Source organism: Ruditapes philippinarum, unplaced genomic scaffold, assembly GCF_026571515.1.
Source record: "Ruditapes philippinarum isolate M1 unplaced genomic scaffold, ASM2657151v2 ctg295_1_1_1_1, whole genome shotgun sequence".
Classification (NCBI taxonomy): domain Eukaryota; kingdom Metazoa; phylum Mollusca; class Bivalvia; order Venerida; family Veneridae; genus Ruditapes; species Ruditapes philippinarum.
Genome location: NW_026867200.1, coordinates 1 through 217,880, shown reverse-complemented (window position 1 = coordinate 217,880; position 217,880 = coordinate 1). Strand labels below are relative to the sequence as shown.

The 217,880-nt window shown below is 33.3% G+C and overlaps 9 protein-coding genes across 12 annotated transcripts; 3 read left to right on the top strand and 6 right to left on the bottom strand.

Annotated features, from left to right (window-relative positions):
* Nucleotides 1-4,257: 4,257 nt before the first annotated feature.
* LOC132735267 (uncharacterized) lies at nucleotides 4,258-7,419 on the bottom strand. Its single transcript, XM_060722205.1, has 3 exons — nucleotides 7,047-7,419; nucleotides 5,624-5,777; nucleotides 4,258-4,408 (listed from the first exon to the last, which is right to left on the bottom strand). The coding sequence occupies exons 1-3, from the start codon at nucleotides 7,276-7,278 to the stop codon at nucleotides 4,258-4,260; spliced, it is 537 nt and encodes a 178-aa protein (XP_060578188.1). The 5' UTR covers nucleotides 7,279-7,419.
* Nucleotides 7,420-11,798: 4,379 nt separating this feature from the next.
* On the bottom strand, nucleotides 11,799-62,497 carry LOC132735264 (transmembrane protein 132E-like). The gene is made up of 10 exons (XM_060722202.1): nucleotides 62,277-62,497; nucleotides 59,992-60,787; nucleotides 54,460-54,612; nucleotides 40,998-41,196; nucleotides 23,601-23,744; nucleotides 22,767-22,972; nucleotides 21,791-22,070; nucleotides 20,980-21,171; nucleotides 20,259-20,424; nucleotides 11,799-19,365 (listed from the first exon to the last, which is right to left on the bottom strand). Exons 1-10 carry the CDS (start codon nucleotides 62,359-62,361, stop codon nucleotides 18,401-18,403), a joined length of 3,186 nt encoding a protein of 1,061 aa, XP_060578185.1. The 5' UTR covers nucleotides 62,362-62,497; the 3' UTR covers nucleotides 11,799-18,400.
* Nucleotides 62,498-62,747: 250 nt separating this feature from the next.
* On the top strand, nucleotides 62,748-76,745 carry LOC132735265 (solute carrier family 15 member 4-like). Its single transcript, XM_060722203.1, has 8 exons — nucleotides 62,748-63,445; nucleotides 63,835-64,024; nucleotides 64,489-64,621; nucleotides 65,446-65,614; nucleotides 66,202-66,333; nucleotides 67,483-67,737; nucleotides 72,813-72,909; nucleotides 74,818-76,745. Exons 1-8 carry the CDS (start codon nucleotides 62,891-62,893, stop codon nucleotides 75,402-75,404), a joined length of 2,118 nt encoding a protein of 705 aa, XP_060578186.1. The 5' UTR covers nucleotides 62,748-62,890; the 3' UTR covers nucleotides 75,405-76,745.
* Nucleotides 76,746-81,168: 4,423 nt separating this feature from the next.
* On the bottom strand, nucleotides 81,169-86,843 carry LOC132735262 (tubulin delta chain-like). Its single transcript, XM_060722200.1, is given in 8 exon segments — nucleotides 81,169-82,167; nucleotides 82,169-82,190; nucleotides 82,857-83,021; nucleotides 83,730-84,172; nucleotides 84,500-84,612; nucleotides 85,075-85,200; nucleotides 85,710-85,815; nucleotides 86,755-86,843. Coding segments are annotated over 7 exon segments (1,326 nt in total). The 5' UTR covers nucleotides 85,809-85,815; nucleotides 86,755-86,843; the 3' UTR covers nucleotides 81,169-81,809.
* On the top strand, nucleotides 86,816-156,760 carry LOC132735266 (nuclear receptor corepressor 1-like). The gene is given in 44 exon segments (XM_060722204.1): nucleotides 86,816-86,941; nucleotides 95,102-95,285; nucleotides 106,943-107,124; nucleotides 107,766-107,973; nucleotides 110,140-110,229; nucleotides 110,232-110,306; nucleotides 110,917-111,036; nucleotides 113,567-113,623; nucleotides 114,618-114,670; nucleotides 115,671-115,737; nucleotides 118,873-118,958; nucleotides 119,437-119,523; nucleotides 120,936-121,020; nucleotides 123,338-123,571; nucleotides 123,818-123,928; nucleotides 124,650-124,753; nucleotides 126,264-126,406; nucleotides 126,983-127,154; nucleotides 127,637-127,752; nucleotides 128,583-128,738; nucleotides 129,301-129,360; nucleotides 132,123-132,259; nucleotides 133,874-133,903; nucleotides 136,752-136,917; nucleotides 137,137-137,400; nucleotides 137,796-138,224; nucleotides 138,753-138,905; nucleotides 139,421-139,915; nucleotides 140,335-140,544; nucleotides 142,214-142,327; nucleotides 142,594-142,799; nucleotides 142,801-142,997; nucleotides 143,394-143,609; nucleotides 144,127-144,341; nucleotides 145,022-145,507; nucleotides 145,965-146,156; nucleotides 149,422-149,460; nucleotides 149,504-149,637; nucleotides 151,173-151,341; nucleotides 152,022-152,203; nucleotides 152,965-153,139; nucleotides 153,694-153,905; nucleotides 154,419-154,643; nucleotides 155,054-156,760. Coding segments are annotated over 44 exon segments (8,145 nt in total). The 5' UTR covers nucleotides 86,816-86,915; the 3' UTR covers nucleotides 156,137-156,760.
* Nucleotides 156,761-164,850: 8,090 nt separating this feature from the next.
* Nucleotides 164,851-183,850, bottom strand: LOC132735268 (uncharacterized). 2 transcript variants are annotated; one of them, XM_060722207.1, is made up of 4 exons: nucleotides 183,708-183,850; nucleotides 169,257-169,529; nucleotides 166,653-166,790; nucleotides 164,851-166,150 (listed from the first exon to the last, which is right to left on the bottom strand). In XM_060722207.1, exons 1-4 carry the CDS (start codon nucleotides 183,751-183,753, stop codon nucleotides 164,991-164,993), a joined length of 1,617 nt encoding a protein of 538 aa, XP_060578190.1. In that variant the 5' UTR covers nucleotides 183,754-183,850; the 3' UTR covers nucleotides 164,851-164,990. The 2 variants fall into 2 exon arrangements, with proteins under 2 accessions (XP_060578190.1, XP_060578191.1); XM_060722208.1 differs by lacking the exon at nucleotides 183,708-183,850 and adding an exon at nucleotides 171,040-171,190.
* A 109-nt stretch (nucleotides 183,851-183,959) lies between these two features.
* On the top strand, nucleotides 183,960-211,883 carry LOC132735270 (peroxisomal membrane protein 2-like). Of its 2 annotated transcripts, XR_009626429.1 has the most exons (6): nucleotides 183,960-184,094; nucleotides 187,173-187,274; nucleotides 193,205-193,376; nucleotides 193,947-194,066; nucleotides 194,994-199,467; nucleotides 211,737-211,883. XR_009626429.1 is itself a non-coding variant. In XM_060722211.1 (5 exons), exons 1-5 carry the CDS (start codon nucleotides 183,991-183,993, stop codon nucleotides 195,072-195,074), a joined length of 579 nt encoding a protein of 192 aa, XP_060578194.1. In that variant the 5' UTR covers nucleotides 183,960-183,990; the 3' UTR covers nucleotides 195,075-199,618. The 2 variants fall into 2 exon arrangements, 1 of the variants encoding a protein (XP_060578194.1); XM_060722211.1 differs by lacking the exon at nucleotides 211,737-211,883 and having other exon boundaries at nucleotides 194,994-199,618.
* On the bottom strand, nucleotides 201,922-205,011 carry LOC132735263 (uncharacterized). Its single transcript, XM_060722201.1, has 3 exons — nucleotides 204,893-205,011; nucleotides 202,525-204,355; nucleotides 201,922-201,973 (listed from the first exon to the last, which is right to left on the bottom strand). The coding sequence occupies exons 1-3, from the start codon at nucleotides 204,921-204,923 to the stop codon at nucleotides 201,922-201,924; spliced, it is 1,914 nt and encodes a 637-aa protein (XP_060578184.1). The 5' UTR covers nucleotides 204,924-205,011.
* Nucleotides 208,253-216,127, bottom strand: LOC132735269 (uncharacterized). 2 transcript variants are annotated; one of them, XM_060722210.1, is made up of 2 exons: nucleotides 215,529-216,127; nucleotides 208,253-208,359 (listed from the first exon to the last, which is right to left on the bottom strand). In XM_060722210.1, exons 1-2 carry the CDS (start codon nucleotides 216,083-216,085, stop codon nucleotides 208,308-208,310), a joined length of 609 nt encoding a protein of 202 aa, XP_060578193.1. In that variant the 5' UTR covers nucleotides 216,086-216,127; the 3' UTR covers nucleotides 208,253-208,307. The 2 variants fall into 2 exon arrangements, with proteins under 2 accessions (XP_060578193.1, XP_060578192.1); XM_060722209.1 differs by lacking the exon at nucleotides 208,253-208,359 and adding an exon at nucleotides 214,746-214,973.
* Nucleotides 216,128-217,880: the final 1,753 nt, after the last annotated feature.

Here is a 217,880-nt window from a genome sequence, read left to right as displayed (position 1 = left end):
AATGAACAATATGTATCTATAATAATAGTTTTATTACTAATCAATAAATCAGACATATATCACATTTTATTGGGTCAGAAGGTGCAATCGATTTTTAAATATTGTATCAAATTGTTCACCCAAATTGTACAATCGGTGGCGGGTAATCATGCCTCACTTCAGGGTTCTCAATAAGAGCCGGCCGCCGGCCGAAATGGCCGTCTAAAAGCAATTTTTGGCCGGCTGAAATTTGTAAAATTTTCAATAGAATTTGACTGTCAAATACTGATGCTCCGTGATTATTGTTAATTTTTCAGTAGAAACACAATAAATGATTGGAATAAATCTGAAAACAGACTTTAATTAGCAAATAAATCTTAATTAAACTTGCATAAAGTGAAACCGGAAGTCCAACTCAATTGCCGATTTTTCCAGCCTACTGCAATATTGCAATGAAAAAACTTGCTAAAACTGGACACTATTCAAGGGTTTAAACTTTAAAAAAATATGATTTGTTTGCTATTAAATCGTAAAATCAATTGTTGATAGTTGTCATTTACACTGATAATGCGTACTAAAATACATTCATGTGTTGTCAAAAAAAAATCTGATTTCGGATGTAACTTATTCGGACATGCACTTACGGATTGGGGAAAAAATTCATAAAAGAAATAAAGAAATGTTTTAAATTAAAATATCTTTCTTTGACTGAACTTCATACACTGATATACAATGCTTATTTATGAATAAGCAATTTTAATGCAAGTAATATAATATGAATAACAAACTTGTAATAAAAGTTTTGATACCCTAGGTATAAAAATTAAGAGCAATATACTTGGATCAAAATGACTTAAAATCTATAATTTGTTGTTCAAATCAGGGACAAAAGATATAAATCCAATGTTCCTACTCAAATCTTATACCAAACAACTAATACATTTTTAGTGAATTGCATGTACTGAGATTTGCTGGCATAAATAGTAAAAGTTTGTTTTGTGGCATTTGCTCTGTTCCATGCCTGACAAATAAGTTTATAGAATTTATGACTAACACATTTAGGTCCTGTTCAAGCTTTTACCTTAAAAATGAGAATCAATTTTAGGATCAGGATCATTAATTTCAATATTTGGATCAAGTATATATATAAACTTGCCATCGCAAACCCAACTTCATCAAATTAATATTAGATATATAATCTATGAGGATAAACAATGAAGAATATTAGTTTTTAATTTGATCCTGATCCTTAAATTTTTGTGAACACTGGACCGGTTTTGATTTTGAAAACATAAACTGTACATTGATGTATATATGTAGATGTGAAACTGTAAGCTTTTTGAAATCTTGTTAGTGCCATGTCTGCAGCTTGACAGGCAACACATAATTTGCTTATTTTTCATTTAATCATTTAATGCCAGGTGAGTATTCACATAAATGGCAAGTCATTTTAAATTGCCAGGCTGTTCGATGAAAGCATTAATCCCTAAAAAATGAAACACAATGATTGGCATCTGGCACATGATATTTTATTATTGAATAAGAGTGATTTTCATGCAGTAATTTTCTAATGTTTTTCTCCTGTCTGCAATTAATGCCCAACATCACTGTATTGGTCCAGTATTTTAAAATGAATTGCAGGATATGGTGTTTCATTAAGTTTAAAATGAATTAAAAAACAGTATTAAAGGAAAAACTGTACTTTTTTCCAATTAATCACACAAAATATATTTGACAACTCTCTTAATACTAGATTACTCATTATAGTCATAATGTATCACATTTTTTTCAGAATTTAATAGTGTGAGAAATTTTATATAGCTTTTTTTCAAATTATGCCTTTACATTTGGTCTTCTGTAATTGTTTTAAACTGCCAAAATATGGCCTAGAATGCAGGAATTCAAGCGCTTTATTTCAAAAAATTTCGGGGGAGCATGCCCCCGGACCCCCCAAGGAGGCCTGCTACAATACAAATTTGGCCTGCTGAGCTGAAAGTTATTGAGAACCCTGCACTTAGAATAGAAAATGCATGTATATATAAAAGAATATTTACCCGGTAAAACTTCCATGTGGCAGTCTAAACACACAAAATATTCGGCGCCAATACTGTTTATCCCTGCCTGACGCGCCATCATCAAACCAACAGATTTCCGCAGCCTGATGACTCGAACCTTTTCCATGTTTTCCAGGTATATGTCAAGAGTAGATTTTAGCTCACCTATGAAAGAATTAAAAATACATGTATATCAGAACTCAAATAATGAAATTACTAACGCTGGTGGTTAGATAAAAAAATATAAAAGGAAGGGAATAAAAAGAAAAGAATTTTTTTATAATGCATCGATGCCAGGATATCATATTTGGCGACAGTCTTTAATCGCATTGGGCAATCGAAATTACTTCAGATTAGCAGTAAGCTTTCTTTACAATCGAACTTAAAACAAACTCTTTTCAGAGCCATCGTCTACCGGAACAAAACAATTATTTTTTACAATAACTGTTATACTTACTGTTTTCCGACCCATCGTCCACCAGGACAATTTCTTTGACTATATGTGCCGGTGTGTTGTATAGAATACTGTATACGGTTCGTAGTAGAACGCTCAAATGTTCGTCCTTAAAGGGTATCACAACGCCTATTTCCGGTAAAACTTCCGGATATCTTAGGTCCTTGCATCTACAATGTAATATTTCGGTGATTAAGTGTGGCGACGTTATATGTCGCAACGACGCTAAATGTCCCACGTGCCGCTGAATGTCGCACTATTTCCGTTAAATGTCGTAAAATGACCGCTAAATGTCTCAAACTATTTTGATGTTGAATGTCGCAACATTTTCCCTTACCGTCAAATGTCTCGACATAGCCATTAAATGTCACAATATCTAAATTCTTGTAAAACAACTGGTAATTTGTCGATTTCAACGTTATGTAGGCGATCTAGGGATTAGCTATATATCAGACATGATGTACAAAATAATTGAAATTGAAGTCATCTCAGTTGGAATTATATATTGAGGACCACAATTTATGCCAAAGAGCCCCTTGGTGATAACACAGATTTGTATGCGTTTTTCATTTAGCCATCTATAGATGTCGTGATTGTCTTATCACATTGATAACTTTTCCATCATGATAAAATATAACGAATGAGAGTTTAGAGTTGCATAAAGATAAAGGCAGATTGAAAAACTGTACAATATAATTGTTTAAACTTTGAATGACAATTGTTAACAACACTGCACTGGAACCGAAGTGATTTTTCCGGTATAGAAAATACAAAAATACATGTAAGCGAAGATGCACATCCGTGCAGACAGAACCGGCTCTGCATATATAACTGCATATGTCTGACTGACTTTAAAAATTTATATCTTTATATTCCCAGATTGATAGACAGTTCTAAACAATGGGAGGTTGAAACGTGCATTTTACAAAAATTCAGGATGTTAAAGATAAGGCTTGCAAATATGTACAGTCTGACCAGTGTGTGCTCAAGTTTAATATAGCCTTTCTTGCAGTCCATCACATTACCTTTTCTATTTAAAATTACAAAATGTGGAATATTAATATTAAAAGCGTGCGTTGGCAAAAATGCCCCAGGGTAATATTTGCAAACAAAGTGTGAAATAATCTCCCATATTTAATGCATATAAAACGTTTATGAAACGTTCGTGTTTTGCAAAATTAAAATAATTCGGGGATATATATAAAATGAAAAGTAGAAAACACTGCAAACTCAAAATTTTCCAAGAAATTGTATATGATCTTTTGAAATTTTCAAAGCGAACTTATAAGGACGTAAACTAATACTCCACTTGATTTGCGTTACTATTGTTGTATATAAACCAATTCAAGGCCCATCAGGAAATGTCTGCCCTTCTATAAAGGGCGGACAACTTTTTTGTCCCTTTCTCGTATGAGAAGGGGAATCATGTGATGCGTGTATGTGGTCGCACGGTCACTTTCCTCCAACATGTCCTCGATGCGTGTATGTGGTCGCACGGTCGAAAAAGAGCTAAAATATAACATAAAAATCTTATTTGATCTTTTGTACCTTCTACATGTTCTAAATAGGTGTTTGCTCCTAATAAGTCTTTAAAGCTTCTAATTATGGCATACAAAGTCCTAATTACTTTTTAGTCGTCACTCCAGCACAATAAGGTCATATAGCGATTTTCCAGCTTTACTCCGTGCACGAATGGGAACTTTAGTAGAATTACCCACGTTCCGTAATGCTATGTTCTCACCGCCGATCAGATCAACTCGATCGTCCCGATCACATTAATTCCCCGAAGAAGCCCGACCAAGCTGGATTAAATGCACATTCACGACTCCTACACGACCTCAAGTCGACCCTACACGATGATTTACGACTACTTCTCGACGACAACCTGACCAACATCCCGACTTCTTCTCGACCACCAGACCTATACGCGAGTCATACACAATCTCAACTAGACTAACTGGACCTCTGCTCGATCGTTGCCAGATTTCCACCCGACCAGATCGAGTAGAAGTCGAGATGATCGTGTACGGATCAGGTAAGAGATGTATATACGACCAAACTAGATCGTTACACGATTTATTCACGATCAACTAGATTTTCTACTCGATCACTATACGGTCGCTTCTCTACCGCTTCTCGACCGCTTATCTACTCGAATGTCAAAAAAATTCGGGTAGGAAGCCCGAGCCATGCCGACCAAGGTAGACCGCTCCGATCACACATGCAGACCGAGCTAGAATGGTACCCGATCGCTTGATCGAGTTGAACTGATCGGCGGTGAGAACACAGCATAAGTTAGCTGGATAGCGTCATCAGATGTTATGAATAAGCAAAAAATACCAACGCCTGAATCCCAGGCTAGGCGGTAGCGACACTTAGCGGCGGTAGCGACACTTAGCGGCGGTAGCGACACTTAGCGGCGGTAGCGACACTTGGCGGCAGTGGTGCGACATTTGTTGGCAAGTGTGATGTTTAGCGGTGTTGCGACATATAACGGCGCCTCACAGTTTTATAAACATGCAGTAGTTGACAGGGAAAAGGTAAGTGTCATATACACGTAACCAATACTCTAACATTTTTTGAAGTTTTTGAATAATCTTTTTTTGCGTATATAAGATATTATTGATGCATATAAGTTAAATGAAAGTATGTGAACTTGAATGATTTATACAAAATAAGTACTGTTTTTAAATATTCTAACCTAAGCTCGATTTTGAAAAGTAAATATTACAACTAACTAACTAACTAACTAACTAACTAACTAACTAACTAACTAACTAACTAACTAACTAACTAACTAACTAACTAACTAACTAACTAACTAACTAACTAACTAACTAACTAACTAACTAACTAACTAACTAACTAACCAACTTGCTAGCTAGCTAGCTAGCTAGCCAACCAACCAACCAACTAACTTACTAACTAACTAACTAAATTAACTAGCTAACGAATGAACGAACAAATAAATAAACGAACGAATACGGATCTCTCAACTAAGTTCTTAACACAATAACGTGCTTGATTGCGTGCGTGCGTGCACTCGCATGCGTGATTGTTTCCTTTGTTATTTACGCATTCCTGTTAAATTCCTACCTACCAACAGTCCCGTGAAACAAACAAACAAATTATTTACATATCCGGTCTATAATCATCCACTATTCTGTGCATCGAGATTATGTCGCTAAGGTAACCATTAAAATCGTCACGTGCAAAATCGTCTCTGTATTGAGGAAGATCTTCCGGGGAAATTTCGGATACGTCCATGACAACTTCCGACCCGTTTATTCCTGCAAATAAAGTGACCAAAACGTACTGACCACGTATGCATCGTGAATAACATAAAAGTCCGAAAATTGTTTGAACTCTCTATTTGAACTAATTCTTGTAATTATATATAAAATGTTAACTACCGAGATATAAACATTCAAATGCTGTATAAATTGTAAACCTGTTTAGAATTCGTATAAGACAAAGTGTTGACAACAAAATTATCCCGTAAGAATAAACATTAACAAAATCAACAAGAGTGTTGCTCGGGCGCGAATTAACTGATCTGAGGTCCGCCGACCTGAGGCTATGCTTGCTGGACAGTGTTGATGTATACAGCAAAACAATAATAGTTCTGGAATCGTTTGTCCAAAAAAGATTATCGATCACTTCCAAAATATTTCCATAGTTCATTTTATTTTGTTTATTCATTTAATTATTTTATTTTATTTCTTTCTTTCTTTCTGTCTTCTTTCTTTCTTTCTGTCTTTCTTTCTTTCTTTCTTTCTGTCCTTCTTTCTTTCTTTTTTGTTCTTTCTTTCTTTCTTTCTTTATTTATATAACCTCATACGTAAATTTTGAACCTTTAAAATTGGACATGGAATGACATGATGAAATGTTTGAAAAGTATATTAATAACCAGAGACTTTTATTAATAAAATGTAGTAATAAATGTATTTAGAAATATTAAGCTCGATGTGAAAACTTATTAAAAAAAATATGAGCCGTGTCACGACAAAACCAACATTGTTGGTTTGCAACCAGCATGGATCCAGACCAGCCTGCGCATCCGCGCAGTCTGATCAGGATCCATGCTGTTCGCTTACCAAACTCTATTACAAGTGGAGAAACTGACAGCGAACAGCATGGATCCTGATCAGACTGCGCGGATGCGCAGGCTGGTCAGGATCCATGCTGGTCGCAAACGCACTATGTTGGTTTTGTCGTGACGCGGCTCATATGATTTTAAAACTGATCCAGAATATTGATCCTCACCTTAAACTATTGCACTTATTTTCGTCCAGTTATTATTGTTATTTGTTTTCCAAATCATAAATTCTATAAAAATGATTTTGTTTTCAATAAAATTCGTCAGTTGGAAACATTTTGAATATGTACCAAAGTGTATTAGCATAATAAAGTTCGTACAAATTTAAGTTTTATTACCACAATGAAAAAAAACAACAAAAAAACAAAAACAAACAAAACAAAAAAACGCAAGAGTCCTATAATGTCCTTAATTCTGACTTATTATTTCATTGTGTTGACATAAACATGTATTTGATTACCTGGTCCAAATTGTTTCCTAGGTAACACCGTAATATGAACATCTTCTTCATCTGCTAGTGTCGTCTTTATCACCTCTTCAACCTTCTGCTTTTCTGTTAGAGATTCAGCACAATCTTGTAGCGGAAAAGAGTCCGTGGATGACTTGTCGTTATGCTGTATTCTTGACACCAAATATATCAGAGTCGTGGCATAAAGGGCGGTGACAGAGAGCATGCGGTGAATCCACTTCATTGTTTTATTGTTCAATATTGTTCAATAATACACCGCCATAACAATAGATATACTATTGTAAAAAGTATCAAATATGATTCAATGTACATTTTTCTTTACTTCCAGGAATGATTATCATCACATAATATAAAAATCTTATATATTTTTTATTTGAACATAACCACGCGAACAAACGCAAAAACGCACACACACAATAATCTGACTTAAAATTAAACTGTTTTATTCGGAAACAGGAAATAAAAAAAAATCGTTGTTTTTTTCCCTAATAAATAATTAACATGAGTATCCGAGATATCCCGAGAAAATGCGTGTGGAGTGCCCGAGAACCGTTACAAATGTTTCCATTAAATAAATCCAATTGATTTAAGATTATCTCTGCAACATATTGTTTAGACGTATGACCATATGGAGAAATAATAAAAAAAATGCTCCTTTGCAGTAACTTGTCAGTCGGCTGGGTAACCTTGAAACTCGCCACTTTTATTGTATATGAAAAGTAATTAAATATACCCCTTGTGTAGGGCATATTTTGCACGTGAGCTCGGTAAAATCTCAACGCTTATATAATATAACCATTGACCTCGTATGAAATAAAAAGCAAAACAACCGAATCTTCCTTTAGTTTTTACAAAATTAACTTTAGTTCGATTGTGGCAGAAGCTATAAGCTTATTGAAACACTCTAGAATCCGTTCTTGGAACCAAACCAGTACTAAGCAATAAATGTAAAGTTTCTTGCTCAAGGAAACAACGGCTTGTCCTTGACAGTGTTTAAACAGACGCGGTCAGCAATCTTAGGTCAGTCTATGTGTGAGAAACTTATTCATCCCGTTGACAGCTTGTCGGAAGAATATTAGAAATTTGGTAAATGTAAGATCCCTTAAAATCTTAAAATCAGTGACAACATATAAGGTATTGATATATTCGGTTTCATTAAGTGTGTTCGCCAGAAAAAAATCAAAAGTACATCATATGTCGTGACTCTAGTACCGCCGTACGTAGTATTAAATAGTTAACGTCAAATGTACAACAATGAATGAGTTTGAAGATTAGTAACACCTTAATGAAGTACTGCCTCACTTTAGCGTGACAATTCCAATCTTTATATCAAGTGACGGAGAGAACGTTGCGTCACTTTGTTTTTTTTTTAGATATATCTTTGCTGACATAACCTAATGTTCATATCAAACATTTAAAAAGTATATACCTTAGGACAAAATGCATTCACTCTATACAGTTTGGTCTTCCATCGTTATTGAGCAAAGTTCACTCGTACAAATTCCCGTCGTCACCAAGCAATTCAAAGCTTAGATCTGCACGATCTCCCTCATGGAATCTTTTAGTGCTAACGTTTGCATGATTTAAAACAACAAGAGCTGTCGGTAGGACAGCATGCTCGACTATTCTTAGTGCTTGATAGTAAAAAAAATGCCTGATACAGTTACCTCCTCCTGTTTACAGGTTGGGGTCATGATGGTGAACAAGTGTGCAAAGTTTCAAAGCCATATGTCAATGGACTTTGAAAATATTTGAACTATTACAAAAACTTTAACGTAAATTCTAAGTCGAAAAAGGGGCATAATTCTGTCAAAATGCTTGATAGAGTTACCTCCTACTGTCTACAGATTGGGGTCATGATGTTGAACAAGTGTGCAAAGTTTCAAAGCCATATGTCAATGGACTTTGAAAATATTTGAACTATTACAAAAACTTTAACGTAAATTCTAAGTCAAAAAAGGGGCATAATTCTGTCAAAATGCTTGATAGAGTTACCTCCTCCTGTCTACAGGTTGGGTTCATGATGGTGAACAAGTGTGCAAAGTTTCAAAGCCATATGTCAATGGACTTTGAAAATATTTGAACTATTACAAAAACTTTAACGTAAATTCTAAGTCGAAAAAGGGGCATAATTCTGTCAAAATGCTTGATAGAGTTACCTCCTCCTGTCTACAGGTTGGGGTCATGATGGTGAACAAGTGTGCAAAGTTTCAAAGCCATATGTCAATGGACTTTGAAATATTTGAACTATTACAAAAACTTTAACGTAAATTCTAAGTCAAAAAAGGGGCATAATTCTGTCAAAATGCTTGATAGAGTTACCTCCTCCTGTCTACAGGTTGGGTCATGATGGTGAACAAGTGTGCAAAGTTTCAAAGCCATATGTCAATGGACTTTGAAAAATATTTGAACTATTACAAAAACTTTAACGTAAATTCTAAGTCGAAAAAGGGGCATAATTCTGTCAAAATGCTTGATAGAGTTACCTCCTCCTGTCTACAAGTTGGGTTCATGATGGTAAACAAGTGTGCAAAGTTTCAAAGCCATATGTCAATGGACTTTGAAAATATTTGAACTATTACAAAAACTTTAACGTAAATTCTAAGTCAAAAAAGGGGCATAATTCTGTCAAAATGCTTGATAGAGTTACCTCCTCCTCCTGTCTACAGGTTGGGGTCATGATGGTGAACAAGTGTGCAAAGTTTCAAAGCCATATGTCAATGGACTTTGAAAATATTTGAACTATTACAAAAACTTTAACGTAAATTCTAAGTCGAAAAAGGGGCATAATTCTGTCAAAATGCTTGATAGAGTTACCTCCTACTGTCTACAGATTGGGGTCATGATGTTGAACAAGTGTGCAAAGTTTCAAAGCCATATGTCAATGGACTTTGAAAATATTTGAACTATTACAAAAACTTTAACGTAAATTCTAAGTCAAAAAAGGGGCATAATTCTGTCAAAATGCTTGATAGAGTTACCTCCTCCTGTCTACAGGTTGGGGTCATGATGGTGAACAAGTGTGCAAAGTTTCAAAGCCATATGTCAATGGACTTTGAAAATATTTGAACTATTACAAAAACTTTAACGTAAATTCTAAGTCGAAAAAGGGGCATAATTCTGTCAAAATGCTTGATAGAGTTACCTCCTCCTGTCTACAGGTTGGGGTCATGATGGTGAACAAGTGTGCAAAGTTTCAAAGCCATATGTCAATGGACTTTGAAATATTTGAACTATTACAAAAACTTTAACGTAAATTCTAAGTCAAAAAAGGGGCATAATTCTGTCAAAATGCTTGATAGAGTTACCTCCTCCTGTCTACAGGTTGGGGTCATGATGGTGAACAAGTGTGCAAAGTTTCAAAGCCATATGTCAATGGACTTTGAAAATATTTGAACTATTACAAAATCTTTAACGTAAATTCTAAGTCGAAAAAGGGGCATAATTCTGTCAAAATGCTTGATAGAGTTACCTCCTCCTGTCTACAAGTTGGGTTCATGATGGTAAACAAGTGTGCAAAGTTTCAAAGCCATATGTCAATGGACTTTGAAAATATTTGAACTATTACAAAAACTTTAACGTAAATTCTAAGTCAAAAAAGGGGCATAATTCTGTCAAAATGCTTGATAGAGTTACCTCCTCCTGTCTACAGGTTGGGGTCATGATGGTGAACAAGTGTGCAAAGTTTCAAAGCCATATGTCAATGGACTTTGAAAATATTTGAACTATTACAAAAACTTTTACGTAAATTCTAAGTCGAAAAAGGGGCATAATTCTGTCAAAATGCTTGATAGAGTTACCTCCTCCTGTCTACAGGTTGGGCTCATGATGGTGAACAAGTGTGCAAAGTTTCAAAGCCATATGTCAATGGACTTTGAAAATATTTGAACTATTACAAAAACTTTAACATAAGTGGTTACGCCGACGCCGACGCTCGGGTGACTGCAATAGCTCTACTTATTCTTATCGAATAGTCGAGCTAAAAATGTTCTGATCAGTGAAGTTAATTACTCACTTTTAAACTTAAATGTTGTTATATACATTTTGTTGTACTGTCAGAGTTATTATAACATCAATGTGTGATAAAACCTAAAATCTTATTAACATTAGTGCTTACTCGCATAATTCCATTCTGGGACTAATCAACAGTACTGTAACAGCTGACATGGGGTACAAATAGTGCATGGTCGCGACGCTAGTGTGACAATAACCATGCTTCACGCTATGAAATGCTTCACACTATGAAATGCTTTACACTATGAACAGAAAATAACACATCTCTCTTGTAAACCACGCCTTAACAAAGAGGAGCATGTTTTTGCAGGCCATTTAGTCTCTTCAATGACTTATTACAATGAGTCAATTGTCGGTTGTCCAGCTCCACTGGTAAAGGAAGAAATTAAGTGCCTTCCTACATTATGCATCCGAACCACATACATGTATCTTCCCTCAAGTAGCAGTCAATAATTCTCATATTTTAAAATTTAAATGTCCCCAAGCGAGATTCAAACTCATAACATCGAGTGGCAAGTGTTTTGAAGTCAGCAATAACTTTAACCACCCAGCCACGGAAGACTGTTAATGGAGATGCAGCCACCGTAATATTTAAGTTACAGGGCTTAATTACCAAACAAAATAATCACAATTTATTCCGCACAGGAAACAGATGCTTCCGACGAACGAAAACTGTCTTTCCTGCCGACCTACCTACTCCATACAGAAATAATAACAAGAAAACACCTGTTAAATTATGAAATAACAATTTATTTATGCCTTAAAATATGACAAGAGTACTCAGTGTACATTGTATTTATAGAATAAAAAGCTTATAGCCTACATGTATACATATATACTAGAACAATGATCAGATCTGGGACAATCATAAAATACAGAAAATGCCATCAGACAGTTATAAAATATCAAAGTGAAAATGACATTATTTCAATATAATAATACTATTTCATTTCTTAAAATATTTAGTGTTTAAAATCCAAAATGCAAGTTATTAAGCAAATGTTTGACTGTATGAAAATGAATTTACTGGATTTAGCTAAAAGCAGGTCATTAAGTACGTGTATCAACTTCGCAGAGAGGCTTAATATAGTAATAGGAAATGAATCTGATGTCACTTCTAAACGTGTTACGTAAACAGGAAGTGAACCTGTCCTAAAAATGTTTGCAAAACGATATCAATGAATATTCCATGATAGCGCAGTAAATATAAAATTTTTCCATGTTTACTCTAACATTGTTGTTACTTTTTTGGTATTTTAAAATATATTAATTAATGTTACATATACATATCTATTCAATTTAAATACTAAACCATATGACATTAAATTGTTGCCTCAATCAAATTAATTTGATCTTCAAGTTCATAATGCTATGACTGTGATACTTTAAATGACATTTGATTCTTAAAATGATATAAAAAATGTGACAAAACTTGCATTGAGTACACATGAACACATAATGTATTTACTACACATGAACACATGTGTTTACTACAACGTGAATTATATAAACATTCCTCATACTACAGTTTCAAAATGGTTCAATTACTTGTCAGGAAAAAATTAAAAATTTTATAATATAAAAGCAGAAACATTTGCTGAAAATATTGCAATTAATCGACATAAATTAGAACAGACAATAGAAAAGTCAACAAAACAATCATTTAACTTGTCAAATTGTATGTATTCTCTTATTTGAAAGATAACATGCCAAGTTATATGTATTTGCTTTTTCAAGTTATATGTATAACATGTCAAGTTATATGTATTTGCTTTTTTAAGATAACCTGTCAAGTTATATGTTTTCTCTTCTGAAAGATAACATGTTAAGTTATATGTATTTGCTTTTTTAAAGACATGTCAAGTTATATGTATTTGCTGTTTAAAGATAACATGTCAAGTTATATGTATTCACTTTTTAAAGATAACATGTCAAGTTATATGCATTCACTTATTTTAAAGATAACATGTCAAGTTATATGTATTCAATTATTTTTAAGATAACAAGCAAAGTTATATGTATTCACTTATGAAAGATAACTTGTCAGGTTATATGTAACTTGAATCATCTTATATAAATAGTTGTAATCCATATATGATTGGCAACAAATAGAAGAGAAAGTTGATGAAAATGAAAACAAGAGATGTCAACAATAAGAACAGTGCAACAATATCACTTAAAATAAGGCAAGTACGCATTAAAGAGGTATTAAATAGTTTATACATTAATATAATTAAATTTTTACAAACTTATAAAATCATTCTGTTGCCTATGAAGAAAATTTGTAAGTTTCAATAAAATTTCATTTGTTTAAGACTTCAATAATTCTAATTATGATAAATAATTTTGCAGATAATGATTTTTCCTAGTAAATGCCATAATTCAATAAATTATAACAAAAACAAAGCATACAAAAGTCGAACTCAGAAATTAATCATGTATTTTAATTCATGGCAATCAACGGTTGACAAGGTAATATACAGTTGCATTTCATCAAACTATTTTTTGCTATTGCAGTATTGAAATTCACTGTTCAGATCAGGGTGTAAAACCCGTAACTAATATACCAGAAAGTAAAACATTTCTTTATATGGAAAATTCTACAAACTTGATGAAAAAAGAAATTACACAAAAGAAAAAACACAAAAGTGTAAAAATTAAAGAAAAGCTAGAGAAAAGCATAGGAAATGACATATAGGAGAAAAGTAAGAAATGAATTAAGCTTGAATCAGAGGGCCTGAAGATTTCTTGGACTTAACCCAAAGTTAAAGGTTTTGTATCTAATTATATACATAAAAATGGCATTTTGCTTAGCAAATAACAGAACAAAAAATGAAAAAAATTGGCAAGATTTAAAACATAAAATAAAAACATAAACAAAGAAAGTTCACAACCAGGCTTATAATCAATAACACATAGCCACTAATATGCACAAAGTCACAAGCTCTGTGTTCTTCTTTAAAAGCACGTTTTGCATGATTTTGTGACAAAGAAAACAACAACAACAACATGATGTAGAAAGGGACATGTATACATTATATAAGCATTCAATACCTATGTGCGCTGTCAATTTGTAACAATAATATAAGACCGATATAGCTGTATATAGATGTTATAGGGAACTCGACAAATGTTGGTTTTTTCCAAGCTAATCCATGGGTACAAAAAAACTTTTACCGTTATAACGCCATGGTGCATAACAAAAAACAATAGATAAGTCAACCTGTTGCACATATTTTCACAGTTGTAATTCTAAAAGTTTATTTGCACCCCCTGATTACCTTGAAAAACCTAAATAAAATAATCTTAATTCAATTCCATAGAATGTCTTTTCTAGATAAAAAGATAAATGCGGCAAACACAAGTAATAAAAATATCTGCAACAACAAAAGATAGGGTGGGTGGGCTAGTTAACATATAACAATTCAATCCCTTTTTTTCCAAAACAGATCTCGAAAAAAATTATTACTAACCTTGCATTTTCATGTAATACCTTTTTCACATGCTATTATAAATCCATTTTGGAACATTGTCTATAATTTACCAGCATAACATTCAAATTCAAAACTGTATTTGTACCAGTATAGCTACATCTCAGATCTCTTAGTTTAAACATATTTTATTTCAAACATTTTCACACAAACAATTATTACATATCTCTTGATATCTAATCAAATAATCAAGATTATTAACCTTTAACCTCCCTCAATTTGTAAAATGTATTTGCCCTTTTCTGAATTTGGAACAGTCCATTATAATTAAAGGGATAGCAACATCAAAATGCAAAAAAATATTGCTACCAAAAGTAAGAGCCTCATGCCAGACAGCATGTTTGTGCAGGCCGACTTGACTCTATACTGGTGGCATAGGCTACTCCCTTTTCCGTTCCTAGAGGTCAAAGGTTAAGAAGGTTGTCATGGTAACACTCAGATCCTTGAATATACATGTATGGTATGAGATTCACAGAGAAGCTAACTACCCCTTTTTAATAAGCAGTCTAGGTATACATAATATGACATAAGGGATACTTTTTAAAAAGAAGTGTTGCCAAAAAAATTGTTTTGAGAATAATCTTTTGCCAAGGTTGGCATGTATATTTTTCCAGTTCAGAACTCAAATCAGATGTTATTAAAGTCAGACCATGTTTTAAATAACCTGTTCTTGACAAAAATTTACAGCTGCTGCTAATTTGAAGTGTTAAGAAAATTTGTTCACATTTTTCTTTTATCTGTATAGTTATTATTAAATATTTTTTTATTTTATTTTAGACCATCTTCCAACTGACAATAATTCATATAAATATAGTTTTTTCCCTGTTATCTACAGAGATATTTCAGTCCTATTCAGTCCATTACTTATAACTAAGACCATTCATTTACATGGTAATTGACCTAGTACTAGTGTATTAACATAAACTTTCCTACCAAAAATTTGCTAAACATCACAGCTGCAACTCTAACCTCCCTAAATATATTAAACAAAATCCCCTTGAAAACCCCAGATAACCCCTCCCCCTACCCCCATCCCTTCAAATGCAACCAACTTCCCTGAAACCCATAAAAAGAGAATGATCTATATTATTTGATAAAACAGGTATTCCATGAGTTTCAAAAAATGAAGAAACAAAAAGAAACAACGCACAAACAAAACAGCAAAGACATTAACAAATTAACTGACAAACATTTTTATACATGTATAGGTAGGTAGCACAATTAGCTGACAACAAGATTATGGGGTTCCGACAACAAAACTAAAGCCATTGTCAGAAAAAAACAGATATATATAAAACCATAGTTTTGCGGTAAAAACCCCCAAGTGAGAAGGGGTGCGAATATTTACAATAAAATATAAACTATTTACAAAATATAAATCACTTACAGTCTCTAACAAAATATTATAAATAACAAATATACATAAATTTACAAAAAAGAAAAAAAAAACAAGAGAAAAAAATCTCCTTTAAAAATCTTCATATCTATATTTAAATTTTTCAATTTTTAATTTGCAATAAAAAAAAAGGAATTTTGTATAATTATAATAATAATACATAAATATTTTGATCATATTAATTATACTTTTGAGTAAAGTGCTGTTTGACTAAAAAATTGCGCAATTCAAAATAATTACATTGCATCTGCACCAGTTACTATATTAAACATTACGATTTTGTTAATCTAAAAATAGCTGTTTGGTTCCATGGGAAGTAACTCTTATTTTCTTTATGCAGAGTTATCTTTCCACTAAAAAAAACTGTGACAACACAGCAATGAGATTCTAAACATGAAAATGTTTTTTGTGTACATTTAGAAAAATTTTATAATGTAGAAGAACAACATGGACACTATTGTGCTTTATTGAAAATATAACTATTGTAAGAATATCCGTGGTATTAAAATCACCAAATTCAGTCACATATTAAAAAAAAAATATTTTTTTTTTAAATTTCAATTTTCGCTTTGCAATATTTCCTATAAAATAAATATTATGCATATGTTTTTTGTGTGTTTTCAGCCACCCTGACACAGTTTATGTATGTTATATGGTGACTTTCGGGCTAGACTCCAAGAAAAATTATCGAACAAACCGAGGATATCATCATGTATTATCTCACACAGGTTCGAGCCCCTGTGTAGAACCTGAATACATTGCCAAGGTAGCAGGATATCTTCCTGACATGGAAGAATTGAATGTCCCTGGAACGGATTCCAACCTAGAACCCTGAGGGGGAAGTAATGTATAGTCTGAGACTTAAACAAAATGACCACTGAGGTTAAACATCATTCTGGAGTAGACAATCGCAAAATGTTAAAACAAGATTTGTTCTCTTTTTTATTCAATATGCAGCTTTGTATCTATGCATCACATGATCAAATATATGCATCACATGATCAAATCTATGCATCACATGATCAAATCTTTGCATCACATGATCAAATCTATGCATCACATGATCAAATCTATGCATCACATGATCAAATCTTTGCATCACATGATCAAATCTATGCATCACATGATCAAATTTATGCATCACATGATCAAATCTTTGCATCACATGATCAAATCTATGCATCACATGATCAAATTTATGCATCACATGATCAATCTTTGCATCACATGATCAAATCTTTGCATCACATGATCAAATCTATGCATCAAATGGTTATCATACAGTCTAGAACCAATTTAGGGATTTTAATCCATAACTTGAATTTGGAAAATACATGGACTTAAAATCTTCAACTCCCATTTATGTATGTTATACAGATGGGTAAGTACTAAGTTATCAATGACTATAATTTACATGTACACACATGTATGTGATGATATTTTCTCCTTTAGCATACAAAGCTCCATATTAACTTTTCAGTGGAAATAGCACCTATACAGTAAAACTAAAATGCCCAAAAAACTGAAGTGACTGAACATATGACATTAAGGATTCCAATGAACATAAAAGAATCCAATGAACATTGGATATCCAATGAATATTGAGGAATCCAATGAAAATTTACGAATCCAATGAATATAGGATATCCAATGAACATTGTGGAATCCAATGAAAATTGAGGAATCCAATGAATATTGAGGAATCCAATGAACATTGAGGAATCCAATGAACATTGAGGAATCCAATGAACATTAAGGAATCCAATGAACATTTAGGAATCCAATGAAAATTGAGGAATCCAGTGAAAACTAAGGAATCCAATGAACACTGAGGAAGCCAATGAACATTTAGGAATCTAATAAACATTATATGACAACTGAACATAACATACTGGCAACAAAATCCTGACTTACAAAACATAGACTAAAATAAGCTGTTTCAATTTTGAGATCCTTATAAAAAGGAACAATCTAATGTAGGAAGAACTATGTCTCTGATCTTGCATAATTGCAAAATTATTCTCAGATGAAAATGCAGACTGATTAGCCGAAAGCAATTAAATGAAGTACAATAATGTGAACCAGTCACTTAAATTACCAACAAGGACTTTTAAATACCCAAAACATTCTGGAAAATATATACAATAGGTTCATTAACAACAGAATAATGTCAATAATCCTAACTGGTGATGCACATTTATGCAGTTGTTTTACGAAGCACATAGTCCGCACTAAAATTGCCTGTCTTTCCTGGTTATAAATACCAACTGCACAGTCAATACACAAGTTCTTTATCTTCTGAATACAAAATCTTACTCTGAAAAAAAAAAAATCACAATTTTTTTTTTTTAAACACCATCTCTTTCAAAGAGTGTATAAACTTGCCATTCTCTGTTGCACATTTTCACAAAATAGAAAAAGAGAGTCAAATTTCTCTCCGAATGTTATGCCGTCGACTCCTTTAGATTGTCAAAGTACGCAAGGAGTTGATCGTAATTCATACCCATTGCCTCATAGTCCCATTGTGGGACACCGCCACATTCCGACACCGTTTCTTCCGGCACGCCACCCATCGCACCCTCTTCTGTTAACGGGTTTGTCGTAATTCTTATACTACATTCTGACCCTTTGTACGTGGAAACCACACTATTTCTGTTGCTATTTGAAGGATTTGAGGAAATGCCACTAGTTGAAGCTTGACTACTACCACTACTACTGTTACTTCCGACACTTAACGGTCTCGTGGAATTCACGTTACCATTAAAGTCTTCTTCCGGCATCAGTGTTCGAGAAGAGCGAGTATAAACAGAATTTCTCTCTAAAGTTGCACGTCCGATCCAAACCCAGTCATTTGCATTCTTTATTGCTTCGGTACTTCCGGCTTTCATCGGTTTCTGTTTTCGCTTGTATCGGACAAAGAACACCACACAATTTACCATAAACACGGTCATTGCAACACAGAACACTGCGAGGAGTACGTACATTCCGATCTCTAGTGGAGTAAGACCATCTTGTAGGGTTTTAGTACGTAACGGTTCTTGCTTAGCTTCGGAATCCCCTTTGGCATAGTCGGCAATATCGTCATTGATCGCTAACACGTGTAAGCCCTCTTCGTCCCGGTTTTTCAACTTGTTTGATGCAAATTTGGAATCTCTTGTTGGTTTTTCATCAGCGTCAGAGTTTATTGTATAGACCGGAGCTTTTGGATACGAGCCCTCCCATCTATCGCTGGCGCGGTTCGTATCGTAATGTGCATCCATCTGGTATCTGTTATCATCATAAACCTTACGCTCTTGCGAAAAATCTACGTTGATAAACATGGAAGTGGTGATTAACGGTCGAGTTTTCTTCCGTTCACAGGGTTCTGATAGTCTTAATATTACAGTAAGCAATTCCCCTCCACCCTCACCTGAAAATATATCAATAATGCCATATTCCATTACCATGATTCAGTATATTGATTTTTGCTGATAGACTTTCAAAGACATAAATTCAGTTACCTTAAAGGAGGTCAAAATGTCTAAAAACATAAAATTTGAAATTCTTACAAAGATCAAGTAAAGAACATCTTATGGTGAAATCTGCAAAGGATGATAATGAAATATACTAAAGAAAGAAATTGAATGCCAATTTTTTGTGCAATTCTGAGCAAAGTGTGCAACACTTTTCAGTTTTAAGTCATTTTGGACAATAAAAATTATCATTCTGGAAAAATGTGGCGAGAGAATGACCTGATAATTTGCACACAAGATATTAGTCCAGACCTACATCAAATGGATCACAAAATATTTTGAGTCCCTTCATGCCAAAAAACCTCAGCGGAGTCCCTTTAAAGGTCAAAGAACAGGAAACTTAAACCATCAAAAACATATGCTAATATCAGCTGACAGCCTGACATATAACTCAATTAGTAAAATTACATTATACATATAATAAAATTTTAAATTTAAAAATTATACAGTTTAATAATTATATACAATGGACTATTGGAACTGACAATAGTTGTAAATTAAAGGGGGTTTAAAATAAAATAAAATATCTAAAATTAAGAAGCCAACAGTAAGGATCAGTCAAACTGCACAGAGCTGACATTTTACAGGTGGCCATTAGCATCCAACTAGAAATGTGTTCATAGGACATGTATATCACAACATTCTGCTGCTTTGTCCGACTACAAAGAGACAGTGTAACAACAAAGAACAGCTGGACAGACAATCAAGGTTAAATCTATATGCCCTCCTGCCCCCCTTTAAAGAGTGGGCATTAAATGATTATCAAAATTTAAATCTCATAATTATATACCATTTGCTACAACATGAGGTTGGTAAGGCGGAGTTACTCCAACAGCCACGCCCACAATATTATGATCAGCAGCTATAACTTGTAGAAAGTAGTCCTCCGGTGCAATTTTTCGTAGAGGTACTGTTGTCATATCAGAAAAGACTACTTCAACATCTACAATACCTTCCTGTAAAAATAAATATTAAATTTGCTATCAAGCTTTAAGTTATTTGTTCTTTTTCATTTTTATTTGAAAGCTTTTTTTACTGAGAAAATATTTCAAATCAGTATTAATAAATTGAGGCAAATTAACATAACTCTCTAAGTGTGCTGAGAGACCTAGCTCTATAGTATAGGTCATACAGTGACTTTTTAGCTTTTGGAAGACTGGGAGACCTCTGGTGCCACTCCATAAATTATTTCAGGCATAAATGGGACCTGAGTAGAACCATGAATGTTCCTTCAGCTAGCTGGATGGCTTCCTCACATGAAAATATCCAAAGTCCCTGTCAGGATTCGAACCAACAACAGTACTGGGCAAGTCGTTTAAAGTCAACAACCTTAACCACTTGGCCATAGACGCCCTTAATGATCGGACTTTACCAGGTGCCGAGTAACCTGGCTATGTACTGCATAGAGTATTGTCAGAATGTAAAAGTATAAGTGTGCAGAAAGACCTGGCAATAAACTTATGGCAAAGACCCGTTATCACATTAACATTCATAGATAAAACTTTACTTACATGATTTTTACCAAGGAATTGACCATCAATGACGGCTTTAGCCACCAGAGCGCCCTCTGTGTCACGACTTGGCTCAACAAACATGGTCATACCCGTGACAAGTTTTAAATTCAGCTGTTTGATGGACACCTTGTCATGTGATACACAGATCTCTCTCATTGCCAGAACATGACCGTTCCTTGGTGATAAAAGCTGAAATAATATTTATTATTTAATCAAGTAATAATAACAATTTTTCTGATATCATTTCGGGAGTACAAAATGATTTATAATTATGATATCTAAATTGTGTCATTAGGCTTTTAGGCTTCAAAAATGTACTTCAAGATTAAAATGTAAACATTAATATTATAACTTGCAGTAACAAAATTTACTCTTACTTAATGCTTATCAATGATAGATATTCATTGTAAAATTTATAATTTGTAAAGATATGTAATTAAAACTATTATCTCTCACTGCATATTACAAAGTAAATATTTTTCACCAAAAAGCAAATATATTTTTCTGCTGTCCTTGATAACAACTTATTTGTTTGTTTTATGTCAATATTAAAACATTTTCGGTAATATCATGACTATCTACCTATTCGGCTTTTCTGGATTACTAACAAATAATTACCAATTTTTCTTTTCCAATACAATCTCTATTAAGCTTGGTGGCTTTCATTACAATAAAAATTAATTAAAACTTTTGCAATGACCATGTAAACAGACAATAATTATAATCATCCTAACTGCCCAATGAATATCAATGTTACAGTACTATAATTCATAAATATAAAATCTGTTTAATAATTTCTACATCTCACCTGTATCTCCGTACATCCCTCATCCACACCTTTGATAACATTGTCTGCAAGCTTGGCTATACGGGTATCAGACATACGTAGTCGACCCTTCACAAGATCGGTGATCTTAAGGTATGTGCCCGGACCCATAAAGAAGTCGGTGGATTTCGGTGTTTGGATGTAAAACCTAGCATATACCTCCATGAGAGATTGTTGCCGTAGTAACTCGCACTTCCTTCCCTTTGAAGAATCTCCCTTGTCCAGGTAGGATTTGACAAAGGGGTCACTTGCCCTTTTTGTCCTGAAGAGAAATTATTGCATTTTATAAATTATTATTCGAATTTCCTTGAATTCAAAAAGAAAGTATAGAAAAATATTATGACATTCAAAAATTTAAGATAATACTGTTACATCAAAATGGATTAGGATGAAATAAGGCAATGGTTTAAATACTGTTCCAGAAAATATGAAAGTTTAGACTTTTAAATTTTGCACATGTTTTAAATTTTGAATTATCATGTCTGTTTGTTTTTCACAATGATTCAAATATATTTAGCTATATCTCTGTGGTAGGTCTATAAATCAGCTTTTCTGAGAAACTAATCAATTTCTCTGCAAGTGACTGACAACGAATCCCACTTTATTAAGTATTGTCTCCTTTTTTTTGGATTGGATTCAAAGTTACACTGACGCAATGATAGCCTTATGGCGACTTCCCAGCTTTACTGGTGAAGAAAGACCTTGAGAGCCCATCTGCACATTATTTCAGGCATGAACGGGGCACCTGAGTAGAACCACAGACATGCTATTAACTAGCTGGAAAGTTTCCTAACATCAAAGAGTTCAAAGTCACTGTGGTGAGGGACTTAAAGTCAACTACCTTAACCACTTGGCCCCTGGCTTGTCTTATGTTCACTATAAAATTACCATGCAAACAAAGCTGCTCATAAATGAAATTCCGTAAATGAAACAATCATGCTAAATGCCAATAAAATACCTTTTCAGATCATGTCCTGGCACCCTCCAATTTTTTACTCGACTAAGTTTCGTGTCAGACAGCTGTATATCAAGTCGTTCTTCTGGCACCCAGACAGTGACATCAATAAATGCCGTTGTCTGTCCGTTCTTGGCAATAATAGTGACATTGTGAGAACCCCGGCTCTCAGCACCATCAACAAACACTGATGTACAGTCACTGGCCACCTGTGTATCAAATATCAATTCATCTTTCAAGAAACAGCAATATGTGCATTTAGGTAAGTTCGTTTAAACATGCAGAAAATACATTCTGAATATGAATATAAATTATTATACAATACACCTCGTATTCCTTTGTCAAGTTTGTACATTCTGAAAAGCTTACATATTTCTACTTTATAAAGCAAGGGACATAACTCATGTTACTTGGATAAGTAGTCCAATAGAATTACAACTCCAACAAGGAGTTTTAACCACATTTTAATAAAAAAAAATATCGTGTTGTTTATTCTCCTCCAAATATTAACATACATGTGAACTCTCCCACTTTTAGCGGGAGACTCCCACTTTCTGCAGCCATATTTTCGAAGATTTTTCTTAATATAAGGAGTATTTTCACAAATTAAAGATATCTCTCTCTTTAGATGTCAAAACTTTCTTTATTTATTGCACCTTTTTTTTGGAAGAAAAATCTCCCACTTGATCATCGAAAAAAGTTCACATGTATGTATTAACATTTTGAATGACCACCATGCTTATAACAGGACCACATTCCTGTTATAGAAAATATTTTCTACTTTTCTCTAAAGTGAAAATATTTATATGATATCAAGTTATCATAGTGATAAAATACCTTGAGAACATCAACTTCTACCGAGTGACATTTCGTATCCTTGGTAACGTCTGTCAGTTTGTCTGTGTCATCTATGGCATAAATCTGTAATGGATAAACTTGTTCCCAGCCTGTCAGTATGGCAGCATTCACGATCTCTGTAACCTGCAAGTATATATGAGTTTCATGTTAAAATTATGATATAACTTTTCTATAGCACGTTCTCTTGAGAGACGACTTTCGTGGCCAAGTGCATAAGGTTCACAACAGGGCTGTAAAATTTCATTTTGACTTGTCCATTTTTATCTGGAACATTTCTTAACTTGTCCGAATGATATTCATATTGTAAATTCTTAAATTTTCACATGTCCATATAGGCTGTGGGACAACCTGGGCAATGCTGTCGATTGATTTTGCCGCCCCTGTGGTTGCTTACTTCGTACCACTTGCTTCTCACTGACCAATGGATTCAAATCCCATCAGAGAAATTATTATAATAATTTTTTCTTTTTTTCATGTGAGGAACCTATCAAACCAGCCCACAGTCTGTTTCTGGTTCCAGTAAGATACTGCTCATGTCTGAAATAATGCGTGGAGGGACATCTGAGGTCTTCCCAGGATAGTTGAAATATGAACATGTCCGAGAGCAACTTAAAACCCAGCAGATGTATTTGTTTAACTTAATTGAAGTTGTATAAAATTGGCATTATAATAATTATGCAATGTATAGAAACAAAGACTTGAGGACAAAAAATACTAAATTAACGTATCTTTTACAAGACTTCAATATTGAATATTAAGCTATTTTAAACTTTCTCCTCAGGAATAGATGACATAATCAACAAATATAGCTCATGAAGTCAGCAACCAATTAAGTAAGCAATTTAAAGGGAGAGAACCTTTACTACTTATAAAACACGCAATACAACAATTTGTCTCCCTTTCCCTATGGGAGAATATTTATTATTATGATGATGATAATGATGATGATAATGATGATAAAGATGAAGATGATAATAAAGATGATGATGATGGAGACTGATGACTGATAAAGGATAGAATAGTTTTACTAAGGAAAATGAACCCAAAAAAGGTCTAAGACTTTAAGGATTTCTATTATTAACTAATCTTTCCATGTTTACAAACAAAATCATGTAAATCAAATACAAAATGTATCAAATTTAGGAACCAACATAAAACTGTTATAACTTGGTGAAACTCAGAGTTACAGCACTGTTGCATTGAGTCTACAAATATATAAACTAATATCATATTATAACAAATGTTGTGTACAAAAAACAATTATAAAGAAATAGCTTTGATAATGACAGTTGTATTAAGCCACCCACATCAATTGCGCAAAAAGTGATAAAATTTCTCATTTCTTTTTTAAAGTATCATTATGTGTACTGCATTGAGCAAAAGGTATGACAAATATCTGAAAATATTAAGATATCAAAAATAATAACATAAAATCTATGTAATAAATTCTTTTCCGCAACATTGAGTGACACATCATTATGAGCAGACTCTAAGGCCAGAGTGTTCAAATAGTTGATAAGTGTCAGGTATGGCAAAATTATTTTGAAGTTTTCTTAGCCATCACTTAATGTACAAAGTTAAACCTTAAACTTACTTGCGGTAGCTGATTCATCTACCCATGCAAACAGTGCAAGGCCAAGATCAATCGGCAGATTCATGCCACCTGATCATGGTCTGCACCGTTTGCTATTCAGTCATGAATTATTTTGAAATTCTTCCAGGTTTAAAGATAGGAGCATTGCTTGCAAAACCTAGTTCAACACCAGTACTATGACATTGAACCCCGTACCAGTACCTATTGCAATGCCTCCTCAAAATCTAAGTCAATGAAAGATTCAACATCAATTGTGGGTTTCGAACCCAAAATACTGAGGGGCAAGTATTTTTAAAGTTAAACACCCTGTAACAAATTTTCAAAATCCAAGAAATAATGGTGTATAAGAAAACTCATTCATAAGAAGTTTTAGGGTTTTAAGCAACAAAATATTTACGAGCTCAGTATTGTACTACTAGAGCATCGTAACTTCGCCATTTTGTACAGTTAGCCTAAAACGTGACAATATTACAATGAAGCAAAAAGGAACGTTAAACGAATCAAAAGAGAATTTCATGGTATTTACATGAATGTTAAATGCAGCGGAACTCACGGTGGCCATATCATGTCAAAGGAGATCGAGCTATTAAACGGACAATAAAATCTATAAACTGACAGTCATTAAATCTAAACTGAACAATACAACTTTTCTAAAATGTATAGGCTTGGCGAAAAACAATATGATTCAGAAGAATGTAAAATCTATGTTCCTTTAGAGTTTGATCGTCATCCCAAAACATTGCGGCACGTCCATAATGTATTTTATTACAGAAACCCAAGTAATGATTTGTTTGTTCTTTATAACACACACAGTATTTGTCACTATCATCTTCTTCTATATAAAGAAAATTAAATCTATAACAACATGACGATATCTTTGTTTACGATACTAAAATGAAAGGAAAAAATTTTGTTGCGATAGTCCAGACAAATAAAAATAAAGGTTGCTATATTTATGATCTTACTTAAAATATAACTAATTTAAGCATACAAATTGTGATATAAATGAAAAACAGTAGGTGCGGTCAAGTTCAAGGGATCACAAGTATATTTCTTCATATAACAGCAGTACTCAAGTTACCTCCAGGAAATTGTCTCAAGAGTAATTGAAATACAATATTGAGTCAGCCATCAAGTTTCTCCCACACAATTGCAAGAGACAAATGAAATTGCTTTAACCTTTGGCCTTCTGGCAGCTACAAAATCTCCCCTGACGATGCTGCCAGTGCAGACCAAAATCAGCCGACACTTTTGCGCCATCTTATCATGGTCTGCACTGTTCACTATTTTAGTCAGTTCATTTTTTAAAAATTTTCAGAATAAATTATGATGATTCCGAATGTTCAATTTCAGATATATAGGATGGTAAGGGTTTATTTAAATTGCAGTTTATGATCAGCAATTTTCACACATGTACAGACATTACATTGATCAACAGGAGGTATATTCTGATAATGATTAAATGAAATCTTTCTTGTCTGTCTTTTATAATCCCTGAGGAAGGTAAAGGAACCTACATGACTTATGAACAGAACACTCATTTCAAAAGCCTTGCAGAGTATTAGTTTCCTCTAGGAACCTTTCAAAATAATGTGAAAAAGAACTTGTATAGTAAAATTTGACATCTTTTTTCACACCTATTGCAGGACTCCTTTAGGTAACTAGCTATATATTCAGCTTAAGTTTACAGAAGGCTACTGGCTCTACTCCATCGCCATTTTGTGCCTTGGATAAGAAATACTAAATAATTCACAGAAGGAGCACTTGAGCTCCAACACCATCACCAAAGTTGAAAAGTTGCCAATGTGAAACATAAGGTCATTTAACAAAACCTTAGACGAGTTGGTGGGAATTTACTAATTTTTGGGTAAAATTGTTGTAAACCCAAAGCCATGCATGCTTTCTGTAAACTTATTCTTTTGTATACTTGTGTCACATGAGAGAGTGATGTCATTATGTAAGAAAATACAATGTACCAATATGCTAGCATTGCTTGCATTGAAATGTTCATCAGGATCAGAAATCTTTGAAAACCATGATATAAATCCATATTTATCACCATCTTTAATAATTGTAATATTATCAATCATGTTCGCCATCAACGGAGCCAAAAACAAAACAATTTAACTTTAAACATGAAGCTTCTTTTGCTTTATCGTGGAGTAAATTTCATCAGAAATCTTTCTTTTATGGACATTATCATTCCCCATACACTATTAACCGAATTACGTCTGTTTGGAATAGCTGTTTCTTAAAATTTCGGTAAATATGCAAATGTGATCCGACATATTCAATAGGAAGCTCAGCTCAGACATGCCATCTACAAAATCACTCTTTACATATACAATCATCTCCGAGTCTGGGGTATTTTTATCTTGTTATGTTCTTGGGGAAATTAATAATTGGTGGCAGCTATTCACGTGGTCTTTTAGACATACACACACTATTCTTTTATAGCTTCGGCATTTATTTGGGATACCAGTTTGATTCAGCATTTGGAAGTCGATTCCAGTTTGTTCTTGTTTTTTATAAACCAACAGACTAAATGCCACTTTTTTTTATTGCAATATAGAATCAATTGAATCAGTAACAAAACAAAATTGTGTATGATTAAAGACAGGATGCCTTCAATTTTGTTTTTTCACTGAAAAAAATCAGCTGATACCAAGTTTAATGAAACTTGCCAATGGAAAGTTCATAACCTTATCTCCTACAAATTAAAAATTAATAGATTTCCCAAGATCTTCCCAAACTCAATCAAGGACACTCGGAATTTCAAGCTTCACAATTTTAGGGAGGGTTATTAAGTCATATTAAAATGTCATTTTCAAATGGGAAAACATATCTTCATATTAAAATGTCATTTTCATATGGAAAACTCATCTTTGTTAGTGACAAATCCATTAAAACATATTCAATCTGCTGAACATTTTATGTAGATTGTGTGCAGACAGGGGACATTGAATTCTTTCATGTGCGGAAACTAACCAGTTATAACTAAGGGAAGGTGGGCGGATCTTACTTACTCAGGTACCCACTTGTGCCTGAAAAATAGAGCACAGAGGGGCACCAAAACCCGTCCTCCAACAGTTATTAAAACTAGAAAGTTGCCATATGACCTTTACAGTATCAGTGCTCTTATATTATATTTCACTTAATATTTTACACTATTTGAAATGCAAAATGATCAGCCTTTAGCCCCTTGTAAATTAAAGGCAGGTAAACCTGCACATCTATGCAGTGTGACCATGCAGGCTCCAGTAATACTGACGGCTGACCAACTTCAAAGTTTCATCTTGATATCCTTATATTAATAATAATTATGGACCGATCCAAAAATGGAAGCTTCATTCAGCAGGTTAAGGTCATGTAAAGGGGAGAGGTGGCCTAGTGGTTAAAGTGTCTGCCTCTCAACCCAGAGATCATGGGTTCAAGCCCTAACCTGGTCACGACCATGTATCTTCATATGACACCAGTACTGGTTGGTTCCAGGAAGCGGACTCAAAAGTAATATTAAATATAAGTTCCAAGAACTCGTTTCGCAATCAAGCTTACATAAATATGTTTAAACATTGTTTTGCAATCGAGCTTAAATAAATATGTTTAAACCATGTAAAAATGAACTAACTTGTAAGGGGTTGTGGCCGTGTCAAGTGAATTTTTTGTATATTTTTATAATGCACTTAATGATATTTCCATAAATCATCCCAGCACCTCATGACAATTGATTTAATGTAAGTTTTAAGTTTGAAAGATATTAAATTAAGCTTGTTTTAAACATGATCTTCAATTAAGAAAAAATATCACTATTTTTCCCTTAACAATTGACCTTTAAACATTTTTCTTGACATTTTGCACAAAAAAAAAAAATAATAAAAAAAAATGAGTTTTTAATTTATTGTTTACAAAGTTAACAGTCTCCATCTAATTGTCAATATTGATTAAAATTTTAGATGTAGATTTTTTTAGTGTTTTTTCATAAAGTAACAATGTCCGAAAAAAAAATCATGATTTACTTTAATTCTAATCTAAATTATATCACATATGTAGATATATTTACACTTCAAACCCATAATATAGAGAATTTATACAGAAATTCATGCTGGGACTTAACAAAAATGCCATTTTAGCGTGATTTCAGTACATTAAAGATCACTTTAATATTTTTTTGTCATTAATTTGCCTGAGTATCCATTTAAGCCTAATGACAGTTACAGAATTTACTCATGTAAGTAGTGCAGACAAAAATCAACAATTATTGGCATGGCCGAGTGGTTAACACGTCGCCTAATAATCTAATGATTGCTGACCGTGTGGGTTCAAACTCTGGCAGGCCCCGGCACGCCGTTGTTTCCTTGAGCAAAAAACTTTACATCCATTACTTAGTACTGGTTGGTTCCAGGAACAGATTCAAGAGAGTTTCAATAAAGCTTATAGCTTCCAACACAATCAAACTAAATTAATAATTAAGCCAACTGAGCCTTCAAATATATTTTAGATAACATTAAATTGACATTTACCCCAGGTTTAACAACTTACTATAAATACAATCTGGTCTTACAAAACTGGAGACAACAAAATTTAAGCTCACTGAATTATTTCATATTAAAACTAATACAAAGTCAATTTTCTATCTATTTTCATGCATGATTACTAAATTTTTCACATCTGCAGAACACATCCCTGACAAATATCATCTTTAAACAGATCAAGACATTATTCCATGCCTAAGAAAAACTCATTTACGCACATTAAGTTCATAGAATGCTTGTGGAATCCATTTACAGGAACTATTAATGATTTACTTATTCAGTCATAAAACACCATTCAAGCTCTATAGGGATTCTTTGATGTCTTCAAGCATACAAAATGTTTCCAAAAGATCAAAATAGCTACACACATTTAATCATTTTAAGACATGACGAAATACTTTAATTTTTTTAATAATATTTCTGGTTTTAAATTCTTAAAAATTGAATTGCTTTCTTAATAGAGAATGTATAATTCTTATATAAATATGATATTAATAATATTTAGGTTTTTAAGGCAATTTTTCAATTAACCCTTTGTGAAACTTGTGATATAATAAAAGACCTGTCAAAGATATCAGTCTGTAAACAGTGGCAAAAAACGGCATGCTTTAAGTAATAGTCCAAAATATCAGTCAACAAGGCCTGTCCTTAAAACATCTGTGCAGGCTGGCCTGACATAAATAAATGATAAAAGATGTCAGATCACTGTTAAAATTTATTCTTTTTTTTTTGTAATCACAAAATCCTTAATAATTCAGTAACAATTGTAAGTTGATGGACAAAAGTCCATTATGCAATACCTGAACATGGTATATATGATTGAAATAAATATAAATAATTCAAACGACATAAATCAACGACAGTTCAAATTTTACAAGCCGAGGTTATCATTAAAGTTATGTATTTTAGACTTGAAACGTTACTGATGTGTTCATAGGCGTAATTGAAACTTAGATCAAACGATACGGACAACCAAAGTACACCTCAAGCATGGTAATTACGAAACTTGTATTTAACAGCGTACTTCAAATCAACAGTACGAAATACCTTCATCTAAATCTGTTGGCAAGCATGCCCTTTTTTTGAAACTCGCCTAGACAAATAGGGAAGAAAGCAAGACACTGATAATTTACTGTATTTGCTTTTTTAAGCCTGTACAAAGTATTTTTATTGGGCAATACGTCTGTTACTGTAACCAGCGGGACAATTTATTGTAGCTTGCGTCTTCACACTGAGTTATATAATTTACTACGGCACTTCATGACAACTGACGTTTTTTTAATTATATGGTAAACCAATGAAATATGGACACTTGTATCAATGACAATATATATGTTATATATATATCAAGCTTCCAGTTTCTACTTTTGATGGAAAAAAACATTTTCATCCCCTACTGTGATATATATAATTATATACCTTTAAAGAGTCCAGCTCTGAATACTTTTTTATACATATCCTAAATTTGTAACTTGGGACTACTTTTTCAAATTTTCAGCCATAAAAGAATCCACCTCGCACTACTTTCTTAGATATAATTTTTTATTCATACCCTGAACATATAACTTGGACTACTTTTTTCAAATTTTCAGCTATAAAAAAGATCCAGTCTGGACTTAACTTTCTTACATATATTTTTATTCATACCCTCAACATATACTTGGACTTAGTACTTTTTTTTCAAATTTTCAGACTACAGTTTTTTAAGTTCATTATTCATTTTACTTCCACATTTTTTTTCGTTTCCCACTTTAACTAACATAACTTTGCTATTTCTATCCCAATTTTTTTTTAACATTTACAATTCCGTATTCTGCTTTGCTTGGAGAAAATCCTGAGTTTTCTAGTTATCAATATATCAACGGGCTGAAACATTTTATACATTTTAACGCATTTTTCTTTTTAGTCTCGCAAATATATACTTCTACAGATAGCCATTTTTCAGATGTTAAACACGGTGCACTTACAACGAACTTCCTCGCAGGATCTCTCGTATTTGCATAAACCGTCAAACCTGCCAGACAGTTTCCATTGATCATATATCTCAGTAACCGCACACAACGCCTTATATGGTAAAATTTCTGAGCCAGATTTTTGTTTTTTTCAACAAGTGAATTTGCCTGTCTTTGAAAATAGCTGACTGGCTGTATAATTATATAATAAAATATGACCATGACAACATCTATATACTTTATGCGCTTTATCTATATACTTTATGGAAGAAAATTGAAAAGACCCTGACAATTACTCAAAAGCTCTTATATTTGATGTCCAGTTAACTTGAGTTTCCAAAAAGTTACTAAATGGCCTATTACATGAATCTTAATAATATGTTGCGTGTGTGCAAGTCAATTTTCTTAAAGATGTTATTTAATTTCTTTTTATTATGAATAATTTATAATGGAGGTTTAAATTTTCGAGTGTACAAGATAAGATAGTGAGTAGTAAAAGTAAAAGTATGATCTCATGACTTTTCTTACTAAGAATCAAGTCATCATCTTTCAGTAAGTCACTTTTCTTAAATATGACTATTTTCTTATTATTATGAATTAATGCAAGTTGAAAATATATGAGAGTAATTGAGATAAAGGGTATGACTAGTATATATAAAAGTATGATCTCATGACTTTTCTTACTAAGAATTAAGTCATTGCCTTTCATCTGTGACTAAACATTGGCGTGGGGAAAAAAATCTGAATATTATCCGACTATAAAGTCAAATTATTTTTTCTCTCTAAGACCAATACGCGGTTGTATGAGTCATGTTCACAAGTAATCAGTGAATTAACAACAGATACTCCCTGTCACCACAGTCCATTAAATGTCCAGTAGTCGGCAATAAAACGGTCATTTTCCACGACTTTGGCCGTACATCTTCTCCGAATCTATGGTCAATAATTGTAATCTTGGCAATTCCTAATTTGGTATCAGGAGCTTTATATTCCCTCGTGGGCAATAAAAACACTGCATGATAAATTGCCTTTAACAAATGAACCAGACCGCGAAACCAATAACCAAACTATAGTATCAGCAAGAGTTATCGGCATAAATGATTCAGAAATTTTTCCGTAAGACTGATTCTCCTATTTTACATTTGTTTTTGTTTACCGAGAATATTAATCATTTATTTTAGGGCTGTAATTATGATAATTGAAATTGCTTTAAAGACTGTCAGAATAAATATAAAATCAATTACTTTACACTGCTTCACTTAATTACTGGCTAACAAAGTCTAAAAATAAACTTTAAAATGGAAATATAAGATAATTTACAGTTACAAGATTACCTTTAATTGCCTTAAAAGACCATGACTTGTGAACAGTTTCAAAATCAATTACTTTTCACTGATTCGCTTAATTACCAGCTATTTTGGGCTGATTGAATCTTTAAAATAAATTTTAAAATGAAAACTGAAGAATTTAATTATAGTAAAGTTTTTTTTTGTTTTTTGTTTTTTCCTAACAGGTTTTGACATTTTAATCATCTCTTTGATAAATATCAAAGTTGCTGAATTAAGGTTAATGCAAAGTCTGATTTATCTGCATTATGCAAACCAACTGAAGTGACTTTTTCTCTGAAAAGAGTATGAGGTAAAAATCATGAGTCTATTGACTGTACTGCAACAATTTCATGTCACTCGGCTAACTCTTTCAGAAAAAACAAAACAATACTTCATCATAACTAATAAATTCATTCATTCACATGTCATGTTCAGCAATCCGGTTCAATACTTTTTTTCAATAACCTTTTGAACTGTTGGTTTATTTTTTTTTCCTGTATAGAATTCCTTTATTCCAGAAAAAATTGTTCTACAAGAAAAAGTCAATAAAACTGGCACTTATGATTTTAAACATAAATGGAGATGGAAATGGAATAGGGATGAATGTAAACACAACTAGTATCATGTGACCAGTCTTCCGAGTTTATACAGAATGATCAGTGGTGCAAACATTTAAAATTGACCTTAACATCACATGAACAAAAGGTTAATTATTATATGGTAAAATGATTCTTGGAAAGTAAAAAAAAACAACACCATTGATTAGTTCTATACAAAAAAATCAAACATTAGTAATTTATATGGAGTCAAATTAGATAGCTTTATGGAGTCAAATTTGATACTTTAAGCTAATTGTGTAAATAACACATTGTTCTCCTTAGACATAAAGTCCGGAAATCAAACACAAATGCTTGCACTTCTGTCATCATTACAAGTAATTTCAGTCTTTTCCACAGAAATTAAAAGAAATTTCAGTCTTTTCCAAACAACTCTAAAACTAATGTATGCATTTTTTTTGTAATAGTCAGCCTTAAAAATCGCTCTTATAGTAAGGTTCAAGCAATACAATATTCAGGATAGCTGAGCTAAACTACTGGTCATCACCTTCAAATACATAAACAACTTGGCCTGAAGTCGGTAGCTTGCGATATTTTTCAGCGTTTTTTTTTTTATAGATTTCAGTTTTTCACTGCTTGACTACAGTTCAGTTTAATAAAGAGGAAAATAGACATAATACATTAGACTTTGCAGACCTGTCAAGTATTTATGTACATAATAAACAAAATTTAAGTTAAACTCTAAATTCTGAAAATTTTGTTGATAAACGTTATAATTTCAAATATTTCTTTTAATACCTAAAACATTACACCAATAAGAATGTGAACATTATCAATTTATTGAAACCGCATTCTTAATTAAACTATCAATAATTCTTTAGACTTTTGAAATTAAACACATAATTTCCTTTCATAAACCACAAAATCACATATCACAGATCCCAAAGAAAAAACTTCTTTCATGTGGTGAACAGTCAAGGAGGAAACAAAGACCAATGTTAGACTGGAAATAAAATATTTCTTTCCTGGAAGGCAGGGAACAGTCAAGAACTAAACAAAGACCATGGGAGAGTCAGAAACAAAATATTTCTTTCCTCCATGGAACATTTGAAATACTAAGCATAAAGTATATTGCTTAATAAAAACGAAAAACAAAAAAAAATCCCTTAAACTTTGCTGCAATGCTTTAAGTGAAAAGTTTGAAGATGTCTCAAGGCAATAGGGCCCTGTTGTGGAACACTGTATCATAAAATATTCAGTATATCTGAAGGTATAATATAGTTATCTAGCTATAACTTTGGATAAATCACTTTTAAGAGCCATGTTTATCATCAATAAAATGCAGCAACAGTTAAGCAACAATTGCATCAAAATTATGTTGGATGTTTCAGCATCTCTAGGAGAGGAATTGTGGAGTCCATTTTGTAACTAGAGGATGCTTTTGTAAAAAAGCGCATGTCTCCCCCACTGCTGAGAATAACTGTGAATGGAAACAGGAATGGAACTGGAGAAATCCGGAAATGAGAAAATGACCAATGGTCACTGTGACCTTAACCTTTGACCTACTGACCCCATAAACAAGAGGGATCATCTGCTCAATAAGACCAATCATCCTATGAAGTTTGAGGGTTGTAGGTCTAAAGGAACTCTAGTTATCATCCGGAAAGGAGAAATTAACCAACGGTCGCTGTGACCTTGACCTTTGACCTACTGACCATTAAAACAATAGGGATCATTTGATTAATAAGACCAATCATCCTATGAAGTTTGAGGGTTGTAGGTCAAAAGGAACTCTAGTTATCATCCGGAAATGAGAAATTGACCAACGGTCACTGTGACCTTGACCTTTGACCTACTGACCCCAAAAACAATAGGGATCATCTGCTCTATAAGACCAATCATCCTATGAAGTTTGAGGGCTGTAGGTCAAAAGGAACTCTAGTTATCATCCGGAAACGAGAAATTGACCAACGGTCACTGTGACCTTGACCTTTGAACTACTGACCCCAAAAACAATAGGGATCATCTGCTCAATAAGACCAATCATCCTATAAAGTTTGAGGTCTGTAGGTCTAAAGGAACTCTAGTTATCATCCGGAAACGAGAAATTGACCAACGGTCAGTGTGACCTTGACCTTTGACCTACTGACCCCAAAAACAATAGGGATCATCAGCTCTATAAGACCAATCATCCTATGAAGTTTGAGGGCTGTAGGTCAAAAGGAACTCTAGTTATCGTCCGGAAACGAAGAATGGACGGACGGACTGACGGACGGACGGACGGACGGACAGGGCAAAAACAATATGTCTCCCCCCGAGGTGGGGGAGACATAATTAGACCATTTATGCAGTTACTGTTTTTTTTTTATCCTGGTTGGGTTTAACATCGCACCAAGACAGTTTGGGTCATATGGCAACTTTCCAGGTTTACTGTTGTAGGCAGACCTCAGGTGCCCCTCTGTACATTATCTTAGACACACAAGGGCACCCGAGTAGAAACACCAGTGTTGACCCTAAGCTAGATGGTTAGCTTTCTAACATGAAGAATCCAAAGAGGCTGGGCAGCTTGACTTACAACCCTGAGAGGCAAGTGGTTTGACGTCAACAACCTTAATAACTAGACCACTTAATGCAGTTAATTAAAAATAACAGGTTGAAAAAAAATATGTTTTTCATCCGTTTTTTACACCAATTCTAATACATACACATTTTGATCATATAATCACTATAATCAGTCACCCAACTGGCTTACAGGATAACTAACCAGTAATTACCAATTTAGACTGCAAGTGACCAACTTCTTATCCAATATGATTTCTGAATAAGCGGTGCAAGACAAAAGAACTATTTTCTTATAGATGCAGTAGTTTATAATTTATAACTACAGTGGCAGAATGACATAGTGATGGTCAGAAATAAAAATACTTCAAGCACTATCTTACAAACTGCTTTAACAAAATCATTTTAATCAATGCATGACCAGGTATGGGAATTTTCTTATGGATTATGACAACTCTGGCAGGTTTGAATATAATTCCATCTTCATTAACCATTGTAAAAGCTGCTGAGAGAAAAAAATGGATAATAGCCAGGGTAGTAGCAGAACAATTATCATGGATCAAGATTTTGGCATTCCAACAATAAGATGTGAATGTTAAGTATATATCCTCAGACCTGGAGCTTATATGTGTAACTGACCTGACTGTATTCAGTCAAACTTGTATTGATCTGAATTAAATGACTACCCATTTTTGACACTCCTTCAATAATCAAAAATAACAAAGTTACACCTCCAAATAAAGCGCCACTTAATTTACTGTAAAAGCCTCGTTCAGTCTCTCCCTCTGCAAAACAACCCATTGTGAAAATTTCACCTCGTACAGGAAAGGTTCAGTTCCATCTAAACAGAGTGAAAGCCCTTAATATACAATAATACACTGAAGCATCAAAGACAAATTGCTTTATATAGATGGCTTGGAACAGTGGTGAGACAAAGGAAAATTTGCTATTTATTATTCTACAAACAATCAAGTTTCACTTTAATTTCCCTTCATTTCCCTATGTCAATTATAGACCAGTCTACCAAGATTGGAAATCAATGAGTTTTTCTATATATTTTTCCCTGGCAAAACTCCCTGCAGACGTCAATATATCTTAAGTAAAGGATAACAATCGACTGACCGCAGCTTAAAATAACTTCAGTCCAAGTTGACTTTAAGAAGTCATTTACAGCTCCAGACATAATAAAAATGTTTACAAAACATTAAAATGGTCTACAGATTCTCAAGGAGATAAGAATCTTGGTAATAGGATCTGTCCCCCCCCCCCCAAAAAAAAGAGTACCCAAATTACTGGAATTACATAATACCAAATTAGAATGAACCTAAATAAAGGGATATTAACAAATACCAAATTCAAGACGTCTTGTACAACAGAGTAACAAATATGAAATTAGACAGGACACAACTAATAGAATAACACAATCTAAACTAGACATTGCCTTAATCAAATCTAACAATATCTAACAATTCAGAGGATCTGAATAATGGATCATGAAACAAAGTTTACAAAATTGAGACAGTCACATTAGTGCACTATATCTATCAGACCACATATCTTATTTTTTGAGAAACTTTTAAATGGCACTCTTATTTCCAGTTAGGATTTTAATAGCAAGGTCTACATTTGGTTATCAAACGCTACTTTTTTTCAAAATGTTGCCAAGAAATTGATGGTAGCTTTCCCTCAATCCATCCACGCGGATGGATGCAAATTGACACAGTCAGGTGGCATTATGGGTTGAATGTCTGTGTTTGTTCCATGTACTGTACTTTAGGGGAAAAAAGTAAATTATGGGATCAAAAGAGATTGCTTTTAGGGTTTAGAAAGAGTTAAGAAAAATAAACCCATAACATCAACTCAGGAAGAACATCCGTCTGTCCGTCTATCCAGAGAAAACTTATGTCAGGTATACCAAGACCTTTCGTCCTTTATTAGTACCAAATTCTATTATCAAATTCTCAATGTAAAAAAAATACTCATATCACTGCATCTCCTGAAAATTTACTTCCTGAATATTTTCTTAATATGGATAAAAAAAATGTATATATTTCAGACATTTTATTTACGTAGCACACTATGTGCTTTACAAGTTTTCTCGGAAACCTCGCAAACTTCTTGTTAGTGGCTGAAACAGATGCGGGGAATCAGTCACGGATCGGGCTATAAACAGTCTGGATGCAAATGATTGCTTGTTTTGTATGATAAGGAATCGTATGGTAAAACATACTTGGAGAAAATTTACTACCAATTAAATGAAGATAAACAAAACACGGACACCTATAAAAGGAGTTAATTATCGCCAGTATACATGGCTTCCTGAAATCTCTGGAGATTTTTGGTTCCGATACCAACTTTTTGTACATTTTAATCAAAGAAGAAATTTTAAATCATTTGTATATCTCCTCTAATTGCATTTTACTTTCATTTAACCCTTATTAAGTCCCTGAATTTCCTAAAAAGACTTTTCCTGTTTCTATTTTTGGAACTGACCATTATCAATTTAGGGGATTTAAAGATGAAAATTTATATTTTGTCAGCCGCAGCATTTTCATTTTTATCTGAGGTAACAGATGCCCTAGAGAAAACAACCGATTTGGCCAAGGGTCATCATGGACAATATTTAAATTTCTGGCTGGAAATTCACCCGATTCTGGCTTGATTTAATTCAACCGATTTTAATAGAATTTAACAGATGATTTTTATGGATCACAAATTTGATTATTACCTGCACCCTGGTCAGTCAACAGTATACAGCCTATAGTAAGACTCAGAAAGGGATGTGCGGGCTGGCCTGGATTAAAGGTCAATTAAAGTTGGTATTTTGCAAAAAAATAAAAATAAAAAATTGCCAGTGTGTAGAGTTTAAAACATAACTGTCTACTTTGTGTGAAGTCAAAACATGTTGATTATATATTTACAGTGTAGCAATTTTTACTATTTTTAATTATCAAATTTGAGCAAAATACATCATTATAAGTCTAAGTCAAGGAAGGAGAGTAAAAAAAGTTGCTACTCTCATCATCGCAAAACTGTAAATTGGGAAAAAAACTTCCGAGACCTTGAAATTGAAATTTTTCCTCCAATTTTCTTCTCCTTTAACAACAATTTTTTTCCCCTTCCTTTACAATTTAAAACAGAATGTCATCCCATTTAAAATGTTTAGAAACATTTTTTCAAGTAATCAACAACTTGTTTTCTCTTTTTCATGACGATTTCATTCTTTTATCCAATCATCAGGGGACGAGAAGCAATGCCATTACTTGGAAAACTGTAATCTTAGAAACAATGTGAGAATTTTTTCTCCAATGGAATGTTATCACTTTGAACCATATATGTCTGTAGGAAGGCACCCCTGAGGACTTTATTACTCTCGTTCTAAAACCCTGTGTGTTATACCTCATTGATAAAATTCACAAAATGCTGGCTGTAGACTACTAAAACCAATTTTAGGACTGTTTTTGTTTTTTTTTAAACCAGATATTCTATACTTATTAAGGTACAGATTTGAAAACAGTTAAAAAAACAAAATTCTGAAATGAATGAAATATAAACAACAGTTACTGCTTCATTGAAACTTTATTGAAAGACACTCAAGATTCCCTTTTTCTGATTATTTAAAGGCACTCAAGACCTGCCGAATTTCTTAAATTGTTTAATCAAGCTCCTATTTTTTGGAACAATCTATTATCAATTTTGGGAATATCAAGAAAAAAATTTAAAGTTAGTTAGCCAACAGTAAAGAGCATGCAGTCAAAATGCACAGATTTACAAGCAAACCTCAGCCCCAGGGCTCTATATTGGTGGCAAAGGCTAAAACCTTTTCATTCCAGCAGGGAAAGGGCTAATTCATCAACTTTAAAAATAATCATTAAGAACAGGTCAATAAAATTCCACATACAGTATAAAACTGTTGCAAATACTGGTAAAGACATGATCAATAGGTATGTCAATATGGAAAATGAAGCATGTTTTTCTCAAGGAATTACACTAAATATGGAGTCATTAACAGTGTATAAACCATAAGCTGGAATGATGGATGAGGGTTTATAAAGAACTGAAGGAAGCCAGGAAATTACAGGGCTTTTTTTTTCTTATAAAAAACCCATTAACCAATATGTTTAATCAGTGTAAAGTAAGACTGAAGAAACAAATAGATTCTAGAAAATGTTGAGGAAAACACAAAGGTACAAACACAGCCATTTTAAAGAAAATGGATGGATGGGTGGATGGATGGGATAAGATGGGTTGGGTCTAATGGGTGAGATAGATGGTTTGATTGATGTAGGAAATAATGAGATATATAAATGAATGGATGAAACAGATGAATGGATAAATGAGATAAATGGATGATGAATGAGATAAATGGATGATGAATGAGATAAATGGATTATGAATGAGAAAATGGATGATGAATGAGATAAATGGATGATGGATGAGATAAATGGATTATGAATGAGATAAATGGATGATGTATGAGATAAATGGATGATGAATGAGATAAATGGATGATGAATGAGATAAATGGATTATGAATGAGAAAATGGATGATGAATGAGATAAATGGATTATGAATGAGAAAATGGATGATGTATGAGATAAATGGATTATGAATGAGATAAATGGATGATGTATGAGATAAATGGATAATGAATGAGATAAATGGATGATGAATGAGATAAATGGATTATGAATGAGAAAATGGATGATGTATGAGATAAATGGATCATGAATGATATAAATGGATGATGTATGAGATAAATGGATGATGAATGAGATAAATGGATGATGTATGAGATAAATGGATTATGAATGAGATAAATGGATCATGAATCACTTAAACAAATAAATTACCTTTAATACAGGAACCAGCCTCTGATGATCTTTACTCCGGATGTTGATCTGAGAGATGATCTTTGAATCTTCGGACAAGTATCGCTCGCTGGTCATACCATTTTGCTGGTACTCGATACTCCAGACAACACGGCCGCGATCACGAGAGTCATACGTATCCTCGGCTACCTCCATCTGCCATCGGAATAATTCTTGTACTCTGAAATTATAAATGATTAAATCCTGAGTAAATTTTTTAACAACCAATTAATAACAAAAGTATCAATAATTAAACTGCTGTATTGTAACCTAAAACAAATAACGGAAGAGTGGGTGGGTGGGGGTGGTTGGGCTAATTGGGGTCTTGGGTTGGGGCAATAGTAAACAAATCCCAAAAGGACTTCCAAAACCTGTAACCTGACATTAACTTTGTTGCAATCAAATAGATGATTAAATTAAAAAGAAATCCGGAAAAAATGACTATTTTCCAGAAATTTTCCTAAAAGGTACCACCTGTTCTAATTCTAAATATAAAGCAGTAAAACAACCAGTCTTAAAATTTACTGCAAAATCAGTGAGAAATAACCGACAACTACAAATCAATTGCTTCAAATATTTTTTTAGACAAACTAAAACTTTAAATCAGCAGAATTCCGTCTGCGCAGAATTTTCATTTTCATTCAATAGTAAAACATTATAGATGCTGGAACACTGCGACGCGCTGCACCTGATAAAATGTCTTTATTTCACTTGAATGTATTACATCTAAAGCTTTCACAAATGACGATTATAAAACCTGAGCGTCAAGGGAATATAATTAAATCTTAACAGAGAATCTGCGTGCATCATTAGTTTCTTCAGTCCCCGCATGTTATCGAATCATCAAATAATGAAAAGTGTAGTATTACATCAATTTCAATAATTGAACAGCAAATAGTGACGATAATAATAATGTATTCGTTACATTCAATGTTTCGCTAATGCAAGCATAACTGCTTGTTTATCTAGTGTGAAATATGCACTATGTGAAATTCGTCTTTAAATTCAAACATCAAAAACATTTTATTACAAATTTACATTATTTTTTTCTTTTGCATTATATCAAAAGCAACATAAAAGGTATAACATATGGAATGTGTGAAAACGCAATGGCGCCTTTAAATTTGTAACGGTTCACTTTTTATTACTTGAAAATGTTATCAAAGGGTTGTATTGACCATACTAAGGTTAAGGGGTATGCCTCTCAATACAGTGGTCATGGGTTCAAGCCAAAATTATGTTTCCCCAAATGATACCAGTACTCTGGTTAGTTTTAGTTCCACGCAGCCAAGTCTCAGACTTAGTTTAACATATCATCACTTCGGAAGATCTTGTTTCACATTTTATCCGGTACATTTTTTTTTCTCCAAATATCAACAAGAAAAAGCTGACCTGCTGATGCATACATAACTTATTTCTTTTCTTTTCTTTTTTTTGTACATAAAAAATAAATCAAATTATTTCTAACAACAAAGGAGGGAAAATGTTAAACTAAACATTCACACTTTCTTGACTTTAATGGCGCGTAACAAAAACATGTGACAAAATAAAGAGGATGACAAAAACGAAAAGCACATTAATGTCAACCATGTATCAGTCAAACTGATTAACAAGGTGAAAAATAAAATGTGACATTTTGACTCTTTTTAAAGTACAAAAACTAAGTACAATTAGTGCAGGGAATTTATTTTCAGTCGTCATATAATGGACTTTAATTTTCTTTTACAATAATTAGAACTCTGTAAACTATGTATATGAAACACAATTTCTATTTAACACAATAGTATTTATATTAATATCTCATAGTTATTTTGTTATTGTTGTTCTTTAAATACTTATAACTAAGTGAGTACTTTCATTTAAAATATTTGGCAAGATTTTTATTTTTTTGTGTCAAAAATACTTGGTATATATTATTAGTTATAAAGATTCTTGACAGGTTATAATTATGGTCCTATATAAACAGCTATTTGTAAATATAACCCAAACCCTAGCTGCTAGACGCGGGTTAGTTATATTGCAAACAACTGTTTATATATGGCCATATTATCAAGAATCTTTATAAGAATTTATAATACGACAAACTTGCTTTTTAGAAGGAAACATGAAATAACTTTATAATTTCTCAGCAGCCATGTATGAATTTAGTTTATACAAACGTCAAGGTGATCCAATGAAAAGCGATGTTAGAAACAGCGAGTTACATAACGTGCAGTATCATAAAAATCATCACATCAACTGTAACATTGCTACATTCTTCAAATATAAAAAATACATAAGGCATTCTTTAACACACAACAATATTTCCCCAACAAGTATTAAATTTAGCCCCGTCTAGTATGAACATTTCAACAATGTCAAGTGATGTCAAGTAATGTCAATTATAGCTGTAGCAAGAAAACACAGAACATAGATGTTGTCGGAAATTGCAACTGGCAGGAAAATACTTCAGTCAACCCTAGTGTAACGATTACATCTTCGCTGTTACATGTTAACACAAACAAAAAAAGGCCGTCTCGCTCCCTCTGTACCGTACTTTTTTGTATTTTATTGTAACTTTTATCATGTACGCAAGAACACTCGTTTAAAGTTTTCTTGTAGCCGATGTACTTGTTTTTGATGTGTCATTGTACACCATAATAAACCATGCAAATTTTTTTTTTTTAAGTGTGAAAAAAAAATCAACTTCAATTCAGTCTTTAAAGTGGTTTTAACAAAACAATTAGGTTCACCTGATTTAAGATTAATTGATGAAAGTTACAAGAAAAAGCTGCAATAAATCTGAATTAACTAATAATTAACTTGAAACATACAACATTATTACATACATCCTTCATGCAAAAAATATCTTTAAAGCCTCCAGATTCGTGCTAATTTTCATGAAAAATTTGAAAATGTGTTTATAAGTATTATTCAGTGAAATAACCAAAAGGAAGCAATTTACACGATATCAATGGCACTTACAACCTACGTAAATTACTAAAAGAGGACAAAATATGCAAAAATAACCCTTACTGCGTTAGTAACGCAGTAGAAATATAATTATAAATACTGAAAAATCGGTCATTAATCGCACATAAAATGTAAATTATTACTAGAACTTTAAATCTTTACACTTTTCCTAAAATCTTAGTACATTTTTCTCAGGTTTGATTTTATTGAAATATTTTCGCTTATCTGGAGGCGTGCAGCTTTAAACTTTGATTTTCAACGATTTAATTTTTTTTTTTTTATGCTTTGGCTTAGTAAGAAAGAAATTATAGTTCTTGGGCTTGGGCTTCTTTCTGGTACAAAAAATACAGCATACAATATATATTGGTCTAAAACAATAAAATAATTTGGAATATCAGGAATATCATACATGTATTATCTATATAATGCATCTAATGTTATTAATTCAAACTAAAGTATAAGCCAGAGTTTTGTTTTCTTTTTCACATCCTTAAAAAACATTATAAATTCTGGTGTTATTTTCTTCACCTAATACGTTCATTCAACCCAACTGTCATTAACAGTGGCCAGCTAAAAAACCGATTATCAAGCCAAAGTTGTAAATCATGATAAAAGATGATCTCCTTTACACTTGATCTTTAACACAGCCTGGCAAACCAAAGTGGTGAAAATCATAAATCACGACACGGTTATATAGGAGGTATAAGCGAAATATCTTTACATTATCAACACTTAGATTTCAATTGTTTGGGTTTTTTTTACACTGATTTTTAACAAATATTTTGGTCATATCTCCACAACCAGTCTACCTAGTCTCAATATTTCAACGGCAAGACAGACCGATTTTATAATCTGATATTTCATGGATGTCTGTCTTTACGCGTAAATACGTAAAGAAGGTCGACCATCGTCTGCCTAAAGCGCACAATTTGTTGGGCTACCAGTCTATACCTATCTGGCTTTCCTTGGTAGCTAACCAGTTACTACCAAGTTTTTCGGCAAGGAACCATTTATAATTCTACATGGTTGACTATTAACATTATTGTCAGTTTTTTTTGTGGTACCCATATTCTTATCAAAACGACACATAATGAAAAAGAATTCTTTAAGTTGGTCATAAAAACTCTTGTTTATTTTCTAGCCTTATAAATTTATTAGTTACATATATCAAAACTACAAATTAGATCATATCTGATCAATGCCATACATTCTGTAAAAGTTGCCATCCAACATTTAATTTAAGAAAAAATCTGTAGTTTAATCTGTCTTTCTTTAAAAAAACACAACCCTAACTCTTTAGTAAAACATGAAAATAAATGTCCGCCATAAATACATTAAAAACACATTAATGCAAATAGGTTTTTGGCTCCAAATTTGTATTCAATGGATAATGTTGTTTGAAAATTTACAGCCTGTATTCTCTATGGTGTAATTTAATCATCTACAATATTTGAGGAAAATAGAAAGAAAACATGCAACTTTCAATGTATATAATCTATCAGAATTCATTCTGACTTTATCCAGAAAAGTTCAATGTATAATTGCTGGTACTAAATACCCTTATCACTCTGAATGTCTTAAATGGACATGTCCATCAAAACCAATCAACTGTAAGGGAAAATTATAACAAATGAGCCGCGTCATGACAAAAGCAACATAGTGCGTTTGCTACCTGAGCATGGATCCAGATCTGCCTGCGCATCTGAGCAGTCTGATCAGGATCCATGCTGTTTGCTTACAAACCCTATAAACATAGAGAAACTGATAGCGAACAACATGGATCCTGATCAGTCTAAGCGGATGCGCAGGCTGGTCTGGATCCATGCTGGTCGCAAAGCCATTATGTTGGTTTTGTCATGACGCGGCTCAAATGTACTAACTGAATAGATTACAGTGTACAATAGTTTTAGACATTTTAGGGTTATGCCAGCTGATCTTGGTCTGCCTAGGTTGCAAGGATAGATTCAGTTGCTGCCATCAAGGTAAGACTTATTTATTTGGTGCTTTTTAAATACTGTACATTTTATATGTCAAAACTACTTATAATACAAAATCATTTGTTAACTTATCATTTGTACATTACATTCTGTGCAGCCATGTCTATCAAATTATTAACCCTTCCACTGCAGGCAGTAAAAGTGACTAGCTTTTGCCACAAGTACAGAACCAGGCCTGAGCTTGCACATTCTTGTTGGTTGTGTATGTTGATATCCCATAATAATGATCAAAATTATGGGACCTGGACATATCCATTTAAGAAATTCAGCAGGCACTCAACAGTGAGTATAATTATTCATATTAAATTCCAGTGCATAAAACTAACATTTTCAATTTAATACTGCAACAGTCTTAAACTTTTCTTGTAGAGGAAGAATTGCTCAGGTACAATTCAATATAATTATGAAAGCCCCTGCCCTGCTTTTATGCTGGAAGTTTGTATCCTTAAATAGTTTCACACTCACACACATTAACAGTAAAGTCAACTAAGTTTTGTTTTTTTATTACAATGGGAAGTAAAATAGCAAAAATAGCATAAGTGCTGTGTCAAACAATATTTACTTTTTTTACGATAACTGCCCTTCTGAGAAATCTTTTCGCGCCGGGGTAAAATGCTGAATAAATGCTGAATAATATTAATCTAAGAAATTGTAGGAACGAAAAGGGATCTATAACATAATGGAAAACACTTATACATTGCAGACAGTTAATATCGATTTGTAATATTACAAAATATATCTAAATGTCAGAATAGGCGAGAATAAATGGTCATGTTTATCATGTTCATCCACTTTATAAATGTTTCACCATTTGCGGTCTATCTCTCAACGCAGGCATCCAAGAATAAAGTTCCCGGAAATTACTCAATATTACAACTGATCCATTCATTATATTTGAAATAATAACCCGTTAGTTCTGTGGATATAAAACACACACACTGAGCAACTTTAATTCGTTGCGATTTATATCACATAACATTAGATATCTGAATTTAACGTTTCATTCCAGTAAGTCAATATCTTCAAGACATTTGAAAGACCTCATTTTTATGGGCAGCTGTGAATTTTACGTTAATCTCCTTTTTCCTACAACAATAACAAAATTCATTTACCCAACGTTGTAAAACCATCAAATTAAGACCCTAGCCTTATAAAAAGACCATAGTCTTATAAGTGGTACATCTATTATAGGTGAGTAAATATGAAAAGATGCATATTGCCTTCATTATAAATTTCAATAGCAGCAGTGGTCCTACAATTCTGTCTATTTAGCATTATTTGCAAAGCCATTATTCAGCAAAAAAACAGATTTTTTTTTATTTTATTGAAGCCAAATTTTCCCCACGAAATTGGCTACTTGCGGGATCAATTACATATGATTATCATTATTGATATACTGCAGAAGTTTAGAAAGTCTGAAGGCAACGTTAAATGCACATGTACAGGGAAATCATAATGTACAGATTTAATTTCAGAAATTACTACATGTTGAGTGGAATTCGTCCTTAAGTTCATACAGAATTTACACAATTCTAAAACTCTCTTTTTTGCATTTGTTTGCATTAAATTTTACTAAATGGTTGGTAGATTTTGTGTTTATTTTGTGTGCATCTACCAGACACAGGTTCGTTTTGTGCTTGTTGTATTTGTAGATACCTGAAAGGTTCATTTTGAGATTATTTGGTTTGTATCTACCTCATATTGTATGTTTTTGTGTTTGTTGTTGTCTAAAAAGTTTGCTGATTTTTTGTTTATTTTGTTTGCATCTTATAATCTACCTGATTGGTTGATTTTATATAATTTTTCTTTATTTTTCATCTACCTGATTGGCTGATTTCATCCTTGGTTGAGTTTGTTTTTGTTGCTTTTGTATCTACCTGATTGCATCTTTCTCTGTTTATTGCCTTAGCATCTACCTGATTGATTCATTCTGTGTTTATTTCGTTTGCAATAAGCTGATTTGTTCATTCTGTGTTTATTTTGTTTGCACATAAACCTGATTGGTTGATTCTGTGTTTATAATGTTTTCATCTACTTGATTTGTTGATTCTGTGTTTATTTTGTTTGCAATGACCTGATTAGTTGATTCTGTGTTTATTTTGTTTGCATTGACCTGATTTGTTGATTCTGTGTTTATTTTGTTTGCAATGACCTGATTAGTTGATTCTGTGTTTATTTTGTTTGCAATGACCTGATTTGTTGATTCTGTGTTTATTTTGTTTGCATTGACCTGATTTGTTGATTCTGTGTTTATTTTGTTTGCAATGACCTGATTAGTTGATTCTGTGTTTATTTTGTTTGCAATGACCTGATCTGTTGATTCTGTGTTTATTTTGTTTGCATTGACCTGATTGGCAGATTTTATGTTGATTTTGTTTGCATTGACTGGATTTGTTGATTCTGTGTTTTTTTTGTTTGCAATGACTTGATTTGTTCATTCTGTGTTTATTTTGTTTGCATCAACCTGATCTGTTCATTTGGTGTTTATTTTGTTTGCATTTACCTGATTTGTTCATTCTGTATTTATATGTTTGCATTGACCTGATTGGTTGATCCTGTGTTTATTTTGTTTGCATCTACCTGATTTGTTCATTCTGTATTTATTTTGTTTGCATTGACCTGATTGGTTGATTCTGTGTTTATTTTGTTTGCATCTACCTGATTTGTTCATTCTATGTTTATTTTGTTTGCATTAACCTGATTGGTTGGTTCTGTGTTTTTTTTTTGTTAGTGTTGGTTCTGTGTTAATTCTGTCTAGCAGTCTAGTGCCAGTTAAAAATGCAAGATTTCTTTAATTATTTTGTTTAAAAAAAACAAAAAAACATTTCCTATAAGAGAGGTTACAAGGAGTAATTATGAGTCTGAGAATGACATTTGAAGATTATTGCCATAGTAGTAATGTTACACTCAGTGTTACATGCAACGAAAGACAAGCTTTAATAATTCATCATGAACAATGTCGGGGAAAGTAATTTTCCTTCATCTTTTAGTGGCATTATTCCAGCATAGGAGAAAAACATCCCCCTTGCTGGGAACTATATTGCACACACGAAAACCCAATCTAATGAATGGAGAAACCAATTCTCACAAGAATCTTTTTTTTTTTTTGCCTTTTCCTCAATAAGAAAAAAAAAATCAGTATCTTCGTGAGTAGAGAATATATATTGAATAGGCTAAGTTATAAGGCACTTAAAGCTTGCAATGCAAATTCTTTTTAATTTTTATGCACAAAAAATATTTTGTTACTTTCAATAAAGCTTGCGGTTTGTCAGATTTGAATAAAGTCCTTGTTGGGAGTCAAAGCCACAGCATTGAGGGGCAAGTGGTTTGAAGTTAGCAACCTTAACCACTCCATAAGACCCTTGGAACAAATGTGTCGGCTGATCTTGGGCTTTACTGGTAGCAGTTGTAGAACCTGTTGCTGACAACAGGCTATAAAGATTAATGTTATTTGATCTTTATAGGATGAGATTCTCTGCCTTTTGCCCCTTTTACAAGATAAATTTGTGAACTGGATTTGCCCAGCATAGAACTTGGAGCAATCAATTTTAGGTTAAACTTTAAACGATTTCAATATTAAAATACAAAAAAAAAAAATGTTACTAAAAATTCTTGCAATACCCGAAATCAAATTTATCAAGTACTTCAGAATTTACTATCACTGCGGCTGCCAGAAAATAACATCAGTAATCGCTAATCTTAAAATTGCTATTTCAAATAATAAAAACATCACATTATCTTACTTCCAATATATTTCAATACATATTATAGCAGTTGCTCAAATTTATTACAGTTATATATATCATTATCGATTTGTATTTTTTAAATTTATTGAGCATTTAAAATTTATAATACTTTATTTAAATTACGCGATGCTTTTCGATGTGGTACAAATTTCAAACGATCATACAGGCTTGGAATTTAAATTGGAATTTCGTGAATTTTGGCAAATTTCGTAAATTTCGCCTAAAAAAAGATATCATTGAAAATGATCAACTATATCAAAACATTTACTAGCTTTCTATTAACAACAAATAAAGACTGTGAAAAATCTATGGATAACAATCAAGCCTTCGGCTATTAAAGATAGACATAAAGTAAATGTGCAAGACAGACTGAGTTTGTTAGAGCAATTAATAAAACATCTGAGGCTGATTCCACTACCTCCCATCTCTCTCACATACACACAGTACACTACAATAATGTTATACAGTGTTTGAAGTCAGAATCTTAGCCAGATTTCCTCAGAAAAAAATCAGACTTACATCTTCAGGAAAAAAATACTTTCTTTTTTTCTCTTGAAGAAACGTTTTAAACATCAAGACATAATATTGGCCAAAAAAGTTTCTAGAAACATTTTAAATGTTGTTTTAATCATAATAGCATATCAGAGATACTCTGAAACTCAGCAAAGTCCACCTTAACTCTCATGGTAGGAACAAAAACGTACAGTGACAACTTGGTGAATATGTTAATATAATAAGCCCATTTGGCAAGAATAGATATTTTAACGTTTATCGGGAATCAAACTAAAACGCTATGCGGCTAAGTTGCGACATTTACATTAATCCAATTCCATTAATAACTTGATGTCTCATATATACCTCTTCCTATTAAAATTTTTGTAAATGTATTTTTCAGCTGAATTATCATACAGAAATTTTGTTGGTTTAATATATTTCCACCTATATATTATAAATATATTTAATATTATTAAGATTTTGATAAACCCAATGGCTTGTAAATCAAGTTTGCTAAAGGTGTTTTATCTTCTATATTAACCTACAGTAAGATAGGTCATATAAAGGTTAAAGATGATTTACAGTCTTTTCAACACATTATCATTTTATATCTATGTCTTATCAATATAAAATATTCTTCTTTTATATTTGATGAACAAGGTTTCCTAACTTTATTTCAATATGATTTCATAGTCATTTTACTGCAAATATAAAATTATGAATTTTTTTATCAATATCATCAAACACATTAAATAATATCATCTGCTAGTACTTAAAATATTAAAAAGGGGGCTTAATAAGGCCTGCTGTAGAAGCACTAAATGTACTACATGATCATTATCAGCAGCAGCAACAACAATAACACTACAATCATCATAATCATCTTCATAACCACTACCATCATCATTGTTATCATCATCATCATCACCACCACCATCATCATCATCATCACCACCATCATTATTATCATCATCACCATCATCATCATCACCACCATCATCATCATCATCACCACCATCATTATTATCATCATCACCACCATTATTATTATCATCATCACCACCATCATTATTATCATCATCACCACCATCATTATTATCATCATCACCACCATTATTATTATCATCATCACCACCATCATTATTATCATCATCACCACCATCATTATTATCATCATCACCACCATCATCATCACCACCATCATTATTATCATCATCACCACCATCATTATTATCATCATCACCACCATCATTATTATCATCATCACCACCATCATTATTATCATCATCACCACCATTATTATTATCATCATCACCACCATCATTATTATCATCATCTTCATTATGATTATTATCATTACTATTTTGTTTCATCATCATCTTTTTTATTACCACCATCATTATTATCATCATCACCACCATCATCATTATTATCATCATCATCATCACCACCATCATTATTACCATCATCATCATCATCATCACCACCAACAGCAGCAGCAACAACATCACCATCATAATTATTATCATCATCATCACCAGCACTATCATCAACCATATTAATCACAATCATCAAATACCACCATCACCCACACCACCAAAATCTTCATAATCAATAACAACATTAAAATACAATTAAAATCATACATGAATCAGTTTTTGTTTTGTTATTATTCCATCAACACCTGCTGGTAAAGAGAAAGTACAGCCCAAGATTGGGTACCTGACAGCTGCAGTTGCTATATCAGTCAAGCTTTTTGGCAAAATGAATAAAACGAAAACCAAAATTCTTACAACATCTCCAAGCCAGAGTAAGTGGGAAAGCAATACTTTCAAAAGCATTCCACAATAAATTAGGCATATCAAAAAGATATGATCTCATTTTTTCTGATGTTTTACACAGCACAGTGAGATCTCTGTGATAGATTTTTAGCAGTATTTCAAACAATGCTACACTTTTATCAGGGAAAGGTTTCACAGAAAAATACATTTATATTTATGATAGTTACAGATAAATTTGTATCTTTTTACTATGACATATATCTTATTCAAGCATTAATCAGTCTTATTCAATCTGTTTGGGCTCTTGAACATCAAATAGTTCTTATAAATTTCATTATACTGTTCATGGTTTCTTTTTCAAAGGTTTTCGTATATATCAAATGTGAGGTAAAATTTGAATAATAATATATTTGTTTGGAAGGGGGGGGGGGGGGGGCAGGGTCATGGTCACCTCACACCCACAATCTGAATCTGCTTGTGTATGCCAAACTCCTATAAAATTTTGATATCATTTTAGCATATTTTAGTGAAAATCATGCAAAAACAATTGGAATTTACACAAAAATTTGTCTCATAACTACTCTGAAAAATTTGACTTGTGACACTTCTGGATAACTATTTCATGGGCCCTCAGGAAGACTAGAAAAACACCAAACCCCCTCTGGAATATGCATTTCTACTTGTACAAATTTTACAAAAATTAAAAAACCTTGATCAGGGCCTGGTAAGTGTTGTAGCATCTAAGGCATAGAGTTATTAGACTGTTTAACACCTGGACTTAAGGCTTTTAAACTGTGTTCTCAATCAAGCCTCAAATAGTTCACTTTCATCACCAAATTCTGCCAACATCTCTATTCACAAACCATTGAACTCTGATGGCCAATTTCAACATCAAATGAACAAGGCAGATGAAATGAATGTTTACACTTTTTAACATTCATTTGAAATTGCTATAAACATTTTTTTTTAAATAACAAGCACTGGGTTAAATTCAGAGCCAATAAGTCTATCAGGAAAAGACTCTGTTAAAGCACTTTTTTCTCTCCAAATGCATCTAAACATCATTTTACATGGCCGTAAATTGCTCCTAATTTAGTTTCTCTGCTCAACAAATATTTACCATGTTGAGTCAAGTCTAATTAGCCGTTCTTTATTGGAGCTATGCCACCTATTATCCTTCTAAAGTATTCAAAAGAAAAGTTCATTTATTATTCATGCTGAAAATGTGTCCCATAAACTGCTGTTCCAGAGTATCTGGATTAATTTTGTAACTTTATGATTCTAAGCAATCATATAATTTTGTACACGGCATGTATGATAAAATTTTATGCTGGTACTGAAGTTAAAATGGAATTTTATTTTTTGTATTTTAGAGCTTTTTTTCTATTTTTTTTAAATATAAACCAGAGATTTAAGTCATGACTTAATGTTAAAGGTTTTTTTTACATGTAGGGACTGCAATTTTTTTTTTCAGACTCATGTACCATTTGATACAGGTCTAGACTAAACAGGTGTGTGCAAAATTTTGGACCGTTCATCATCGAATATCCCAAATTTAAAAAGCTTTCTTCAACTTGAATTGGGCTGAAAATCATCCAGAAATCTATTTTCAAATGAATAGTTGTTTTATTTTTTTTTACCATTCCTTCGCACGCTTTTTTGTTTTATTGCAATAGACCAACATTTAGTGTGACTATTATATTAACACTATTAGTGACGACCATTTGCCGCCACTCAAAAAACCCTTCCAGCAAACATGTCATGCTGTACAGTAGGACCTATTTTCTGGGAGAAAATACAATTGAAAGTTGATTGTACAAAAATGGCGCCCACATTCAATCAATGGTTAATCAGCGTCTCTCTGTGTTAGAGGCAACAAGGTAAAACAAATTACATGTAAATGGGAAAAGACAGGCGAGAATGCCTTTATTTGTCTTATAGTATATCTAAAAACAGCCAGCTAACTCCAGTAAATAGTCAGAGCTACAAAAATGTAATTTCAAACAACGTTCATGCAATCAATCACAACTTTTTTTTCTCTCTTCCAAAACACAAGCACTTCAAAATTGGTTTACTCATCCAAAATTAAATTAAAGCTTACAAGTTGTATTGTAAACTTTATTCTTTTTAAATTGTGATAAATTTTTATGCAAGAATTGCTTTGACACTTTGAAGTATCAACTGCTGAACTTTTTATTGAACCTGATGACAAACCACTATACTTTATTTCCATACATTATAACTTAGCACCTATAATCTTTTTATTTTTTAACCTATGTTTTTTCAAAAAGTCCCAAATATGGCCTAGATAATCTAGAATTAGCAACCCACACAATTAACTGTCTAAAGTTCAAGCCACTTTCAGGCATTATCTTTTTTTAACACCATCCTTTTAACTAGAGATCAATAATTACTCCTTTTTCCAAGAACCACAATTTTATATTCATTACTAAACTCTAGTTGACACACTTACTTCATAGATTTCCTGTATATTTTAGCATCTCTAACGAAGGCTGTCACAGTTCCAGTTTTCTGGTGCTCTTTAATATCAACTTGTATACTCCACTGACTAGAAGGGTCCAACATTCTGGCGCCAGTAATACGTAAACCTTGCCTTACGCGAGCCCTGTAAAACATATAAAAATATTTCATAAATTTGATGGTTTAATAAAGAGAAAATGCCAAAATTCTATGGTATTTTATAAATTGGATGGATTAATAATGAGTAAATGCAAAAATTCTATGGGTCAAGCTCTACTGTCGCAGAGCTTCTTGCTAATTGCAAGGCTGTTACGGTTCAAGAGAAAAACTTAGGGAAGAAAAAAAGGAATCCTGTAAGAAATTGCCTTATATGGCAAAATTAACAACAACGGAATTTCTTAAAAATACTTAAAAAGAAAACATTGCAGGCTTCATTTAATTGAACATCTTTTTTTAACGGAAGTCGTGAGTGCATTTTTTAGCTAACGCCCATATGTCCCTAGACCAGTGGTTCAAGCTGAATTCAACAGATGAAATTTTGAATTAAGAAATATCCGTAGATGACACGACTGTCATCAAAACTGCACTCATTGCACTCAAGGACACCCAACGTTAATTGAATCTACAAGGAAGCTAATAATTAATGTCCCTTTGATCGATACATGTATTTATGATATTAATATCACTGAGCCGACAGGAAAGAAATAAATTATTGTAATTACAAAATAACATAGTGGTAAGATAGCTTCACAGAATTTTATTGCAATCTTATGAGATATATTGTCATGTAGATAGGATCAAAAAAAGGCTTTGTAATAAATATGGCCAAAACTAAAAATCCTGCCCACATTTCTTTTAAGGTTAATATGAATTTTATTTCGTGCTAAAAGTAAAATTATTGCTAATCATGCAAAGCGAAAAAAATATCAACATTTTTCGCATCTCAAAAAAAATAATTATACACATTAGCTTAATCAGTACTGCATTTTAGATAAGTTTTTTTCAAGCTTATTTTAAATTACGTTTCACGGTCCTGATTTTACGACAGGACTGCTTTTGTCGAAAACAAGAATTTTCTCAAATAAAAACTGAAATCAAATATTCAGCTGACAAGTCAGGTAGAAAAAAAATTGTTAGGTAGTAAAAAAAAGCATTAATCTTATTCAATCTGTTTGGGCTCTTGAACATTATCAAATCAATACATACTTTTGATGTGCATAGTACCATACAAAGTACATTAGGACTGATGTACATGTACATAAGGACGAGGCCAAGTCAGGACCATGAACTTCCCTATCATTATAATATTAAGACTACAATGTGATTGAATTTCTTATTTTTTGTGTCAAAGATTATATGATTGAAATTCTTATTTTTTGTGACACAACCAAATAACATTAGCAACTGTTAATTTCATGTTTTCGTTTAAGAAAAAAGCATCAATTTCTAAAGAAGTCAAATTCAGCAGTTAGTTCCAATGGTCACGCAAATCAAATTGATTGCCCTACTCCTACATGTAAATCAAATCCAGTTGATCACATGGGGCAGAGTGCACCCTGCTTTAAAGAGAATTCTTTTAACAGCATACAGGTGTTTGAATAAATTTATGAAAAGCTAGACTATTTCTTATAGGAGGATAGGGTACCCAAGTAGCCAGGAGGCCCATAACTAACATATTGCTGGCAATTTAACCTGGCAACCTGTTATTTTATTAAGTAATAAAATCCCAGAATATATTAAATACTATCAGCCAGTCTTGAAACAGTACTCACTTAATGTTTACTTAACAATAAATTGACAACTTCTCCACATGTATCACATGACCAAGTCTTGAAGTTTTGTACATGTACAATGTATATATAAATTATCTAGCTTTATTTCTTGAATTACAAGCTGTTTCAACTTTTATTATGTTCTTCATACAGATTCTGTTTGCATTATTACACAGTGTCTCCTTTGTAGTTTGTAACAGCACTAAAAATGCTTCGAGCCAAATTACCTCCCCTTCTTTATATTCACAAACAAACAAAGCTGGTTTTAGGTGCAACCCATCTCGATGATCTAAAACTCCTCACATACAGAAACTTTGTTACATTTATATCATAGACTGGCATTCTTTAATATCCTGGCTAGCAGCCACAAGATAGGTTTTCATGGTGGTTTTACTGTTTATTTATATATATGTGTCTTGTTTATTACATTTTCTCTAGTATACATATAATACGGCGCAATGATGAAAATTTACCAGCGTTTAATTGTCGCAAATTAAGAAAAGATTAGGAATTAAACAGTAATTTAAGCGATGACTCATGAATAATGTAGCAAATGTGACAAATGAAGCCAGGTTTAACAATTTGGGCACAGTCCCATTTGGGCATGTTTGCCATTCTCCTGGATTCATGCACTTTTACCAGCCATTTAACAATCAATGTTTTAATGACCAATAAAAAATGGCAATATTCACATTTATCATTAATGCACAACAATTTTTTATGAATTTTATAACTACCAGCTAGGATTGGCAGCAATCATGAAAATGGGAATAGGGCTTATTGATCACATTGTTGGGATATTTAGAATAATAGAACATGTAGGACATAATACTGATAAAAGGCCATATGGTACCATATATATGGCATTTAGAAATTATTTATTTCCTGTCACAAGTTTTCTCTTTACAAGAAATAAAAAAAAAATTGGAGAAATATAGATGCTCTGATTTTAAAGTGGACTGACATGTAACACTAAATATATCCTTCAGAAAAAATTATGGGCAATAAAACCCGAGAGAACTACAATAAATACATATTTCAAGATATAATTAGGCGTGTTCAACTGCACATGCACTATCAATTAAACCTGCACTATAAAATGTTTACATGGCGCACTTCAAAGGAGAAAATGCACTCATTTAATCATTAACAACATTGATTTTTTCCCCAGTGATTCATAAAAAAGCCTTTTTTTTCCACAAGCCAATTCATAATTAATCACAATGCGAAATACAACTACAAGGAATTATTACAATGATTCTTCTTTCTGTCCCTCGCCCCCTTTGAATAATTTCCGCACAAGGGGACACTGATAATTGATTGACGTTTTTTTAACACTTTAAAAGCTGAATTACATAGAGTGTTAAACTTAGTCAAGCTCGACTAAACATGTTGAATCACTATGTCACAATTCTGACTATTACCTGTTATATGAGGTGGTTTCAAAATGATTTTTATCAGAAGGTCGAGATTTCTATCTTGATCAGCCTTTTTTTTACTGTTTAGGATATGATCTTTTCATTTAAGAGTGGAATTTCCTAAGGGCACTTCAGATCAGAATGTTGCAGCATTTTCAAGGATTTTTCTCCCTTTAAAACAACACCCTCTGGCGTAATTTTATGCAAGCATGAATGGAAATATTATGCATCGGTTGTAAAGAATCATTAAATTCAAATTTAACACAACATATTGCCACTCCATACTGAAGCATGTGCAGATTTCTTCTGAGAAAATGTTGTTCATTTTCAATCTTCAATATTTAGCATTTGATAACATGAAGTCGAAATAGCAATTTTTTTCTTTTGAGTTAATTTCACTGTGTTGAAACATTGCAAGTCAAAGAGAAATATATTGTCCAAGATAAAAAAATTCAAATATTTTACAGTTGTTTATTAAAAGTACATGTACTTAAATAATTTAACTATAATTAGGACCGCTATAATTATAAGCTATAATTTCCTCACATCTGCCAGCCCATCCTGTTTAAATTGGGAAAATTTTAGTACTTATTTTATGTCAGACAGACATTGTAAAGGTCATATGAGGGCAATGTGCTACTTGAAAAATTGGGAAAATTTTATAAACATTTATTACTTTTTATTCAGTTGATAATGCATAGTTATGAACTTATCATTAAAGCCAGCTAGATCTAACTGTTTTTTGGGAATTTTCAAGATTAAATTAGGAATTTTCAACAAAGTATTTGTTGTCAATTGGGGAAAAAAGCCTGTATATATGGTGACAGTCCTATATTTGATTCTTATTTTACATTACTGTTTATTCAATTATCTGCAAACAGTGCTAAAAGTGGTACATGTATGTTCAGTATAATAAAAGCATGCAGCATTTAATCATAGGACAACAAGTCACTTTAATTAACCAATTGATGTTATTCCTATCAGTTATTCAGTACATGTTAAAATCTTAAGGCTTTAGTGTGAGACAAGGAAAATGGTGGGGATTAAACAGTTTCTTAAACATTTCAAAGTAAAATATTGAGAAAATACCATAAGGTACATATAATAAAATATTTAGAGATTAGTCTGGAATTCTGGATTAATCTTGCATCCGACTCAATCTGATGTACACTGTATCTTAATATCATGCTTTTTACTAAACCAAGGAATTCATCATAAATCTCAACCTCTAAATATATATACACAATTTTTTATAAGACACACACATGAAAAAAAAAAGAAGAAACTTCAACAAAATTCTTACACTGCCTGCTAATATCACAGTTTGAACCAATTAATCTAGTCATAAATTGTCTATGCTATCTGAACAACTTACGCCATGCCATACTACACAGTGGTTGTTAGGTTGGATCTAATGACCTATACACTCTATTTTATAGCACTATCTCAGTATGAACATGAGTCTGTATAATCAACCTGGTAAAAACTTTCAATTTTCTTTTATTGACATAAACACTTGAACATTTCTGTAACAAATTCCGCAAATAAAAATTGTTATCTCTTTTATGAATTGCAGAGGGTTGAAAAAAATTAGGGCTGACATGAATTCAAGCTATTTCTCTTTACTTTCTATTTTACATTAAACTGTAAGTACCGGAGCAGTACTGAAAACTTACATTTTTCAGTATTTGTAGCTTTACAAGGAGGTAAATTCAGAATATTTAGATCTCAAAGTGCTGTTATCTCAAATTGCTGTTACTAATATAATAATGATACATGTATGTCTTCTAATTTAATAAAAGAATGATTTACGGTAAATCTGGTCTAATCCCAAATATCATTAGTATGTATCTTATTCCCAATTCTTGAACAACGACTGTGCTAAATGCAGGGTTGTCATTAACATTTTTTGCAGAAGGTTTGTTTTGAACTTGAGGCGGTCATTTCTGTCTTTATCATGCATAACAAAGAGTGTTTTCTTAATTTTGAGGCAGCCCATAATGCATTTGAGACAGGCATTTTGGCCTCCTGCCGCCTCTTAATGACAACCCTGTAAATGCAGCTACATATAAATATTATCACTACCCGGTATGTACTAAATGCAGTTATAAAGTATTGCTATAAATGTTGTAAAGACGTGAAACTGTCTTCATCAGATGAGGGACAAGTGAGGTTTCCTTTCTTGATAAGTCAGATTTTGGACATAATATATATAATATATAAGCAAAAACTGAACATATTAGTTCCAATTTTTAAGAAAACAATTTGTTAATATTCTCAATCAGTCAATTATTTTCAAAATACTGGGAAAAAAATCCTTGATATTACACTCACCTCATAACAAATATTTGTAGATCGGAGTTTTTCTCAAGGCGTATCGGAATTTCAAACGTATCGGACTGATGGAACATCTCCCGAGGAACGTCTATAAGAATGTCCTGATCTTTCCATTCATCAAAAGATTCTTTATTTTTTGTTAAATGTAACGTAGTTATCTCCTGTTTAAAAATTCCACTCTCGGTATGGTTTAATAAAGAACGCCCTGGAATAATAACATTAGATGCACTGGCACATTGATCGTTCTGATCAATTCTGTTAAAAGAATAACTAACTTTCACACTTGTCGAATTTTCAGTCCACCATTCTTTATGTAAATCCAAACTTGCTACACAAACATGGTCTCGTTCATTAATTATACAAACTGACGATAATTCCACATCCTTTGCTTCGACGAAAACCTGCGCACACCATCGCTGGTTTTCCGTGTCTGTCGCCTTTAGAAAAGGCGTAGCATGCACTAACACTTGCAATTTTGGAATTTTTGGAGAAATATCTTTTGACACTATGTGTGCACTTACATCTAAATTAAAGGCTACACTTCTATGAAGTAATGAATTGTTTTTCCTACTCCTTGAATATGCAGCGTCTAAAAGCCCTCTGGAGAGAGTTTGATGAGATTCATACGGCCCATACTCGGCCTTAATTTTATATAAATCTGATGGCTGGTTCACTATGAATGTTTTAGATGCTAAATTCGGATCCTGAACAGCATTTTTATTATAAACCTCCCTCAATATAAACCCATCATTTGGATGCTCTAGTGAAATGTCAACTCCTTGTACCACATTCCCTGCAAATAAATAACACTCAGATTATTAGGTATCAATTGATGCAAAACTCATTAGTAGTTAAATTACTCACTGAATTTGTGAAAAAATAGAAGTTTTTGTAAGAAACATCAATCATAACCCAATTTCAACCATAAAAATGATTCAAAAATAATGAAAGGCGGTCATTTACCTTGGACATGTCATTGTCATGCTCTAATTTCTGAAGAGTAAATCTTGAAGCACTAAGTGCTGATATTACACCTCCTACAATTTCTACAGAGCATTAGCCAAAAAGTAGGTCACAGCAACGAATGAGACAGGTCTAGGATGTACAGGTAGCTGTTTTGACAGCTTAGGGCAGCCACGATTTAAGCTTTCTACACAGTCATGCTGGGGGCTCATGCACCTCAAAACTAGCCCTTCCTTTGTGATTCCCCCAACCCTGTTTTCTAAAACTACTGTCTTAAAGGTTCTGTCAGGACATCAGCAGCTGGTCCACAAGTTCTAAAGTTTGGCTACAATGTACTGTTTTTGATGCCCTTAGTAATAGTTCTGTAAAGCTTATGCCTATGCCAATGCCCCAGGTGCTCTGAATAAATATCAGGGTCAGCTCTACCCTAAAACTAACTTGCCTCTTGCGACATCAAGGTCAGATACAAGCCGTGCACAAATGAACTTTGTTCAATTACTGTTAATAACTGTCATTTGTTGCCTTTTGATCTATTTTCATCAATCATTTACAAACAATGTTTATTACAAATATATATGATTGGATATTTAAAAGTTTATTGGTATGCATATTTGTAAATAAAGACTTTTAAGGATCTGTAGATACCCAAGTTCTTTTTTTTTGATACCTTATTATTTACAATATTTGTAAAAGGCATTGCAAAACTAATATTTTCTTTATGATTGAAATATTAATAAATATAAAATGCATTAACTGTCACAGAATTAAAAGACAATAGATAAAGAATCTGCACATGTATGTCAATAAGGTGTTCAATAATTTGTGGAGTTTGGATTCAGGCCCAATTGACCCTTAACCTGCAAGTAACATATTGAAAGATACAAAAAACACACTCAACTCTTTAAAAGATTCAAAGTTAACTTTTCAAGTTTTTGCTGCAAATTCAAAATAACAAATTACAAAAAATATTGTAATAATGCTCTGAAAAAAATAATGCATCTTTCAAAAAAAATATCTTCCATGATAATTTGTGGTTGTAAACATTAAATATTTTTGTGTTAAGAGATATATTTTATAATATACAAAAGAAACAACTTCTACACCAACTAAGAGTATGAAACACCTGTGGTGGAGAATCCGTGTTTCACTTATTGACATCGCAATTATTCAATCAAAGTTTCAAAAGGCGTTTGTAAAAACATAGTCATGAATTACACACTGTCGTTTGAAAATGAAGCACAGCAACAAAATAAACTATTAATATTACAGATGAAAACATTAAACTGCAGGAACTACTTTCATTTAGGTCAACATCTTACCGAAAAGTAAGTAAATCCATAGAAGAAACGGATCCAATCGTCGTTTTTTCGGCATGTTGGATATTGTCAGTCCATTCTTTATCATCAAAAGTTATCCATTTATTTAAAATCACAAACAAACCCCATTTACTTCCGCCGTAAATTTGTAATTTTAATCCTCACTTGCTTCTCTCAGAATCCACCATCATTCTATTATGGTAAGATAAATCCGCCTTACATATATTACCTTCATTCAGTAAGGCTGCACGCAGGTGCCCGCTTAATTGAATTTTAGAATATACCAAATCTATTAAAGATTATTTACATTTTAAAAAGTAACATCGTTTGATTAAAATTCGTTATAAATAAAGTTTAATGATAATTTGCTTGAAATTATATTGATGCCGTTATCATGCACTATTTGTTTTCCAAGATTGCGCAGTAATGCGGATTGTTCGGATATTTTCCTTTGAAAATTGTCTGCCCACGTGATATTATTAAAAGTCACATGATAAGAAAACATGGTGGACGAGACAAACAAGTACTAAAGTGAAAGTAGAAAAAAAGTTATGAGGTGTTTTAGTAACATACGCCTTTAAATGCTTTGATATATTGAGGGAAGAGAATAAGACAAAATGGTGGACGAAAGGAAGCGTTTGATACCTCCTCGTCATGACGACACCGAAGAAGAAGCTCCTTGTAGTTGCTGTAATATTCCAAGATTCAGCAATAAAATTCTGGCGAAGGCGACCATTCTGGCTGCTGTCGCATTTGAAAGACTTGCATTCTACAGCATATCTGGGAATCTTATTTTGTTTCTGAATGGAACTAAGTACAACTGGTCGTCCCTGTATGCACTGGATGCATCATTCTTTTTTCTTGGATTTGCATGCATTTCTTACTTCCTGGGTGGGATAATTGCTGACATAAAGTTTGGCAGATTTCGTGTGATAGTGGCAGCCTTTATAATTTACTTAATAGGATACATTCTATTCCCTATGCTGTCAAATGAAAATATTGAAAAACAGTTGATGAACTTGTCGTCATTAAATTGTATCCATCGAAATTCCACATATGCAACAGATGCATTGACAAATCAGTGTTCAGTTCTTATATTTGTTGCATTAGCTATAGTTGGAATAGGGACAGGAATGCTGCGGGCGAATATCGCCCCATTCGGAGCTGATCAGGTTTGTAGCGTAAAATACCTTTTCATATAATTTCAAACAGTGACTTAATGAATAATATACCAGTGGTGGCTACCTCTCAACCTGGGAATCATGGACAAAAGCCTTAGTGGTGACACCAGTGCATCACATATTTCTTGTGTGACACCATTACTGGTTTATATAGTTTTCGAGAAAGCTTGTATTACAAAAGGTTAAAATACATGCTTGTGACTTGTTCACAGTTGAACTAAAATAGCTATTTTTTAAACAGTGAGGCTGAGTTAGAATAATGTAATTATATTTTCTGACTCTTACAAGTCATGCATTCAATTACAAAGAAACATTTAATTATGTTAATTATGTTATGATATTCAGCTAGTTAAGGGTTAAAAAATTTTTTTTTATTTCAGCTTAGAGGTGAAAGTGGAAATAGTACAGTGGTATTTTTCAACTGGTACTATTGGTCTATCAATGTTGGCACACTAGCAGCTCTTGGAGGCATTGCATACATACAGCAAGGAGTTAAAGACGATGGTTTCTTTTATGGATATCTAATTGGAATGTGCTTTCTCTTCGCAGGAATGATCGTCTTCTTGTCAGGTAACTTTCAGAAACAAAATATGCTGAACAATACTAGTATAACAAAAAACAAAGTAGGCGATTTGGCTTGGGTTTGTTTAAGGCCATATTTGTTTTAAACAGCTAACTCACAGTAATAAGGTCATGTCACTGTGGTTAAGGATATACCATAACTTACAAAATGTAAACAGGCTAGTTACTTGCAAAAAAGGAATCTTCAAAACCCAGAAAATATTTCTGTTTAATCATAGAAAAAATATTAACTTTAAAATCATAGTGAAGATTATTATAAGCTTGGCCGTGATTTATTAGGGTGTATTCTATTTTTGCCAACCCCCCCCCCCATTCCCCACTCCAAACTTTTATACTTTAACACTTGGATTTTTATTTTTTTGTTTCCGCTTCAAAAAATATCTACTATATATGTTTTGAACTTGTGATACATTTTAGTAAAATACATACATTATTATGATTTTTTTAACAAGGTAAATGTACATATGTGTATCGTAAACCTGTGGGAAGCATATTTGCCAACATTTTCAAGATAATACGAGATGCATGGAGAATGAAGAAAAGAAAGAAAGAACAGCATTTTGACCACAGATTAGAATTTCAAAGGTGAGAATAAGATTTATAGAGGATATTGAATGAGTGTACCCTTAATACTGAATTTATTGAATGAGTTGAATAAAATCATATCATGTGTCAGCCTCTGGCGAGCATAATATTGTTTTATTCAATGTGTTCAATAAATTTAGTGTTGAATCTACAGGAATATAATATTCTATTTATCACATATCTAAAATAAGAACGGTAAACTGTTAAAAAGAGTCATTTTTCATTGACACGCCTATAGTTTAATCCTAACATTAGTGCGCTTTTACGCTATGTTTGAATATAACACAAGTGATGTCACATGAAAGTGCTTTTATTAAATGGCTTTATTACACTCTTGCACCACGGTTTATGTGATAAAAATATATATTTTATAATAATGAATTTATTGTAAGAAAATTGTAGCCAGAGGTTGAAATCTGAGTAGAAGTAAACAGTGAAAATTAACCAGATGAAAGAAACTATATACATGTACATGTATTTATTTTACTGGTATATTAACATTTTTTTATGCTTGATTGCAAAACAAGTTCTTGCAATTTATATCAGTCACTTTTGAGTCCACTTCCTGGAACCAACCAGTACTGGTGTTATATGAAGAAACATGGTCGTGACCCGATTAGGGCTCGAACCCATGATTCATGAGTTGAGAGGCAGACACCGTAACCACTAGGCCACCATCCCCATTTATGTCTTAACCACATTGGAAAGTCAATGTGTAATCATTTAATCAATGACAACAGTTTTTACACATTTTCAAGTAATTAATGTCAGTGCTGAGGCACTGTTGATAATAATATAGTAACATTTCTTTAATTTAAACCCAGGGGTCAAGCAGATCTAGTACCAAATGCTCAATCCATCAGTTTTTTAGACCATGCCAAGTTCCGGTTTGGTGGCACGTTCCATGATAACGATGTAGATGATGTAAAGCAGCTGGGTAAGATCCTGGTTGTGTTTGCGGCATTGTTACCATACTGGATGGTTTACTATCAGGTAAGAGCACTGTGTTACCTCCCATCCTTGATGTTTTCTACTGTTGACATCTTAATTTTAATTTTCTTGTACGAATATACCCCGGAAAATCTTTAGTCCAGTCTATCTGTGAACAGCTATATCCTTTGACATAACCTTTAGGATACTAAAGCGAGAGCCTAAATTTCTTGGATACATACTTCTGGATTGGAGGTTAATTTTTACCCATCCCATGCTAAAATCTTAAATTTACTTTTTTAAACTCTTGAAACTACTTCATGTCAATGTCCAATTCCAATTTCAAAGCAGTAAATTAAAATTAATAACTTAAATTCTGTATAGACAGTGATATGTTGGGGATGGTGCCTGCCAAGGTACCTTTTGGAGGGAAAAGTTGTGTTTTATTTATATTTTCAATCTGTTTTTCATTGTTTTTTTTTGTTAGGTTGCAGTGAAAATTTGCCAATTATAATACAAGTATTTAGAGTCAGAAGCTATTCCCAGCTTTGACCCCCCCCCCCCCCCCCCCCAAAAAAAAAAAAAAAAATGATCAGGAAGAAAACTGTAACAAAACAAATTCACAGATTGAATTATTTATTATATTGCAGATGGAGACAACATTTTTGGTTCAAGGTTTACATATGAAGCTGTACACAGATGAATATAATGTAACTCGTTCTTGTAACGACCCGACTAAAATTTGGGCACCATATTCCAAAGATACAGCCAATTTATCAAAGGTAAATTGATTAATATGATAATTACATATATCTTTAAAAAGTATTATAAGTTTTGATCTAATTTTAGGCTATATCGACTGCCAGTACTTGTTAAAATATTTGATAATATAATTAATATAGATTAAAATCATTTAAAGCTGCACGCCTCCAGATGAGCGAAAATATTTCAATAAAACCAAACCTGAGAAAAATGTACAAAGATTTTAGGAAAAGTGTAAAGATTCAAAGTTCTAGTAATAATTTACATGTTATGTGCGATTAATGACCGATTTTTCAGTATTTATAACTATATTTCTACTGCGTTACTTAGCAGTAAGGGCTATTTTTGCATATTTTGTCCTCTTTTTAGTAATTTACGTGGGTTGTAAGTGCCATAGATATTGTGTAAATTACTTCCTTTTGGTTATTTCACTGAATAAAACTTTGAAACATATTTTCAAAATTTTCATGAAAATTAGCATGAATCTTTAAATCTTGTAATTAAATTAAAAAAATTATGGTTGCAAATTTTTCGAGCATATCATACATCATATCAAATTACATTTTAGTTCAAATTACATTTTAGTTCAAATTACATTTAATTCAAAATTAAAATGGGTCCGCCATGGCCAAGTGGCAAAAGTTGCCAATTTTAAATCACTTGCCCCTCACTGTTGTGGGTTCAAATCTTGTCGGGGATTTTGGATTCTCTCATGTGAGGAAGTTGTGCATATAGCACACAAGGGGTCGGTGGTTTAACTTGGGTGCCTGCCTATTCCTGAAATAATACATGAAGGGATACCTACCACCAGGAAAGCTGTGAAGATATCATTATGACCTTTATGGTGTCATTGTGACTTGGAAAAATAGACCAATCAAAAAAGAAGACTGCAGTAATGATATTGAGTACTGTTAATTTACTTAATGTTAAGGGCATAAAAGTTTGGAGTTTTGTCAAAAATCTCATTTTTATGTGTCTTCAAATTCATGAATTTCCTGTTTTTGCGAAAAAAATTACAATTTTATAAAAATGGTACAGCAGTTGACAGCAAACGAAATAACATATCGTTGTCGGATCTTAAATGTTTGGATTGACCTATCTCCAAAAACCACGAAAAGTAGTGCTCCACAAATAATAATGATTTTGCATTTTTTTATTGTTATTTTCAGTTTAGTATAGCAGTAGCGTGGCTGACGTTATTTGATGTCATTTTGTTGATAGTTCTCATTCCGATCATGGACCGTATAATTTACCCATGGATACGTCAGAAGGGTTGGAACCTGAGTATGTTAATGAGAATTATGATCGGGCTCGGATTTGCTGTTGTCGCCATTTTTGTGGCCGGTATAGTCGAACATTTCCGGTTAAAGAAGTATTGGGATTACCAACCTTCAACAAATAAAACAATAAAACAATTGATAGATGTTGCTATGCCATGGTTCCTCAACAAATTGGTATGTTTTTAGCTCACCTGTCACAAAGTGACAGGGTGAGCTTTTGTGATCGTTTTTCGTCCGTCGTCCGTCCGCCGTCCGTCCGTCCGTCGTCCGTCCGTAAACTTTTACTTTAAATGACATCTCCTCATAAACCACTAAGCCAATTTCATCCAAACTTCACAGGAATGTTCCTTTGGTGGTCACCTTTAAAAATTGTTCAAAGAATTTAATTCCATGCAGAACTCTGGTTGCCATGGCAACTGAAAGAAAAAACTTTAAATATCTTCTTTGAAAAAACCATAAAAGCTAGAGCTTATATATTTGGCATGAAACAGCTTCTAGTGAGTGTCTACCAAGTTTGTTCAAATAAAAGCCCTGGGGTCAAAATTGGCCCCGCCCCAGGGGGTCATTGATTTTCCCTTTATTCATAAAGTAAAAACTTAAAAAATCTTCTATTAAAGAACCCAAAGAGCTAGAGCTAAGATATTTAGCATGAAACATGTTCTAATGGGTGTCTACCAAGTTTGTTCAAATAAAAGCCCTGGGGTCAAAATTAGCTCCGCCCCGGGGGGTCATTGATTTTCCCTATATGCATATAGTAAAAACTTAAAAAATCTTCTTTTAAAGAACTCAAAGAGCTATGGCTAAGATATTGAGCATCAAACATGTTCTAATAGGTGTCTACCAAGTTTGTTCATGTTTGTTCAAATAAAAGCCCTGGGGTCAAAATTGGCCCCGCCCCGGGGGGTCATTGATTTTTCCTATATGCATATAGTAAAAACTTAAAAAATCTTCTCTTAAAGAACCAAAAGAGTTAGAGCTAAGATATTTAGCATGAAACATGTTCTAATAGGTGTCTACCAAGTTTGTTCAAATAAAAGCCCTGGGGTCAAAATTGTCCCCGCCCCAGGGGGTCATTGATTTTTTTTTCTATATGCATATAGTAAAAACTTAAAAAATCTTCTTTTAAAGAACCAAGAGTTAGAGCTAAGATATTTAGCATGAAACATGTTCTAATAAGTGTCTACCAAGTTTGTTCAAATTAAAGCCCTGGGGTCAAAATTGGCCCCGCCCAGGGGGGTCAATGATTTTCCCTATATGCATATAGTAAAAACTTAAAAAATCTTCTTTTAAGGAACTCAAAGAGCTATGGCTAAGATATTTAGCATCAAACATGTTCTAATAGGTGTCTACCAAGTTTGTTTAAATAAAAGCCCTGGGGTCAAAATTGGCCCCGCCCGGGGGTCATTGATTTTCTTTATATGTGTATAGCAAAAACTTAAAATCTTCTTTGAAAAAACCCAAATAGCTAGAGTTTAGATATTTAGCATGAAACATCTTCTAGTAAATGTCTACAAAGTTTGTTCAAATAAAAGCCCTGGGGTCAAAACTGGCCCGGCCCAAGGGGTGTCATTGTTTTTAACTATATGTGTATAGTAAAAACTTTAAAAAAATCTTCTTTTAAAAAGCCCAATGAGCTAGCACTTAGATGTTTAGCATGAAACATCTTCTTATGGGTGTCTACCAAGTTTGTGCAAATAAAAGCCCTTGGGTTAAATTGGCCCTGCAACATGGGTGGGGGGGGGGGGGTTGGGGGGCCTATATACAGGTAAGCGACCTCAGGGCCATGATGGCCCTTTTGTTATGCATTATTATGGTTTACTAAAGTGACATTATTATGCCCATCCAAGGGTATATAGTGAGTGAACAGGTGAAAGTCAAAATAAGTTTACATTTTGCCATAATTCCTTTTAATCTTGTAATTTACTTGGTATGAATGATAAAATTTACCTGCAACATTCAATTTATAAAAGGTAGGGCAGTCTTTTTATATTTTAGGTAGATTTACATATTTTATTCTAAGCATTTTCCAATATAAACTGCTGATGAATTACCATACAGTCAATCTTTAGAAATTTATAGACAATTCAGTTCAAATTGACAATGAAAAAATAAGCATAATGTCTTTTTAATCTTTAATTTTCTTAATTTCGTAAATGGACATGACCAGCTTCCATTTTCAATTCTGGGAATAACTAGATAAAAATTTGAAGTAAGTTAGCCAATATTATAGAGCTTGATCAGATTGCAGGGATGATCACTGGCCTGGCTTTATATTGTGGTGATTGCTAATCACTTTTTGGTTATTAAAAAAGTTATTTTGGTTGGAAAAACAGTTAGCTTCTTACACAAAGCATACATAATTCATCAGCTTTACATTAACACATTATTTTTTTTTTTGTTCTGTATGTAAAGAAGAAGTTTGAAGAATTGTGTTTAGTAACTTTGCTTTTAGATGCTTTGTGAATCTTCGTTTTGTGTTTGTTTGTTTGATTTGGGTTTTAAGTCACTGACACAGTTTAGGTCATTTGGCGAGGTTCGAGCTTTACTGGTGGACAAAGACCTCAGGTGCCCCTCTGTGCATTTTTTCAGGCACAAACGGGCACCTGAGTAGAGCCACCAATGTTCCGTCAGCTAACTGGATAGCTTCCTCACATGAAAGAATCCAAAGTCCCTGTCGGGATTGGAACCCACAGCGGTGAGGGGGCAGTGGTTTGAAGTCAACGACCTTAACCACTCTGCCACAGACGCCCCTTTCGTTTTTAGCTCACCTGAGTCCGTTCACACTTTTCAAACGACATCTCCTCTGAAACCATAAGGCAGATCATAATGAAACTTCACAGGGATGTTCCTTGTGTGAAGCCTTAACAAAGTTGTTTACAGAATTCCATTCCATGCAGAACTCTGGTTGCCATGGCAACCTAAAGAAAAGACTTTAAATATCTTCTTCTAAAAAGTCCAAAGAGCTAGAGCTTAGATATTTGGCATGAAACTTTTTCTAGTGAGTGTCTACCAATATTGTTCAAATAAAAGCCCTGGGTCAAAATTGGCCCCGCCTATGGGGTCATTGATTTTCCCTATATGCATATAGTAAAAACTTAAAAAAATCTTCTTTTAAAGAACCCAAAGAGCTAGAGCTAAGATATTAAGCATGAAAATCTTCTAATGAGTGTCTACCAAGATTGTTCAAATAAAAGCCCTGGGGTCAAAATTGGCCCCGCCCCAGGGGGTCATCGATTTTCCCTATATGCATATAGTAAAAACTTAAAAAAATCTTCTTTTAAAGAACCCAAAGAGCTAGAGCTAAGATATTAAGCATGAAAATCTTCTAATGAGTGTCTACCAAGATTGTTCAAATAAAAGCCCTGGGGTCAAAATTGGCTTCGCCACAGGGGGTCATTGATTTTCCCTAAATACATATAGTAAAAACTCTAAAAAACCCAAAGAGCAAGAGCTTAGATATTTGGCATGAAACATGTTCTAATGGATGTCTACCAAGTTTGTTCAAATAAAAGTCCTGGGGTCAAAATTGGCCCCGCCCCAGGGGGTCATTGATTTTCCCAATATGCATATAGTAAAAACTTAAAAAAAATTCTCTTAAAGAACCCAAAGAGCTAGAGCTAAGATATTTAGCATGAAACATCTTCTAATCAGTGTCTACCAAGTTTGTTCAAATAAAAGCCCTGGGGTCAAAATTGGATCCGCCACAGGGGGTCTTTGATTTTCCCTATATGCATATAGTAAAAACTTAAAAAAATCTTCTTTTAAAGAACCCAAAGAGCTAGAGCTAAGATATTAAGCATGAAACATCTTCTAATGAGTGTCTACCAAGATTGTTCAAATAAAAGCCCTGGGGTCAAAATTGGCCCCGCCACAGGGGGTCATTGATTTTCCCTAAATACATATAGTAAAAACTTAAAAAATCTTCTCTTAAAGAACCCAAAGAGCTAGAGCTAAGATATTAAGCATGAAACATCTAATCAGTGTCTACCAAGTTTGTTCAAATAAAAGCCCTGGGGTCAAAATTGCCCCGCCCCAGGGGGTCATTGATTTTCCCTATATGCATATAGTAAAAACTTAAAAATCTTCTGTTAAAGAACCCAAAGAGCTAGAGCTAAGATATTTAGCATGACACATCTTCTAATGGGTGTCTACCAAATTTGTTCAAATAAAAGCCCTGGGGTCAAAATTGGCACCGCCCCAGGGGTCATTGATTTTCAGTAAAACCTTAAAAATCTTCTTTTAAAGAACCCAAAGAGCTAGAGCTAAGATATTTAGCATGAAACATGTTCTAATGGATGTTTACCAAGTTTGTTCAAATAAAAGCCCTTGGGTCAAAATTGGCCCCGCCCTAGGGGGTCATTGATTTTCCCTATATTGCATATAGTAATTAAAAACTTAAAAATCTTCTTTTAAAGAACCCAAAGAGCTAGAGCTAAGATATTTAGCATGAAACATGTTCTAATGGGTGTCTACCAAGTTTGTTCAAATAAAAGCCCTGGGGTTAAATTGGCCCTGCCAGGGGGAGGGGGGCAAAAGTCATTGTTTTTCATTATTTGTGTATAGTAAAAACTTAACATCATGAAACATCTTCTAATGGGTGTCTGCCAAGTTTGTTCAAATAAAAGCCCTTGGGTTTAAACTAGCCTCGCCCTGGGGGCCTATGTACAGGTGAGCGACCCCAGGGCCATCATGGCCCTCTTGTTTGACTAATGTTAACATTACATGTGGATTTTTTGTGCCTTAACTCTTACCCTACAAGTTGCGACTGAATCTACCCCACGTGACCAAGAGGAGATGGTACCGTGGTGCATATGGTCCATCTGCTAGCCCATGTTATACTTTTTGCCATAGATATGTACTTTTAGGATCTTACTATGGCTGCCGGTTCAGACCAGAATATCTAGCTTTAGGGTAACAGTAAATTATTTACAAGGCTCTGCAGAGTTTCCTCTATACAGTTACCTGCAAGCTAGATATTCTGTTATGTGATGACAGCCAATGTTTGATTCTTTTTCTAGCATCTTTCAGACAAATCATATTTCGGAAAAAAATTAGGAAATTTTAGCTAATATTTCCATTTGGCACTTTTTTCTTCATAACAGCAAAAAGATTAGGGTTATCACTATTAACAGATTGGAGATCCATATAACCTTTCTGATATTGAAGAAATGTAGTTATCAAATGCATACTTATTTGAATTATTTCATTTATTTACAGAGGAAGGTGTTGTATACTATGCGGCAAACATGAGTATATTCTGGCAGATACCGCAGTATAGTCTGATTGGTTTCAGTGAAATCTTCACAAGTATAGCAGGTAAAAACATTTTGATAAAAACTGACTGTAAAAGTTGTTCCCTGTTAAACAAAACTAAAAATTGACTGTAAAAGTTATACCTCTTTAACAAAACTAAAAAAAATGACTGTAAAAGTTGTACCCCGTTAACAAAACTAAAAAAAATGACTGTAAAAGTTGTACCCCGTTAACAGAACTAAAAAAAATGACTGTAAAAGTTGTACCCCGTTAACAGAAATAAAAAATTGACTGTAAAAGTTATACCTCTTTAACAAAACTAAAAATTGACTGTAAAAATTGTACCTCTTTAACAAAACTAAAAATTGACTGTAAAAGTTATACCTCTTTAACAAAACTAAAAATTGACTGTAAAAGTTATACCACTTTAACAGAACTAAAAATTGACTGTAAAACTTATACCACTTTAACAAAACTAAAAATTGACTGTAAAAGTTATACCACTTTAACAAAACTAAAAAATGACTGTAAAAATTGTACGCCTTTAACAAAACTGTTTTAAGGGATATCAAATCATATGCATGCAAATTTGAGCCGCGCCATGACAAAACCAACATGGGTTTTCGACCAGCATGGATCCAGACCAGCCTGCGCACTCGCGCAGTCTGATCAGGATCCATGCTGTTTGCTATCAGTTTATCTACTTGTTATACGGTTTGTAAGCAAACAGCATGGATCCTGATCAGACTGTGCAGATGCGCAGGCTGGTCTGGATCCATGCTTGTGGCACACCCATTATGTTGGTTTTGTCGTGATGCGGCTCATTTGTTCATCTGGTAAATCTGTAACTTTATTTACTGTAACTTAGGTCTGATTGAAGTTTATTCAAGTTGTGTACGGCAACCACTGGTTAAAAACTTAAAAATATAGTTTTAATTTTCATGAGACTTAATAGTTCTGATTTTCTGCTATATTATTAAAATATGCGCATTAAATGTGTATATCCAAGATTACACAAAGTTACTGCCCCTTACTTTTATAACAACTAAATTCCATATACTATGAGGTTATTAGTTATTACACATTGTTGAGTATAATACTGAATTTAAATGGACAAGTACAGAGCTGTCAAACTTATATTGGACAAGGCACTTGCAGAGTCTAATACATTGCTGAGTCCAATATAGGTTTTGCAGTTTCAAGGCCAATAATCAGTGAATCAGTATTGTATGCAACAATGACTTCTTTTTTTTCACACTACCAATTTTTAACATTTATTTAATTCTTTTTTTTTTTAATTTTGAATGTGCACTGCTATCAGCAAATAGCAATTACAGTAACAAGTCATGTGCGAAAGAAAAGCAATGAGCAATTTTCTAGTTAAATTCAATACTATAGTGTTATGAAACTGACAATAGAGTTTTAAGCTCTCTAGATTTCACATATTGATTGGTTAAAACTAGTAGGTCATTATTTTTCTTTTTTCCATAACTGAACAGTTTCATGTATCCATTTATGTCAAGTTTCTATAACAAAATTACCAATAATGTGAGTCAAGGGCTAGAAAGGGGGGTGGGGGAATATGTAATAAAGGCTCTTAGATCTCAGTGGAGTTCCTTTAAAGTAAACACGCATGTTATTACTCACTGCCAATAATGGGATTTAAACCTGCTGCAGTGAGGTGCAGATGATTCCAAGTAAGTTACATGTACCTTAACCACACAGCAAGTTAGACTTCAACCCTATTTCACATGAACTTGCTATCTTGCTATTTATTTTATTATCAATTTTTGGCATGTCAAGATGAAAATTTGAATTTGTCAGTCAAAAGTATAAAGTCTGGTCAGAATGCAAGGGTGTGCAGGTTGACCTGGCTCTGTACTGATGGCAAAGTCTAATCACTTTCAGTACCAGGTAAATGGTTAAACCAATGGTAATACATTGTAATATACAAGATTTTCTATCTTTTAGGATTAGAGTTTGCCAGCATGGTCTCGCCAAGATCTATGAAAAGCAGTGTGATGGGGCTTTTCTATTTTTTCTCTGGACTTGGTAGTTTTCTTGGGTTTGCAGTGTTGCATGCTTTTGAAGGGACATGGTTTTTCCAAGAAGATCATGGCAACATAAATTGCAGAAAAGGTTGTTTCGGATCAAGAGGGGACTGTCATTTAGACTATTACTTCTACTTCCTGTGCGGAATTGCCGTATTGGGAATTCCGTTATTTTATTTCATTGTGAAAAAACTAAAAATAGAACCGTTACCAGAGACGCCCGAGAGAAGTGCCGACAACAGTTCTAATAAACGAAGAACGGGGCATGTGATTGGGAGACGCAGTGGCGGAAATTTTGAAAACACTTCAATATCTGATCGGCCAACGACGCCAAAGGCAGTTTCTGATGCAGAATCAGGAGCATCGGAGTCCGGTTCTGTCGGTTACGGCGCTACGGACGATAATCAAAGAACCAAATCAATGAATAACGTCGTCCAAAATCCACCTGTAAAGAGAACCATACCTAAATCCAGAAGTGGACGGATCGGAGGCCCGATTACTGACTAGATGTCATTATTATAATAAAAGCTATAAATGTGATACTGAAGTGAAGTAGTTAATATAACTTACATTAGAAATACAAGTGTCAGTATAGACTTGTTTATAGTATTGGCAATGTAAATATTAAATATCCGAGATCTGGGAAGTGCAGTCATGACTATATGCACATAAATCAGTGTTCCGGCTTGAATTGGAATCTTGGTACAAAAACACTTTCTTCCTTGATTTTTTACCTGTATACAACAAATTTACCTAGAGGTACTGAAGTCTAAAATTGTGCTAAGTTACCCCTATAATATTATTATAGTGGTATATGGGTTAATTACCCCAATAGGGGGTCATACAGGAACACTGATGGATTTGGTCATAATAAAACTATACATGTATATCACTAATCATGATAGCATATCAAATAATCACTGTTTGTAATACACTCATGACTAAACTTCCTCACATGTACGGAATACTCATGTGGGTCAGTGAAGAAGACTGAAATAACGATAAAAAGTTGTATATTTATCACTATTAATGCGTCGTCGGAACCAGTATGGTACACATTCTGTATATATAACATTTATGCTGATAGCGGTAAGTAACTTGGGTAATCGTGGATGCATTAATGAAGATCATTTATTCAGACACATTATCACAAAGTTAGTACCAATTACATACATGTATGTCTCACCATAACCATTTGTTCAACATTTTAAAGTGTTCATACATTACAGGAATAACTAACAGTCTAACTTAATATATATATTTTTTTTTAATTTTGCAGGAATCAATTTTTATATCAATGAAATATTCTCGAGCATTTGATAACATAAAAATTTCCAACACCAATTGAATTTTAAAATTATGTATTATAAAACAGCATTTTTGTAACTTGATTGCAACTTTGGACCTCATTAGCAAATGCAACAGATACCTCCAAGGTTATCTGAAGGCCTTGAGGTTATAAAACTTTTTTTCTGAATTCTATCTCAAACCTCAGGATTTTCATTGGTCAGGGTACATTCTATGACAGTTTCTGACCAATCAACTACCTGAGATCTGAGTTTGAAGAATTTCTTTATAACCTTGGGGCCAGCTGATGGCTGATTCTTAACAAGTATTATATAAATGCATTGGCTCAAATTCTGCTCATACTTATTTTTAGCTTGTTTGTTTCAAAGAAAATGTCCAGCTATTATGATCGCTGTGGCGGTGTAGTCAATGTGTAAAACCTTTACTGCAGCCCATTATTCAAACATTTAAAAAGGAATCAACATGAAACTTAGAATACTTGCTTATCATGACAAGATGCAGTTGTTAGAAAAGGGGGATAATTTTGAAATCAGTATTTGTGAAGTTATGTCCCTTTTAAGCTATGAATTTTAGGCACCATCGTGGTGCTCTTGTTATATTTCAAGCCTTGTGCCGTCTGTAAACATAGAAAGGGTGTGGGAGTATTTACTTGCTTGTGTGCACAGACTTTATGATTGATAGCAAAGTTGAATTCAGCAAATAATTTTGTGTTTGTATTACTTTTACACTGTTATAATTTTTTTGTGCACTTTTGATAAAAGTTCTTTATGGTATGATTTATCTTTACATATTATATAATGTGTTAATCTGTGACTTATATTTTTGATATTCAACCATTACCATACTAAACATGTTAATTGGACAAGTCCATCTTTCAATGTGGACTAAACCATTCATCCTTTTTTTTGGCAAATTGCCAAAACATTTACTAACTGAATAGTGCACAGTGCAGACCATGATCAGATAGCACCAATGTGCTGGTTGATCTTGGTCGGCACTGATTGAATGTGTACATTCTGCTGCTAATAGCAGGCTGATGGCTGAAAAAAAGACACATGACATTTAATAAGGGATTATCCTGTTGAATACATTTTATTTGTTTGTTTGAAATACTCATATAGTAAGGTTGTGTAACTTATTAGAGCATTAATAATTTTGTCTCTGACTCTCTGTTGATATTATTCACAGTTTAATGGTAGTGGTACATCTTGCTATTACCAGTAAACAATTTCTTCTCCGTAATCATAGTGACATTAGCTGGGAATTGGGAATGGATTATGATTGAAAAGAATCTGCACAATTATGGGGTTCATTTCCTGTACTGGTTTTTTTTTATGAGGAAACATGGTTGTGACTATAAAAGGGCTGGGACCCACAATCCATTGGTTGACAGGTAATCACCATTTTGTTAAATTTATGAATGTATCAATTAATTCCTTTTTGAGTCATTTACATTATTGAGCCACGACATGATGAAACCAACATAGTGCTTTTGCGACCAGCATGGATCCAGACCAGCCTGCGCATCCGTGCAGTCTGATCAGGATCCATGCTGTTTGCTTACCAACCCTTTTACAAGTTAAGTAGAGAAACTTATAGCGAACAGCATGGATCCTGATCAGACTGTGCAGATGCGCAGGCTGGTCTGGATCCATGCTGGTCGCAAACGTACTATGTTAGTTTTGTCATGACTTGACTCAATTATGTTTTTAAACCAGGTTTTCAACGAAAACCGGGTTATTGTAATGCCGAAGTCGGCAGGTGGGCAGGCGGGCGGGTGGGCGGGCGTCAACTTTTGGTTTCCCGCTCAATAACTTTAGTTTGCTTTGGCCTATTGACACCAATTGTGAAGGTAGCTTATATCAAGAGGCAGCTTGGGATTGCTACCCAGGTGTCTGTGATCAAGGTCAAGGTCACTGTTACTTAAAATAGAAATTCAGTTTCCGCTCAATAACTTGAGTTTGCTTTGGCCTATTGACACCTAACTTGGTGTATGGATAGCTTATATCAAGAGGCAGCTTGGGATTGCTATCCAGGTGTCTGTGATCAAGGTCAAGGTCACTGTTACTAAAAATAGAAATTCAGTTTCTGCTCAATAACTTGAGTTTGCTTTGGCCTATTGACACCAAACTTGATGAATGGGTAGCTTATATCAAGAGGCAGCTTGGGATTGCTACCCAGGTGTCTGTGATCAAGGTTAATGTATTTAGTTTTCATGTTATAACTTGAGTTTGCTTTGACCTTTTGACACCATACTTGCTGAGTGGCAGCTTTGGATTGCCACTTAGATATCTGGGAGCAAGGTCAAAGTAATTTGCTTACAATAGAATTTTCAGCTTCTACTCAATAACTTCAGTGCACTTTGACCTATTGATGACAGTCACATCAAAACTTGGTTGTTGAAAACCTGGTTTTCGTCGCATTGCGGCGCTTCTTGTTTTTATGCCCCCGCCATGTAATGGCTGGGGCATATAGTGTTACCCTGTTCCGTCCTTCCGTCATTCCGTCCTTCCGTCATTCTGTCATTCCGTCATCATCAGTTTCCGTTTATTATCTTAGTAACGGTTGCACACATTCAACTCAAATTTGACATATGGATATGTCGTGAGAAAATACAGGTCAAGTTCGAATTTGGTCATGGTTCGATGATTTTTGGCAGAGTTATGCCCCTTTTACTTTAAAATAATATGAAATTTTCAGTTTCCGTTCATTATCTCGCCAATGGTACAACACATTCAACTCAAACTTGACATATGGATATGTCATGAGAAAATACAGGTCAAGTTCGAATTTGGTCATGGTTCGATGATTATTGGCAGAGTTATGCCCCTTTTACTTTGAAAATAATATGAAATTTTCAGTTTCTGTTCATTATCTCCCCAACAGTACAACACATTCAACTCAAATTTGACATATGGATATATCGTGAGAAAATACAGGTCAAGTTCGAATTTGGTCATGGTTCAATGATTTTTGTCAGAGTTATGCCCTTTTACTTTGAAAATAATATGAAATTTCAGTTTCCGGTCATTATCTCCCCAATGGTACAAACACTTTTAACTCAAACTTGACATATGGATACGTCACAGGAATGCGCAGGTCAAGTTCAAATTTGGTCATGGTTCAATGATTTTTGGCAGAGTTATGCCCCTTTCACTTTGAAAATAATATGAAATTTTCAGTTTCTGTTTATTATCTCCCCAACGGTACAACACATTCAACTCAAATTTGACATATGGATATATTTTTGAAATGCCCAGGCCAAGTTGGAATTTGGTCATGGTTCAATGATTTTTTGGCAGAGTAATGCCCCTTTTACTTTGAAAATAATATGAAATTTACAGTTTCTGTTCATTATCTACCCAACTACTCAAATTTGACATATGGATATGTCAAAGGAATGGGCAGGTCAAGTTTGAATTTGGTCATGGTTCGATGACTTTTTGGCAGAGTTATGTCCCTTTCACTTTGAAAATAATATAGATACATCTTAGGAATAAGCAGTTTAAGTTTGAATTTGGTCGTGGTTCAATGATTTTGGACAAACTTATCTTTCTTGAATGTTGGAAAAATTTTGAACTTTCAGTTTCAGCACTGAAATGAATGTAGCCATTATTTTGGCTACAAATATGAAATATGCTATTTTCAAAAGGTTTAGACAGAATAATTTCAGTGCCTTGAACATTGTATGAAAATGGTTTGTGTTAACATTGAAAAGTTTTAAGGGCTTTGAACTTAAAATGAAAAAAATAATTTGTGCAAACAAATTTGGAACTAAATATTATAACATCTGAAATTTTGGTTGCATGCGGGGGCATCCGTGGCATGATGACACATTTCTAGTTTTCATAATGTTTTTATAACTGTTAAGATGAAAGGATTTTGTTTTGGTTTAATGTTCTTATTTATATTTAATTAATATATATCGGGATAAAAACGGGAACGCCTGTCTATTTCGGATAATGCCTAGTATTCGACAAATCTTTTTCGAATAATGGGTTGTCGAATAACCAGGGTCAGACTGTATTGATAAATGTAAGAAAATTTGACAGTTATATTTCTACAAAAACACTATCAGAAAGATGCCCCTTTCTTTTAATGAACACAATGAGGAGAAGTGGGGGTGTATTGCTTTGCATATGACAGCGGTCTGTTGGTCCTAAATTATACTACAATCTATAATAAACAGAAATAAATATTTATTACTAACTCACACCTTATATTGATTCACATTCACTGTATAATTTTGTTAACCATGTGCAATGCAACATTACATAAATGTATTTGATACATTATTACCATTGTCATACACATAAAAGGAACTCCACTGAGGTAAAAAAACTAAAAATTTGAATTTCTTACATAGATCAGCTTGGGCACTTAAAGCAGAAAGATATGCAAAAATTAATTAAAAAATATAATCAGAAATAAATTGAAAATTGTACTTTTGTGCTATTCTCTGCACGATTTGAGTGAAACGCTTTTAAATTTTGGGTCATTTTTCACAATCAATTAATTGGTCTGGAAAAACAGATTAATAAAATGATTTGTAATTTTGCACACAACTTATTGGTCTAGGTCATCAAATGGATTATAATTTTTTGAAAAATTATTTCTAGTCTTGTCATTTTAAAAAACCTCAGTGGGGTCACTTTAATGTGGCATTGTTTATATAAAAATTCATGATTATCATATTAAACTTTTTATACTCTGTTTTTTTGTGTGTGTTCTTTTTTTAACCAGCATTCCAATATTTTAGGTTTATGAAATATGTTTTTGCTATTTTCTTTTGTTACATTTTGAGTTGCATTATAGGTACACATTTTCTTTACTAATAGACACTCCTTAATTCAAAATAATTTTCCTATTTACAAAGCCAAATACATCGGAGGAAGAACATTTATTTCATTAAAATACTTCTATATAACAATATGCAAATTAAATAACAAACAACCTCTTTCAGGATGTATTACAATTAATTGTAATTTGCAATACAGAACCTGTTCAAATACAAAAATGTATCATGATTTCTGAAAGTATCGCAGTTATTATAACTTGCCATAGCCTGTTTTAACATTACATTTTCTGGATGCACAAGTGTTAATAGTGTGCAACATAGACCCTGTCAAAATGTCATGCTTTCTGGCTATATCATATGTTAGTATAGCTAGATACAACCTTAAGTTTACCAATCACAACCATTTTCTGGATGTATCATCAGTCACTAGTTATTGTTGCTTGTAATTACCTGTTTCTAGATGTAACAAAGTTACTGTATCTTTCCATCTGAATATATCACAAATTATTATAGCCTGCCATCTGGATGCATTACAAGTTATCATAGCTTCTAACATTACACATTCCAGATAAGTTATTATAGCTTGCAATAACCTGTTATAGATGTCACACAAGTTATTATAGCTTGCAGAAACCTGTTTCTGGATGTCACACAAGTTATTATAGCTAGCAGAAACCTGTTTCTGGATGTCACACAAGTTATTATAGCTTGCCATCTGAATGTATAAAAGTTATTATAGCTTGCCATCTGGATGCATTACAACTTCTAATAGCTAGCCACAACTTATTATAACAATACACATTCAATCACAAGTTATTATAGCTTGCCACAACCTGTTCTAACATCACAAAACTATCAATAAAATCCTCCTCAGTCATGCCATGTTTAACATACTGGTGTGTGTATGCTCTCGACGAAAACATGTTCCAAGCTTTATCTATAACCGAATTTAACGAAGCTATCGGGGATTTGTTATTTGTCACTAACGTAGCACATTTTTCATATTTATTGAAAGTTCTCTGTTGTTTGTACACAGACAATGTGTCATCTGCTGGTATCCAGGATGGGTAAAGTCTGTGATCCATGAATGAGGACAGGTCAACATTGTCTAAATCTTTCCCTCGCAGAATGAGCGTGTTGGCCAAAGATCTACGGCTTTCTTCTAGCTTGACCCTGCCAATCGATCCCTGTAAAACATATGATATATTACTGACTCCAGTGGTATGAACTCTTTAATGATATAATTTTTGTAATGAAAATATCTTGCTTTGGATATACAAACTGTCTGTAAGTAATAAGGAAATAACCAAATTCAAGCAACAAAAGTATCCAGTATAAAAGTATCCAGTATAAAAGATCAAATGAACATTTACAAGCTATATTCCTTCCTGCCATTTCACAGGATTCATCAGGATCATTGTTTTAACCTTTAGCCTACAAGCAGGTTGTACAAACCTATAAGGATATTACATTTGTTGCTGATACAGACCCAAATATCTAGCTTGAGGGTAACTGTTTACGACAGTAACTAGGCTCTGCTGAGTTTCCACTAAACAGTCACTTAAGAGCTATATATTCTTGTCTGCAAGGACAGACAGTGTTTGATTTTTTTTCTTGCATATTACAAAAAATTATATTTCCAAACTAATATAATGTATATTCATATATACAGTGCTGGATAGTAATTTTGTTCTTGACGATCAAGGAGTGATTATTTTAAGATGATCTGACTATAATTGGCAAGACAAATGTCCCGGAAGCCTGTGCTCAAAAGCATAAATTTTGTAAAAAAAACCCATTCTTTTAGTATTTTTCCTACAGAGTGATCTCCCTTGTGTAGAAAGAACCCATACCTTCCTCCATGCTAGCATTGGCTATAAGCATCTGTCTGAGGTGTTTCAGTAAACCAGGCCACTGATAACTGCTAAAATCTTTTGATGTTTCCGACATCTGAGGTATATTCTTTACAGTAAGCAACTTGTAATCTGGACATGGTACAAGGTGTTCCAACATTTCACCTTAAACATAAAAAGATATATTCATCTAGATTCATGTAGTCAAACATTTTATTCTGAGTGACTAAAATAGTTTTTTTGAGTAATTTCAATCATTTAGAATCAAGTGTCACAGAGTTTATTACATATGTTTTTTGTTTTGTTTTTTTGTTATTGGGTTTTAGGTTGCACCAGCACATTAAGAGGTCATATGGCAATTTTTAAGCTTCTTTACTTGTGGAGGAAGATCCGAAGTGCAGCTGAGTAGGACCGCTGACGTCGGTAAGCTAACTGGATAGTTTTTTCACATGAAAAAAATCCCATGCCCTTCAGGATTTCAAACCCACAGCAGTGAGAGATAAGTGGTTTGAAGTCTATGACTTTCACCACTCATGGATATTTAATCTTCATTGTGATTCAAGTAGCTTGAAAGGTACCTTCCTACAATTAAAATGATACATGTAGATCTTCATGCAAAGCTGGGTGATGCAAAGTAAGCACAAATTGTGAGGCAAAATTATAAAAAAATGTATTTTTAGCATCAATGACCTTGAACTTGACCCCATACACCTCAGCAAAGGGAAGGGAGGCCAAACTGGCCAACATAATTATGTTACTTCCAACTTTATGTATTATTTTTTTATGTCAAAAGAAATGTTTTCACCCAATAATGTGCTTGAAATCTTTTAGAACTATATCCTAAAAAGAAAGATAAACCATGTACATCATTACCGAAATTATTAGATGATGCATATTCTGTGTATTTCTGCGTCACTGCCGGTAATAAAATACCCATAAGTTTATGACATATAACTTTGTTTATGTCTCGGAACCCAATCTTCTTAATGTTCAACAGTTGAGTGCAGATCTTGTGTAACTGGTCATTCTCCATTACTAATACTGCATCAGAACACTTGTACAGATGTGACAACGTCAACACAGCGTTGTAGTTTTGAACTATCACCTCTCCCGTAGAGTACGGCCATACGACCTGGTTTAATAGGAATGCGCGTGGAAATTCATCCTTTAAACATTGTGTGATGTAGGCGCCTACCCCGGAGCCTGTTCCACCCGCAAGACTCATGAATGTCATAAATCCATTTAGGTTATCACATTTTTCAGCCTCTTTCTGAACCATACCCATAATCCGCTCTTCTGCTGCAGCTCCGTGAATTCTGCAAAGATTAAAGAATAATTATATCCGATTTTTCATGGGATTTTTCTATGTATAATTATACTAGTAACTTACTTTCTTTCACACACATACATATATATAATTTTTCAATTTTAAAAAGAATATCTAGAACATGTATTCTCCTCAGATATGACACAAAATGATTCATTACCGATAGAAAAACAGAAAAATAAACGTAAAATTTGTTCTTTTAACACTAATTCATGAATAAGAGAGTAAAGAAAAAAAAGTTAAAGTTTGATAACACATATTTCAAGCTTCATACAGTATTTACAACACTTTAACTTAGCTATAAATTACAGTTTACCTGTATCCATGAGCCCAATTATTACCCGAGCCTCTCTTTTGATGAAACTGTAGTTTATCTGGGTATTTCCACTTCCCTGATCTCTTTGCTTCATGGCAAGTCTGGGCAATTGCCTGAAATTAAAATAAAACAGTGTTGCTCTTTCTTTTAAAACTGGCCAGATATTTTGACATAAAGTTTGGTGCAATGTGGTTGGTTTCCAGTTAAGCTGTCTTAAAAACTACGGTCTTAATGCACTTTAAAATCGCTAATTCATTGCCTCACAAAAATTAATATGATTATGAATGAAAAATACTGGAATTGCTGAAAAAATGATATTTTTCTATAATTTTCTTAAGTGAGAATGATTTTTGTCACAATATCCCTTTTTTAGGCGATTCTTCTATTTTTCTATAATATGATCATGATTTTTGTGTACTTCTCCAACACTGTAGTGAGATAAATCCTACAGCCATATGACGACTGAGTGCCATTTCTGAAACTGTTAACAGAACATCAAAACTGAAAAGCTTCAGAGAAATTAAAATAAGCATTTTTAGGTTTTTAAATTGTTGACTCTAAAGATGGAAACTAACCTTAGGTTCCATATCTACCATCACAGCTCTAGCCTCTGGTAAACTACCTGGTTTATCTGAGCAATTAAAAAACTTCTGTTTAACATCTTCTATGTAATCGTTGTTGACCTGTGATGTCACATTCACCTGAAATTAAAAAAGAAAACATGTACAAGAAATTCACGGAGGCAGAAAAATTGAATTAAATAATTAGGGAGATACTTCTATATTAAAGGGTGTACTAAGTCCTTATGGTTGTATATAATCAAAAACACTTTCAGTACTATTTAAATGGCTGAACACTTATATCTCTTAAGATTTGGCAAGTTGAAAAAAAAATCCCTATGTTTTACATTCATGTAACTTTCAATGACATTCTACATAAATTTGAATAAACGCAAAACTTGTAGTTATGTTGGTTATGTAGTTCTGAACTGTGACATAAAGTTAAAAGAGTTTAGTAACAAGCTCATAAACAAATAAATTATTGTTAAGATAAAAGTTAAATTCAAACTTAAAATTGGCTCAAACAAGTATCTTAGTAAAATGCTCCTTTCATAAGACATAACATAATGTAACTGAGATTTTGTAAACTGATTACTAAATACATTATAGTCAATAGTCAATATAATTATCGGCCTTTAACTTGAGAATACCTGAGAAGGGCTGGCATACATGTCATCAATAATTCCAGCAAACAGCTGCCCTCCTACCTGGTTCCCACACTGACCAACTTGTAGAGTCACAACAGACATCTTGGTGCTATTAAAATGAAAAAGTATTCATGTTTCAAAATATGACTTAAAATTGACTTAAAATTAATAATGCCAATTGACTACTTTTATCAAAGACTTAAAAACAAAGTGATGCAATGTCCATACAATTTGCATTCTTTAGGTGTCATAAAAATTTTGATGTTGTGACGAAATTCAAGAATAAAAGCTTGTACAGGAATTATCAGGGTCTTTCAACAGCCCAAACAAATTGTGCGCCAGGGCTTTTGGTATATATGTGACGGTTGCCCTTGATCTATGTAATATCAGTTTGTAAAATCCTTCGGTCTTGCAATTTCAAGACTTTTCACCTCCTGGATGTTTCGGCCTCAATAACTCAAAAGACAATGTCGTTCCAGCATCTTTTGTAAATTTGATAGAGATGTAAAATAAAGACAATTATGAATCGTAATTTATATATAATATAATTCATACTTGCAAGCTTATTACATTTGTAATATAAAGATCTTTTGTCATAAATATAATGAAATTTCCCTTGGAAAATGGTTATTTATCAGTTTATAGGAAAGTGTTAAAGCATTGAGACAAGGTCTTTCAAATAGAAAATCCAATCTCTCTAAAACATCAAGAACTGAAATAACTAACAAAAATAATAAATTAGAAGTTTTTGAAGGTAAAATGAACAAATGTTATTGTACGGGGTAAATTAGTCAAAATATTTTAACCTACGGGATTTTTAGATAATTTTTGACATGGTCAAAATCCCAAAGGCGTAGCTCTGATCGCGTTGATATTTCGACTAGGGGTAAATGCAAATATGAATAAAGTCTAAATACACCCATATCCGAAATATGCAACACTTGGTACTAAAACACAATCATACGAATTATTTATTGTTCTGTTCTGTATATTCAAGACAATATCTCTAATGATAAACATTATATTGAGCAAACTTTAGTCTACTTACAAAGATTCTGTTCTATTACAAAATGAAAATTAAAAATCAAAATTTACAGAAATGCAAATATTTTGTGTCCCTGTGTAGATGGATGGTTTAGATGACGACGATAAATTTTGTACGATAACAGATTACTCAAGACCACAAATGGCGTCCTTTTATGAAAAAATATGACAAGTAGACAACCAAATGAACGGTAATACCTTCCCTGGTGCTTAAATCGTTACAAAAATCAATTATTTAAAATGGTCAATTTCATTTCAATATGTTTACATAGTTTGAATTCCAGAAGTGTTACTTAATATATTAAAATTCACCCAAAAACACGGGTCCTACTTTGCAAAATCATTGAAAATGGTCTATGTCAAACATTTTTTTTTTAAATCTATACTAATAATGTGTCACAGGATGAAAAACTGTGCAGCCTGACCGGAACTCGAAACCTGGACTCTCAAAATACCATTCCACGGCTCTAGCGACTGTTGGACTGAACAATTTGGCTGGTTCAAACCTCTAAATAGTTAAACAGTTCCGAACCGTGACATAATGATGATACTCCCCCGCTTTCATGATATCCATCCTTGAATTTTTCAATGTTACAGAGCAATGTGGATTAAACTGTGAGCTATATGCAGTGTCAGTCCCCACGTTGGGCACCAGATGTCACGGTATGAGAAAACTATACAGCCTGACCAGGAACCTCATAATTAACCATTCCGCTGCTCTACCGACTGAGCTATCCTGCCTCTTTAACACCTCACCAAAAAATTTTAACAGTTCTGAACTGTGACATACTCCCCTGCTAAAAGGATTTTTTCATCCTCGATTATTTCTCAGGATAACAGAGCAATGTGAATTAAACTCTGAGCTGTAGTAATACAGTATGTTGTCACAGTATCTATTTGTGTTACATGTTTTGCAGATTTATAAAGTGAAATAGAAATGTTAGGCAGATGGCCAAGCTACACAACCCTCCTTCAGTTTAGCAATAGCTAAGCATTAAAGACCTGTTAAGTACAGACATATTGGTCATTTCTTTTGGTAAAAATAGCTAAAAACATTAGCCAAATTACTTCATTTCATAATCAGCAGTAATGCTCATAATGTTCTAGCACTACACTAAATAGAATCAATGAATGCCTGAAGATTGATGGTATTTATCCTGGCTAGTTGTTAATTACAGTTTTGACACCTTAGTCCAGCAAGCTACAGGGGATATATAAACAATCAATTAATTGATCCAAAAGGTCGCTGACTTGAGATCACGGGTCCCTCACAGCTGTAGGTTCTATCCTCATTCGGGTCGAAACCTTTCATGTGAGGAAGCCATCCAGCTGGCTTACGGAAGGTCGGTGGTTCTACCCAGGTGCCCGCTCGTGCCTGAAATAATGACCGGAGGGGCTTCTGGGGTCTCCCTCCACCAATAAAGCTTGAAAAAATCAACGAAAAATCTCGGCGGACGCTCTAGGATGGCCCGACTTGAGTGTACGGTCACCCATATGGACTTTCCGGCGGCAACCTTAAATAAGCGCATTTAAAAAAAAAAATCCAAAATCATTGCTAGATGCTCAGGATATTATTGCATGTATAACAAAACCAACCTCAATATCTCTTACCACTTAATAAGTTAAATTTAGTTAAGAAGTTTATTTCTCATTTCTTTACTATACATTTGACAGTCCTGGATGGATTTTGAAATTACATGGCAAAAATGTTTATCATGTCAGTAGATGTGTCCCACTGTCCCTTTCAAGTGTAGGTCCATATCCAAGGTCACACTGAGGTTATAAACTTCAAAAAATTAGGTTACTTCTTAGCCAGTTAAGATTCCAATTATGGTTTGAGAGAGTCCAGTTAAGATACGAGAGTAGCCAGTTAAGATTTAAGGGTAACCAGTTAAAATTTGAGGGTAGCCAGTTAAGATTCTAGTTATGGTTTGAGCATGTGTTGAGAGAATCCAATTAAGATTTAAGGTTAGCCAGTTAAGATTCCAGTTATGGTTTGAGAGAGTCCAGTTAAGATTTGAGGGTAGCCAGTTAAGATTCCAGTTATGGTTTGAGAGAATCCAGTTAAGATTTGAGGGTAGCCAGTTAAGATTCCAGTTATGGTTTGAGAGAATCAAGTTAAGATTTGAGGGTAGCCAGTAAAGATTCCAGTTATGGTTTGAGAGAGTCCAGTTAAGATTTGCCAATTGCCAAAAAAAGATGCCAGGGTGATTTCCATATAAGTTCTTTGACTGTAGAATAGATAATTTGCACCTCACAACTATAGGTTTTAGTCTTCCCAGACTCTTCAGTTCTTTCATGTAGGAAGCTATCCAGCAAACTCAAGAGAGATTATAATTATATCATGTTGCCAAGATTTCTGGCACTTGCTGTTGCCATGTAATCAGGGTAAAGAGTCTGTTGTTCTGGAAATAATGCCTTCTTATATGAGAATGATTACTTTATATAGACTTACAGAGTAAAACATGTACTAGTATATAATTATGTCTACTTGTAATTACAATGTACAATGCCAAGAGAGTAGATATTTATCTTGTAGTCATATACAGGTACAAATATTTTTAGAAAATATGCAGCTTGGGTAAAAAACCCAATATTTCCACATTACTTAGACTTTCATATTGATAAAAAAAAAAAAATTCTAAATTTTCTTAACCTTTTCTAGCAATGTCTCTCAGGTGAGCAATCAATGGCTTGATCATGGCCCTCTTGTTTTACCATTCAAATTAGAGCAATCTGTAGTATATGTGACAAATAATTGAACTTTATTAGATAAAGATTTGGATATATTGAAGTTAATTATTGAATATTTTCTGATTAATGTATGTATTCAACAGACAAATATTGAGATAATTATGTATTACCTTTGTTATTGTTGTATGTAATTAAGTACATGCTAGGTACAAATGTAACTATTGATTTTCTTATTGTCTGAATGTGAATAAATAAGAGTGTTAACTTGTTGCTCATGGAAGCCATTGATAAAAGTATATCAGATGTGCAACCCTAGCGGCATCTGTTGCTGAGTGGTTAAGACTTTTGACTTCAAACAACTTGAAGGTCACTGCTGTGGGTTGAAATCCCACCAGGGACTATAGACTCTTTTATGTGAGAAAGCTATCCAGCTAAGCTTTTAGAATGTCAGTGGTTCTACTCAGGTGCTCGTTCATGCCTGAAATAATGCATGGAAGGGCACCTGACATCTTCTTTCACCAGTTAAACTGGAAAGTCGTCAATATGACCTATACAGTGTTTGGTGTGACGTAAAACCTAACAAAAATAAAAAGAAAAAAGAAATACATGTCAAGTCTCCCACAACTGCCTGGTCAGATGGCATGGATGTGTAGGCCCAGGCCTGTCTCTTAACTGGTGGTGTTTGAAAGTCATATTCACAAGCATTCATACGTGTATTTGCATAATAATGTCATAAAGTCGTAAGCCATCAGTATAATATAGAGATAGATTTTTTAAAAATATGGGCTGGCAATCCTGGTTGTTTTTTTTTTCATTTTGGTAATAAGACTCGAGAATGGGATGTTTCATGAATTTTAATGCAAAATTGGATGAGTTAATTTATACAAATATTAAATGCAATATATATAATGCAATGCTAAGAAATGAAATATTTGGTTCATTCATATCCTTGTATTTATTCATTTACATTTTGTATTTTCTTGAATGGAGAATTTTTCGCTTTGAAATTTGAAAAATACAACAACAAAAACTAAAAAAAAAAACAATAACATACTTTTGACCAAAAACCCCCTAGCCATCTGAATACGTGGTATAAATTGTATATTTCGATATAGGAATATATTTTTTTACATTTACATATAGCTTAAAGACATTTTCTACAGTTTTATGAAAAATTAATCCTTTCATAGAATTTTCTTGATTTTTTGTATGATGAGTAAAATCTAATGACGAATTTAAAAATAAAAAGAAAAATATATGTTGCCGTGTTGGATTTCTTGTAAAATGGCAGTTTCCATGGTAACCGTATATCTAAAAACTGTCAAAATAGCCTAACTGTGTTATAACCAATAGAAAATGTATAAGATAGCTTAACCCTTTCCCCCATGAGCATATTGTGAAAAATGGCCATTTTCACTGAAAAGCCTCCTCTCACAAGTTCAAACTGCTATGAAACTATGAAAAATGCTTCAATACTAATCAAACTTGGCACAAATGTTGACTGGACCATTGCCTTTGTAACGACATGCTCAGTCTTAAATTTCCTGTTACCATGGCAACGAGGGGACATCTCAAAATTGCCAAAAATCACTTTTTTGCCTCGATTTTTTCCATCAAAATTTATTTCAAAGTGCTGCAACTTCTCAAGGGATTGAGATAGAGTCAAAGGCTTTTCAGCGTTGGTTACACGTTATCTTATGATCGACCTGGGGTCATTTAAAGCCTCTCACAAGTCCAAAATTTTCTTGGCGATGAGGGGGACTCCGCCCCCCTTCAAACCCCCCAAACAGAAGGGGGCACATCCCCCTTCTGGCAACCCCCTGATGTAATATTTGGATGGGGGAAGGCGCTGAAAAAATGGTCAATTTTTTTAACAACATTTCTCAAACGAAAAACAGTGTTGGGGGCCTAAATAGGGCATTTTTTCACTGTTTGAGGCCTCAAAGGGGGGGGGGGGGCAAAAAGCCGTCGAAACACGCTTATATAAGGGAAAAGGTTAACAAAAAATGATGAAAAACCTTGGAACCACCCAAAATCTAGTTTTTCCATGTTAACATTTGGTCTTTTACCTAATTTTGGTGAAAAATCATTGTTTTGTAACATTTATTATTTTTTTAGTTAACCCTTTCCCCCATGAGCATATTGTGAAAAATGGCCATTTTCACTGAAAAGCCTCCTCTCACAAGTTCAAACTGCTATGAAACTATGAAAAATGCTTCAATACTAATCAAACTTGGCACAAATGTTGACTGGACCATTGCCTTTGTAACGACATGCTCAGTCTTAAATTTCCTGTTACCATGGCAACGAGGGGACATCTCAAAATTGCCAAAAATCACTTTTTTGCCTCGATTTTTTCCATCAAAATTTATTTCAAAGTGCTGCAACTTCTCAAGGGATTGAGATAGAGTCAAAGGCTTTTCAGCGTTGGTTACACGTTATCTTATGATCGACCTGGGGTCATTTAAAGCCTCTCACAAGTCCAAAATTTTCTTGGCGATGAGGGGGACTCCGCCCCCCTTCAAACCCCCAAACAGAAGGGGCACATCCCCTTCTGGCAACCCCCTGATGTAATATTTGGATGGGGGAAGGCGCTGAAAAAATGGTCAATTTTTTTAACAACATTTCTCAAAACGAAAAACAGTGTTGGGGGCCTAAATAGGGCATTTTTTCACTGTTTGAGGCCTCAAAGGGGGGGGGGGGGGCAAAAAGCCGTCGAAACACGCTTATATAAGGGAAAAGGTTAAAACACACAACGAGCATTGTTTTATGCAAAGACAATCTTATCTAATGATTCTGTATGAAACAAACGATAATCTGAACATATTTCTTTAAAAAATGAGTTCTCCATGTTCCTCAACCGAACAAAAAATGAGAAAAATAAACATGAATTCTGAGAATAATTAGAGATATTGAAAAAAGTATTTCATAGGATTTTCTAATTTTTTTGTATGTTGTGTAAAATTTAATGACAAATTCAAATAGAAAAAGAAAAATATATGTTGGCGTGTTGGTTTTTTTGAAAAATGGCAGTTTCCATGGTAACCGTATATCTCAAAATTGTCAAAATAGCCAAACTGTGTTTAATTATGTATAAAATAGCTTATTACACTCACAATAAACATAGTTTTATAAAAAGCTTGCTTTATCTTAGGGTTCTGTATAAAACAAACGATAATTGGAACATATTTCTTTAAAAAAGAAGTTTTCATGCTTTATAACTAAACAAAAAATGAGAAAAATAAACATGAATTCTGTAAAAATTAAAGCTATCAAGAAATTTCTTTCATAGAATTTTCTACATTATTGATATATCAAGTAACATTTGATGGTGAATTCAAAAATAGAAATAAAATATAGATGTTGACGTGCTAGTTTTTTGTAAACGGGCAGTTTCCATGGTTACCGCATATGTCGACTGTCAAAATTACCACGCTTTCTTAAGAAATATCAGTGTTATACTAAATGTATTGTCAAATATACAACAAAAAAATGTTGTAATAAAAATTTCTTTTTCTTTTGATGTTATATTAAGTAAATGAATTTTGATACTGAATATCTTTTTAAAATATTATTTTTTTCATTCGACTAACATACCCCAACAGTAAGCAAGTATTCAGAAATTTACAAAGAAAATAATGAAATTCGGAACATTTCTTAGATATTAATTTTGTTTTTTTATTCAACACTTTTAAAATATATCATTTTAAACTTCTTTGCCCAGTTGTCTGCCAGTAATCAAGTCGCGACGCACTTTCGTCACTATACCACAAGTGGGTGGGGTAACGCGCGCAGAATTATCATCAATGCTGTCGTACTTATGCTTGGAGAAATCCTTTATGTGATGTTGTCTAAACGACCTCTTATTCTTTTGGACCGATCTCTCTTTGAACATTTAGAAATTTCTGTTCTGTATTATTTACTCATTATTTGCTTCTAGCCGAAATTTAAACACTTATCCGAATACTATTCAATTTCACCTTCATTTGAAGAGTAATTATCCGAGATTATCTTTCTTGGAAGCGCATAAGGATGCGCACAGAAAACTACCGAAAACGTCTTTAAAGGCACATAATGCCTCAGAAACAAATAATTCTTTCAATCATGTGAGTGTATAACATTTGAACAATGGTTTTAGAGCATGTACGTAATATGCTCATTACCTGTAAAAAGTGCTTAAAAAATGTTAACAAAGTACAGTAGTATTTTGGCTTTCATCAGTCTAATTGACAAAAAGCAACAGAAGCAAAAGAAGGTTCAGGTATATTGGTCAATGAGTCATGTTTTGTGTTTACTATATAAATATAATAAATAACCTAACATGACTATCTTTTGAGAAATAAAACCATGATTTCTGAGGCATTATGGGCCTTTAAAACATTAGTCCATGACATTAATCTTCAACAGGGAAGGGCTGATGCGTTATCTAAGCTGGTTTAAATTAATATTTCTATGTTAGGAACAAAAGATTTGTAAATCATAATTAATAATTACATTACTATGAGCATAATATCAGAGGAGGCTAATTTGGTGTCTAATGTAACCGTGGAGAAACATCAATAATCCCCGTATAACAGATTAGTTTACTAAAATATTCAACTAAATCCTCATTTCGAAAAATCTATAGGTGCGATGACAGAAAAAACAACAGCACATTCATATTGCATTGTCAAAAGTGAGTGCACATGTTTGTACATGTATAATATAGATCTATAGAGAAAATTATGAGTTATTATAGAAATTATTACGACTCTTTAAATTTCAAACAGTCACGCAATTGGTATTTTCGGAAAAATATAATACACAGGTATTTATAGAGTAATTTTTGTTTTGTGCCGTTGTTTTAATATTGTATTATTTTCTTTGTATGTAATATTTAAGTTTACAGATCTGGATTTCGTCTTTTGTTGCATTAATTTATAAAAATAGGCATCCAGAAATATAGAAAGTGCGGAAGGAAAAAAAAAATTTTTTTGAAAGGCCACTTTGAAGCAAGTGCGTATCTTGCCATTAACATTACAGTTTACAATTTGTCATCTTAGTGCAATAACTGGTTAACTCCTATAAATTAAGAAGGTCTTCAACCCATAAATGCACTAACAAATTTAAAATTCATCATGCAAGATTATAAAAGAGTGATAAGATATTGTAAAATGTGGGAGTTATGGAATTATCTACATTGTATATGAAAATGATTGAAATAAATGAATTAATATAAAAAAAATAATAAAATAAAATTGTCAACTTAGTACAGTAATGTAATAAGTGCTTCTAAATTTAATAGCAGTTATTCAGTTATTGCACTAAGGTGACAAAATGTGAAAAGAAAACCAAAAATGTTATGTTCAGAGAACTTCAAAGATTTAAGATGTACAGTACTTAATAACTAGGTGATATGGTGATTTGTATGGCCTTGTCACTCAGCATTGACTCGGCTGCTATGACAGTATAGGGAATGATAAAGATTCCCTCTCTAAAGATTTATGTTTGGTCTTTTTGTTCATTTGTCAAAATCATTAACATTGTGTTATTCAATTGATCTGTAACTTTCTTCACATATTTCTTAGTGAAGAATTAGTCTAAATTGCTTTCAGTTTTTGGACTTTGCAAACTTTAAGACTGCTTATATTAATGTTTTGTTTCTTTTTGTATTTCAGTGGCCCAGGTGGATCCCAACATGAAGGATCCTCCCCATACAAGAGGTCGCGACCTCAGAGTCCATCTGGGGCTCAAATGCGACCTGGGCCAGCATTTTATCAAGACCCGAGATATGGATTAGCAGCAGCAGCAGTGGCCGCCGGAGGTTATGGCAGTATTTACAGGGATCCCTTTCAAGCTACAGTAAGTGCCCTTTGTCCACTTTATATAACATTGTTTATGCAGCATTTTTGTGTTGCCTCTTAGGAGTAGTGGCGGCATATAGGAATCACTGCTCCTTCGTCGACACAATTCACATCACTGATGGCCCTAATTGGGGAATTGGCTTGACTTATTTGAAGAAAAACTTCAAGCTATTGCATTAGAAATAGTCACAGTGTCATTCCCATTGCTGTTGCTGTAATTGGTTGTAAGTTGTTACAGATTATTAATGAATGGATTGTCTTCATACTTAGATTTATACTTAGACAACACAACACTTGAGACCAAGAATTTGAAAAAAAAAAGAATCGGAAGCCAAATCATTGAATTTGTTAAAATTGTCTTTACTTTGATATTCATTTATAGACTTGATTCATATTACGACAAAACAACACTTTTGAATAATTCAGAAATGTAACTATGACATTGCCCTTCAAATTTTCAATATATGTAATTATATTTTGTTTAAAAAAGTGATGATTTCTTAAAGAAGTCAGAATCTTTTACTATAATGTTCTTCCTTAGATGCACTTGCCTTTATAAATAAGAAAAACTCTAGCTTGGCTCCCCCTTTATGGTAGCTCTTGTTTTCGATCTCTTTACTAGTTACTGTACTGTGTACAGACTATTTCGACCTTTTCGCAAGTCATACTTTGAAATTAAGTTTTCCTTCTCTTGGTACCATAAATTATTCAAAAGTCATTATGTTCTATAAATATGATATTAAATTCTGTTGCTTTGACTAATTTTTCTAAAAATAACATCATTTCATGACATGAAAATTTTCTCTGTTTGATGATCAAAATTTCGCATGAACAGTTTTGAAGACAATGATATAGAAGACAAAAATTCAATCATTTCTTATTCTAAATTTTGACATACCAACTTGACTAAGGGGCTTAGTTACACCAACTTGGTTGATGCACCACATCAACTAAGGGGGTAAGTTACACATACTTGACACATGGGGTCACTGCATCAACTTACCTCATAGCCCTTTATAAACATATAGCACTCAAAGCTCAGTAATAGTTTAACTGTGTAATAAAATCCCTTTGATCAGCTTAACCCCTAAGCAGTTCTTTTAAGTCAATTCCAGGTTTAATTATTACATGTATGTCATCTTCTGATAATAACCTGTTTCATGTTTATTAGTAAATTATGTCATTGGCCCTTACGTTCACCATAGGTGACTTTGATTATGCAAAGATGGACAGAACACATAGAGTCAAACCTTTACAGGAAAATTGCCATAGCAACAAAAAGCATTATTCTATTAACTGTGTGTGTGGTGTATGTATATTTCCCTTACCACACTAAATATCTAAAATAGACTTCTTGACAAGACCATTCCTCATTTTAGGGAAATTTCAAAATATGTCCTGACTGAATAGCGAATTGTGCAGACACATTATCTGACCACACATATGATGAATAGTAGCCAGTCACTTGCGGAGCATTATTCATTGGTGCATGTCATTATTGATAAATTATCCAGGATAACAGATTTAAGGTGCATTGACCTCCAAGGTATAACCAAAAAATGTGATAAAATCAGTCTGAAAACCAGACACACAGACACATACATAATCACTCTAAAAATGAGGAATGGTTTTGTCCAGATTGGAAAAATGGACAAGTCTATTTAAGATATTTAGTGTTGGTAGGGTTAATGACTTGATAAATTGATTATGTATTTAATGTAGTTTTAAATTAACTATGTTAACAGTCATGATTGATACCCTATGTGTATGATTACTTTCATTACCACTTCCTTCAATCAATAACTATACATTGTCTTATCATTTTCTATACTATCTGCTATTTGGCAGTTGTTTGATACAGTATTGCTTTGGCGAGAAATAGCATAGTTAATAATGAAAGTATTAAAGTAAGTATTCAACAATAATCTTATATACATGTAAAATTGTTTGGTACTCATTGAAAGTTATGGGCGTATAAGTCAAACGCAATAAATTGTTTACATTATTTAGTCATACCATTATGAGTTATTTAATTATTACATTTTGCATTTTAATTGTTACATTACAGAATGTAAGTGGGTATCATATTAATCGGTGAACCCGAGTATTAAGTGGGTTAAGGAATTGGTGTTAAAATTTGTGGATTTTATTTTAACTAGTATGTCAAAGTTTGTTTGTAATATGGTTCAGGAGGGAAAGAGGTGTGGGGGGAGGATAATTGAGTCGGGAGTGTGGCTTTGGAGTTTGCGAGATTTTCATGATTGGTGTTAGAATTTACAGATATATTTTAACAAGTATGTCAAGTTTGTTTGTATTATGGTTGAGGGGGAAAATGGGGGGAGCTTTGCAGTTTGCAGCACATAAGTATGTCAAGTTTGTTTGTATTATGGTTGAGGGGGGAAATGAGGAGAGGATAATGGAGGGAGGGGGCTTTGCAGTTTGCAGCACTTATGCAAGTTCATATTATGTTTGAGGGGTAAATTGGAGGGAGAATAACGAAGGGGGGCTTTTGCAGTTTGCAACACATTTTCATGATTGTCACAAGGTTAGAAATAAAAATGTTGACTGCAAATATATAAGGTCACAAAGGTGAATGACCTGTGTGGTATGGAGTGTTATATTATTGGGTTAGTGACCAGTATGATTGGATAACTTATCTCTGTAGATAGACTAGCTATGGTAATTGGATGATGTATTTTCTGCAGTTGTAGCAATATTGTTCATATTCCAGAGATGTTTCAATAAAGTTTATGTTCGAATAAGATATTTATAACTATATTGGTATTTCTAATTGAATTGAAGAAGTATGCTGCTGTGAGATGAAAATTAAATGGTTAATATTAGCCTCACAGTGAGTCTCGAAATAAAGTTCAAAAGGTCAGCGAACATCAATAACAAAATTGATGACAAAGAACCAGAGCAAAAATACTGTTGCGTGTACATGCCAAACAATACATAGTGATATATTTGTTAACAGAAGCTATTTATTTCCAATGGATATTTCCTCCTTTTAGAAAGGAAGTTGTCTTGCAAAACAATAAAAAAAAACAATAAAAAAATTAATAAAAACAGGACACATTTATTATTTGAATTAACTTAAAAGGATTTATTTCCTTTAGAAATAAAATTAGCATAATTATTACATATACATTATGTAATTTTTTGAAATTTCAACTAAATCTCTTTCTAATCAGAAAGTCATTCATCATTTTTAAGAAAACATTCAAAATCTATTGACTGGATATATTGGACAGTGCAGATAAGCTATATAAGGCCATGTTGGACTGGGAGTCATATATAAGCTCATGTTGGTCTGGGAGCTATATAAGCTCATGTTGGTCTGGGAGCTATTTAAGCTCATGTTGGCCTGGGAGCTTTATAAGCTCATGTTAAACTATGAGCTTTATAAGCTCATGTTGGTCTGGTAGCTATTTAAGCTCATGTTGGCATTTGAGCCATATAAGCTCATGTTGGTCTGGGAGCTATATAAGCTCATGTTGGACTGGGAGCTATTTAAGCTCACTATATAAGCTCATGTTGGACTGTGGTCTTTTTAAGTTCATGATGGACTGGGAGCTATATAAGCTCATGATTGACTGGGGTCTATTTAAGTTCATTTTGGACTGGGAGCTATTTAAGCTCATGTTGGCTTGGGAGCTATTTAAGCTCATGTTGGCTTGGGAGCTATTTAAGCTCATGTTGGCCTTTGAGCTATTTAAGCTCATGTTGGACTGGAAGAATACTACTAGCTCATGTTTGCCTGGGGGCTACATAAGCTCATGTTTGACTGGGAGCTATATAAGCTCATGTTTGACTGTAAGCTATATAAGCTCATGTTGGACTAAGGAGTTATTTAAGCTCATGTTGGCCTGGGAGCTGTTAAGTTAATGTTAAACTGGAAGCTATATAAACTCATGTTTGACTGGAAGCGATATAAGCTCATGTTGGACTAGGAGCTCTGTTGGACTTGGTGCTATTTCAGCTCAATGTTGGACAGTTATTAGATCATTTGGTGATATATTGAACTTACATTAGATTGTGAACTTCTTTTGTATATAACCTCACATTAAACTTGAAGTTTTTTTAACTCATATTAGTCTTAGTTATTACAATTTAGTCATGTTATAGTGGGGGAACTATATTACCTTATGATGAACTTTGAATGTGTGACCTACAATTTTGTTTAAACATTCCTGGTACATTTGACTTTTGAGTGAATATTTGTCAACTAATTTCCTCTTACCTTTTTTTTCTGATGTGTGTATTTAAGTACAAGATATCTCTAAATATACAACAAGTGTGCTGTAAACAAGAGATAAGGGATTGAACCGCTTATGACTTGAATGAATGAAAGGTAAAAGGGTGAACATAGGCCAGGAAAACACTTGTTCAAATAAAAAGCGGAGAGAGAGGGAAAAAAGAAAGGAGAGAGTACTGTTATATTAGAGTGAGTGAATAGGTAAACATAGTTCACTGCCTGATGTTAGAGTTAACTGAATCAATTCATAAAATGTGTTAAGTTAATAGGTCAGTGCTCCACTGTGTAATGTTATGAAACTTATATTTCTTGTCTCTGGATCAGCATTACACTTAAGGGATTTAATATGTACGTAAAGCTCTTTTCACTGTATTATGAATGATATATAATTTTTAGATGCTCAAAAAAAAAGTGACAGGGCTTTATTATATACACTGCACTATTTAAATATATGATTTTTGGATGCTCAAAAAAAATTTAGTGACAAGGATTTAATATACATTGCACTATTTTTGGATGCTCGAAAAAAAAGTGACAGGGATTTAATATACACTGCACTATTTAAAGTAAGAGACAAAAATAAAAGCTCTTTTCACTGCATTATAAATATATAATTTTTGGATGCTCGAAAAAAAAAGTGGTAGTCCAGTAAAAGGTTGAAGAAGAAAAAAATCTTGTGTGCAATTTTCAAGGAAGTTTTAATTATGCATTTTTTTGTTGTCAACTGTGTTTGAATGTTATTTATTTAATATATAATTAAAGTTTGAATGTAAAATTATAAGTTAAGTGAAGAAATTCATAAAAAGAAATTAAATTATAAGTAAACTGAAGGTGAGAAGATGAAGTTTAATACAAAGTCATAAGTAAAGTGAAGAAATAAATAAAATGGAATTAAATTATAAATAATGAATGGAAAATATATTTATAAGTAAACTGATGAAATAAATAAAAAGGAAATAAGTTATATTAGTGCTCATGAACTGAAAAAAAGAAGTATTAAGTTAGAAGGAAACTGAAGGGAAAAAGATGAATGGAAAATTATGAGTAAACTAAAGAAATAAATAAAAATGAATTTATTTATAAATAAATTGAAAGGAAAATGAATGAAAAGTATATTTATAAGGAAAGTGAAGAAGGAAAAAAAGGAATTTAAGTTATAAATAAACTGGAAAAAATAAATAAAAGGAATTCATTATAAGTAAACTGTCAGAAAGGGAAAAGATGAATGGAAATTAAGTTACATGCTTAAATCAACTAAAGTTGTTGAACATTTGAGCTGGATCGCATTATATTAAGGTACAGTTATTTGTATACAGTTTATGATATTCTTAAAGCTGCATGACTCCAGATGAGCCAAAATATTTCAAGAAAATTAAACTTGAGAAAAATGTACTAAGATTTTAAGAAAAGTAAAAAGATTCAAGAGTAAAGTAATATTTTATATGTTATGTATGATTCTAGTATTTCTAATGCAATACTAAAGCAGTAGGGCTAATTTTCCTAATTTTGGAATCTTTTTATGTAATTTGCATGTATTGCAAGTGCTGTTTGTTATATTTAAATTATTTTCTTTGTTCACTTCTCAATATTTTATTTTTAAAATTTTCTTGAAAAAAAAAATCAGCATGAATCTGGAAGCATGCTGCTTTAAAGCTTAAAAAATTCAACTGTATAAACAGTTTTATTCTCTGTACTAATTTAATCATCTTGCTTTGATTTTTTTGTAAACCCGAAAAATCCTCTAAGTCTGGCACCAACTGAGGTTTGGACCCCAGACCTCTCCTATTGACCACTTGAATGACTACTAGGCATATTAACTCAACCACACAGGGTTGACCCTGCAGCAACACTGTATTAGAAGTCTATATATACATCTATATAATATAATAACTACAGACTTATTAAAACCAGCAATGTTTTGTTAAACAGAATTTAAATCCTGATTCTAATTTAATTACAAGCTAGTATTTTTTTATTGAATTACATAATTATTCAATGTTTCATTGTTGTTTTTTTCCAAATATTCTTTTTATTTTTTCCCTGTCCCTTCCATAAAACAATAGGTTTGAGAATTTCTTATGAAATGTATAGGTTAAACAGAATGTTATTAGATGCCATGCCAATGTCAAGTGGCGATTTTAATGTCATTTAGAAAGCATGTTAAAAAAAGATAATACTTAAATTTGGTATGATAAATGTAAACAATATTATAACATTATAATTATAACATTCCTGATATAGGAATGAAGTAAAAAAAAATGTACAAGCTTACTTAACCTCTACAGATGTAGCTCTCTAAAACTTGCCATCCAATAACTAAAGTGCCTGTGCCATTTAATAATGAAGAAACATTGTTTCGACCTAATTTGGACTTGAAATCATTATCCCGGGGTTGGGAAGTCACTAGGTCATATGGCTGCCCTTATTATTTGACATCTGTACCTGTTAATCTGTGCAGTGAGGACATCTGTGCAGAGTGGCACAGGCTTTATTATAGTACTAGTATATGAATTTTTATGTTCTTACTACTTTAAAAGTGTAACTTCAGGGTGGGGGAGAATATAGATTTGCCCATTGTATTGGTCTGTAGACTGACAAAACAGTGGGGGCATCTGTGTCCTGCGGAAACATTTCTATAGTTGTATTTTGATATTTAAATCCCTAAAACTTAGAATGGACTGTTCCAAAATGTAAAACAGGGCAAATCCATTACACAAATTCAGCAGGTTATTTAGGGTTATGGTAGGTCAGTGACTTGATGGAGGTGTCTGAACTATACAGCAGTAGTATATATTGTTGTGTCATTGATCTTTAACCCTATAACACACTAAATATCTAAAATGGACTTGTCTATCTTTCAATCTGGACTAAACCATTTGTCATTTTTAGGGAAAATTTTAAAATATCGTACTGACGGGATAGCGAACAGTGCAGACTTATAGTGATCAGATGGCGCAGATGTGCCGGCTGATCTTGGTTGAAAACCGTTTGCATGGTTAAATTATCAAAAACTTGTTACTCTCATGTTAAGCCAATAAGAATTCTTTTAATACATAAAACATCATTCATTTAAATGCATACTATATAGTGTTGTAATTTTAAAAAAATATGCGTGTTATTATTATTTAATAAAATTACCAGTCAAGAGATAAGAATTTACTTTTACTTGAGTACAAGTTTTCAGGCAATTTGCCTTAAAGTTCAGGTTTGTTATACACCTGAAAGCACTCTTATTACATAAAACCCATTAAAATAATGCTAAATTCAGGTATTTTTTTAAGGTTTTCTGACTTTTTGAACTTGGGCCATCCTTAAAAAAGTGTTTGTTTGCAGTAACGCGACCGACTCACAAAATTTGCCCCTACTCAATTTTTTTTTCATGGTCTGGATAAAAAAAATTTTTTTTTTGAATCAGAAAATTATGCCTTGTGCTTTGTTTTCGTTTTTTTAAAGGTTAATAGAAGAAATAAAATGTAGTTCTTATTAAATTAGAATTCTGTTATCAATTTATTAATTGTTACCAGATTATCAAAGCATATATTGTCCAGCATTTTGAAATTCCATGTTTATTTGGGAGTACAGTTCAATAAAAAAAAAAATAATAAAAAAATAAATCGACCTACCTACCCACCTTGAAAATTCTGGGTCGGGTTACTGCAAACAAACATTTTTTTAAGGACGGCCTTGTATCCATGTAATCGGGCATTATAGTACAATGAAATTATGATAAATCAGGGCTTATTTTCACAGGTTTGGGAAGCAGCCCCACCCTTAATGGGGGGGGGGGTTATACGGTATATTTGCAAAAGGGGAAGAAAAACCTTGATGTTAAAATTCAATTTTTGGGGAAAACTGCATGATTATAAAGAATTATTCTTTTGGGGAGCTGCCTTTAAACAGCGCCTGCTATAGAAGAAAAAAAAGGCCTGTAAGTTAAGTTTTTGTAACTGATGAAGGGAACAAAAAAAAAAAACTGATTCAGCTTCTATTAACACCAATGGATTAGACAGAGCTTTAAGTTATACAGTCACAACTCTGTTGTGAGGCATCAACAATTTGACTTTTTCCCATGTAAACAATGTAACACCAGTGACACCAAAAGTAAAACAAAGATTAACCTTCACATTGCTTTTTTTCATGAATCATACATGTATAATTATAATACACACACATGAAAAATGCTGATGTAAATTTGTGCTGACATAAGCAAAAAGAAAAATGTTTTTTCCTGACATTTGTGCAAAAGATACATTACCATTTTGTCATTAATGAATAATGTATTATTCTGAATAACATGTAATTCTGATAGTTTGATACTTGGCAAATATTACAAAGAATAGTATAGAAATTTGTTGTTTTTTGGCTCTACTATTTGATGAATAGAGAGAGTTATAGTGGGTAGGTGTCAGTAGCGCTGTCTTCACACTTTGGTTAAGTTTTTACATCAAAACTACTGAAGGCAATGGGTTGAAACATCAAGCACTTTTTTCAGAGCATTATAGGAGGTCACTGTACAAGGCTTATAACGCTTTAACATGGATTTTGACAGAATTATTGCCCTTCTTGCACTTAGAAAATTTTTCATTATCCAGGCTCTTGTTTTACTATCAAGCACTAGAAATAGTCATTCCCACTGGCAGTTCTTGTTTTTTATAAAGAGTGTATAGCATTTGACATTTGCATTATATATAATGTTATAATATTGGCAATGATTATTATGGAATCTATTTCCACAACAAAGTGTTTCATAAAGAATTAGTAACACGTTCTGGTTAAATGACATTTAGAAATGTTGAACGTACTGAATTACAAAGTAAAGTTGAAATGCCACTTATGAATTAATCATTGAACTTTTTTGTTCGCATCTGAATCTAGAGGTCAATGGAAACTGTTTTGGTATTTGTCGTCTTTCTTTGTTTCGCTTTTTTGAATTTTTGATAATTTTTTAAGCTTAGGTCATTTCATTTTCATTCCACAAGCTTAATAGCTTTTGTACTACTTAATATTTTAGGAAAATATTGTTCATTTGTGGTGTTGAAATATGACCATTGCCTTTTGATAGAGCGGTCATTGGCAGAAATGTTATCAATGTATCGTGGATAATTTTCTGTCGAAGTGTATGCTATAGTTAATTTGGAAGCAGGTGCCTGTCAAAAACTATATGTGTCAAAAACTATGCTATTGTTTCATGTTTCATAGCAGTGATGGAAAAAAGTTAGGGAAAAAAAACAACATGCAGATCACTTGGTATTTATAAATAATACTCATAATAATTGTATAACAGAACATGTGTAGAGAATGTGTATTATACTGAAACATGAAAATAGATATGAAAGTGAAATAGAGATAAGTAATACCTTGATATATTGAAGTATCATCAATATTTGTCACCCCTTATCAATATATCTTTAATATGCTTTGGACTGAATCAATAATCATCTTTACCTTTTAATAACATTAACCTTAAACTCTCGGTAGGAAAGAACAATCCTGGAGATTATAAAAACCTTCCTCTGAGATTTGTCTCAAATCTCAGGATTTTCATTGGTCAGTTTAAATTGTTTTCTGGTTTTTTGACCAATCAGATGCTCGAGATCTGATTATGAGCATAGGAAAATTCTTTAAAACCTTGGACCGAGATTTAGGATGGGGCATTTGTGTTTTGCAACTATATTCGACATTCGTGACATTCCTTTTTAAAAAAATTAAAAGTTATTTTTACAGCAGATATATAGTTTTATACACTGTAAAGGGAGATAAATCTTTTACACAATTGTATTATGGGATACCACATAGGCTAATGTTTGGGTGTTTCTATTTTTAGCAACAAGTTGTAGAACAGCATCGTGACATTCCTTTTTATATGCCCGAAAGGGCATATTATGTTATACCCCCTGGCGTCCGTCTGTCCGTCCGTCCGTCCGTTAGCAATTTGGTTTCCGGAGCATAACTAAAGTTCCATTTGGCCCACAATGTTAAAACTTCATAGGATGATTGTCCATATTGGGTAGAAGACCCCTATTGATTTTGGGGTCAAAAGGTCAAAGGTCAAGGTCACTATTACCTTAAAACTGAAAACGGTTTCCGGAGCATAACTTAAGTTCCATTCGACCCACAATGTTCAAACTTCATAGGATGATTGTCCATATTAAGTAGAAGACCTCTATTGATTTTGGGGTCAAAAGGTCAAAGGTCAAGGTCACTATTACCTTAAAACGGTTTCCGGAGCATAACTTAAGTTCCATTCAACCCACAATGTTCAAACTTCATAGGATGATTGTCCATATTGGGAAGAAGACCCCTATTGATTTTGGGGTCACAAGGTCAAAGGTCAAGGTCACTATGACCTTGATACTGAAAACAGTTTCCGGAGCATAACTTAAGTTCCAATTGGCCCACAATGTTCAAACTTCATAGGATGATTGTCCATATTGGGTAGAAGACCCCTATTGATTTTGGGGTCAAAAGGTCAAAGGTCAAGGTCACTATTACCTTATAACTGAAAACAGTTTCCAGAGCATAACTTAAGTTCCATTTGACCCACAATGTTCAAACTTCATAGGATGATTGTCCATATTGGGAAGAAGACCCCTATTGATTTTGGGGTCACAAGGTCAAAGGTCAAGGTCACTATGACCTTGATACTGAAAACAGTTTCCGGAGCATAACTTAAGTTCAAATTGGCCCACAATGTTCAAACTACATAGGATGATTGTCCATATTGGGTAGAAGACCCCTATTGATTTTGGGGTCAAAAGGTCAAAGGTCAAGGTCACTATTACCTTATAACTGAAAACAGTTTCCAGAGCATAACTTAAGTTCCAATTGACCCACAATGTTCAAACTTCATAGGATGATTGTCCATATTGGGTAGAAGACCCCTATTGATTTTGGGGTCACAAGGTCAAAGGTGAAGGTCACTATTACATTGATACTGAAAAATATGTTTCCACGCATAACTTAAGTTCCATTTGACCCACAATGTTCAAACTTCATAGGATGATTGTCCATATTGGGTAGAAGACCCCTGTTGATTTTGGGGTCAAAAGGTCAAAGGTGAAGGTCACTATTGCCTTGATACTGAAAACAGTTGCCGGAGCATATGTTAAGTTCCATTTGGCCCACAATGTTAAAACTTCATAGGATGATTGTCCATATTGGGTAGAAGACCCCTATTGATTTTGGGGTCAAAAGGTCAACGGTTAAGGTCATCCTTACTAAAAAAAAAATACTTTCGGGCATATAATGCTCCGCCTAGCGGTGCTCTTGTTAACAATTTGAAAAGTTATTTTTACAGCAGATATATAGCTTTATACACTGTAAAAGGAGACAAACCTGTTACACAGTTGCATTATGGGTAACCATATAGGCTAATGTTTGGGTGTTTCTATTTTTAGCAACAAGTTGTAGAACAGCATGCACGGGATGTGAGAGAGCAGTACAATCGTGAAAGACTACCAGTAGCTCAGCCCAGCAGTCATGAGGATTTATTACAGTTACAGAAACGACGACCCACCCTGCTCGACTATCACCATGGAAATCACCCGCAACAGGGTGTAGATAGGGCTAGACAATACAGGTAATCAATGAATATGATCATAGAAAAGCATGTATATGAATACTGCTAGTTCATTTTAGCTTGACTATATGAGAAATAGGAGGAGCTATTGGACCCTCCAGCTTCAGTGTCACGCTTTGGTTAACATTTTGCAATATGCAAAATTGCAATAAGTTATGCATGTTAAGGAAGTTATGGTGTTGGGTGTTCTAGTTATGTAATAACATAAAATAAACATTTTGGTGAAAATTGCAAAAATATAGCTATGGTTAAGAAGTTGCATGTTGACATTTTTGCAAAAATTTAAATTGACCTAATACTTAGTATATGTTGGCAAGAACCTTCTATATGACATTTACCTTGATATTTTCATTTTAAAGGAGCTCCAAAAACTTTCAACATAAAAATTAAAAATCTTACAATGATCAACTGAGGAACTTAAAATAGAAACATAGGAAAATAGTTAAAGTTCATAAAGAAGTAGACTCAAAATTAGAATGAATCAATAATTAGCGCAATTCTTAGCATGATTTCAGCTCAAAGCATTTCCATTTTTAGGTCACTTTGAACACTAAAAATGATAACTCTTGAATACCAGAGAAATTGAGTGATATGAAATTTTCAAATTTTGATAAATGACATGTAACTTATATTTCTATCAGACCAGAGCCTCCCTCAGCTTACGGGCAACATTATAGACAGGAAACCATGGGAAACCTACAGGGAGGCTTGCCTGTGTCCTTGAGTAGTGCTGCTGCCCCTCAACCCTCAGGACCATCCACTCCGAAGAGGCCACGCCTTGGACCCATTGATCGGCCAGATTTAGCACAGCCTTTAAGCATCGATGTCAGTCAGACGGAACCTAAACGGGTAAGAGAGCAGCAGCATTTTTGTTCGAAATTCTTTTTTTGACGATCTTTACTTTACTTTATTTTTTTGTCCTGCAAAAACTTTAATGTAACCATTTTTCAAATATTCTAAATGTTATCTGGATGAAACTTTGAAAATCAACTTATCATCACCAAGTGTAATAGTTAGACTTAGGCATTTATTCTGAAAACAATATTTTTGGCGTTATGCACCCTTTTAACTTAAAATTTTTGAACAGACAAGCGTTAACTCCTAATGCAGTACTCTTTTTAGCTCACCTGTCACAAAGTGACAGGGTGAGCTTTTGTGATCGCTTTTCGTCCGGCGTCCGTCCGTCCGTCGTCCGTCCGTCGTCCGTCCGTCCGTAAACTTTTACTTTAAATGACATCTCCTCATAAACCACTAAGCCAATTTCATCCAAACTTCACAGGAATGTTCCTTTGGTGGTCACCTTTAAAAATTGTTCAAAGAATTTTAATTCCATGCAAAACTCTGGTTGCCATGGCAACCGAAAGAAAAAACTTTAAATATCTTCTTTTTAAAAAACCATAAGAGCTAGAGCTTAGATATTTGGCATGAAACATCTTCTAGTGAGTGTCTACCAAGTTTGTTCAAATAAAAGCCCTGGGGTCAAAATTGGCCCCGCCACGGGGGGTCATTGATTTTCCCCTATATGCATATAGTAAAAACTTAAAAAATCTTCTTTTAAAGAACTCAAAGAGCTAGAGCTAAGATATTTAGCATGAAACATGTTCTAATGGGTGTCTACCAAGTTTTGTTCAAATAAAAGCCCTGGGGTGAAAATTGGCCCGCCCCGGGGGTCATTGGATTTTCCCTATATGCATTATAGTAAAAACTTAAAAAATCTCCTTTTAAAGAACTCAAAGAGCTAGAGCTTAGATATTTGGCATGAAACATCTTCTAGTGAGTGTCTACCAAGTTTGTTCAAATAAAAGCCCTGGGGTCAAAATTGGCCCCGCCCCGGGGGGTCATTGATTTTCCCTATATGCATATAGTAAAAAACTTAAAAAATCTTCTTTTAAAGAACCCAAAGAGCTAGAGCTAAGATATTTAGCATGAAACATGTTCAAATGGGTGTCTACCAAGTTTGTTCAAATAAAAGCCCTGGGGTGAAAATTGGCCCCGCCCCGGGGGTCATTGATTTTCCCTATATGCATATAGTAAAAAACTTAAAAATCTTCTTTTAAAGAACTCAAAGAGCTAGAGCTTAGATATTTGGCATGAAACATCTTCTAGTGTGTGTCTGCCAAGTTTGTTCAAATAAAAGCCCTGGGGTCAAAATTGGCCCCGCCCCGGGGGTCATTGATTTTCCCTATATGCATATAGTAAAAACTTAAAAAATCTTCTTTTAAAGAACCCAAAGAGCTAGAGCTAAGATATTTAGCATGAAACATGTTCTATTGGGTGTCTACCACGTTTGTTCAAATAAAAGCCATGGGGTGAAAATTGGCCCCGCCCCGGGGGTCATTGATTTTCCCTATATGCATATAGTAAAAACTTAAAAAATCTTCTTTTAAAGAACTCAAAGAGTTATGGCTAAGTTATTGAGCATCAAACATGTTCTAATAGGTGTTTACCAAGTTTGTTCAAATACAAGCCCAGGGGTCAAAATTGGCCCCGAACCGGGGGGTCATTGATTTTCTTTATATGTGTTTAGCAAAACTTTAAATCTTCTTTGAAAAAACCCAAATAGCTAGAGTTTAGATATTAAGCATGAAACATCTTCTAGTAAGTGTCTACAAAGTTTGTTCAAATAAAAGCCCTGGGGTCAAAACTGGCCCGGCCCCAGGGGTGTCATTGTTTTAACTATATGTGTATAGTAAAAACTTTAAAAAAATCTTCTTTTAAAAAGCCCAATGAGCTAGAGCTTAAATGTTTAGCATGAAAACATCTTCTTATGGGTGTCTACCAAGTTTGTGCAAATAAAAGCCCTTGGGTTAAATTGGCTCTGCAACTTTGGGGGGGGGGTGGGGGTTGGGGGGGCCTATATACAGGTGAGCGACCTCAGGGCCATCATGGCCCTCTTGTTATATTTTTATATTAAAACCCTTTAAACTTTGCATGGATTTTTCCGAATTCAAAGGAGAGCTATTAAATTACACAATTTCAGCTTATGATTAAATTTACCTCTTCTTTCTATTATAGGAGCCAGCGTACAACCCTCAGACGGAAGCTATATCTCCTACACTACCACCTGAGGACAACAAAGTTCAGAAAGTTAAAGATGAGTTGTTTACAGAATATCAGCAAGGATAGACAGAGAGATTGCTCTTGTAGAGCAGCCAGATTCAGATGAAGAAGAAAAGAAACAGGTATAGGGGTTTATAGCTGACTTTATGATGGTATATTGGTTTATAACTGATTTTAATGCATGATATAGGGTTTTAATACTTTCTTTTATGATGGTAACATCTGGTTTATGGTGACTTAATGATGTTATAGGGGTTTATGGGCTGATTTATAGCTGACTATAATGGAATAGGGGTTAAAAGCTGACTTTGAAATGGTATATGGGTTGTAAAACTTATTTCAATGATGGTATTGGTAAGGGGTTTAAATAGCTCCCTATGATGGGATAGGGTTTTTGTCAGTAACTTTATGATGATAATAGGGTATATTGCTGACTTAATAGTGATTCATACATGACTATGGTCGTATAGGGGTTTTTAACATTATGTTTGTGAAGGGGCCTACTTTTGACTGTGGTTGTATAGGGTTTTAGTGCTTTGCTCACTCTAAGTTGGTATAGGGGTTTGTAAGTGACTTAATGTTGATAAATTGGTCTTTAGCCTACTTTATGATGTTAAAGGATTTATGGACTTTGTCATTGTAGATATTTTAAGAATTTTAAGTATGGAAAATTTGTTTATATTTTTGTACAATCATAAAAGTCGTCAATTTTTCTTATTTTTGTTACCATAGCAACAAGAAGAAGCAGCAAGTAAGCACAAGGAGTTTGTAGAATCGGAAGAAGTACCAGAAGCAATATCTGTAGACATGAAACATCAGAGTACTGCTCAGATCATATATGCTGAAAACAGAGTAAGTTTCATAGTCTCTTATATAGAAAACAATTTGTATCTAATTTTTATTGATATTTTTGTTTATAGGAACTCCACTGGGGTCCAAAACCTAAAAAAAATATAGATCAGTTGGGGGTATTTAACAAAGAAAGATATGTAAAAGATAATTAAGAAACATACAATGAAATAAATTGAAATTGTATTTTTGTGTTAATCTTAAACCCAATTTTAATGCTACACTTTTCAACTGTAGGTCATTTTTCACAATTAGAAAAATGAAGAGAGCAGATGATCAGAAATTTGGCAAATAAGTTGTCTTTCTAGTCCTACATCAAATGATACATTTATCATAAGAATAAAAAGCCTGGAATATCCAGCAAAATGAGTCCTAACCTTAAATCAATTACAAATGATTGTTTAATATGATGGTTGGAATAGGTGAAATAACATTAGTATGTTCTGTAAAAGGTTTTTTTTCGCTCACCTGTCACAAAGTGACAGGGTGAGCTTTTGTGATCGCTTTTCATCCGGCGTCCGTCTGTCCGTCGTCTGTCCGAGCAAACATTTGATTATTATGAGCTTCATTCCGTAGTTAAATAAAGAACAAAAACTCATAAAATTCAAATTAAGAGCTATTTTTTTGTTTTTATGAGCTTATTTTGCTTATGGACGTTGGTCCAGGTGGTGTTTATGAGCTGATTTGCCTCATAAACATCAAATTTTGGTATGTCCGTCCGTCGGTCCGTAAACTTTTACTTTAAATGACATCCCCTCATAAACCACTAAGCCAATTTCATCCAAACTTCACAGGAATGTTCCTTTGGTAGTCACCTTTAAAAATTGTTCAAAGAATTTAATTCCATGCAGAACTGTGGTTGCCATGGCAACCGCAAGAAAAAACTTAAAATATCTTCTCTTAAAAAACCCAAAGAGCTAGAGCTTAGATATTTGGCATGAAACATCTTCTAATGAGTGTCTACCAAGTTTGTTCAAATTAAAGCCCTGGGGTCAAAATTGGCCCCGCCCCAGGGGGTCTTTGATTTTCCCTATATGCATATAGTAAAAACTTAAAATATCTTCTTTTAAAGAACCCAAAGAGCTAGAGCTAAGATATTTAGCAATAAACATCTTCTAGTGAGTGTCTACCAAGTTTGTTCAAATAAAAGCCCTGGGGTCAAAATTGGCCCCGCCCCAGGGGGTCTTTGATTTTCCTTTTATGCATATAGTAAAAACTTTTAAAGAACCCAAAGAGCTAGAGCTAAGATATTTAGCATGAAACATCTTCTAGTGAGTGTCTACCAAGTTTGTTCAAATAAAAGCCCTGGGGTCAAAATTGGCCCTGCGGCCAGGGGGTCATTGATTTTCCCTATATGCATATAGTAAAAACTTAAAAAATCTTTTTTGAAAAAACCCAAATAGCTAGAGTTTAGATATTAAGCATGAAACATCTTCTAGTGAGTGTCTACCAAGTTTATTCAAATAATTGGCCCCGCCCCTGGGGGTCTTTGATTTTCCCTAAATGCATATAGTAAAAACTTAAAAATCTTCTTTGAAATAACCCAAATAGCTAGAGTTTAGATATTAAGCATGAAACATCTTCTAATGAGTGTCTACAAAGTTTGTTCAAATAAAAGCCCTGGGGTCAAAATTGGCCCTGCCCCAGGGGGTCATTGATTTTCCCTATATGCATATAGTAAAAACTTAAAAAATCTTCTTTTAAAGAACCCAAAGAGCTAGAGCTAAGATATTTAGCATGAAACATGTTTTAATTGGTGTCTACCAAGTTTGTTCAAATAAAAGCCCTGGGGTATAAATTGGCCCCGCCCCGAGGGTTATTGATTTTTCCTTATATGTAAATAGCAAAAACTTAAAAATCTTCTTTGAAAAAACCCAAATAGCTGGAGTTTAGATATTAAACATGAAACATCTTCTAGTGAGTGTCTACAAAGTTTGTTCAAATAAAAGCCCTGGGGTCAAAATTGGCCCCGCCCCAGGTGTGTCATTGGTTTTAACTATATGTGTATAGTAAAAACTTAAAATATCTTCTTTTAAAAAACCCCAATGAGCTAGAGCTTAGATGTTTAGCATGAAACATCTTCTTATGGGTGTCTACCAAGTTTGTTCAAATAAAAGTCCTTGGGTTAAAATTGGCCCTGCCAGGGGGGGGGGGGAAGGAGGGGGTAGATTGTTATTTTTCATTATATGTGTGTAGTAAAAACTTAACATCGTGAAACATCTTCTAATGGGTGTCTTCCAAGTTTGTTCAAATAAAAGCCCTGGGGTTTAAACTGGCCCCGCTCTGGGTGCCTTTATACAGGTGAGCGACCTCAGGGCCATCATGGCCCTCTTGTTTTTAAGTAGTCAAGCAATATTGAACATTGTATTATACTAAGTTATACAGTTCTTACCCTGTCTTACTTTTATACAACATTGTGTATTATTGTATGTCTTGCAAGCTCATTTATTCAATTTTGTTTTGTTGATTAGTGGAAATAAAACAAAGATATGTCTTTGTAAATTAATACAAGTGCTATTTTGTCATTTTTCAGAAAAAAGCTGCGGAAGCCCATAACATTCTATCAAAGATGGGACCTAAAGTGGATCTGGTATGTTTGTGGTTTTATAAACCATCTGTTGCTTAATGTTATAAATCTGGTAGTATCTCAAGTTAACCTGCTTCTCGGAAAAGTTATATATAGATCCTGTTTAAATTGAACAATACTGTAATTGTTTTATTGATTGTTAACATAAATACACTTTTTAAACCAGATGTCCCCCAGACATGTCAGGTTAACAGATGGAGAATATTAACTGTGTTAATACTTATCTGATGTGATAGAATCAATATTTTATGTAATTGTATCAAGATGCTAATCTTGCTTGTGAATTTGCCCTGGTGACCTTTTGGGGTAACGAAAATGCTTATTAAACACAGTTTGTTGTCTTGAATTACAATAAGTTAAAAAAAAAGTAAAAATTTATTCATCTACCCCTTGTAATGCTCAGGGCAAGCACTTGCCTGTGCTGTCACAGTGGTACCACCACAGAACCAGGCCAGCGATGAAAGTTTGGCGAATCTACTCATTTGCCCTCATGTGCTTAAAGAAATTGAAATTGAAGTACAAGGCTGCTGAGGTGGTCTTAATCTGCCAGTAAAGCTTGAAATTTGCCATTTGATCTTCACTGTGTGACTGTGAACTAAGAAACCCTTAAAAAAATTAAAAAATAAGTAAAAAAATTAAATAAATGAATAAAAATATACTAATCCAGAACCACTAGTCCTTCACGGCAGCGGGTTAGAATCCCACCAGGGACTTCAAAATTTTTCATGTGACGATGCTATCCAGCTAGCTTACAAATCATATTTAGTTCTGTGGTTCTACTCAGATGCCTGTTTGTGCCTTAAATTATACTCAGAGGAGCGAATGAGGGTCTTCCTCCACTAGTAAAGCAGGAACGTCTTCATGACCTCTATGGTGTTGGTGTGATATAAAACCCAACTAAAGATAGAGAAAGAAAAAAAAACTAAAAATAGAAAGAAATATAAAGTATTAATTTAGTTTGGTAAATATAATGTAATATTTCTTCTTTTTTTTACAGCCCCTGTACAACCAACCCTCTGATGCTCCTATATACCATGAGAACAAACGAAAGTAAGTTTTTAGCTCGACTATTCAATAAGAATAAGTAGAGCTATTGTAGTCACCCGAGCGTCGGCGTCAGCGTCGGCGTCTGCGTCGGCGTAACCACTTATGTTAAAGTTTTTGTAATAGTTTAAATATTTTCAAAGTCCATTGACATATTATGGCTTTGAAACTTTGCACACTTGTTCACCATCATTACCCCAACCTGTAAACAGGAGGAGGTAACTGTATCAAGCATTTTGACAGAATTATGCCCCTTTTTCGACTTAGAATTTACGTTAAAGTTTTTGTAATAGTTCAAATATTTTCAAAGTCCATTGACATATGGCTTTGAAACTTTGCACACTTGTTCCCCATCATTACCCCAACCTGTAAACAGGAGGAGGTAACTGTATCAAGCATTTTGACAGAATTATGCCCCTTTTTCAACTTAAAATTTACGTTAAAGTTTTTGTAATAGTTCAAATATTTTCAAAGTCCATTGACATATGGCTTTGAAACTTTGCACACTTGTTCACCATCATTACCCCAACCTGTAAACAGGAGGAGGTATCTGTATCAAGCATTTTTTTTACTATCAAGCACTTACAATAGTCGAGCGTTGCTGTCCTACCGACAGCTCTTGTTTATAATATAATAATTATACCATATAAAATTCTTACACCGGAGTGCCGGTACAGACCAGAATAGCTAGCTTGAATATAGCTGTTTACAACTTCATTCATAACAGCAAAATGACATCATTAGCAAGCAATTTATTCATAAAATGTGTGAGGGACTGGCATCATTTAAAAAATGTGACTGGGCGAGTTCGGGCTTATCTAAGATGGAGTGTGATTTTTTTATCACTGGTGTAAACAGTAGTAAATCCTGCCAGATATGCAAGAATTACTAAACTTAATGCCCAAAGAGAATGGACGTAGATTTTATATTATTTTATATTCTTAACTCAACATTTGTGTAATCTAATGTTTTGATACTCCTGATCTAATTTTTGTTTATTTTTCAGTTTTGCATTATTTAAGCCAAGACTGATTCTACACTTCAAGAAAAGACACCAGGCTAGAAAGATTAGGGTTTGTATTCCTTATATTTATGTCCATTTCTAATTATATGCCTGTTGCCTCTTTCAGACTTTTAACATCAAAATCAAAATCTTCTGTAGGCAACTTTGTGGGCAACTGATTTATTTAAATATTCGAAAATGAAACGCAAACACAATATCAAATTACAGTCAAACGTGTATTAAGCGACCGCGCAAGGGAAAGACCCAAAACGGTCGCTTAATGAAACGGTCTCTTAAGACAGTCAGCATGATATAAAAGTCAAAATTTATAAATGATATCTTTCTTATGCGGTAGGATTGTTTTTCAACTTCATTTTTATATAAATGTTGAATAATTAGTACGCTCCGATAATCTAAATGGATGCAAATGTAATAAATAACTTTCTGATATTTATTGACAAAACGGGGTGCAAAATAGTTTTGATCCATTACGTACATGTTTGACATTTTTTCCAGAATTTGTTGACTTCTCCGTTGTTTTTCCTTCTGAAAACCCCATTAGTGAAGATGTTTTCTTTTGTGCATTTTTTCATTTGAAATAAACAAACCACATCTAATTGTTACGATAAATTTAATTGCTGATAAAGTTCAAGGTCAATTCAATGCAGTCTAAATGTCAACAAGCGAAGCGTATACACCATCTCAGTAGGGGCGGAGCGTTGCATTATTTATCCGATATTATTGGATAATACACGTCACGCGTATACTTAACTTCATTTGCATACGCTAAAACGGTTTGGGAAATAGAGTTTTTCACACGTTTATTTGTTGTGTTTTGATTGTTGACACTTGTGACATTACAAAGCGGCGTTCTCTAAAAACACAATTACTTGACAGGTAAAAGTGGTCGTTTAATGAAAAGCTTTATCTCAATTAGTCTCTAAAAACACAATTACTTGACAGGTAAAAGTGGTCGTTTAATGAAAAGCTTTATCTCAATTAGGTGACTAATTAGCGGTCGCTGGTCGCGTTGAGCAAAAGTCGCTTAATACATTAAAGATATAGAGAGAAAATGATCGGGGGGAATTTAAAGTGGTCGTTTAAGACAAAAGTCGCTTAATACACGTGGTCGCATGGGCAAGTTAGACTGTACTAATAATTCTTTTAAAAAGTCTACGTGAAAAGAAACTTCATCACATATACACACAGATGAAAAACTTTTGAATTTACAAAAAACTATTTGTTGGATAAGTTGGCCGCGAGACAAGACAGATTTGACCATGTCGAGTCTTGTTAGAAAAAATTCCGACAACCGAAGAGAGGCAGTATTTTCTACAAACTGTACACAACTGTACACAACTCGACAAAACTGTACACAACTGTACACAAATAAAAATTGCGTAATTGACTTCATTTTTAACATTTCTATTGTTTTTGTACTTCTAATATTAACGGCAACCTACATGTATATACCACTGGTAACATACTACCGCAAGCATCGGTACCATTAACGACGAACAATAAAACCACTCACCAATGATTAGACCAAGAGATGAATGGTTCCACAATTCGAGTTAATGTTAAACAGCAACAGCAAAGGCTGTACAATGCAAGGCAAGGCAATGCAAGGAAAGAAAGCAAGGCTAGTTAGGAATTGCCAAGTAGTAAGGGCAAAACCTATTAACGAGTCAACACAATTACTGTTAGACCGTATAATAATTAGAAAGTACTGGGTGAGCATTTAAAATTTAACCTACAAGGTCAAGGTTCCTATCTTTAGGCGATTAGACCAGCCCAAAAACAAGGTGACCCTAACCAGCTAAAATATTCAAAAATCATGAATTGCGAATATATTAAATTGCGAGGCCCGCCTACCCCTCGATCGACAGAATTTTTCCGCTTTAGAGCGACAAAGAATTAATTGATTCAATGGCCCAATGTGGCCAACAGTGATTAAACTCATCATCAATTACAATCACATTACTATATGTGTCCAAGGAAAATATAATATGGAGAATGTTATTTCAGTTTAAAATGTCAACAATGTTCATCAAAATCTCTGACATGAAGAGTTAGCAATAATTATAGCAACAACAGTTTATACCACTAACACCGCGCTACAAGTCCTGCACTTCCGAATTTACAGTGATCTTTAACACATATCTGACACGTTTTATTTTAACCATATTTAACACATTATTTTTCTAACTAACTTCACATGTCAATAATATCCTTGTGTGTATTTGGGGCTCCATAGTCTTAGATGTAGTGGTATTTTCTCCCATAATTATTTTCCTTGGAAGTCCACAAAAACATGTCTATAACAACAGCCTGCAAAGTATAAAAAGTCACAGCAGTATCTACATCCAAATGAACAATGACAAACACACGCTTATATACAATTTACCAAAATATGTTTAACCTGTGACGTCACCTTTATGTTCGAAATCATAACTCATAAAATGACAGTTATTTATAATTAAGCAAATGGGGTGTGGCGGGTGGGTAAATTCTTTAAAACCAGTCAATCTGTACTGCAGACGTGTAAAGAGTGAGTTTCTGCACGAGTTTTGCCTTATATATACCATACCGGGTACACGTTATGCTCGAATAAGAAAAACTATCGAGCGTAACCAGATAAATTGTTTATCAACAAAATATAGCAGAGCATTTATAAAGCTGACGGGGCAGTATAGCAGATGACTAATATTTACAGCAGGACGACTTATATTTACAGCAGACGATGTTTTCTAAATAAAATAAATGAAATTATTTTAATATTAAAATAATTTATATTATTGAATTCATTCACTAATTCATTATAACTTCATGCATATTTTACAAGACAGTGATGAAATATTTTCACATTCAAAATTTTGGTAGAATTTTAGTATGTTTTTTTTTTGGGGGGGGGGGGATTATGCAGTTGGGACTGGGTCCTTAAATTCATCATTGATAAAAACACTGAGCATAACATTTACATTGTAATTGATAATTGATTTATAGACTGGTTAGCCTAATAGAAGAAGGGATTTGGGGGATGCATATAGATTTGCCCTGGTAAAAAAACTGACAAATCAGTTAAATGTGGGGGCATCTGTGTCCTATAAAAACATTTTTAGTTGTTTTATTAATTATATTTACACAGTCTTGGAATCAATGTGTTATTCTTATCTTTCTCTGAATAAACATATTTTATTTACAGGAGAGATATCTTACACAAAGGTATGATCAGCTCATGCAAGCCTGGGTGAAGAAAGTTGAAAAATGGGAAAACAACCCAAAGAGAAAGTGAGTTTTTGTTTTTATTGTTTTCTCCAGAAAATCAATTTTGATAACTGATCGGTTTGTACGACTTTGTATAGTTGTTTTGATGGTTTCTTTCTTTATATCGATAACTGTCTTTTACAATTTTCATTTCTTTTTCTTTCTTTGAATTGTAAATCAACAACTTTGATTTTGTATAGACTAACTCCGGAATAAGAATATTTGTGTTTTTTTTCTCAGATAATCTGTAGGTACAAACAAACTTTTAAAGTTACAGCTTTGAAATTAAGCACAACAGGTTAACTAATCTATTGTGAAGGGAAGTGCACCGTGAAGCTGTCATGGTAAATAGTTGTTTATACTTAAGGATTAGCTGGGAAAGACTGACATTTGCCCAGTTCCGGATAACATCTATTGTGAATCAAATGAAAAGATGTATGAAATATAACAAACTGTATATCTTGTAATATATGAAATATTTTTCCCTATATATTATCTTCAGAGCAAAAGATGCTAAATTGAGAGAATATTTTGAGAAGATTTTCCCGGAACTGAAGAAAGCCAGAGATGACAAAGAAAGATTGAGCAGGTATGTTTATGATTATAGTTGTTATAAACCTATAGTACTGAAACTGAAACAATAATCTTTTTGTCATAAGCATAGAGCCAGGCCAGCCATTCAGTTTTTCCCTGACACTAATATGTAAAAAGCTGTTAATATCTGTGTCCTAAATGTACATAATTAGATTTTTTGAATTATAAAAAATACTACTTTCAAATTACCTGTATTAGCAAAAAATATTTGTATATTTCTTTAAAAGCAACTGGCTAAGGCACAAAATCATTGTTAACCTTTTCCCTTATATAAGCGTGTTTCGACGGCTTTTTGTCCCCCCCTTTTTGAGGCCTCAAACAGTTAAAAAATGCCCTATTTAGGCCCCAAACACTGTCTTTTGTTTGAGAAATGTTGTTAAAAAAAGTGACCATTTTTTCGGCGCCGTCCCCCATCCAAATATAACATCAGGGGGTTGCCAGAAGGGGGATGTGCCCCCTTCTGTTTGGGGGGTTTGAAGGGGGGGGCGGAGTCCCCCTCATCGCCAAGAAAATTTTGGACTTGTGAGAGGCTTAAAATGACCCCAGGTCGATCATAAGGTAACGTGTAACCAACGCTGAAAAGCCTTTGACTCTATCTCAATCCCTTGAGAAGTTGCAGCACTTTGAAATAAATTTTGATGGAAAAAATCGAGGCAAAAAAGTGATTTTTGGCAATTTTGAGATGTCCCCTCGTTGCCATGGTAACAGGAAATTAAAGACTGAGCATGTCGTTACAAAAGCAATGGTCCAGTCAACATTTGTGCCAAGTTTGATTAGTATTGCAGCATTTTTCATAGTTTCATAGCAGTTTGAACTTGTAACAGGAGGCTTTTCAGTGAAAATGGCCATTTTTCACAATATGCTCATGGGGGAAAGGGTTAAACACTGAAAACCCAATTTTAATATTCAGCCTAAAATTTTTCCGAGAAATCTTATTTTATATTCATACAGTATTGATGTGTGTTAAAAAGCAGAGACATTTTATGTTACAACTTTCGAGAACCAGCCATAAGGTTATAGAAACAACATCATTATTTAACATTTCCGAATTTCATAAAAAAACTTTACACTTAAATGGGCCTGTAACTTATGTCTGGTTGCTTAGCTCATTAAGGAGAGGATCTGATTAGTAATCCGGGGCCACTGGTTCGATCGTAGGTGTAGGTGAAATTTCTCAGTCACAGTTAATCTCAGACATGGAATCTAATAGTCATTTGTTTCTCACTGCTGATTCAGAAACCATGTAGGACTAGTAGTCTGTCAGTTGCAGAGAAATTATGAATTCTATGGTTAGTTATCCAGTAAAGCTGGTTAGGTCGAACAACAGCCAAGTTTTGGCCAAAATCATGTATTAAAATCAGTGTTAAAATGAGAAAAGCAAACAAAGTTATGTAATGTATATTGTAGAGGTGGTACCCGCACTGGCATGCCAGTATATGCTAGGAGTGAAGCAGAGCTTGAACAGATTATGGATGGTATTCATGAACAAGAGGTAAATAAAATCTTAAACTATTTCTATATTCTTTAGCACATGGACCTTAGCTCTCAACATGCTCTATTTATGTAATGGATCTGTCCAGCTTTGAATATGAAACAGTCCATACAAAGTTCAAGGGAATTCAATATCAAAATACGAAAACTGAGCTGCCAACAGTATAGAGCCTGGTCTGAATACACAGATGTGCAGGTTGGCCTGGTTCTATACTGGTGGCAAAGACTGATCATTTTCGGTTCCAGCAGGTTTAAGGGTTGATATGTTGTTCCCATTTTGATATAGATACCCATTTGTTTTTGGACAAAAAGAAAGGACAAGCATCTGACTTTTTTGTTTTTATATGAATTGGAACCATTTGTGAATACGAGAGTTGTTTATTAAGTAATAGGACTGTGGCTGTAATGTTCACATCTTTTAATTTGCATACAATATTTTACAAGAGAGAAATATCAAAATATTTTCATCTTTATACAGTGAAGAATCAAAACAATATGTTGATAAATAACAATTCTGCAAAAATTACAAATAACAAGGGATATGACTGTTGTCCAATGCATGCTTACATTACAAGAAATAATACCTTATTTGGTCAGAATTGAATGTGTGCAGATTTGTCAGCCTGCTTGATGTTTACCACCAATCCTTCTGTAGCTCTTTTGAAAAAGTTGTTGCTAATATAATTACAATTTCCTACTTCCTCCCTTACCCTTTCCTGTTTGTGATCTTTAACTTTACCGTCTTTGAATTGCTTCCGCTGACTGAAAATAAGTGAGCTGCTGGCCCATGTATTTAGTTATGATTTTATCTTCTAAAACTTATCTGTTCTGGATACATTACATAAAATTTATCCCATTTTAAATTACATAAAATTTATCATGTGATAAATTACATAAAATTATTCTTGTAATGAATTACATGAAATTTATCCTATGAGAAATTACATAAAATCTGTCTTTGTGATTACATAAAATTATTGTGGTAAATTATATGAAATATATCCTGTGATGAAGTACATAAAATTTATCCTGTAATTAATTACATAAAACTTATCCTGTGATGAAGTACATAAAATTTATCCTGTAATTAATTACATAAAACTTATCCTGTGATAAATAACATCAAATTTATCATGTGTTAAATTACATAAAATTATCTGGTGATAAATTACACAAAAATTTCCTGTGATAAATTACATAAAATTTATCTTGTAATTAATTGCATTAAATTCATCATGTGATAAATAACCTAAAAAAATTACCGTATAAGTGGTTTTTTCTGCGGTGACTTTATTTCTGCGTTTTCTGCGGTCAGTTTCAGCACCGCAGAAATAAAAACCGCAGAATATTTCTCCATGTTTTGTTTTTCTAACGATATATGTCCTACATTATGACTTGTTTCCTCTAAAGTATTTACGACTAACGGATTAATTAATTAATTATAACGGTTAGCGGGTCATCGAGTTATATAAAATTGCTTTCGGTTAAGTATGTAATATGTGCTTGTAAGGAGGTACCTATTGTTATTTACCGGTATGCCAATTTATGAACAAAGAAATTTAAACATCATAGTGTTTGCCTGTACGCTAGAAGGTTTGTTTACCACTAAATCATTAAAACCATTTAAACCCTTATACTGCTAAATAATCGTCGTATACATTAATTGTTGTCTGATTTACAATAAACTTCTATTAATTTTATAAAATTAAAGATACTACCGGGGTATATTTTTCACACGTCATTTCACGCTGATCAAAATATGCATACTGTCTTTTGTTGCACATTATATTTGTTTGCAAGCAAACAATATAATTGTTTTTAATTACTTTATAGTTTTGCGGTGACGACGGTAAACAAAATTTTAATGCGAATGTGTACATGCAAATAAAATAGGTAGAGCAATGTGACTTTGATAAGATGAGCCGCATAATTTAAATCACGTTTTGTCCAAAGAATGTTCCGCAGAAATAAAGTCCGCAGAAATAAAAACCTGCCAAAATTTGGAAAAACCGCAGAATTTGGAGCCCGCAGAAAAAAACACTTATACGGTATATTGTAATAAATGACATAAAATTTATCCTGTGGTTAATTACATAAATTTATCCTATGAAAAATTACATAAAATTCCTATATGATAAATTACATAATATTTATCCTGAGATAAATTACATAAAATGTATCCTGTGGTTTATTACATAAAAATTTATCTTGTAAATTACATAAAATTTCTGTGATAAATTACATAAAATTTATCTTTTATAACTTACATAAAATTATCTTGTGATAAATTACATAAAATTTATCTTATATTATGACAGGAAGAAGATAGGAAGATGAGGAATCTAGCTGTTATACCTCCGATGATGTTAGACGCTCGACAACGTAGCCTCAAGTTTGTCAACAAGAATGGACTGATCACAGACTGTATGGAGGAATACAAGGAAAGGAAATACATCAATGTGTGGACGGCACAGGAGAAACAAATCTTTAAAGAGAAATATCTACAACACCCGAAAAACTTCGGACTTATTGCATCGTTCCTTGAGAAAAAGGTAAATTTTGTGACTGAACCCTGAATTATATTTGATGGTCATCTTTGACAATTTAACAGTTTATACTATTGAAGATTTGAAGCACATCACTTTGATTAGTTCTAAACTTTTCATGCTTCCATTGTTAGAATTTAGCATTTTGCAATGTACACTTTAGTTACGCTGCATAGCTTTACAAACCTTGATTATACATGTTTTACATGGTATTGAATTAAGAACCATTTATAATTATTTGTTATATTTTAGAACACCATGGATTGTGTGGAGTATTACTACAGATCAAAGAAGAGTGAAAACTACAAACAAATGTTGAGAAAACAAACAGTAAAGAAGAAGAGACAGCAACAGAAAGCACAGGTGAAAATATATCCCATAATTGCTGATCAGTTATACGGCTTAGTGATTTGAATTCAGGGTTCTAAGCATAATTTTTACTTTGCAAAAATAGTGTCATAGTCTTACATGATGTTGAATTTTCTGTAAAATGTTTTCTGTACTGACTGTGTTTTTAGCTAAAATATTCATAGAATTGTAGGAGTATCCTAGTCACCCATTGTGAGATGTAACCATTGCTTAGGATTTAGTCCTTTTCATCTCTCATTAGCCATGGGAAATAAGGTACATCTGTATTCACTTGAAACATATCATATATTTTTCGTTAATGCAAATGAGGAACATAATCGAAGACCCAAAACTCTAGCTTGGATTTTGACTGAATTGTTTCCCGTTGTGAAGTTTGAAAATTGTTAGTAAAGATTTTTTTGTGCAAACTTCTTCAATCACAGATAATTTCATGCTTATCTATGGTAGAGAAATTTTTTTACTAAGACCCATAACTCTATCTTAAAATTGTACTACAGTATTGAAATTGTGCATAATTTTTGCCCTTTTTAGACTAAGAAAATTAAGCTTGATTACTTTTGATGGTCATATAGTGTGTTGTTTCTGTGATCACTGATGTTAAATGATCCAGTCAAAATCTCTTGTAACTTTTTTTTCTTTCATTTCATATATAATATGTCATATGTATAGAACAACTTAGAGATATAAGAACTGAGTTTTTCATTTACTATTACAGCCACAAGCTGTGATACCGAAGGATGAAGGACTAGAATCAATGCCGTCATCATCTGACCTAGCGTCACAGTCTGGAACTTCAGCTGGAGAGGAAACTGTTAACATGTATGTATTTTTATTATATACTTATTATAAAAATAGACCGCCTCCGTGGTCGAGGGGTTAGAGTCGATGACTTCTAATCCAGGTACCTCTCTGGCGTGGGTTCGATCCCCGGGAGATGCTTTGGTAGTTTAGCGCGGAGGAAGGTTGTCTAGTACTGGTGTAACTCTCCAGGAACGATGGTTAGGAAACTACCCGCCTATATGACTGAAATACTGTTGAAAAAGGCGTAAAATGAAAGAAACAAACAAACAATTATAAAAATATTGAGAAATATTGATGAAATAATATGCATATTTTCATTTTCTGTATTTTTACTGTAAAAATTTATTTTTTCATTGCAGTGAAATATATTTGCCATATTTTCACTGATGTCTTGCAACACTACTTTCTTCTAAATTCAGCCTATACACACACTTTTATGAGAAGTCTTTTAAATTGTAATGCCGAAAAAAAAGAAAAAAAAATGTATGTAATAAACAGATCTTGTGGTATGAAAATTATCATATGTCACTCTTTGCTACTGCTACTTATATAATATTTATTTTCATACAACTGGATAAAAAGCTTGTTCAAGTTTTTTCTATAAATATTTATAGAAAAAAACTTGAATATCCTATATGTATTGAATATTAAATGTCATATTTTTTGATTTCAACTGTATCTTTCAACTGATATTCTTTCTATAAATTGAGCAAACATGAGTTTTCTTATTGTTTTGATATTACCTTTAGGCCATGTTAGATGTTAATTACCTGAAAAAAGTAGCTTTTTATATGGAATTATTTGTAATGAATGTCACATTATATAAACGGTGTAGTATTTTGACTTCCATACAAAACACTAAATCACTATAACTTTACTTATTTTCAAAAAAGCAACAGAAGCAAAAGATTGTTCAGGTAATTGGCCAATGAGAAACTCTTTTGAAACTATAATAGGACAGCATATGTAAAAAGCTTTTTGGAAATAAAAATAAAAGCATTTCTATGGCATAATGGGTCTTTAAAGTAGTGAAGAAATTACAGACAGAAATCGTTTCTTTTGAAATATGTGTCATTCTTAACTTGACATATATCTGTCCATATATATTTGCACTAATTGATGGATTGGACGTTTAGACTTGTTAACATGTGTTATTTTCAAACTCATTGTCTTTCACTGATGTAGGCCTGTGTCAGAACCTATTGAAGGCCTGTAAATCTCTTTGTCAGTGTGACTGAAATAATGCAAAGACTGTAACTTGAGGCCTTCCAATACAGCTGAATTTTCATAATGCATGTATTACTAAAATACCAGAGCAACATAAAGAAAGATGTGAAATTTCAAACTATTTTTAGAACCATAGGTGTTTTAGTATACAGTACATTTCATTATCTTTAAAGGTAGACCACCCCAAATAAATTTGGCAAAGTTTGTTCGAAGACGGTTAGTGATGCCTTCGAAATCGGCAACAATGTTTTTACAATGTTTAAATAAAGTTGTTATAATGTTGTTTGTATGGTCATTTTAGTGTAACAACATCGGCGAGCAGTGAGGCTCAGTCACGACCGGAATCTACCGTAACAACGAGCGGCAAGGATAAAGATGATGATGATAAAGAAATCGATGATTCGTCAGATGATAACGACCCAGTTAAAGGTGCTGATGGTGAAGGTATGCATATTCATTAGCTAGGCTCCTCCTCTTTTCTTTAATAGTCCAATTCCAGGTTAATAGATACTTATAGTTCTTTCTTTTTTATCAGAGATATGAAAATACAGCTTTGATCAAAATTATAATGTTATTTAAAAAAATGATTGAAAACATTATTTTGAATGGCATTAACTGAAAATTTTGTTTGATTTATCAAAATTAAAACTGTTATGTGAGCCATGATAAACTAAATGTTGGAAGAATGGATTTTTAAAATGAATTTAGATCCAATTAAGGGGCCATCTAGGCAGAGTGCTTAGTTATTGTGCCTCTCACTGCTGTGGGTTCGAATCCATTCAGGGACTTTGATTCTTTCTTTTGATTCTTTCATGTAGTTGTACCTCAGTGGAGTTCCTTTAGGGGCATTGTCATAAAGGGACCAATACAGCTAAAAAAACGGGAAAAAAAACCTGTAAACAATGTTTACTGAAGAAATGGAAATGAATAAACACCAAACACTTAGCATCTTTAATTTGAAGGCTTATAGATATATGTAGATGCAATTATATCGACCTACATTTGATTATTATTTTACAGGTGGGGTACATCCATGTGCTATATGTAAAACTCAACTGGAGCATTTTGGGTTGAGTCGACCTCTAACCACAAAGAACTGTGAGTTATATGGTATCATACAGTCTGACCTGACCCCTGAAATGAGAGTGTGCAGTAACTGTTGGTGTAAATCTGTACGCAGGAGGTATACACAGTAAGTATATAACTGTACTTTCCTAATATAAAACTGTACACAGGTATACAAAGTAGGGGTGTCATGGTTAGAAACAATGCTAGCCATTTAAATGGTGACCTAATAACTGTGTTTTACAATTAACTGACTGTGCTAATAAAATTCTTAAGATTTTCAACATTAACTTTGTTTCTTTATGACAAGATATGACATTTTGTTTGTATTCTGTTGTATTCAAAATGATTACGATACTTATCCAGTACCAGTTATTGAAGTTTCTAACTGGTTTTTACGTAAAAACCAACCATACACGTTTATACAGATAATATGACACTTGCACACTTACAAAGTGGTTGTAAATAATCTAATGGCCAAGATTTTTAAAAGTCACATTCAGGAAATGACTGATTTGCTACGATATTGGTCCATGTTAGAATTTTTTTGTCGAGAAAGCATTACAATAAGACTACCTTAATACATAACTTGCCGTATATTAATTTTAGATGCCCTGTACCATCATGTAAAACTCCAAAAAGAAAAGTAAAGAGGTTGAGACCACTTCCAACAAAGTGGGCAGAATTAGAGCCAGAAATAAAAGAGCCAATCATGAAGGAACTACGTAAGTATACAGTATTTATCTCATGTCTGAATTTAAACAATAATTGGATTATTTCTATTTCACAAAATTGTTTAGCACTGTATAAATTAATAAAGGGTTTTTATTTTTGTGAATCTATATCTTGATAAATGTCTATAGCTGGTCAGTTCTTCTATAATAAGGCAATGGTTTTTGGAGGCAACTGGAACCGAGTTGTTAAGGTTGTTGACTTCAAATCACTTGCCCCTCACCTATGGGTTCAAATCCCAACAGGGACTTTGGATTCTTTCTTTGTGAGGAAGCGGTATCAAGTTGCTTACAGAATGTTGGTGGTTCGTTCTACTCAGGTAACCGTTGATGCCTGAAAAAATGCATGGAAGTGCATGCATGGAAGTGCATATTCAAATATTTGAAATGGAGTTTATATGAAGTGTAAAAGCATATAACAAAAAAAGTTTTTGTGAATAAGGAAGTGAATTGTTATCCCTTTAATAGTAGTTTAAAGTTAGCCAAACAAATTTGACATAACTATAACTTTTGAGGCTATGCATCTCTTAGCTCCAGCAGGTGAGGTGGTTTTGGCCCCTAGTGTTGCTTTGAAGCTTGTAACACCCGAGGTTATCAAAATCATCTTTGTCGTTTCAACGCCATATGACCTATACTGTGTTGGTGCACCGTTAAATGAAACTATCTAACAACTGTTAGCTTCTCAACTATTAGTATGTTAATAATAATATACATTTCCCTTTAATTGAATAATGGACTCTTCCAAATTAAAAGCAGGGCAATTCCACTACAAAGTTTAAAGGGGTGTAAATGGTTAATTTTGTAAACATTTTAATATCTTACAGAGATAACAGATGAGACTATGAAGTGCTGCTCGGCGTGCTTCAACAGGATTGCGCGCAAGATGGAATCCAAACCACCAGTATCGGAACCTTTACCAGCCTCCTCGGAGCCAACATCAGAATCTAAACCTGAAAAACCAGAGTCTCAGTCGGCAGAATGTAAGTTGAGCCCGAACAGTATTAGTGGCCATTTTGAATGGACGAGGCCAGTACATTTATAAAATAGGTTATAGCATATGAAAATAAGACATCATCAGATTGTCATAGGTATTCTTTGCATTAGGAAAGAACTGTCATTATTGTCAAATATCTGGCAAATATCTGTATTACTTTAGTATCTTAATACAAGAAAAGTCATGTTTTATCATTTAGAACACAATGATTTGAGCCGCGTCACGACAACCAGCATGGATCCAGACCAACCTGCGCATCCGCACAGTCTAATCAGGATCCATGCTGTCGCTTACTAACTCTATTACAAGTAGAGAAACTGATAGCGAACAGCATTGATCCTGACCAGACTGCGCTGATGCTGGTCGCAAACCCACTATGTTGGTTTTGTGTGACGTGATTTATTACTATTTTTTTTCCACTTTCTTTGTGACCCCTTGATATTAAACCGTACCAAAGTGTATTTACTATTATGATCGGTATATTTCAAAAAAATATATTGTTGGTATTAATGATATGTATAATGATAAACATGATTTTATATTTTTAGCACAAGAATCTGGGGACTCTGTAAAATGGACAGATGCAGAAATAGACTTAGCAAAGAAAGGTACATATTTTGCATTGATAATCATTTATGATAAAGTATTATTATGCCCCCATTTTGAAAAAAAGGGGGTATATTGCTTTGCACTTGTCGGTCCGTCGGTCCGTCGGTCCGTCGGTCCGTAGACCAAATGGTTTCCGAGTGATAACTAAAGAACCCTTAGGCCTAGGAACTTCAAACTTGGTATGGTGATTGGTCATGACCAGTAGATGACCCCTATTGATTTTGGGGTCAAGGGGTCAAAGGTCAAGGTCACATTGACCTTGAAAGCAAAAACGGTTTCCGATCAATAACTAAAGAACCTTAAGGCCTAGGAACTTCAAACTTGGTATGGTGATTGGTCATGATCAGTAGATGACCCCTATTGATTTTGGGGTCAAGGGGTCAAAGGTCAAGGTCACATTGAACTTGAAAGCAAAAACGGTTTCCGATCAATAACTAAAGAACCTTAAGGCCTAGGAACTTCAAACTTGGTATGGTGATTGGTCATGACCAGTAGATGACCCCTATTGATTTTGGAGTCAAGGGGTCAAAGGTCAAGGTCACATTGACCTTGAAAGAAGCAAAAACAGTTTCCGATCAATAACTAAAGAACCTTAAGGCTTAGGAACTTCAAACTTGGTATGGTGAGTGTCATGACCAGTTGATGACCCCTATTGATTTTGGGGTCAAGGGGTCAAAGGTCAAGGTCACATTGACCTTAAAAGCAAAAACGGTTTCCGATCAATAACTAAAGAACCTTAAGGCCTAGGAACTTCAAACTTGGTATGGTGATTGGTCATGATCAGTAGATGACCCCTATTGATTTTGGGGTCAAGGGGTCAAAGGTCAAGGTCACATTGCCCTTGTAAGCAAAAATGGTTTCTGATCAATAACTAAAGAACCTTAAGGCCTAGGAACTTCAAACTTGGTATGGTGATTGGTCATGATCAGTAGATGACCCCTATTGATTTTGGGGTCAAGGGGTCAAAGGTCAAGGTCACATTGACCTTGTAGGTAAAAACGGTTTCCGATCAATACCTAAAGAACCTTAAGGCTTAGGAACATCAAACTTGGTATGGTGATTGGTCATGATCAGTAGATGACCCCTATTGATTTTGGGGTCAAGGGGTCAAAGGTCAAGGTCACATTGACCTTGTAGGTAAAAACGGTTTCTGATCAATAACTAAAGAACCTTAAGGCCTAGGAACTTCAAACTTGATATGGTGATTGGTCATGATCAGTAGATGACCCGTATAGATTTTGGGGTCAAGGGGTCAAAGGTCAAGGTCACATTGACCTTTTAATTAAAAACGGTTTCTGATCAATAACAAAAGAACCCTTAGGCCTAGGAACTTCAAACTTGGTATGGTGATTGGTCATGATCAGTAGATGACCCCTATTGATTTTGGGGTCAAGGGGTCAAAGGTCAAGGTCACATTGACCTTGTAGGTAAAAACGGTTTCCGATCAATAACTAAAGAACCTTAAGGCCTATGAACTTCAAACTTGGTATGGTGATTGGTCATGATCAGTAGATGACCCGTATAGATTTTGGGGTCAAGGGGTCAAAGGTCAAGGTCACATTGACCTTTTAATTAAAAACGGTTTCTGATCAATAACAAAAGAACCCTTAGGCCTAGGAACTTCAAACTTGGTATGGTGATTGGTTATGACCAATCAGATGACCCCTATTGATTTTGGCGTTAAGGGGTCAAAGGTCAAGGTCACATTGACCTTGTAGGTAAAAACGGTTTCCGATCAATAATGAAAGAACCCTTAGGCCTAGGGACTTCAAACTTGAGATGGTGATTGGTCATGATCAGTAGATGACCCCTATTGATTTTGGGGTCAAAGGTCAAGGTCACATTGACCTTGTATGTTAAAACGGTTTCCGATCAATAATAAGAGAACCCTTAGGCCTAAGAACTTCAAACTTGGCATGGTGATTGGTCATGACCAGCAGATGACCCCTATTGATTTTGGGGTCAAGGGGTCAAAGGTCAAGGTCACATTGACCTTGTAGGTAAAAACGGTTTCTGATCAATTTACTAAAAACGCCTAGGCCTAGGAACTTCAAACTTTGTATGATGATTGGTCGTGACCAGCAGATGACCCCTATTGAGTTTTGGGTCAAGGGGTCAAAGGTCAAGGTCATGACCAGTAGATACTTTATAACCCTTATTAATTGTTTGATCACTGGGTCAGAAGTCATGCATAATAACCTTATCACATGACTAATTGGCTGCTGATAGGGGGCATACATGTTTTACAAACATATCTTGTTTTGATGATGTCCGTATTTGTTAGTGGTATGTTGCTTGCATGGAATATGAATGAAAATTCAAGATTTTCTGTTCATTTAGACTTACGTTAAAGTGAATTACAGGCAAATCTTGTTAATAATCCCATCTCTATATATGATGGTAGAATACCAGTAATATTATTAAACATGTATTTCAAGAAAAGTAAGACTATTGTTATTTGATTATTGAAGGTTTTCCATGTGAATCTGCCACATTTTTAAGCAATTTCAACAAAGTTTGGAGTAAATAGGCTCTGGAACAGACAGATGTTTCCTATTTAAGAAAAGATTTTAAGTAAAAAAAAAAAAAAAAAAAAAAAAAAATAGGGACTGCATTATTTTGTTCTCTATATGAAGTCTCTGGTTGAGGAGGAATTGGTTCATCTAGGTTTCACTGTATCAAGAATGGTCTTTAACTGGTAGGATTGACAGTATTTAATTGAGCATACTGATATTTGATGATTTGTTGTATACCTTTTCAGGATTAAGGGAACACGGTAAAGACTGGGCTGCAATTGCAGTAATAGTCGGTACAAAAACTGAATCTCAATGCAGTTCCTTCTACAACAGTAACAAGAAAAAATACAATCTCGAATCCATAAATGCGGAAAAAGAAAAGGTAAATACAGTATAAATTTGCTTGTGTGTCAAATGCTTTTTAATCTATGATAATAAATGTTTAATCTTTTAGTTATGTTTTAAGAAGTCCTGATTGAGATGTTACATGTATTAATCTTTTAAAGGTCAAAGGTCAAAAGTAGAACTTGAAGGGGTTAAGGAGGGTAGTTGTTTGGTCTCTCTGGACCATTATGGCTAGATGGTTACTGTTTGTTTATATCCATTTTTGCTTTGATTTATATAGTCGATAAAGAAATTGACCTCATACTATTCATAGTAATCAGATTGGTTAGAAAAATTTGAGTGGCTTTCCTTGACAAAAGAAATATTTGTGTCAAATATGAAAGTTAGTAAATTAGTTGAATTAAGTATGATGATATTCTAATGGGTTGTTAATAATTTTATTTGACCTTACATGATGTTGGTAAAATAAGGTTAGATATATATGTATAACAACTATACACTGTCTGCTGTGTATTCCTGTAGATCATACTTTCCTTTTCAAAAACTGATAAAATTTCTGTTATTCTTTGTGTTTACCTGAATATTTTTGTCTTGATCATGTGTCACATCTATTTGCTATTTGTTTTTAGACAATATCTGTCAAATTACAACTGTCTTAGTAGCTCTTGAGAAAAATAAAGAGAAAAGAAAGTTCAGACACAATTCTTTGATTACTAGTTACTAGTAGTATACTGTGTTCTAGAATGATCATTTGTGACAGGTGTAGATAAAGGTATCTCGAAATGATTTTCATTTTTGACAATCGGCCACTGTGCAGAATTTAACATTCTAACACTATCGGATTTTTTTCTATATAAACAAAGAAGGCCCGAAGCGTGCATTATTCTACAACATATTTTTTCTTGACGTGTTAGAATGGAAATAGATATTAATTCTTCGTGCATTATTATATAATAATGCACGTTTTTCGTTCAAATGCTTTGTAATTAATCACTCAGGCCTATCGGCCTTCGTGATTATATTACTACGCATTTGAACTCAAACCGTGCATTATTCTACAACAATGCACTCAGAATTGATATCTATTTCCTAATTTTACCATTGAAAATTTTGTTAACCTGCAGAAAGTGTTTATATTCCTTTTTAAAAAAAAATGATTATTTTTTATTAGGTAATTTCTTTGTCACTGACAATTTTAATAATTGATGTAATAATTGCAAAATTTTTAGACTTAGTAATTTTTCACATGAATAAAATAAAAAAAAACAACAGTTTATCTAGTTATCAGATTGTTATGTTTTGTTGTTGCATTTCCCCATGCTAATATTGTAAACAATCTGGTAACAGTCACTAATTATTGGGAAATAAAACAAAACATAACAGTTCTTTTAAAAAAAAAGTGTAATGTCCATTTATGTAAACTGTTACTTTCAATATACTATTGTACCCAGCTCAAGTTCAAGCTACCATGGTACCCAGCTCTAGTTCAAGCTACTACGGTACCTAGATCTAATTCAAGTTTCATATGGTACCCAGCTCTATCAGTGATACAAATCTAGTATCAAATGATACTTTTATCTAAACCTGGAACCAGAACATCTACACCCATCATTTCTTTTAACTGTCTCATCATACTGTATCATTTTAACAGCCTAAACAAAAGAGTATTGGTAAAGTGAAAGTAAGTGACACCTTTGTTTAGATAATTAACCATTATAGAACTGTTTAAAATGGCAGTTTATAGACGCTTTTTCCTTTATTTTTAGCTTGGTGCAAATATATGAGTTATATATATATATTATGCTTTTTGATGGGGTCTTTTCTTTTGATGCACTGTCATTTGACATTGGGATAAAATAAGATTAGTTTATGGATTAAGAGTTGTTCCCCTTTAAAAGCTGTTGTTGTTTACGTCAACTGAGGCACACATGGAAGATCGGGAAACCGAATGTGTAAGCCTCACTAAATAAAGTGGTTACTTACTTACTAAAAGCGGAACTGTAAAATATAATTGCACTTTGCTTTCATTATCAGATATACTTATTGTAAGCTTAATTGTTGCTGTAATTATTCATATATCCATAACATGCTTATGTGAGATTTTAGGATAGTTTTATTTATGCCTCACACTGTCTGTTCGGCCTCAAAAAAGCTCGTCTTGTGCCCTGGAATGATGTATGTGGGAAAGTGGTCATGTGACGTTAATCCAAGTCAGCTGACTTATTTTGATTACACAGGGACAATATATATATAAAAGTTTTTTTAAATATTTAAGTTACATGTGTATAGAGTATTTGTCATTAATTTGTTTTGTTTAAGATGTCATCTTGTCATGGTCAATAGCTTGTTTTGTTTTGTTCTGTTTTGTCATATTTTGTGTACATTTCTTTTTTGATAACACTTTCAGTGTATAGATAGAAACAACACATTGATATGGCCAATGAAAAATCATAATATTTTATTCACCTATCATTCAGCTATCTGGAACCAGTTCACATCGTTATTTTTGGGTGGGGGTGGGATCCATGGCCAGTAAGTGTGGGTCATTAATTACGAATCAATTGCCCCTCAAACCCTCAAATTTACCCAGGAAATTTAAATTTTTGATTTCTTAAAGAGATGTCTATGGTTCTACTCAGGTACCTGTTAATGTGCCTGAAATAATGCACAGAAGGGCAAATGTCACCAGTCCTAACGTCTTCCTTCAACAGTAAAGCCATATGATCTTCACAGTGTTGGTGCTAAAATGAAAGTGCATCTTATGTTGTGGTTTATATAATTTATAGGAAGAAAATCCATTCAGTATTTAAAAAAAATTAGTGACTAAATATTATCCAGAATCAAAGCCATTTGCATTTTCTGATCTGCCCAATTCTGATCAGAATAGGTGCTATTTTTAGCATTTTCCACTCTGCATTTTGTCCAAAAGCCAAGTGGGTTTGACTCCCAGTGCTGGTGCCAAAGCCTTATCACATTTGGTTCTGGCAGATTAAGGTTAAAGAATTTCTATTTTCCATTGCACATTTTACAAATTTTATGTTTATTTAGATGCTTGTTTGTAAATATGCCTAGATTTTATGGTATATGCTAAATACTTACACACATTATTATTATAGCTTTTAACTTGTGTATTTAGCCAATTTATGTTTAGATAGGGTAATAACATTTATTGTATATACAGTAGCATACACACTCAAATATTTTGTCTTTTGTATTTTGTAATTTGATATCGAGTTTTACCTAATGTGATTTGATATCAAGTTTTAAGTAATGTGATTTGATATCAAGTTTTACCTAATGTGATTACATATCAAATTTTACCTAATGTCAACTTTTACCTTATGTGAGATTATGTGATTTGATATCAAGTTTTACCTAATCGAGTTTGATATATGTTACCAAATTTAGTTTATTACCAAATATGGTTTGATATCAAATTTTATCAAATGTGGTCTGATTATCAGATTTTTCCTAGTGTGGTTTGATATCAAATATTACTATTTGGTTTGATATCAAAATTTGACCCAATGTGGTCAAAATTTAACATTTTGGTTTGATATGAAATTTTACCAAAATTTAATGGGGTTTCAAATTTTACCTAATGTGGTTTGATATCAAATTTTACTTTATTGGAATAAATATTACTGTTGAGGGGTTAATATTATTTTGGGTAAAAATTTCTTATTTGCTAATTTTGCATGAATTTTTTTATCAGTTTTTTTTTCTTCTAAAATTGTGTTAGTCTGCACTTAAGCATGATTTTTTTTTTTTTTTTTAAGATATAAAAAGCTTTTGTGGGGAAAAAGAAAACAACTAGGGTGTCAATTTGAATTATTGTTGGCAAGCTCTTTTGTTTGAAAATTTCTTCAGTAATATAAACAACATTAAATTACAGTTTCCCATAATGAAAAAAAGGAAAGCGTTGAAGTTAAGATGTTTCAAATTTCTTTTTTAAAGATTTATATATTGAAACTTTATTTCAGTCAGTGGCTAAAATGTTGTTCTATTAAAGTGGGTGTTTTCTTATTGGCTCTTACTCTTTTTTTTGCCGAATCAGCATTTTAAATGTTATTTAAAAATTAATATTTTGTTTGTGTTTCAGGGCAATTAAGTATTGAAATATTAGCATCTAATATTGCAGAGTTATGATAGAATACTTATAGTTTTGTTTTCGATAAATATTTATTGACATTTTACCAGACAAGTTACAGTAGAACTTCAGTATGTCGAAGATTAAGGGTCTTGCATAAAAACTTCGACACAGTTGAGACTTCGACTCATGAATCGGTCTTAATTTAATGACAAGATTTGGAGCCTTCGATGTTAACAAGTGAGTTACAAAAGGCAGTTTAAATGAAGACAATATAGAGGAAAAAAAATTGGGATTTTCATTTTGCTTAGACACAGAGAAAATCAACTAATCGTAGTTGGACACATAGAAGTTCTTCTGTACTTTGATGCGATTGGTATGACATAATGTGACAATGTTATCAGTAGTTTGTTATACCACAGTGTTTGTTTTCTTACAGGATGATGATAATCGTACGATTTCAATATGTGAGAGCGTAGCGTCGACAGTGACAGCGCCCTCTGATGGTGAACAGATGCTGTCAGACAACGAGGATAATCGTGACACCGACGATAGCGGGACTGCCAGTGCTCCTAGTCCTAGACCTCTCCATCTTGATGACCGAGGTAATCCTAAAGTTTATACTTAAAGTTTGTAGTTTTTGGAAATTTTTTAATTAGTTACAGTAATTCTTATTTTGTTAAAAAGAAGAAAAAAAGCTATCACTGGTTAAGATAAAAATGTGAAGAGTTAAAAAAACTAATTTAAAAAAGTTCTCCAAACAAGCAGCGATTTCTGATTAAGACATGACTGTGACTAACTCTATATATGATTTTTTTGTTCAGATATGAGGAAAGATCAAAAGGCTGATTCTTCACGACCACCTGGTAGTGAACAGGGACAGGGACTTACAACGACATTGGCCACACAGAAATCATTGAGCACGTCGGAGGGCAGTCTCCGGAGTATACCGGACAACGACAGTACGGCCACATTGAGTGCGGATGAGGGCGGCACTCAAAATGAGCGACAGGGTTTGGTGCCGGCACAACAGCAGACTTTGTATCCTGGCAGTATATTGCCGTCATCTCTGCCAACATGTCAACCTGGTGAGTATCAGTTAATGTATTATAAGAACATCAGCCGTATCACTTCCATTATTAGGTAAACTAGTAAAAAAAATAATTGAGTTATCCTTCAAACCCTGACTTCCATGTAAGGGCAACACTTGGATGAAGGTTTTGCATGCAACTGCATAGAGGTTATTCACTTCAGGATCTGACGTTATTGAATATCACTGTGCAAGGCATGAACTTTGGCTTAAATATGTTCATTTTTGAACACAGAAAATTCCTTGTAAAGGAATTTAGTGAGGTCTTAAAGACTACATATGTTTCCCTTGTACTTACTATTTAGGTAAATTAGATTTATTTTCTTAGCGTTTAAAAATGTTCAGCTGATTCATCAGTGTATATATACATGTATGCTTTTTATACATTAACAGATATTGCAGCACAGAGAAACATTGCCCAGGTCGGGGCTATTGGACTAGGACTGGTACCCCGCACTGGCATTAGTCCTTCACAGAGTCCAGGTGGTAACTCAAACCACAGTTTCCCATCCAGGCCAGGCTCTAGAACGAGCCCAGCTGTTCAGTCCCAGATCCCAGGAAAAGAAAGTCGACCAAGTTCAAGACCCTCAAGTAGCCATGAGGTCCCTATTATAAGAGAAGCCAACCCAAATCAAGGTGGTACAAACGTGCTGGATTTCTCACAGGGTATGGCCATGAAGTCGTACCCGCCATATGCAACAGGTCGGGATGCAGGGGGCCAGCCACGACGTCCAGCTAGTGCTATGTCGGAGCCAGGAATGTCAACTCATAGGGCCATATCACCTCACATTCCACCTGGTACCCAGCCTCATATGATGATAGGTTTGTGTCGCGTTTTGTTGTGTTTTATGGTATACATTTTATACACTTGTTTAAAAAAAGAAAACAGGTTATGCTGGTGGGTTGCCCATCTCAAGGGGCAGGTGGCATTTAGATTGTTCTATATGTATAGATTGATATTAGTATATCTGGTCATAAATGTTCATTATAATCATACCTAGTGTTGCACAATTGAACCAGGTCTCTAGGTCAAAGATCAAGGTCACAACTTAGAGGTCACAGGAAAACAATTATCCATACGGCATAGGAAACATACATTGAATATTGTTTTATAACTTGGAATGATTTTTCATCATAGCAAGTCATATTATTGTGCTAAAAATTTAGGTCCCTTTGACCAAGGTCAAAATCACATGCATATTTTCCAAGGTCAGATAAAAAAAAGTAATGTGAGTTTAAGTCATCATGAATAAATTTATGGTATATTTTTAGTTTAAGATTAATATAACCCATCTATTATAGGAATATTGCTTGAAACAAAATAGTATTTATTTAATTATTATATCACAGGGTTGGATCCATCGCGTGTTGTTACACCGCCAACTGACAAGAAGCCCCAGAAACCAGCCACGTGTGTTCGAGATCTGATTTATTCAGCCATTGAAATGAATTTGAGCCGAGACACGGGCCTGGAGAGACCACAGGCGACACAAGACAGACCAAGTATGTTATTGATGAAATTCCATTTTGATTTAAATCATAATTTCTTGCAATGAGAAACTTGTATGATTATTAAGCCTTAATTGTACAGCAGCTCATAACCTTAGTGCAGTAATGACTTAACTCCTATTGAATTTAATAGGAGTTAATTCCTTAATGCTCCAAGGTGACAGTAAATACATGTACACCTTAACATTTGAAAATAAGCAGATGTTAATTTTGACTGTAAGTAAATGGTGGCTTATTTTCAAGACAGGCTTATTTTTGAGAAGGCTTATCAAAATTTAAGGGTATTATATGGTAAATGTATACATAAATGCGGTGATTTCTTTTGGCTAAAGTTTATGCTTTACAATGTCAATGAATAATTTCAGGTATGAAATAAGCTAAAATAAGTTATCAAGAAAAGGGATATTATAGAACTGTAAATATATGGTTAAGAATACCCAATTTATAGATTGTTATGATGTTTAAATCACAATAAAATGTCAATCAAAGAGATTTTTATTCTTTCTCAGGGTCCACAGATACCAGTGGCTTCAGGCAAGGACCTCAGCAAATGGCCCCTGGAATGCCTCATGACCTTAGAGCAACTGACCTCAGAAAAGATCCTCGAGGTCAAGGTTATGATCCTAGAAGCTCACCATACCAAATGCAAGGACGTGACCCGAGGGATATGCGTGGTGACCCGCGAGATCTTAAAGGTCCCCAGTCCGGAGGCATGGATCTGTCCATGAGGCAGCCTGAAGGTGTAGATAAAACCACTCATGGTTATAAAGGGGATCCTAGAGATTTTGAACCCCTTGGTTCACACAGGGGTGGCGACCCTTACAGGGGTCAAGGTGAGGATCCCCAGCAGAGAAAGGTGATGGCCATGGCAACCCCACCACCCGCTCATTCTCACCGGAGATCACCATTTCCGATGCAGGAAGCTATATCATTGAAGACAAGATCAGAGGGTATTGAGAAATCTCCCAGCATGTACCAGGATAGACATTCACCTAATGTCAGAGGTATGACATATTTGTTTATGTAATACATGTATACTACATTATTTCTTTCAAAACACTTTGCTCGCTATAACCTAGTTTTTTTTAGTCATCCACAGTTCTTATGTTATTATAAAGACACTTTAATATTGAAATTTTTTTTGATATTAAGTGACATCTGTTACATACTGTTTCACTTGTTGTAAAGGATAAACCTCAAATGAAGATTATGTATAGAAAACTTGCTGCAAAATACCATTATTTATAGTAATATCCATTTCCTTACTTACCCCTTACTAGGGGTATAACAACCAGTAGTGCCTTATCTTATGCATATTCCATTATATTCTGTATATTCTTTTCAGAAAATTATTTTAAATAATGATTTATTTGTCTTGAATTTGTCATATTGCATGTTTAAAAAAAAAATGTCTATTTTTCAGGTTTGCCACAAGCATCTTCCCCATACAGTCCTCATGGGGGTCAGCATGGGGGTAAGTCAATACCTCCCCCACCACCCCTTATCAACAGCACGAGTTCGAGACTGGCCAAGTCTCCCCCCTCTAGTCATCTACCTACCCCACCATCTGGCTCAATCACCCACGGTACACCAGTAGGACCACATACCTTACCTTCAACATCTCCCTCGGGTTGTAAGTCTATACTCTTTTTTTTTGTTTCAGCAACATTATTAACTGTGAATATTCTAACATGTCATGGTATTTTGAAAAACATTTCCTTTTAATCCCTGTTATTTATTTGATAATAAAATCATGCCGTTCATTTTGTGAAAGGCTTTTATGTCTTTGTTTAAAATAAAATTGAAATATCTGCATTATAAAAACCTGTCATGTACATTAACCCTGTGATAAACCCCACATTAACCCTAACTATTCTAAATATCTTAAATGGACTTGTCCATCTTTTATTCAGGGCAATTCCATTCTTGATTTTTAGGGATAATTTCCAAAAAGTTCTGACTGAATGGTAAGACCCTGATCAGATGGCACTATGAGTGATATTTATGACTAAATGCCAAATTATTTATAAGGCTTCATTTTAAAGGCACAGTATGCCTTTCTTGTTTCATTTTTAGGGCAAATATAATTTTTTTTAAGGTTTAAATAACAGTTTTAGAGCATGTTAGATGCTTTTTGCCAGAAAAAAATGAGTGTTGAATGCAAAAATTATTTGTCGTAAAAGTAGCGAAATGTAAACAAAGTAGTACATTGACTTCCATAGAAAATACTAAATCATTAAAGTAGTATTAAATGACAAAAAACAACAAAGCTATAGATGGTTTGGGTAATTTGCTATTGAGTTACTTTTTGGAATCAATAACAGGACACCAAAAACAGTAAGCTTTTGAGAAATAGAAATAAAAGCATTTCGGGAGCAAAATGGGCCTATAAAGATGGAAAAATATTACCTCAACTATGTACAATGTATAGATTATTATTATTACTAAACATTATTATTATCATCATGTATAGATTTGTTTCTCCTCTTGAACATGAACAAAATAATCTACCTATCTATTTCTGTGTTCTGTCAACTTCTTGATTTCATGTGTAGTTGTACAAAAGGATAAACGAAATTTGAGCCGCGTCACGACAAAACCAACATAATGGGTTTGAACCAGCATGGATCCAGATAAGCCTGCGCATTTGCGCAGTCTGATCAGGATCCATGCTGTTCGCTATCAGTTTCTTTAAAGGGTTTGTAAGCGAACAGTATGGATCCTGATCAGACTGTGCAGATGCGCAGGCTTATCTGGATCCATGCTAGTCGCAAACCCATTATGTTGGTTTTGTCGTGATGCTGGTCATTTGTATTGGACTACAAAAGGATAAACAAAATTTTTATAGGGCTACAACAGGATAAAAGAAATTTGTATAGGGCCACAAAAGGATAAATTAAATTTTTATTGGGCTACAAAAAGATAAATTTGTATATGGCTACAAAAGGATATATGAAATTAGTATAGGGCTACAAAATTATAAATGAAATTTGTATAGGGCTACAAAAGGATAAACAAAATTTGTATAGGGCTACAAAAGGATAAAAGAAATTTGTAAGGGGCTACAGAAGGATAAATGAAATTAGTATAGGGCTACAAAATGATAAATGAAATTTGTATAGGGCTACAAAAGGATAAACAAAATTTGTATAGGGCTACAAAAGGATAAATGAAATTTGTATAGGGCTACAAAAGGATAAACAATTTGTAAGGGGCTACAAAAGGATAAAAGAAAATTATATAGGGCTACAGAAGGATAAAAAAATTGTACTGTTTCTCAATTAAAGCATTTTCCATTTAAGCAATGAGACCCCAGCAGCCAAATGTTGCACGTGGATCTATAACGCAAGGTACACCCATGCGAGAAATGGGACGAGGAATGATGCATCCTGATCAAGGAGCACCAAGAGGTCAAGGTTAGTTCTTCACTTACATTTACCATTCAACTTTTTTGATGGGGTCAATGTTACTAGAGCTGAAAATAGAATTGTTTATTTCCATTTGTTTTACAATGTGATTGTATCAAAGAGGTGTCTTAGAACATTGGTATATTCTTGTTAGTGCATATAAGTAATTATAGTAAATTTGTTAGATAATCAGCACATATTGTTTTGCTTTTCTATATGGTGGGGGAATCACATATTGGCTTATTTATATATCGTAAATTCTGTCCTGTATTTAGGTCAGTATGATATGCGTATGATGGAACAAATGAGAGGCGGTCAGTTTGACTCGCGTATGATACCTGAACAGCTTCAGCGTATGCACCACCAGTCATATCCCCAGCAAGCTCAGTATCAATACCAAGCCTCCCAAGCGCCTCCCCAGCAGCCCTCGGATTATAACTCCAAACAGACTCTCCTTGGAGACTTTATCACTGCACGGCACCCAAATGAGACACCCGCCATCACCGACGGACAAAGATTTAAGGGATCCCAGGGATCAGAGTGTCAGTCCACGAGCACCGGAACATCAGGCAGGGCCACCCCAGGGACAAAAGGGGTACCAAATGGACCCAAGGATGGCGTACCATATTCCTGTATCTAGTTACATGCAACCTGGTCAGCAACCTCCCTCATCATCTAGGTAAGTTCTAACCTTTTTAACGTAGTGGTTTGAATGTTATGCACAAAGTCAATTGTAACCATGGACCTCAAACCTCAAGGAGTAGCAGGGACTTTACACACCTAGTAAAGTGGTCACCTATGGAAATAATTTAAATCTACACTTTGTTCTCTTCCTTGCTCTTTGTCCATTTTGGTGTCGGAACAAAAGCACTACATTGATTCACCATTGGTTTCAACAAACAAAAAAGTAGGCGGATCTACGAGTTGGCTCTGCCTGAAATATTGCTATAAATAGAAATTTTGTGTTTAAGAATAGATTACTTTTCCTCTTAATGAAATCAAATAAAAAACACACACAGAGTAATGATGGTGTAATATATGATACCCTCAAATTTTGAACTTATCTATTAAACAGGGTATCACCTCGACCCTCCTCGAGTATGCCATCCCCTCGGGATGACAAGGCTGGCTCTCCTTGGCTGATGGCCCAGAGACCAAGTCCAGGAAGTCACCCCAGTCCTCATATGGACCCAGGTCATCAGTACCAGGGTCAGGGGCCACCAGGCAGACCAAGTATCACTCAAGGAACGGGAAGGCTTTCTGTTATCACAGATTCTAGAAGTGATGAAAGGTAAAAAGATTGATTTTTTGATTGATTAAAGAAGATGATGTAGTATTAAATAAACTAAAAAGGCTTTTTTTTTTCTATAAACTTCGTCAATGTAAAGATACTATTTCATGAAAGGGCTCCATTTAGGTTTTTTGACAGTATTTAATTTCAATTTTTTTTATTTTTTTTTTTTCATATTTTTATACCCTTTAATGAAGGTCTTTGCCAATAACTTCTGTTCAAAATTTCAGCTCACACAAGTTTTTCGAGAATAATGACTGTTATTGTGCAAAACTACCTGGAAATGGAAAGATTTTAAAAACTTTTAACTCAAATCAGGCCAAGAGTCAGTCACACTTAATTTAATAGATTATTTTCTTATATATTACTTTCCATATTTTCAATTTTAAGTGATCCAATGAAAGGTTTTTCAAATTTTATGTTATTACACTTTTTTGACCTCAGTGGAGCTCTTTTGAAATTTAAGTAGCTTTTGATAATTATGTTTTAGTTAACATGATTTTGTGTATGTTTTCAGATATAGGAATATCCCTGATAGTTCCGGGGCACACCACTCTCCTCGTGTCGGGCCAGGGGAAGGTTACCTACCTATGCCCTCACAATCCGGGGACCACCTTAGAAGGTCGCCAGCCATAAATCCCGACTACCCTCGTCAACATTATGATCGGGAACGAGACAGACAAGAGAAAGAGATGAAAGATAGAGAACAACAGATGGCTGTACGAGCTGTTCGTAAGTATAGATTGTATACTGTAAATGACAAGTTTGTTCATGTGTAGAATTTAACTGTATTTATATTGGCAGTCTGTATGTGATTATTCTGTAGTTTACCAATACCATAGTAATCAGTATGTGCTTTTCTATATTAAGGCTGTTCATCGTATATACAGTGTAACTTACATGAAATCCAAACCCCATTTGGAGTAGTCAAGAAATTCAGAACTATCACACTTTAGTCAAAGGCTTGACATGATTGACAGGTTGTGATTCTCATAATTGTTGAGAAAAAAAATGTTATAACCATTTGGGAGATACTGATATTGTGTCGTCTTGTGTAAGACTTTCAGTTTCTGGATTTAGTAAGAAAATTTCAATTGATATAACACAAATCTTACCAGACAATTGTGCACAATTCTGAATTTAAATGTTCTGGAAAAAATTTTGGGACCTAGAAAATTTAGATTTCAAAATTTACCAGTTTTTAGAAGTTTCAGAATTCAGATGTCTGGATAAAGTGTAATCCTACAGAAGCTTAAAATATCACAAAATTACATGAAAATTGCAGGATCGGTTTGATTGAGTCTGTACATTAGGGATAACAAAATAATGCAACATCCCTCACTGTGTCACGCCCCCTAGATATGCTTTATATGTATAATGAGTGTTCATATTAACATTGAATTTCATTACAGGAGAGCAGTATCAACAAGGGGTTCATCGTTACGAGGAACAAAGAATGAAACAGGAGATGAAGCATGAGGAGGCGAAGATGAACGAAAGAGCACGAGAGGAATACATGAGCAAGATGCGAGTCGGTGAAGATCCTAACAAACGGTCCCCGAAATTATCCCAGCCTACTGACATTCTTAAAGCTTTTGCAACGGATAATCAGCAGGGTCAGAGAGCTGCCGGGAAACAGCCGAATGATGGGAATGCAGCAGGTGGTAAAGGAAATCGGAGCATGACCGCGGCCTGTTTGATTGATGCTATAATTGTCCATCAGATTAATCAATCAACGGAGGAAACGCCAACTTCTACGACGTCAGTAAGCCAGGCAGGGAGTAAGCCCGGGCCAGTTAAACAAGATGTTAAAACATCCATGCCAAACGTCCAATCAAGCACGCCTGTAGGTCAGCTTTACAGGCAGACTCCGCAATCTCAACAATATCCAGGTCAAGGTAAACCATACATGTATAAATTCTCTCGTACATTGTTTGATAGATCTACCTGTTGCATTTAGCATAGCGTGGAGACCTTTTGATTTATAGACATTTAAGTTGATTAATCAAGTCCTAGATGTAGCATATGTTTTTCTGAATATTTCACATCAAGAAATAATACTTTTAAATGATTTTGTATTAGTGTTTCAAATAAACAGGAAAGAACTAAATCTTGTAGGCTTGACCTCTTTGCTCTGTATAAATACAATACATGTACATATAAATACTGAATATATAGATACAAAAGTCAAACCAATTATTTTTATAGCATGCTTATGGGGAAAGATAAGTTAAATTGTAAATAAACTTAATGCGTAACAATACTGATATGACTCATAATGACAATTCTTTATAGTTACTACTACTTTGACATCTATATTTCTAAATATAATATGACATAACATTATGTTTTCAGGTCAGCCTGCTCAAGGTCATCTAGGTCAAAATCAAGGACATGTTGGTCAAGGTCATATGGGGCAGGCAGGTCAAGGCTATCCACCACAAGGTCAGCCACCAGTAGCAGCTGGTCAACAACAGTATATGAGTCAACAATATCAAGGTCAAAAAGGTCAACATGAGAGTAAATCACCACCCGCTCAAATGGCAGGTAAGAGATCACTTTGATATTCTGTAATGATAGGGGGTATATAGGAGTCACCTTGTCAGTCGGTCTGTCCGTCAAGGTCACCGTTACTAAAAATAGAAAAATGGTTTCCAGACAATAATTCGACGGTCTAGTGCTATAAGGGCGGAAGTAGTACTTGCGCCCTTTTACATGTTTTTACGCCATTCGAAGCAGAACGTCACCGCGCACCTGCTGACAAAATATCTTTACCCTAGCATTTAAGTTGGCTTCAATATCGAAGAATGATTGGTAGGGCGTAAGTGCACCGAGCTCAAAAGGAACATTTTAAAAGGGCGTAACTACACCATAACTACACCGTGCTCAAATTTTATAAGATCCTAAGTAGCAGTTAGGCCCTTATAAGATTTTGATACGTTAGTTCAAACAGATAGTCGGATAATCACACTTATGCACGTTAAGACTTTGTGTCACGAGTCAGGGACATACCTTGACACATTTAAGGATACACTTTAAAGATAAGGGGGTAAAACTTAATCACTAGAAACAAAATGACATGATTAAAGAAATAGCAATATTGAATTCTAACAGGCGCTTTGCATGTTTCGTAATATATAGGCCTCCGGTTGTACCTATCTATAATCAGGTGGGAGCGGGAGGAATGTCCCCTCCCATAGACCGAGAAATTTCCAAAAAGGAAGCAACGATATTGCATTAAATTGTCTTTATAAACATTCATAATTTTTGTCATGTTAAAGAATGTTTATTCTACTCCGATAGCTTCATGTGGCTTCATTTTCAACAATGTATCTTTGTGCAGTAAACACTTTAGAAACTGACAAAATCCACACCAATTCTGTTAGAAGTCATTCTAAGATGGCAGGAGACACCGTGTATGTTAAGCTTGTAAAAGGGTCGAAAGGACCCAGATTACATAAAAGCTAATATGAATAATTTCTTTACGGGAAAACTGTTAATTAATTTTTAAAAATAATAAAAACACTTTGTGACGGGAATAGACTATGGTATAGTAGCATTGAGTTGTTAGATACAGTTGACATTGCTTAGTCTTAGTGGCATTGATCTAAAGTTGATTGTTAATTACAATAAAATTTGAATTTGGATCTGTTAGTAGTATAAATAGTGTATTTTTTCAAAATTTCAAAGTGCTTTTAAGCTTGTATTTGGCAGTTTTTTTTAAGTAATTCTAATTCCAACAATATGTACATGTATACATGAATACATGATTTGATGATAATATTTCATGTGTATCCTATGAATGATCATTCATTCATGCCTCAATACAGAAAAAAAAAGATTTATTTGTGTATTTTTTCTGAAAATGTATATTTTAGTTTTCAAAAATATTTTCAACTTGCTTGAATCAGGCTATTGTAACAAGAACCAACGGTTTAACTGTTCAAAACCCTTAAGGGCCAAGGTATTGTTTCAATGGGAGCAGATTCAAGTGTGTTTAGATAAGCTTACAACTTCCAACACAACCGAACTTAAATAAATTTGTATAAACTAAACAGTTAAAATTTGTATCAAAGTTGCCTTTATGTTTAGTATTAGCTGCCGTATATGCATCATTGTACATTAAGCGTTAATAATGTTCCGTCCTTGACGTTTTAGTGCTTGGGTGAGCTTTTGTCTGTGATAGGAATATGTCTGTCGTCCGTCGTTAACCACAAGTTCTTTAGAAATATCTCTTCTTTAATCCTAATGTGGAAGTACAACCTTTTCCAATAATGGTTTCAATGGGTCACATGAAACTACGAAGCAATACTCAGAGCTAAGATAGTTAACATGTAGCATTACTACGTGGGTTTTCCACACACAGAATGTATCAGTCATTTAAGTTAATTCTAGGAAAGAATCAATGTGTTGTAACTTCTAAGGTAAATTATATAATAAGCAGCTGAAAGTTAATATAATGGAACATAGAAACTTTTCTTAATTTAAAATTATGTAACAATTACAATCAATACGTGTTTTATTTATCTGTCATGTAACCTTCACATACAATGCCATAGGATAAAAGACAAAGGATACTTTAAAAATGGTCACTTATTATAATTCATTATTGTTATAGATAAAAACAATTATATAATTGTATTTAAAAATTAATGAATACACTAAAATCTAAAAGGGCATATATGGTAGTTACGCCCTATTAAGCTAAGTCGAAGTAACACTTTTAAACAGCGTAACTGCTAGTTACGTCCTTATAGAATAATTGGCCGATGCATGAAAATGTAAATATTGTAAGGGCATAAAACGGATTTCGTGGTATTTTATAAAGGTGATGGGTTATTTGAATTCGAAAAATGTTTTAAAAATGTCGATATTAGTTGTTCTAAGTGTGTCCCAAATTTTATCATGATTGATAAAGGATCAAAGTCTGCAGACAGTTTTTTTCAATTTCCCAAAACTTGTAAAAATGCATTTACGCCCTTATAGCACTAGACCGTCGAATTATAGTTATGAATGAGATATTGTAATCAAACTTGGTGTATAGCAAGCTTTTATGAAGACCCTGGTTGGGATTGCAATTAATTGAAATAATTCTTTGTATGCAGTTGATACTTCATTTACTTTAGGTTGAGTTCAAATTTTTTCTTCAGACCACTTAATTTTCAAAGTATCAAAGTTGCTGGCAGGGGTATTTATCACTTTCAATGACAGCTCTAGTTTTAAACTATTCTATTTCAAACTGTTTCTGTCAGCCAATGAAATGATCATGGGAACAAGGATTTACTAAGATCTTTTTTCCTCTGACTTTGACAGCATGTGTACAACTGTTAGACTAGAGCATATGTCATAGCAATGAAAAATTATACAATTTGGACATGCTTTTTTACCTTGGCTATTCTTGTATAGTGAGGCTATCTCACTTGTCAGTGCAACTTCTTGTACAAAATCATATCTTGTCAACCACTATGATGATATTTACTTGTTACTTCACACACTTATTTGTGATCATAATAGGATGTCACTATCTAAGGCCCATAACTCTAGTATAGATTTAGACATAATTATGGCCCTTTGTTAACTTAGAAAATCCTGGTTAAAATTTACCATGCATCATGGATATGCTGGCTGATCTTGGATTCTTGGTCTGCACTGGTTGCATAGGTATTTTCAGGTGTGGCTAGCAGAATAAATGTTAAGTTATGTTAATTTTGTCAAATTTTACCATATTTTCTGTACAATAAAAAACAACATTGTTTAACTCTAGTACAGTAAGCTATGAATGTATAATTCTCGATGAATTGTCTTTATATAGGTAAAAAGAGATGGATGCATTCCCCAGTGCCAACACAAGGTCCTATACAATAAAAAACAACATTGTATAACTATAGTACAGTAAGCTGTGCCATCACAAGGTCCTTCGGGACAAAGTTACTCTCCGGGGGCCTCCACAAAGTCAGACCCCGACAGCAGACCTGAATCAAGACCATCAAGCAGAGGTTCAAACAGTGGTCCAGCTAGACCACCACAGGTATAACAAAAGGATTCTTTTTTTTCTAATCAAGTTGTATGTGTCACATAAAAAATATACAGTAAAAACCTGCTTTACGACCACCCCGTTTTCGCGACCAACCCGCTAATACGAACAATTTTTCAAAGACCCGATTTTTTTATTCTTTATTTTAATGGTCGCTAACCCCGATTTTGAGACCACCCCGATATTCCGTAATACGACCAGTAAATTCAGTCCCATTTCGTAAATCCTGTACATTTTGAAACCCATAAATACGACCACGGGCACTTTCTCACCTTGATATTGACATGCATGTATATTGCTGAAATCTTTTTGACACGTAGTGTAAAGAACAGTTGTCCTAGTTTTACGACATTTAACGACATCCAATTTACGGCAGAGGTCAAGGTTACTTTGTATCACACCCGGAAATGATCAATAATATTGTCGATAATTTCTTAATTTCACACCTTTAATGTCATAACTGGAGGATTAAAACAACAAAATATTGAACAGAAAAGTTTTTTAGAGGTGTTGCTGCTATCATTGTCTCTTTCGTTCCATAATTTTAAACAAACATAAACATGATACGATTAGGTTTTTGAAGTTGTTATCGGCGATGAAAACTGTGAAAATAATTAAAGGTGAATTGGTCGATGTGCTTTGTAGTAAAATGGTGATTTAATTGAGTAAGTCATGTCATTCTTTTAACAAGAATGTAAAAATATGTTTGTATTTAAAGATATTCATAATACATTTTGTACCTCTAAAGAAGTTTAAAAATTTTATAATGTTAAAAAGTAAATAAAATAAATGAAAATAAAAAAATAATAGTGTATGCTTAATATCTTCTCATTTGAAATAGGTTAGCCCAGAATTAAACATGTGTACAGTACATGGTTTTCTGTTTGACCAAACTCATTAATGAGACCAACCCACTATTAAGACCAGATTTGTAAAGTCCCTTCACTGGTCTCAATAGCGAGTTTTTACTGTATTGTTATGATAGTAAGAATGGTAATGTTATGACTTTTCTGATGATGAAAGGCCAAGGTACCACTTTAATTATTTTTTATTGAGTGCGCAATTCTGTGGGAAAAGATTTTTTAATAACATACTTTTTAATCTACCTGGCTGGAAAATATTCAGGACTAAGGGAAAAGGTGATGAAATCAAAATAAACCATTCATCAATGAAGACACTCAAAATTGGGTTTAAAATCATGTTGAACCCCTTCTGTTTGAAAAAATTTCTCTGTCATCCAAAGTAGAAAATGTTTGGTAATGAACTTCCCTTCATCTTTTATGTGAAATTGTTGATCAGTAAAGTTTCCTCATTCTTTGGTTTTTAGAAATGTTTATTAATAAACTTTCTTCTAACTGTGGTGAAGAGATGTTTTATGTCTAAACTTTCGTTCACCTGTTTTGTAGAAATATTTATTAAGTTGTCTCCATTTGTAACCTAGAATTGTTTATTAATAAACTTTCCTCCATTTGTGATGTAGAATTGTCAAACTGAATATAAGCTTAAACTAAACAATTTACTTATTTCAGGATTCAGCATTACGTCAGGCAGTGTTGGGATCTGCTGACCGACAGATGACATTAGGTGACCATATCAATGATATTATACACAAGGACTACGAGAAAAATAACTCATCAACTCCTCTGATGGTTGGAGGGAAGTCCTTCCTTAGTCAGATTAATGGGTCCATACAAGCTGGTATGTGTGGATTAGATTTTCCTCTTTTTTTTACAATTAGAAATTTTCTGTCACCTTAGTTAAGTAATGGGTTAGCTTCTATAAAATTTAAATGTAGTTAACCTGATACTACAAGTCCAATTGAATATCTGTTTCGTTTGCAAAATGGATTTTCTTTTTAAGCAAATAAGACAAATTTGCCTTCTTTCAGTCTTATTTGCTATGTAAGTACACATTGTGTTCTTTTTATAAAAAAAAATACTAAATGATAAAAAGGGAAAAACATTTTGACTTTTTGTGTTATTATTGTATAGTATTTAACTGTATGAAGTTTAGATGTGCTGTTTAATAATAATGAAGGTCATTAATTATATCTGAACTGTATACTACAATAATAATAGACCTTGCTGATCTTGATTTACACTAGTCCCATGGGTATATTTTGTTGCCATCCACAGAATAAAGGTTGATTAATCAAGATAATACATAAAATTTGTTGTTTATTGTTATATGAAAATATCTTCAATCTTTTCTCTGAATTGAAGGAATCCTAACTGACTTAGGTCTTGCTTTATTTTATCATAATTTTTCAAATGTCCGACACTTCTTTATGCCTATATTTACATAAATGTGTTTTACTTTGTATCTTTACAAATATCTTTAAAAAGTTTATAACAATTTATGTACATGTACATATATAGATGGTTCAGGAGGGAGTAAAGTTGTGACCACGTCTCGAACAAATACTGTGTCAAGTACGTCTGTCACGATGGAGAGTACAACTACATGGACTACGGCACCGTTGTCTACCACCCAGTCGGACGGACAGAAGACACAGGCTCAAGCTTACTCTGGTCCTAAAAAGTTTGGAAAGTGGCGACAGGTATATATATGTCAGCATGAACATATAATTTTTGTAGTTGTTTTGCTTTGAATGATGACTTTTAGGAAATTCATTGTCAAAAAAAATTAAATTATGCATCCCAGTACAGATCGGGGAGCGGTGGCCTAGTTGGTATTCACTCTGGGGTCATGGGTTCGAGCCCAAATCGGGTTACGACCATGTTTCTTCTTATGACACTTGGTTCCAGGAAGCGGACTCGAAAGTGATTAATATAAATTGAAAGAACTAATTTTGCAATGTAGTTTAAACACCAAGGATAGATCAGGTCAGGTCTGAATTTCTTTGACAATTTAAACTGGCCTGGCTCTGTCCTGATTTACACTCATTTGGAACTCACAGACTTGTAAAGGAACCATGTTCTGAAATTCTAAAATTAGACTTTGTTTTAATAAATCAAATATACTGGCATGCGAGTAGTTCTCATACAAAAAAAGTAATTTCTTAAAAACTGTATTTCAATAAGCTTACTGACCAAAAATTTGATGTTAAACATCAGTATTCGGCTTGTCACACAAATCATGGACATCCCAATATGGTCTTAATATAGAACAACTTTTAGTTATGAGGCCTTATATAAGGTGCTGAAATTACCCAATATTTTCTATGAGAAGATGTAGTTTGAAGAATGCAATTTAAATCAAGCCAAAAAAAACAGTAACTGCTTTTGTACTGGATTTGCTTGCATGCCCGTAAATATATAAATTTTTCACATTAAAAAAAAAAGCAATTAAATCTTGTAGACTAACGAGCAAGCCAGCAGCACAGGTCAACAAATGGAAACTGGAGGAGCTGTTTCCCAGTCTAGCAATGACGAGCCGGGTTCCAGACAGCAAGAAGTTGATTGGACAAGACAGATGAGACCTGACCAATCACATTCTCCCAATGTCACAGGGGGTCAGCCTACTTCGCCACCAGGTAAAATATATGTTTTGGAAAGTTGTGGAATTAGTGCCTGGAATAGTGTCCATAAAAGTAAGGTGGAATGTTGACATCATTCAGACAATGTACAAATCCCACTTAGCATAATTTGATAACAGTTTTGGGCTGTGGACATTGTATTTGAAAATCAAGGTTATTAATAACTTTTAATGGGATTCATCTTATAAATTTAAATAAAGGAAGCATTTGTGTATTTTATCAAAGTAAATGACTTTTTGGTAATGATGTGCTAACTGACGTTATTACAAAATGATAGTATGACAAAAGTTATGTACTCTTTAAAAGCAGAATGTATATGCACATGAAATCAAAGTTTCCACTCAATAACAATTGCAATATTTTAACAATTTTTCTTGTATTTAGTTCCATCCCGAAAATAAAATTAGTGTTTGGGTGTATTATAAATCCCACCCCCACCAAAAAACAAAGACCAACAAATTAAAAAAAAAAAACATAAAAATTTAGAAAATAAAGTGAATATCGTTTGTTTGTTTTTGAGTTAATAATGGAATTTTTTTTCCAATATACAGGTCAGGCTGACAGTAGCAGCTGCCCAGGCGAGGTAAAATCTAGGAAAGTTATGGGTATACAGGACTCTGAGGTCTCACCTCTAGAGTACGTACAGAGTAAGATAGCTCAATGCCGTCATGATGACTCTAGCGATGGTAAACTCGGACAAAGTAGCCAGCAATCTACTACAGACATGCACCAGGCAATGTCCAGCAGAGGTCCCCATTCACAGGTAAGTTTGAAGTTTTACCTTGTTCTGGATTTAGATTGTGATGCAGTGTGAAAGGTGAACCTTGCAGTACAGAATTTGTGTCAATAAATTGATATTATAGATTAAGGCACAGTCCATGGATGTGCAGACTGGCTTTGGTTAAAAAGGTGACATAACATTGAAGTTAGAAACATATTATTTGAATTGAATGAATTTATATTAGTTTATACAAATTTATTTTAGTTTGATTGTTTTGGAAGCTATAAGCTTATTTAAACACTCTCGGATCCTGGAACCAATCAGTACTTAGCAATGAATATAAAGTTTCTTGCTTAAGGAAGCAACGGCTGACACTTGACAGGGTTGAAACCAATGCAGTCAGCAATTTTTAGATTACTAGATTGATATTATACAATAAATATTATTTATAAAAAGTAATAGTCAGTGGCAATGATTTATTTTCCCTAGAATATTTCTATTTCTACATCTTTAAAGTAGTATTGGTAAAATATCAGTTATACCCTGTATATGTAGATGATGCCACAGCCGACCCACTCATCTGCCAAGTCTCGCACACAATCCCCGGTCTCGTCACAGATGACGATGGGAAAAGAGAACTCACACAAGCATGGTCGACCGGAGGGACGTCAGGGAGGTCCGGTTGTCAGCACGTCAATGGAGATACACAGTGGTATACCAAGACAACAGGATATATCTCCTTCTAGCTCCTCCCAGCCGTCACCAGACCAACATTCACAGGTCAGCTTTCTACAGATTGCATTTTAAACCTGAACACGTCTGCTGTTTTTAGCTCAATATGGACAGCATCGAATTTGTAAACCGGGGGTTGCAGGTTCTATCTTCGAGCAAGGCATTAAATCTCGGTGACAGTTGATCTAGAATATTTAGTCTAATGGTCATTTATCTCTCACACGCTGATTTAAAAGTCATGTGCGATAAGTAGTTGGTCACTTGTAGAGGAATTGGTTATTACTAGTTAATCACCTTATCATATACAAACTAGTTGTTAATTTGACAGACTGGATTAATGTTTTATCCATAATGGTATAATGTTTAAATCATGAATCATGTTAACATTTTAAATAAAATTAAAATAAAATATTAATGTTTACTACAGGATACTTAAGAACAGTTTCTATGTTTTTCAGGATGAAGATCCATTAAGGGGAGGTAACTACCAAAAGTCTGGTTCCCAGGCCCAGTCTCCCGTGTCGTCTGCTGGAGATAATAGGGACCAGGTACATTCCTCCCAGCATCCTCACAGGAAAGGACGAATGTTTACAAGACCCAGATCACGCATGGAGCAGGAAGAGCCAGAGAGGAAGCCTGGAACAGCGCCACCTAGGGAGGGAATGAAGCCTTCTTCTCAGAGATCTTCGCCGTCTGCTTCTGTACAGGATGGCGGGAGAGTTATGTTACCCTATGATAAGAAAGGACCTAAGTCTGAATATGATTTTCCAGATAGTCCTGATGATGAAGGAAGAGGAAAACCTACATTGAGCAGTTACATGTCTTTATCTAGCAGTACAAGAAGTCCCAGGCGGGGTATTGTTGATAGTTCCGAAAACAGAATGCAGTCTGGAGATAACAGTAGAGATGGAGAAGGAAATGTCGAAAGTTCCGAGGATGTGTCTGGTTTAGATTCCAAGGTCAGTGATAGTGGGTCAGGGAAGGATAATGAGGCTCAAGGTTTCGAAAGGTTTGGAACAGAAGGAGTTGCTGATAGTTCTAAGTTACAAGATCATGGAAGAAAAGGGGACGAAGGTCAAGTGAGTAGCCGTGCAGGTTCTGGATCTTCGGTAAGAAAACAATCTCTTGAAGCAGACGATGGGTCAAACATTTCTCACACAAGTGCTGACAGCACAGATAGGTTAATGGTGGATGAGTCGGCTAATATTGACAGTTCTGCGACAGGTGAAGTGTCGTCTGCAGGCGGCAGCAGACGCAGCTCTAAATCTTCTCGAGAGAGTGACAACAGTCCTCATCCGTCAACAGATTTCTCCGGCTCAGTCGAACATTCTAGCCATGGGCGTCAAGGTCATAGGTCGCGAAGCCCAAGGTCGTATCCACAATCAAGTTCAGATTTAGGATCGAGCGCACCAGCTGGGTCTAGTGTGCAATACTCAAGGCGGGGAGCAGAAGGGGACTCCGGGTCTGAGGCGAGGGAGCAAGAGCCCCAACCTTTATTATCATCACAGTACGAGACATTGTCAGATGATGAACAATCATGATCTCTTTATACAAACATTCGTTATCATACAATTGGCTTATGAAACTTCCATACAAAGGGAAGAACATCACTGTAGAATCATTGTGAACAATTTTGTTTTGTACTTTTAGTTGTGTCTTTGTAAATATTCATTGTCATTTATATAATTTACTGAATGTTTTCCTTAAAAAAAATATCACTGTGGACCGTGGAGGCAGTTAACTGGCACAAGTTTTAATTTGTTCATTTACTTAATGCACTTTGTAAATTTTTACACCACTTTTCCATGGAGGTGAAAAAGGGAAAATGGACATATTGCTTCAATTGTATGTGAGAAACCCAGAAGGGAAAATTTGCAGGAAAACTTACAAGTCAGAAGTGCTTTTGAATAAAAACGGTTATCGAAAACTGTATAGAAATTTGATAAAAGCTGTACAACTGGTTCTTGTGATTGAGAAAGTCTTGGTTATAGTGATATAGATACATTATATGATTTTATTCACATAATTCTGTCAGAAAATGAAGAGTGTGTTGTTGACAAAGCCTTTTTTTATATAATGGATTTACCCCTTTCTTTGGATGTAGAACAGTCCATAATGAGTTTTGGGTATTTCAGTATGAAAATACAAAAGTTGAGCAGTAAGCAGTATAGATACATGTATATAGAGTACATGTATATATAGATTGAAGTCAAGACTGCATACATATGTAGGTCGACCTGGCTGCAAACTAGTTATTTTTGCTTGTTTTTTTATTGAAAGCATGAAAAAGGTTACAAGCAATTTGTTTCTTCAATATATTTTGGTTACATAAATAATTTGTAAGAAAAGTCACCTGCCATTTTATTGTAAATGTATTGGAGAGGGGTAAAAAGTGCAATTCAATTGAAATCAGCTTTTAAATGAAGCTTTACTTTCAGTTAACTCTAAAAATATCTTAATTATACCCCCAAAAACAAAGTTTGGGGGGGTATATAGGAGTCACCCGGTGGTCGGTCGGTTGGTCGGTCCAGACGTCCGTTGCATTTTCCTTGTCTGGAGCATAACTTGAAGACTAATGGTTGGAATTCAATATAACTACATACAATGGTCAAGCACATTGAGAGGAAGTGCAGTGCACAAGAACCATAACTCTATCTTGACTAATTACAGAGTTAATGCCCTTTGTTACTTTTCCTTGTCCGGGGCATAACTTGAAAACTACTGGTTGGAATTCAAAACAACTTCATACAATTGTCAAACACATTAAGGGGAAGTGCAGTGCACAAGAACCATAACTCTATCTAAAGTAATTACAGAGTAATTGCCCTTTGTTACTTTTCCATTGATTTTTTTTTTGTCCGGACCATAACTTGAAGACTAATAGTTTGAATTCAATAAAACTACATACAATGGTCAAGCACATTGAGAGGCAGTGCACAAAAACCATAACTCTATCTTGACTAATTACAGAGTTATTGCCCTTTGTTACTTTTCCTTGTCCGGGGCATAACTTGAAAACTACTGGTTGGAATTCAAAACAACTTCATACAATTGTCAAACACAATAAGGGAAAGTGCAGTGCACAAGAACCATAACTCTATCTAAAGTAATTACAGAGTTATTGCCCTTTGTTACTTTTCCATTTATTTTTTTGTCCGGATCATAACTGGAAGACTAATGGTTGGAATTCAATATAACTTCATACAATGGTCAAGCACATTGAGAGAAAGTGCAGTGCACAAGAACCATAACTACATCTTGACTAATTACAGAGTTATTGCCCTTTGTTACTTTTCCTTGTCCAGAGCATAACTTGAAAACTACTGTTTGGAATTCAATACAACTTCATACAGTTGTCAAGGACATTAAAAGGAAGTGCAGTGCACAAGAGCCATAACTCCATTCTGACAAAATACAGAGTTACTGCCCTTTGATACTTTTCCTTGTCAGGAGCATAACTTAAAACGTACTGGTTGGAATTCAAAACAACTTCATACAATGGCCAAGCACAATAAGAGGAAGTGCAGTGCACAAGAACGATAATTCTATCTTCAGTATTTATAGAGTTATTGCCCTTTGTTCCTTTTCTTTGTATTTCTGGACTTATTACAGAGTAATTCAATTAAACTTCATCAATGGCCAACCACATTGAAAGGAAATGCAACATATAAGAACCACAACTATCTTTAATTGCCCACAACCATAACTCTATATTTCAATTCTTTTACAAGGTATTCTGTTACAAGTAACATCCTCATTTCCGAAGTAGTCTTGTGGGGGTATTAATCACATTTAGTGATAGTTCTAGTTTTAGTTGCATTAGAAAAAGTGATGAAAGTTTACACACAACATCATGGTGCAGGGAAAAGCTTTGCTTTGTGCTTGAATGTTTAAGATTAAAACACTATGTCACTGCCGCCAAGCAACTATTTGGTGGTAAAAATTATTTTTTGTTACAAATTTGATTTCCTATTCAGATGTTGTGTTAGGGGTTTGTATTTATATTGAGTTGTTGAAGACTATATGAAATATTAAACAAAGCTTGCCAGTCAAAGAATCCATATGAAGGAAAAAAAGAATATGTTGTAATATTTTTGTCACGTTTTGGAAGTGTCTTGACTCTAGTGAATAAGAAATAAATATGAAATGTATTTTTGTGACGAGTGTTTTTTTATTGCCCACACTTAATATCTTTAATGGACTTGTCCATATCTCAACCTGCGGGGAAGGATCAAACAGCTCGGATTGTAACAAATCCAGAAATGCAACCTAAATAGTCTATATAACAAATTGGTCTTTCTTTTGCCCAGATAGATGATTCTGGCCACTTTTACTGTGGTAATAGAAAGTTGACATCTATGTGTACTGGTGAAAATTGACTTCTGGTGCCCTCTCTGTGCATAATTAGTTTATTACTATAGTTCAGCAGATTAAAACAAATGAACCTGATAACCGAATGGCTCCCTATCATGGATTGGTTAAACACATGCTAATAGGAATCTGCAACCTTAACCACGCTGCAATTGAGTCAGGTATTGCCAACTGTTAGCGATACAGTCCAAATAAGAACAAACTTCTTGCCGTTGTTACATATGACACATACTTCAATCAAAATGAAAACTGATCAAAAGAGAATAAACAATCACAATTTTCGAAATAAAATTTATTTATTAGTAAATTTGATGCATGGTTACAGAATTGTAAAAACCAAGAAATAAATACATGAAATTCCTGTGTTTAACACCAAACAATGGGTAGATGACTGACAATACAGGGGTATAACACATTTACATGTACAGTAATCATTCTATAAAATGTACATGAGAAAAGGGTTGAATGAAGCAAGGTGTGACTTAAATAATACTCAAATAACTAATGCAATAATTCCATGGGAATTCTTTTTGTTTAATATCAACAGATGACATAATGTTTAAAACAAACAGGGATCATGATGGTTCATTTATTGCTTGAACAACTTGGCACTTATTATTAAAATACCATGGGCAAAAAAATCTCAGTGCTTCAAAAAAAAAATTTGAATTACAACTGATGCTCAAATCTTACCCAAGCACAAGAATGATAAATAAAATTTAATGTCCATAGAAAAAATGCTCGGGGAAACTTTTATTCATACCACAGTAATTGTACAAAAGAAAAGACGCATTATGCCTCAGAAACAAATTTTCATTTCTTTAAAAAAGAGCAAAGTAAAGTTATATAGCATTTAAATAATGGTTTTAGTCGCTTAGAGCATGTAAAATGCTTATCACCTTGAGAAAGTAGCAAGGAGTGTGTATATAAATCCCCAAAAAAGAAGTTAAAATGTAAACAATGTGACATTTTGACTTCCATACAAAATCACTGTAACTACCAATTGCCAAAAAGCAACAGAAACAAACTATGGTTAAGGTATATGGCCAATAAGTTATTTTTAGGTATCTAGAACACAAACGACACCAAAAACTAAAAAGTTTTTGAGAGATAAAAAAAGAAATATATGTCTAGGGCTATTGGGCCTTTAAAACCATAAGCTCATTGACATATATTCCATTCCTCAGGATTGTTTAACCTATACAGTGCCTTTAGCTAAAAGGTTTAGTTTATGCCAACCAAGTATAAGAAAACTGAAATTCTTCCAAGTGTTTCCCACACTGACTAACTCCACTAACATTGAACATTTTCATTAAATATGCTGTCCTTAATTTTGAAAATAACTGTAACAAGACCCTACGTACATTATTCAATGAAATGAAAATACTTAACAAAGCAAAAATAAAGACAATTGGATTCCAATATATTCAAACATACTTGTCGTTAAACAAATAAATTAATGTCAGTGAACAGTATACATCTAAAATATAATTCATGAAATACTTTCTTCATTTATTTATAACCTTTTATTTATAACCTAACAAAATAATCTGCTAAACTATTAGGCTAGATTCCTATATAAATACAAACTATAACAGCTCGATTTTCAAAACAACATTCAAACTCAAGTTTATGCAAAAAAATACCAAATTGGATATCAACCACTTTCATTATATGATACCACACAAATTCATGTAGACTTTTACATGATATCAAATAATTTTTTATGTAAAAAAAGAGAGAAATAAGACATAACTTGGTGAACATGTCAGAAATAAGTTTTTGTGCCAACTGTCTTTAGTTACTAACTACCTGGATCAAAATTCATAAATAATTTTTAAATTTTTTTATGAAAAGATTTATGCGTAGAAACAATACTAAATTTCTTGTGATCTAAAAAATTATTTCACTAACAGGCCAAAACGTATTATGATAATCCATAATTTTTTTTTAAAAAGCAAAATATCTTTAACAAGAAAAGTTAACTTTTCAAAAAACAAAAAACAATCTAAAAAGTACAATCCTAAAAGTAAAAGCACACTGAAGAAAAACAAAACATGGTATAGGCTGGATCATTAAATCATTAAGGACATAAATGGTGACATGTCTGGGGTTCGTACTCTGGAAGGGCGGATGGACCTTCATTAAGCCTAGAATACATGCATAAATCATTAAGAGCACTGTTGAGTACACTATGACCTATGCTAATTTTGAAGTCAGAACCAGAATATCATCAGTATTTATGGTAAAGGGTAAAGTTTTCAAAATTGTACAGTACATCTATATTTATTTTAACATCTATATTAAACAACTGGGACTCTATTTAATAATAATCACAATATTCATACATAATTAACAAAGGTCAAACATCTAAAATCTCATATCTAACACAGTGCTTCAATTTAAACAATACTGGTATAAAATTTATTAAATGGTTATTTGGTTATCAACAAGAGGTGTCTGTCATAGGCAAAGAATAAATATTTTTTCTTCTTACGGTTACTTTAAACATTATAATTATTTACTCATTTTCAGCTTTATGTGGTGAAAACTTCAAAAACTCATTTATCAACAGAATTTTTGCATGAAAGACCCCAGTTTGGCTTTGAACAATATCTTTTGATCTTTTTGAATATCTTATATATTTGATTAACTCTTAGAACGGTAATAGACTCAACATGTGCATGAGGGTAGTCAAAAAAAATCACTAGGCTAATTGGGGTCAAATTAAAACAATCAAATTTCACTAGTCCAGAATCCGACAATAAATGTACTTTTATTTTCCGTAAACATAAAAATTGTAACATGGATCCTTGAGGCTAAAATTAATTTGTCTATTATATTTTAAGCAACGTGCGTTTAAAATAACTTTTGAAAACTTTTGAAAGAATCTTAACAAGTATACATGAACATTGCCAGATAAAAAAAATCTTTTGATGCATAAAACTGGATAAAATACATGTATAAACATTTGTGACATACATAGGATTAGCCCTTTAGTTAGTTATGTATTATCATATATAAAACACGGTAAAAACTTTCCTTGCAAAAACCAAAACAAGTGCCTTTATAATAATTATGTACCTGAAACAAGTAAATTTCTGGTTTAAGAACATCTTTAAATATGTTTAAAAGTTCAAAAAAATTGCATAAAAGTTCTCAGAACGACCAACAAGAAAATATTTTTAAATGTTAACAACGGCAAAAGAAGAAAAGCATAACGACAGAAAATGAGATTTTCAACCATTTTTTTTAAATTTTAGTTCACTTACAACATTATTACCACTAACAAACTTTATATAATAGAAATTTGTTTATATGTTTATCATGTTTTACAGTTTATAACAACTACACTTCCAGCCTAACTGTTAGAGAAAGACAAGAGAGGCCCATCTATACATTTATTCAGGTAACCAGCTTGTACCGGAGTAGTAAAACCACTGTCATGTAACTGGTTAGCTTCTTCATATGAAAGAATCCCCAGTCCCTGATAAGATTCAAAACCACAATGCTGAGAGGCAAAGCTTTAAAGTTAGTGACAGTTTCTGCATGGCCAAAGAGGCACCAGGAGGGGAGGGGGGAATAAGATCAAAGTTAAATGCCTACATTACAAACAAAATGCATTCAAATTAAATGTGACACAAACAGTTTCTTCGAGATATACCTTTTTTCAATACTCCACAAACTTTAAGATGTAAAAAAATTATGGCATTTTTAAGTTTGTGATTTATTGATCAATTAAGGATAAATAGAACCTGTAATATTTCAGCATTTATAACATACTGCAGGGGTAAAAAGAATAATCATTTTCTTTACCTATTATTTCTGATTTAAGTCTTATTCATTTTTGTGTAGAGAAAACAAACAGATGATAAAACTTTATTCATAATTATTGTTGTCATAAAAGCTCCAAATCAAAAATTATTTCAGACCTTCTTTTCTTCACAAATACAGTGTTAGTAAAAAAGCAATGCAAGTTAATATGGGGTAACAAATTACTATCCGGTGAATTTGAAAATTTGGCACATTTACACATGTATAAAAATCACTGGCAGGTGTGAGCGTAACCAATGAAAAACGGTGAATAATGAGCAAAACATAAATCCACATGTTACAATACTTAACTATCAATAATAATATATGATAAACATTCAACAAAAAACTTGTCGAAGAAAAAATAAAACCATTGTGATTACAGGTAGTTTGTAAATTAGCAATAAAATATCAAATGTGTATTAGACTTGAGTAATTGCACGATTTCTGTCGATGCCGTTTGGTTGACATCGTGATTGTGACAAGGTAGACTTGACTGGTGATTTTTGTTGATGTAACACGCGATCTAATTCGTCCTGAAATAAATCCGGCACCGGAACAGTCACGGGTACCGACTGTCGTTTTTTTCTTCTCGACTGCGAAACATGACTAGAACTGCGTGATGAGGCATTCACACTGTCGCCTCTGCCCAGAGATTTTGACCTTTTCTTTTCACTCTTCCCTGAACTACGCAAATTATTGTACTCTGGCCTTTCAAAGTTTTCATTTTTACATATGTTTAATGAAGTAGGCCTCTCCGATGTAACATTTGATTGTACTAGATGCGATGGCGTTAAATCCGTCACTCTCGGAGAATTTTCATGCCCGATATGAATTAATTTTTTACTTGATTTTCTTTCTCTACTTGACACTCTTTTTCTCACATGATCTTTAGCACTGTTCTCGGACACTCTCGGTCCATGCTGTCGGTCATGTGACCTCGACACTTTCAATCGCTGATACTGTTTTTGAACATCGTGTGGCGATTGAGTTTTAGATTCGGCTACAGGCACAGGTATACACCCTGCTGAATGTCTTTTGAATAAATTCTTTCGTTTATCCTTTTTATTAGGTCTCTCTTCAGTCTCATAGTTATATAACTGCGAGGCGCACGCCCTCATTTCACTGCTCGGAACACAATTTGTGTTGACCTCGACCACTGAATTGGTTTGTTTATAGTATGGAAAAAACATGTTAGAAACATCTTTGTCTGGTAAAGTTTTCTTTTCAATGTTTCTGTTACTATTTCTACCTAACGTGTTCATGCTGAAACGTCCTACAGAGATATTATCGTCACAGGAATCAACATGGCCGCCATGCCAACTGTGAATCATTGATATATCTGGCAGTTTACGTCTTGTTTCTAACTTAGCACTTTCTTTCTTCGGAGTAGACTTACAACTAGATATTTCACCAGTCGAAGATATGGCAGCTTGATTTCTCGATTCAACATTATTGTCTATATTGCCCACTTGCCTCGCAGACAAAGATTGACTCGATGGCGGCAAGTGCTGATTTAGAGAGGGCTGAACATTTGATGGCACCTGTTGACTTGGGACATTGTCAGTATTGTCCGGCTTATTATTAATCAAACAAGACTGAATAAAGTTTTTATAAGAATTGGTCGGATACGGAGCATCGTTGCTAATGGCAACATCCGTTCCATTCCTTTCACCAGTTTCTGAGCATACACTTAACGAGTTGACAGAATTCTCGCTTAGAGATCTCTGCAACTGTCTCGGATGACACAAAATATTTGAAGAATCGCCAGTGTGTGAATCTAATGAAAAAGTTTGTTTATTAAGTAGATGACTAAGTCTTAATCTGCGTAACTCATCTTGACGTCTGGTCACAATGATATCTCCTGGATCCAATATGGCCGTTGATAATCTTGACGAGTCGGCACCTACATGACCGGAGCACACACTCGCAGTAGAGTCGACAGTGTCATCATGACTAGAATTCATCAAACGCACATTTGAGTCACTTGAATTTCTAGTATGAACATATTTTCGACTAAGTTCGTCCGGTTCTTTGTACGCAACCCTAACTGCATGACCTGCACGTGAAACATTTCTAGGTGGACTTTTTGTCAAACCTTTATACGGCTGATTGATTAAACTTCCATTTGTTTTTAAATGTTCTGATTTTGATCGTGATAAATTTTGCCCGCCAACTACATTTGCAGCAGACGTCATGCTGGAACTCTTCTTAACGGTCTGAGATTCGGTTTTTGGAGGGAAAGATCCTAATGAAATGCTCTGTCGGAAACTTTGGCCCAGGTGGCGATACTTGAGCGCTCGTCCACGACTGTGACATAGTTGTAGGATAGCGTCGGCTTTTCGACTGACCAAACTGACGGTCCAAAAACCTTTTGACAGTAGAGTTGGCATCATCTGGTAATATATCGCCCGTTAACCTTTCGAGATTTCTATGATCCGTATCAAAATGAGGAGATTCGGGACTACTTGATAATGATTCGGCAGACGTTGTGGACTCGCCGATATCCGTGGTGCTTGATGATAAATCACCTCCATTTGGAGCACTGTGCCTATTCGTAAAACTTGATTGATTATTCCTATTCCTAAAATTCCGAACAGTATTTTGCAATTCTAAATTCAAAGCGGCAGTATTTTCATTAAAAGCTAAAGGCATGTTCCTATTTGAAAAATTCCGACTTGGATTAAAATTTCCATCAGAATACCTGTTTCTGTTAGTCCGATTTCTATTTTGAACACCCATGGTTATACTCGGCTGTCCTGAAGGATTATTTTTAAAATGAACACTTAAATTCCGATTCACTACATTTATGGAATCCAATGCCTGCGAATTTCTTGAATTCTGCTGAAGGGAACTATTTTCTATAAAACAGGAATCTACTGCTTGTGTATTTCTTGAATTCTGCTGAAGGGAACTATTTTCTACTAAACAATCATTATTTCTCGACAAATGACTCCCTTCATTCAGTATCCTTACACTTCCATTAATTCCAGCATTATCATTTACATTGGCTACCTCATTATTATTTCTGATTCCTCTACCATTGAAGTTTTGACCTGAATTATTCCCGAAATAAGACGGAAGTATTTGATCAAACGTGTCCCTGTTGGGAATATTTCCATTACCCACGTTATTAAAATTCTGATCGCAATGAGCAGATGTGTTGATAATTTGCCGCTCCCTATTTCCTTGTTCTTCAGCATTGCCTCCCTCTACTGCCTCGTACGGAGGCGGTTCTTCCCCTGGTTGAGGTTTAGGAGGGGTGTACGGAGGGGGAGGGTCCTCATACGGTGGGCACTGGATACCGTAGAAGTCAGGGGAGTAACTTATACTATCTAGATCATCTAGTTGTTCTCGTCTACGACTGTACCCTGCAAATATATAATTATCAAAACTTGATAAAACTTTTCACTTTTTTATTAATAACATAACATAAATTATTACAGAAAGAATTTACTAGTATCGTACCAAGCTTATGATTAATTTTAAAGATTAAATTTTACCTCCACGGTTTTCACAATAACTAATAAATAAATATACTGTTTAATTAATAAATAAATATACTGTTTAAGATCTGCTTGTACTAGTGGAAGAAAACCCATGATGCTCAACCCAAAATTATTTAAAACTCTTTATACAAAATTTCAGAAACTTGTCAGTATCTGACCCTGCTGGCTGCTACAGATTCTACCAATGCGAACAGTACCTAGAACAGCAAACCAAATCTGCCATCTGATCATAGTCTGTACTGTTTGCTATTCAGTCAATACATATTTTGAATTTTCTCCTAAAAATGATTAATGGTTTTGTCCAGATTGGAAGATGGACAAGTTTATTTAAGATATTTAGTGTGGTAAGGGTACCGGTACTTACTTCTAAGAGTAATAAGAAGCCGCCTCTGTCTGAACCGATGTATAAGAAACAACAGAAGAGCCAGGATTAGGAAGGTGGTCACAGTGCTTGCCACAAGTCTCAAACCTAGGTCTGTAACTGTGTTGTCTGCTGGCGCACCTGAAATTATGAATGATATAACAGGTTTAATAAGAGTATTTGAAATATCATTAAAATTGTACACTAATGACACAGAGGCACACAATTGTGTCAATGATCTTAAAGGGTGAGTTAATGAATTGAACTCACACCATGCAGTGTGAGGCAAGAATGTGAAGTCAAGAGCTTTAAACCAGTAGGCCCCATACCAGTCATTAGATATTCATAAAGCTATATCTATTTATTGAGCATAAAAGTATTGTGTTTCTCAGGGCCACTGTAAGCTTCTTATTTGCCAAAACTGATCTCAAGTGGATATAGGGGCATTGCGACTAATAGCTAGAATTTACTAGAATTACAAAACAAAACAAAAAAAGAGTTCTTTTACTATCATAACATAATATTTAAACATGTAGGCATCTTGCATACACAATCTTGTTGTTTTATGCACTGAAGTCAATTTTCAAGTTCACAATCATATGAACTAAGTCAAGTTATTTTTGTTATAATTTTTCCAATAATATCTTCCCATTCATCTCATTTTTCATCAATCCCTACACAGCTGTTTTAAATTAATCAAAATTATCAAAATTTTACAACTTTTGAAAGATTTACTCTTATGAGACGTTTCCTCCAATTAAAATTTCTGAATTTCAATAAAAGAGCTGAAGAAAAAAGCCCTGAAGCACGGATTGAGTACCGTACTTACGTTGTAAAAAAATGTTTACAACGCATTAGATAATGTATTTTTTCACCAGATTTCCATGAAAAAAATCAAAACAATTGTGCAGTTGTTAAAGCTTAAAATGTTTTTCAACGAGTCCCATGTGTTATCATGCCAAGATGTTTTCTTCTCGGATATAAGAACATAGATATTATATAATGTGTGCAACTGCAGAGATGGGGGGGGGAGAGAGAAAATGGATAACTTACATACCAATAGCATGATAAAACCCGCTGAGTCGGATAATAAAACAGGATGAGCAGAGGAAAAATATTATAATAAATTGTCGGAGAGACATTTTGCCTATCTGTACCTACACAGGTGTATCTGACATATGACAGTTTTTCTTGCAGTAACTGAATTTCGCAAGACCAGATCTCATGTCATTCTAAGATATTATCTCATTTAATTAATAAGGCTTTACCCAGATAAAATTGCTATAATGGAATTGTTAAAGGCACATTAAGCCTTAGAAAAGACTACAAATTTCCATTTTCTAGAACATGCCAAACATGTGTTTTAAGATATTTTTTAATTCATTTTTATGATAAATTTATACCATGTTAGATCCTTTATTATCCCATGGACAAAAATTGATCTGGATGTAAAATAATTTTTCATAAAAAGGAGCAAAATGTGAAAAAGTAGTATTTTGACTTCCATATACAAAATACTAAATCACTTTTACAATGTAACTTTACTCATGGCCAATATACAAAAAGAAGCAAAACTGGCTCAAAGATATGGAAAGTATGAGTACAATTTTAGAAACAGTATGTACTAAAAAGAAACAGCCTTTTAGAAATATATAAAAAAAAAATTGGGGCAGAATGTGCCTTTAAAGTAAATTTCTGGTTCATGCTCTATAATTAAATACAATCTTAGAGAGTCTTGTCAACAATTTTTGATAAATTAATAAATCAATTATTAGATAAACTGCTGAGGGGAAACTTTTAAGTGCATGTATAATACATTATAATAATAATACTGAGAGAATGGCCACTGGGCAAGTGTCAACTAAAAACTTCCTAATGCTCAAACAAACATGTCAAAGATTATCTGTAATTCTTATCTGGGAAATATTTCAATATGTGATGCTTGGTTACTAATTGAAATCACTTCAAACTCTAAAATTTAGTAACAAAATTTTTAATAATGGAATGATAATAAGAGGTATAGGTTACTAACACCATTATCAATTATTATCAATTATTATCAGTCGTTATCGTGGATGTTTTTAATAAACTGTTCTCCTTCAGTCCAATTCAGTAATGCCGGACAGATTACCCTTATGACCCTATGTAAATATATAGGTGAGCACAACAATATAATTATGTTTGCCAACAGCCCCATACCCTGTCCACCCACTTAACTCAATAGGAAGAGCATAGGTGGGTCAACCACCGGATATGACCAAAAAAAAACAAAATAAATAACCAAAATTATTCCCATTGAAGAAAATTCACATTGTCAACTCAAAACAGTTGTATTTCTTTTCTTTTAACATTTAAATTCTTGTTGAAATAATGAGTTGCGTATGTTATCAGAATAAAGCCAAACTTTAGCCAGAATTTAAATTGTGTCCAGAGGAGACACAGTCTATAATGTTCCCACAGTCTACTGTTTTGTCAGTCTTGGGACATAAAGCAAGACAGCAGGGCAGATGGATCAGGGCAAATTTATATGCAACCCCCATCCCTATCCACCTCTCAAACAAAGTGAGGGGGCCTAAAAGAATGTGATGAAGAAGTTTATTGTCATACCTGAGACGTCGCCGTTATTTATTGGTCCGGTATTATTCTCCGGTTTAGTTGCGACACCGTTCTTATCCAGACACTGAAACTGACAGCATTCCCCCTCAATCGCCTTCATATCTACGGCACATTTAGGCGGGGCACATGACACGGTTTTACACATCGTAGTATAGCCCTTGTCACAGTGACACTGATAGCACGGGTCCTCTTGTTTCGGATAAAATGCTGTGCCATCTAAGAAGGTTTTACCTTGCCAATCTGTGCACTCCAAGGCTGATAGCACTGAAAATATACATACAGTAATAGTTTAGTTTATTATTAAGACAAGAAACTAAAGAAGAAAACACGAGCATCCTTCAAGATATTTAGCTTGGTAATAGTTAAAGCAACATGCCTCCCGATAAATCAAAATACTTCAAGAAAATCAAGAAATTAAACTTAAAAAAAAATGTACTAAGATTATAAGAAAAGTAAAAAAATTCAAGATTCAAGTAATATTTTGCATGTTATGTTCGATTAATGCCTGATTTTGTAGTATTTATTACCATATTTATACAGCGTTACTAAACACAGAAAGGGCTATTTTGTGCATATTTCTACCTCTTTTAGGTAATTTACTTGGATTGCAATAATTTTAGCACAGTTTGCAATGTGTAAATTAACATCTTTGTTCACTTCATAATATTTTACTTTTCAAAACATTTTAAAAAAGTTCATGAAAATTCTGGAGGCGTGCTGCTTTAAAAGCTTTTATAAATCATTTTTGCCCACCAATCTTACTATAGGTACAAATGTAAGACACTTAACACTCACATTTTTATTACTACATTGATACATACACAGAGACTCAGATAAGAAAAAATAAACTAAATAATGGATTTCTCCTAGAATTTATGTATCTTTAAAAAAAAACTTCAGTGATAATTCCAACAGAACTGCACAAACTCTCAGGTAACTCCAAGAGCATCGCCATTTCAACATATGTTTCCCATTATACAACAAATCTCTCCTAGAAAATCCTCCGTAACTTTTTTTTTTCTTCTGCAAATTACATAGTTTTTAATGAGTCAGTATAAAATTTTGTCTAACTGTTCAATGATTGGTGGAATTTAAAAAAAAAACATCACTCAAGTTATACATCCTGTATCTTGGTTTTGTTTATTTTTTGTAGTTTTTTTTTTCTTTTTATAAATTGAATCATCCAGAATTTCAGAAATCCCGGCTTGATGATTTTATGAACTTTTTTTACCTCATTAATTGCCCATGAAATAATCATCTAGTATCAACTAAATCTCAAAAAAAAAAGTGAAAAAAATCCAAACTTTCTCAGAAACATAATTATCATTTTGGCAAAGCCAAGTTGTTGTGAAATCTAATCTGAAATTCAATTTTTTTTCTACTTTTTTTCTCTCTTATCATTTTCTTTAATAATCTTAAAAACCCCAATATATTTACATTAATTAAAACCTTAGATTTTTCATATTTATTTTTTAAAATGTCTGAAACTATTCAACGAAGAAAAAAAAAGCTTAAAGTAAATTAAATTAATTAAGATCTCTGATTTTATTCAATACATCAAAATATCAAAAAAACAAACAACAAAAACACAAAAATTCTCAATAAAGTTACAAACTTATAAAAGATAAACAAAAAATAATAATTCCTATTATTATTAATTATAATCTTCATGTATATTGGCTGTTAATTAGAAAACAAGTACTTAAACAAATGCTACAGCAATTTACATGTATTAATCTCCATATTTCACACTTGAATATATAAAAACACCTACTTAATTCCATGCTTTACACTTTAATATAGGCACTTCAGAGACTGGCAGCTGCACATTTATGATTTTATATCATCTCCTTCCCAGTAATATAACATAAATATACACCAAACAAATTGTGTGCAGTCTTAACACTTCATATTAAGACCCTATATACTGTGTCTAAGCTTAAAGCACTTGAGAGAAGCACATACACAGTACAAATGTACATTATTGTACATGACTCCTATGTTACAATCACTAAATGCACATCATTTAACTCTTTTATTGTACAGTTTAACCATTCAATGTATTATAAATGATGGGTTTTTATCTAATTTATTGACTGTGTTTAATCAGTCAATAAACTTCTACAACAGTCTATAGTCCATCTCCAACTGAGTGTTTCAAGTATTTTTAAACAAAGTACTTCAAAACAAATCTTAACATTGACAGAGCAACATGACACTGGTTTAAAACCTTGAGAAAACTTTGGGGAAAAAATGCTCTGGTATTTCATGCTACAGGAGCAACAGCAAGAGAAAAATTGTCCCAACGTGAAACAACATGAAATATATTTACAGATCTTTTATCCAGATATCCAATCAAAAACAAGGATAAAAAGTGTTCTTTCATAATTAAATATTATCAAACCTTATCAATAGCTATTGCAGATAAATATGATCATTTTCAAAACATATCTTAACAATTTAAAAAATCTAATCTGAAAATAATTCCATACAATCTATAATCCAAAACTGCCTACCAATTTATTTTAGTAATCCAGATCTTATTCTTTACAATTTCCTTTTCCTTTTTTTTTCAAAGAAAAAAAATACACATAAAATCCCAGATTTTTCAATGATAATCCAGTAAATCTTCTAAAATTATATCTACAAACACAGTTTTAATGGATTATCCAATTCTTTGATAAAAAAGCACCAATGCTTTTATCATTATAATAATCCATTAATCCCCCGCCCCACACACCATGTACATATAATACAATAATTATCCTCCCCTGTCTGAAATATACATACATCAATCACCTCCGAGGCAACCAGATATTTATATTTATTACCGGTATATATATATAATTTTCAAACTGAGTGTTTTATTATAGAGATGATATCTTAATATATGATGCAGCAGACGGCAGGAAGAAATGCTGCACAAGATCATGTCAGTGCAAAAATTAGGTTCCACAGATAAAATATTTCCAATGCTGAAAAACTCATAAAAATGTCTTCTGCATATTTTTCTGCATTTTCTTTCTGCGTATCTTTTAATGCAAATTGTTTGCATGTATCTATACAGTGATCTACCAAGATGAATTGCAAGGTATGTGAAAATAATACAATAAAACATGAATTTAATAACATATTAAGTTCCACATGTGGCTTGTATTTAATGAATTGCCCTATTTTGAATTTGGAACTGTTGCATGTATATGATTATTTTCAACCCTTTAACAAATACCACTCTAAATATCTGAAATGGACTTGTCGGTGTCTTTACAGTTTTTTTATGACAATTCTTATAAAACTTGGAACTGATTGAATAACAATTAGTCGTACAAAGCAGACCATGATAAGACAGCACAGAATTGTCATTGAATTGTCTGAATTGATTACATCATAACATGGGTAGATTCAGTTGCCACCAGCAGGGTCAATATGTGGACTTGAAGGTTAATAAGGCAGGCTCTCTAATGGGTGGCATACTAAAAACACTGAAATATTGCTGTGTAAAAGATTGTATTATAAGCTATCTATATATATCTATACCTCCAGTAAAACTAACAAATTTATATATATCATTATTTAGATGACTGGATTTTTAATTAATAACGACTAGATAAATGGATTTCTAATTAATAACGACCAAAAGAGTAACTCTTAAGTCAGTACACGTATAAAAAAAAAATTCCCCGACAGCAGATGGAAAATGTATTTTTATCTAATTATAACTACAACATGTGCATTGCATCGAGAGTTGAGATATCGTGAATGAATCATCTTTTTATTTTTTTAATAAAAACAGCATTTTGGTCTTTTAGTCTCGAACTTATTGCCGTAATTTAAACATCAAACAAATCATCATTTTAACAATCTGCCGCAGTTTCCTTTGTACATTATCAGATACTGTGTGAACCACAATTTTCACTCTCAATTGATGTTTATCGTTATTTTTCATTCTGTGAATCAGTGTGTGAGTATATGTGTTAACATTTGGGTTTCATGTCAATTGCGCACACTCCTGACACTGTTGTCGCAAATCATTTGTAACCCCCAGTACATTATCGCCAACCATACTATAATTGTGATACTCACAATGTTATTCACCAGTGGTGGTCCCCAAGTTATTTTGTATAAGCCCCACTTGATCAGTCTCGTAAACTTAATAATCCTTTCATGGTAACGCTGATATTATTATTCACCGATCATTTGAAAAAGCTACCCCACCCTCGCCAACCATCCCATCATGGTCACACTCGTGGTGTTAAAGTTTTATATCCACCAGTCATTTGTTACTCCCACCACACATACCATCCTTCACTCCAAGGTAAAGGAAATTTACACTGTCTGCTGTCTGGTACCAATAGGTGAAAATCTTGATTGGGTGTCATACTTTCAATTCTTGCAAGATACAAAACTATGAAGACCAGAAAACACCAACCTTGCATACACTGTCGTATACATAGCTTCCTCACATGATGGAATTGATCAAATACAATTCTAGTTTGAACTTTGAACTAGGGCTTCTGATAATGGAAGTTTGGGAGTACCGTATTTATTCCTTGATTTTCAGTTAGTGACTTTCAAAATGAAATGCTTTTTCTTTCTTTACCAATCCAACATGACTTACAATGCGATAGATTTTCCAGTCTCTGACTTCCAACTTTTGAAACATAAATAATGGAAGCCCTGTTTGAACCCAGGACTTTAGAGGATGTAATTTAATATAAATGAAGCCATTATTTTTTATAATCACTCGGTCACAAACTTTAAGGAACTCTTTCTGAGTCTTTCCTAAGACTGCTAAAAAGTATCATGTTTTATAGTACGCTAAGTTTTTGTAGACATTTTGTTTCTTTTATAAGCTCAAGAAATTGAAATGATTTTTCATTCTTGAAAAACGGTACAGGTGATCAAGTGGAGAAATTATACGAAAACATATAACTGCAGGGTGAAATAAGAACATTACAGAAATCATTTCAGCAATATCAATTAAAGAATGGAACATTACAAACTCCAATTAATACACCTTCAGCTGCATGTACTTTATTCTAATCCATTAAATTGTCTAGAACAGATGTGCACTAATCCTCTTGAATTGAATGTAAGAGTTGTAAAGGAGTAACTGGAACAATTCTATGATCATGACATGTTAAACAGAAAGAGAAAGCCCCTTCAAATAATCTGTATGGATTCAAATTTTGTTTTGATGTTTAAGAGCACATGTTATTTTGCAGAATTCAATCAAATTCGCTGGCAATTTAATGTTATAAAACAAGTGTTAATGAATTTAGTATCTGAGCTACAATTCCGTCTTGATTGAATCAGAAAATGTCAACTCATCCGAGCTTTTAACGATGAATGAGGGTCATTCTTAAAGTGAAGTCAGAGGCTTAGCAAACTTCACCTGAGGTTTAGCAAATTTCATTTTCCTGAGGCTTAGCAAACTTCACCTGAGGTTTAGCAAATTTCATTTTCCTGAGGCTTAGCAAATTCCACCTGAGGCTATGCATATTTCACCTGTCTGAAGCTTAGCAAAATTCAACTGAGGCTTAGCATATTGCACCTGTCTGAGGCTAAGCAAACTTCAACTTAGGCTTAGCATATTTCACAAGAGGCTTACTTTACTAGCAGCTGAGCATATTTTGCCTGAGGCTTAGCATTTTTTGCCTGAGGCTTAGCATATTATTTCACCTGAGGTTTAGCATATTTCACCAGACTCAGACCATTCCACCTGAAGCTTAGCATGTATCACCAGAACTATCATGTTTTTGAAACAACAAATTAAGAACTTCTTCACATCATTATGCATAGGAAGTGAATTATATTAGATCAAATTTTTTTACAAGAACAGACATCTTATGGAGAGATAATACATAACCCTGCCTTAGGAACTCGGAACAAAAATATAAATAAGTGCATTTGTAATCGCTATTATGTCAAGACTTAAATGTAACATAATGACGCCTTATTTATCTGTATAAGAAATTAAACTTGCCAATCATGATAAAATAATGCTGACAGAAGTATAATTACACCAGAAAGATGATGAATAAACACATTTTGAAAATAATCAATATCACAGAAATTTACTGAAGACATTCACATTCAAAATTGACATATTGCATGTGTTTAATGTGTTTTATAGGCAAATTTAATTCTTAGTCTGTTATTTATTACGTGGCAATTTATACATGTACTCATGCTAACCAGTGCAGACCAAGTTCAGCCAGCACATTCATAGGTACAGTCTGATTTTTATCAACACTGTTCACTATTCAGTTGAGTAAATATTTCAAAATTTTCAAAAAAAATTATGACAGCTCTTAAGTAGCGGTATTATGTAATTTCGCATAGCAAAGGTAAAATTGTATCAAAAATTAAATAATGGAATATGAACTATTTCTAAATTTGTTGACATAATTTGATTGTCACAAATATTGTAAAGTATTGCAAGAGTTTGTGAATTACTGTATGCTCCGCTATCTACATGTGTATATCACTTTTATTTGTGGCATGTACTTGATGCAGGACAATAATTATCACAGTTGCAAATTCAAAATGTCAGAAAACCAGAAAATCCTGAATTTACCATTATTTTTACTTAATTTTTATTATTTTATATAGAAAAAGCGTGTTTTAAATCCGGGAGTATAAAACTTAGTTTTATATATTAAATCCGGGAGTAAAAAAAAACAAGAACCTCAGGCAAATGTACTTTATATAAGATCAGCATCACAACTGACTGTAACACTAGCATATCAACTCCAGAATTATAACTAAAATCAATGCTGTATCGTGTCAACAGAGCAGTTTAGTAAGAATTGTGAACATATTTACAACAGCTTAATATTTAAGATAACGAAAGAAAATCAACATTTCCTCACATGTTTTGCAGGTGATTAATTATTACATGTACATGTATAGTAACATACATGACAACATGATGATATCTAAGGTAATCATCATCATACCAGATGACTTTAGACCTTCACAAGCTTAATATCTTGTATTATATAGACTCATTCATCCTAAACCATTCATCATTTTTAGGGAAAATTAAAAAAATTTGAACAGTGCGGACCATGGCACTGATGTGCTTGTTGATCTTGGTCTCTCAGCACCGGTGGTATAGGTAGAATGTGTTGCCACAAACAGGCTTAGAGTAAGAGTTCAAGAATCGGCAGTAGTCAAAATGAAAAATCAGATCACTTAGCTAAAATAGTAAACAATGCTTAGTAATTAGCCATTTTAGCAGTATTTTGCATAAATCACAATGAAAATGTCTAAAAACTTTTACTCACTATTTATTAGTAATATAATCCTTTTGAAAAAAAAACATTCATCTAGTAAATACTCCAATAAATTGAATGTTTAGCAATGATACACTTCTTTAAAAAAAAAATTAAACAACAACACTGGTTTAAATAACTGTTATAAGTCCCTAAAAATATTTCTTAAAATTGGACAGGTGTCACTTCCTGCCAAAGACCAGCTACTAAAAAGCTTAAGAATGGATTATCTCCACCTATAGCTGTCAAAAAGCCGTCAGATTTTTGCGCTTGCATTCTTCAAACAGAGGCTTGTGGCCTGTATTGAAAATGCAAATAAACGTCAATTATGAAAACCTTTTAAGAGGTGCTAACCCTGCTATTATGTAATAATGTAAGTAATGCTTACATGTATATATTTGATTAAGGAAGAATTCAAAGTCATCGAGACGGCTGAATCATCGGACTTTGCTTTTATATGATTTTTTTTTTATATAATAATATTAAGAAGTATTTCCTTATATTGTATGTTATGAAAATTACGTCATGAAATTAGATGGAGTTTAATTGTAACTCTGAGCAGATGCAATAGTCATGTGATCAGTGTAGATATTGATTAAGATCAGTCTGCAAATAATATTATCATTATTGACATAAAGCTTTTAAAGTTTTTTTTTTAAGTTTTTTCTTTTCTGTTTTAGTTGTTATTGTTTTCAGTTTTGCTCCTTTTTTGTTTTTGCAAAATATTATAATATTAACTTTAGAATCTGAAACCACTTTTGGAAATAATAAATAAACAAGTATAGATCTATTTCACAAAGTTTTAAATATTCAACCTCCAATTTTTCAGGGGGTTAAACCCCTCTTTATCAAGGATTTTGCTGTAAATTTTCTAAAAAAATATTATGATATTTAGAAAATAAACAGCAAACTCCTTCGTAAAGAGGAGTTTAACCCCTCGAAACGTTGGAGGGTGATAATTTTTATGAATTTTAAATAGATACTAACTTACATATTAATAATTATTTAATTAAGACCATATTTTTTCTCAATTTAACACTCCTAACTCATAACAAATAATAAAAAACGTCTCGGATGTAGTACGTGTTATATTAACTTTCAACACAACATTATTACTTTGCTTATCACCACAACACTTCTTCATATCCATCAAAATTCCTCTATTCCTGGTAATACCATTATTTTCAATAATCAGTAAATATGAAAAAAAATAGCAGGGGTAAAAAAAATCAACCCTAGGCTTCTCTTACAATTATATAAGATAAATAGCATTTTCAACAGTCGACTGGGAGTAGATTATCTTTATAACCAACCAGGCATCTTATATTCCTAGATAAATATATATATAGAGAACTTTTTCCATGAAAAACAAAACTCTGGTTCAAGTTATTAAACATTCAAGATTTTCGAAATTATGAATGGCACTGTAGTGCCTGTTTATGATAAAAATCAAAATGTCATGATTATCTTGTTATATCTCCATGGAAAATTTTAATGTTACAGTAATTTGTATAAAATACTCACTTCAGAGAGGTTAAATATGCTAACATATTTAGATTGCAACTTCTTCCTCTATTTCTACCTACATGACATTGTACAGTATTAGATTATTATAGAAACAATTTACATGTACTAAATGTTTTATTCTGAGTTGTCCATTCCTTTTGAATGTGAAAAGTTTCAGTAGTTGCTTACAATTTATTAAAGGGACTCCACTGAGGTTTATGATCAGGCTGGAATGTGTTTATTGCTGATTTGGAGCAATAACTTGTTTGCAAAATTACAGATGCATTTCGCTCATTCTGTTTTTTCCAGAATAATAATATAAAATTATATATTGGGAAAATTGGCTCGAGAATAATACACATTTAAAGGTATTTAATTCTAAACACACAAAAATGGATTTTCTATTAAATTCTTGGTAAATTTCTTTATTAAATGTATCTTTTGCACATTTTTCAATTTAAGGTTGATCTAAGAATTAAAGTTTTTATGTTTTAAGCTTCTGGACCATTATTAAGCATGCATGGTCAGATTTTAATGAAAATACTATTTCACGTAACAAAATACCGGAAGTAAGAAAATAGCTTTGTAAATTACCTCCTTGTGTAAAACACTGAAATAATGTTTGGTGTCAATTTAGTCTAAAAACACTTGAGTGCGGTTCTTAAAAATATTCAAATCAAGAAATAGGATCAATACACTTGTAACTCACATGAAATAAAAGTAGCAGTTACACTGGTTTTACACCCAACATTTAGCACTCAAAATGGCAAACTGAAGTATTTTTTTTCTTTAACCCTTTTCTCAAGGAAGCTGCCATGGTTTGGCTGGTGTATTAATATAACATGATTTCATCCCATAACAAATTACTATACAGCTATCTTTTTGGCAGATCAATTAATTTTACAGAGTTCTCTGCCAGAAAAATACACCCCTGCCCAATTTTCTTACAAATTTAATATACATGCACATTAATCTATTTAAAATATGATAAAATACAATAATAAAAAAAATGTCCATTTGTACATATGTAACACTATACATGTATTTTGGTATGATTAACAATACTATACCATAACGCCTAACTTTAACCCATTTCTCTTAAGAAAACATTTCTTAATGTAACACTATTTGACAATAAAATATGAAACATGATCTGACCATTTGTATAAAATTGATGTTTAATTTGACAATAAACAGACATTGTAGATGAATACTGAAATATTTACACTATAAAAATGAACAGAACTATAGTCTGATTTTACTCAATAAACAATTGTCAGTTTTAATGACTTTTACACAATTATTGTTTGTTCTAGATGGGTATACATAGAATGATGTAAAAACAGGGAGTGTGCAAAGCTCAAAATTTCTTCACATATGTATAATATGCTACTTACATAGATAGAGGATATTGAATGAGTGTAAGTTCAATACTGAATTTATTGCACGAGTTGAATGAAATTATATTATGCGAGCCTCTGGCGAGCATAATATTATTTTATTCAACGAGTGCAATAAATTCAGTAATGAACTTACACGAATTTAATATTCTATTTATCACATGCCCAAAATAAAGACCGTTTAAAGTGAAGTAAGAGTCATTTTTCATTGACGCGCCTATAATATAACGCTATCATTTAGCGCGTCTTTATAACGCTAACGACACTATGTTTGTATAACGCTAATGACGTCACGTCAAAATATATGCACGGCCGTGCAATACCATTTTTACGGAGTCGCAAAATCTGCACGGGTGTGTGATAAATGACTTTATGATTTAAATATAAAATGTTATCTTCATTGAACGTAACATTTCGACAGCCTGTAGATCCATTTTGGTTTATACAGAATTTACTTTAGTTTGATTGTGTAGGAATCTATAAGCTTATAGACACACTTACAAATCCGTTCCTGGAACCAACCTAAGTACTGAGCAATGAGCGTAAAGTTTCTTGCTAAAGGAAACAACCACTTGGTCCCTGATGGGGTTTGAACCCATGTGTCTAGCGTTCATTAGATTACTAGTCTTACGTGTTAACTAACCATAGCACATGCCCCTTAATTATTTTGGCCATTTGAAACAAAATAATTATACATGTATGTACAAATAAAGAAAAACATTTTTTTCTCAATACATTGTCTTAACATTTAGCCAGTTCGCGGCAACAGAATCTATCCATATGACCAGAGCAAACCAAAATCAGCTGCCTAATCATTATCTGACTGTTCTCTATTCAATCAATGCATTTATTGTAAATTGCTCTAAAAAATGATGAATGATTTTGCCCAGATTTAAAGATGGAAAAGTCCAATTATGATATTTAGCATGGTATAAGGGCTATACTTTCCAGTACTGTCCATAAACAGGCCCAATCAAACCGAGCCTGCAACATTAATGATTGTCAATTTTGCCATTTTGGACTTTCTTTAGGGCTTCTATTTCTCTCAATTTTATAAATACAGAACAAAGGTTTAAATCTTCACGAGAAACTTTATACCCATCACGACGGGTGTAAAGCCGATGAAAGTTGAGGTGTAAAACTAATTGTTGTTCCATCAATGGATAATGTCATAACTTTATTCATGTACATATTAATATAATCATGCTTTTTGTACTTACTTATCGACATCTATTCCAAAATTTTAACTTTTAACACTTCCAAAGTAACAAATGTTTTATAAAACTGAAACTGACAGCTTTTTAAGCTCCAACAAAATTTAACCCTCAATTTTTTTAATTTCAAATATGACAATTCTATCCTTAAAAATTTGTCACAATTTACAACAATATTGATATTCACTGTTCAAATATATTCAAATCCAATAATTTCAATGTACAAATGTTCAAAGTCATATCAAACCCAATTCAAAGTTACATGTACAAGTCAAGATGAATTGGTTGTAATTATGACACCACTGAAATTGACATTGCTTTCTTGAATAAATTACATAATCAAGTTATCACAAACATTATTACTGTGTAACACTATATAATTTCAAAGGAGTCAATATATATCAGTAAAACTGTAAAACACAGTAAAACATTATTAAACAATGTAATCAATCATTCAGCGAGACAACACCTGTCAAAGTATTACATTATAAACCTATGTTAAGACATAACAAATAGCCATTTGTTCCAGACTACAGCTGACCCAACTGTCAATTCTAACTGGCAAGTCCCTTCACATTTAAGAATTATGTCCGTAACATTCTATGAAATTTGCAGTCACGTTCTTTTAACATCCTATTTAAGTAATTAAAATCTGTCCACCTTTTTTTTAAAGCTGGTATCACATTTAAGTATATTTCTTTTAACATCCTATTACTATTAGAAAATAAAATCTGTCCATCTTTTCTTAAGCTGATATCATATGATATAAGTACATTCCTAGAAATTCTTGACACAAGCTTGGAAAATAATTTAAATACAAATTTAAATACTGATAAATTTACCTACAGCAGTAACAGTATCTTAAGTACATATATATACCTGTTGAAAAAAAAATACTTTTACTGATTCTACCACTGCCATTACCATTATGGTAAAAAGTTTTAATTTAAAAAAGGATCATCCCACATTTTGGAACAGGTATTATGAAATAAAGAATATCTGCAAATTTCCCAGCTAATCTGGGGATACAGACAAAACTTTAACTATTACAACCTTGTGGTGTTGCACTTAATTAACGGTAAATATATAGAAAATAAGGGCAACATGCTGATCACTTTTTTATGAACAGCAGTGAACTGTGAAGCAGACTTCCAGAAATACGTCGGTCCGACGGACATGTCCGATAAATTTTGATCAGGTCCGACAATTTTTTATTCCGGATCGGTCCGACTGTCCAGCTTTTATCCAAGCCGCATGTATACAAAATGGCGTCGCTAAAGGTGCCAAACCTTGGAAAACCGATAATCTACGTCAGAAGAGTGCGCAGAACAGCAATAAAAGGATGAAAAGAATAGACCAGAGACGAAATTTAATGAAAAATGGAAGCAGAACCATGTTTCATTGGTGTATGACACTTCCCTGGGAGGAGATGAAAATGCGCTGTACGGATTGTGCCGATGTTTACGGCGAAAAAATAAAAAACAAAAAGTGTCTTAGAAATACAAACACAAGTTTTTCTTTGATTTTGATCAATTTTATTTGGTCTGACAGATTTTGTTTCGGTCCGACAGTTTTTCATGGTTTGTCAGACCGAATGTCTGACAGTTTTTTTCAACTTTCGGGAAGTCTGCTGTGAAGGTACATGTATGTATTATACCCCAAGAATAGCTGGGAGAAACCCACAAGATCTATTATTAAACAGATTATTTATATATGATGCCACAGGTGTCAATAAAATGTAGTCTCCCTAAAAATAATGATTAATTGATCTGAATTTGAAAAATTAAATTGATAATTATTAAATTTATAATTAATACTTATAAAATCAGGAATTAATTTGATATTACATGTATTTATTCTATCTATCAAATTCTGAATATTGCAAAAAGTTCAATAAAAAAAATAAACTGAATGAAACATCTTAATTCAGTATAAATAACAATTATGACATGTTAATGACTGCAAAATAACATTTGAATTATTGGCAGGGTCATTGTGGTGATGGTGGGCTCAATATTTTGACTACAAGATCGACTGATTTTACAAACTGACATTACATACTAACATAGATGTTGGTCTTTATGAAGGGCGACCATCGTACATGTGTATATATAATAAAGCCCTGGCACACAATTTCTTTGACTAGGTCACTTGGGTATAGAAAAGTGCAATAGATTATACAGAAGTGTTCACCAATAAGTGTAAGCGATGATTAAATGAGCACCTTTTAAAAAAAATGTAATCAATTTAAGATGTTCGTATCATTAATGTATCTTAAAAGGCAGAATTAGTTGTGTTTACATAAAAATTTAGTAGTTTTAGCTATCAATGATTTTATTTATTTTCAAATTAAGAAATCACAAACTTAATATTTGTGACAGAACTGAAATTGGCAATGTTGTCGTTTCATTCACTTTGACCGGCCTTTTAGAAATTTTGTTCATGTTTCAGCAACAAGATATATGACATTATTGGCAAATTATTATAGTAACACTTCCTTTATCGTAACAATTGATTTTCACTTTAAATGCTGAAATGTTAAATATGATTTATGGAAGTTGCCAGCCATAGGGCGGCATCCATCTGGGTTCATTCATCTGCTAGCGACTTCCTCGATCCAGGGACCTAAGATAACTAAGGTCCCTGCTCGATCCATATATATTATTTTCAAACTTTTTTCAACAAACTGATCAATATATTTGCTGTTGTCAACAAGATTATCCAAGAAAAAATATGAATCACAAAAACTATAATGAGATGATATTAACCCTTGACACATGAAAGCATTGCTGAGTTGTTTGATTCATGATGAGTAATTTTTTGAGAACTTCATTAAAAATTATTATATACTTATCAGATACAAATACACACGATCTTCTATACAAAATATGTTTCATTAGTATAGAATAACAAAAAATAAGCATTAAAACCAGACTCTAAAAAAAATTGGCATAAAATATTATGTTCCTATAAATTAAAAAACTTACCCCACCCAGGCCATAGAGTTTACAGCACAGTAAAATGAATGGATAAAGCACTTACCTACACCTTGAAGGCACAGAAAGAAAGTCAGCGTAAAGAGAATCATTTTAATTTGACAACTAAGTCATGTTTTTGGAAAGAAAAAATGCGTTAAATGTCATAATTTTCATCAAAAGGTGATGTATCAATTAGCTGTCAATTTACAATATTTAACTCTCGCTTGTTCTCATTCAATCGCGTAATCGACGAGATCCAAGATGTCTGCGCCCATGAGTGGTCGTCCCAATTTTTGAACGTAGCAAGTTCAACATCAAGGTTGTACACATACACACTGACAAGCAAAATGAGTTTGAGCAAGGAAAGTAAAGAAAACTTTTTCGAAAGTATTCTTAATAAATATCTGAAACTGTTAAAAGAGAAACCACTTATCACAAAGTGCTGTACAAGGTGGGTGGAGTTTTGTTTTTTTAATGAAAAACTTAAAATGTAAAAGTATCTGAAAATATTTTGTTGTGCATTGACAAGCAACATGCATTTGTCAACATGAGGTCTTGAAACAGTGTTGATTGTTTTCTGTTATTGCAGTTCATGAACACTTCTTTGTTTGGTGAAAATGTTGAACTCCATGTAGTTGTTTTTGTTGTTGGTTTTTTTTGGCTATGAATTTGTAAGTTAATTGGTGGTGGTGGTAGTTTTCACTCCTGATCACAACAGTAAGCTACACTGAATTCACCAGAGCACAGTTCAGCCACCGCATTGTTCCTGAACAGGCTATCAAGCAGTTTACCTGTAGTAGTTGCCTCCACTTTCGCAAGGATCTGAAACTTCTGTACATGCCAGAGCTGAGGTAGCATGGGAGTCGGTAATAAGAAATTAGGCAAAGCCTATGAACGGGGAAGTCGTTAAAAAAATCCTTTCATTCTTTCCGTTTTAAAGGTGTCATTCGATATTACATACACCGCTTCCGTTTTCACTCGGAACACTCGACGATTATTACTAATCCGAAAAGTTGAGATTTGTTCCGTTATCGGAATACCCCGCCTATTATCATTGACATACATTGTAAATGGCGGCGCCCGACTAGAACTGACACTGAAAATTTCATTGATAGGTATAGAATTCTATATATTTTTTAATTGTTTTTTATTTGATTTTCTTTTAAATATTCACGTGTAGTCTATAGCCGGGCAAGCCAAAGCCCGGACCCGCTTCGCGGGCCCGGTCTTTGACTTCCCCGTATTATCGGCATACTTAACTTTTCCTATATGTCTGCATTGAATTTCATTGATGAATTTAATATCAATATTTTGTGTAAAGCAGTACAAATTCAACTAATCATTACATTTTTAATTGAATGAGGTCAAAGATTTTTAACTTCCACGTATGCATGACCGCACATAACAAAATACTGGGATAACGTTGGTAAAAGAGTTGCGCCGATAATACAGAGTTAAAGTATACAGTGCAAGTGACCACAGAAAAGATTTCATGATCAGTCACAAAGGAAGTGATTTTCGCTGACCCAGGTCTCCTATTCACATTCAAGGCTGTACATATTGAGTTAATCAGACGGCTGTTTTAAGTTTATAGGTTGACTGACCTCTCTTTTATATGCAGGGGATCAGATTAGCCAAAATATATTGATGTGCTAAAGCTAGATTCTGTGATATTTTCGTTCTGGGTCAGAATGGCTTTTAGAGGCGAGATATTGCCCAGACACAAAATAGCACAATATCTCGTCGCATGATACAATTAGTTGGACTAGGGCTCAGATCATTAATATGAAAGAAAGCAAAGCCAATGGAATGGGGAACATGGATAAACAAACTTAAAATCAAGGGACAGGTTAATTGAAGAGTCACACATGTGTATGATTTACATATTTTGAGGTTCAACTTTCAGCCTTTATCTGTTAAAGTATTGCAGAAATTAAAGATGTTGAATGTTAGAAAATTAAACTCATGTTCACAGTCAGTTCTTATTCTCATACTTAAGTTATAGCATAGGTGACATTACCAGTAGTTTATGCTGAAGGATTGTTCATGTACTGAAAGCCAAAGGGCTATATTCTGTAATAGACCCCAGTGTATAAACTAGGATTATACATGTGTATGTAACATTCATTCTGTTGTCTTTACTTTACTGCATGCAAGTTTTACTCCTGAATTATATAGAGGGTATTTTCCAGGAGATAGCCAGCCAAAACAGTTGACATTTATTAATAACTACTGTACACATGTATTTTGAGACTTGCAATCTTTTAGCATGGAGCAAAGTTGCAAAATACCATATACTTTAACTTATACATCAGCAGTAAAATAACACAATGTCAACATCAAATTTCAATATTTTCCAACCTCAAAATTGCTTCTTCTTTAGAATTTATTGAGAGTGAGCAGTTTGCCTTTTTTATTTCATAATCCCACAACTATTCTTGAGGCATATTGTAATTTGATATACATGAATTTGACTATTGTAAGTAAACAGAATAAAATGTTCTGGAACAAAATATACAACTGCTATAGGTTAAGTAGGTTTGGCGATTTAGTATTTTGTTATCATTTCAATTACAATATAAACAATAATTTTACAATCCATATAAAGAGCTTTATAATATATACTTTAAAGATGGTCAACAGGTTATATAAGTTATAACAACATGCTATTATAGAAGTTTTTTAACGTTTGTTTTCATTATTTTTTTATGGAATCAACAAACACTGAGATACAAACATAATTATATTAAATGTAGTCAGAATTTAAGAGATCTTAATTGTTCTTGATATTTTTCTGTTGGAGTTTTGATTAAAGATTAATATTTTTACAAATGATGATCCTTTATCATATAAATTCTTTTATCTTGTAGACAAGTCTTAACAGACATTGTTAAGACAACAGGATTTATCTGTGATATCAACAATAAGTATCTGATCTTGTTGATAAAATTCATAAGAGTTAAATATTAGGATCCTGTATATTGAAGCACATAAAATGATCTTACTCTTAAACCCAAATGATAATCATATTATATTAACCCTTGCCAATCTCAATATTTTAAATGGACTTGTCCAGCTTTCATTCTGGACAAAACCATTAATCATTTTTAGTGAAATTTTCAAAATTATATGTACCGACTGAATATCAAACAGTACAGACAATGATCAGACTGTTTACATGTTCTGGCTTATTTTGGTCTGCACTGGTTGCATCAGAGAGTATTTGTTTGTCGCCAGCAGGGAGAGGGTTTAGCTGTTAAAATGATATTGCCATGAATAGACTTACTCGGAATTAAGAATATTTTGGGTTTTTCTTGGCTAATCTGTAGGTAACAATCAGTAATTATATGTTTTGCAAAATCCTTAAAATCTTCATTGACTGTCCATCCCACCCCCCCCCCCCCCCCGCCCCCGGTTATGCAAATTAAAAGCGATAGTCTCACCCTTATACTGAGTAAGTCTGACATTTAAATTTTGTGCTTTGTGATTTTTATGATTATTTCTTTTCATTTTTTCATTTTTCAAACAGTGCATCAGTGTCAGCTTTAGGTAATTTCATCTCACAGAAAGTTGCTCCACATCCAGACGGGAAAGTGAAATGGAGGAGTGTCGCTTCATATGCAACATTCGCGTAAGTTACCATTTATTTAATTATACAAGCCAGTGTAAAGATATAAATACAATGTATTCCTTAATGGCAAATTGGGTTTGCTTTCAAAAGGTCATAGTCAAAATTTATGTATTTAGATAAAAATAAATTCTTAAAAGAAACAGCAAATTTTGAGTTATTGTGTACTTCCATAATTTATGGTTATGATATTTCATAGTTAGATTTAGTTAGCAAAATTAAGTCAAAGAATTAAGGACCAAAAATTATGCCAAGTCATTCGGGCTAATGTTTTGCAATATCTCATTGCAGGATAAGGCTTTAACATGCCCAAAATTGTAAAACTTTGAAAGTGAATAGTTGAATAATGAATAATGACATAATTATAGAGAATAACATGCTACTGTCTTTTGATATCACTTTTATCAGGCGAGGCTGATAAGGGCTAGAAAGGGCGAGGCTTGCCGAGCCCTTTCTGCCCAATAATATCAGCCAAGCCTGATAAAATTGATTTCAAAAGACAGTAGCATGTTTTTCTATTTATCATGTAACACATAGAAACTGTCAAAATTACAAATTAATCTACTTTTAAATAGCGAATTTCATAGAAAGGGGCATTTTTGTTGAAAGAAATAATGTAACGTTTAGACATTTTTACTCAGCTTGTTTTTATTAAAGATTATCGTTTGCTAAAATGATTTTGTGTAACTTACTTAACAATTATGTCATTTGTTTATATTGCGACAATGTATTTTAGTTTACGGTACTTTACAATATACGTTTAGTATACGTATTTTCAATAAACGTTTTATATCATATAATATAATAATCGTCTCAGTGATAGTGATCATTCTAATCAGCCAATGAAAATTAAGTCATGCTTGAGCGATCATCACAGCAGGTATAAATACGGCGGCAGAGCCAAAATTATTCAGTCTGCAGAGGAATTCACCGGCACCAGGTTACTTTATGTAATTGAAGCCTCGCTTCATACATAGAGGATAATTTCGTCTACCTAACTGAAGCCTAGCTTCATAGGTAGAAAAGAAGAATTGGCAAAACTAAATACCCTTGTTTATCCAATTGAAGCCTAGCTTCATGGATATAGTGTCGTTATAGTTTAGTTGTGAAATTGTATTTGACTCTGGTTACTTATAGACCACCACATTTCCTGAAAGCCTCGCTATCAGAAAATTGGTAACATATAGGTATTAAAATCCAGAGGTAGATTTAAAACGAATAAGCTTTGTATAGTTGGAACTTTGTTGTAAATCGCTACCAGCAGCTTATCTTCCTATCTAATAGAAGCCTCGCTTCATAGATAGAGATGTAGTTGCTGGACTATAGGAAATTATCGGGTTGCAGCGTAATATCTATAGCTGTTGAATTATTTCATAGTGTTATATTGTAAATTTTGTTACTTTTGATAATTTAATAGTGTATTTTGGAGTATTAATTCAAGCTGATTGTTTATGATATATGATAATTTCATAATCATTTGTATCTGATCAAACGGCAGGTAGCCCAAAGAAAAATTTATTATATATTCGTTGTACATCCGCTCGGTACACGTTACAAAAATTGGTGGCAGCGACGGTGGGATAATATAGATAAGAACACCATTATCTAGACTCACACGTTAAAATAAATTTTCGTTAAAAATGGCTGAGAGTAAAGATTATAGTTATGAGAATGAGCTTACATTGTTACACGAAAAACTTAGAGAATTACAGCACCAAAATGAAGCTTTGAAATTGCAAAATGAAATATCAATACTTGAAAGACAGATTGACAGTATGCAGTTATCTTTTCAAAATCAATATGACTCAAACTATGAAGACAAACAAACGTCAACACCTAAATTTTTAACAAGACAATATGCAACACCTCTATCAGAAAGAAGGCGACGTTTATTACCACCGACCCCAGATAAAAAGCCCTTTAAAATAGAAAGTGTCTTAACCCCATTAGTTGAAAAACAAAGGTTTACGGAATCTTCTTGTGGCTCTGATTTAAATTATCCGAGAGATCGATTTGTTACTTTTCGAAAGAGAAAATCACAACCAGCAAATAAAACAGAGTCCTTACACAGCAACATACAAATGGATACTTCAAATTCAACAGAAATAAAACGTGACCCTAAAAACTCAAATTCAAAACGAAGTGTTATGATGAAGCCAGCTACGTATGATGGAACTAGCTCATGGATAGACTATAAAAAGCATTTTGAGGCATGTTCAGAAATTAATCAATGGACAAACAAAGAAAAAGGTCTTTATTTATCTGTTTCATTAAGAGGTCAAGCTCAGGGTGTATTTGGCAATCTGACAAGCAAATCACCAAATTATGATGAACTTGTATTAGCTTTAGAAGAAAGGTTTTCACCACCCAATCAAACTGAATTATATAGAGCTCAACTAAGAGAAAGAAGACAAAGAGCTACAGAATCTTTACCTGAGATGGGGCAGGACATAAGACGTTTGACTAATTTAGCATACCCTTCAGCACCATCAGATGTGAAAGAAACGTTAGCGAAAGAACAATTTATAGATTCTTTGGTCAACGCGGATATGAGGCTTAGAATTAAACAAGCTCGTCCTACTAGCTTGAATGAAGCAGTAAGACATGCTGTTGAGCTTGAGGCTTTCAACAGAGCAGAACGAAAATCCCATGAAAACCATTGTTATATGAGAAAGTTAAATTCTGATCAGTATGAGTGTTCGAAAAATCAAGATAGCAAATTAGATAGCCTGATAAAATTAGTAGAAGAAATGAAGAATATGTTATCAAAGTTTCGACGCCAAAATAATTTAAAAACTTTTGATAAAAGAAATCAAAACAACCTGCGATATCAAAATAATAGCATGTCTTCACAAATATTTCCTAATAGGTCAAATACAAAGTCTTTGAAATGTTATGAATGTGGTCGGGAAGGTCATAATAAATACAATTGTCGAAAATTCATTAGTAGATCAAAACGAAAAATTAATGTGTTAGAAAAAGATTGTGAAGAATTGTCTAATTCGTGTGGTTCAGGTTTATTTGTTGAAGCTACCATAAATGGCATTAAAGCTAATTGTTTAATTGACACTGGTGCAACACTTTCAATGATTTCTTCAAGTTTTATAGATAGATGTCGGTTTCCAGTAAATTTAGAACCGTTTGATGCAAACATTGTAAATGCATCTGGAAAACCTTTAGAAATAAAAGGAAGAACACATTTAGATGTTCAATTGAATGATGAAATTTCGACAAATCCCTTTATAGTTTCTGACATAGAGGGAGATGCAATATTAGGTTTAGATTTTATGACAGCAAGAAATATTGTAATAGATGTTCCGAATAATCAGTTGACAGCCAATGGTAAAAAGATAAAAATGAATTGTAAAGGTCCAATAGGTTGTAACCGAGTGATTTGTCATTTTTGTGGAATGAAATTTAAAAAGAAAGCTTATATAAGACAGCATTGTAGAAGATTACATAGTTATGGAATATAAAGAATAAGTAGTATCTAAGAGTGTGTATGCCAAACCTAATTGTTAGTGGCAATTTTAAAAAATCTGTAAGTTCATGCGGGGCGCATGTAAAACGGAGGCGTGGGTAGTGTAACGTTTAGACATTTTTACTCAGCTTGTTTTCATTGCTAAAATGATTTTGTGTAACTTACTTAACTATTATGTTATTTGTTTATATTGCGACAATGTATTTTAGTTTACGGTACTTTACAATATACGTTTAGTATACGTATTTTCAATAAACGTTTTATGTCATATAATATAATAATCGTCTCAGTGATAGTGATCATTCTAATCAGCCAATTAAAATTAAGTCATGCTTGAGCGATCATCACAGCAGGTATAAATACGGCGGCAGAGCCAAAATTATTCAGTCTGCAGAGGAATTCACCGGCACCAGGTTACTTTATGTAATTGAAGCCTCGCTTCATACATAGAGGATAATTTCGTCTACCTAACTGAAGCCTAGCTTCATAGGTAGAAAAGAAGAATTGGCAAAACTAAATACCCTTGTTTATCCAATTGAAGCCTAGCTTCATGGATATAGTGTCGTTATAGTTTAGTTGTGAAATTGTATTTGACTCTGGTTACTTATAGACCACCACATTTCCTGAAAGCCTCGCTATCAGAAAATTGGTAACATATAGGTATTAAAAATCCAGAGGTAGATTTAAAACGAATAAGCTTTGTATAGTTGGAACTTTGTTGTAAATCGCTACCAGCAGCTTATCTTCCTATCTAATAGAAGCCTCGCTTCATAGATAGAGATGTAGTTGCTGGACTATAGGAAATTATCGGGTTGCAGCGTAATATCTATAGCTGTTGAATTATTTCATAGTGTTATATTGTAAATTTTGTTACTTTTGATAATTTAATAGTGTATTTTGGAGTATTAATTCAAGCTGATTGTTTATGATATATGATAATTTCATAATCATTTGTATCTGATCAAACGGCAGGTAGCCCAAAGAAAAATTTATTATATATTCGTTGTACATCCGCTCGGTACACGTTACAATAATTCTTGAAAACAAATTCCTCCGCCCCTGAAACTTAGAATTTGTAAATGGCGGCCATTTTTTCTTTCGACTCAAGATTATTTCCTGTGATAAAAGATACAACAGAATGTAACACGATAAAATTCTTACCTTTAAACAGTGATCCAAAGAAATCGCTAAGAATCACATAAACTTTACAGCACTTTTTGTCTTGAATTGTCAAATTCAAAATTTCACGATAATTTCAATCAAACACAAGCTTCACAAACATGAGTCTTATTTTTTGAACGAAACAATTTGTTCACTTATTAAATTATAATCCAAGATTTACAAGTTCTTAAAGAAAATCGTCTAGCCTCTTTGTTATGATTACATGTATAGTATGACGTGAACATCGATGATGTCATTTTATCAGTTACCATAGCAGTTGCATGATAAATACAGTTATATTGTACTCTATTCCCTGAATCGAGGTTCCATTTGAAATTAAGTCATTTTATTTTCAGAAGCTAACACTGACTAAGGTGATTGGCTGCTAATTTCTCACAGGCCATTTGGGCTAGTTATATATTGAGAATGTTACATGTCTGACGCAAACTGTACTAGCCATGGGCTCGGGGGCTAGTGCTTAGTTTGTAGAATGAAAATTAAATTTATCACTTAACTCCTCAATTTATTGTTATTGCTTATATGAGTCAAGTTTTATTATGTTTATCACCTTTGTCTGATATTATTATTGTGACTTATATTTCATATACATGTAATATGAACCTTGATAGGAAATACATGTGAAAGAAATTATATTCTGTTCTATCATAATATCATGATAATGTTTTTATTTTTCAAAAGAATTTATAAGTATCATAAATAAATGAATTTATGAGTTACTGAGATCAGTAATGGGTAGCAAAACAAATTACAAACTTCATTTTTAGTTTGACTCTTTTAATAACTGTGGTCTTTTGCATACAAACTTTCGAAATTTATATTTATAATGTCACAGTTGCTTTTTATGGTGGTGGTGTTGATAGTTTTTACTCAGGATCATGTCAGTAAGCTACATTGAATTCACCAGAGCACAGTTCAGCTGACGCACTGTTCTTCGCATTGTTCTTGGGCAGGCAGTTTACATGTACCAGTACTAGTTGCCTTCACTTTTGCAAGATACTGTAGAGATACAGTATAAATGAACTTAGAAAGGATTTCATGATTAATCACAACGACAGTGACCTGCACCATTTGGGAATCAAGAACCCATGTCGCCTGATTCACATCCATCGCTCTACCTATTGAGCTAACCTGACGGCTTTTCCTTATTATATGACGTAAACAGTACATATAAAGTTATACTCAATACATTTCAGGTTCTGTCTTAGTGCCCTGGCTTTTGCTTTTTATATGACGTAAACAGTACATATAAAATATACTCTATTTATTTCAGGTTCTGTCTAAGTGCCCCTATTATCCATTATTTCTACATGCTTTTGGAGAAGATACAACCCCGGAAGGAGAAACCGAGCCAGATAGATAATATTAAACGACTGTTGATTGACAGATTCTTGTTCACTCCTCCATTTATACTACTCTTCTTATACGTAGTTACAATTCTAGAGGTAAGTGTTCCTTCTTTATTCTTAACTAGGGGTGTCATGGTGTAAATTATAACTTGAATTTTTTACTTTTCTAAATATCGTAGATTTTTCTCAAGTTTGTTTTTCATGAAATATTTTCACTCATCTGGAGGCATGCACCTTTAAATCATCATGGGAACCCACAGTACACATTCTGTATATACTATATTTTAACACTTGTGTAAGGTAAATAGCCTGAGTTACCAAAGAAGCTTTAAATTTTTCATCTTGAAATACCTAAAATGATAATCATGGACAAGTCTATTTAAGAAATTCACAAGGTTAAGATAATTTTACCAAAAGAAGTGGAAAAGTTGTATTCAATGTTTTCAAAAACTATGTTTATGTATTTTGTCATCGGCAGTTTTCATTTTCCACCATAATTCTTTTGATTTGACAATTTTATGAAACAATTCATCTAAAAATAACATATGTAACCTTGAGAAAAGCTGAAGGCCACTTTAAGTATATTTTGGTCTTGGACAGCATTCTGCTCAGTTATTACCAAGAAACTCTGATTTAGGTATAATTGTATACTATTTATTATTGTAGGGTCAAGGTTCAGCAGTTGCTATGGAAAAAATACGAACCCAGTTCTGGACGATCTTAAAGATGAATTGGAAAGTGTGGACAATCTTCACATTTATAAACGTTAATTACATTCCAGTTAGAGTGAGTGCCCTTTGATTTCCTATGTGTTCAGACTTGTTTTGACTCAAAAAATAAATGTGGTTTAAACATACGTATTTAAGCTGGATTGCGAAACAAGTTCTTGCAACTTATTTTATTTTAAACACTTTCCAGTCGGCTTCCTGAAACCAGCCAGTACTGGTGTCATATTAAGAAACATGGTTGTGAAACGATTAGGGCTCGGACCTATGAATGATGATCCCAGGGTTGAGAGGCAGACACCATAACCACTTGGCCTACCCCCCACTTTCCTGAAAACAAATTTAAAGGGACATCATGCCTCAGAAATGAACACTGTTCATATACAAATTCTTCTTTAAAAATGACAGACCATATGTTTTATACTTTTAATATTGCACTAATGAATTTATTGCATGTCAGATGCTTATCTTATATGCTTATAGAGTAGAGCTTCAAGGGAAATAATGTCATAAGTGTAGCAAAATGTAAACTGTATTTCAGTACTGTGTTATATTATTTCTATATATCTGTATTTCGGTACTGTGTTATATTATTTCTATATATCTGTATTTCAGTACTATGACGTTATACTATTTCTATATATCTGTATTTCAGTACTGTGTTATATTATTTCTATATATCTGTATTTCAGTACTGTGTTATACTATTTCTATATATCTGTATTTCAGTACTGTGTTATATTATTTCTATATATCTGTATTTCAGTACTGTGTTATACTATTTCTATATATCTGTATTTCAGTACTGTGTTATATTACTTCTATATATATGTATTTCAGTACTGTGTTATATTATTTCTATATATCTGTATTTCAGTACTGTGTTATATTATTTCTATATATCTGTATTTCAGTACTGTGTTATATTACTTCCATATATTTGTATTTCAGTACTGTGTTATATTACTTCAATATTTTTATTTTTCAGTACCGTGTATTATTTGGAAACATGGTTGGACTGTTCTGGTCAGTGTTTGTAGCAGTGAAAAGACGTCAGATGGGAGTGTGAAAAATCTAAATATAGACATGTGTATATAGTGACCATTCATTGGCTGCATTTAATCATGTGATATAATTATACTGTGTGTAAAATACAGTCAATAACCCTGTATTCATGCATAGTCATTGTGTATATACATATTTGTCAAATGGTCGTGAATCTTGAAGCGGCCTTTACCTTTTATTTTTTTGTAGGTAAAACAATTCTGTGTTGTTTCGAACTAAGTATTTCAGTAACTTTATCTTGAAAAAGTGTGTCATATCACTGTTGAGCCTTTTCACAGTTGAGCGTCCAAAGAGCTATTTATAACATGGCAGTGACATTCGTTTCGGGAAACAAAGTGTCCGCTTTACTAATTTACATATATAGAGTGGACCGGTAGATTAGAGGTGTCACAGGGTTTCCTTAGTGTGTATGTATTTTAACGGGGGTAAATTTCATTTTCTGCCCTTTATGCCTTAATTCTTTTGATTGACAATAATATATGAAACAATTTATCTTAAAATAACATATTTAAGCTAAAGAAAAGTCGAAGGCTGCTTTAATCCTTCGACTATGATAAAAGTATCAAAGCAACTCATTATCACTAGATTTTAACCAATTTTTTTTTAAATTTTTTGAAAATGTTACTATAATACAAATATTGTCAGTTGATCAAAGAAATACATACAAGCTTGTATAAGGCAACTTACAATGTACATGATTTACCTAAGATATCCCTTAGTCAGTATGTAACAGGGTACAAAAATGTTGAAAAAATTATTGAAATAGTTGATTTTTAATTTTTGGCATATTACCTATATGAAAGGCATTGAAGTAATTTTGATATATGTCATGGATATTTAACTTTTTAGCTCACCTGTCACAAAGTGACAGGGTGAGCTTTTGTGATCGCTTTTCGTCCGGCGTCCGTCCGTCCGTTGTCCGTCCGTCCGGCAACTTTTGCTTTAAATGACATCTCCTCATAAACCACTGAGCCAATTTCATCCAAACTTCACAGGAATGTTCCTTTGGTGGTCACCTTTAAAAATTGTTCAAAGAATTTAATTCCATGCAGAACTCTGGTTGCCATGGCAACCGAAAGAAAAATCTTTAAATATCTTCTTTTAAACAACCCTAAGAGCTAGAGCTTAGATATTTGGCATGAAACATCTTCTAGTGAGTGTCTACCAAGTTTGTTCAAATAAAAGCCCTGGGGTCAAAATTGGCCCCGCCCCAGGGGGTCATTGATTTTCCCTATATGCATATAGTAAAAACTTAAAAAAATCTTCTTTTAAAGAACCCAAAGAGCTAGAGCTAAGATATTTGGCATGAAAACATCTTCTAGTGAGTGTCTACCAAGTTTGTTCAAATAAAAGCCCTGGGGTCAAAATTGGCCCCGCCCCGGGGGGTCATTGATTTTCCCTATATGCATATAGTAAAAACTTAAAAATCTTCTTTTAAAGAACCGTAAGAGCTAGAGCTTAGATATTAAGCATGAAACATCTTCTAGTGAATGTCTACCAAGTTTGTTCAAATAAAAGCCCTGGGGTCAAAATTTGCCCCGCCCCAGGGGGTCATTGATTTTCCCTATATGCATATAGTAAAAACTTAAAAAATCTTCTTTTAAAGAACCCAAAGAGCTAGAGCTAAGATATTTAGCATGAAAGATCTTCTAGTAAGTGTCTACCAAGTTTGTTCAAATAAAAGCCCTTGGGTCAAAATTGGCCCCACCCCGGGGAGTCATTGATTTTCCCTATATGCATATAGTAAAAACTTAAAAAATCTTCTTTTAAAGACCATAAGAGCTAGAGCTTAGATATTTGGCATAAAACATCTTCTAGTGAGTGTCTACCAAGTTTGTTCAAATAAAAGCCCTGGGGTCAAAATTGACCCCGCCCCAGGGGGTCATAGATTTTCCCTATATGCATATAGTAAAAACTTAAAAAATCTTCTTTTAAAGAACCCAAAGAGCTAGAGCTAAGATATTTAGCATGAAACATCTTCTAATAAGTGTCTACCAAGTTTGTTTAAATAAAAGCCCTGGGGTCAAAATTGGCCCCGCCCCAGGGGGTCATTGAATTTCCCTATATGCATATAGTAAAAACTTAAAATCTTCTTTTTAAGAACTCAAAGAGCTAGAGCTAAGATATTTAGCATGAAACATGTTCTAATGATGTCTACCAAGTATGTTCAAATAAAAGCCCTGGGGTCAAAACTGGCCCTGCTCGGGGGGGGGGGGGTCATTGATTTTCCTTATATGTGTATAGCAAAAACTTAAAAATCTTCTTTGAAAAAACCCAAATAGCTAGAGTTTAGATATTAAGCATGAAACATCTTTAAGTAAATATCTACAAAGTTTGTTCAAATAAAAGCCCGGGGGTCAAAACTGGCCCTGCCCCAGGGGTGTCATTGTTTTTAACTATATGTGTATAGTAAAAACTTAAAAAATCTTCTTTTAAAAAACCCAATAAGCTAGAACTTAGATGTTTAGCATGAAACATCTTCTTATGGGTGTCTACCAAGTCTGTTCAAATAAACAAATAAAAGCCCTTGGGTAAAAATTGGCCCGGGGGTGGGGGGGGCCTATATACAGGTGAGCGACCTCAGGGCCATCATGGCCCTCTTGTTTTCTAATGTTAGATTTTTTTAAAAACTTTTTGGTTCAACTTTTAATGGTGTGTAGTTTTAGATAAACAACAAAGGAATATAAACAAAAAAGGAATCAAAGCTTTATGTTTTTATTGTACAACAGTAGTACTGTACTGTTGTATGCTTGTAGCAATAATCAGGTACAAATGGAGTTGTTTTAGTAAGGGGGAATAACTTTTACCCAATTTTACAGGAGTTTTACAAAAGGGAGACTACTTTTGAAAAGAAAGCACTATGTCATGTCTCATTTCATATTTATCCGTTATTATTTGCTTAAATTTTGGTATTTAGCTTTAATATTTTATTGGAATCCTTGCAAGAGTATTGATTTCTGGCAACACATGATTGTAAACTTAAAACCTGACAAATTTATTGTCTATTTTTTTTTTTTTTTTTTTCATTTGGTAATAAATAAGATTTTTGAGGACAGTTTTGGGGTAAAAAAATTCTTACTTGGTTGACTTATTACCAGTGGTTCCTGAACAGCTTTTCTAAACATTTACTGTTACCATAAGTAACTGAGTGAAGCAGAACTGCCATACCTAGGTTGTGACAACACATGTCGTATGAAAATTAAATCAAAATACTTAACAAAAATGTTTTTACTTTTAATATCTATATTTGGAAGTCTATACTTTTGATTTTTTTGTTAAGCATGAAATCTATGATGGAATGTAATTTAATTTTAATGTAATTTTCATGTTCATTATACTTTTTGCACTTTTGCTTTTTTATCGTTTTTTTTTTATACTAGCATGTTAGTATATTCTGTATTTAAATACATATGTAGATGATTTAATAAGTCACATATTTTCTGTATTTTAGCAGAATTGTTTTACTACATATGTTTATATTTAAGACAGAGGCTTATTTGTTATGATCTGTATCATTGAAAGCTCATAGAGTTATATAATACATGTATATATAATTATACATATTGCAAGGTCAACAAATTTTTTATGCTGCAAATATACTTATATCATTTGAAGCTGTGGATTAAATACATACAAACCTTTAAAATTTATAGCTGGCCCGCTTAGCTCAAGAGCAAGACCATCAGATTTGTAACCAAGGGGTTGCAGGTTCGATCCTTTGGCTAGGGGAAATAACTCTTTGACAATTAACCTTGGATTTTGAGCCTAATGTATCGCTAGCCCCTGATTCTGAAATTGTGCAGGTTTATTAGTCGGTCACTTGCAGATTAATTTACATTTTTGTTTATTTTTATTACCTCTTCCATACCACTTGAGGACAAAAATATATTTTGATCATGTAAATCTTTGAATATATTAATGCTATTAAAATAAGGACTTACCAATAGTTAATAATGAAAACGTTTAAGGTTAAAATATAAAAACTACTAACTTACCGTAATTATAAAATGACTGCCCGGCTCTGTTTAAAATTTGAACGCTACCAATACATTTTGAACCGTACTTGTATTTATAGAAATTTTCATGTGGATTATTGATTACTTTTGCATTGTAAAATATAAAATTGAACATATTATTATGTTTTTGACATAATAATTGGTATATCCATTCTTGGACATGAGTTTGTGATATAAATGTTGTTGTTGGTTTTTTTTCATGATCAAGGACTGGAAAGGGTCCTATAGACAACTTGTGTTATGTCCATTAAAGGCCCATTAAGTCCCAAAAATATGTCAAAAAAGAGTTGAATTCACTTCAAAAGTATGGTAAAGGTTTTTACTTTTTATTTTTATCAAACAGTATTTTGTAAGATTTGTTGTAAATTTCTATAATATCAGGTAATTTTAGTATTTTTGGTAAATTTATGATTGTGATAATTTGAAATGATTGTATACATGTTTATGAAATTATTTACATGAATGTGGATAATTGTAGTAAATTGTTTTTTCTAGAAATATATTTGAATCAAATAAAATTGTTTAAGCAGTATTTACGTTGATTGATTTTTGTAACCTCTTCTTCACCACTCGCAGTGAGATGGAGGGTCAACACAGATATATCTCGTCATGTCAAACTATCGGCTAATTAAAGATGTATTAAGCTCATCTTTAAGTAAAATATTTTTATTGCAGAAATTTATTTATTTATTTCTATGAAATTCTTACTGAATTTGTTTAATTTTGATAAAAGGAATATACAAACTACATGTATGCATAGGAAGCTGCATTCCTTGTTACTGGTTAAGTAAAGTTTGTCCTTGTAATATTGTGCCTATTTAAAAGTATTTATAGTGAAAAAAATATCTACTTGTTTGAAGTCAAAACAGCAATCTACGAATTAGACCCCTCCGTATATTTGAGGAATAAAATTTGTATATAATAAACTAAAGATAATGGAATGATCTTAATATACATGTATATATTCCTGGTCTGGTCTATTCCAGAATATGGCAGTCAAAACTTTATTAGTTATAAAGAGACTGTGTTATTGTAATACCAATACTCGTATTTTCAAATATCAAATTTAAGTATAGTGTATCTTTAATGCACAACCACTGTCGTCTGCTGTGGAAGAACTGGTCTAACGTTTATTTAGGCTGTGTAGCACCCTTGTATGCCACATAAAGAACTGAAGTATGCCAGTGGTAAGTGATGAATTCATGGCTGTGTAGGACCAGAAGGTGATTTTCGGCCCGATAAATGAATAACCCCCCAGGGCTTCACTTTGTTGAAAGCTGTACATGTAATACAATTTTCTATAAATGTAATACTTCTGTTGTTATAATTCCAATGACAGGCAGTCTAGAGAACTCTGGGCTTGTCCCTCATCGCTGTAGGTTCGGGTCACTCAAGCGTCTCGGATTCTTTCATGTGAGAAAGCTATTCAGCAAGCTTGCGGAACGTCGGTGCCTCTGCTCAGGTGCCCGTTTGTTCCTGGAAAAACGCACAGAGGGGCACCTGAGGCCAATTATAAGAGGTAAAAAGACGCTGAGTAGGACCAGAAGGTGATAAACGACCCGTTAAATAAATAATGTACCTCGAGGGTTTCACATACATGTAATACAGTAATACTGTTTTCAATAACTTTAATATTCCTTTTGTATTAAATTCCCATGACATTCTATAGAGCACAGGGTTTGCCTCTCACCGCTATAGGTTCTCTAATGTCTCAGATTCTTTCATGTGAGAAAGCTATACAGCTATATCAAACGGAACATTGTTGGTTCTACTCACTAGCACAGATCTTCCTTCAACAGTAAAGCTGGAAATAGTTATAAGACCATGCTGTGTTGGCGCGACGTAGAACCGAATAAGATACGAAATGTAATAATAATAATCCAGTCACATTTTTTTGTCCCCGAATAAAACTTCGTTGTTGTTTCTTTTGCGTTTCAGTAAAGCTTTGTGTTTTTATGTCACCAAATATCAACTTGTGTGTTTTCTATTATGAGGAGACACATTTTGAGTGATTTCTCTAATTTCGTTAATGTTGACCCATTTTATCGTGTCATATACCATTGTCCTAATAAACCTTTCCTTTCGGTCAACACAAACAATAATTCACAAAGCTCGGTTTAAAATGAAATACTCAATTGAACCAAACCATGGAACATAGGCAATGTGGAAAAGCTGTTGCCGTTCACTACCATTCAGAAAGACTTAGTGTTGATTTTGTGGAAATATACCGATTATATTTCTGTATATTCTTAATTGCATGAATTGATTCGTGGTTTAAAGAACTGTTCAATCAACTTCCATCAAGTTTTACCTATGTGAACTAGTTTTTTTCAATACCCATTATTGAGACCGGAGTCACAATCTTACCACAGATGGTAACAAAGAAAAGAGTAGTTTTTAGATCCGTATTAACAATGTAGAAGATTTTGTCAAAACAATGAGTATGAATCAAAGAAACTTGGGGAACATTTCTCTATGTTCTGTCAAACGCCAATGTTCTTTGTTCAGCTAACAATAATCACCTCAAACATCAATTTTATTTTTTAAAAACTATCATCCAGAAACAGATAATATGCCCCAAACACACATTCCCTAAAACTAAAAGGAAAGTGCAAATGTAAGACAGGTGATGATTATTTATTTGAATGTACTATATTTCAGGAGAAAACAAAGACAAATTCTAATTTGATTTAAAATATTTATAATCAGAAAATTATATTAAAGATCTTTCGTTAAAAACTATACTTGGATGATCTTTCTGACATCGTAGTTCTCATGTTAAAAAAAACAACAACAAAAAAACTGTTTGTCACATAATAGCTTTGCACTCTTTTTTTATTTCAGTTGGATACTTTCTGGCGAATCGTCTGCTGGTAATCTGGCATACCTGTAAGAATAAAGAAAATAACTTATAAACGCAAGATGAAAATAAATCCTGCATTTATAGAACAAAACCTGAATTTTCTGGTTATTATACACCATTTACTATTTTTGACATTACAATTTGAAAGGTTTCCCCTTAAATTTTGTGTATTGGCTAAATTTAGAATAAAGTAGTCCGGCAAGACACCAGTGAAAATACGAAAAATAAGTCTCAATGCAGCAAAAAAAAATTTTTTTACAGTAAAAATATTGAAAATGAAAAAAAAACGCATTTTATATCATCAAAATTTCTCAATATTTCATTTATAACACAGTGTATAATACAATGGCTTATAATTGTCGTTTTAGTAAACATGTATCTCAAAGGCCCATTTAGCAACAAAATTAATAGTATTTTTTTTTTATTTCTCAAAACCTTTCTATTTTTGGTGTATATTATAGTGTCATAAAAGTTACTGATTAGCCATGTATTACTTCTATTGAATTTTAGCGTTTATATTAAGTATTTTGTTTAAAAATGTTTTTATTTCTGAGTTTAATGTGTCTTCAACTTACCCGGAATGAATCTCACTGTTACAATAGATGGACATTATCCCAAACGAACCAACATCATCCCATTCGTCAATGATCTTCTCGTTTCCCGCTTGTTGACTGTCGTCTGCAAACACATTTTGGTCGTCTGCTGTTGTTGTGATGTTAGTCACGCGCTCGTCTTCGAGGCTTAGATTGAATATCTGCGGCACTTCAGGTACTTGGTGTTCAAACACGCCATGCGGCTTTTTATTTGTTGACTTCTCAAATATGTTTCCCGTTCGTTGACTGTCGTCTGCAAATACATTTTGATTGTCTGCTGTTGTTGTGACATTAGGCACGCCCTCGTCTTCGAGGCTTAGATTGAATATCTGCGGCACTTTAGATACTTGGTGTTCAAACACGCCATTTGTTGACTTCTCAAATATGTTGAAGTTATGTCTCTGTTTAGAGTTTAATTTTCCGACAGTGATAAATTTGCGTGATGGTTTCGTCCATATGTCTAAAGTGTAATGTTTGGTTATTGGACACATGCCAGTTGCTAGTGAAATGATACCAATTATATCTTTAAATGCCAACATATAGATTATTGGTTGTATTGGCCGAGTGTATCCAATCAGATTTTCGCCTGCTGGAAAACCATAAGCTTTCTTTGATGTCGGTTTAGCATATATCAAGAACTGATATGCGTAGTATTTGACTATTTTCTTCAGACATTTCAATGGAACAGTCATGTTTATTCCGCAAATTGATGAGTACCTTTTTGTAAACGGGACTGTTTCTGTAAATGGTACAATGGAAGCATTTGTGTGATCGATCGCTGGTGAATTCTGGGTAATTGGAGACATATTTTGCGGGTATACTTCTTTAAAGAGCATTGACATGTTTCTTGGACCATGACTGAATTTAACACATTGAAACGGACTGAGATTTTCGTATGTCCACATATCGTTAGCAATCGGATAAAACTGACATCCCTCATTTCCTTGTAATGCAATATTGTCTTCTGATTCCCGCTGTAACATATTGTCGAATATATCCTGCTCCAAAATATTGTCGTCTGCTTCGTGGTATGGCAAAGTGTCGTCTGTAAATATGGCTGGACACATTTTGTCGTCAGAGAATGAGGAATCATAGTCGAGAGTTGCTTGAAATATGCTCGCTTTGTCCAACAGTGCGTCATTACCGGCATGTTCAATATGCGACTCAATAGCTTCTTTAATTACAGAATTTTCTTTGCCGATTTCAACATCATCTATATCTTTCTCGGTTACCTCACTGTCGATTTCCTTCGTTGTCAGGGTATTGATATCACTATCATTTACAGGTGTGTCGAATGATCTGATTTTTCTATTTTTACCAACACTTGCGGGTCTAATACAGAAACTATAAAGTTCCTCACCTTGTGAATCATCGTTGACTTCCGAGTACTTGATATCAATTTTCGGTTTTTCAATATGCCTTAAGAAAGCGTCAACACTATTACAGAAATTATAGTATGAACGGTTTGGTTTTACTATACTCTTTCTAGCTTCCTTTTCCTCACTAAAACGGACTTTTAGTTTACTTAAAAGACTTTCAACCTTACTTTTCATTTCTTCCTCTTCTACTTTTCCAGATACTTTCCAATCAATTTCCTTTTCCTCCTCTAATTTTCTCATCATTCTCCGCCTTTCAAGCACGCTGACAAATCTTTCACTGGTATCGTTATTGATAGAATCATCTTCCTCTGTAACTTTAGATATGTCATCAACAATATCTGATATATCAGAACTATCACCGGCACCATCGGTGTGTGGAAAGTGACCTGCATTGTCTAACAATTCGCTGTTGAAACCTTGGTTAGTTGACAACTCTGAAAATGAGTGAGAGAAAGGGAAAACTTACAAACAAACACAAAAAAAAACCATAAACAAACAATTACTTCAATAGGTTTACAGTGATCCGTATTATTGATCATTGTTAAAACAAGTTTTATTTAGGTGTTGTTGTTGATCTTTCTATTATCAAATATAAATCGCTAAATTATTTTAGTATAGGGATGCCCATTCTGACCAACGTGAAATAGGTTAATGTTGTCCTTAAATTCACAATATGTAAAAAAATGATAAATAAATAAATTCCGTCGATCAAATCACTCAGATAATGATAAATGAATAAATAAATAAATAAATAAATAAATAAATAAATAAATAAATAAATAAATAAATAAATAAATAAATAAATAAATAAATAAAATAAAATAAAATAAATAAAATAAAATAAATAAATTATTAAACGATTTAAGAAATATTTCAAAATGATTCTATAGAGCTCTACCCCTACCGTCAGCAGTAATTTCAACCAATTTTATTTCTGGATAATAACAATGTAAAGCAAACTTTTTTCTTACTTTTCAGATACTCTGTAGATACGTTTTCCATGCTTATTTTATAAAGTTGTTGCTGTTCCGTTGCTTCGTGACATTCTTTTAAATGTGTTTGCTTTCCTGCGTTAAAATGCGTCTGTTGATATGCGTTTGTATAATAAACTGAAAACCATAGAGCTAACGTCTTTTTACGCTACTTTTAGACGTCATGACGCTAGTTTTGACATAACGTCCAGGGGCGACTACTGTGTTAATTGCAATGGTTTGCAGTTCTTTCCCTTTACAATAAGAACGTCGTATGAATTATTAAAGGCACATTATGTCTCAGAAATGCATATCTATTATTATCTTTAGAAATGTCCAACATGTGTTTAGTAATGTTTAAATAATGGAGTTAGAGCGTGAAAGATGAAAGGTAACGAATGTTGGATGTGCAGTAATGTGTAGTAAATGTTGCAAAATGTAAACAAAGTAGTATTTGAAAGAAACAAAAAAGATAGCATTTCTGAGCCATAATGGGCCTTTAATCTGTTTTTGTATTTGTAAACTCATCTCGAGTTGAGCCGCTTTAAAGTGAACTTAAAACTTAACACTCAACTATTATAAAAACATCTTTATTTTATAAAATCATATATATAATAAATGCGACAAAATTTAGAAAAAAATCTACATAATTATATAATAATAATAATTATGTTGAAATGTATATGATATTTGAGACACAAAATATAAAGGGTAAAGTCTGTTTATAAATGAAAAGAGGTATTACTTTAAAAGATTATGAACTGTAAAATGTTTTTAAGATTGTGAACTATAGAACAAGGATGATAAAGTTGTATTTAAAGTAAAGTTCAAAGTTGATGCCGCTTCTGTTGTATTCATAAACGGTGAGATAGTAACAAGTGACGGTGAAGTCTGGAATAACACCCCTGTAATTAAAATAATACATATATTGTATAATTTGACGAATGGCTACCATAAGTAAAAAATGTTGTTCTTATTTAACAATGGTTTTTTAAGGAGAAGCGGTTGAAGTTTTAGCCTAATTGGTGATTTAGCACAAAATAATTCAAAGATCCTTGAACATACTTGATTCAAAGAAACACCACTTAGGTCCGAGTACCTGAGTATGCGTCTGTTTGTCTGCTGTCTGTCCAAATTAAGCTTGTTACCACTCACATACACATACCCTAAGCAATATGTCTAGTGTAATCTGCCCTTGAATTACAATATCTGTTACCACTCAAACGCTTTCATTTCTTCTTCAATCTTGACAATTTTCAACAGAATATCTATGACCATAAAATCTCAACAAAGTTAGATTATAGACTATATCTAAAAAAAAAACAAACAAAAAACTAACTAACAAGAAACGCACTATATTTCACCTTGTTAGTGCTTTCGTTTCTTCTCCATTCTTAAAAAAAATCATACCGAATATGTATAACAATAGACATCGATCAAGTTCATTTATGAGCTAAAACGACTGAATACATGTATATCAAGAGTTATTTGCCTTTGAATAATAAAAATAAAGACATATTTTAAAGTCAAATTATTGAATTGTGATAAAACTGCCATTTCTTTGTTATCAATGATCAGATGTCTTTCATACATTTATATGACAGGACGGACATCTTGAATAGTTCAACCATGATATTGACCTTGAAATGACCTTGACCTCAAGGTCACTATTGAATTTTGCTTAAATTACCATATCTTTGTCATTTGCAGATATTTGGATATTGATGACCATTTCAGACGTAGTATTGAGTACTGATATCAGTTACCCAGATTCTGACCAAGTACATGCAATGTACTTGCTTTTTATTTGTAATATTCAATGCTATCTACCCTTGTCATGCGGAGCCTGGCGATATAAGGCCACCATGACCTTTTTGCTTTGTTCAATTATAAAATTACATTGTTCATTTATAAAATTACATTATGGCATTCAAACAAAACGCTTACATTACGATATTAAAAAATAAGCTTTAGTTTTTATCAATAGAACACATTGAACTTCTTTTTCATCATTTCCTATGCGGAAGAATGTTTGTTATAATATACTCTATTACACATCATCTATGTCACTTATAGACGAAATGTTTGTTCTTCAGGCGATAAAATAATACGGTTTTAGTAAAAAGACGGACTTTCCAACTAATCTATAAATTGAATCATTTTTCAAAGTTATGTTTTATGACAATTTCAAACTTGCATTTACTAGATTTGCAGTTCAAAATATTTGAGTTGCGTCAAGCAAAAATGCGCACTATTATTACATTTACTTCAATATCATCGTTTTTATATTTTTTAAATAAAAAAGAATTATATAGGATCACAAAAATATTGCACTTTTATGTTAATTTCGTCATATCTTTACCTGAAACAATATGAAAGTGACAGAACCAATAAAAGTAACGTTTATAATGAATATATTTTAATACAGAAAATATGGACGATATGCGACGCAAAGACACACTCTCGCCACAAAACATACTAAGTACGATATGCACCGCAAAACATCCACATGTGCAAAACGTCCACACGCGTATGTTTTGCGGTACGGACGTTTTACGGTGTTACATGGCCCCTATTGTCTTCCGTAGTTATTTTGTCACCAAATGTTTTCTATTACGAGGACACACATTTTTTGAGCAATTTCTCAACGGTTCAGTTAAAGGTTGTCCATTTCATCGTGTCATGTACAATTGTCTCCAATATTCTTTTCTTTGGATCAAGACAAATAATAGTTCACAAAGCTCGGTTTAAAATAAAATACTCATTTGAACCATCGAAAAGGTGCTGTCACCATCGGCAATGTGAGCCGTCGGCGAATACCATTCTGTTATACTACGTGATGATTTGGTGGAAATATACCGATGATATTTGTGTATAGGCTTAATTGCATGAATTGATTCATGTAAGTTTTACGTATGTGAACTAGTTTTTTCATTATCCATAATTCACAATCTTATTAAATGGAAAGAGTAGTTTTTAGCACGACGAAGAAAACAAATTCGTATTAACAATGTGGAAGATTTTGTCAAAGTAATGAGTATGAATAAAAAAACACGGGGACAATTTTCTCTGTTCTGCTGAACGGCACTTTTCTTTGTCCAGCTAACAATAAAACATCTAAAACATCATTGAATACCGATACCATTTTTTTTAAATATCACACAGGAACAAACAATGCACATTCTCTAGTGCAAATGCAAGACAGATGACTGGAAAGGGCGGTTGATTATTAATTTGAAAGTCCTCTATTTCAGGAGAGAAAAAAAGACAAATTTTAATTTAATTCAAAAATATTTATAATCAGTTATTTATATCAAAGTTCGTGCGTTGAAAATATGCATTGATGATGTAGCTGTCATCGTAATTCTTTATGTTAAAAAATAACTGATTGTCACATAGTAACTTTTCACTCTCTTTACTTCAGTTGGACACTTCCGGTTGTATCGTCTGCTGATACTCTGGCATACCTATAAGAACAATGAAATAACTTATAAACTCAATTTAACAAACACAAGATGAAAATAAATTCTGTACTTGTAGGAAAAACTTAAATTTTCTGTTTATTATTTACAGTTTTCTATTTTTTGACATTACAATTTGAAAGTTTTCACATAAATTGTGAATATTAGTAGTCCGGCAAGACACCAGTGAAAATACGAAAAATATGTTTCAATGCAGCGAAAAATAATTTTTTACAGTAAAAATATGTAAAAACGCATTTTACATCATTAAGATTTATCAATATTCATTTTTATCACAGTATATAATAAAATGGCTCGTTATTGTCATTCAAGTAAACATGTATCTTAAAGTCCCATTTAGCGACAAAAATAATCGAATTTTTTTATTTCTCAAAATCTTTGAAGTTTCGATTTTGCTGCATATTACAAGGTCTTCAACGTTACTCATTGGCCATATAACTGAATCATGTTTTACTTCTATTGAATTTTAGCGTTTATTTTATTAGGTGATTTAGTTTTTTATTTCTGAGTTTAATGTGCCTTTAACTTACCCGGAATGAATCTCACTGTTACAACAGATGGACATTATCCCAAACGAACCTACATCATCCCATTCGTCAATAATCTTCTCGTTTCCTGTTTGTTGACTGTCGTCTGCAAATACATTTTGATCGTCTGCTGTTGTTGTTGTGATTTTAGTCACGCGCTCGTCTTCGCGGCTAAGATTGAAAATCTGCGGCACTTCAGGTACTTGGTGTTCCAACACGCCATGCGGTTGTTTATTTGTTGACTTCTCAAATATGTTTCCCGTTCGTTGACTGTCGTCTGCAAATACATTTTTATCGTCTGCTGTTGTGACATTAGTCACGAGCTCGTCTTCGAGGCTTAGATTGCATATCTGCGGCACTTTAGATACATTGTGTTTAAACATGCCATTTGTTGACTTCTCAAATATGTTGAAGTCATGTCTCTGTTTAGAATTTGATTTTCCGACAGTGATAAATTTGCGTGATGGTTTCGTCCATATGTCTAAAGTGTAATGTTTGGTTATTGGACACATGCCAGTTGCTAGTGAAATGATACCAATTATATCTTTAAATGCCAACCGTATTTGCCGAGTGTATCCAATCAGATTTTCGTCTTCTGGAAAACCATAAACTTCCTTTGATATCAGTTTTGTATATATTAAGAACTGATATGCGCCGTCGTTGACTATTTTCTTCAGATATCTCAATGGAACAGTTACGTTTATTTTGCAAATTGATGAGTACCTTTTTGTAAACGGGACTGTTTCTGTAAATGGTACAATGGAAGCATTTGTGTGATTGATTGCTTGTGAATTCTTGGTAATTTGAGACTTATTTTGCGGGTATATTTCTTTGAAAAACATTGGCATGTCTCTTGGACAAAGAAATTTTCCACATTGCAATGGACTGAGATTTTCGTATGTCCATATATCGTTAGCAATCGGAGTAAACTGACATTCGTCATTTCCTTGTAATACAATATTATCGTCTAATCCCCGCAGAAACATATTGTCGAATATATCCTGCACCAAAATATTGTCGTCTGCTTCGTGATATAGCAAAGCGATGCCTGTAAAAATGGCTGGACATATTTTGTCGTCAGGGGATGAGGAACTATCATCGAGAGTGGCTGGAAATTGGCTAGCTTGATCAAACAGTGTGCCATCAACGATATGCCCGATATGAAACTCAATAACTTCTTTACCTACAGAAGTTTTTTTGCCGCTTTCCACAACACTATCTATATCTTTCTCAATTACCTCATCGTCGTTTTCATTTGTTGTCAGGGTATTTATACCACCATCTTTCACAGGGGTGTCGAATGATCTGACTTTTCTATTTTTACTAATACTTGCGGGTCTGATACCAAAACTATAAAGTTCTTCACCTCGTGAATCATCATTGACTTCCGAGTACTTGATATCAGTTTTCGGTTTTTCAATATGTCTTAAGAAAGCGTCTACACTATTACAGAAATTATAGTAAGAACGGTTTGGTTTTACTACACTCTTTCTGGCTTCCTTTTCCTCACTAAAACGGACTTTTAGTTTACTTAAAAGACTTTCAACCTTACTTTTCATTTCTTCCTCTTCTACTTTTCCAGATACTTTCCAATCAATTTCCTTTTCCTCCTCTAATTTTCTCATCATTCTTCGCCTTTCAAGCACGCTGACAAATCTTTCACTGGTATCGTTATTGATAGAAACATCTTCCTCTGTAACTTTAGATATGTCAACAATGACATCTGATATATCAGGACCATCTCCGGCACTATCTGTGTGTGGTAAGTGACCTGCATTTTCTAACAATTCCCTGTTGAAACCTTGATCTTTTGTTGTACAAGACAATTCTGAAATTGAGAAAATGGGAAAACTTACAAAAAGCAGACAAACCAATAACACAAAAAAGTTGTACAGTAATACGGATATTTGATACATAAAATAAGTTCTATTTACGTGTTGTTGTTGATCTTTCTATCATACAATACAAATTGCTAAATTATTCTAGTACAGAGATGCCTATTCTGATCAAAGTGAAAGCAATTTAACTTGTGCTGAAAATCACAATATAAAAAAAAGCATCTGATTAATTAATTTCGTCCGTCAACATGAATAAATAAATTAATAAATAAATAAATAATACAGAAAATAAATAAATAAATACAATTAAAAAAATATTTGTAAACTTTCAAAACGATTCTATTCCCGTACATCAGCAGTAATTTCAACCAATTTTATTTCTGGATAATAACAATGTAAAGCAAACTTTTTTCTTACCTTTCAAATACTCTGTAGATACGTTTTCCATGCTTATTTTATAAAGTTGTTGCTGTTCCGTTGCTTCGTGACATTCTTTTAAATGTGTTTGCTTTCCTGCGTTTGTTGATATGCGTTTGTATAATAAACTGAAAACCATAGAGCTAACGTCTTTTTACGCTAATTTATATGACGTCATGACGTTATTTTTGGCAAAACGTCCAGGGGCGACTACTGTGGCAATTACAATGGTTTGAAGTTCTTTCCCTTTACAATAAGAACGTCGTATGAATTATTAAAGGCACATTATGCCTCAGAAATGCATATTTATTATTATCTTTAGAAATATCCAACACGACGTCGTGTTTAGTTATGTTTTAATAATGGAGTTAGAGCGTGTAAGATGCTTTACAACAGAAGAAAGTAACGAATGTTGGATGTGCAGTAATGTTTTGTAAAATGAAAACAAAGTAGTATTTGAAAAAAAAAATGATAGCATAATATTTCTGAGCCATAATGGGCTTTTTATCTTACTTCGTATTTGTAAACTCATCTTGAGTTGAGCCGCTTTAAAGTGAACTTAAAATTTCTATAATATCAGGTTATTTTAGTATTTTGGTGTATTTTTGTGATAATTTGAAATGATTGTATACATGTATATGAAATTATTTACATGAATGTGGATAATTGTTGTAAATTGTTTTTTTTTCTAGAAATATATTTGAATCAAATAAAATTGTTTAAGCAGTATTTACGTTGATTGATTTTTGTAACCTCTTCTTCACCACTCGCAGTGAGATGGAGGGTCAACACAGATATATCTCGTCATGTAAAACTATCGGCTTATTAAAGATGTACTAAGCTCATCTTTAAGTAAAATATTTTTATTGCAGAAATTTATTTATTTCTATGAAATTCTTACTGAATTTGTTTAATTTTGATAAAAGGAATATACAAACTACATGTATGCATGTGAAGCTGCATTCCTTGTTACTGGTTAAGTAAAGTTTGTCCTTGTAATATTGTGCCTATTTAAAAGTATTTATAGTGAAAAAAATATCTACTTGTTTGAAGTCAAAACAGCAATCTACAAATTAGACCCCTCCGTATATTTGAGGAATAAAATTTGTATATAATAAACTAAAGAAAATGGAATGATCTTAATATATATATTCCTGGTTAAGACCACGGGGTCTATTCCAGAATATAGCAGTCAAAACGTTATTATTTATAAAGATACTGTGTTATTGTAATACCAATACTCGTATTTTCAAATATCAAATTTAAGCATAGTGTATCTTTAATGCACAACAACTGTCGTCTGCTGTGGAAGAACTGGTCTAACGTTTATTTACGCTGTGTAGCACCCTTGTATGCCACATAAAGTACTGAAGTATGCCAGTGGTAAGAGATGAATTAATGGCTGTGTGGGTCCAGAATGTGATTTTCGGCCCGATAAATGAATAATGTCCCCCCAGGGATTCACTTTGTTGAAAGCTGTACATGTAATACAATTTTTTATAAATGTAATACTTCTGTTGTTATAATTCCAATGGCATGCAGTCTAGAGACAGTGTAGCAATACCACGTGACCTGGACGTCATTTTCGGACAAATATTGCTCGATTCGAAAAGAAAAATAGCCGTAAGTATTTTATTTCTGCACCGATTTCTTTGGAATATGCACCATTCTTCGAAAAAAAAATATAAGCTTGCCATAGAATAGTATTTTTTCCTTCAGTACTTATATGAGCCGTTTGATCAAACACTTTGTATAACCTTAAAAGTTGCTTGTATACGAGTGGACTTCAGTTCGAAGCTATTTCGTTTTCTTGTGTTTTCTGATCTACGCCATGAATTAAAAGTCGTGAATACATCAACCGGGATTCCGGAAGGCAAAATCCTACTTAAATATGTTTATATTGCAATTATTTATGGCGTAAATCTGAACTTTTTCTTCAATTTACAATTATGGCACCAGTTCCAAGCCAAAAATTTGGACTACAGTTTAAAGCAGTTTTCAGAATTGGTTACAAATGTGAAGAAACATGAATTCCGTTCTCTTTCTATAATAACGACTATTCATATAGAAAGGTGTTTTATTTGGAAAACAAATTATGCCTTGCCATTGTAATAACGCAGGCAGTATCGTTACGTCATGTTCTTTTAACGATGGCGTCAAATGGTAAAACAATGAAAACAATAAATTGGAGATGGACTCTCTCACTAATGTTCTTAAGCATACTGTTGCAAAAAATATATAGTTTGTTTCATCTGCTTGTTTTAATTTTGCGTCATTTTTCCCCTAGGAATGCCCTAACAGAGTTATGTATGCCCGGTATCCCAATCTTTTGGCTTTTAAGGACGTTCTCGGGAGTTTTCATATAGACAAAATTCGAGGAGTGGAATTTTGAAATCACTTATTGCGCAGCGAGTAAGAATCATTTGTGTACATACTTTATTTAATATACATTACGTCGTATAATAAAATATTTTTCTTGGTTAGCATAATTATAGACAGAGAACGAAAGACCTATGTTGCTTCACATTTGCAACCAATTCTGAAATCTGCTTTAAACTGTAGTCTGCATTGTTCGACTTGGAACTGGTGGCATACATATTAAAGTTATACATATCGGCGTATATAAATTATTTCACTAAATAATATCTTTGTAAATCCTAGCTATACAGCGATATCAAACGGAACATTGTTGGTTCTAATCACTAGCTCAGATCTTCCTTCAACAGTATAGCTGGAAATAGTTATAAGACCATGCTGTGTTGGCGCGACGTAGAACCGAATAAGATACGAAATGTAATAATAATAATCCAGTCACATTTTTTGTCCCCGAATAAAACTTCGTTGTTGTTTCTTTTGCGTTTCAGTAAAGCTTTGTGTTTTTATGTCACCAAATATCAACTTGTGTGTTTTCTATTATGGGGAGACACATTTTGAGTGATTTCTCTAATGTCGTTAATTAATGTTGACCCATTTTATCGTGTCATATACCATTGTCCTATAAACCTTTCCTTTCGATCAACACAAATAATAATTCACAAAGCTCGGTTTAAAATGAAATACTCAATTGAACCAAACCATGGAACATAGGCAATGTGGAAAAGCTGTTGCCGTTCACTACCATTCAGAAAGACTTAGTGTTGATTTTGTGGAAATATACCGATTATATTTGTGTATAGTCTTAATTGCATGAATTGATTCATGGTTTAAAGAACTGTTCAATCAACTTCCTTCAAGTCTTACGTATGTGAACTAGTTTTTTTTCTATTACCCATTATTGAGACCCGAGTCACAATCTTATCACATATGGTAACAAAGGTAAGAGTAGTTTTTAGATCCATATTAACAATGTAGAAGATTTTGTCAAAACAATGAGTATGAATCAAAGAAACTTGGGGAACATTTTTCTATGTTCTGTCAAACGCCAATGTTCTTTGTTCAGCTAACAATAATCACCTCAAACATCAATTTTATTTATTAATAACTATCATCCAGAAACAGATAATATGCCCCAAACACACATTCCCTAAAACTAAAAGGAAAGTACAAATGTAAGACAGGTGATGATTATTTATTTGAATGTACTATATTTCAGGAGAAAACAAAGACAAATTTGAATTTGATTTAAAATATTTATAATCAGTAAATTATATTAAAGATCTTTCGTTGAAACTATACTTGGATGATCTTTCTGTCATCGTAGTTCTCATGTTAAAAAAAAACAACAACAAAAAAACTGTTTGTCACATAATAGCTTTGCACTCTTTTTTATTTCAGTTGGATACTTTCTGGCGAATCGTCTGCTGGTAATCTGGCATACCTGTAAGAATAAAGAAAATAACTTATAAACGCAAGATGAAAATAAATCCTGCATTTATAGAACAAAACCTGAATTTTCTGGTTATTATACACCATTTACTATTTTTGACATTACAATTTGAAAGGTTTCCCCTTAAATTGTGTGTATTGGCTAAATTTAGAATAAAGTAGTCCGGCAAGACACCAGTGAAAATACGAAAAATAAGTCTCAATGCAGCAAAAAAATAATTTTTTTACAGTAAAAATATTGAAAATGAAAAAACGCATTTTATATCATCAAAATTTCTCAATATTTCATTTATAACACAGTGTATAATACAATGGCTTATAATTGTCGTTTTAGTAAACATGTATCTCAAAGGCCCATTTAGCAACAAAATTAATAGTATTTTTTTTTATTTCTCAAAACCTTTCTATTTTTGGTGTATATTATAGTGTCATAAAAGAAACTAATTAGCCATGTAGCCGAAGCAATTTTTACTTCTATTGAATTTTAGCGTTTATATAGTGATTTAGTATTTTGTTTAAAGAATGTATTTATTTCTGATTAACTTACCCGGAATGAATCTCACTGTTACAATAGATGGACATTATCCCAAACGAACCTACATCATCCCACTCGTCAATGATCTTCTCGTTTCCCGCTTGTTGACTGTCGTCTGCAAACACATTTTGGTCGTCTGCTGTTGTTGTGATGTTAGTCACGCGCTCGTCCTCGAGGCTTAGATTGAATATCTGCGGCACTTCAGGTACTTGGTGTTCAAACACGCCATGCGGCTGTTTATTTGTTGACTTCTCAAATATGTTTCCCGTTCGTTGACTGTCGTCTGCAAATACATTTTGATTGCCTGCTGTTGTTGTGACATTAGGCACGCCCTCGTCTTCGAGGCTTAGATTGAATATCTGCGGCACTTTAGATACTTTGTGTTTAAGCACGCCATTTGTTGACTTCTCAAATATGTTGAAGTTATGTCTCTGTTTAGAGTTTAATTTTCCGACAGTGATAAATTTGCGTGATGGTTTCGTCCATATGTCTAAAGTGTAATGTTTGGTTATTGGACACATGCCAGTTGCTAGTGAAACGATACCAATTATATCTTTAAATGCCAACATATAGATTATTGGTTGTATTGGCCGAGTGTATCCAATCAAATTTTCGTCTGCTGGAAAACCATAAGCTTTCTTTGATGTCGGTTTAGCATATATCAAGAACTGATATGCGTAGTATTTGACTATTTTCTTCAGACATTTCAATGGAACAGTCATGTTTATTCCGCAAATTGATGAGTACCTTTTTATGTAAACGGGGACTGTTTCTGTAAATGGTACAAATGGAAGCATTTGTGTGATCGATCGCTGGTGAATTCTGGGTAATTGGAAGACATATTTTTGCGGGTATACTTCTTTAAAGAGCATTGACATGTTTCTTGGACATGACTGAATTTAACACATTGAAACGGACTGAGATTTTCGTATGTCCACATATCGTTAGCAATCGGATAAAACTGACATCCCTCATTTCCTTGTAATGCAATATTGTCTTTGATTCCCGCTGTACATATTGTCGAATATATCCTGCTCCAAAATATTGTCGTCTGCTTCGTGGTATGGGTCAAAGTGTCGTCTGTAAATTGGCTGGACACATTTTGTCGTCAGAGAATGAGGAATCATAGTCGAGAGTTGCTGGAAATATGCTCGCTTTGTCCAACAGTGCGTCATTACGCGACATGGTCAATATGCGACTCAATAGCTTCTTTAATTACAGAATTTTCTTTGCCGATTTCAACATCATCTATATCTTTCTCGGTTACCTCACTGTCGATTTCCTTCGTTGTCAGGGTATTGATATCACTATCATTTACAGTGTTCGAATGATTCTGATTTTTCTATTTTTACCAACACTTGCGGGTCTAATACAGAAACTATAAAGTTCCTCACCTTGTGAATCATCGTTGACTTCGAGTACTTGATATCAATTTCGGTTTTTCAAATATGCCTTAAAAAGCGTCAACACTATTACAGAAATTATAGTATGAACGGTTTGGTTTTACTATATCTTTCTAGCTTTCCTTTTTCCTCACTTAAACGGACTTTTTAGTTTACTTAAAAGACTTTCAACCTTACTTTTCATTTCTTCCTCGTCAACTTTTCCAGATACTTTCCAATCAATTTCTTTTTTCCTCCTCTAATTTTCTCAATCATTCTCCGCCTTTTCAAGCACGCTTGACAATCTTTCACTGGTAATCGTTACTGATAGAATCATGCTTCCTCTTGTAACTTTAGATATGTCATCAACAATATCTGATATATCAGAACTATCACCGGCACCATCGGTGTGTGGAAAGTGACCTGCATTGTCTAACAATTCGCTGTTGAAACCTTGGTTAGTTGACAACTCTGAAAATGAGTGAGAGAAAGGGAAAACTTACAAACAAACACAAAAAAACACCATAAACAAACAATTACTTCAATAGGTTTACAGAGATCCGTATTGTTGACCATTGTTAAAACAAGTTTTATTTACGTGTTGTTGTTGATCTTTCTATCATTAAATATAAATTGCTAAATTATTTTAGTATAGGGATGTCCATTCTGACCAACGTTAAATATGTTAACGGTGTCCTTAACTTCACAATATGTAAAAAAAATGATTAATTAATAAATTCCGTCGATCAAATCACTCAGATTTGATAAATGAATAAATAAATGAATAAATAAATAAATAAATAAATAAATAAAATAAAATAAAATAAAATAAAATAAAATAAAATAAAATAAAATAAAATAAAATAAAATAAAATAAAAAAAAATAAAAAATAAAGTAAAATAAAATAAAAAAATAAATAAAATAAATAAAATAAAATAAATAAATTATTTATTAACGATTTAAGAAATATTTCAAAAATGA

Bases quoted from the DNA above. Each gene is read 5' to 3' on its own strand.
- LOC132735267 (XM_060722205.1), bottom strand. From the start codon at position 7,278: ATGAAGTGGATTCACCGCATGCTCTCTGTCACCGCCCTTTATGCCACG. The intron at 5,778-7,046 runs GTAATCAAATAC...CTTTATTTGCAG, and splicing joins TAGGAAACAATTTGGACCAG to GAATAAACGGGTCGGAAGTT. The intron at 4,409-5,623 runs GTAAATAATTTG...ACTCGCGTATAG, and splicing joins GATGATTATAGACCGGATAT to GTCTGGTGGTCGAGAAGAAG.
- LOC132735264 (XM_060722202.1), bottom strand. From the start codon at position 62,361: ATGATAAAGAATGGACTGACAATATCCAACATGCCGAAAAAACGACGA. The intron at 54,613-59,991 runs GTGAGTGTAATA...TATGTTTTACAG, and splicing joins CTACAAATATTTGTTATGAG to GGCTCGCGTAAGGCAAGGTT. The intron at 20,425-20,979 runs GTAAGTAAAGTT...TTATTTTTACAG, and splicing joins AATTCCTTGGTAAAAATCAT to GAAGGTATTGTAGATGTTGA.
- LOC132735265 (XM_060722203.1), top strand. From the start codon at position 62,891: ATGGTGGACGAAAGGAAGCGTTTGATACCTCCTCGTCATGACGACACC. The intron at 63,446-63,834 runs GTTTGTAGCGTA...TTTTTATTTCAG, and splicing joins CCCCATTCGGAGCTGATCAG to CTTAGAGGTGAAAGTGGAAA. The intron at 66,334-67,482 runs GTAAATTGATTA...TGTTATTTTCAG, and splicing joins ATACAGCCAATTTATCAAAG to TTTAGTATAGCAGTAGCGTG.
- LOC132735268 (XM_060722207.1), bottom strand. From the start codon at position 183,753: ATGATTCTCTTTACGCTGACTTTCTTTCTGTGCCTTCAAGGTGTAG. The intron at 166,791-169,256 runs GTATGACAATAA...TCATAATTTCAG, and splicing joins AAATAACGGCGACGTCTCAG to GTGCGCCAGCAGACAACACA. The intron at 166,151-166,652 runs GTAAGTACCGGT...ATATATTTGCAG, and splicing joins GCTTCTTATTACTCTTAGAA to GGTACAGTCGTAGACGAGAA.
- LOC132735270 (XM_060722211.1), top strand. From the start codon at position 183,991: ATGAGTTTGAGCAAGGAAAGTAAAGAAAACTTTTTCGAAAGTATTCTT. The intron at 187,275-193,204 runs GTAAGTTACCAT...TATTTATTTCAG, and splicing joins GCTTCATATGCAACATTCGC to GTTCTGTCTAAGTGCCCCTA. The intron at 194,067-194,993 runs GTGAGTGCCCTT...TTTATTTTTCAG, and splicing joins TTAATTACATTCCAGTTAGA to TACCGTGTATTATTTGGAAA.
- LOC132735263 (XM_060722201.1), bottom strand. From the start codon at position 204,923: ATGGAAAACGTATCTACAGAGTATCTGAAAA. The intron at 204,356-204,892 runs GTAAGAAAAAAG...ACTCATTTTCAG, and splicing joins ATCTACAGAGTATCTGAAAA to AGTTGTCAACTAACCAAGGT. The intron at 201,974-202,524 runs GTAAGTTGAAGA...TTATTCTTACAG, and splicing joins AACAGTGAGATTCATTCCGG to GTATGCCAGATTACCAGCAG.
- LOC132735269 (XM_060722210.1), bottom strand. From the start codon at position 216,085: ATGTTGGCATTTAAAGATATAATTGGTATCGTTTCACTAGCAACTGGC. The intron at 208,360-215,528 runs GTAAGTTAATCA...TTGTTCTTATAG, and splicing joins AACAGTGAGATTCATTCCGG to GTATGCCAGAGTATCAGCAG.